The sequence below is a fragment of the Episyrphus balteatus genome, chromosome 1 (genome assembly GCF_945859705.1).
Source record: "Episyrphus balteatus chromosome 1, idEpiBalt1.1, whole genome shotgun sequence".
Lineage (NCBI taxonomy): Eukaryota > Metazoa > Arthropoda > Insecta > Diptera > Syrphidae > Episyrphus > Episyrphus balteatus.
Window position 1 is genome coordinate 24008798 of NC_079134.1, and position 250314 is coordinate 24259111.

Here is a 250314-nt window from a genome sequence, read left to right on the forward strand (position 1 = left end):
GAAAAATATTATAGGTGAGCCCCCCTCCCCCTAAAATTTTTGTGGTTACGCCGCTGGAAATGGGGTTAACATGAGAAAAATGTCTCTAAAAGCGAAGGGGCTCCATTTCTGAAGTAAAACATAGCTTCCCAGCAAAATAACAATGTAAAGAAACAAAATTTTCCAACAAAAAAATTAAACAGATTGTGTAGATTTAGAACCCCTTAATGCATACGAAGCCAAATATGGCTTCCGTACTTTTTACCCTCCCAAAAACAGGCCAATAATTTTTTTACAATAAAAATTGGTTCATAGCATACACAATTAGACAATCGATCAGAAATAAATTTTTAATTCCACTTTACTTTCCAAACAAACGCAGTAATTAACACTTAAAGTATGAATATATTCTACATTTTCGATTTCAATGTACACGACTGATCGACTCACCTGTGATCATAAAATACACCTTTATTTTGGGTCGGACACACGAAAAAAACTATCTCTATGGGTTTTCAGAAACACAAAGAAGAGGATTGTATTTAATCTTTACCATTTTTTTGTGACCGAGAAGAGAAAAGTGCATACAAACAGACAAAACCATATTTGGCTTCGTATGCAGTAGAGGGTTAATGTTAATGCTAAATGAACATGTTTTTGTATTTTATTTGCAACTTAATTGCAAAATATCTTAGCCAAATTTGTGGTCTGAGTAATTATTTTTTGTTTTTAGGATCCTTATTGACCGCAAAATAGAAATAAAATTAAAACAATAATAAAATAAAATTAAAAAACAAACTTTTTGATTTTAATAGTCTAAGAGCCGGCAGCATATTTTGGCAGTTTTGATATAACCGAAATTCGAGTGTGCACATATCTAGATATGCACCACAGTATGTCAACGGAACAAGTCTGGCAGTGATCTTTTTCAGCTTTCCCTTGCCAGACGCATCCAAAGTGCAGCAAAAAATCAATTTTTGGCGTTTTGGTATAACCGAATAAATGATACACCAAAAAATCATAAAAAATCCCCTGATTTCGAATCTGTGGGTACCGCAAGTTTCTTTTTCAGCTTTCCCCCCGCCAGACCGCTTTAAAGCATTTTTAAGTGCATTTTTCTAATAAAAAACCTAATTACTTATTTTCTGTTAGGTATAACCGTATGATGGTAACAAATTAATATTCTATGTCTATTCCAGGTCTAGAAAATATAATTTTTAGCCAGCTATTTTTCAGTCTTCCCTCTGCCAGACGCATCCAAAGTGCAGTCAAAAATCAACTTTTGGCGTTTTGCTAGGTATTACCCCAATAAATGATACACCAAAAAATCATAAAAAATCCCCGGATTTCAAAAATGTGGGTACCAGAAGTTTTTTTTTAGCTTTCGCCCCGCCAGACCGCTTTGAAGCATTTTGAAATGCATTTTTCTAATAAAAAACCTAATAGCTTATTTTGTGTTGGGTATACCTAACCGTATGATGGTAACAAATTAAAATTCTATGTCTATTCCTGGTTTAGAAAATATAAGTTTAAGCCAGATATTTTTCAGCCTTCCCTCTGCCAGACGCCCTTAAACCTTAAAGGTTATGTATCTCAATAGTACGGGAAAGTTAGATTTTGTAATATGGGGCATAGGGGTCTGGGAAAAAATCCGAAATGCATTTTGTCTTCAGGGATTAAAAGAGCATAAACCCAGGGATCGAAAGAGTCTAAAACCACATTTTGTACAACCGCACCAAGAATCATTTTGTTTGTCCCTATACAAAAAATTGCAATTTTTTGAAGTTTTTTGCCTACAGATCGAAAACGGTCTGTCAAATCGAAAAACCAATATTGTAACAAATGAAGGTAATTAAAAGATCTACAACTTTTACAACGAACAAATTTAAAAAAAAAAACGCTCAAGTAAAAGAGATATGACAAAAATAAGAAAATCACTTTTTGACGTGTTTAAAAAAAAAAACACCCTAACTTTTAAACCAAAGGGATAATCGAAAAATGTTATTTAACATACCTATATTGTAGAAAATTAAATTATTTCAAGTTTGTCATACATTGTTTTTTTTGTAGGTTCAAAAATACGCGAGTTATTTGAAAAACTAAAATTTGTATTAAAAAAAAAAATGGCGGCCAAATGCCTCTTAGTGCGATTGAACAAAATTTGGTTTACGACTCGTGTCTTTATGCCTTTCGAGCCCTGAAGTCAACATGCATTTCGGATTTTTTCCCAGACCCCCATGCCCCATATAGCAAAATCTAACTTTCCCGTACTATTGATATACCTTTTAGGACGTCTGGCAGAGGGTAGGCTGAAACAAAACTGGCTTAAACTTACATTTTCTAAATCAGGAAAAGGCAGAGAAAGTTAATATTTGGCCATCATATGGTTACTTTACTACAAAAAAATATTATTTTAATTTTATAAGAAAAAAAAAAGAAACTACACAGAGAAAAATAGACCACATAAAATAGAACAAAAACAATAAGATTTCTCTATGGTTTTCATCCAAGAAGGAAACCTTATTAAAACAATCGGGTTTTCCTTATTGTTTTAAAATCTGCAAAAAAAATTAAAAAATCGATGACCAGGCTGGGAATCGAACTGGAAACTTCAAATCATTAGTCGCCCACCTTACCACCTGAACCAACCTGCCATGAAAATATTGATCGCGATTTTTGTTCTAGTGCTAAGTTGCAAAAAAAATCAACTTTTCAGTGAAATTTTAATAAGATTTTCTCTATAAAAATAATAAGAAATCTCCTTAAAAAAACCTTATTAATCTTTGATTTTAATAAGATTTCCTTATGAAATGTATGGACGGTAAAACAATATGGCAATCTGTTAGTTTTTAGCGGGTCATATTTTTCTCTGTGTAGGTGTTTTTTCTATGGAAAAACCAGTTTTTGGGAAACCTTTAAGAGCGTCTGGCAGAGGGAAGGCTGAAAAATATCTGGCTTAAACTTATATTTTCTAAACCAGGAATAGACATAGAATTTTAATTTGTTACCATCATACGGTTAGGTATACCCAACACAAAATAAGCTATTAGGTTTTTTATTAGAAAAATGCATTTCAAAATGCTTCAAAGCGGTCTGGCGGGGCGAAAGCTAAAAAAAAACTTCTGGTACCCACATTTTTGAAATCCGGGGATTTTTTATGATTTTTTGGTGTATCATTTATTGGGGTAATACCTAGCAAAACGCCAAAAGTTGATTTTTGACTGCACTTTGGATGCGTCTGGCAGAGGGAAGACTGAAAAATAGCTGGCTAAAAATTATATTTTCTAGACCTGGAATAGACATAGAATATTAATTTGTTACCATCATACGGTTATACCTAACAGAAAATAAGTAATTAGGTTTTTTATTAGAAAAATGCACTTAAAAATGCTTTAAAGCGGTCTGGCGGGGGGAAAGCTGAAAAAGAAACTTGCGGTACCCACAGATTCGAAATCAGGGGATTTTTTATGATTTTTTGGTGTATCATTTATTCGGTTATACCAAAACGCCAAAAATTGATTTTTTGCTGCACTTTGGATGCGTCTGGCAAGGGAAAGCTGAAAAAGATCACTGCCAGACTTGTTCCGTTCACATACTGTGGTGCATATCTAGATATGTGCACACTCGAATTTCGGTTATATCAAAACTGCCAAAATATGCTGTCGGCTCTCGGTCTATAAATTAAAACAATTTTGAATTTTATTTTAAATCGAATGCATTTCGGTTCTTAACAGCGAAACCATCTTCAGCGAACGACACTTTTTGTTTTTTACAAGAATGATAATTTTATTTCTATTTTGCGGTCAATAAGGATCCTAAAAACAAAAAATAATTGAGACATTAGATTTACTGTTTCCCTCTATAACTCAAAAGTAAGAAAATGTAGTTAGGGCCTTTACGAGATTATGGGCAGTATAGTGCATGAACTACTTCGGGGAACAAAATGTTACAATTTTAAAAATCAATAAAATATTATATTTGAATAAAAAATTTAAAAAAAAAATTTTTTTTAATATTTTTAATGAAAGGCTGTATATGGTACAAAATTTAAAGGTTTCGTTTGTTGCTGAATCTTTAAAGAGATTAATTTTATACGATACATTTATGTAAAATAAAATTTGAATGTTAAAAAATAGCTCTCCCGATGTTGTTTAAAAAAAAAATATTTTTTTAGAAGTTATTAACAGACATTAATATAAAACTATTTTCTTGATTTCTGATTTCGTAAACGACTTAAATGATTTCAACAAAAACGCTCCCATAAAATCGTTTAGGAAATCTTGATATCAAAATAAGGAAAAACTATGAAAACTCATTTAAAAAAATTAATTTTTTTTTTTGAAAAATCAATATTTTCAAAACTATCCAACGAATTTTGTATCTGTCCCGGGTTTCGCTTCCAGAAATATGGTCACCGTAACAATACAATATATAATAAAAAAAATACAATTTTTTATAATAAACTGGTAAATTTTACTATATTAGATATACTCGTACCGTTTTAAATCCTAGACACATTATTATTTGTTTCTCCTAAAAAAAAACCTATCAAATTGAAATATTTTTAAAGACTCGTTTAATTTTTAATACTGACCCAAAATGTGCATTTATACTTAAAATCTGAGTTTAAACCTTTTGTTCACCAATGATCCAAATAATGATCCTCTATTGTTTAATGTCTATTTATTTATATGTCGATTTTTGTGAAATATTTAAGTTTTTGTTTTAAGAAAAATTTGTGGATAAATTTATCGTAGATATCCTGAACATTATATTATAGGCCAGGCATGGAAAAGTCGATAGAATTGTATCGAATTCGATACAAATGAGTTTGCTCGAGTACAAAAATACAATTTGTCTGAATTCGATACAATTTTGAATCTGTCTCAAAAGAATTCTTTTGTAATCTAAGATTTTAAAAACAGAGGAAATCGAAAGTAATAACAAACGACAGCTCTATTTTTATGTTTAATTAAATTTCAGATTTGATAATCAAAATAAATGTTACAATTTGTTTATTATATTTAAATTTATATTGATAAAACTGATGAAACTGTTCTATTTTTTCGACATTTATCAGTAAAAATATTGTAATCTTGAAACCAAAATTGCAATTTTATTTTTGGGTCCCCACATTTTTGCATTTTTTTTTTATTGTTTTTTTTTTAATACTTCTTGTAGTCTTCTGTGAATAACTTTTTCCCATATATATTTTTTACCGAAATAAAATAAAAATTACTCTCTTACGCAGAAAATAACGAAGTGTATATAGAAAACTTAAGAGTTTTTTGCAAATAAAACATTTTTAAATTAATTTCTCGTATGAAAAATATATTTCAATACCATTTTAGTACAATACAAATAAAATTTTCAGTAAAATTAAAAAATTTCATTTTCCATCCCTGTTATAGGCTATTCCACAATCTTTAATCAGGTTGAAAAAAGTCAAATATTGTCCGCGCTCCAAACGAAAAACGACTATAAACTAAATTAACATAAGTAATTGAATATAAATCCTCTGACAAAGCCTTATTGAAAAGTCGTAAATAATCATAATTTACGATAGATACCAGCAAAAGGCACCAGGACAAGAATTCATTAAGTTAAATATAAGTTGAGCAGGAGTGTTGGAAAATGTTAATTTTAAATTATTTTTTTTTTTTTATTAAACTAAGCTGAGTCTTGAAAACAATTAGTATGAAACTTTCAGAAGTTTCTCAAATAAACCATTACTTTGACCTCAGTCTACTTTATAAAAGACTAACGATCTCGTGACATTTTTAATCTCAAACTATTTAGTATTTTTTTTTTTTTATGTTCAGCAAATTGTTCTTGCTGTGCTAACATTAAAAATTTTACATGAGAACAAAACTTACCATTAATAAATTTAAATTTTACATTTCATATAAAAACAAAAAACCAACCAGTTTATCTTGACATTTTATTTGTTTTTGTTCTTAAAATTGTGATTTTTTTTAACAAAAGATACATTTATGTTACATGTTACATATTATAAGAATTTTTTTTTAAGCTTATTTGAATAATAATAAAAAAAAAAAAACTTAAAATAAATATCTATGTGATTTGATTTTTATTTATTTTATTTATTATTGCTGTCAATTTAATATTTTACCATGAAAAATATAGAAAAAAAAATCGTGTAAAAACATCAATAATATTCTAGCTTACAAGGACACTTATACGTATACAAAAAATAAAAGAGAAAACCAACAAAATTAAAAACACGCATTTTTATTTCGATTATATTACACTGGTTAACAAAATTTAACTTTTTTTTTTGTTGCCGAAACAAAAATATACTTTTCTGAAGGTTTTCGGTGTGCTGAACTCGAATACGAAGTCAAAAAAAATTAATCAGCTCCCGTTTTTGAAATATTGCCGTTAGAAAACGCAGTAATTCGGACCTTATTCTTTTATATAAGGAAAATTGTTAGAGCAAATTTAGTAACGGTTTTTATAAGAACTATTTTCCACCTTTTTAAATCTGTTAAAATCTTTCCGCTATCTTTTTTAACTGCCTTTTTTTCATTTTAAGATATCTCGGGAAATACAAAAGATATTGAAAAGATTTAAACAGGTATCGAAAGATGGAAAACAGTTCTTATAGTAACTATTAATAAATATGCTCAAACTATTTTCCTTATACAAAAGAATAAAGTCCGAAGAACTCAAAAAACGTTTTTTTGCATTTTCTAACGGTAATATCTCAAAAACGGGAGCTGATTTAGTAGAGTAACTAAAGCAAATTATTAGGGAACCCGGCCGAACAGCTCTGATTTTGACAATTTTTTTTTTCAAACGTAGGTAATTAAAATTACTTTAAAGTCTATAGATTAAAAATTGCCGGTGTTGCCGTATTGTTTTTTAAAATTAAAATTAATTTTTTTTTTAACAAAACCATTTTTTTTGCTTAAATTTCATAAAACAAATGATAGTAAAAGATTCTCTAGGTAATTTAAGGAAAATATATAAAAGGCAGTAAGGGACAATCTTCCATCTTTAAAGCGATAAATGCAATTTTCTAACATTCTGACCTCAAACACAAAAAAAATATTTTGAATGCAACGGCAACACCTACAATATTTTAAAATACATTTTTAAAAAGCCAGAAGCTCATTCTTATCTCTTAAATTTAAATCCACTAAATTTAATCAAGACTTTTTGAAAAAATGGTCCTCAAACTCAGAATTAAAAAAAAAAAATGTTATTAGAAAAATTTTAAATGACTTTTTTCCAAACTTTTTCTAATAAAATATGAATTTATTTAAAAAAAATTTTTGCCCATAAATATTATCAGTTGAATTTCGAAGCAAAAAAGGTAAAATATATCACACTTTTGAAAAAAAAATGAAAAATTACTTCAATTTCAATGGTTTTTTTTTATTAAAACTGAATTTTTGCATTGAAATAATTAATTTTCTCAAAGACTGTGGTAAATAGGAACTTTAAATTTTTGCTATTTAACTTTCGACAGTAAGGGTTATTAAATGAATAAAAAATAATTTTATGTTTAGATGTTGAACTTTAAAAAAAAATAAGTTACATTTTTTTTCAAAACTTTTATTAAAAAAAGTTCTTCGAAAATGAAATACTTTTTAATTTTTTTCATAAACCGTAATACATATTGACATTTCCTTTTATAATTTGAAATCATAATAAATGCAGCCAAAAAAATTTGAAAATAAATGCATTTTATATTACGACCAAGTTTAAAAAACGACATGTTAAAATTTGTTCAATAATTTTTTTTTTCAAAATCTGAGTTCAATTACCATTCTTTCAAAAGCCGTTCATTCAATTAACTTAATTTTAATTTTACATATATTACTAAGCTTCTAGCTTTTAAAAAATGTATATTTGAATATTGTAGGTGTTGCCGTTGTGTTCAAATATTTTTTTTTGTGTTTGAAGTCAATTAATAAGAAAATTGCATCTATCGCTTGAACTATGGAAGATTGTCCCTCACTCCTATATATTTTTTTTCCTTGAATTTCCTAGACAATCTTTTGGCATCAATTAATTTTTGAAATTTAAGAAAAATTTTTGAAAAAAATTTGTTTTTGTTCACAAAAATCTTCAATTAAATTTAAAAAATCAAAACGGCAACACCGGCAATTTTAAATCTATAGACTTTAAAGTATTTTTAATTACCGACGTTTGAAAAAAAAGATCATCAAAATCTAAGCTGTTCGGCCAGGTTCCCTAATATTGCCAATTTTTGAGCTTTAGTTACTCCACTAATTAGTTGTTTCTGACTTCGTATTCGAGTTCAGCACACCTTCAGAAAAGTATATTTTTGTTTCGGCAACAAAACCCTTGTAAACCAGTGTTATTATTATTTTTTTTTTTATTCTTTTTTTTTTACAAAGTACAAAGTTTTCCCCAAAACATTTAAGTTATTCATATAATAAAAATCTAATAATATTGGCGTAACAAATTATTACATTTTTTTTTTTCAAAAAATTACATAAAACACAGAAAAAAAAAACAAATACAAATTAATTCGTTTACATTTTTTTTTTTATTTATCGTTTGCTTAACTTATTGCTCTCTGATGGATTTATATGAATTATTCACTCATCTATATTTTTTTTTAGATTAATATTAATTTAATTAATGCAATAGGTGCAAGCACCAACGCCACAATTGGTAGAATTCCACTGGATCCATTGCAGCCATCGGTGGTACACGTCCGGCAGTACAACGTTCGGACATAAGATGAAGTTGTGTCACGTGAACATCTATCCGCTGGCTCATCAATGTCCTCATAGAAACATGAACGGGAAATAACTTGCTTGCCATAAACTGCAAAGACAAAAAAAAAAAAAAATTGCACAGTTGTTAAGTTAAAATATCTTTTTAGTCAGATCTCTCTCAGAGATGTCTCAATTATTAATAATTTTTATATCAAATTGGCAATAATATAAAAATGAAAATACCTCCATAAGTTAACTTAAGGGGATACCACTTAAGAAAGAAGGTGGCATGCAAGCTAATTATACATGAAAAGAATTACCAATTTGATTTTTAATAAATTTTCAAATTAAATTACATCTATATGGTCGTTTGGTTGTTTCGTTTGGTTTCGTTTTTTTTTTTTTTTTATAAATCGATTGCCACTTGCCACTGCTTCATATCAGTTCTATAGGAGTGCTATAGCTAAGGCAATTCAATAAAAAAAAAAATAAAAAAAAGATAAACTGGAAAGATATTTTAAATGCAATTGCATCTCGGCATAGACTCTTGGTAGGTAAGTCGTAACTGGCGAGATTATGTGGAGATTGGCATCTGCGTATAGTTACGCATATTTCTTTGCCGTATTTGTCGTCGTCGTTGGCTGGCCGACCGGCTACCGATAAAAATCTATCTAGAAAACGTTTGAAATCGATTTAAGCATCAGGCTGGTTAAGCTCTGTGTAAGATAGTTTTTTTTTGTGTGTTTGGAAACAACCCGCATCTTTTTTTTTTTCAGTTTGGGCTTCATGAAAAATAAAAAAATAAAAAAAAAAAAAACCTATAGAAACGAGTGTTATAAGATGGTGGTGGCCAATTCAATGTTTAAATTCAATTTATACTATTCGATGCCGGCTCTATTGGGTCTCTATCTCTTAAAGATATATTGGATTAGGTACAATTTTTATTTATATATAAATTGCTATATTTTTATATGTATATTTAATGCCAAACAAAAATGTGGGAACTAACTATTATGAGGTCATTAATGGAAGTTTTTTTTTTATTTTTGTTGACTGTTTGGTTATTTTGAGGTGTAACGCAGTGTATAAATATGTTTGCAATTGCAAAAGATTTCTTATCTTTTTTTAAGATATCATTCAACAACATTTTGTGGGTGGATTTTTAGTGGGTTTAAATGCTGGTTAGGTTATGTTAGGGCAGGTTTTTGATAAAAATTATGAAATAAATTCAAAATAAAGCGAAACTGAAAAAGATAAAAGATTCCGATGAATGGAGCTGTAGGAGGTGTAGGAGTTGTATATTTTTAGAGTAAGGTGTAAATAGGACGGACCAGAGTTTTGGTTCAGACTTTGATTTGCAGATTAAAAAAAAAAAAACTAATTTTAAGAACTGATAATTTGTGTTGCTTACTTTTAAGCTTTAATTATTCCGATTTTCTACGATTTGAAAGGGAATATTGGACTAAATGCACTTATTTGGAAAGAGCTAAGTGAGTTTGATCTGCTCTCAAAATTTCATGCAAATATGTTTTTAAACAGAGGTGCTAGTTAAGTTTAAGTTTTAAAGCTCTTTTTTTTCTAAATTTTCTTGCCAAACAAATTAAATTTTCCGCTAAACTACGCCGGTTATAAGGGCAGTTAATGCTATCCAAGGCTTCAAAGTAACTGGCATTTGTCCATATACTAGCAAGCAGCAGCTAGAAAAAGCAATTCCTACCAAAAAGAAACCAAATACAAGTTTTACAAAAAACAAGCGAATGAAAGTAACTATAGGAAATGTCGAAATTTTCTCGGGACCATTAATCGAAGGCTAAATAGATTGTTCCTCATGCAAGGAGTGATGTGTCGATAAATACTCTGTTTATTTAAAGATAGGCAGTTTTATTTACGATTTTTGTGCGAACTTACACCTGTGCGCACAGCTGCGCACTCTTACAAACTAAGCCGCTAAGTTTTGAGTTTTTTTCGTTGCTTTGATTATAAACTAAAAAATACTCGTATATCTAAAAAAAAGTAGTTAAATTCTTTTTGTTATTGTTTTATTTGGTGTTTTGTCTAAAATGCGCACTCTTGTACCACCTTACCCTATTTCTTTTCCCAAAATAATTTATAATTCGATTTTTGTACAGACTAGTGAAGGTTAAACAAAGGTTAATGAATTTTACTTTCACTGGTCAACAAAATTGAACTTTTTTTTTGCCACAAGAACCAAGATATACTTTTCTATAGGTTTTTGATATGCTGAACTCGAATCTGAAGTGAAAAAAATTTGATTGGCCTCCGTTTTTCAGATATTACCGTTATAAAATGCTGAAAAACGTCATTTCGGCTGTTTTCTACCTTCTGATTTTAAAAGGGGTAATTCATTATAAACAAATTTGTACCTGTGATTATAAAAACAAATATTCTTCTTTCAGAAACTGTTTAAATTTTCCCAATATCTCTTTTATTGCTCGAAATATCTTAAATTTCAGTTAGTAAGCCAAAGAGAAACTAAATTTAATCTAAAGTTTAAGTCCCTGGTCATAAAATTTTTGCCACAAGAACCAAAAGAAAATCTTTTTTTGCATTTTATAACGGTAATATTTCAAGAACGGAGGTCAATAGAATTTTTCTGATTGCGGATTCGAGTTCAGCAACCCAAAAACCTTTAGAAAAGTATATTTTGGTTCTTGTGGCAAAAAAAGTTTAATTTGTTTGGCCAGTGCTGTTTCTGAGTCAAAGACCATTCCTTAAATTTTAAATATCTCGGGCAGTAGAAGAGATATCGGAAAGATTTAAACATTTTTTGGAAGAATAAAACCAGTTTTTATAGATACCGTTAAAAATTTTTTCATAATGAATTACCCCACATAAAACATAACCTCGAAAACAGCCAAAATGACGTTTTTCGGCATTTTCTAACAGTAGGTAATATTTCAAAAACAGAGGCCAATAAACATTTTCTAACTTCAGAATCGAGTTCAGCATATAAAAAACATATAGAAAACTATATTTTTGTTGTTGTGGCAAAAAGCTTGTTTCGGTGAGAGAAATAGAAAAAAAATAATAGGTAAATAGTTTGTTTTTGGAATAGTATGAAATGTTACGCATACACCACAGTGAACGGTTAAATTTAATATAAAAAACGGCGTATTTAAGGCCTAAATAAAACTTTCTAAAGCTTCTTTTCGAAAAAAAATAAACATTTTAAAAATGCTTGAGGGTGTTTTTATTCACTTTATTGGACTCCTGAAAAAGAAATAAAAAAAGTAATTTTTCTTGTTATCATGAGATGTAAAAATGCAAAAAAAAATTATGGCAATTTTCTATGACACATGGACCATCACAATAGAAATGTAGATAGCTATATCAAATGCAGTCTTATCACCTGTGCATTATTTTTTATAAATTAAGAGGTACGAGAGATTTTGGTGGATTTGGTCAAGACAATAAAGAGTCGTATGTTCTGGTGACTGGAAAAAAGTACATTTTTTTAGAAAAGTGGTATGTAGCAAAAAACTTTTTAGTTATGTGCAATAACATCATCTGTACCTACATTGAATCCCTGTGCCTTGTTAAAAAAAGCACTTTAAAATGCTTTTATTTGAAGTTTGGTACAAAACTTAAAAATGTTATTTCCGCATAGAAATTCACCTATTTTTAACTCAATTTTATTTAAAAATTAATTTTTTTTTTTTTTTTTCAAAAAGTATTGAGTGAAAGACAATCCATCTTGTATTCTATATTCGATTCATATCAACATTACAATTATGTCCAAAAGTGTGTCGGTCCGTGCTGTGGTTCTTCAGGTAGGTAGGTAGGTTTTTGGAAAATTCAAAGGTTCATTTTTTTATTTTTTAATATATTGTTTTTAGAACGTGCACCTCTCATAGAACAATTTCGACATGTTGCAATTTTCTCAAAAACGGTTCTAATGATTTTGATAAAATTGTTTTGTTTAATTGTTAACGCAATTTTGTTAAAAATCATAAAGGAGGTAGATACTTTGAAATACTTGAGCAAGTACATGCGACCCAGTCGTGGTTTTTATTTATCTCACAATATAAAACGAATATTTTTTAAATGTCTTTGAATTGGATATGAACTAAACTTGTCCTTTCGATGATAGCGAATGAGAAAAAAGTGGGTTTCGTATAGTTTTGTCTGTCTTTTACTTGAGCTACAGCCAAGCCATCACTGAAATTATTTTCTTTAAATTTGGATTTGAAAAAAAAAATACAAATTTGTTTTTTTTTTTAACAGATAAATGTTTTTCTTACAATTTTATTTTTATGTATATAAATTTTTATTATGTTTTTAATGACATACTAATTTTTTTTTTTTTTAAATGTTTGAAATTTTTTATACAGGGTGATTCAGGTGCAAAAAAGCTAGAGAGTGTAGGTTGGGTTAAGATAAGAAAAAAATCGTGCAGGAGGGGGTTATATTCCCCTTCGGCAATTTGAAAAATTGTCTAGATTACCTTAAAGAATCCTTCTATAAAGATAAAAACATACAAATCAGAGCCTTTATCATATTTTTTAATGTTTTAAATTTTGCAACAAAATTGTAATAAATTTTATGAACATTTTCAAATTCTTACATTTTTTTATTTCTATTATTTTGTTGTCTTATATTTCTTAATTATTCCTACAGTTTCTTACAGACGACATTTTGTAATAAATGAGTACAACGCCATGTTGAACTATGAAATATTTGTTATTTTACTTTGACGCATATAAAGTGGAAAACCCACAGGAGTTCTATAACGAAACAAATTTTCAATGTTTAATCACAAAACTGGTCTATGTTTTGCTAAGAAATCTATTTTTTTTTTAATTTATTTTCCTTTTCGAGATTTATGGTCTATATCTCGAAAAAAACAAAACACAACTCACCCAAAAAACTGTTCAAATAACTTAACCAGTTGAACATTTTTATTCGTATAAACATAAATCTGTTTAAAGACACGAATGCGAAAACAATTTGAAATAAATTCCAATATTCACCAACCCAACCCTCTACCAGCCCCCCTCCTCACACGATGAGGGTGCATTTAACTAAAGAAAAAAAAAAAAAAACAGAAATTGCACCTAGCCAAAATGATTGTGGAAATTATTTTCTTGTTTTCTTCAAAAAGTTTTGTATCTAACAGATATGTGGACTTTTTATGTTGGTGTGTGTATTATAAGACGCCCCTCCCAGGGGGGTTATTAAAATGGCTTATTCTAACGATACCATCTGTGAGGTATCTATACAATATGCCTACAACTGTGCGGTGCCGCAAATTTTATCTATGTAGGTATACGGCTTAGTTGTGTCGCACAAAAGTGTCGGACGCATAATGCAAAGCGATGGATCTGGTGCGTATATCGTATCTATGAGATTCTATCTCGCACAAATCTAGTGTTGGTAGACGATAATATGATGACGACGAAACGACAACGCGACGCAGGCGATTGTGCTGAGTTGTGGTGCAACTGCGCGCGGCGGCAGCGCAACTTTCTGATTTGGAATACATGCCGATCGATAAATTCGCTCTGCGAATGTAATTTGTGTTTGCTGTTGATGCTGTTACGAGCTATACGACGACTGTCGTTGCTGTTGTTTATTTTTTTTTTATTTTTTTTTTTTTAGCTAAGCTTGTATGTCAAATTTATTTGATTTCAAGTGGTCCCCGATTCGCATTATAAATAACCTTGAACCTATTCAGATAGATTTCATTGGATTTTATTCGCACAAGTGCTAGCTACAACAACAAACAACTATAGAGAATATATGCATTTTGAAAGAAGAGAAACACGCAGCTTAACAAATACCTTACCACCTGATGTGAACTGTCCGAGAGTATTTGCACACGGTTTTGTGCGGTGTTTGCGATTTGGATAAATGACCAAACGGTGACAGTTCACCCGCCGCAGGATCCGCAATAATATTTTAATGCGTCAAGTTCTTGGTGTACATATAATGAAAAATTGACCAGTCAAATACACAGATATTTCTTGAGGCGTTTTGAGTTATGAATTCGATAATCGACAAGTCTTTGATGAAATATGATACCAATTTTTGACACACATTTTATTAGAGATTTGGGAGAAGTGTTAGAAAAATGTTTTGAAACTATTAATCAATGGAAGTAATTTAGTTTTCAGAGTAAGAGTAGGGAGTTAACTTGGATAGTTAAGATAGTTAAAACTAGCGAACAGTTAAAGTCATTATTAAGTGTTATTGGGGATTGCATAGGCTTTACGTGTGGAGCCGCTGGTAGTTGAGATTAGAATTTAACGTCGATAAGTCACACCACTGCGCTTACATATCTTATTCAAGGCGGGCACATAGAGATAATGGAAATAAATATAAAATGGCGGATAGATTTAGACTTTTTAACTCCCTGACAAGCTAATTTAAATTTGATAAATGGTAGCGCATTTTAACTTTACCAATCTCCAATCATATTGAAGTTTGTTATTAGTTTCAAATCTGGATTTTTCTGCTCGCAATAGGCACACAAAGTATGAGAATCCATCATTTGGTGAATGTGTGCCCGTCATACGTAAACCGTCTCGTAATTATATTTTCGGTGTCGTGAAATGCAGATGTATTTTGGAGGAAGCCTTTATGTTTAATAGCATAATTATTTACTGGTTCTTTCAATGAATACCATTACTTATATATGAAAAAAAAATCATGTGTGCAATTCACACGTGGTAGAAGTGAAACCTTAAAAAATCATTTTTCTTTCAAAAAAAAAAAAAAAAAAAATAGAAAAAATCTACCTTTTTTTATTCCATCACCTTTAAATTCATTTTTTTTATATAGCAACCTATTAAAAATTTAATACCATTTGAAAGCTTATTATTTCACCTTTTATATGATGATTCAATTATATTCCTGTCATGTCTACAAAAAAAGGAAGAATTTTTAAAGCCAACCACTGGTGGCTGGCCACCGGCAACAGATTTCCACAGGTGTTTTGAGGTATTTTTCAAGTTTTCCAATTTAAGATTTTGTAATTTGTAGAGCACGTGCCGTTATGTGTGATATATGAAATAAAAATATGAAAATTGTATGTGCTCTAGATCAAAAGATATAATGTGTTTAGAAAAAGAAAATCTTTTTACCGTAATCTAAGGATTTGGAATATGAAATTCTGCAAAATTATAGTTTATTTAATTACCTATCTACAGTATAAATTTCATTTATCTATCTACAAAAAAAAAAAGAACAAGTTATAATCAAATAATTTTTCTTGTCGCTTTTTCCATTTCATTTTGTTTCAAATCACTACGATACTAAAGAAGTTTTCACTTCAAAAAAATAATCTTGAACTTGAATAGCTACTCATTTCATGTTTCTTTTCATATTTCCAATATAAAGATAAACTACAATTGTGTCTAAGACACATTCTTTTTAAGTATATCAGTATTTTCACTGGTCACTATGGCGTATGAGTAACATATTTTTTCTTTGAAAAACTCTACAGTACATTTGTTATTTTATAACCCTACCTCTTGTCAATCATTTAAATAAAATACATCAAATCAATTCAGAAAAATAAGTATTTGCAAAATATTGGTTAGCCTAAAGCTATTTGTTTAAGCGGTAGAATTTCGTGAACCTAGTGTGAAGGAGTAGGTTGATTGGAGCCTTTGGAATTTCTTCAATATTTTTTTTAACCAATCAAACAACTGGAAAAACAGCTCTTTAAAATGAAACCTAATTCAATTCTCTTAGGAAAAAATATATATATCTTTTTTTCTCTAAGCCTATTTTTTATATTTTACTGTGATTATTTCATGTCAAAAAAACGAGCATATTTTTTTCTTGTTATCTAAAAATGTTACTATTAAAATATTGGAAATTTCATACAAATAGCGTCCTTCTTGATGTTTTTTTTATCTTTTTTATTAATTTCATCCATCTATGCATCAAAATAAAAAAATTGTATAAATAAAAACTTTCAAAACTTGGGGCAAAAAAATATACAGTTTTTCCCGTTATTCGGTGAAATATTATGTTAGAAATCCAATTTTTTGCACACGTACCTAAATCAATCTTACCTTGAAATATAATTGAGTTTAAGATTTTATGTAAGCTTTCGAAAACTCCTTAAAAATAAATTAAAAAAAACACTAAAAAAAGCTCCTAAAAAAAGGTGTTTTTAAAAAAACTACCCCTTGCATAGTTTTAAATAAAAAAAAACCGTTCATAACTCAGTATTAAATTTTTTTTTTTTAATTTTGCAACCATTTCTGCATTCTTCTAACAAAAAGAACTTTCTACGACTAACCGTTTCAAAAATAATTTTTTAACACATTGACCTTGACTTGGCCTATAAGATGAAATTGTGGGAAGTGGAACGTGAGGTTGAGTTATGCTTTTTCATGTTATCAGGCAGGGTTCATCGATTTATAAGACTTTATAACGTCAAATTAGCGTTCAAACACGCGATCGAATTTATACTTCACACTCAGAGAAATTCCGTTTGCTATTCCTAGTTTTATTTTATTTTATTGCGCTACTAGATAGGCCATTTTGTAAAAGTGTTTGCAACTAGAGCAGTAGAAAGCGATAACATAGACAAGAGCGAAATAAGCCACAAAGGTGACAAAGGCAACAGGAGCAGTTAAGCAGCTTCACAAAATAGAAATGCGTATGTTGTAGTCGCTGAGTTAATTAGGTAATATCGATAAAAGAAATTTTTCTTTGAAAACTAGATGGTGCTACTAGTTTATCCCTTTGAAATTCTTGTCAAATAGATGACCAATTTTTCTATGGAGCCTGGGCCCTGGGCGTACACCAACGAGGCTAGTATCAAATAAAAGCTTATATTGAGCTCTAATTATTGAGCCAAATATTTTCAAAATTGGTTTTTGTGATTTAGAGATATTTGAGTCTGAAGTTTGGGACAAAAAATCAGAAAAATCGGATTTTTTCGAAACAAAAACAGTTTTGGAACCAAATGAAAGGTTTAAGTATAATACCTTTCGACTGATACTAATATCTTTTTCCTATGCTCAGTATTTTTGTATATATGGTTCTAAGACTTTTTTTGAAGAAAATTCCTTAAGACTGATTTCTACGACTGATATCTCGAAAGAATAAGTTATGACATACACTTTTATTACACCAATGCAATCTTCAATTGATAACCTTATTTCATTTACATAAAGGTTACATTACTTCAAACAAAACCATATACTTCGGATGCTATGAAGATTTGTTTCGAAAAAATCAGATTTTTCTGATTTTTTCGTCCTCAACTTCAGACTCAAATATCTCGAAATCCCCGAAACCAATTTTGAAAATATTTGGCTCACTAATAGGTATAGCTCAATATAAGCTTTTTTTTGATACTATCTAGTCTCGTTAGTGTGCGCCCTGGGCCCAAAAATGGGTCATGTCCTTTCACTGTAAAAGATTAGTCTCCGAAAAGAAGTATTACTTTAAAAAACTCAAAGGGTCACAAACATTTTTTTACCATAAAAAAGTTTTGTTCAAAAAAAAGAATGTTCCACATACGCCAAAGTGACAGTTTAAAACTACACTTTTAAAATCAATACAAAATTGAAAATTTTACTTTTAAACCTCAAACTCACTCCAAATTAAATCTATCTAGAACGGTCATTCTCATTAATTAGCAAAATTACAATATCAACTATCCAAACATGAATTAAATTCATCAAATTAAAAAAAAAAAAAAAATTGAAAACAAAAAAAAAAGCTAAATAAATAACCAAACGTGCATCCATGTGCATTTCCACAAAATAACGAAGTAGTTTTGCGCGAGAATCGAAAAACCGTATCTGCCAACATTTCAGCCATTTTCCAACTAATTAAGTTGTACAGCAAGCGATTTAGCTATTTAGTGGACAGAGTGCGGCTTTGGCATCATGAAAAAAATAAAAGACGACTAATAGATACTTTTTTCCGCTAAATTAATTATGAATTCGTTTACATGGTGGATTGTCCCCAACTTATAAGAGTATTATATTGAAAAAAAAGCCTCTTTCTTCGTCCCGATCCCGAAATTGCAATCACTTGTTGAAATGCTATAGAGTTGCAAGCAAGACACAATATTATACAATGTGTGTTGCTAGACTTGGAGTATATCTACGCGTAGTATCTACGCGAGAGTATCTTTTTTTTAACTATTTATTTGCCAATTTAGTTGTTTGTTTGTTTTCAATTCGCTTTGTCGAATATATTTATGTTGGATTTTTGCCTATAACCAGCTTCAAAACTAGACTTTTATGGTGTGGTCAGGTTTTGTATGGTTTATGGCTTGACTCTAGAGCTTACTGTATGTTGCAGGATGTTGCTATTTATATGTAGGTTTGAGTTTATTCTTTTATATCTTCTGTCCATCTGTAGTTTTTTTTTGTTTTTTTCTAAAAATTTTTGTTGAATGTTCACCCTGCAAATGGATAATTGCGGCAATTATGAAATTTATTCGAGATGGTATTGTCGATTCGTGGTCCATTGGAGAGGTGAGTTACAAAGATACAAAGACTTTATAAAAAAAAAAAAATGTATACAAAAAAAGATCCAATCCATTAGGGGGATTATGCAATTAACGCGCGTAACGCTGCTGCTTGGAGATCTCCGTGAGAGGTTTGGTCTTTTGTATAATTGCTATGTGAGGAATTAAGCATTCCTTGCATGTTCAAAAATGTTGTTTTTGTGTTTGATTTTTTTTTTCTTTTTTATTTATTATTTTGACGTGCCGAAATGCTTGTCAAATTGACTATGGCTTAGTCGAAATTAAATTAAAAATCACATAAAGATATACTATGTGATTGGCTCCGTGTTACTCTGGAGTACAAAGCTTGCCGACATGTGCATTTTACCAAAAGTTAATTTACCGTAAGCATAAGATCATTGTGTTTGGCATTCAAGTAGCTGGAGTTGTTGATGTTTGTCTCATATGCGGGCTACAAGTTATGGAAAAATTCCACAACAAAACATAAAAAAAAAACAAAAATAAACAAAAACATGCTGGCATGAATGCACGTTGATTTTGAGTGGCTTAGAGGAACTTGTTGACCTAATAACGAAATTGTGTCTTTGTTTTGATATGCTAAAGCCTTGATATCTAGTTCATTCATTCATTCTGAACTGAAGTATTCTAAGATATTGTAAGCCTATCGAATAATGAAAATATGTAGTTATTTATTAGAACTTTATATTGTTTGAGTGAAACCAATTCAAATTTGAGTGCTACGAAAGGAAGTCACAACGAGTAAGGATGAATTTTGAACTAGGTAAACTAATCTTGGTTTTTATGTAATAGTTGGTAAATATTGAATGCATAGTTTGGTATAGGTAGGTACACAAACATTTTAGAAGAGAATGTTTGGTTTTATCATGATTTATTTAATGTGGATTTTTAAGTAGGAAGTCAAGTTCAATGTTTCGAACGTGTCTCTTTATTTAATTAATTTTGGGAGCATATCGGAATCCGAATCCCGATTTTCACTATCCCGTTTTCTGAAATCCGAAAAAGAAATGTTTAAAATCCTGTTTCTAAAGTACTGTTTTTTTTTAAATACCACTTATAATAATCCTGTTGAAGCAAAATCCTGTATCTAGAAAGCCCGCATTTTAAACCCCCTTTATCCCGCAAATCCAGTATTTTCATAACTGCTTCTCAATATGGTACACTTCAATTACCTAGCAGTTCCTCAATGATAAAAAATGCAAATGAAAAAAAAATGAAAATAAAATTTTAATTGCAAATAAAAAAAAAATTGCTTTGAAAATAAATACAATGGAAAATGTGGTAAATATTTTTTTTTAATATTACTCCATTTTTTTACAATTTTGACCTTGCATTAGCTCCTATTTCAAATATAATAATAAAGCTAATGTAAGTTCAAATAGTCAAAATTGTAAAACAAAATAGTCGAACATTAAAAAAAATATATTTAATAGTCTTATATATTTTTTTATTGAAACTATAGGTAGTACAGAGAAGCTGACATAATATGTAAGCTGTGAATAGATAACGGTTAACTCTTTTTTTTAGTTGTAGTTTTTGGAAAAACTGGATTTTTGAGCAAGAGAAATGTTTATGATTATGATTAAGTGTCGAATACAAGTTTATTAATCTCCCGATTTTTTAATTACGCTTTTGGAATCAACACAAGAAGATTTAATTTAGCTTTTGACGGCCTTTAGTCCAAATAAAAATTTGGTGTTTCTTCCCGGAATTTAGGGCTTATTCTTCTACTTTACTGATTTCAGTAGTATGTAGCTATATAGAATTTTTATTATAAAACCAATCTTCTTCTTCTTCAACACAAGATGTTTTATTTTTAAAATCGTGGCGATTTTAAAAAACAGTATTAAAAATAAACGGGATTTTAATGACATGAATTTAAAAAACAGGATTATGAAAATCGGGATACCGAACCTAACCCATTTAATTTTGAGGTAATAATTTTGAGGTACTAATTTTTCATGAAGCAAGTGAAAAAAAATTACATTTTTTTCTTCGCACAACATTTTGTCAATTCCTTTACATGAGAATCTATCATAAGTTTCACAACACCGGAAAGCTTATTATTTCAGCTTGAATTATATGACTCAAACTTCTAGCCGAACGACCGTAGCGAAATTTATTTTTTTTTTGGAAATTTTACAGTTCTTGTGGATACCTACTCAGCTTTTTTTTAATTCAAGATTTTGAAGCTTGAAGTGAGCTTGTATGATATGCATGTATATCAAATAAAAAATGAAAGTTTATATTATTTAATTATAAAGTAATATAAATCAAATTTCCACGTGTTCTGCGTAAAATGTTATTACGTGTCAAAAAAAGACCAATATTTTTTTTTTAATGTCTCAGAAATATGACTATACAAATAATGAAACTGGAGTCCTTCTTACTATCTACATATGTATCTTTTTTTATTAATTTTATCCATCTATCTATCAAAGTAAAAAAAAAAAATACACCTACAAAACGCTTGAAAACGGTCAAAAAGTTTTTTCCCGTTATTCAAATTTGCATAGTTTAAGCTAAGTATAGAGTTCTTCTAGCAAATTAAAAAAAAAAAAAACCAATCCATTTCTTATGGGAGAGTTTTTTTTTTTAGATTTTGTCCGAAAAAAAAATGTTTTTTTATTCACCACAGCTGTAAACCAAAATCAAAAAAAAATTATACTCATCACGATTTTTTTTCGCAAAACAATGTATTTGCGGAAAAAACGTACAAATGTCATCTGTTCACCACATACATTTTTTTCATGAGACAATATTTGTTTTATCAAAACGTTTTAAAACCACGATATCTTCTAAACGATATCCCGATATAGTGTCATAACATTTTTTTTAGGGAATTACAAAACCTACAAGTCATCCATATACTTTTTTCTGATAGCTTCTTCCGTTTCAACACTAACACTCGGTTTAGTTGTATAGTTGGGATGCTGAACTGAAAAAATAACACTTGAATTTGTAGCAAAATCGTTACAGCCCTCGAAAATGTAAAAGGGAAGCATCCGTTCCAAACGAGAAGTTAATAAACTACAACTATCAGAACTTCATATAGAAATCATCGGAAGAAATTTGAAAAAAAAAATGTCCAAATGCTAAGGCAGTGGAAAAGTAATAATGTACAGATGTACCTACAGGTACATACCGAAACGGACAGTATGACTAAAATCTTGTTTTTATTTCTACATTGTCGTATTTTGGAATTGATAGGATCATATTTTTAATAAGTTGCGTTACGTTAAACAAAATGATTTTTCATCGTGCTGTGAAAATTGATGTGACAGCCAAGTTGTCAAAATAAAATAAAATTGTGAAGCAAATAAGCCATATTGAGTATGTATTTATTTAGTAATTAAATTGATTTATGAAAGCCTTCGCATTGTTGTAGTATTCATATTCATATGTATATTATTATATATTTATATATTTACATGGGAAGAGACAAGACAACGTCTGCCGGGTCAGCTAGTTGTCTCGTATATGAAACTTAATGAATCAATTTTACTTTGCCACGTGTAAATTTGCTCGTACAAATAGTAATTTTATACCTTATTCACCAATTTGGTTTGAGAACAATATAACCTTGACGCTTTTCAAGTCGACTAAGTATTATTGAGTTCATTTTTTAAGCTTTATAACTTTGTTCATGTTATTCAAAACTCGTGATTCGTGACTTATATCAATCTAACTTATAACATCTTCTCAACACAAAACTTCATAAACAATAAGTCTCTGAATCACGTCTTATTAAGTGATCACCACTTTTTGACCCTGAATCTTCTGAGCGAAACAATAATAATTCTCATCTAATTATTGCTACCAATTGAGACTGACAAACACAAAACAGATCAATCTTCTGCATCCACACAACAAGATTTTTATCCTTTCCCACAATTAACTGGAGTTGTCATTAGATTGAAGTTTGTTGCACGAAGTCAACTCAATTTAGTCAACACTATAATTGGCAACATATTACAAAGGTGCGTCAATTTGCTAACGAATCCCAAGAGAAAAAAAAAAAACAACAACAACAACAACAGACCCTTTCATCACCACATTAATCAAATTTGCATTTTATACCCCACAGAGTGTATTTTACTGCAGCGGGTCGTTTATTTGTCCGGGGCTTGATCGTGACCCAATCTAATTGCTTCGCACGCCATACAACCGCCCGATATACCCAATACCCATTCCGAACCGAAGCCACCCGCCATATTGCAATTTCGATCGTTTCGTTACAAGATCGCAATTTGTTAATTAATTATTCCATTTCTGAATGTTGAAGAAAAATATTTTTCTTTTTAGATTTGAAATATTTTCAAATTAAAGAAAACAAAAAAGAAAAAAAAAATGACTGCATCAGTTTTTGACGCAGCGGGTGGCTGCAACTACTGCAACTACTGCTCCAGCAATGTAGCCTCACCGTTTGTCTCACAAACAAATGTGGCCCAAGTGCATTGTCTCGGGTCTAGGCGCGATAAATCATACAGCAAATTAACACCATGATGACTGTCAGGGTTTCAACAAATACAATTCTATAAGTACCAACCAGTGGCACTTACACTTTTTTTTCTTTTAATTTGTGAGAGACAGAGTGATGAAATGTGATCAAAGTGAACAGGGTTGTCACTTTTGTTAGCATAGGGGTTGGGTATTGGATTACAATTTCCTATGGTAGGAAATATTTATAATAGAATTCAAAGAAAAGCGAAAAATTGTGGACACCGTGATCTTAGTTATAATATTCTTAATAAATTACTGGCTTTTTAATGGCAATCATACTACACATTAATTGAGAAGATAGTTTTAAAAGCTGAAACACAATCACGCTTTGCCGTCGATTTTGACAACTGCGAAAAGTTCAACTATAGGAAATCTGTGTATCCTCACACAATGACGCTTTTCTTACGTACGCTTTTTTTGACAAACGTAAGGAAACGTAAGAAAGCGAGCAAAAGTTCAACCAGACTGAACTTTTGCTCGCTTCCTGACATTTAACAGACATAGTTACAGTCACCCACATTATTATTGCGCCAAATGTGAATAAAAAAAAATAAATTGTTGCAAAACTACGTGTGTTTTTTAATTTCTCTATATAGATTTTGCACAAAAAAACGACATCGGGATATTTTAAATCAAAACAATTTACGTATTAAAAACAAAAAAAAATTAATGATGTTTTAGACTGAGTTTTATTGTTAAAAACAATATATTTTGATTGGTTTTGTTTTTATAACTATAGGATTAAAGAATAAACAAATTTCTATGCATTTTTTAAACACATTAATATCCTTTTTCATTTTTCCACAATTAAATCAAGATAAAGACTTGGCCCAATAATTTTGTGAGTGACTGTGTTTTTTTTATTTGACAGCAGATTTTATGTTGCAATTAGCTGTTCAAAGTCAAAGTGACAGAAGCGCGCTTTGAGGATTTCTCAACGTAACGCAACGAAGCGACGCCCTGAAGCGTGATTGTGTTTCAGCTTTAAACCTTTCTTTCAAAAATATAAATGAGACTGTTTCACCATTAAATCATTAAAGCCCCTTCAGTTGGACGTTAAAAAAAATTACACATCCATATTCAAAACTTAAACATTTTGGCGTCCTGTTAATATGGCTTTTAGAGAATGAAGATGTCCATGAGTTAAATTCTCTACCACGAACTTGAATTTGTCCCCACGCAAATTTTTAAAATTATTCATTTTCAATGAATACGCTGATAAATTGCATTAGAAACTTTACAGGAACCTGGATACCTGGGGATCGCTGCAGAGCGCCCCCGCACAGTGCGGCGACTAGTGGAAAAAAATTTAAAAAAAGAATTTGCCAAAAATGTGAAGCAAGTATGCCAAATTCAAGGTAATAAGTCTGAATGTATAAATCGACAGTTAATTTATGATAAAGTTCAATTTTCTGTTGTCAGAGATCCTCAGAAGATCAATAAAAAAAAAAAACAAACAATTAGAGTAAGATTTGTTGTTACCGGTTAAAAGACCATTTACTGAAGAAAAAAGGAACATATGATATTTTTTTTGCTAGGTTCACATTCAGGAGAGAAAATATAATTATTCTAACTGCATATTTTTTTTTTTTCTACATGTAGGTAAATTTAAATTTTTTTTGAGAGTCCAAATCAAAGCTTCTTTGTTCGTGGTAAGTACTAACTTTGATAAGCCATATATTTTGAGAGGGGTCAGATGGGAAAAAAGTGTTTTTATTTAAAGAAAGAAAACAATTATATCTTTTAAAAAAAGTAAGTTTTGTCTTGCAACAAGTGTTTGTTTACGAGTATTTTTTACATAATGTGTTCAGCTAGGGAGCTTTTTGATGTTTGTTTTTCCAACCCAACAGCCCGATTGCGTGGTGTTTTGCAGTTAATGAAGTCAAAACTAAATATGCAATCAAATTTAGAGCCTGAAAATCAAGAAATCTTAGCAAAACACTTGTTTTTTTTTTATTTTTTTTCCGAATTCCCATACATACAAGTTCCTGGATCGAATCATGTATACAAAAGTAGGCGTGGCAGGGGGCGAATAGGGTCGACACTATTTCGTACTTTTGAACTCGCCTAGATAATCAAATTTCTTCAATTTTATTCAAATTGTGCAAGCCGTTTTCTAGATATAAATATGCACACTCAGAAGTGGGCGTAGCAGGGGGCGCGGAAATTTCGTTAAAGTTTGTAAAACGTGTTGTTATTACATTTAAAAGCAATTTTTTTTTCCAAACTCAACTTTTTTTTTTAAATTTGATTTTTTTCCAACATCTCCATACAATCAACGCACTGTGCGCCGGTACCTACTATTGAAAAGTTTCGAATGAAAAAATATTCGGTATATACATAATGTATAATTAATCCTTTGCGCAAAGAAGGCGAATAGAGGATAGAAAAAATTGTGAAGTCTATAACCTTTTGCAAGATGTGGATGTACTCTAAAAATCTAAAGCAAATACAATACATTGGCTCACTATATCAGGTTCAAAACCTTTGCAGCAAACAATAATGTCAAAATCTTGGTAGACAATAATTTGCCACAGAATTCCTCCGCACATTAAATTTTTAAATAAAAAAGATGTTCAGTTGGAAACTAAGACTTATGATTTGTACACCTCAACCTATATTTGAGACTAAATGTTGCATTGGCTAATATTTGGATAGAAGGGTTAAACCAAAACAAAAAAAAAATCTCTAACAAACAAATTTTTAAAAAAATATTAAAAACTATTTTTACTTTAAGTGGAGCGATTGAATATAGTTGAGGTTACTTGAACTTTAAAATTGTATTTGTCTTTTTAGTATTTTGATACCAACTTTTTGTTGGAAGTCAAAACTATTTAAAGACAATTTTTTGTATTTTTAAAATCAAATTTATTTTCTTTTTCAAAGATTGAATTAAAATATTCTTTTATGAATTTTTAAAAATCTTAAATATTACTAAAAAAAACTTTAACCTTACGTACCTACCGCTACCTGTCATGCATTTTATTTCGTTTCTTTTAATATGGGTCTCCTAGGCTTAGTTTTTTAAATTTTCTTTAATTTAAATTTTGGAGTTTGTTAGACTTTTAAATATTCTCTACTAAGGGCCGGTTTGTTCACACTCGATTATCTTTTAATCAGGGATTTTTTACGGAATAATCCTTGATTAAAAGATAAACGATTGTGAACAAAATGAAATTCATTTGCAGAATTAACTAACTAATCCTTAGAGGTACTTCTTAATTTCGCCCAAAGCAAATTTTTATGAGTTTGGGGTTCAGGTATTTATGGTGGTTCTTAAAAGTTTTGACCAGATGAAGCGGACTATGAATCGCAAGTCAATATCACGGTATAAAATTTTTGTTAAACTTGTTTATGGCAAAAATTCATTACAAAAAATATTCCTAACTTTTTTATTTATTGCAATAAGAAAAAAGTTTGTATAATTTCTAGAACAGATATAAACTTAAAAATGTTGGAATCTTATGAAGCTAAAAGTATTTGTTTTTTTTTTTTTAAACAATCTAATTGAAATTCAAAAAACAGGAAGGTAAGACTAAAAACTTGGAACATACATAGGTATGTAACTATGTAGCTGTACATAGGTACGTGTCGAGTTATTTTATTTTTTTTTTCTTACAGCATACAAATTATTTCCAATACCTTTCATGCTGATTTGAACGTCAATATCTCGAGGAACATTTTTTTGAATTTTTTGTTTTTATGGTATATATTAATATATTTTTGATGAACCGTAACCCCACACTAGAATTTATCGTTTCCAATGTCTATATTGTTTCTATCACTTTTTGTCAACAAAATTACTTTTTGACTTTTTTCTAAAAATTTAACCCTATTCAAATTTAATTTTTTTTTTTTTTTTTTTAAAAAAATTCAAATTTGTAAATAAAATCTTATAAGATATGTATTATTATTTCTTCTTACACCTCTAAGGCTCGTCATATAAGTAGGATCGTGTAGTTAAAAAAAAAAAAACTAAACAAATTAATTTTATAGTGTTGCAACCCTATGCCTAGACAGGATATTTCTTAGCAACTTAAAGTGCAAATCTTTTTTTCAGACACAACCCTTATGAAAATAAACCCTTAACACATAAAACGATGAGGCTAGGTCGTCATATGACGAGTTCTTTTGATTTGGTATTTTAAAAAACAATGTCCTTAATAATTTTCAAAATTGGATACTTGAAAATTTGAAAATTTTTAACTGTATTGCCCAGTAACTTTGTCAATATCGATAATATCGAAACAAACATAAAATATTGAAAATTCAATCTACTACATTTATACATTCGTTAAGATTTCGTTCTATGGCAAATAGAAAACTTACAAGATGACAGCTTAAACCAACCAATTCTCTATCGTTCGAGAAAACAATATTCGCGGGTGATACAAACTGCTTGGTCTGATTAAATAAAAATATAACAATCTACAAAAACCTGGCAACACTGTTCTAGGGTATAATCTGTTACAAAACGGAGGCGTCTCGCATAATATACAAAATGCAATTTGAAATTGAAATACGCTTTTTATACAAAAGTGCGGCGACACTTTTTTACAATATGAAGGCAGTATATAATTTCCTCAATTGGAACAGTCTCAGGTCATCATCATATAGCTATGCGGAATTATTATTATGCATAAATCTTTTTTTATTTTTTGTTTTTGTTTACAGATTCGCATTGTTCTGTTTGTTTTGTATCTTTTTGATGACGAAAAAAAGTAGATCACTGATCTGCATCTCTATAATGCCCGTTTCGCTAGATGAATTTTGCGCCTTTTTATTATTGTCTTTTTAAAATTTATTTTACTTCAAATAATATTTATGATATTTTTTTTTTATTTTTATAATTTTTAATGTTAAAAATAAAAAATACGCCACAAGCGCACAAACACTAATAATGGGGTTAAAAAAAAAACAAGGCGAGTTTATTTAATTGAGATACCAATTATTTTTTTGAATAATTATTATTATTTTGAAGGTGGGTGCAACATGTTTCCGAAACATGACTCACATTTTGAATAATGAATAAATGATATGGAAATTATTAGTTATTCCACATGTTTGCTCAGTGTATTGCTTGTTAACAAGCTCATAACAATGAGAAGCTTCATTAATGAATATTGAATCAGTAAAACTGTTATTTTTATTGAAGTTATTTGAAAATATTTTTTTGAGTTTTTCAACTTTCAATTGAAAATGAGTTTGAACTGAATGTAATGCAATCGAAATTACACTATTTAAACTAGTTTACAAGCTTAAATTACAACATCAACCTTGTCAGCTATCACCTATTCAATCTCCTGTAAATATTTACCAATAACAAGCTTTGGACAAAAATTAACCAAAACCGCTTATCTACAAAACAACACTTCAAATCTTGAAATTAACTTCTCCAGTCGCTGGAACACGCCCAACCTTAAATAACCTGTCAAACATACCTTTAACATGATACATTCTCTCAAGTCAATCTGATTAGGATTCATTAAAGGTACTTGGCATCCGCATCTACAACATCGTATTACTTCGCTTTATAGTCAATCTCAATTAATTGCATACACGCATTCGCCGCAATTCGCAAAAAGATGGGTGTGTCACACCCAGCAAACCAACTTACAACACGAATTTTCACGGTGGTGGTGATTGAATTAATCAAACAAACAAACCAACCAACATTGCTTAAGGGTCACCTTCTACGTGACACTCTACGTTCAACAACACATTTAACATGACAGTTCCACTGACAGTTGCTGTCATTTAAGCCTTTTTCCACCGAAAAAAAAAATAACATGCATCAAATTCAAACTTACCTTCTTGTACTAGCTTCTTGCAGACAGGCCGTGTATTAACTGACTTAACTCCAACCGAATACGAACAGTTGACATAACTCCAATAGCGTTGCTGTTCCGAAATGGATTCCGGATCGAAGGGATCATTGCAGAATTCACCATTTGAGACGTCCGTTGAACACCGCCAGCATTTTAAGATTGCATCTGCTGTAAAAATAGAGAGACACAAATAAAAAACATAAAAATGCAATTAGTCTTTATTTTAAATTGTTGCGATTAATTTATTATTTTTTTTAATATCAAGTTTTTGTTTTGTAAGTCAGAGCACACACTTTTATCTAATTGAAATTACTTAGTAACGTCAATTAGTGATTCAGTGTTAAATAATAATCGTGAGTTGGGCATCGCATTATGTCAGTTTTTATTATAATATTTATTTTTATGTGACATAACGACATTGTTTAGAAATTCTATAAAAATATGACATAACGACATTGTTTAGAAATTCTATAGAAATGCGCATCAACACAGTTTGACAGATAGTGTGTGGGCATTTTATAGTTTTTGTAGGTCAGTTCTTTGAAAAACAAAACTAATTTTTTATCAATCTGTCAGTCCATATTTTCAACTAAGCTTACTCTACTGCAGTTTCAAAGAAAAAAAATGCCTTTAAATGTCAAAATGGATAGTAGACGACCGACACATGAGCATGAGCAACGCGTATTAATCAAATCGCAGCGGGATAATGTTGATTAATGCCCATGTGACTGCTGATAAGGTTTTGATTTATTAGACAATACGACGACCAACGCGACGATATGATGGTGATGGTTCGAATTTATGTGGAAAAAAAACCGTGTGGTCAGCTTGATTGAATGAAAGAGGTCATTGTTGACATTTGCAATGGATTTTTATAACAAAGTTGTGAATTGCAGTTCACAATAGAGACACTTTATTTTTCCAACATCCAAACATTGTTGACATATTTTTTTTTGTTGTTGTTGTTGAATGTAATGTCGTAAATTTATGTCGGTAGATCGATCTGAGATTTTATTAGATTTCTTTTGACAAATAGGATAACACATTAACGTTAGATGTTAACTTATAACTTTTTTGATACAAAATTGTTAAATTGTAAACAAAAATTTAAATATTATATTACACCTATAAAATATTAAAGAAACATTCAAGTTCCAATAAGGCAAAATAAAATCTAGTTCTTGAGAGCACTTTTGTTACTTTCAAAAGGAGACAGTGGAAAATATTTGGAAAACCGACGCAGTTATGAATACCAGAGTTATGCGCGTCAAAGTTATGAAAAACCAAAGTTATAAAAGATCGAAGTTATAAAAGACCGAAGTTATAAAAGACCGAAGTTATGAAAAACCAGAGAAATGAACACCAAAGCTATAAAACGAAAAAAAAAATATATATATATAAATGGGATGGGGGTGTCTCCATGTTTCGCCGGGAGGGGCAGTTTTCTAAAAAAATGAATTTGGAAAAAAATTATTAAAAATCACCTATCACAATACCTTTTTGTAACGGACTAAAGGACCCCGGACATTTTGTAAGAAAGGTGGCCCTCGGTGAAATTTTCTGAAATTTTATAGTAGTTGTTCTCTTGAAGCCTCTGATCAAAAGTTGTTATAGGCAGATATCGAAAAATGGACAGTTTTTAAGATAACGGGTTTTTTCCGATGACTATCTCAAACCTTTTATAAGGGATATTAAACTCTCTATTTTGTGTGTTTGCACAATTTTTAAATAGAATCCATAGATTTTTAGGGTCGCTGAAACCGAATCCGAAGTCCATTTTGCCCCATCACGTCAAGATAACCTCAAAAAATGTCACAGGCTCAAAACAATTTTTTTTGTATCTTGTTGTGCGACAACGTTAATTATATGTTTTTCGGGTCGCTGAAACCAGATTCGAAGTCTATTTTGCCCTATCACGTCAGATTTCCGAGATAATCTAAAAAAATGTGTTCGTTTCTTTTTTGAGGTAATCTCGAAAACCTGACGTGATAGGGCAAAATAGACATTCAATTTGCATCTGATATCGGATTCATGGGTTTCCCAAAGAAAGCAGAAATAAACTTTGTTTTTTATTTACAATATATTAATATATGGAGGGCTAAGAGCTGAAGTGAACCATGTCACAAAAGTGAATTCGGAGTTAAAGTAAATACGTTTCCATAGAATCTTATGGTGAATATTTTTTCGAACAAATGACAATTTGAATCGAAATACTTTTGGATCAAACAAATGAAAGACCTTAGTAGAGTCAAACCTTGCGCAGATTTTGGCACCAGATTTGGATTTTTTTTATTTTTTGACTTAGTCCGTTTTAGCTGTGAAACCTCCATATAAGAATTGTGCCCTTAATTATGAAAGTGGACTAAGTCACTCCTAAAAATGGCATCAAATCTAGCCTAAAAATAATTATTATTTAAGGGGCAAAGTTTATTTGAAAGCTAAATTGCAGTAAATAAACTTCTTTATTGCTCCTCTAGTGAGTTCATAAAAGAAATATAATTAAATCGTTATAAGAAAATTATTATGTAAGTTTTTCTTCAAACAATGCAAAAAGTGACTTAGTCCACTTTCATAATCATGGGCACAATTAATTGATTAAAAATTTGGTTAACACATTTTTTTGTATTTTTTTTATCACACAATTTTCTTTTAAATTAGCTATGTATCAGTTTTTTGAAAAACGATTCGATGAATTGTTCTTATATTTTTGGATTTTTAGATTTTTTTTGTATACATACATAGATTAACAGTTTCTTAAGAAACAAAATTTATTTATAATAAAAAGTTTTTTTTTTTCTTTAAAAACGATTTTTGATTTTGAGAAGAAAAACATTTAATGATCCTCAACTATGTATGTTCAATTAGCGTCACAAAACGTATTATGCCTCGAGAAAAGGTAAATAAAATGCACGACTGGGTCGCACGTGCTTGCTCTTGTAGTTCAAAGTATCGTTATCTTAAATATCTATTGGAAATTTAAGATTTTGTTCAGTGTCGAGAAAAAATAAAAAAAAAAAATGAAAGTTAAAAAAATTACATTTAAATTTATTTTTTTCAAAAACCTTTGAAAATTTTTTTTTTCAAAAACTTCTTTTTAATTTTTTTTTTTACATTCGCCAGTTCAAAACTATGTCTATAAATTTTGAATAAAATTGACTTATGCTTTGATGAAATATATGAACTTTAAAAATATATCAATTTTTAAAAACGGCAACGCCATATTTCCGTTCTCCGCATTTTTTGAGAAAAACTAAAAACGCAGTTTTGTTAAAATCAATAGGAGTAATACGTACATCAAATTTAATCGAAATCGTTAGAGCCGTTTTCGAGAAAATTGCAATACCTCGAAAACGTTATATGGAAGATATGCGTTAAAACGGAGATATTAAAAAAATAAAAAAAAAAAACGGGTCTAGGGAATTACGTAAAAGTCATCTGTACCAAGTTTCAAGCAAATCCATCCATCCGTTTAGGCCCTAGCTCGATGTACAGATGGACGCACAGACCGACGCGACGGACGGCATGACGAAAACCACTTTTTTGATCTTCTCCATTATCGTAATGTTGGTTTTGATTAAAACCTCAAATTTTTTTTTCTACACGAAACCAATACTTGCCCAAGTAAAAATGTTTTTTTTTTTTTTATTACAGTCATTGGAAAAATTGTAGCATCTTTAAAATTTTAACTGATATCTCTTTTTTTTAGAAAAAAGACATTCAAACCTTTCCTACGAAAGGGTTTGGGTGATAAGAACCTATAGACTTCAATATCAGAAGAATTTCAAAAATAGTGGGTGCTTTCATAAATGCATGGTTGCGCAAGTCTGACGAATGCAAAGCTTTCATTAATGCAAATGAAAAATGTCAGGTGTTCATAAATGTAAAACGCAAATATTTGCAGCGCAAATGTGCAAATGAAAAAATTCCCATGCGCAGTGAATTTAAACTCAAAGAAAGAAGGAAAATGCGGTAAAAATGATACAGTTTTTCTTTATTTCTCAATTTTGTCAAAATATTGATTGGAAATTCAAAGATCAAGTCAAAATAACAAAAATAGCCGCGAATTTCTTGGATATAATAAATTTCTAAATATTTAGAGAAATGTTAAAAAAAAGTTGTTTTTTCTTCTTAAAGAAGATATGTTTGTTTTGGAGAAGAGGCTGAATTGAAACCTAAAAATTTTGCCAAATGACGCAAATCAGAAAAAGTGTTCATAAATTCAAAGTAAAATACATGCGCAAATAGTTTTTCTGACATTAGTCTGATCGCAAATGACCGCATGTAAACAAAGCAACCATGCAATTATGAAAGCACCCAGTGTATTTTCTCGTTTGCATAATACTTGAACTAAAATATTTTACCTATTTAATATTTTTTTATGAAAATTTGTTAACGATTTAACAGAAATTAGAACAAAGTTCAAAGTTTGTTTTCTCATTATTGGCAATAAACCTCAGAAACCAAGTGACCCAATTGATCACCTTCAACTTATAAATTTTGCTTGTTGGACGCGACTGATTTTGAACAATTTGCATTATGTAACTTTTAAGAGGACATTAGGTGTTAAGAGGTCGCTTAAAAAGTGCATAGGCCTCAAAATTCAATTTAATTTATTCTATTATATACGTTCAAAAATTGCATCTGAAGGTATTATGAGCTTGTACATTTTAATATACTATTATATGCACTAGAAGAGATTCTTAAAATATTTACCAATTTACCCGTAACATCACTATGTCGAAAATTTCTTAAAATACAACAAAAGATGATGATGAATATTTGCAAAAATAAAAACAATAAACCATAACAAAAAACAAACAAAAAAAAAATAAATTAGAATCTATAATTTGAGATCTTGGCTATCTGCCAAATATGGCCGCAAATAGCTATTTTATGGCAGCAATCCGATTATGATATAGCAACAACCATTATGATTGGTCATTAGGAGACACGGCGAACGCGTTTGCAGTCTGTCACGACAGGCTTTATGTACATTGACACTGTCTCACCTGCCGCAGGCTGTTATTACCTTGCTTGATGCTTGCTTTGCAATTTCAAATGCTTACAACTCTAAACTCAAATGGCTTGAAATGGCTTCTGCATTTGCAGTAGCTCTCTATCAGCTACCTACTCATTGACTAGAAGAGCTTCAAACGCAAACGCACTTAGTGAAATAGACAGTGGCGGCTTCTTTATGTGACAACTAAAATGTATTGAAGTGGAACTCCGACGACGACGAAAACGACGCGACAGACGATCTTTCATAGTGGAGATGGGTTTATTAAATTTATTTATAACGATTTCAAATCGACTTTGGTCGTAATTGCAAGCTCGTTATGTTTTTTTAATAATTTTTTTTTTCTTCTTCTTCTTAGTTTGTGATTTTGACATAAAGTCTTAATTTTATTATGTTGATACTTAATATTGGCATTTATATTCAAATAACTTGGAAGTTGGTTTTATTTTTTATTAATTTAATGGACAGTCCAATTAGAGAGATTGGTAAATCATATTGAAAATGATTTTTGTGGAGCAAAATATGTAGTTTTGAATAAATTTTTCGTGGGAACTTTTTTATCTTTGATTCGATTGAGACGAGACATAATGCAATATGTTTCCAAATAAATACTTCAATGGATTTTATCAACTTTTCTATCAACATTTCTTTCTTCTAGATGGCATCTTCTAGATGACACATTTGGAGAAGGAGTTTCTCGAAAGGTTCTCAACCTGTTTTATTTTTTGTTTTCTACTTATTGTAATACACACTGACACTGCTCAAACGAAATGAGCTAGAAGTTCTTTTATGTCTGTCATAAAATACCAGACAAGACAGACACAATACACTAAAGGGTGTTAACAAAAATATCAGTGTGTCATTTCATGACAACAAGAAAAGTAAAGAAATAATGGTTTTACCCTCATAGCGGGTGTGTATTTATGAGGTTGTTAGACTCTTGGTCAAAAAGAGTGCATTTCACAATCAAGAAAAGTTATCTGAAGGCAAAAATAAAGTTTATCAGCTTAAAAAAGACAAAACAATTTCTGAAATTAAGCTTAAATCGAATGAGCAAGTTTTCTAAAAATTAAATTTCATCATGAAATCACTGAATATTTGGAGTCAATAATTTTTGTAAATCTTCTTAATAATGTAAATGAAGCAACAGATTTTTTTTTTAAATTCAGTTTTTGTGTTGGATAATACAATATGTATCACAACAAAAACAATACTGTTAAAAAAGAGCCAAGTTCTCCTATGTTAAAATTATGCTGGCACATAAAGTATTGAGATGTAAAAGTGTACCAAGTTCTAAAGTTTGGGTTCAAATTCGTATCAAAAAAATCTTGATTGTTCTCTAGACAATTTTTCTTTTAATTACCGATTTTTAAAGTTATTTAAAAAATTGCCAAGTAAACAATCAAGATTTTATTGATACGAATTTTAACCCAAACTTTAGAACTTGGTACACTTTTACATCTCAATACTTTTTGTGCCAGCATAATTTTAACATAGGAGAACTTGGCTCTTTTTTAACAGTATTGTTTTTGTTGTGATTTCATTACTTTTTGCAAGGTATGGCTGTAGAATTGAAAATCTCTATATTTGATGAAAATTCAGTGAAAATGGTCGGTTTCCACTCCCCCTGGCTGAAATTCTCAACTCTCCTTTGTATAAACTACCAGCTCTACCATTCTACCAAATTTCATGATTCTACGATAATCACAAGTGCTCTATAATATTTGATAAAAAATCAGCGGAAATGGGCGGTTGCCACGCCCCCTGGCTGAAATTCTCAAACTTTAATTTTTTTCCTTTGTATAAACTACCATCTCTATAATTCTACCAAATTTCAAGATTCTACGATAATCAGAAGTGCTCTATAATATTTGATGAAAATTCAGTGAAAATGGGCGGTTGCCACGCCCCCTGGCTAAAATTCTCAAATTTTAAATTTTTTCCTTTGTATAAACTATCAGCTCTACCATTCTACCAAATTTCAAGATTCTACGATAATCAGAAGTGCTCTATAATAATTGATGAAAAAACGGCGAAAATGGGCGGTTACCACGCCCCCTGAATTGAAAATCTCAAATTTTCGATTTTTTCCTTTGTATACACCACAAGTCCTATCACCATGTAAAATTTCAAGTTTCTACGATAGCGGGAAGGTCTCCATAATTTTGATGATCTGTCAGTGAGTCAGTTAAGGTTTTTGCGATTTTTGAAGCCCTATATCTCAGAAACTACTCATCGTACGAAGCTGTGAGGTGTTTGGTTTTGACCAGCTCAACAAATGTAGCGAGTTTGAAATTTCTAGCATCTTTGGTGTGGAAGTTAAAGGGGGCTTCGAAAATGGCCTGAGTTGTTTCCTGTAAATAAGGGTGTAGTGCCAAAGTTGCTAGAGAACTTGGCTGGGCACTACCGTGCCCCTTGATACAATTACACTTTCTATTTCAAAATGTGATTCAAAAAATTTAGTTTACGACTTGGTGAATGATCTCTACCAATTTTATACATGTGGCACGACCCATAGTTTTCGAAATCGAGTTAAAATTTAAATAAAAAATGTCTTTTTTATCACAAGAAATTGAACAAAGGCCTGTCCCAACATTTGTTATTAAGTTAAATTTAAAGGCTTAAAGTTGACTGAAGACTGAACATCAAATGTTCGAAATTTTTATTTTAGACTCACCCTAATGTATACGTACATAATATTGAATATTCTCTCATTTAATTTTTCACTGCAATAAAATATAGAAAACTGACAAAGCGAATATAAATTTGATTAAGATCATTAACCTGACCCAAAAGGAGGGTAACTAGGAAAATAGGTACTTTATCAATAAAATATAATCCTGAATAATATAAATAAAAAAAAATATGTTCAAAAAATAAAACAAGAAATCATTTTCATCTAATCTTTTTTATGTTATGTATGACATTACGATGATGGAGAATGTCAAAAAATTTGGTTCGTCAATTCTGTCTCTCTGTCCCTCTGTATTTACCTACCTCAAGCTTCAGTCTTAACTACTTGAGCGATTTTCTTCAAACTTGGTAGGTAGTTAGCAGTTTTGGGTGATTCCCTAGAGGAGGAATTGAAATTTGTTTTTGGACCAAAACTTAAGTTTTTTTTTTTGTATTAGTATTTAATATGTTTAAGTATTTTCATTTTACTATGGTTTTTGAATATGAGACAACTTTAAACTTAGTTTTGAAGTGATAACGTCTTATAAATCGATGAACCATGGCAGCCACCACAAAAAAGTGACGCCATTTTCTCCCGTTCCACTCTCGCACTTTCGCAGTGCGGCAAAAAATTTCAATTAAAAATAAACTATTAGAGGTACAAAAATATTCTATATCTTATTTCAAAGATAATAACCTAAAGCTTAATCCAAAAGAAGGATTTTTAAAAATTCCATTATTTAATAGGGTAAATAGGGGTAAAACGGAAAGATGAAGTTTGGGCTAAAATCTAAACGCGAAATTGTAGAAAGTTGATTTTTTTGCTATAGATAGATGAGATTAATTTAAGAATAACTGCATTTAAGAAAAAATTCTAAAAAATTTTGAAACTAAGCTACAACGTTTTGTTTGAACGTTGTACACGTGTTGGGGCTATGACAAAATGATGATTTTGGGTAGGGAAATTTTTTTTTGACAATTCTTAAGGTGCCAGGTGAAAGATGAGGGAAAAAAAGTAGGTGTCTGATACGGATTTTTTCCAACACTCTGCGTTTCGAAATATGAATTTTTGAAAACACCTTGTTTTTTAGGGGTATTTTTGGGTAGTTTTTGATTTTAAGCTTTTTTTTGGAGCGTTCTAAAAATCTCAAACTTATAGGACATGTAGGTTTTGGCCTTATGCATACATCGTTTAGTGAGTTTTGACTGAATAACGGAAGAAACAAGTTTTTAAAAAACATGTTTTTTGACTGTTTTTGACCGTATTTCATTGTTTTTTATTTTTATCTTTATTTTCTTTACAGGAATAAAGTATATGGAGTAATGATAGACCATGACCACGACTAAATGTTTGCGAAGTTTCAATCATTTTCGTAAACACAATTTTGAGATAACGGTAAAATAAAATTTTAAAATTCAACAGGTTAAAACTTTTGACCAAGAACAGATAGAAATTTTATTAAACTTTTATGAGCATCCTGATACAATTACCTTTCATTTGGTATATCACACATAACGGTAAACTAACTACAAGCTACACAATGTTAAATCAAGAAACTTGCGAAAAACCTCAAAACACCAGTGGAGATGTTGCGCCATGAACAGCGACCAGTGTGCGAAGTACCGTAATCTCAGTCTGGAAATTCGACATGGTTGACTTTAAAAAAATTCTAACTTCTCTTATATTAAATGTTTTTTTTTGCTTTTTTTAATGAAATTTTATCGAGTTCAAAAAATTCTAGCTCTTTTTGTAGATGTCTCATAGAAATGATCGATATATACATTTTGAGCTAAGACAATAAGCTTTCAGAAGGCATAAAATTTTTTAATAGGTTGTTAGGGAAAAAATGGAACTAATGACGTGAGAAGATAAAAATTCATGTTTTTTTTTTGCTTTTTTTGATGAAAATGATTGTTTTCAATAAATTATTTTTATACTTTTTGCGCATTGTAAAAATTTAAAAATGGTTTTATTCTTAAGAAGAAATTCTTGGCTTTTAAATTGCATATTTTTTTTTTTTTTTAGGCTTTTAAAATAAAAAAATTAATATAATGAGAAAATAAAAAAGGTATTTTTTTTAGCTTTTTCTTGTAAATTATGATTGTTTGAAATAAGTAAACGCTTCAATTGACTCATTTTAAAAAAAAGCACACAACCTGTTTTCTGACGACGTTAGCACGTAAAATCATCGTCTTACAGACAACCACTTTTTTTCAAAAGCTGGCTCTAACGATTTTGCTTGAAAATGGTTGTGTGTAGTAAAACATAAATAAAACGAAATATTTTTTGTACCGTTACCTGACATAGAACGGCTTTTTTGATTTAAGAATTTCTCATTAACGACATAGATTTCAATCAAACGTTCAACAGAAACGTTAAAATAATAGTTGTATAAAAGTTTTCCAAAATTTTCGAAAACCACATTTTTTTTTTTTGAAAAATCAATTTTTGGAAAACGGACTGATCAATTTTATCAACATTTCGTTTTTATGTGTTGAATTATATTTTCTTAAAAACAGCATATACCAAATTTTTTTTGAAAAATGTTAGAAAATTTTTGTATCTAGGTTGGTAAATATGTATATACAAAGTTATTTGAAAAAAAAAAACGGCTCTAAAAATTTAAATTTTTTTTTGTTTTCTAAAAATTCCTTTTTTATACAAGAATTCAAATAGCATACATGGTTTTGTGTAAAAGATCATTTAAAACGATGTTTAAATAATTATAAAAACAGATTTTATATTTTGTACATACCTATCTTATGAAATTCCTTAAAAATATCATACTTCCTAATCTTGTTCAATAACAAGCTTTAACATTAGAGTTACTTCAACTATAAGAGCAAGTACGTGAGACCCATTCGGGCATTTTATTTAAGTAGCCGTAATATTAAAAATTCCTATAAAAATTCAGAACGTAGTTCTAGAATTTTCAAAAATTAATTATTTTTGATAAACCAAAATTTTCTTAAAACCCCATACGGTTGCTTTATTTTAGAAAAATTATAATGTACCTACCGAAATAATTAAAAAAAAAAAAAAAATTAGTTCTAAATAAAACTAAGTTCATTATTATATTAGGTAGTACTGTTTCATTTACAACTCAGGGTTTAAAATTTTCTTCTGAGTGAATAAAAATTAATACTGACCTTGAACATTTTGTTCCTATTTAATTAGATATTATAAAACAAATCCTGAGAATCAATTTTCATCATATAAGTTAGTAATAGTAAGACGTTATGATCTTGAATTTGTAGCTATGTGACCATCAATTTACAAAAACTATGAATATATAAAAATATCTCACTCAACCGCAACTTTACTCGTGCACTAGCTTACTTACTTTATTAACATCTTGAACATATTTGTCATGTCCCGAAATAATTACTACCCAGATTAATAATCTAAATTAGTTAGTTTCTCGAGTATTCGATTGTCATAAGTACAGACTCAGCCATGTGGAAAAATTTAGATTGAGGAAATGACTTACGAGAGCAGAGACATGAATTTAGTACAAGCTTCGCTCCTAGCTTGCTCATAAAAAACTATCTAATTACATCGAGACCACAATACCCTCTCATGATCTTGTTGGATTTTATACACGAGTCGAGTCTTGAAATCGATGTTTAAAATCATAGCGTCTTTAATTTGACCTTTATAGAATTTAGATTGACGACGGGTCTTTCGGGGATTCTCTTTTTTTGAACAGAGGCAATTTGTAATTGGGGGACAGACAAGTCGTCAGGGCAATAAGTTTCTCATATTGCGGCGATATTGCCACACTGTTGAATCAACTTTGTCGTTTTGATTGTGCCTTATGGACAAACATAAACAACAACAAAAAAAAAAAGTGTAAATTGGTCTAATAACAACGTGTATTCACTTGGGAAAACCATTGTAAGAAAACGCAGTCAAATGTGGAGTCTCTTTCGAGCCATAAAATAGAGAATTGTTGGCTATGTCACGTCGTCGTCGTCGTCAGTCTTGTCCAGCTTAAAACATTGGTTTTCAGCTTGAGAATAATAATATATCTCGTTGTTGGAAATACTTGGTGCGTGAATGAGTTTAAAGAAGGGTAACGAAGTTGGAGGGAGAGGAAACATCAGTTGATTTCAATCAAATGGCCTTTGGCAGACCAACCAGCAATAATTTGTTACTCTGAGGACACAAATCTTCTGATTTGGCAACAATTTTTTTTCAAATGAAAATGTTTGTTTTGGTTTTTTTGTGTTGTTCGGGACGACATAAGACGTGAATTGGTTTCTTAATTAGAGTTGACCATTGGAATCAAGTGAAAGGAAGTGTGGGTATCGTTAACAACAGCCAACAAGTCTTAATTGACAGTAAAATTGAAGATGAAAATAAATGACATATCCAAAAAGTGATGAATGGATTTTGTAGTAAGATGTAACTTGTAGATATTAGAGAATGATTTGGTTTACCACCAGCATTGACAAATTTTATCTTTTAAGGAAGTTTTTTTGATCAATTAAAATGATGGCAAATTTGCACAGCTGAAAACATTAACTGGTCCCTAAAATTGTATTTTTCACCAATTCATTGTTTTTTAGACCAATTTTATTAAAAACTAACTTCAAACGTAGTAAAATTATATTATTTTTCGATACAACACCATTACTTTTATTTTTACTTGCGATTATGTAGGTACTACATACTGTCAAGTTAGGGAGCGGGTCATAATTCTGCTTGTCAAAATTCTGTACGACAAAATTCTGTGGGGTCAAAATACTGTAATACCATAATTCTGTACGTCATTATACTGTAAATACAAAATTCTGTACGTCAAAATACTGTATCAACAAAATACTGACATGCAAAATTCTGTTTTGTAAAATTCTGTACGGCAAAATACTGTATATCAAAATTCTGTAAAAATGCTGTAAAAAAATATCGTTTTGATAATGTAAAAAAGTGCGCGCGCACTTTTTTACATTATCAAAACGATATTTTTTTACAGCATTTTTACAGAATTTTGTAAAGTGCGCGCGCACTTTGTTACATTATCAAAACGATATTTTTTTACAGCATTTTTACAGAATTTTGATTTACAGAATTTTGATGTACAGAATTTTGAAATACAGTATTTTGACCAACCAGAATTTTGCTATACAGAATTTTGACTTTCAGAATTTTGTTCCTACAGCATTTTGCACATACAGAATTTTGACATACAGTATTTTGGCATACAGTATTTTGAATACAGAATTTTGCAACATACAGAATTTCGACACCAACCCGTCAAGTTATGCATTCGTACAAAAAAAAAGTTGAGATAACAATTTTCCATGACATTACAATGATAGAGAATGCCAAAAAAGTGGGGTCCCGTAAGTCCGTCTCGTCTGTCAGTCTGTCGGATTTACCGATTAATGTCAAACTTGACTTGGTGTTATTTGGCGACTCTCAAGAGGGGTTTTTGGAATTAATTTTTTTGGACCAAAAATAACAGTGTACCAATTTTAGTAAAATTGAAATTTCTCGAAAAATGATCAAATGTTGAAAAAAATTAAATGCAAGTTGTAAGACAAGGTCTATCTTTCAATTAATTGATCTATATTAATAAGCCAAAAATAAAATTTTGTAAATATAAATTTTTGGATTAAAAAAAAAAATTTTTTTAAACTTTTTTTTTAAATCAAATTTTCGAAAAACAGACATTGAATTTTTTAAATTTTGGCTTATGATGTAGATTAGTGATTTCTACAACATGGCATACCAATTTTATTTTAAAACTTTTTTCCAAAAAATCATTTATAAAAAATTAATTTAAAAAAAAAACGACTCTAACGAGTCGTCTAAATATAACAAATTAAATTGCATACTTGTTTTGGAGGGCAATTAGATTTCATATGTTGTTTTATTCCTTTGAAAAAAGTTTTTCTATATAAAAAGTCTTAAAAAATTAAGGAAAGCAACTTGAACTCCAAGAACAAGTTCGTGCGACCCAGTCGTGCATTTTATTTTTTTTTTTTACTTTTCCTAATATTTTTTTCCATAAAAATCCAGTCATTAAGACATTTTCATTAAACTCACAAAAATTAATTCATTTCATACAATAAAACCAAATCACTCATTAAATCAAAGCAATTAAATGCAAAAATACACATCATCGTTATTATTTGCCACACCCCAGCCAGCTTATATTTTAGCCCGCATGTTTTAAATGAATTTTCTACACCAAAATGTAATTATAGACGATTTTATTTCATTACAATGAGCAATTAAATTTTTAAGTATTAATTCCCATACAAAAACAAAAATAATAAAACACACGACCCGCATTGAAATTGAGTCCCTTCATGCATCTCTCAACAAACGACGACGTCAAAAAATATACGTGACTGCAGGACATAAAGATCCGCACTGTTTGGAAAAGTGTACTAAAAATTTCCTAATGACCCTCTATAGTCAATATCTTCCATATAACTTTCTTATCCTTATACGGAAAGTATAAAAAAGATAAAGTTACATGCGAGTGAGGATATATTTATACAAACACTCACTTTAACCTCATTTTTGTCGTCCTTCTTCTTTTTTTTTTTTTTGAGTTACTTTAGTAGAATCAATGGTGATGCGATGATGATAGAAATATGACGAACATTTTGCAAACAATTTTCTTGATATTTTTAAAGTAGGGGGGAAAAAACACACATTTTTAGTTCAGTCACATAATGCAATTTTCCATTAGAGAGGAATAAACATTCACTTTGTCGAGTCGTTTGAGCTGAACTCGTTAAAATTCAGTTTGCGAATCACCATAACGTTTTAATTTTTTTCGTAACTAAATTAAAAACAAAAATCATTTTTCTCACGTTTTATAAGAACTCAAAACACGCATATGAATAATTAGGTTGATCCATTAGTCCATATGGACTTTGTTATAAACTTTATAGTGCAATTTGTATATCCAAAAATAGGTAAACTTTGAAAGCCTAGTTAGTAATTAAATTTTCGTTTCACTAATTGAGTTTGACATTTTATTTAAAATTAGTTGCATTAAATACAAACATATTTAGGTATTGTTCAAGACATGAAACAAGATATTCTAATATAGACGAAAATATAGAAGCAAATTATTATTATTATGTATTATTTTTTTTTAACGTAGGTAATTAAAAATACTTTAAAGTCTATAGATTAAAAATTGCCGATGTTGCCGTATTGTTTTTTTAAATTAAAATTAAATTTTTTTGAACAAAATTATTTTTTTTTTTTTATTAAATTTCATAAAACAAAAAAATATAGCAAAAACTTTTCTGAGTAATTTAAGGAAAAAAAATATAAGGGAGTAGGGGACAATCTTCCATCGTTTAAGCTATAAATGCAATTTTCTCACAATCTGACTTCAAACACAAAAAAAAATATTTTGAAAACGACGGCAACACCTACAATATTTTAAAATACATTTTTAAAAAGCCAGAAGCTTATTCTTATCTCTTAAATTTATATGCAATTAATTTAATTAAGAGTTTTTGAAAAAATGGTCCTCAAACTCAGAATTAAAAAAAAAATGTTATTAAAAAAATTTAAAAATGACTTTTTTTCCAAACTTTTTCTAATAAAATATATATTTATTTAAAAAAAAAATTTGGCCATAAATATTATCAGTTGAATTCCGAACCAGAAAATTTAATATATATCACACTTTTGAAAAAAAAATTTTAAATTACTTCAATTTCAATGGGTTTTTTTTAATAAAAACTGAATTTTTGCATTGTAATAATTGATTTTCTCAAGATTTTGACAAATAAGAACTTAAAACTTTTACTATTTAACTTTCAACAATAAGGGCTATTGAATAAATAAAAAATAACTTTATATTTAAATGTTGGACTTAAACAAAAAAAAATAAGTTAACTCAAAACTTCTATTAAAAAAGTTCTTGGAAAATGAAATGCTATTCAATTTTTTTCATAAAGCGTAATACATATTGACATTTCCTTTTATAATTTCAATCATAATAAATGTGGCCGAAAAATTTGAAAAATAAGTGCATTTTAAATTTCGAAAAAGTTTTAAAAACGACATGTTAAAATGTTGTCAATAATTTTTTTTTTTTTCAAAAATCTGAGTTCAATTACTATTCTTTCAAAAGTCCTTCATTCAATTTTCTTAATTTTAATTTTATAAATAAGAAAAAGCTTTTAGCTTTTTAAAAATGTATATTTAAATATTGTAGGTGTTGCCGTTCTGTTCAAATTTTTTTTTTGTGTTTGAAGTCAATTAATAAGAAAATTGCATCTATCGCTTCAACAATGGAAGATTGTCCCTCACTACAATATATTTTTTTTCCTTGAATTTCCTAAACAATCTTTTGGCATCAATTAATTTATGAAATTTGAAAAAAAAATTTGAAAACAAAATTTTTTCGTTCACAAAAATCTTCAATTAAATTTAAAAAATCAAAACGGCAACACCGGCAAATTTTTAATCTATAGACTTTAAAGTATTTTTAATTACCGGGTTCCTTAATATTGCCAATTTTTGAACTTTAGTTACTCCACTAACATTCATATTAAATTTTCAAATTAGCTGGAATTAAATGTAATTCAAGTCAAGTCAAGTCGCAAAAGTCTAAAAAGTTCTATTCGGGTACTGAAAAAGAAATCACTTCACACACCATTTTATATTTGTTGTTACTTTTGAAAAATGTTTGGATATATTTTACTTAGCATGTAGCTTTTCTAGGTGCTTATATGGCAAACCAAAAAATTAATGATTTTTACACTTGAAAAAATATTTGTGTGTTCTGGTTTTAAGGTGAAATAAAACAAATAAGCTTTTTAATAGAAATATTATATGGACTACATTTAACCAAGTAAAAATTCTAAGTCAAATACCTAAATAACATTTGAGGCACACCAGTGCATTTAATTTTTCTAAATTATAAATTTAAAAAGGTCACTGTGGTGTATGCGTAATATTTTTTTTTTTGGTGTGGTAAATAAAAACTAATTCATCTATAATTTTTAAACTAAGAGTAGGATAGTGAAAAGTTGGGCTATCCTGGGCTTACCTTGATCAAACAAACCACGGTTTTGAACTAACGATTTTTTCACAGGAAAAAAAATTACAATTTTTCGGTTTCTGATATGAAAAAAGTTTTTTGTTTTTTTTTTTTGCAAAAATAGTATAATAAAGAAAAAAAAGTTGGGCTATCCTGAGCAAACGAACCACAGTGCAAAACCAACAACTTTTACACTACATAAAAAAAATTATTTTTGTGATTTGTGAGGTGAAAAAAAAAAAATTCCGATATAATTTAAGAACTAAGGGTGGGCTAACGAAAAGAAACCAGGCAGGTTTGAAAAAAAAACAACATTTAGGGGTGCCAACTTTACATAGCCCCTGTACTGTGTTCTAGTACAAATTTATCACCTGATTTTTTTTCAAAACATGACACGTAATAAAATTTTAACTTAATATAAGAGACATAGACCAGTGCCAATCCGGTTTTCAGAAGGCAAAAGTTGAACAAATTATTAGCAGCATAAGGGTATTGGGAAATTTTAGGATAAATGGTATTTGAAAGGGGAAAAATAAATTGCCCACAAAAAAATTGGGGGAAAGGGGGTGGGTGGGCGAAAAAGTGGGGTGGGTGTCAAAAATCATGGTTTTTTACGATTTCTGTCAAAATTAGACGTCCTATCGAAAAAAGTCAAATGCAAAAGTTGTAAGTAGTATAAATGTCTACAACTTTTACTCAAACAATTTTTTTCTATAACCTCAAAAATATTGAAAAAAATGCAAAAATACGATTTTTTTATTTTTTATTTTTATCTTTTACAAAAATAGTTAGATTTTAACAAAACTTGGTTAAAAATTACTTTGTTATGTTTTCTATCTACTAAATTGGATTTTTGACGAATTTAATTTGAAAAAATTGCCTATTTTTCAATCAAAAAAGTTACCGAAAAAATTTTTATTTTTGAAAAGTTTGGAATGCAATTATTTAGCTTAAGACCGTTTTTTAAAGATTGTGTGGAAAAACTATACTTTTGTTTTAGAAATTGAGAACAATTGAAAAAAAAAACAAAAAAAACGATTTTTAAAATTGATTTTTCCGTAAATGACAGTAATATTGGCGAGAAATAATTTTCCATAGAAACCAAATTATACTTTTCTAATGGTCATTGACCTTTTTAATTTGAATCAAGCACCAGAATAGCTCTAACGTGCAAAGTTTTTGAGATATTAAATTTTGAACGTCGCAAATACTATTTTTCTGATTTTTGGCATGGTAATATGTCAAAAACGTGATGTGATAGAATTTTTCTGACTTCAGATTCGAGCTCAGCCCACAAAAAACCATTAGAAAAATATACTTTGATTTCTATAATAAAAAAAACTTTTTGATTAGTGAAATCGCACAAGGCATTCGATTTTTTCTACCCTGTTCGATTTCACTAGTCAAAAAGTTTTTTTTTATAGAAATCAAAGTTTAATTATAATTTAAAAAAATACGATTTATATTGCAAAATAAAAGTAAAATGAACCAATGAATTACACGTACTTCTTTGTTTGAAAAAAAATTCTTTTATCTTATGACTGTTTAAAAGTGATGTCAAAAAATTGATAAAAGATAAAATATTTTAGAAAAAACTTAAAATGTAATTATTTTTAAAATAATAAAAATATGTATTTAAATGGTTTTAATCCTTAAACGAAGTATGTCGTTTTATTTCTTGTAGAACTTAGAATTTTTAGAAAACAAAAGTCTAAATTGTAGCAACTGTAAAAAAAAAAAATATTTTTTTGTATTAAATATTTTTTTTTATATTTAGCATTTAAAATTTTTAAAACTTAACATGCTATGCTATTTCTAGAAACTATTATTTGACACATAAAAAAAAATAATAGAATCTTTTTCTAACAGTTGATTTTTCAAAATAAAAAAAAAAAACTTGGTTAACTTAACCAAAATAAGTTTTTAAATTTTCTTAATATCAAATATCGCTAACATATTATCAGCTGTTGTTTTGCTCACAGCTAAATATTCGAGTTTTAATAATTTCTTGTTGATTTGTTGTTATTTATATTTTAATGATTTTGTTAAAAATATAGGCCCTTTATACTATTTTTAGAAAAACTATAATTTTCATATAATAATAAAATATGGTCAGTCTGATATGAACAAAACAAAAAAGAAACGATTTACAAATTATTTATTTTTTGTCACGCGTTGGTGGCAGGCAAAATAGTATTTTAATATAATAACAAAAAGAAAAACAATTTTTGATGTTAAATTAAATTTTTTATTAAAACACATCACACCCATTAGTGGTTTTTATTTTCATTCAGAATATCGAAATTTTCGAAATTAATTTTTTAGTAAAACACTATTAATTTCGAAATAAAAAAAAAATATAGGAAATATCTTCTCAGAAAACATACCTACATATTTTTTAAGCATAACATTCAGTAAAAACTACCACATCTTAATGAAAGAATACAATAACAATGTTTTTTTTTTCCTTCTTAAACTATTTCTATTGTCTTGTAGAAATTTTAATAAGGAACCATTATTATGTTTACAACGTAAACTTAAACAATGTGTGAAAAATAAATTTTCCAATTTCATTCAAAACTTTTAACGCAAAAATAAACAATTCAATCTTTCAGTTTAAACAAATCATAATAATCATCTAAAAATATTTCACCTCACGAACCTAAACTGAAAATGAAATCATGTAAACAGAGGGTCAAAAAAAAAAATGCATTCTCATGAAAGAGAAAGAGACTATAATAAATCCTATTAATAGTAGCTTTTATTTCGTATACCTCCATCGTCAATCTACGCAAAAATTATGTTGGAACTTATTCATTTCTATTTCATATGTGAGTAGGGGAGAGAGGGGCAATTAAGTACTGAAGCTATTTTACCCTTTAAAATGAGGTTGTCTATAAAGACAATAATTTCTTCTAAATAATAAAACCATTTTAAAATTTTTACAATGAGCAAAAAGTATTAAAATAATTTATTTAAAACAATCATTTCATCAAAAAAAAAGCGAAAAAAAACACGTAATTTTATCTTCTCACGCTATTAAATCCATTTTTTCATTTACAACCTATAATAATTTTTACACCAGCTGAAAGCTTATTGTCCAAGCTCAAAATATATATATAGATCAAGTCTATGATACATCTACAAAAAGAGCTAGAATTTTTTAAATTCGATGAAATTTCATAAAAAAAAGCAAAAAAAAACATTTATTTTTATGTTCTCCATGCTATTAAATGAATTTTTGCCCTAACAACCTATAAAAAATTTTATACCATGTGAAAGCTTATTGTTTCACCTTTCAAATGACGTATCAATCTCATTTCAAAGATGCCTACAAGAGAAGTTAGAATTTTTTAAAGTCAACCATGTGGAATTTCCAGACTGAGATTACAGTACTTCCCACACTGGTGGATGTTCATGGCGCAACAGATCTCCACTGGTGGTATGATGTTTTTTGCAAGTTTCTTGATTAAACATTGTGTGGCTTGTAGTTAGTCTAGCGTTATGTGTGATATACCAATTGAAAGGTAATTGTATCAGGATGCTCATAAATGTTTAATCAAATTTCTATCTGGTCTTGGTAAAAAGTTATAACCAGTTGAATTCTAAAATTTTATTTTACCGTTATCTCAAAATTGTGTTCACACATATAGTCGTAGTCATGGTCTATCATTACTCCATGTACTTTATTCCTCTATCTATTAAAGAAAAAATGATAAAAAATAAAAAACGATGAAAATCGGTTAAAAACGGCCAAAAAACCTGTTTTTTAAAAACTTATTTTTCTCCGTATTCAGTCAAAACTCTTTTAACGATTCCAATTTTTTGCACATGTATGCGCATTCATCAGCCATATAACTTGAGATGTTTTGAACGCTCCAAAAAAAAGCTAATAATCAAAAACTACCCAAAAATACCCCTAAAAAAGTAGGTATTTTTCAAAAATTCATATTTCGAAACGCAGAGTGTTGGAAAAAAATCTGTATGAGACGCCTAATTTTTTTACTTCATCTTTCACCTGGTACCTTTAGAATTGTCAAAAAAAAAATTTCCCCTACCCATTTTGTCATACCCACAACACCTGATCAACGTTCAAACAAAACGTTATAACAGAGTTCCAGAATTTTTTTTTTAAATGCAGTTATTTTTAAATCAGTCTCCTCTATCTATAACAAAAAGAATCAACTCTCTACGACCACGCTTTTAGATTTTATCCCAAATTTCATCTTTTCGTTTTACCCCTGTTTACCCTATTAAATGACGGAATTTTAAAAAATCCTTCATTTGGATTAGGCTTTAGATTATTATCTTTCAAATAAGCTTTAGGAGATAATAGTTTATTTTTAATTTTGAATTTAAATTTTTTGCCGCACTGCGAAAGTGCGAGAGTGTTTTGTGGTGGCTGCCATGGTTCATCGATTTATAAGACGTTATCACGTCAAAAAAACTTAAAACTGTTAAAAATTTTGCACTTTCATCTTACAGCGTAAAAAAATGATTTTTGGATTATTCAAGTGAAAGAGTTAAAAAAGTTGTAAAAGGCTCTTTAGTTATGCCTTTTATGGAACATTATAATTGGATATTTTTACAGAAAAGGTTTTTTGCCACACATTCTTCATAATGGGAACATCCGTATACACCAATCAATACGTTACTCCCCTGGTTTCCTTAACAAAAATGCGTAAGCATTTAAAATCCATTGACTAGAAAACGTGATAAAATTTTGTATTGGCTTCATCTCAAATGTCAATATCCATAATTGGATAAAAAAAAGAAGACAAATTTAATAAAAAAGAACACCAAACGAAAAGGGAACCAACCACAAGAAAAGATACAAATCAACTTCATTTATTAATCCTGACTGCAATTCCAAAACCAAACCGAACAAAACTATATGCCATCATCACCTATTCCACATCTTTAAAAAAACACCGCCGCCGTACACAAGCCAGTATAGTGCCCTGATGCACTTACTTGCACCGCCCATCTTCACTTCTTCAATATTTCTATATACGTGTTGTCGGAATCACCTTTTTGTTGAGGAAGGTATCCATCCATCATAAAAGACCTCTTATGCACGGGTTAACACCCATCTGACCCAGTTATGTTGTTGATGATGATGGGGTTGTGTTATGACTTCCCCCATATTTCCCCCCTCATCAATAGTTCAACGCAGTCAGTAAGAAGAGTACAAAAATTGCAACCGCAAACATTTGTTTATCTAGGTACAAATCAAAGTTGACTATAGCTTGTAGGTTGGTATGGATTTGGTTATAGACGTTGACTTACATTTATGCTTCTCCATATAAATGCACATCAAACAAAGTCGTCGGACAAGAGAACGTTAATTGTAAAAATTGCACTAAATTTTTAATGACGAAGACTATGGCGACGACCGAACAACGTCGAAAGACCATTTTTCCGTTGACTTATGTTATTTAGAAGTTGGTGGCGGCAGTCGATGCAATGGAGGCAATGGACAAGAAACAGCAAGTCACGATTCAATCAAAAAATTCAAAAATTAAAAACTTGTTCAGATCGAAATTGAGTGATTCGCAGGAGAAAGTGCCAATGGAAAAATTATTATTATGCTCTACTAGGTTGCATGGAATGGCTTTCATAGCTCAATATATAAATTTTCTTAAGAAATTCAGTCAAAATGTCACATGTATGTATATGCTCTTTTGGCAAAAAAAGCATAGAATTTTAAAATTTTGTATTGCATTTAAAAAACAAAAAAAAATTAATTTACCTAATGTAATCATTAATTTTATAAGAAATGTAAAAAAAGAAAAAAATTACTTTTAAAGGCGAAAACACCTTTAAAAAGAGCCTTAATTTCCAAACTTTGTGTGCAGTTGAATTTCTTGTATAAAAAAAGAATTCCTTATTAAATTAAGCTGATTTTTGCATGGTTTTTCGCCAGGATGACTTCCGTTTTAAATTAAGCCAATAAATCTTCTTAATTTCTTGAATGTGCAAATATAAAAGAAATTCACTTAATTTTAGTGGAAATCATCTTATTTTTACATTGAGACATTTTAATAAAAAAAAAAAATCATGTGTACAATTCACACGTGGTAGAAGTGAAACCTTAAAAAATCATTTTTTTTTTTGAAAAAAAAAATAAAAATTAAACCATTAAAAAGTTTACGAAATTTTCCTAAAGAATAAAGACATACTAAAATTTTTACTATGCGCAAAAAGTATAAAAATAATTTTTTGAAAACAATCATTTTCATCAAAAAAAGCGAAAAAAACACGTAATTTTATCTTCTCACGCTATTAAATCCATTTTTTCCCTAACAACCTATAAAAATGTTTACACCATCTGAAAGATTATTGTCCAAGCTCAAAATATATATATCGATCAGGTCTATGAGACATCTACAAAAAGAGCTAGACTTTTTTAGACTCGATGAAATTTCATCCAAAAAAAGCAAAAACAAACACTTATTTTTATGTTCTCATGCTATTAAATAAATTTTTTGTTTGACAACCTATACAAAATTTTATAATATGTGAAAGCTTATTGTTTTTCATATGGCGTATCAATCTCATTTCAAAGATGCCTACAGACTGAGAGCTATAGCATAAACTGGAGCGATTTTCTTCAAACTTGGAAGCAAATAGTTTTGGGTGATTCCCTAGATGACAAATTGAACTAACGGTAAATGTCACATAACGGAAATAGAAAAACTACATTTTTTCGAAAAAAAAAAATTTATTTTTAAGAGCCAACATAGAATGGTTTTTTTTTATCTATGAATTTCTTGTAAACGACATAGCCGATTTCAACCAAATGTTTCAGCAGAAACGTTAAAGTAAACGTTATATATATTTTTTTCAAAAAACCACATAATTGGATTTTTTTGAAAAAATCAAATTTTTTGTAACCAGGTTGATGAATTTTATCAAAATTTTGTTTTATGTTTTGAACAATATTTTCTTAAAAATGGCATACTAAATTTTTTTTTTTTTAAATGTTAGAAAATGTTTATAAAAAATTTTATTAAAAAAAAAAAACGGCTCTAAAGATTTTCGATTGTTTTTTCTAAATATTCTTTTTTTTATGGAAGAACTCAAATGGCATACGGTTTTGTGTAAAAAAAACTTTTAAAAGGGTTTTTAATTATTTAAAAAAACAGATTTTATTTTTACTTGCTCTATAGGACAATTTATTGGTTTCGTGTAGGTAGATACAAAATTCGAGGTTTTAATCAAAATCATCATTACTTTCATAGAGAAGATCAAAAAAGTGGTTTTCGTCATGGCGTCCGTCGGTCTGTGCGTCTGTGCGTCCATCGGTACATCGAGCTAGGGCCTTAATGGATGGATGGATTAGCTTGAAACTTGGTACCTAGAGATAATTTTTACCCAATTCCCTAGATTTTTTTTTTATTTTTTTTTAATATTTTCTTTTTAACGCATATCGTCCCATATACCGTTTTCGAGGTATTACAATTTTCTCGAAAGCTCTCTACCGATTTTGATTAAATTTGGTCTACGTAATTGTCTTATTGATTCTAACAAAACTGCGTTTTTAGTTTTTCTCAAAAAATGCGGAGAACGGAAATAAGGCGTTGCTGTTTTTTTTTTTTTTTTTTTGCAAAAATGGACATATTTTTTAGGTTCGTATATTTCATCAAAGCATAAGCCAATTTAATTCAAAGCTTACAGACAGGTATTTCTTATTATTTTTAAATGAAAAATATAAACAAGTTTTTGAAAAATAAAAAAAATTATTATTTTTTTTTTTTTTTTCGAAATATAACAAAATCATATGAGATATCGATACTTTTAACTACAAGAGCAAGTACGTGTGACCAGTCGTGCATTTCATTTTCTTCGTGCAGTAATAAAGAAACTCCACTTGTTTGAGAGAAAAATTTGAGCACTTTCATTGGCATTTTTTAGAAGGACAGCGGCAGATACTCTTCACTTATCAGCGGTTCCACGAAAAAGCTTTATTCATCCCATTGATAGGCACATATTTAACATATTTTCATATATACTAGCCATCCTAATAAACTGATGAAAAAGATGAGATGAAGAGATGAAAAATATCCCGAGTCGAAATACTTGTAATATCGAATTACAGTAAGAAATACTGAGTGATGATGATACCAGCTAAAGTTGTTGTTTTTGATGTGTCAAACGGAAAACTTCCAAAAATTTTAGAAAACAAAAAACCGTTTAAGAAGTTAAATGTTACAATGAGTGGTTTAAATTTAGTCCCTTATGTGAGACAAAATTGTAGATTGTATACGAACAGATCTGTGAGAGGTCAAAGTTTACATTGACTTTAAATGGACATAAAAATTCTTTAAAAAAAAAAATACAATATTTTAGAACACATATTTAATTGCTAAAAGCTTTAACAATTAAGTATTTGGAAAAAATAATATCATGATTTTAAAGTCACTAAAATTTCTTTTAATTTGAGTCCCATGATCATTATTGTGAGATAAATAGTTTTCAAGTTATGACAATTCAAAGTTTGAAAATTTTTCAAAATCAATTTTTTGTATTATTTTTTTTATTTATTTATTAATTTTCATTATTTTTTATTTGCTTTACACAAACAAAACTAAAAAAATTAATTTTGTCACTTTGTTTAATGTGTCCTTTTTCGATATTTGCCTTAAAATTTTCTTCATTTTTGAGAAAAAAAAAACCAATACTTCTCCCATAGAAGCATGCATTTAATTTAAAAAAAAACTTACCTGCATTAAATGAAAAGACCAAAACCAGTAGGGCGCCAAAAATATATCCGTTCTTAGACATGTCGGCAGTGGTTATTATCCTTACACGATTGTGTGCTACACAAAGTAAATTATTTTAAACACAGGAATTATTTTTTGTGAATTTTTTAAGGTAAGGCACTTTTTTAAATTTCCCGCTAAATTTTCTATTTTAATGGCTTCCAATCACACAATAGGGACACACGAATCCTTTGCACCGTTAAAGTGTGTAAAATGTTTTTTTTTTTTCTTAGTACCTCCTTGTGATTGAGTACAGAAAAATAAATTCACTATTTTTTATATCAAACTATAAAAAGCGCACCAGTATACCGTTATGGAAAAAGACCCAAACACTCAACGTCTCGTAGTAAACTGATCGAAAAAGTATCTCGAAATTTAAACGCACAAGAGTTGTGTATATTTTCAATTCGACACATCCACACTACGGCGAATTGCGGCGAAAAAGTGTAGTAGTACAAAAGTCGCTATGTTATTATGACGACCAAAACCGAGACCAACCAAACGACCGACAATGTAGTACGAGTAAACGAGAAAATAGTTGAAAATTCTATCTTATGGATGGAACAAGTGGATATGATTTTTTTTTTGTTTGTTTTGTATTTTGGTTTTTATTATTATTTTTTTTTTTTTTTTGAAATTGCATTTATATGGGGGTGGGGTGGCGTTTATTGACTGTTTCAAGAGAAAAAAAAAGGAATTATTATCCCTTCTCCTGTTTATGAGTTTTTCTGTGATTTTTTTTTTTTTTTTGTTTCGTATTGTAAGTTATGGGGAAATGTTGTTGAATTTATATCGTATCGTACTTAAAGAACAATGAACTTTATTGTTATCAAGAGGTGCACTTGTGTAGTGGTGGTCTGGGTTAAGTTGGTATATAAGTTTTGAAGGTGTTTAAATCTCTGAAGAGTGATTTGGGATTTTTTCTTTAAATGGTTATAATGGTTATAAATTGTATGAAATTATTCCACACATAATATTTGAAGTATGTACCACCTAGATGATAGTTAACTAATTTCAAGATGGTTACAAATTGGCACTAGGATAGTTCAATGTCATGGTTGTAGAATATTCTACATCAAGTTGTCTATGGAAGTCTATTAGTCGAAATACCAATAAGTTGAAAAAAAATTTTAAAAAATGTTATTTTTCCACTTCCATAGAAAAAGAAACATTTTGTAATCTACATACATTAGGGTGGGTCAACAAGAAGTCCTTGGCATCAAATTGATTGCTTTAACCGTTTAGAAGATATTCGTATCCAAATCGCAATGCATACGGGTCATTAGAAAACTATTTAAATCAGTGGGCATTGGTTTAGATACGAATATCTTCTTAACGGTTAAAGCAAGCAATTTGATGCCAAGGACTTCTTTGTAGAACGTTTAAGCAACTATCTTGCTTACTTGATAATAATGAAATTTCAGTGAATTGGAAAATTTTTTAAAGTAAAAAATGTTTTTTTACTTTTACCTCGAATATCTTTCAAATGGTTAGATTTAAGAAAAAAGTTATCAAGACCTTTTTCCTACAAGAATATGTTTCCGCTTTCGATTTTAATAATTTTTCCATTTGTTACAAACTTAAGAAAAAAAAAAACGAATTTTTAAAGATTTCTTGATTTTTGGACCTCAAATATCTATTGAACGGTTACACAGAGAAAAATGAACCACATAAAATAGAACAAAAACAATAAGATTTCTCTATGGTTTTCATCCAAGAAGGAAACCTTATTAAAACAATCGGGTTTTCCTTATTGTTTTAAAATCTGCAAAAAAATAAAAAAAAACGATGACCAGGCTGGGAATCGAACTGGAGACTTCAAATCATTAGTCGCCCACCTTACCACCTGAACCAACCTGCCATGAAAATATTGATCGCGATTTTTGTTCTAGTGCTTAGTTGCAAAAAAAATCAACTTTTCAGTCAAATTTTAATAAGATTTTCTCTATAAAAATAATAAGAAATCTCCTTAAAAAAACCTTATTAATCGTTGATTTTAATAAGATTTCCTTATGAAATGTATGGACGGTAAAACAATATGGCAATCTGTTAGTTTTTAGCGGGTCATATTTTTCTCTGTGTAGATAAACGAAAAAAGAGTATAAGGCCTTTTTTGTAGAGCGTTCAATTTTCTACAAGAATATGTAAAGAAATTTGTTAAAAAAGTCAATTAATAAAAGAATGATTTTTTTTTTTTAGAAGAAGCTTGATGTAAAATTGGAAAATTGCGAAGCGGAGGACCTTCCCATTAATATAAAGAGCTCATATTTGGTGTGTATACTCTAGAAGTGTCTAGCAATCAATTTTTTGGAGTACAAAATCAAAAATGTCGATTTTTTTGATCTACCCTAACATACGTGTCTCTAGTTTGTTTGCAAAATTGTACAATGTACATATTGTAATGTGAGGAAGTTCCACCAGTTGATAATAACCCAACAAACATTATCCCTTCTATAAAGCTTTACAGGAGCTACATTAACACCTGTAAAGCTTTATAGGAGCAAATTTGTTAGTCGGGAAGGTTTTATTTATTATTTTGTTGTAGTTTGACTAACCCGCTTATTAACAGATCTTTAAATTTTGAAGACACTTATTAATCAAATTGCCATATATACTAATTTTTGGTAAAAGCGACCAATGAATTGAATACTAAGATTTGATTTGAATACAACTTTGAAGATTTATTTAAAGTCTCTGATAAGGGCTTTAACTTCAACTTAAGATGTTAATCAAAAAGTTGCTGAAAATGTGCAAACAATGAATCAGAAAATTCATTCAAATGTAGTCGTAACTTTCAATAAAAAAATATTATGAAAATTATTCTTTTGTTTTACCAATATACCTACTTGTTTTTATAAAGTGACTTCTGAAAAATTTGTAGGCTATGTAGTTTAAAAAAAGAGACTTTGGTTACTTTTTTTATACAAGCAATAGTTGAAGATTCAAATTCAATATATATTTTAATTTTTAATAAATTTGGTAAGTACATATTTGAAAATTTATAAAAAAAAAACATTAAATTCGTTTTTCAAAGGAAAAAGACATCTCAAATGAATTTGAACTACAAAAAATAGTATGCAACATTTATTTTTTACTAAGATATTTTTTTAAGAAAACAAAATTTCAAAATTGTTGGAGCCGTTTGAAATAAAAACATTTTGTTCAAAATAATTGTTTAAAGTTAAAGAAAGTTGGTTCGAAAATTTTTAGTAATTGCTAATCAACACCTAAAACATGTTATTTTTTTTAGTTTGAAAATTTGATTTTTCCAACAAAAGAAAATCAAATTATGTAATATTTGCTTTGCATTTTTATATAAATCAAGTTTAACTAATACAAAATATTAGACAAATTTTATAATTTTTTTTGTTTTTTGTCCACTGTTTGTATTCAAAAACTATAAATTTGTGGACATTTTGCACTTTTTGAATTTAAGTTTATGTGGTTTTTAGAGCATTTACTATTAGGTATGTTTGATACATAAAATGAAATTTTATATTGTCTTCTTGTAAAAAAAAAATTAAGTCAAATTTGAAAGTCAAATTAGTAAAAATATATTAGGTATGAAAAAAGACCATCTTTTAACCGTCATATCAAAAATGTGACTATCAAAATCTTCGCTTATTTCAACTGTTGTATTTGGAAATAAAAACAAATTTTTTTACTGTTACGGTACCTGTCAAGAACTGGGGTCGAATCACCGCACACGATTACGATCATACTTTAACTTTTTGACTATTGCTCTCTCTATTTAATCAGTAGAAAAAGATAAGGACATATAGCAGCCATACGTTAACGAACGTATCCGGTAGTTCGACCCCTGTTTTTTTTTTATTTATGAATTTCTCAAAAACACCGAAACAGATTTCGACCAAAATTATACAGAAACTTATAACAATCATTATAAATAAAAAATTTTAAAATTTTTCAAAAAACACATTTTTGGATTTTTTAAAAATATTTACTATATTTACTTTTTTGTCAGAGTTTAATTCTGTTTTACATCCAATTTTCATTATTACGAATTGGTTTCACTTTAATTTGTATCTTTAATAATATAAAGACAAAGTACCTAAACCAGTCGATTTCTCTTTCAGCTTGTGATGTAATAAATTTGATGGCTGATAGTAATGCTTCATGATGTTGCTTTTAATTGAATTTCAAAAAGTTCAAACTTATCTTAACAAATCGATCTTACCTATGTAGTTTAAAGCCTACCTTTTAACAACCCAAAATCTCATATGAAACAATAAATTTTTATTGTTCAACTTCAAGATTTCTTTTCTTTTTTAAAATTTTCCTTAAAGTTATTTAATACAAGGTTACAAAATTTTTGAATCACCTTAAATTATACACTTCGATTGGCACCGTAAACCACGTTCATACAACATATAACAATTACTTCCTTCTGTTTTTTGTTTTCACTCAGCCATAAAATGTTTGAATAATTGAAGTCACGAAATATGTGTTGAGAGAGCAGTAAGTTGTTTTGGTTTTTCTTTTGTGGTTTAACAACAAATAAAACGGTTGTGTTAAAAAATGAACTTGAATTTGCTTATAACAATAAAAATTACAAAAAAAAAACAAGTAAATAAAAATTGTCAACAATCAAGTTAACAATTTTTGTGTGTCTCAAAAGATGCAATTAAAGTGTTTTGTAGTAAGACTGTGTTCATGATAAAAAAAATTACGTGTTTTGAATATATTATTTTACTTAAAAAATAGTTTTAATAAGACGCTAATTTTAAAAAAAAGGTCATAATGAGTTCATCAGTTGAGGTCTTTAACTTCACATAGTTTTTTTTAAAAAGACTTCTAGAGGACAAAAATACAGCTTTACCATGAAAATGCGATTTTTTCTTCAAAGAAAGAAAACTTACACGTCACATTTATTATCTTATTGATTCAAATAGGTCATTGCATTATCCCCCTGCAATCAATATTAAATAAAAACCATGTTGACACATTTCCTTTCCAATCCTTTCCAATCAAAAAAGGAAACACTAACTCATATCTACCTAATTATTTCTTCTAAGAAAAAAAAAAGGAAAATAACTGTTTATATAGAAAGAAGCCATTTATAGTCTTGAAGACTCATAAATCATTAATCCCGAACTATCTACTTAACCAACTTGCCATGTAGCCATTAGGGGTTTGGTTTGTTCGAAATCACATTAAGAAATAAACTTCATATACATATTATTGACACTAAGAACATAGCAATATTTCTCTGTTGTCTTTTGAAAGTTACCAGGTTAAACAGAATGTCTTGAGCTACTACATACTTAGACAGACAATTATTGTGAGTAATAATCAATTTTTTTGGCTGTGCTTTCATCAAGCTTATAATTTATTAACAATTTTGTGGAATGTTAGTAAAAATATGAAAATTACTATGAATATTCATGATGTTTGGTTAAGTCCTTTCAAATCAGGGTTTTAACATGTTTTTTTTTTTTTTTTTTTTTTGGTAACGTCAAAGCTTATGTTATAACAAGGTTCGTCAAATATCTAATTTCCTTTGAGTATTAAAAGTCAGGTTATGTTGAATGTTTACAATCTAATCAATATGATTATAAAAACATTCCCTTCAAAATAGTTATTGATAAATTTTGTTCATACCAACCAGAAGATTTTTATGGTTTTTTTTTAACGTGTCGTGCGTTAAAATTTATTTTCTTTTACTTTTTTGTTTTTTTTTTGTATAAAATATTCAAAAAATTCAATATTCATTTTAACCGTTTTTTTTTTTTATTTTAATCAATCAACATGACATGAACAACTTCGATGTTGTGATAGTAATAAAGTGACAGCCCCCAAGCCCACACATCATTATTGCACTTAAGGCCTAGTTTTAACAGCTCAAGACAGAAATCCATTAAAAATCAAAAGATATCTTATTTATATTTTTTTTTTATTTCGAATATTTTTTGATTAATCACGCAACCGATGAATTTGCAATTAATGCAATATGCAATTTATTTTACGAACTTGCGTGTGTCTTTGGATTTGTAGAAAAAGAAATATTCCAAGAGTTTTGGAATACATGCATGTGTATGATGGTAAAAAATACAATTCATTAAATTAGGATTTTTATCGGGTATGTCCAGGATTTAGGAATATTTCCCCAAAATAAACAAACTGTTGAAATAAATTTGAAAAACAAAAATAATTTATAAACAGAGGAAGCAAAATAATAATTGAAATTTTAAAGAACTGCATTTAATCGAAAACCGTTAACATTTGGAATTAACAAGTTACCAAAGTCTGAAATCCCTTTAGTTGGTCTTTTAGTAGGGAAAGTGGGTGCAAGACCGCCCCTTCAGAGTTAAACCGTCTTAAAAACCCATAAAAAACATCTTTTAATAAAAATAAAGTGTTTATTAATTAATTTTAATGTTTTTTTGTAGGACATCTCATCATTAAAAAAAAAAAAAGAAAAAAATACTGAACAAAAGATAATACGTTTTGAAAAAAAAACATCTAGGGGGTAACACCGCCCTTCTGTTGATAATAAAACCGTTTCTATCTTAAACTATGGAGTCTTCTTGCAATAATCACAAACGTATGCTATATTTTAATCGGTTCCCAACTTTTATTACAAAAAAAGAAAAGTTAAAACTTTTAAATATTTCATTATTTAAATTTGATGAAAAATCACAAAATTTACTATAACTTTTTGGGATTTCAACCAAACTTGCTCATTCATACAGACATAATCGATATTACCAGAAACCATTTATTTTATATTACAAGTCCTGCCAATTCAATTTTTTTTTCATACAACATAGGTAATACAAAAATGGTCTTGCTTCCACACTTCGCCTACATTTCGTTTGGACCATATTTTTTAAGACACCCTTTATATAATAACGTTACATAAAAGTGAAATTCAACAATGAAAAATAAACCTCTCTCAATTAGAATTCTGTTGAAAGAAAAGTGTGAATATTGCCGTTATTATTTTTTTTTTTGAATTTAATGAAAAACGACCTCATATTTGTTCACAATTTGGAAAAGTCACTTGTCAAAATTTTTATTGCTTTCTAATCATCACTTGCTTATGGCGTTTTCGATTGGCAGTCCGGAAACGTCCGGAATCATTCTGAAAAAATTTTATTCATACAAAACTGTCAGTTTTGTGCGAATAAAACGCTTTCAGAATGATTCCGGACTGCCAATCGAAAACGCCATTATTTAACTATTGAACACAAAATATTCAAATAATTTGTGAATTTAAAAATTGTAATTAAAAAAAAATTCTTTCATTTTTATGCGATAGTATCAGAACAAGGGTACAAGATTACAATTTTTTGCTTATTCCGTCCATAAAAGTTGTTCTGCAATAACACTCATTCGCACATTTTGTAATTAATTTGAAAGAAATTGAATTTCTATTTGAATTTTACTTAAATCCATTTTTAATTTTTAAAACCAAAGTAGAACAAGCTCAATAGATGTCACTAGCGAGTTTTAAAGCTTTAAGCTGTTTAAAAGCTTTAAAATTAAAAGTTTAGCTTTAGATAGGTAAAGTTATAAAAATAATTTTTAACTCACCATCACCATACTTTGACAAAGCTGAGAAGAACTTTCACCAGGAAAAGCAATTTAGTAATTTTTATTAAATTAGAATTTTGCATAGAAAATAGATTTAAAAGAAGACCGATTTTCGTACTAAACTCGCGAAAAATAATTTTTTTCACTAATGCAATGACATTTTACCTTTTTTTTCATTTAATTTTTGTCACCAACTTACAAAAAATTTGTAATTACAAGTAATTTTCGCAATATTTGTTAAAAAATCGATAGATTTTGTTTCACTACTTTCTTGTGATCACAAAATTGTGCTTGTAAATTGTAATCTATAATTTTAAATTTGTGAAAAAATCCATTTTTGTTTCACCGCAACTTCTATTTTACAAGTAACAAATTTGTGAGCTTTCAATGTTTCTTGTGGGTTTCTGTTTCACCAAACAAAAAAAATTACAAGTTTCTATTTATTTGTGAAAAATTCCTACAAGAGTCAAGTCGTATGTATGTCATTTTTGATACAATTTTGTAAAAAACGTATTTAGAGTAATAAAAGTGTTTAAAATGGCCGCACACTGTTAGGTATTATTATTTTGTGAAATTCTGTTGTTATTTCATTATAAGTCAGGGTTGTAAAAATATCAATTGAAAAAAAAATGCATTTGACATAGGTAATAAAAAAAAAAAACAAAAAATTAATTGCAAATTTTTTATTCAAAAAATATTTCTTGCATTGAAAAACATTTGAATTAATAAAAAAAATTATTGCAACTGAAAAATATTTGCATTGAAAATAAAAAGAAAATGAAAAGAAAAAAATCAATGATCATGTACAGATTTTGCACTAGAAAATTTTTTATTTCTGATAATATATTTTTTTAATGGAGAATATTTTGCAATAAATATATTTTTAATGCTATTTTTTTAGTTGCAATACCTTAATATTTTTTTTATGCAAAATTTTTGATTTTGTAATAAATATTTTTTTGTATTTATTTTTAAAATTAAAAATTGGTATAGGATTTGTGTTTCAAATCACAAAATATTTATTCCAATATTTTTACTGATTCATGTTCCTGACCTGTAAAAATTCGTTCTCTTTTGATCAAACAAGCTTTTATAGTGTTTTTATTTCTCATTTCAATAAGGTTATTTGTACTTCTTCAATCCTTATTATGTTTTTATTATAATTTTCCTCACTATCTAGAATTTTGATATCACAGTATTAGTTATTTTACAATTATTCCTTTAAAATAGGGTTGCCCCATAGGACTCCAGTTTTAAAAGTGGCAATCCTTTTTTTTCATATTCCATATCAACTTATCCTTCATTTGAAACCAATTTTAACCTCTATCCTTATTGGTTTAGTAACTCGATGGTCACCGCCAAGACTATAAAGGGCTTTACAAGTTTGTCAGAAAATTTTGTTGCTTACAAGAAAAAAATATAATTGGTGAAACGGTAACTCTATAAAATTGTGGTTTTCAAAAGTTAGTTGTAATTTTTTTTTTTTTCGATGATCATTTGTGAATTATGTACTTATTTGTACTTTGTGAAACAGAATTCCATTGTACAAATTTGTACTTGTGATCTATAAGTTACAAATTTGTCCTTGTAACTTGTAGTTGGTGAAATAGGGCCCAGAAATCATAAAAAAAAGCTAATATCTCTTTAGCATTTACTTCCGCCCAGCTTCAAATGCCAACAGTTTGTTTGTTAAACATAAATTTTATATCTCCCAGAAATTTAGATACAAAATTGTTCTCACATCTCACTTATTAAACTTTTTATTCAAAGAAACAAAACAAAAATTGAATTTTTCTCAAAAGAATGTATTCGAAATTAAACAAAAAGCATACACCAACTATTTTGAGTTTGAGCTTGTTTACCTTCTAATTTGATCAATATATTCAATAGACCCAGATTTGAAAAAAATATAAAAAAAAACACTTGTTAAGATAACAATTGATTTGTATAGCCATTTGTTTATCAAAGATAAAAGTATTAAATTGAATTACCTTAACAAACTTAAACATTATGAAATTGTTAATGACATCCGGCATTTTAGCCGTGTTGTAGATAGTTGTTGCCTTGCTTATTAAAAACATTTTCCAAAATGATAAGAAGACTATCAGACTAAGAGTACCTTCACCTTCAAATGGTTATAGGTACCTACAAATAAAACTATGGACCACTAGAAAGAATTTTTTGTGGTTCTCTTTTTTGCATATTTAAGCTCGAAAAACCAAATAGCTTTTGTGTCAGTATAAAGCTTTAAATTCCAAAATAAATAGAACCAGTAGATCATAGTTCGTTGGAAATAATTAATAGTCTTGTTTTTATAGTTAAAGAAGTAAGTTCGAATAAAAGTTCTACATACTCCGAAGTTATAAAATAAATTTTCTCTTAAATTTGAAAAAAAAAAAAAAATAAAGTTCAACTTGTCTTATAGAAGAAAAAAAAATTTAACATAAAGTTGCAAGAATTGACCAATTCAAGGTCTCTATGATCATAACAAAAGATCATGAATGAATAAACCTAGTTTTGGCCTAGGTTTGCCAACTTATTTTTTTTTTTTTTTTTTGAAAAGTGACTTTCAAAAAAATTTTTAACGCGATTATCTTCAAATTTATTCTTTCTTTACAGTAAAAGAGCGAAATAACAATGTCTCAAACCAAAACTAGGCCTAAAGTTCTAGTAACCCACCCTAACATACAAAAAGAAGCAATCGATATTCTTAATGAAAAATGTGAAGTTATTATTCTTAATAACTTTCCAATAGTTGACGAAGAAATTTTTGAAAAATGTAAAGGAGTTGATGGAATATTTTGGAGAGGTCGTTACTATCCACTAGGAAAAGAGTTGCTAGATGCAACTGGACCTCAGCTAAAATGCATTTCAACAATGTCGACCGGATTTGAATTTATGGATGTTGACGAGTTAAAACGAAGAAAAATTCAACTTGGAACGACAAAGGGAGTACAGGATAAAGCTGTTGCTGATTTAGCTATTGGTTTGATGATATCTGCAGGAAGATGCTTTTATGAAGGACGATGTTGTATTGAAAAGTATGTAAAGACACAAATTTTGAGAAATTTTAATTTGACATTTTTTTTCTTATAGTTCAACAGTCAGTCTAAGTCCAAAATGGTTATCTGGTCAAGAAATTCGAGGTTCAAAAGTTGGATTTTTTGGATTTGGTAATATTGCACAGGCAATTGCTGATCGTTTGAAATACTTTCAAGTTGATAGTTTTTTGTATCATTCTCGAAGGCCTTCAGATAAGGCTGATATTTATCAAGCAAAATATATGACTTTTGAAGGACTTTTGGAGGAAAGTGATTTTCTTATTATTGCATGTCCACTGACCGATGAAACTAAAGAAATATTTAATGAGTATGCATTTAGTAAAATGAAGTCAAATGCGGTTTTGGTTAATATTTCAAGAGGAGGTTAGTATTATTATTTCTTTGCATGTTTTATTTCTTTGTATTTTTTTAAATTTATCGCAGACGTTGTTGACCAGAAAGCTCTTTACAATGCTTTAAAAACAAATACAATTTTTGCCGCTGGCTTAGATGTGATGACCCCAGAACCATTGCCTGCAGATGATCCAATTCTGAGTCTTCCTAATTGTGGTAATAATTTTAATAAACTTTTAAGTTTTTTTTTTTTATTTAAAAAAAAAAATCGTTTTTTTGTAGTCATAATTCCACATTTGGGTGCAACATTAGAAAGGGTACGAATAGAAATGGCTACAACAACAGCAAAAAATATTTTGCTAGCCCTCGATGGTAAACCAATGATTTCGCCAGTGTTTTAAAATCGAAAATATACCATGCTGTTTAATGTTTTGTGAAATTCCTATGATTTAATATGCAAAATAAATATTAATACATATTTATTAAATACAACTATACATGGATTGTATTGTTATTTCGTACTTAACCGTTCCCATGGGTTTGAATTAAATTGCTGTTACCCAAATGTCTTATTTTCCTCATTGTTTTCAGTTTTTTTGTATTTAATGTATTTTTTTTGTAGCAATGAACAATTTTTTTATTTTTTTTTTGTATACTTAAAAAAATTGTTACACATACACCACAGTGACCCATTATGTTAAAATGTTATGTTAGAAGTGGTTACAAAATTTGCTAGTATTGCATGCAACCTATGTTGAAGTGCAATTTTATGTTCAAAAACAAAATGGACGAGTTATTGCGTCATTAATTTGCTGTAAAAATTGAAGTCGTAAATGTAAAAGTTAAGCAAAAAAAAAGATTGGAAATGTTATGAAATAGAATTCTTATAATTACCGAAAACCCTTCGTATAGCCTTAGACTCAAAAAGAAGGAAAATTATAAGTATTTAAATATTTAACGCATAAAAAAAAAATTTAAAAAAAAATTTTAAAAGTCCTATTAACAGATTTTTTTAACTTTATTGTACCCTTTCGGACGACCAACGACGAACAAGGATCTTGTTTTGCTATAAAATTTTTATTTCTCAAACATCATTAAGTATGCATAAAATGTTTTTAAACAAGAAAAAATTCATAAATCAAAACCAAAATTTTTGGAATAAAAAAAATTATTTAATTTTGAAAAAAATTTTCTTTTTAAAACAGGCAAGTTTCCTAATTGTTTTGGTAATTTTGTAAATTTACCGGTGCTACTCTCAATCAGTGATTTACTTTCCTGTTCTTTAAAACTTTCTTATACTTAAAACAAAATATGTTTTCGAATGACATCATGACTTTACGAGTTTAAAATAAGTTCTTACTTCTTAAATAAAAAAAATTTTTTTTGTTTTTTCATAATTTTTTCATAATTTTTGTTTTGTTTCATGAATTTTTTTTTTTACGGACAAATAAATTTTTCTTGAGAATTTGTACTCATTTATGTGGATTAATTATTTCTTCAGAATGACATAATACGATTTTTTTTTTAAATTTTAGAAACATTGTATATAAAATAATTAAAATAATAACGGCACCTACATTTATCAAAAAAAAAAAAATTTTATTTTTTGTTGTGCAAGAATTTGGATTTACAAAAAGCTTTTAAGCAACTTCTACCATGAGATCAAGTTCGTTCCACCTTGGATTTTTTTTTCATATGCATTTGCCTTTAACTGCAAATTAAAAAAAAAATTATTGGAAAAAAAATTTAATCAATTTCCCATTGCATTGTACATTCTCACTTCGTTGTGTAAAAAATATTTTTTATTTGCAAAAAAAGCGCATCTTCAAATCAGATGAGGTCCACTTTAAATCCCACCCGCTTAAAACAATCAGCTTTCAGCTTAAAATAAATGGAATCCACTTAAACTCTGTTGTATTTAAGGTGAACTTAATTTTAATATGAATATGAATTTCATCATAAATTAAAAACTTCAACTTTACTTCCACTTTATCATACTTTGTATTTCCAAAAGAAGGATAGCCTGATGGTAAAGCACTCGCCAAGTGACCGAACAGATTTAATTAAAATGTGTCCACATAGAAATAAGAAAATTGTCCGCTTAAATTAAGTGGATTTCTTTTAAATTTGCACATACAACCAATTAAGAAGATTTGTCCGCTTAATTTAAGACGGAAGTCATCTTTGGCAAAAAAAAAACATGAAAAAATCTGATAAATTTAATACGGAATTCGATTTGTTTAAGGCGGTGTACAGTACAATATTCAAAAACAAAAAATTTCCAAAAATTCTTTATTGTACAAGAAATCTAATGGCATACTTTATTTGGCAATTTTAAAAACAACTTTTAATATTTTCTTATACTTCTTATAAATTTATATATTTCTTTTTTTTGGCAGTGGAGACATGATAAAACCGAAGGATCATTCATAAGCAACAAAATTTCATTTCAAAGCAAGTAAAAAAATTAATACGAGATAAACAAAAGTAAACACCAAATAGGTAGATACACAGTTTAATGGCGCCAAAACCACTTAAATTGTTCTTCTCTGAAAACAGTTGTATTCATATACAAGTTAACCATAAAAAAATATCTTTATCACATAAATATGGTTCCATATGTTATTCCTTACTCTCTTAACAAATGAAATGTTTAAATTGTATGCTTCTACAAATATTTAAAGTGTTGTTCTGAAAATTGTGCTTTACAAACACCAAATGAGTATAACTTTTTCAGGGCAGTTGGATAATTTTGTATATTTTTAGCATTTTAGATTTTTGAATGACTTGAGATTCGAGTTCAGCGACCTAAAAAAATTATATAAATCTAAAGTTGTCCACTTTGAATGATTTTTTTATTTAATAATTTTGAAACTTTCATGAATATTAATGAATTTTAAACAAAATTATTTCCAAATATAGTACTGATTTTCTTTAAATTTTTATGGTTTTTGAGAGGATTGGTCTTTTCAAACTCAAAATATCACTCAATACCAAGTTATGATGGTTCCTTAAATGACAAATTTCAGGACCCTGATTTCATAGTCTCCAACGTGTTGAAAAGAAATGAGAAAATAAACATTTTAAAGACTTAAAAAAAAAATCCTTAAGAACTTTTTTTTCATAGACTTCCTATTGACTAAACATAAACTCTTTCATCTAATTAAACTGGAAACACCCAGTACATTAAAGCCAAAGAAAAATAATAAATACCTACTATAATCCTTTCGGAATTTTGTAGATTGATAAGAAATTAAATCAGAAATTTATTAAATCATTGGTAAAACATTAATCAGGATATGATATAATTTTATTCCAGAGAACAATATTAAAAAAAAAATCATAACTTCCATTTGATAAGATTTGCTTAGTAAATCAAACACGTGCAGCTGAAATCACTCAAAGCTTATACAAATAAACCATTTTTATCTGTTTTATAAAAAAAAAAAATAAATTAACTAAATCACCGGCTGTTCTATGAATCTTTTAATGTGTGCAGGTAAACATTTTATAGTAGGTACCTACTTCGTAGCAAATGTCATTTTTTGAAGTTTATTTAGTCTATGTGTCAGCTGGTTTGATTTAATTAAAACAAAAGCAAAAAAAGAGGTTGAAAAAAGCAATAACTTGTTGCTAAAAAGCTACAATCAAGCTCATTTTGTGCTCTCAGTCAAGTCAGTTAAGCTTTAGCATTCAATTGAATCAGAAGCAGAACCTGTGATCGAGTTGCTTATTTTGACAGTTCAATAAAAATATGGACAGAGTGAGTTGAATTATCATTGTAATTTAATTGTAATATTATTTTATAATTTTATAATTTTATAATTCATGAATATTATTTGATGGGAATGTGAAATTTTATAACTGTGTGAATTATAGTAAATTATAGTAATGCCAATTATTATAAGAGTGTCAGTGCAGTCATTATCTTTTAATGATAGGTGTAGGAATTGTACTTGATAGTTACTATTGTTGTTGTTGTAGCGATTTGAACAAAAACTTAAATTTTGATCTAAAGTGGCAGGTGGCCATGGCACAGAGGAATGAGTAGATGACTTCAGAGCCAGACATCGTGGGTTCGAACCCAACGGTCGACTCAGAAGTTTTTTCTAAATCGCCAGCTTAACTGAAGCCACCTGTGCGATAACATGAGACAATTGTCAACGATGTCTCCCCCTCTGTGCCACGTAGTTATGTGTTATATGTGTTTCTGTTGTTCTTTCTTTCTTTGTCTTTCTCTTTGTTGTATTAATGTCTTGTGCTGTATCAGCAAAATGGACTAAGTTTCCGAAGCTGTAGTGTGTGTCTAGTCCGTAGATTTATCTTCGGATTAGATTAATATGTAATGTAATGTAATGTAATGATCTAAAGTGTCTTATCTCAAGTGTAGATTAAAAACTAAGAACAAAAAAATAAATAGTAACTTTTGCAAGAGAGCACTTTAAATCAATAATTTTTACTCTCGTTTGGGAACTTTTTAGAAAAATATTGATAAATAACCATAATAGTAATTTGATGTATGTTTGAAAAATAACTTCAAATGAATTCAAGTGCTTGGCGAAAAAATATTATTCTTTGGGTAAAATAAGAATGTTAAAAATGTAGGATCTCAAGAATTGATTTTTCTTACTTTAAACAATTGGCCACACCGGAAGGGTATGCGTTAGCGGTACGGGTATACACAGAAAATAATAAATTTCGTAAAATTACGAAAATCGTTTAATACACTACATTTTTGTGTGCTCAACGAAAATATGTAATTTTTCGTAATATGAAAACCTTCATCACTTAATGAAAACGTTTCATACACTTTGTTTCCCTTTTTAGTGCCAAAAAATCCAATTTAATAAAAAGATTCATCACTTAACCAAAAATTTCATATTCATTTTAGCCCTGATTTTTCAATCGTCAGTTAAACTATCAGAAGAATAAATGTCAATATAAAAAAAAACTTTTATTCCTAGCAATAAGCTCTATCTAAGGTTTATCTGACTATTGAAAAATTGGCCCTTAAAGAATAAAAATATTAATTTTTTCCTTACTTTCTCAACTTTTTAATTTAGTAATGAAAAAATTCATTAACTTATGAAATTCAACATTAACCCTCTGTAGGCACACCTCTTTTTTGTGAATTTGGTTTACCTATACTTTTTCATGTCGCTAGAACTTTTTTCGGTCTCACTATTTAATAGAGAATCACAAATTGAAATTGATGTAGAATATTCCGAGGAATTTGAATATTGTATTCACAATTTAAAAAAAATGTATTTTCACCCTTATAAAGACACATTTTTGTGACCACTTTTAATTTTTGTATTGCCAAATTCGCACTCGTGTGCCGACAGAGGGTTAACTAACGAAAATCTTCATTAGTTTATGAAAATAAATAATTATCTTATGAAAATTCTGCATATAGTAATGAAATATTACATCGGCTTATGAAAAAATACATCAGTTAACGAAAAAAAAAAAATCGTTGCCTTACAAAAAAAAAACATAGGTAGACTGGGGTTTATTTTCGCTCCGCTCCACTTTTTCTGAATTTCAGGTTTTTTTATTCCAATATTTAGAGAAGAAAAATTAGTGAGAAATTTCGTAGGTTAACTAAAAAATTCGAAGGTCTACTAAAAGAATGTAATTATAATCTACTAAAAAAACAATTTGGGCAACGAAAAGTTTCGTTAGCTAAGCTTACGAATATTTGTTCGTAATTTAATTCAAATTTTCATAAAATAAACCAAAAAATTCGTTAGCTTACATAAATTAATCAAAAAATACATTAACTTACTTAAGAAAAATATCATAATTTGCTCACCGTAGTTTGATTAAATTTTAAGTTAATTGATGAAAAATTTCGTAAAGTGATGTAAAAATTCATTAATATTGATTAAAAACTTTTATTAAAGTATTTCATTAAAATACGTCAATTTTCGTTAGTTGATGAAGATATTCAATAACGTATGAAAGCCATTTCGTTGAGCCAATTAAATTTTTCATCGGCTGAAAATTAATTAAATTTTCGTTGGCTCAACGAATTTTTTCGTTGTATTTTCGTAATGATTTGGTTTAGTGTAATTGTATGAAAAACATTCCAAACCTAAATATTGATCCAGTCTACCGCATACCTTTTTGGTGTGGCCAAGACTCAATAGTTCTTCAAAATGTTGTATTGTGAAAAATTTCAAACTCAGGGAAAAATTCAACGTAAAATGTATTATGGTCAACGTTGACTCAATGTTGAAAAAACTAAAATAAAGCATATGTATTTAAATTAAAATTTAAATTAATGCTCTTTTTCAAAGTATCAACTTTGTTTTAAGGAAGTTGAATCAAAGTGCTTTTCTTTGATTTTAAGTTGTTTTTTTCCCTCAGTGTACCCGATAGGTTTCTAGAATGTTTCAGTTCGAACATGGATTACTATACTCCCCATAATCTCGTAAAGGCCCTAACTACAAAATTTTCGATTTTGATTTTTTGCATATTTGGAGTTTTAGCATTGTCTCTGATTTATTATCATTAATTTTTTTAGCCTAGCTCTTCAAATACGTCAGAAAATTAAAAATGTACTTTTGATTTTTTCTTTTTTATATGCAAATAGCAATATAAGATTTACTGTTTCCCTCTATAACTCAGAAGTAAGAAAAATGTAGTTAGGGCCTTTACGAGATTATGGGTAGTATAGGTAACAGATGATTTGTAGTGTAAATCAAAAAAAGGTGATACCGATGGAACTTACTGAGATAATTTGTAATACTTTCTAAATAAAAAGCAACTTGACTACTTTACACGTGATACCTATCGGAGAAACCGTTGATACCTACTGGGGCCATTTGTGATACTTGTGTTTTAATGAATTTTATGTTTAAATCTTCAAGTATACAGCCTTGAAACATAGATTCAAGTAAAATTTCAAAAGCCCTTAAAAATCCCATGAGTGCATACAAAGTTATTCAAAGTAGAAACTCAAAAAAGTTAAGTTTTTAAGTTATATCGAAATTTTTCTTAGTTAGGAAAAAAGTAAACCTTACTTCTTTTGGTAGATCACCTATATGAATTGAAAATATTTAACGAAAACTTTGTTATGTTTTATAAGATTAAAATTTGTTATTTTTAATATTTTTAGAAACTTCCCCAAACCGTATTGGACGTATTGGACAAACTAAAGGGCAAACCAAAGGTCCTTGTTACCCATCCAGATGTGCCACAAGAAGCTATTGATATTTTAAGTCAAAAATGCAAAGTCACAGTTCTTTCAAGTTGTCCACCAGTTCGAACGGAAATTTTGGAAAAATGCAAGGGAATGGATGCATTTCTTTGGGGTGGTCATGAGGCATTAAATGCTGAGATTCTAGATGCTGCTGGTCCACAAGTTAAATCAATTTCAACAATGTCTGCTGGCTATGACTTTGTTGATCTTGAAGAAATTAAGAAAAGGAAGATTCCCTTCGGCAACACACCAGAAGTTTTATCTGTCGCAGTTGCTGAGTTGGCAATTGGATTGATGATTTCAGCTGCAAGACGTTTTCACGAAGGCAGAAAACACATTGAATCGTCAACATGGAACAATGCAAGTCTAAAATGGATGTTGGGTCGAGAGGTTCGTGGAGCTAAAATTGGTTTCTTTGGATTTGGTAGCATTGCTCAGGCAATTGCTGATCGATTGGAAGGTTTTGAAATTGGCAGTATTATTTACCATACGAGGAGGGTTTCACCTGCTGGGAATGATTATAAAGCAAAGCATGTGACTTTTGATGAATTGCTGGCACAGAGCGATTTTATTTTCATTGCTAGCCCACTGACTGAGTCAACAAGGGAGAAGTTCAATGAAAGTGCATTTAATAAAATGAAGTCCACTGCAGTACTTATTAATATTGGAAGGGGACGTAAGTTTTACAATTTTTTTTTTTACTAAGGGCCTGACCTATTTGTTTTATTTTTGTAGAAATTGTTGATCAAAAAGCTCTTTACAATGCTTTGAAGACAAACAAAATTTTCTCAGCTGGACTTGATGTTATGACACCAGAACCATTGCCAGCTGATGATCCTCTATTGAGTCTTCCAAATTGCGGTAAATTACTAAATTTTGGTATAATTATGATCAAAATTACTAATTTTATTTAAATATTTTAGTTCTTGTTCCACATTTGGGATCAGCTACGGAAAGAACTCGTTGTGATATGGGTGTTATTGCAGCACACAATGTTCTTCAAGGTTTAGCTGGAGAGCCAATGTTTGCACCAGTATATCAACCCTAATCTTGTTTCCAAATTTTACACTTTTTTATTTTAATTTTTATTGTGTTTTCTATTGCAAAATAAAATGTTTAAAAACTTTAATTGAGTAGAATTATAGTTTATGCACTTTTTTTATGATATAGCTTTGTAATTTAGAAAAGCATTATACGACTTGAAAGTCTTGAATTTGAAATTATCTGAAAACGGAACGTTAGATTTTCGTGAAATACAATCACTCAAAAAAACACCCTTTGACTTCAAAATTTCAAGGGACCTTTTAATTTCTGGTTCTCAAACCAAGTGGAACACTCTCACCGAAATTCATATCCATGACATATTACTCCGAATTTTCGTTTTTTTTTTCTTCAAAAATTAAGTAGTCACTGTAAAAATGAAATAATTTTCTTGATTCTGTATTCATTTGGCAAATTTTATAAGAGTACCATAATTTTAAACAAGATTTTGCTAATATTAAAAAAATATTACGCATACGCCACAGTGACTCCTGAAAATAAACTGCAAGATTTAACAATCTGGGTTGCTTTGAGTGAAAGATTCTATCTATGAGTTATGTGTTTAGTTTTTATTCGATAGTTTATTCGATAGTTTGTTCGATAGTTTTTATTCGATAGTTTTATTCGATAGTTTTTATTCGAATGAATAAATGATTTAATGAATGAACTATTCGATAGTTTAAATAATTCAGTTACTAAAAATATCGATAGTTCAATTCATTCGATAGTTCCCATCACTAGTTTTGTCATGTGTACCAAGAGAGTGAAGATTCCGTGATGAGCTATATGTGATTTACAACAACATCAACCTGGTCAGAATGTTAAAAAAAAAACAGTGACTAAAGATAGCTGGAACAATTTAACCATTTAACAATCGACCCACAGCTCGACGAATATTCTGATGGACAACGTGGCAGAGGAAACAGGAGAGCCTCATCTTATGTATAGAAGTTGAAATAAATCATCAAATAAAATGCACGACTGGGTCGCACGTAGGTACTTGCTCTTGTAGTCCAAAGTATCTTTATCTTTTAAGATTTTGTTAAGTTTCAAGAAAAAAAAGAAAGTTAAAAAAAAATTTTTATCATCTCCATCATCGTAATGTTGGCTTTGATTACGACCTCGAATTTTTTTCTATACACGAAACGAATATGTACTTGCCCTATAGAGCAAGTAAAAGTATCATGTGCCAGCTAGGAACAATGGCTGAAAAGCCCTTAAATCAAAATTTAAATTAGTGAAAAAACATAAGTTTATGCACTTTATTTAAAATATTTACCTGTTTTTTTTTTACTCAAAAATTAAAATGCACAAGTGGGTCTCACGTAGTGTTGCTTAAAATGTCATATATTTTGAAAGCATTCATGAAAAAAAAAATTTAATTTGATCATTGATTTTAAAGGAAATTTTAAAATAGGTATATTAAAAGCTTTCTTTTTTTTTATGTGAAATTGTTTGATAAAAAGTTTTTTTTTCTTTAAATTGCGAAAACCTCTTTTAAATAGCTTTTAAACTCTAAATGCAGTACATTTCGTCGGCGTAAGGCAAAATTGTTCTAAATGCACTTTTTACCGAAAATGAGTTAATGATGCAGTTTTACTAATTTGAGGGTGCTCTTTCCGAATTTGAAAACCGTTTTTGTAAAAAAATTTCATTCCGCAGATAACATTATTTAATGGGACATAGAAAAATAAAAACAGGGAAGCAGCATTTTGAAAATGAGCCCGAGTATTCTTGATTGTTCTAAGTCCCATCATATTTTGTTCTTAGTCCACTTTTTATTTAAGGAAAAAACGTACTTGTATAGGAATTGTTCTATGTCCAATTTTGGGATTTTAGTTTTAAAAAATATTTAAAAATAGTATGCATCTACTAATGAGGTAAACTTGTATATTTTATTCAAGAAAAAAGAACAAACTTTATAAAGAACATAACTTGAATGAGGAACGAGCAGAAATTTGTCGCTTTACACCAATTTGAAACTTAAAGATCGTGCCCCATAAAATTTGCTTTTTGTGACTTAGAACAATTTTGCTTTACGGCGACGATATGGCATTATCGACCCTATTCTGCTATTCGATTCACGTGAAAGTCTTAAGTAAGAAGAGTTTAAATGAGGGTTAAAATTAAACTTGAGCATTTTTTTTTCTTTAGAATTTCTAAAACAGGCGAAAACAAAGCTTTACTTTCGAAAGTTAGAAGTTTTTCAAAGTCAGTTTGACGTGATAAGTTAAGGAAATCTTTCAATTCACGTGAATCGAATAGCAGAATAGGGCTGTATATTTCTTTGATATCATAGAATATTTTTGTGAAAATAAAGGTAGGTAGGAGCTATTTTACAAAAAAAAATTCGCAATAAGAAATATGGTATGCTATTCTGAACAAATTTTAATCCACATTATCTGAATATTGATTTGTTTTCAAAAATTGATTTAAAATTTAAAATTTTAAATTTTCTTAAATCTAGAATTGATATTTTTGAAATGTTTCTCAATTTTTTAAAATTTAATGCTTTCATACAAAAATGTTCATTGAGTTAAGTTAAGAAAATGATTCTATGGCAAAAACCGTTAATAACGCTTAAAAAAATATTTTTTTTATTTCAAAAAATTCCAAGGCCCCATCACCCAAAAGATTTTAACAACCAAGTTTGAAGCAAATCGTTTAGATGGCACAGACAGAATTGAGGGCCTCACTTTTTTGGCATCATCGTTATCGCAAGTTTAATTCGTAAGAGATGCTGTTTTATCTCCATCTAGTGGAACACGGCCGAACAGCTCCGATTTTGATGATTTTTTTTTTTCTATCATCAGTAATTAAAGATACTTTAACCTCTATAGGTTAAAAATTGCCGCTATTGTCGTATTGTAATCTATAGAGGTTAAAGTATTTTTAATGAGTGACGTTTGATGGAGAGAGCGACTATTATAGATGGAGAGAAAGAAAATTTTCTATAATTTTACTTAAAATAAAGAATAAAATTTAAAAAAAATTCCGGATACAATACTGCCCTTAATCTCGTAAAGACCCTAACTATGTACATTTTTCATACTTCCAAATTATAGAGGGAAACACTAAATCCACTACCGCAATTTGCATATAAAAATGAAAAAAATTTAAAAAATATTTGGAATTTTCTGACTTTTTTAAAGACCTAGGCTAAAAAAAATAAATCAGAATAAATCAGAGACCCTAACTCCAAAAATGCAAAAAAATAAAAATCGAAAATTTTATAGTTACGGCCTTTATACGAGATTATCGGCAGAATATGATTTCATATCATTTTTGAAAGCTGAAAATCTTCTTAAATTTCCCAAAAATAAAAAATTTTAATAAGTTTTGTTAAGAACTATGCTTGTACTACAAATACAAATTATCTTTAAAAGTATGCAAGTGAACAAATAATCGTATTTAATAAACTTCATACCATTTTTCTTGAAGACTGATCAGCTGATTGGATTAAATAATTAAAAAAAAAAAAGATAAGATAAAAATTGTCAATATCTTGTTGAGAAAATTTATAACTAGAATATTATTTTTTTCTCTCAGTCAGTTAAGATTAAGTCTTCAATTGGAGAAGATCGAGTATCTTATTTTTAAAATTAAATAAAATATGGACAAAGTGAGTTGAACAGTTTTTTTTCCGATGGCATTCGGTTTTAATGATATTTTATAGTTGTTGATATTTAAAAAAAATTCACTGAGATTTTAGTAGTATTTTTATTTTGCTTCTAATTTATAAATAAAATGATGTTAAGGGCTTTTTGTAACAAAATTTTGTATACAATTAAACATAATTATAATTTTATAAAGTTGATGTTGATGAACTTTTAACAAATTACCGTAAACTGGTGAATTTTTCTCGTTTTCTCTATCAAAAGCCTGTTGAACAATTTTAGAAAGAGAAAAAACTCACTTTTCAAATCATTTTCTTGCAAACAAATAATACAACACAAAAGTACATATAACAAAATCTTTTATTGTATCTTTCAATTTTATTTTGGCTTGATAAGATAAGAGTTTTTTGTTGAAAAAATTGCTTAATTTAAAATATTTCTAATTTGGTTTAAGAAGGTTTGCAGATAAAAACAATCAAATCACAGTATTTTATAACCCAAGATAATACATTTTTTTTTAAACGAAATAAAATATATGCATGTAAGAAAACAATATGAGCCATTGCCATAGTAATTTTATTTTATTTTTTTAAAGAAACTTCCCGAAAGCATCTTGGCCAAAATCCAGGGCAAACCAAAAGTTATTGTTACCCATCCAGATGTGCCACAAGTAGCTATTGATATTTTAAGAGAAAAATGTGAAGTAACAGTTCTGCAACACTGTCCACAAATACGATCGGAAATTTTGGAAAAATGCAAAGGAATGGATGCTTTGTTTTGGGGTGGTCATGAGCCATTGAATGCTGAAGCTCTGGATGCCGCTGGACCACAAGTAAAATGTATTTCAACAATGACTGCTGGCTATGACTATGTTGATGTTAAAGAAGTCAAACGGAGAAAGATTCCATTAGGCCATACACCTGAAGTTCTTTCTGTAGCTGTTGCTGAGTTGGCAATTGGTTTGATGATTTCAGCTGCAAGACGTTTTCATGAGGGTAGAAAATGTATTGAATCATCATCTTGGGATAACCAAAGTCTCAAGTGGATGTTGGGTCAAGAGATCCGTGGAGCTAAGGTTGGTTTCTTTGGATTTGGTAGTCTTGCTCAGAAAATTGCTGATCGGTTGGAAGGATTTGAAATTGGCGGTATTATTTATAATTCGAGGAGGCCTTCACCTAAAGGTGATGCATATAAGGCAAAGCATGTGACTTTTGATGAATTGCTGGAACAGAGTGATATTCTTTTTATTGCCAGTCCATTGACTGAGGCTACAAAAGGGAAGTTTGATGATAGTGCATTTGATAAAATGAAGTCCACTGCAGTTCTTGTGAATATCGGAAGGGGACGTAAGTACACATATTATTTCAATATTATCTTATAACCGCTATTTTTAAATTGTTTTTGGTAGAGGTTGTTCAAGCAAAAGCTCTTTACAATGCTTTGAAAACGAATAAAATTTTCTCAGCTGGACTTGATGTCATGGATCCAGAACCATTACCATCTGATGATCCTCTGTTGAGTCTTCCAAATTGCAGTAATTTACAAAATTTTGTAATAGTATGATATACATTTCATGTATTATGCATATAATTTTAGTTCTTGTTCCACATTTGGGATCAGCCACTGCTAGGACTCGTGGAGAAATGGGTGTTATTGCAGCACATAATGTATTACTTGGATTAGCTGGAGAACCGATGATTGCACCAATCTATTAGCCTTAAGTTTTAAGCTAAAAAAAACTAATAGCTTTTTTACAACTATTTTTTTTTTTTTATTTAATTTTTTAATTAAATGCGTTTTTCAAAAAATTTAATAGGTACGAGCATAATTTTAACAAAATTTTGTATTTGTTTTCAAATGGGTTGATTGGTTTTTTTTTTAACTTTGTTGTTTAGTTATAATATGTAATACTTTCTTTTTTTGAATAGTTGAATATTAAGTTTTTCTGGAAAATTTTAACTAACACTTGATATAATTACAACTTCGAAATTGTTAAAAACCTGTACCGAATTGTGAAAAATTAAATACATTTTTCAAAAATAATTGATCGTTTTTCAAAAAATTGATAAAAGAAAACTTCGAAAAAAAAAATATTTATTTTGAAAAGTTTTTAAGTACGATATTGAGGTTATTTAAAATTTTATGTACAGAAAAGTTCGTTAAAACAGGTTAACTCAGTAGGTACGAGTACTAAAGCCAGAAATATCAAAAATATCATAAAACAAGTTTTTATGTTGATCCTAAAATTTTAGTTTCCCCTGTAAGTTTGTAGTACAGAAAACTTATGTCTGTGTTTCTTTCTCTAAAAGAAAAAGTGCACCGCACACTGACCATCTGGAATACAATTTTTGTGAGTAGGGTCGCAGTACTTTTGAAAAAAAAAAAAAAAAAAAAAATGCACGAGTCGGTCACACGTACCTACTTACTGTTATGGTTGAAGTTGCTCAGAATATTTTTAATTTAATTTTATAAAAAATTTAATAAAACTTACAAATTATATTATAAAACTTTGTCTTAAAATAACAAAAAACGTTTTTAAATAGTTTAACGTCCAAACTAAGTAGCTATGTCGTTCAATTTATCGTACAGAAATGAGTTTCTAAAATCGTTAGGGCCGTTTTTTTTTTAACTAGTTTAAATTTTTTTTTTTAAATTTTTCAGGAAAGAAAAAAAGAAAATTTTAACCGACATATAAAAACAACGTTTCAAAAAATCATAAGTCTGTTTTCAAAAAATTCATATAAAAATTTTTTTTTTTGAAGTGAAAACTTCTTTAGTATCGTAGTGATTTGAAACAAGATCAAACGAAAACGCGACACGACTTCAACTTGTTATAACTTTTTTGTTTTAATAGACAGATGAAATGATAGATGAAATTTGTACTGTAAATAGGTAATTAAATAAATTATAACTGTCCAAAATTTCAATTAATTCAAAATTCGGAGATAACGTTAAAAAGATGTTCTTTTCCAACACACGTTATATCTTTTGATCTAGTGCACATACCAATTTTATTTAACTTTAATACGCATGCTGATAACATAACCTTTTATTTGATATATCACACATAACGTTACGTGCTCTACAAGTTACAATATCTTAAATTGAAAAAAATTTATAAATACCTCAAAACACCTGTGGAGATCTGTTGGCGATGACCAGCTACCAGTGTAGGAAGTACCGTAATCTCAGTCTGGAAATTCGACATGGTTGACTTTAAAAAATTCTAACTTCTCTTGTAGACATCTTTGAAATAAGATTCATACATCATTATACAATGTGAAACAATAAGCTTTCACATGGTATAAAATTTTTTATAGGTTGTCAAACAAAAAAATTGATTTACCTAATAGCATGAGAACATAAAAATAAATGTTTTTTTCGCTTTTTGGATGAAATTTCATCGAGTTTAAAAAATTCTAGCTCTTTTTGTAGATGTCTCATGGACTTGATTGATAAATATATTTTGAGTTAAGACAATAAGCTTTCAGATGGTGTAAAAATTTGTATAGGTTGTTAGGGAAGAAAATGGATTTAATAGCGTGAGAAAATAAAAATACGTGTTTTTTCGCTTTTTTTTTGATGGAAATTGATCGAGTTCAAAAAATTCTAGCTCTTTTTGTAGATGTCTCATAGACCTGATCGATATATATGTTTTGAGCTTAGATAATAAACTTTCAGATGATATAAATTTTATATAGATTGTCATATAAAAAACATGGATTTGAAGTTGATAGAATAAAAATAGGTAGATTTTTTCTATTTTTTTTTTTTTGCAAGAAAAATGATTTTTTAAGTTTTCACTTCTACCACGTGTGAATTGCACACATGATTTTTTTTTGTTTTAATCCTTAAATTATTTTTGTGGGTGTTCTTTAAAGTTTCAATATTAAGTTCAATAAAATGTTTTTTTTTCGCAAAAATTTTCGTTAATCACTTTAGTCGTTTACGAAAAATTCAGAAATCAAGAAAACGCTTAATAACTTTCAAGGTTTTTTTTTTATTTCAAAAGTACGATGTTAATTGCTATATTGTACATGAACAATTTTTTTTTTTTTTTTTTTTTTTTTAATTTTGGCAATATACATATTTCGAGTATAAACCTAAACTTCAGGGCTATGATAAATAATTATATTTTATAACTTACAAATTATTTTTGTTTTTGGCTACAGCTTATTAATTAATTACACTGCCCAACACAAAAAAAAATCCAGGCCTTTGTTTATCATTTCTTACAAAATTTAGGGTGCTGATTAGTGAAGTCTAGCAGCTCTAGTTTTTAAATTAAGCACACATTATGAAAAGGCATAGAAATTCATACATTTTTTTTTTTTGTTAATTTTTTTTTATTTATAGTGGAGTAACTAAAGCTCAAAAATTGGCAATATTAGGGAACCCGGCCGAACAGCTTAGATTTTGATGATCTTTTTTTCAAACGTCGGTAATTAAAAATACTTTAAAGTCTATGGATTAAAAATTGCCGGTGTTGCCGTTTTGATTTTTTAAATTTAATTGAAGATTTTTGTGAACAAAAACAAATTTTTTCTAAAATTTCATAAACTAATTGATGCCAAAAGATTGTCTAGGAAATTCAAGGAAAAAACATATATGGGAGTGAGGGACAATCTTCCATAGTTCAAGCGATAGATGAAATTTTCTTCTTAATTGACTTCAAACACAAAAAAAAATATTTGAACACAACGGCAACACCTACAATATTCAAATATACATTTTTTAAAGTTCAACATCTAAACATAAAATTATTTTTTATTCATTTAATAACCCTTACTGTTGAAAGTTAAATAGCAAAAATTTAAAGGTCTTTGAGAAAATTAATTATTTCAATGCAAAAATTCAGTTTTAATAAAAAAAAAACCATTGAAATTGAAGTAATTTTTCATTTTTTTTCAAAAGTGTGATATATTTTACCTTTTTTGCTTCGAAATGCAACTGATAATATTTATGGCCAAACATTTTTTTTAAATAAATTCATATTTTATTAGAAAAAGTTTGGAAAAAAGTCATTTTAAATTTTTCTAATAACATTTTTTTTTTTAATTCTGAGTTTGAGGACCATTTTTTCAAAAAGTCTTGATCAAATTTAGTGGATTTAAATTCAAGAGATAAGAATGAGCTTCTGGCTTTTTAAAAATGTATTTTAAAATATTGTAGGTGTTGCCGTTGTTTTCAAAATATTTTTTTTGTGATTGAGGTCAGAATGTTAGAAAATTGCATTTATCGCTTGAACGATGGAAGATTGTCCCTTACTGCCTTTTATATATTTTCCTTAAATTACCTAGAGAATCTTTTGCTATCATTTGTTTTATGAAATTTAAGCAAAAAAAAATGGTTTTGTTAAAAAAAAATTTAATTTTAATTTTAAAAAACAATACGGCAAACACCGGCAATTTTTAATCTATAGACTTTAAAGTATTTTTAATTACCTACGTTTGAAAACAAAAATCGTCAAAATCAGAGCTGTTCGGCCGGGTTCCCTAATAATTTGCTTTAGTTACTCTACTATTAAAAACATTTTTTTTTTGTATATTTATTTTACTTACTGAACGGAAATACATTCCATTCGAAATAAATTTTTCCAGGAAGACTTTAAAAACGCTTGTAATAATAAAATCTAAAAAATAAATAGTATGAAATTACCCCAAAAATGTGGAGAACAAAAATATAAAAAAAAAAAAAAATAGAGCTCATAGAAATAAAGTAATACATTAATTAAATATAATTTTTTCTGGAAAATTTTAATAAACGCTCAAAATAAGAGAAACTTAAAAATTAGTATGAAAACTCCATAAAACATGAAAAATTAAATATGTATTTCTAAAACTAGAGCTGCTAGAAAGAAACCAATATGATTTTGAGCTTACTGAACCCAAATCTATAAAATTTGATATAAATCTTTCTGGACAATTTTAAAAAGTTAAAAATTTTTGGCCAGCGTTATCACAGCCCTGAAGATGAGGTTTATACATCTTAAAATATATTGGAAAATTAAAAAAAAAAATAAAATAAAATGCGTTTTTCAATTAACAAGGAAGGCAGCAAAACAAAATTAAAATATTTATGTACCTACATCAGGGTGTTCGTTATTTTTTAATCAAGTTCCTAAGTGGAAAAACTGTTTCTAAATAATAAAAAAAATCCCGTAATTTTTTTTCAGATTTTTATTTTGACGCTAGATGGCGCCCCAAAAGGGTTTAAGTTTTTTCCCATTTGAAATAGGAACTTAGGAGCTCGATTCCCGAATAAAACCTAAATAACGAACGCCCTAACCTACATACATAATTTTAATCAAATTCATTTGAGCCATTTCTGAGAAAATTAAGGTTTTTCTTTTCGTTTATATGACAGAAACCGCAAATTTTTGTCTTAAAAAAAATGAATACTCTCCTCTAGATAATTTCAGAAAACTCGTCAACTTTGCAATTTATTGACATAATTCTCGATTAAAATATCTAATCATCTGGAAGACCTCTTAAGCTTAACTTAGTAATTTAGTGAATTCTGTAAGTGTCTTTTAGATTTTTAGTCACGAACTTTTTTTTTCTTTATTTTCAAAAGTATTCTAGTTTTAAAATAATTTTAGGCCATTTTAGCCTTTATAAAACACAATTTTTTTATTTTTTTGAAAATTCCGGATATAGGTATTCAAAAATTTAATTTGAAACAACTTTCAAAAAATCATTAACAAAAAAATATTAACAAACAGTCCTACTGATTAAAAAATAATTATTGCTTCATTTGATAGTTAATACAATTATTATATAAAAAAAATTCCAATATTTATAAAAATAACGTTTAGTTTTTTCTACATTTTTTTTTTGTATTATGTATAAGCAGGAGCTAACATTGGTTTACCTTCAAAAAGGACATTCAATATATTTTGTACAGCCATATTACCCATTTTGATTGTCGTTTGTGCTGTTGCTGTACCTCTATGGGGAAGAATAACTACAAGGAAGAATTTTAAACCATTAAAGTAAAAGTTACATGTTAAAAAATTTAAGACTTACTGCAATTTGGAACACTTAACAGCGGATCATCACTTGGCAATGGTTCTGGTGTTGTCACATCAAGTCCTGCAGCAAAAATTTGTCGCTTCTTCAAAGCATTATAAAGTGCATGTTGATCAACAATTTCTTTAAGATACAAATTAAACAAAAATGTTGTTAAAACTATCAAGGAATTTCAACTATTTTCATTTTCACCCACGTCCTCTTGCAACATTTACAAAAACACAATTCGGTTTCATTTTAGCAAAAGCTTCAGCATTGAAAATTCCTTTTGTTTCGGGAGTTAGAGGACTTCCCACAATTATAAAATCACTTTCACTCAACAATTGTTCAAATGGAACATGACTTGCATTAAAATCAGCTTCGTTGTCCTTTTTCGTCCTTGTAGTGTAAATAATTTTCTTGATATCAAAAGTTAGCAGCCTTCGGGCAATAATCTGACCAATTCCACCAAATCCAAAGAAGCCTATAGTAGAGCCACTGATTTCCTGGCCCATCATCCAATCATGTCGATCTGTTTCCCATTGTGAACTAGAAAATTAAGGTCAACACAAATTTTTGAGAATGTCTAAGACAAGCTTAAAAGTTATGAGTTGGAAATGGGATCAATCCCAACTAACATTTCAGCTTTGATAAAGGTATTACAGAAGCTATATTTCAGCTTCTTTTAAACTTTAGTAAGGTTGTTGGGCAAGGAAAAAGGAGAACGTTATACAAGTTTGGCCTTTTATGAAAATGTACTTATAAGGTCTATAAGAAACTTAAACGAAGCTTTACCGAAGCTTTGAGATTTGACAGATAGCTTCGGAAAACCAAAATTCAAATACTAAACTAATTTGTGTAAGGCTTCTATAAATTCATTACTCAGGCTTATCCGAAAAACAAACTTTCTTCGGTTAAGTTTCTTTAACAGTATTTAAACAACTTATTAGAAGTTGTTAAAAAAGTTCGGACTTATATTAGCAATTAAATTCTGAAGCAAGCTCAATACAAGCTGTATAAAAAGTAGGACCTGCGAAACTTCAATTTACAGAAGCTGTTGTGTTAGTTGGGATGAAAGCATTAATTCTTTCATAATAACAACCTGGCAACCCTAGAGCCATGAAAGAGTTCCGTTACTTGTTTTTTTCCCCCAAAAGCATAATCAAAACAAAATAAAGACAATTCACATTCTCTTCACTCTCTTTAGAACTTGAACAAAAAGTTCTCTTCAAGTTCTCTTTAAAGAACAGCCAGACGTTGAAAAAAAAACTTACGTACGTTTCTATGATGCGTCTTCCTTCATGAAACAATCTCCCGGCTGATATCATTAATCCAATGGCAATGTCAGCAACTGAATTATTTACTGCCCTTGGAGTGTGTCCCAATGGCATTTGGCGTTTCTTGAACTCGGCTACATCAACATAATCAATGCCAGATGACATAGTCGAAACAGCTTTTAGCTGACTTCCGGCTGCATCTAGAATTTCGCCATTCAATGGCTGATAGTGTGCCCACAAAACTGCATCAACTCCTTGAATTTTTTCCAAAATTTCCGTTTTCAAGGGTGGAATATTTTTGCACACTATAACTTCGCATTTTTGTTTTAATGTATCGAGTACTTGTTTGGGTACTTCCGGATGAGTTACAAGTACTTTAAACAATCGACTGGTCATTTAGACTGGTATTGAAAAATGAATACACTCGACAGACAACCCTTCGGAATAGCTTCAAATAATTGAACTGAATTTAATTGGAAAATATATTTAGGCTATGTGAATGAGTATAACAAAAAAAAAAAAAATAATAAAAAGCTGAATTTTAGTGCGAATTGTTGGTAGGTTTTAAAGCTTTTTCAGCTTTTAGGCATTCTTCTCAATTTTCTCTTTTAACTATTTTTGTTGTTTGACGTAAGAATAAAGCACGACAACGACACGACGACGACAACTATGCGGCGAATCAGCTGTAAAACGTGTATCAGTTTGGATATTTGTGTGTAAATATTGCAATTATTTATAGACACCGGCTGTTAAAGAAACATTATTCTAGATTTTTTTTTTTTGTTTGTTTTGAAAAATTTTGAGGAATTTTTTTAATCTTGTTTATAATTTTAAACAATTTTATAAAAATTTAATAAAACAAAGCAAGATTTTTTTTTATTATTTTTAGTCTTGAAAAAAATTTTATAAAAATAAAAAGAACATTAAAAAATTTTACACTATAAATTAATTTTTTTCTTTCTTTAAATTGAAAACTGTGAATGGTTTGATTTATAATACTTGCCTTCTAGACGAAAAGAGCTTAATGAGACAGTAAAAAATAATTTACTTAGCACACAAAAAATACCTAAGAAATCACTTGTTCTTAAGTTTGCACAAACATAAACAAATACAATGGGAAAGAACAGACAATATAATTAGATTTTAAGTTTGAACAAGTGAACATATTGTTCTCAATTTTTTTTTTCTGATAAAATTGAACTCATTAACAGTTTGAGTTTCCATATCTCCTATTTATCTTTATTGTTTAATAGCTTTACCATTATGTGATTGTATAGTTTTATTATTTTTTATTTTTATATAATTTAATTTTAATTTTATGAATATATTTTTTAACAACATGTTATTTTTGACAATTTTGGTTTACATATTGCGAAAACATATTTTTAAAAGGTTATTTTTATGCCGTTAAAATCACTTAACAAAAAAAAATTTTTATATATTAAAATTTACAATTTAATTGCATTATATATTTCAAGAAATTCATGACTTGTTTTTAAGCAATTGATTTAAAAAAAAAATTAAAATGAATTTTTAAAATCCAAAAATCTGTATTTTATTTATCAACTTTGCTAAATTTTAAAAATTAAATGTAAGAAATTGAAAATATTTAATCAAAAACAATTACATATTAACAAAACTTAAAAAAATCAAAAAAACAAAAAAAAAAACAAACAAAAATATATTTTATCTTCTTGCCAGACTGGTCATTACTCTATTTTTAAGAAAAACCGATTTTAAAAAGTTTTCACATAAAAAATATAAAACTTCATTTAAAGACCAAAGAAAATTTTGTATCAAAACTGACAAAGCTTTAATTTTCTTTTACTATAGCGCAAGTATTGGTTTCGTGATTTTAATGGAATTCTGAAAGTTAATTTTTTTTTTGTTTTTTTTTTTTATTTCGCAAGTTATTGCAAATTTCTCGAAAACGGCTCTAACGATTTTGATCAAACGTAATATTCAAAATAAATGCAATACAACAGCGTTTTTAATTTTTCTCAAAAAATAAAAACAAACAAAATTTTTTTCATTGAACAAAAATTTGTCCTCCATGTCGGCTCTTCACGTATATCAACTACATGTTGATGTGTGTACATGTACACATGTACACACGACTGAAGTTATACTTCCCACTCAGTATATTACATGAATATTTACGTTATTGTTTTTGTTTTTTTGTGGCAACTTACCACATGCAACTTGTCACATGCAACTTGCCACATGCAACTTTCCACATGCATTTTGCCACATGAAACATGCCACTTGCCACGTGTTGTGTGTTTGTTTTACCGTACTGCGGCGTACTGCATTTTTAAATACTTTTAAATACTAAAAGTACTACCAACTCTAAAGGTGAAACGACAGCCCTGCTGCCCAATTGTCTCGGATATGGCGATCGCGTCATAATCCCTTTGACATTCTTGTCAAAAAACAAATTTTCATACCCATCGTCCCATAAGAAGTATAACTTCAAAAACGGTTATCAATTAAGAAATTGACCTTTGGGCATCAATTTCGTTAGTGGTGCAAAAAAAAATAAAATCTGTTTTTATAAATAATTAAATGCCGTTTTAAATGATCTTTTACAAAAAACTAAGTTTGCCATTTTATTTCTAGTATAAAAAGGAATTTTTAGAAAAAAATTTTCGAAAATCGTTAGAGCCGTTCTCTAAAAAATAATTTTTTATATATAAAAATTTTCTAACATTTTTCAAAAAAAAAGTTGATATGCAATTTTGAATAAATAATTAATTTACACCTAAAAACAAAATTTCAAAATTTTTCACCAACTCGTTTCCAAAACATTGATTTTTCAAAAAAAAAATTTGAAATATTTTTTAAAAATGTGTTTTTTGAAAAATTAAAATTTTTTTTAAATAATTATTGTTTAAACGTTTCTGTATTAAAAATTTGGTCGAAATCTGTTTTGTCGTTTTTGAGAAATTCATAAATCCAAAAAACCGTTCTATGGCAGGTACCGTTTATAACGGTACAAAAAACAATTTTTTTATTATCAAAGGAGGCTCTTATCTGTAACAGTAAGCAGAAAAATTTTAATTAAAATCGTTAGAGCCGTTTTTGAAATAAATCAACTTTTCTGTTTCCGTTATATGACAGGTACCGTTAGTTTTAGTCCTAAAAAAAAAACTTCAATTTTTCCTCTAGGGAATTACTCAAAACTGTTAACTACCAAGTTTGAAGAAAATCGCTTCAGTAGTTTAGGCTGTAGCTCGAGGTTCTTACAGACAGACAGACAGACAGAATTGCCGAACCCACTTTTTTGGCACTCTCCATCATCGTAATGTCATGTAAAATTGTTATCTCGAGTTTGATTTTTTTTTACGAATCCTAAACTTGCCCTATAGTACCTATATCGCAAGTAAAAAATTTATTGAATATGAATATGACAGTTATAGCTAATACCTGCCCAAAACCAGAATTGGACACCTTTTTTGATAATTTAGCTAAATTTTGAACTTTATGTACTGGTGTAAAAAAATAAAAATTGGCAGTGTTTTCATATTTTCCAAAAAACCTTAGATTTTTGTGAAAGAATCTATGTAAGTTGAGTTGAATACAAACAAAATTTGCGTATTGACAAGGTGTCTCACGATAAGTCAACTGATGAGTCCAAGTGAATTCCACCAGGGTGGAACGCCAAATTTCGTATGTTTTAAAAATTGAAAACAAAAATTATAAAGATGCTTTTTTCTTCGGTTTTTTTTTTTTTTTTTTTTTTTATATAGGTAAACAAAATTATGTTGAAATCTTTACATGGGAAAAAGAATCATATTGAAATGCTGCTTATTATGTCAGCGGATTTTTTTAATCAGTGTAAATATTTCTCTTAAAAAGTGAAATATTGAAAAACTTCAGTTTTTAACTTTTCGTGAATTGTATTTTTTTTTATGGGTTGGGGTCAAAATTCTGCCTGGGTCAAAATTCTTTTTTCAGAATTCTGCTTTCAAAATTCTGCTTTACAAATTCTGCTTTCACAATTATGCTATTCAAAAGGGATCGGGTCAAAATTCTGGCTTCAAAATTCTGCTTTTCAAAATTCTGCTTTTTCAGCGAAAATTCTGTTTTTCAAAATTCTGCTTTTTTTCTATTCTGTTTTCAAAATTCTGCTTTTTAAAATTCTGCTTTTCAAAATTCTGCCAGCATTATATTTGAACAAAAAAAATTCTGCTAATTCTGTTTTTTTTTATTGAATATGCGCTGGCTAAAGAAAAATACAACTCATCAATGTAATTCAACATTGGTACTTTCCTAAATTTTTTTATTTAAGTGTCGCAAATATTTTTTGAAATGCATATACTGACTTTCTTTCAAATAAAATATGTATACTAATTGGAACCGATGTTGTATATTCCTTTTCTTATTCAAATTTTTGAATATTCATCTTTATTTGATAAATTAATAAATTTTTAGTTATTTTTGGAAATGTTTAATATTAAAAACCTTTTCTTAATATTTTCAAATTCATTCATTTATAAAACAAAAATTAATTCGCATTTAAAAAATGTGTGTAAGTAATCAAATAAGCAGATAATTTTTCAAAAAGATGATTTTACAGAATTCTGCAAAAAATTAAAAAAGGGTTTGGAAAATGTTTAAAAGCGCGCGCTTTTTAACATTTTCCAAACCCTTTTTTAATTTTTTGCAGAATTTTGAAAAGCAGAATTATGAAAAGCAGAATTTTGAAAAACAGAATTTTGAAAAACACAATTTTGAAAAGCAGAATTTTGAAAGCAGAATTTTGTTAAGCAGAATTTTGAAAGCAGAATTTTGACAAAAGAATTTTGACCCCGGCAGAATTTTGACCCCAACCCTATTCAAAATTATGTTTTTCAAAATTCTGCTTTTCATAATTCTGTTTTACAAAATTCTGCAAAAAATTAAAAAATGGTTTGAAAAATGTTTAAAAGCGCGCGCTTTTCAACATTTTCCAAACCATTTTTTAATTTTTTGCAGAATTTTTTTAAAATTATCTCCTCGCTGCTTATTTGATTACTTACTCACTTTGTCAGTTATTTTTATGTTCATTGTTTAATTGATAAATCACATTGTTTGTTTGATAAACCAATAAATTAAAAAAATATTAAGAAAAGATGTTAAGTGTTAAATAATTTCGAAAAATAATTAGAATCTTATTAATTCATCGAAAAATTGATTAAGAAAGGAATATTTTGTTGATATGTATATTTCTTTTTAGTTTCTAATAGTTTTCAACGGTTTATTATTAAGAGTTATAAGAACGTCAGTCGATGCATTATAACAAATGTTTGGGACAGTTACACAATAAACAGTAAGGAAAGTAGTTAAGTTGCTATGAAAAAAAAAAAAAAAAAAAACAGAATTATTTTGTTCAGAATATTGAAAAGCAGAATTTTAAAAAGCAGAATTTTGAAAGGCAGAATAGAAAAAAAGCAGAATTTTGAAAAACAGAATTTTCGTAAAGAAAGCAGAATTTTGAAGCCAGAATTTTGACCCGATCCCTTTTTTTATTTTTAGTAAATTAAAATCGCAAAAAATATAACTAATTCATACTAAAACAAAAAATAATAGTCAAAAATAGTATTTCTATCTAGAAAAAGTATTTTTTTTTTTCAAACGTCAAACTTTTTTCTTATTTTGGTTATCGATTCCAACTTCAATAAATCTTTAAGAACTTCAAACTTCATTTCCTATGAAATACATAAATATTTATTAGTTTAATATAAAAATGATTAACAAAATTTGTTTTTTAATCAGTTTCTTGCTCATCCTTCTCCACAAATTTCAAAAACATTTCATCAAACTCTGGTTTCCCCAAAGCCTCCAAATACTTTTTCCTCTGTTCTATCACAACCTCAAAATCAATACCATTCTTCTCAGCTATTTCCAAAGCTCTACGCCAATTATGCATTCGAATGCACAAAGATATTGCTTCATGAAATTTTTTCCCATGAACAAGAATTGTTTCAGCTTCTATCAGTCTTCCTAGCATGAGAGAGTTTTCAGCCATTTGTTCAGCACTTGTTGGTGGGAGATCCTTCATGTAAAAAAAAAAAAATCATAAAAAAATGCAAAAAAAAAGATACAAAACTAACCTTAATGTATTGTAGATAAGATACTTTATCTACCTGCAAAGCAGCCGAATACGCCTCTTCACTTATTGACAATTGATTTTTTCTTGTTGCAATAGCTGCTAGGGTTGCCCATAAAATTGTACTCTGTGCTAATCGACATATTTTCAAAGCCTGCTGCCATTGGCCATCCATTAAAGTCCGATGAAGAATTTCACAATATATATTGACATTGATAGCAAGAAGAGCTCCCGAAGATCGGAATGAAATTATGGCATCTTCAAAAGATTCGATCGAGATGTTTTTACCTAATTCGCTGATAGTTTTGAAATGAAAAATACATGAAAGTCAAAAAAATTTAAAGAAAAATGTTCAAAAACTTACGCAGTATCGATAGTAATTGTCGTCAAAGCTATTATAGTTGGATCAGTTGCTCCTTCACCGGGACAATACCAAATACTGAAACAAGTATCATGCAGTCCAACTAAGATATTTGTCTCACTCGCCCACATAACCGATATAACTTGGGTTCCAATTTTAAAAATTTCACTCTTTTCGGAAAGATTTCGACTTGGAGTAATATAAAGTTCACGATTTCCATCGAGAAACACAATAAATTGGTCATCAGCGTTACCAGCTTTGCATGCAGAAATTTCAGCAATTTGTGTTTTCGCACGAATTGGATGGGGTTCGTACTGTCTTGATGCTCCAGGGATTAAATCGAACGTGTAAACAACTAAAATCGAAGTCATAAAAGGCTTGAAAAACTTCATTAAGAGAACCTACCTGCAGTATCTGAGTTATCTCGAATTGCTAAAACATCAAGACCCAATGATAAGCACTTTGTGGTAAGAAGAGGAATTTGAGCTTGAGAACCCTGATAACGTGGGTTCAAATGCAATCGCCCTGTATAATTGTAGATCCAAATTGAAGAAGAGTCTAGAACGAGAAAGTACCTGAAATAATTCCAAGGTTTAAAAAAAACTCCCTTTTCTCTGTAAAAGGTTATTTTCTTACTTCTTACAAACTTCAAGATGTCTAACATCACTTCTGCCTTCAATAATTGTTGGAGTATTAATATATTTCTCATTGAAAATTTGAATTTGATTTGAAGTTGCCACAATCAAATGGCCATATCCCAAAGCAAAATTTATAACTCTCTCAGGAAATTCCAAAACATCCGAGGTTGCATTTGAAATATCCTGCAACAACACTGATTTACGTCCAGTTGTTGTAGCCTTCAAATTTCTTGAAATCAATTGTTTTCCAATAATATGACCAACTATTAAAGCTCCAGTTGAAGTTCCACAAGCTATTTGAGCTCCATCTGGGGACCAAGATATTCCATAAACCGATCCAACTGATGGAGAATTGAATCTTGTACTTCCATGTGACCATCCGGAGCTACTACAAAGCTTCAAGCTATTGAAAGAACCCACAACAAAAACATCCTTTTCGGGATTGTATTCGATTGAGGTTATTGCATATTCTTCCAATGAGCTGGTGAAAATATTTGCACCTTGAGAGTCCCAAATTTTGAATCGAAAATCTTCACCACCCGAAGCAATTAAGTCGTTTTGAGTTGACCAACTTAGGCAGAGAACAAGGCCGTCATGAGCTCGCCACTGAAAATGTTAAAACAGAGACAAGAAGACTTTACTCAGGTGGATCAAAAATGATGGGTATGAACTTGGCGAAACACTTTTCGCAAATCGAATTGGGAGTAGTTTATTATTTTTTTGCTATTTTATTGCTAATTTATTAATTACTAAATTTTGATTTTGTAGTTTTTGTTTTTTTTTTTTTTTTAATTTTTCGCTAATTTAAATCAACTTAGCGAAATACTTAAAATAAAGGACTATTGGAGCAACAAAATCAAAATTTTCGTTACTTTTCAGCAACAAAATATCAACAGAAAATAAACTTATTTAGGATTCGCTAAGTTTACATAAACTGAGCGAAACATCCGAAAACCAAAAACTATAGGAGCAAAAAATCAGAATTTTCGTTACTTTTCAGCAACAAAATATAAACTTATTTTGGATTCGCTAAGTTCACATAAACTGAGCGAAACACCCAAAAAACAAAAATTACACGAGCAACAAAATCAAAATTTTCATTACTATTCAGCTACAAAATATAAACACATTTTGGATTCGCTTAGTTCATATGTACTGAGCGAAACATAAAAAAAAACAAAAATTACAGGAGAAACAAATCAAAATTTATTCTACTATCTACAAAAAAAAAAAAAGCCTAAAAATATTTAGAACTTGCTAAGTTCATAAAAACTGAGCGTAAAACTTAAAAATAACAAAAACTACTGAAGCAGCAAAATCGAAATGTACCTGACTATCCCGCGAAAAAAAATCAACAAAATATAAATTTCTTTTTTGGATTCGATAAGTTCATACAAACTGAGCGAAATACTAAAAAAAAAAACAAAAACCACAGGAGCAACAAAATCAAAAGTTACTTTACTACCCAGCGACAAAATGCCAACAAAATATAAACTTTTTTTTGATTCGCTAGGTTCGTATAAACTGAGCGAAACACAAACAAAAAAGCGAAACACCCTAAAAAAAAAAATTTTCAAATTAAAATGTACGTAGATATCCATTAACAAAATAGCAACAAAATAGAAACTTATTTTGGATTCGCTTAGTTCATAGAAACTGAGCGTAAAACTCAAAATTAAAAAAAAACTACAGAAGGAGCAAAATCAAAATGTATTTTACTATCCAGCGACAATATGGCAACAAAATATAAATTTCTTTTTTGAATTCGCTAAGTTCATATAAACTGAGCGAAAAACTAAAAAAAAAAACCACAGGAGCAACAAAATCAAAAGTTACTTTATTATCCAGCAAAAAAATAGCAACAAAATATAAATTTATTTCGGATTAACTATGTTCTTATAAACTGAGCGAAACACAAAAAAAAGCGAAACTAATAAGCAACAAAATAAGCGATTTTTTTTTTATTTTCTTTAGTAACTACCTCTCACTTACCCTTGTTATCTTACTATTTGCTGCCAATGGCTTAATAGATATAAATCCGCTTTGACAAAACACAATAGCCGATGAATTTGGTGACCATCGAGCAAATCGTATTGCCTCATCACTTTGTACCACAGTGGATCTCAACATTCCAGATCTTGACCAAATTTTAATAATTCCATCTTCTGAAGCTGTCAAAAGTCCTGCTCCATCAGGACTCCAACGACCCGAACTAATAGCCAATGAGTGAGCTGAAATATTTCTTTCAACACGAGCACTTTTATTTAATATCACAAAACGCCCATCACTGCTTGATATTAACAGTGTATCACTACTTTTGCCACCACCACCGCCACCTGAACCACGTCCTAACAACCAATGCATATCGGTGGGTATAAAATCATCGGGTAGTTTGGCCACTTCAGCGGTGTCACGATTCATAGAATTCCATTTATAAATTTGATGGTCGTCACTGAAAATTTAGTCGACTTGAAAGATTTTTCAAAATTTTGAAAAATTTCTATTTAGTACCTAACTGAATATATTTCTTCATTGCTACTCCAACCAACACAGGATAATGGAGATTTATGAATAACTTCCTTGCTAATGTGAGTTTTTAACTTCATGACTATTTGTCTACAAGAAACTCAATGAACTGAATGAAATGAAAAAAAAAAATAAGTTTTTGTTTACAACACTTGAGTAGCGTTAGCAACGGAAAGTATAAACAAATACTTTTCGTTTTCATTCTGAAAAATTTTGAATGAACATCGTGTAGTAATTTACAGAATGGGGAGGTTTGCATTTGTAGGTTTTTCAAGTGCACGAGGATTAAACAAATTATTAAACGAAAAGGTAAACAAATTCGTAAAGTTTTCGAAATATTTTATATCATAAAATTTCTGGGAAACATTCTTGATGAAAATAAAGCTGTGGAAATGTTATAAAGGTTCTTGCCTTTTGGACGGCATTTTTATTATGAGGGTGGTGCAACAATTTTTTGTTCTCTAAAAAAGACACCCTTTAAACGATAATATTTGTAAACAAACTTCAGATTCCTTCTTCCAATCGTAAAAGTAACATAGTTGCTGATTTTCCATAAGGAACCATTATTATTAATTAGTTTTTGCAATGAACCCACATTTTATCTAAAACTAAAAAAAAACACCCTTTTACATGAAAAAATATTGTATAGACTGATTTTATTTGTATAGGCGACTTGAGTCGCAGATTTGAATCGCAGACTTTGGTCGCAAACTTTGGTCGCAGACTTTGGTCGCAGACTTAAGTCGTCGACTTTAATCGTCGACTTTAATCGTCGACTTTAATCGTCGACTTTAATCGTCGACTTTAATCGTCGACTTTAATCGTCGACTTTAATCGTCGACTTTAATCGTCGACTTTAATCGTCGACTTTAATCGTCGACTTTAATCGTCGACTTTAATCGTCGACTTTAAGCGTCGACTTTTGTCGTCGACTTTTGTCGTCGAAGACTTTTGTCGTCGACTTTTTTCGTTGACGATTAAAGTCGACGATTAAAGTCGACGATTAAAGTCGACGATTAAAGTCGACGATTAAAGTCCACGATTAAAGTCGACGATTAAAGTCCACGATTAAAGTCGACGATTAAAGTCGACGACAAAAGTCGACGACAAAAGTCGACGACAAAAGTCGACGACAAAAGTCGACGATAAAAGTCGACGACTAAAGTCGACGATAAAAGTCGACGATTAAAGTCGACGATTAAAGTCGACGATTAAAGTCGACGATTAAAGTCGACGATTAAAGTCGACGATTAAAGTCGACGATTAAAGTCCACGATTAAAGTCGACGATTAAAGTCGACGACAAAAGTCGACGATAAAAGTCGACGACAAAAGTCGACGACAAAAGTCGACGACAAAAGTCGACGACAAAAGTCGACGACAAAAGTCGACGACTAAAGTCGACGATAAAAGTCGACGACAAAAGTCGACGACAAAAGTCGACGACTAAAGTCGACGACAAAAGTCGACGACAAAAGTCCACGATTAAAGTCGACGATTAAAGTCGACGACAAAAGTCGACGATAAAAGTCGACGACAAAAGTCGACGACAAAAGTCGACGACAAAAGTCGACGACAAAAGTCGACGACAAAAGTCGACGACTAAAGTCGACGATAAAAGTCGACGACAAAAGTCGACGACAAAAGTCGACGACTAAAGTCGACGACAAAAGTCGACGACAAAAGTCGACGACTAAAGTCGACGACAAAAGTCGACGACAAAAGTCGACGATAAAAGTCGACGATAAAAGTCGACGACAAAAGTCGACGACAAAAGTCGACCATAAAAGTCGACGACAAAAGTCGACGATAAAAGTCGACGACAAAAGTCGACGACAAAAGTCGACGACAAAAGTCGACGACAAAAGTCGACGACAAAAGTCGACGACAAAAGTCGACGACAAAAGTCGACGACAAAAGTCGACGACAAAAGTCGACGACTAAAGTCGACGACAAAATTCGACGACAAAAGTCGATGACAAAAGTCGACGATAAAAGTCGACGACTAAAATCGACGACAAAAGTCGACGACAAAAGTCGACGACAAAAGTCGAAGACAAAAATCGACGACAAAAGTCGACGACAAAAGTCGACGACAAAAGTCGACGACAAAAGTCGACGACAAAAGTCGACGATAAAAGTCGACGACAAAAGTCGACGACTAAAGTCGACGAGAAAAGTCGACGACAAAAGTCGACGACAAAAGTCGAAGACAAAAGTCGAAGACAAAAGTCGACGACTAAAGTCGACGACAAAAGTCGACGATAAAAGTCGACGACAAAAGTCGAAGATAAAAGTCGACGATAAAAGTCGACGACAAAAGTCGACGACAAAAGTCGAAGACAAAAGTCGAAGACAAAAGTCGACGACAAAAGTCGACGACAAAAGTCGACGACAAAAGTCGACGACAAAAGTCGACGATAAAAGTCGACGACAAAAGTCGACGACAAAAGTCGACGACAAAAGTCGAAGACAAAAATCGACGACAAAAGTCGACGACAAAAGTCGACGACAAAAGTCGACGACAAAAGTCGACGACAAAAGTCGACGATAAAAGTCGACGACAAAAGTCGACGACTAAAGTCGACGAGAAAAGTCGACGACAAAAGTCGAAGACAAAAATCGACGACAAAAGTCGACGACAAAAGTCGACGACAAAAGTCGACGACAAAAGTCGACGATAAAAGTCGACGACAAAAGTCGACGACAAAAGTCGACGACAAAAGTCGAAGATAAAAGTCGACGATAAAAGTCGACGACAAAAGTCGACGACAAAAGTCGACGACAAAAGTCGACGACAAAAGTCGACGACAAAAGTCGAAGATAAAAGTCGACGATAAAAGTCGACGACAAAAGTCGACGACAAAAGTCGACGACAAAAGTCGAAGACAAAAATCGACGACAAAAGTCGACGACAAAAGTCGACGACAAAAGTCGACGACAAAAGTCGACGACAAAAGTCGACGATAAAAGTCGACGACAAAAGTCGACGACTAAAGTCGACGAGAAAAGTCGACGACAAAAGTCGACGACAAAAGTCGAAGACAAAAGTCGAAGACAAAAGTCGACGACAAAAGTCGACGACAAAAGTCGACGACAAAAGTCGACGACAAAAGTCGACGACAAAAGTCGACGACAAAAGTTGACGATAAAAGTCGACGACAAAAGTCGACGACAAAAGTCGAAGACAAAAGTCGTCGACTAAAGTCGACGACAAAAGTCGACGATAAAAGTCGACGACAAAAGTCGAAGATAAAAGTCGACGACAAAAGTCGATGACAAAAGTCGACGACAAAAGTCGACGATAAAAGTCGACGACAAAAGTCGACGACAAAAGTCGACGACAAAAGTCGACGACAAAAGTCGACGACAAAAGTCGACGACAAAAGTTGACGACAAAAGTCGACGACAAAAGTCGACGATAAAAGTCGACGACAAAAGTCGACGACTAAAGTCGACGACAAAAGTCGACCATAAAAGTCGACGACAAAAGTCGACGATAAAAGTCGACGACAAATGTCGACGACAAAAGTCGACGATAAAAGTCGACGACAAAAGTCGACGACTAAAGTCGACGACAAAAGTCGACGATAAAAATCGACGACAAAAGTCGACGATAAAGTCGACGACAAAAGTCGACGACAAAAGTCGACGACAAAAGTCGACGATAAAAGTCGACGATAAAAGTCGACGACAAAAGTCGACGACAAAAGTCGACGATAAAAGTCGACGATAAAAGTCGACGATAAAAGTCGACGATAAAAGTCGACGACTAAAATCGACGACAAAAGTCGACGACAAAAGTCGACGACAAAAGTCGACGATAAAAGTCGACGACAAAAATCGACGACTAAAGTCGACGACAAAAGTCGACGATAAAAGTCGACGACAAAAGTCGACGACAAAAGTCGACGACAAAAGTCGACGATAAAAGTCGACGATAAAAGTCGACGATAAAAGTCGACGACAAAAGTCGACGACAAAAGTCGACGACAAAAGTCGACGACAAAAGTCGACGACAAAAGTCGACGATAAAAGTCGACGACAAAAGTCGACGACAAAAGTCGACGACAAAATTCGACGACAAAAGTCGACGACAAAATTCGACGACAAAAGTCGACGACAAAAGTCGACGATAAAAGTCGACGATAAAAGTCGACGACAAAAGTCGACAACAAAAGTCGACGATAAAAGTCGACGATAAAAGTCGACGACAAAAGTCGACGACAAAAGTCGACGACAAAAGTCGACGATAAAAGTCGACGACTAAAATCGACGACAAAAGTCGACGACAAAAGTCGACGACAAAAGTCGACGACAAAAGTCGACGACAAAAGTCGACGACAAAAGTCGACGACAAAAGTCGACGACTTAAGTCGACGACTAAAGTCGACGATAAAAGTCGACGACTAAAATCGACGACAAAAGTCGACGACAAAAGTCGACGATAAAAGTCGACGACAAAAGTCGACGACAAAAGTCGACGACAAAAGTCGACGACAAAAGTCGACGACAAAAGTCGACGACTAAAGTCGACGAAAAAATTCGACGACAAAAGTCGACGACAAAATTCGACGACAAAAGTCGACGACAAAAGTCGACGACAAAAGTCGACGACAAAAGTCGACGACAAAAGTCGACGACAAAAGTCGACGACAAAAGTCGACGACAAAAGTCGACGATAAAAGTCGACAATAAAAGTCGACGATAAAAGTCGACGACTAAAGTCGACGACAAAAGTCGACGATAAAAGTCGACGACAAAAGTCGACGACAAAAGTCGACGACAAAAGTCGACGACAAAAGTCGACGACAAAAGTCGACGACAAAAGTCGACGACAAAAGTCGACGACAAAAGTCGACGATAAAAGTCGACGACAAAAGTCGACGACAAAATTCGACGACAAAAGTCGACGATAAAAGTCGACGATAAAAGTCGACGACAAAAGTCGACGACAAAAGTCGACGACTAAAGTCGACGACTTAAGTCGACGACAAAATTCGACGACAAAAGTCGACGATAAAAGTCGACGACTAAAATCGACGACAAAAGTCGACGACAAAAGTCGACGACAAAAGTCGAAGACAAAAATCGACGACAAAAGTCGACGACAAAAGTCGACGACAAAAGTCGACGACAAAAGTCGACGACAAAAGTCGACGACAAAAGTCGACGACAAAAGTCGACGACAAAAGTCGACGATAAAAGTCGACGACAAAAGTCGACGACTAAAGTCGACGACAAAAGTCGACGACTAAAGTCGACGACAAAAGTCGACGATAAAAGTCGCCGACAAAAGTTGACGATAAAAGTCGACGACAAAAGTCGACGATAAAAGTCGACGACAAAAATCGACGACTAAAGTCGACGACAAAAGTCGACGACAAAAGTCGACGACAAAAGTCGACGACAAAAGTCGACGACAAAAGTTGACGACAAAAGTCGACGACAAAAGTCGACGATAAAAGTCGAAGACAAAAGTCGACGAATAAAGTCGACGACAAAAGTCGACGATAAAAGTCGACGACAAAAGTCGACGATAAAAGTCGACGACAAAAATCGACGACTAAAGTCGACGACAAAAGTCGACGACAAAAGTCGACGACAAAAGTCGACGACAAAAGTCGACGACAAAAGTCGACGACAAAAGTCGACGATAAAAGTCGACGAAAAAAGTCGACGACAAAAGTCGACGACAAAAGTCGACGACAAAAGTCGACGAATAAAGTCGACGACAAAAGTCGACGATAAAAGTCGACGACAAAAGTCGACGACAAAAGTCGACGACAAAAGTTGACGACGAAAGTCGACGACAAAAGTCGACGATAAAAGTCGACGAAAAAAGTCGACGACAAAAGTCGACGACAAAAGTCGACGACAAAAGTCGACGACAAAAGTCGACGGCAAAAGTCGACGATAAAAGTCGACGACAAAAGTCGACGATAAAAGTCGACGACAAAAATCGACGACTAAAGTCGACGAAAAAAGTCGACGACAAAAGTCGACGATAAAAGTCGACGACAAAAGTCGACGACAAAAGTCGACGACAAAAGTCGACGACAAAAGTCGACGACAAAAGTTGACGACAAAAGTCGACGACAAAAATCGACGACAAAAGTCGACGACAAAAGTCGACGATAAAGTCGACGACAAAAGTCGACGACAAAAGTCGACGATAAAAGTCGACGACAAAAGTCGACGACAAAAATCGACGACAAAAGTCGACGACAAAAGTCGACGATAAAGTCGACGACAAAAGTCGACGACAAAAGTCGACGACAAAAGTCGACGATAAAAGTCGACGACAAAAGTCGACGATAAAAGTCCACGACAAAAATCGACGACAAAAGTCGACGGCTAAAATCGACGACAAAAGTCGACGGCTAAAATCGACGACAAAAGTCGACGACAAAAGTCGACGACAAAAGTCGAAGACAAAAGTCGACGACAAAAGTCGACGACAAAAGTCGACGATAAAAGTCGACGACAAAAGTCGACGACAAAAGTCGACGACAAAAGTCGACGGCTAAAATCGACGACAAAAGTCGACGGCTAAAATCGACGACAAAAGTCGACGACAAAAGTCGACGACAAAAGTCGACGATAAAGTCGACGACAAAAGTCGACGACAAAAGTCGACGATAAAAGTCGACGACAAAAGTCGACGACAAAAATCGACGACAAAAGTCGACGACAAAAGTCGACGATAAAGTCGACGACAAAAGTCGACGACAAAAGTCGACGATAAAAGTCGACGACAAAAGTCAACGACAAAAGTCGACGACAAAAGTCGACGATAAAAGTCCACGACAAAAGTCAACGACAAAAGTCGACGGCTAAAATCGACGACAAAAGTCGACGGCTAAAATCGACGACAAAAGTCGACGACAAAAGTCGACGACAAAAGTCGACGACAAAAGTCGACGACAAAAGTCGACGACAAAAGTCGACGACAAAAGTCGACGATAAAAGTCGACGACAAAAGTCGACGACAAAAGTCGACGATAAAAGTCCACGACAAAAGTCGACGACAAAAGTCGACGGCTAAAATCGACGACAAAAGTCGACGGCTAAAATCGACGACTAAAATCGACGACAAAAGTCGACGACAAAAGTCGACGACAAAAGTCGACGACAAAATTCGACGACAAAAGTCGACGACAAAAGTCGACGATAAAAGTCGACGACTAAAATCGACGACAAAAGTCGACGATAAAAGTCGACGACAAAAGTCGAAGACAAAAGTCGACGACAAAAGTCGACGACTGAAGTCGACGACAAAGTCGACGGCTAAAGTCGACGACAAAGTCGAAGACAAAAGTCGACGATAAAAGTCGACGACAAAAGTCGACGATAAAAGTCGACGGTAAAAGTCGACGATAAAAGTCGACGACAAAAGTCGACGACTGAAGTCGACGACAAAAGTCGACGACTGAAGTCGACGACAAAAGTCGACGATAAAAGTCGACGACAAAAGTCGACGATAAAAGTCGACGACAAAAGTCGACGACAAAAGTCGACGACAAAAGTCGAAGATAAAAGTCGACGATAAAAGTCGACGACAAAAGTCGACGACAAAAGTCGACAACAAAAGTCGACGACAAAAGTCGACGACAAAAGTCGACGACAAAAGTCGACGACAAAAGTCGACGATAAAAGTCGACGACAAAAGTCGACGACTAAAATCGACGACAAAAGTCGACGACAAAAGTCGACAACAAAAGTCGACGACAAAAGTCGACGACAAAAGTCGACGACAAAAGTCGACGACAAAAGTCGACGATAAAAGTCGACGATAAAAGTCGACGATAAAAGTCGACGACAAAAGTCGACGACAAAAGTCGACGACAAAAGTCGACGACTAATGTCGACGACAAAATTCGACGACAAAAGTCGACGATAAAAGTCGAAGACAAAAGTCGACGACAAAAGTCGACGACTGAAGTCGACGGCTAAAGTCGACGACAAAAGTCGACGATAAAAGTCGACGACAAAAGTCGACGATAAAAGTCGACGACAAAAGTCGATGACAAAAGTCGACGACAAAAGTCGACGACAAAAGTCGACGACAAAAGTCGACGACAAAAGTCGACGACAAAAGTCGACGATAAAAGTCGACGACAAAAGTCGACGACAAAAGTCGACGACAAAAGTCGACGACAAAAGTCGACGATAAAAGTCGACGACAAAAGTCGACGACAAAAGTCGACGGCTAAAATCGACGACAAAAGTCGACGGCTAAAATCAACGACAAAAGTCGACGACAAAAGTCGACGATAAAGTCGACGACAAAAGTCGACGACAAAAGTCGACGACAAAAGTCGACGATAAAAGTCGACGACAAAAGTCGACGACAAAAATCGACGACAAAAGTCGACGACAAAAGTCGACGATAAAGTCGACGACAAAAGTCGACGACAAAAGTCGACGACAAAAGTCGACGATAAAAGTCGACGACAAAAGTCGACGACAAAAGTCGACGACAAAAGTCGACGATAAAAGTCCACGACAAAAGTCGACGACAAAAGTCGACGGCTAAAATCGACGACAAAAGTCGACGGCTAAAATCGACGACAAAAGTCGACGACAAAAGTCGACGACAAAAGTCGACGACAAAAGTCGACGACAAAAGTCGACGACAAAAGTCGACGACAAAAGTCGACGACAAAAGTCGACGACAAAAGTCGACGACAAAAGTCGACGACAAAAGTCGACGACAAAAGTCGACGACAAAAGTCGACGACAAAAGTCGACGACAAAAGTCGACGACAAAAGTCGACGATAAAAGTCGACGACAAAAGTCGACGACAAAAGTCGACGATAAAAGTCCACGACAAAAGTCGACGACAAAAGTCGACGGCTAAAATCGACGACAAAAGTCGACGGCTAAAATCGACGACTAAAATCGACGACAAAAGTCGACGACAAAAGTCGACGACAAAAGTCGACGACAAAATTCGACGACAAAAGTCGACGACAAAAGTCGACGATAAAAGTCGACGATAAAAGTCGACGACAAAAGTCGACGACAAAAGTCGACGATAAAAGTCGACGATAAAAGTCGACGATAAAAGTCGACGACAAAAGTCGACGACAAAAGTCGACGATAAAAGTCGACGACTAAAATCGACGACAAAAGTCGACGACAAAAGTCGACGACAAAAGTCGACGACAAAAGTCGACGACAAAAGTCGACGACAAAAGTCGACGACAAAAGTCGACGATAAAAGTCGACGACTAAAATCGACGACAAAAGTCGACGACAAAAGTCGACGATAAAAGTCGACGATAAAAGTCGACGATAAAAGTCGACGACAAAAGTCGACGACTAAAGTCGACGACAAAAGTCGACGACAAAAGTCGACGACAAAAGTCGACGATAAAAGTCGACGACTAAAATCGACGACAAAAGTCGACGATAAAAGTCGACGACAAAAGTCGAAGACAAAAGTCGACGACAAAAGTCGACGACTGAAGTCGACGACAAAGTCGACGGCTAAAGTCGACGACAAAGTCGAAGACAAAAGTCGACGATAAAAGTCGACGACAAAAGTCGACGATAAAAGTCGACGGTAAAAGTCGACGATAAAAGTCGACGACAAAAGTCGACGACAAAAGTCGACGACTGAAGTCGACGACAAAAGTCGACGACAAAAGTCGACGATAAAAGTCGACGACAAAAGTCGACGATAAAAGTCGACGACAAAAGTCGACGACAAAAGTCGACGACAAAAGTCGACGACAAAAGTCGACGACAAAAGTCGAAGATAAAAGTCGACGATAAAAGTCGACGACAAAAGTCGACGACAAAAGTCGACAACAAAAGTCGACGACAAAAGTCGACGACAAAAGTCGACGACAAAAGTCGACGACAAAAGTCGACGATAAAAGTCGACGACAAAAGTCGACGACAAAAGTCGACGACAAAAGTCGACGATAAAAGTCGACGATAAAAGTCGACGATAAAAGTCGACGACAAAAGTCGACGACTAAAGTCGACGACAAAATTCGACGACAAAAGTCGACGACAAAAGTCGACGATAAAAGTCGAAGACAAAAGTCGACGATAAAAGTCGACGACTAAAATCGACGACAAAAGTCGACGACAAAAGTCGACGACAAAAGTCGACAACAAAAGTCGACGACAAAAGTCGACGACAAAAGTCGACGACAAAAGTCGACGACAAAAGTCGACGACAAAAGTCGACGATAAAAGTCGACGATAAAAGTCGACGATAAAAGTCGACGACAAAAGTCGACGACAAAAGTCGACGACAAAAGTCGACGACTAATGTCGACGACAAAATTCGACGACAAAAGTCGACGATAAAAGTCGAAGACAAAAGTCGACGACAAAAGTCGACGACTGAAGTCGACGGCTAAAGTCGACGACAAAAGTCGACGACAAAAGTCGACGATAAAAGTCGACGACAAAAGTCGACGATAAAAGTCGACGACAAAAGTCGATGACAAAAGTCGACGACAAAAGTCGACGACAAAAGTCGACGACAAAAGTCGACGACAAAAGTCGACGATAAAAGTCGACGACAAAAGTCGACGACAAAAGTCGACGACAAAAGTCGACGACAAAAGTCGAAGATAAAAGTCGACGACTAAAATCGACGACAAAAGTCGACGACAAAAGTCGACGACAAAAGTCGACGATAAAAGTCGACGAAAAAAGTCGACAACAAAAGTCGACGACAAAAGTCGACGACTAAAGTCGACGACAAAATTCGACGACAAAAGTCGACGACAAAAGTCGACGATAAAAGTCGACGACTAAAATCGACGACAAAAGTCGACGATAAAAGTCGACGACAAAAGTCGAAGACAAAAGTCGACGACAAAAGTCGACGACTGAAGTCGACGACAAAGTCGACGGCTAAAGTCGACGACAAAGTCGAAGACAAAAGTCGACGATAAAAGTCGACGACAAAAGTCGACGATAAAAGTCGACGATAAAAGTCGACGATAAAAGTCGACGACAAAAGTCGACGACAAAAGTCGACGACTGAAGTTGACGACAAAAGTCGACGATAAAAGTCGACGACAAAAGTCGACGATAAAAGTCGACGACAAAAGTCGACGATAAAAGTCGACGATAAAAGTCGACGACAAAAGTCGACGACAAAAGTCGACAACAAAAGTCGACGACAAAAGTCGACGACAAAAGTCGACGACAAAATTCGACAAAAGTCGACCACTAATGTCGACGACAAAATTCGACGACAAAAGTCGACGATAAAAGTCGAAGACAAAAGTCGACGACTGAAGTCGACGGCTAAAGTCGACGACAAAAGTCGACGATAAAAGTCGACGACAAAAGTCGACGATAAAAGTCGACGACAAAAGTCGATGACAAAAGTCGACGACAAAAGTCGACGACAAAAGTCGACGACAAAAGTCGACGACAAAAGTCGACGACAAAAGTCGACGATAAAAGTCGACGACAAAAGTCGACGACAAAAGTCGACGACAAAAGTCGACGATAAAAGTCGACGATAAAAGTCGACGATAAAAGTCGACGACAAAAGTCGACGACAAAAGTCGACGACTTAAGTCGACGACAAAATTCGACGACAAAAGTCGACGACAAAAGTCGACGACAAAAGTCGACGACAAAAGTCGACGATAAAAGTCGAAGACAAAAGTCGACGATAAAAGTCGACGACTAAAATCGACGACAAAAATCGACGACAAAAGTCGACGACAAAAGTCGACGACAAAAGTCGACGACTGAAGTCGACGACAAAGTCGACGACAAAGTCGAAGACAAAAGTCGACGATAAAAGTCGACGATAAAAGTCGACGATAAAAGTCGACGACTAAAATCGACGACAAAAGTCGACGACAAAAGTCGACGGCAAAAGTCGACGACTGAAGTCGACGACAAAGTCGACGGCTAAAGTCGAGGACAAAGTCGAAGACAAAAGTCGACGATAAAAGTCGACGATAAAAGTCGATGACTAAAATCGACGACAAAAATCGACGACAAAAGTCGACGACAAAAGTCGACGACTGAAGTCGACGACAAAAATCGACGACAAAAGTCGACGACAAAAGTCGACGACAAAAGTCGACGACAAAGTCGACGACAAAAGTCGACGACAAAAGTCGACGACAAAAGTCGACGACAAAAGTCGACGACAAAAGTCGACGATAAAAGTCGACGATAAAAGTCGACGATAAAAGTCGACGACAAAAGTCGACGATAAAAGTCGACGACAAAAGTCGACGACAAAAGTCGACGATAAAAGTCGACGACAAAAGTCGACGTTAAAAGTCGACGACAAAAATCGACGACTAAAGTCGACGATAAAAGTCGACGATAAAAGTCGACGGCAAAAGTCGACGACAAAAGTCGGCGACAAAAGTCGACGACAAAACTCGACGATAAAAGTCGACGACTAAAGTCGACGACAAAAGTCGACGATAAAAGTCGACGACAAAAGTCGACGACAAAAGTCGACGACTAAAGTCGACGACAAAAGTCGACGACAAAAGTCGACGACAAAAGTCGACGACAAAAGTCGACGACAAATATCGACGACAAAAGTCGACGACAAAAGTCGACGATAAAAGTCGACGACAAAAGTCGACGATAAAAGTCGACGACTAAAATCGACGACAAATGTCGACGACAAAAGTCGACGATAAAAGTCGACGACTAAAATCGACGACAAAAGTCGACGACAAAAGTCGACGATAAAAGTCGACGACTAAAATCGACGACAAAAGTCGAAGACAAAAATCGACGACTGAAGTCGACGACAAAGTCGAAGACAAAAGTCGACGACAAAAGTCGACGATAAAAGTCGATGAAAAAAGTCGACGACTAAATTCGATGACAAAAGTCGAAGACAAAAGTCGACGACAAAAGTCGACGATAAAAGTCGACGACAAAAATCGACGACAAAAGTCGAAGACAAAAATCTTTTGTCGTCGACTTTTGTCGTCGACTTTTATCGTCGACTTTTGTCGTCGACTTTTGTCGTCGACTTTAGTCGCTGACTTTAGTCGCAGACTTTAGTCACAGACTTTAGTCGCAGACTTTAGTCGAAGACTTTAGTCGCCGACTTTAGGCGCCGACTTTAGGCGACGACTTTAAGCGCCGACTTGAGTCGCAGATTTGAGTCGCAGATTTGAGTCGCAGACTTGAGTCATAAGTTTGAATCACTAATCAAGGCATCCAAAATATTCTATAAAAATTCGCTTAGATATTTATGGTTCTCCTTTTTAAAAAATTGAAGATCAGCTTTCTATAATATTGACTTTTCAGCATACTACTCTAAAATTAAGTTGTATAAGTCAGGCAGAAACTGTAAATTTTTTTCAACGCCTTGATGTTCTGCAGAAAAATGCAACTTGTTAACGCCCAATTCTTGGTAATTTTATTCACATTTCATTACGCATCCCAAAAACGTCCCTGCTAATATTGCCAAGTCAACAGAAACTAAGACGGTTCCTTCAACTTGAAGGAGATTTAAGTCAAATAACTAAAAAAAATTCAATGAGAGAACCCGAAAAATGCACATTCTGCACATTCCAATCTCTGAATATAATTTTCAACTTTTTTTGTATATCCTATGCATTTGTGCAAGAGTATAATCTCTTGCAAGCCACTATTCAAGCTGTTTGCCTGTCATATCGGGAAATCTCTCTTGCATCCTACTCCGAATATCTCCTACATATTCCCAATTTCCAGCTTATTTTTTGAACATTCTCTCAGAACAAAAATTCCACCAACATCTATAGCTACTCTATCTTTGAGGATTCTTTGGATGATGATGCTCAAGCTCCAAGGTAGAACTTACAAAAAAAAAGAAAAGCCACAATTTCCCGCTTAGAGGTTCCATCTTTTCATCTAAATCGTTCCCCAAAAAAACTCTATGGGTCTCTTACCTCTTTCAAGTATCGCTGGCTTTTCAGTCGCTTACTACTTCCATTGTTCGCCCGATAATTTCAATGTCATCACGCGAGAGTTTTGTGTACCTCTCCTCTTTTACAATTGAGAAGAAAAAAAAAAACAAGGCTCATATCAAGTTCATTAAACTACAATAATGTGTTCCCCATGAAACTTCTCGCTACTAAACACCCAAAGAACACCAGTGAATACCCCACAAGTCCACAAGAGAAGTCTCCTTTTCTCATCCATCCATCTCCTGACCTACATTAATTCTCTACTTTTGGCTCCTCTGAATAGTTCTTTTGGTTCTCTGAGTAGAAGGTACCTATCCATTCCAAGCTCAAAGTAACAATTGAACCGCCAAAATCTCTTTCAACCCAAAAACCTGACCAAACACCATCGCGAGAGATAAGGTCCAGCCACATTATCATGCGCCCCCAATAGATTGCGGACAAAAAATTGAGAACTTCATTTTGTGGAATGCTTTCAGCGATACACTAAAACGGGACAGAGCATATAATAACAAAAATAAAAAAAACAGTTGAGGAGAGAACCTCCATCACACTCACCATGGTTTCCCGGGCTCCAACTACAAAGACACAACATTATTTGCTGTGAAAAATCAGTGGAAGAAGCATTAAAGGAGTGTTATAGGAGAACCAAAAACTTATCCGGAGCTCCTCTCAGTAAAAAGAGGGACAAAAAATTTAGTAGGTCACAGAAAAATATAATAAAACCTCTTCCACAAAAGAGCTTAAAACAGATACAAAAAACCAGCCAGCAGCAGACAATCGTTCAAAAAGGCACGTTAACACAGATATACATAACCACACACACACAAACAAATACACCCCCATGCTCACAGGTTTGTGTGTGTTGTTGTTTTTGTGTTTTTAGGGAAAAAGTTGGGGCACCTCTTTTATTTCTTCTGAAAGGAGAAGAAACCTTACCTCTTCGATTATACCTACACGCATTTGGGGGGGCTTTAATATAAAAAGCCTAATGGTCTTTCGTATCCGTATGTGTCATTGCCACCACCACCACTCGTTTCCTATAAGAGTCACATGGGAAATCCCCAACTGGTATTTTCATCAGGCAACCAGAATTTCCTAAAAGCCCTCTCAACATAATACAACAACAATTCACCACACATCCACGCCGACTGACTGAGTGGAATAACCTCCTGAGTGGAATAATTCCTATTGGATTCTTCTCCCTTCCATATTTTCGAGAATTGGAGAAGATGCCGCACAGCAGTCACAGCTCACGACGACGAAATAATATCAACGTGATGGAAATACGATGGGGAGAGTAGTTCTCTCCTCTCGTATAGTCTGCTAGCTGCTGGTACTGGTGCTACCTCCTTCCTGCCTGCTATAACAGTATTGGTTTTTTTCCTTCATTCCTAGCTTGCCACTGAGAACAGAAAGACTGGAGAAAGGTTAAAAAAAAAACAAAGGTAGGCTCCTCTAGATCGTATCATCGGTTTCTTTTTTATAATTCACATCCAGTCCTACAAAATGGCATTTAACACTTTTTTTCAACCGTGTCTGTCTGTCTGCTAAGTTTTCTGAGAGCTTGATGAATTTACCGCACGTTCAGCCAGAGCTGGTTTTTTGCCCTTTCAATAAAAACAGTCCAAGTATAATCATCATTATCATCAGTAACAGTCAGCAAGCAAGTAATAAATAGCGGCCTAGACTTTTGCCTATTTTTTATCATTTTGTGTCATAGTTTTACATATCAATTTTAACACCGCCATTGGAACAAATGGGAAGGACTGTAATCATTGTGTAAACAAACATACCGTTACATAGATTGACAGCTGTCTAAATTACGTCAGTCAAAATGACGCATCGTGTTTTGGAACCAGGAAAACATAATTTCCAGTATGAGAATCTTTCCACAAGCAAGCACACAAAGAAGTGTCTACTTTGTACTTTTTTGTTTAGTATAGCCCCCCGACCGACCGACAAGACCAGACCAGCAGATCTAGCGCGACGGCAAGCAGGCAGGCATGGCGACGATTAATTTCCGCTCATGTGTGCACTTGAAAGTATTATTTTTCTGTGCTGTACTTTTATATACAGCAGCGGCGCCAGCCTATTTTATCAGCGCCACAACTCTTGTCCCTCTGTCCCTTTTCCATATCACCATCGTCATCATCACCAACAGCCCCAGCTGCCGCCACATCGGCAGAGACACACAGCGGAGAAAAAAGAAAAAAATACAAACACGAAAAAACAATATGAGTACCTTTTTGCATCTCTTTCGTTCTTCTCTAAGTTTTTTTTGTCAGTTCTTTTGGGCAAATTTCCAGAATGGGGAGAATAAAAATACTGCAGAGGGAACACACAATTTTTTTGGTAGGGGAGTAGAGGAGTCATTTTTTCAAGGCCCTCTGGTGGTAGATTTTTCGGTTCCTTATTTTGGAGTAGTGTGAATTTTTTTCAAGACACCCAAAACACACCTTCCAAAATTGTCGGCTAATCCACCCCCAAAAATAAACGCCTGTCTTAACCACCCCTTGTTTGTGCAGAAGTTTTATCTTGCATCACACTCCTCCTCCCCACCATTCTATCTACACACCCACACACACATAGTTATCTTTAATTAACTCGTGTTGTTTGTCCTTTACTTCCATCTTGGAATCCCTTCTTTCACAGTCCCGGCGGCGGCGGTGGTGGCAGTGGATATCTTTTCTCACTTTCATTGTCGTTTGTCTCCTTTTAAATTGTACTCCCTTTTCCCTCGACCACTCTAGTCGTCGTGCGTCGTCCAGGAGAAGGAAAAACAGAAGAGAGATCATTGAACCTGTTTAAAAAAAAAAAAATTCTCTCGCAAAATGCCTATGCCTCACCAAAATAGAGATTCATAGAGATACCAACAACAACAAAGACTATGGCATATTGAGTGGGCGTGTAATCACCAATGCGCCCTAAAAATATCAGCAACACGAAAAACAACAACAACAACAAAACTGACACTGACAGTTGTTGTGTCTCACAGCACAGCAGCAGCTCTCGGTATAGTGTTTCCTTCCACACACATCTGGCCGTCCTCGGTGTGAGCCCGTATGGCAGGCAGCAAACAGCATGCTGCCGCCCCGACCGACGACGACCGATGACGCCTGGTCTTGCTGCCTGGGTTTAAACCGAACCAAACCAAACGGCTGCCGCCAATGCCAGTGCCGGTTAAGCCCCACAGAATGTATCTCATATTCTAAGACCACACCACGGGCGTGTGAGTTTGTATCTTTGTGATTTTTGTGTGCTGCCTACGATGGACGATTGAAAACATTGAAAAATTGAGGCAGTCCCACTTGTCTAGTTGCAACAGCAGGCAAACAGAATTTATAGCAAGTATTCAAGTGTCTTTTTTGCTGTGAAATTATAAAAGTTGCAGGCTGAAAATCTGAAAATGCCACCAGCAGGAGATACCACTTAAAAGATTGTGTGCAGAGGTTGTTTAAGAGAGAGAGAGAGTGAATGTTGTTGTTGGGATTTGGATTTAAATGGATTTTGGTTGGGTATAATATGTGAAATAGTACTTTTTGGGAACCCCAGGTTTATTGTTGTTTTTTGTTTTTGTTTGATGACAATATAAATCGGTGTGTATGTTTGTTTGTTTGTGTATGAGAGAATGTGGGGGCTGGAGTATAGAGAGACAGAGCCAGACAATATAATAACGACCGGTGTTTGGTGGCGCGGCCGGTGGTGGTTGTTTATTTTCAGCCAGCAACCAAAGCTAACGAACCGAATTTATAGTAACTTTGGCATTGGACTATATAAAATTTACACAACCGCACTTGTGTAGCCTTTTATGAATGAGAGAGGAAGGTATTGTATGAAGATATTGTGGAGGTGTAGCGTACAATACAGGTATCTGCTGTGGCAAGCAAAAGCAATTGGGTATAAATTATGCGATGTAAAAAGATATATCACTGGCAGTCATTTAACGTGGAGCTTAAAATGACAGGAATATGAAAAAGTAATCTTTTGCAGAAATTTTTTTGTTGGAAATTTGAGTCTTCTATTTCAGAAAAAAATCGTCCAACTCAGTTCTAATTACATTTTTTAACCTTTTTTTAATAGTAAAAAAAAGTGACCTCTCTCAAAGTGAGCAGAGGGAAATTTCAGAAAGAGCTTAAAGATAGATAAATAGATTCGAATTTCGAACTTCAATTGTTTTTATATAATGCTATTTTACAATATCACATTGTTGTTATGAAACTTTCATTTTTATACAAAACAAAACATCTACTTCATAAACATTTTGCAAGAAGAGGGTGTGAATTATATGAATATGAAGTACAAAACATTGAACAAAATTTTTAATAATGATTGTAGATCGGCTTTAATGTATTGCTAATGCAGTTGATTTTTTACTGTCAGGTAAATGTAGCTATTTGTAAAAATATTATTCCTTAGAAGGTACAGAAGGTTGACAAGTGGCTGGTGGCGGCCTACAGTGGTGCCATTAGTACTTTTATGCGTCAAAAATAATTTTCACGGTTATATTATAACGAAAAGTTATGAAATTAAAAACATACACTATAGGAGTATAATATTAGTATGGAGAGTAAGAAAGCTGGTTAGCAGCTCTAAATATCTATTTAAAAATTCAAATATTTTGAAAACAGTCCAAAAAGTGTAAAATTATTAAAACATACTTTAAAACCTTATTATTCTATTTTTTGCATTTTGTATCAACGATTTTGCCAACGTTCTAAAAAATAACAATGTTCGAAAATATGTTTTAATATTCTGGTATTCAATAAAAAAAAATTTCCTACGTTTCTAATACCATTTGCTTTAATCTTATTATATTATGTAAAAAGTTCATCAGAATGTAAGAGGTCATTATTTAAAAAAAAAATAAAAAAATAACACTGTGTTACAAAATAAAAATCATGTTACTTACTTTGGAAATGACCTAGCAGAGGTTGTAGGTATTACTGAGTACATCATATTTCAGCACTTGTTAGACCCTCAAAATTTCAAGTTATCTTAAAAAAACCGTTTTTCAATGTTTTCAGATTTCAACGATTTTTTACTAAGCCATTTTTCGGTCAATTTCTGATTTTTTTACAGTTCTAAACAGAGGAGTACTTGTTCTTTTTGAAAATATTTTTTTATTATTTTTTATTTTTTTAGAGTTCGGAGACCGTTTTAAGCTACGTTTTGGAAATTTTTTTTATAAACAGTTTTATTGTTCTATTTATGCTGAATCAAGAAAGCTTTTATTCATTAAAAACAGTTAGAATTTGTGGAAGTTATGGTTTTTTAACTCGAGAAAGAAATTTCAATTTATTGCAAAAAATCCCAATTTTCATGATTTTTTGAAATTTTATCAAAATTTTGAGGGTGCTTGGGCAAAATTGACTTCAGATTCGGATTCAGCACGTCAAAATACATAAAGATATTCAGGTTCGTTCAAAAGTATTCACACTTTTTTTTTTTTTTTTTGGCTTGTGTTATCATGGGCAAGAAAAAATTAACAGTATTTAAAATATATATCTGAGCAACAAAAATCGATATCAAAATTTTTTAAACGTAGTTACAAAGAATAACATTTTTTCTAAAAATTAAGACCACAAAAAATGTTCTACCATTATTATGAACAGAGAAATAAATTTTTCATTTCTTTCATTGTCCTAAAAAATTTAAATTTTTTTCTCGAGTGAAAAAAATCACAACTTCCAAAATGTCTAACTAATTTTGATGAATTAAAACTTTTTTTACTGAGCATAAATAGAACAATAAAACTGTTTATAAAAAACACAAAATGAAGCTGAAAACGATCTCCGAACTCTAAAAAACGGTGAAAAAATGTTGTACTTTGAGATTCAACCCATAAAATCTACACCCAATTTGGTGTTTGAGCATAATAAAAAAATATTTTAAAAAGGACAAGTACTCCTCTGTTTAGAACTGTAAAAAATCTGAAATTGACCGAAAAATGGCTGAGTAAAAAATCGTTGAAATCGGAAAACATTGAACAACGGTTTTTTGACGATAACTTGAAATTTTGAGGGTCTACGAAAAATTTCAAGTACCGAAATATGATGTACTCAGTAATACCTTTAACCTCTGCTAGGTCATTTCCAAAGTAATTGACATGATTTTTATTTTGTAACACATATAATAAGTATATTAAGTTGAATTTAAATTTATTTATTTTTTAAATTATAAAAGGCTTACATAAGTTTTTATACGCATTTACAAATTTTCTAAAAATTTTCATAAAACTAACTAACTAACTATACATAAATCTGTTTTTTTTTTTCGATTTTAGGAGCTAAAATAACCTCCATTTTATATATTGCATAGCGCTTGAATTGGTATTTCAATTTTAATAAAGAACATATTTAGCTCAAAATAATAGCTTATTTTATTATGACAATTGCAAGTTTAAATACTAGCTTTTAAATAATTTTTCGAAACAAAAAGTAACAATTTACTTTCTTTTATTTTTTACCAAGTAACCAGAAATTCATTAAAGATTTTCAGAATATCACACACACACAACATTTCTACATTCTTTATCTTTTAAAATAAAGATAAAACCAAAAACATCACATTAAAAGCAGATATTTACATTCAAATTATTCAAATTATTCAAATTCATTATTTCAAAGAATTCAATTATTTGGGTCACTCGGGTGTATACGTACTTTTTTTTTGTTAGTTTTTATGTATTTAAGAAATTTTGCTCACTTCATGTTAAGACTTCAGATTTTATCACTTTAACTTGTTTAAATTTCTCAAGATAAGATTACTTTATAATTTTATAGTCATAAACTCATGGTAAAGACTATAGATTTTATATTATCTACTACTATGATTTTGAAAAAAAAAAAACCCAAGTTGCGATAAATTCTTATTTTACATTTTAGTCTTCTATTTCTCCAAAGGTTTCTCTAATACAGCATCATTAAAATAATTTATAATGAAAACAAAATGTCAAACACTTGTAAGTTTTGTAACAGACAACTATGAATGAAATGATAAGAACCGAAAGATGGTTTTATTTATGGTTATGGCTTTATGGTTATGGCTGCTTTCGAGGTTATGTTTTGATGTGGGGTAATACATTATGAATAAATTTGTAACGGTGGCTATAAGAACTGATTTTATTTTTTCCAAAAATTTTTAAATCTTTCCGATATCTCTTCTACTGCCCGAGATATTTAAAATTTAAATAGCGGTCTTTGAATCAGAAACAAACACTGGCCAACCAAATTAAACTTTTTTTGCCAGAAGAACCAAAATATACTTTTCTGAAGGTTTTTGGGTTGCTGAGCTCGAATCCGCAATCAGAAATTTTATTAGCCTTAGTTGTTGAAATATTACCGTTATAAAATGCAAAATATAGGTTTTTTTTTATTACGGTTATATTTCAAGAACGGAGGCTAACAGAATTTTTCTGATTGCGGATTCGAGCTCAGCAACCCAAAAACCTTCAGAAAAGTATATTTTGGTTCTTGTGGCAAAAATTCTGTGACCAGTGTCTTAATCTTTAAATTAAGTTTAGTTTCTCTTTGGCTTATTAACTGAAACTTAAGATATCTCGAGCAATAAAAGAGATATCGGGAAAATTTAAACAGTTTTTGAAAGTAGAATATCAGTTCTTATAATAACCGTTACAAATTTGTTTATAATGAATTACCCCACATAAAAACAGAACCCCGAAAACAGCCAAAATGACGTTTTTTAGCATTTTATAACGGTAATATTTCAAAAACGGAGGCCAATCAAATTTTTCTGACTTCAGATTCGGATTCAGCACCCCACAAAATACTAGAAAAGTATATTTTGGTTCTTGTGGCAAAAAAAAAGTCAAATTTTGTTGACCAGTGTAAGAAACAGAGCATTTCTTGCAAAATCCTGAAGTAACCTTCGTTCTATAAGCCTTTTACAAAAGATCTAATGTTACAAGTTCTTATATCATAAAAACAGTAGGTTTATCCTACTTGTTGAAAAAAATAATTGATGTGCATTTCGTACTAAGTTGTATGGAGAAAAAAATTTTAAAATGCGTTTTTCTCGAAATGAGTTGGAATGGACCTGTGCTGTTTTTTTTTTTCTGGACCCTTCAATTTAGATCGAAATCATATGATGTTTCCATTGCAAAATATGATTTCATCCACATGGTTCTAAGCAACTGTTTTGTTTTTATTTTTAAAATGAAAACTTCTTTAGTATCGTAGTGATTTGAAAGAAGATGAAACGAAAAAGCGACAGGAAAAATCAATTGATTATAACTTTTTTTTTTTTAAATGAATGAATGAAATTTTTACTGTAGATAGGTAATTAAATAATTAATCTATAATTGTGCAAAATTTCAATTAATTTTCTATTCAATATTCTGAGATAGCGGTAAAAAGATGGTCTTTTTCTAAACCCGTTAAATCTTTTGATCTAGAGGACATAAACATTTTATTTGATTTTTTATATGCATAGTGATAATATTACCTTTCATTTAATATATCACACGTAACGGTAAGTACTCTACAAGTAACACAATCTTAAATTGAAAAACTTGAAAAATACCTCAAAACACCTGTGGAGACCTGTTGCCGATGACCAGCCACCAGTGTAGGAAGTTTGAAATTTCGTCATGGTTGGCTTTAAAAAATTCTTACTTTTCTTGTAGGCATCGTAGAAATATTATTAATGCGTCATATAAAAGGTGAAATAATAAGCTTTCAGATGATGTACAATTTATTATAGTATGTCATTTAAAAAAATTGATTTAAATGGTGTTAAAAGAAAAAAAAGATTTCATGAAAAATGATTTTTTAAGGTTTCACTTCTACTACCTTTGAATTGCACACATGTTTTTTTTGTTTTTTTTTGTATCAGTATTCTTCGTTGACCACTTTGAAGTAGGTATTTTTAAATGTATGGGATGGTTTTGGTCTAGAACTCTCCAAAGTGATGGCGAGTAAAGAAGTATTTCCTGTGATCTGGCTTACATAATTTTGTTAATGTGACTTACTCCAAATCTAAATTTTACTCCTTGTGTAAATATTCGATTTTTAACTGAAGACAAGTGCATGAGTAGAGTGTCAAAACTGACAACGCAAAGAAATATGCCCGACTTTCTAAAACATTTTTCCATTGATTAAATCATCATTATTGTTTAAAATTTTGTCCTTTTTCTTCTTGTGCACCCAATCCATTTTAAATATATTCAGATCTGAAAACCTTTTATTCCTCAAGAGTTTATTATCCTCTCTAGGATATTCAACCTCTTTTCTCTATTTTCCTCAAAGGTATTTCCTATAAAATTTCTCTCTATATGTACTCCTTTCAAATTATTTTGCGTGTGTTCTTTTCAAAAATTGTCTACCTACAAAAATCCTCTCCTCATACCTAACAGTCTAACATATTTTTCTAAAAAAATTGCAAATAATTTTTTTGCACTCGCAAATTGTGTTGGGCTATCATGATCTTCATGAACCAAACTTCTTCCAAATTTGCAACTGCAAAAACTGATTTTTCGCAAAAAACAAACGAAAAAGTACCACGCAAGAGAATGAGATGCACATGGTATAGAATTGGTTCCCATTTTTTGCACCACAAAGAAAAAGAAGAATTGCATTATCATGTGTCTGCAAAAGTTGAAGCACCACCAGAACAAACCTCTACATACACTCAATTTTATTATATTGAAGAAATACTATTTCTAAGACTATAAGAAGAAGAATATATTCTCTAATATTCTGGTCCCCTATGAAACGATGATGTCTGGGAGAAAAAGTCTTATCCCTAAATTCTCGCTTGCTCTCTCTCACTATTATATCCATTTCTCTAGGGAAAAGACCTAGTTTTCTTCCAACATTAAATCGCTCGTTCAAATTATCCCTTATTATTTCTTTGATAGAAAAATGGTTCATTTTGCCAAAAGTGGCAGCAAATTTTCAATCCAAACACCAGGAGGCAGGACTCTCCGCCCTTTTGGTGGATATAATATTTTATATGAAAAACCTTTAAACGTTTTCAAAGAGCAGTTATAGGTAGATTGTAGATATAGAGAGGTGGTATAGTAAAAACGCACCCCTTTATAACAAAAACCGGAAATTCCACCAAAACACATTTTATATCTACACACACACACACACTTTTGACGACGCAGGTTTATACCAGCAAACCTTAAAGCCCTAAACAATTTTCACACAACTTTTCCTCATTTACACAAACACTCCGCCTATTTCTAACAGGGATTCATGTAGAAGGACAACTTTTCATCCTCGGTTTTTCCAACGTTTATTGAGGTTTTCCTCAATTTGAAGTCAGATGGAGAACGAAAGGGGTTGGTCGTCAATTTGGACTGGTGAAAGTCAGTTTCCCGCAAACCGAAAGTAGTCGCACAGGCTACAGACATAGAGGAGGACACAAAAGTCCCCTTTTTGCGAATGGTGCTGGAGAATTTTCAATTGAAATTTTCCGATATAAACTTTTCCAACGCCCTCAATCGGGGACGCCAATAGATTTCCCTCAAATTGGACTAGGCTACCATGAAGAATAGGCAGGAAAAACTCTCCTAGTCCTAGAAAAAAACACTCACAATACCTACGAGTTGGTCGTCGTTGTCTACCACCGATTGAATGTGCATCGTTATCTATTTATAAAAAAAGTCCCACTTTTCCCACTCTCTTTCTCCTTCCATCCAACACGGTCTCTCTATTGCACGAAACCCAGGGAATAGATACGAGCATGGCAAACAGGTATGCAATAGGAAGACCATTAAACATGAGGCTTACCATGCAAACGGTTGGATGGTGATGGTAGAGCGCGGTGGCACCCTTTTGTGCGGTGAGAGAGCATAGGAACATTGCCATGGAGTACCATACTAACCCCCCTTTTATGGTTGATGATTACCCTTGGAATGGGTACCAGAAAATGCTTTGATTATTTCACTCCATACTCTTAGTCTGCTATACTATCGTGCTCATGAAGGCACTATTTTTAGATAGAAATAAGGTACGCACTTGCGCGCTCAATGGAGCCAATTTGAGATACCATCCATGGGGAATAAATTCAAGGAGTAGTTATAAGGTATAGACTTAGGATGATGGGGCTGGGGCATTAGGAAGAGGACGATAATGTTGCCTTTATTTGGGGGAATGGAGTTGGCTGATGGAAGATACCAAGCACGGTATACAAAGGAACGATATTCTGGAGAAGTAGGTAGGTGTACCTCGAAGATGAAGATGAGGAAAAATGATTCTATTGGGGCAAGTCTTTCAAGTTCATCATTCGAGGGATTCCAATGTTAGAGGAGAAAATTATAACAATTGTGTTATTGGAGGTTGGGGTTCAGGAAATTTAACTTATTAAATTTTGAAATGGAGGTTAGTAAGTACGTTATGATATTATGACTGTGAGTAAAGGAGATATATTCTGGAGAATATTTGAATTGCAGCTTTTTAACCTTGTTACAAAAGATACAGTGTGGTATGTGCCGCGTCAAACGCAGACTTGCACAAGCCGATAACAATAGGTGTTAGCAGCAAAAGCTCCTCAATTACATTGCTCTGCAAAATGTATCTTTTTTTTCTCCTTCAAATAATTTTTTGAAATTATGAAAGATTTGACTTTCCTGGTTTCAGAAAAATTCTAACACGTACCATTTTTTTTAAATGATTTAAAAAAAAAAATGAGTAGATTGTAGAAAATTACCCTTTAAGATTCGGTTGACCTTGTATAAAAATAAAACTTTTATTCATATTAAGCTCAAATTTGGAGGACTTTTTCTCCATGATATGATCTGTCATATGACACCAAATTTGTCAAGATACTAATTGAAAAAAACATCAAAAATATCGATGTCCTGCAGTTTTTAGTAAATCCCAGATAAAAAAAAAAAACACCTTTATTAAGGAAAATGTAAAATATCAAAGCCCATTATATTTAAAAAGTCAAATATGTAAAGAAAACCATAATAAAATACACTTAACAAAATTTTTACGTGTTTTGTAATTTTTAGTTTATATACTACATACCTATTTTTCTATTAAGAAATATCTTATTTCTAATAAACCATTCGATAAACTGATAAAGCTTGACAAGGAAGCTTCAGATTTATTTCTCCTAAAAACAAAAGTATACTTTTCTTATAGTTTTTGATGTGCTGAGTTAGGAACCGAAGTCAAAAAAATTCTATCACGTCAGGATTTTGAGATATTCTTATTAAAGGATCACAAAATCAAGTTTTTTTTTTAGAAAATCGCAAAAAAAACAACTTTATCTCAAAAACCAGAGCTGACCAAATTTTTTTGAGTTCAGATTCAAAATCAGCACACTAAAATCCATTCGAAAAGTATACTTTTGTTCTAGGGAGAAAGATATATCGTCGGCTTAGAGTGTAAACCAGCTAACTCCAACCTGCTAACTCCACATTAAAATGATTTCAAAAATTGATTAAAAATACAAAAAGCTTTCAAATCTTATCAATTCTTTTACATTTAATAGTAATGAAATCTAAGGAATAACTTTATGCTGGCTTGAATTTTTAACAATTTTGTCACGAGTGTAAAAAAGTGGAGTTAGCTGATTTACACTCTAAGCCGACGATATGAATTTTTAGAGATCAGTTTCTTTATGGTAAGATATGCCAAACATACTAAACTTGAAGAAATATTTGACTGTTAACAGTCGAATTGTTTTTTCCTGAACACCGTTTATTTTTAATAAATATGATTTAAAATCATGAAAATATAAAAAATATAAAAAAAAACCAGCATAAAAGTGTTCATATATGCGTTTCGCCCCGATGTAATGGTTGGGATCATCAGAAGATGACCATTACACCTTGTCTTGACGCATATTTTCCCGAATAAATCGAGACTCCATATAATCCGAGAGCAACTGCGAATTATATAGTTGCTACAAGTCTCCAAAGAAGATAAATTGAAGCTATTTTTATTATCTTCTTTGAAGACTTGTAGCAACTACATAATTCGCAGTTGCTTTATGCAGTTCGGATTATATGGAGTCTCGATTTATTCGGGAAAATATGCGTCAAGACAAGGTGTAATGGTCATCTTCTGATGATCCCAACCATTACATCGCACTGTGGGCTAGAACGCTATTTTAGCTGGAAATAATTAAAAATGTCAACTTCTTCCAAAATTGATAATTTTGGTCTCATTCGATAGATGAATGGACTAGTTATAATTTCTCATTAAAAGTTGAGGTCAAAACATTCATTGGCTACCTAAAAAACACAGTCGAAAGCAATTTTTCGAAAAAAAACAAAAAAGGCCACTTTTTCCTCTATCCAGATAATCGTTTACTGAGTTTGTTTTAACGGATTGATTGTGAAAATTTTGCTAGTTTATCAATGAGTGATGGATCTTAATATAGTATTTGCTAATAAATTGTTATTATATTGAACTTTTGTGTATAAATTTTAAAGTAAAGTATGTTACTAGCACCGATTTCATATAAAACGAATGCTTCTAAGCTTTAAAAAAAAGGCACGCGTAGGCACACTCTAGAAATAATTTTAAAAAGTAGCTAGCCTATATGGCTTTATGTTTTATATAAAACTATGTCCTACAAGAGCAAACTTTTTTCGCTGTAACTCCGAAAGTATAAGGAGCAAAATATTCAGAAAAACTACTTACGATGAAAAGAAAACGAGTTTAATGTTTTCAAATAACGATTTTGTTATTTTCATTAACATTTTATATTCCATAATAAGCAAAAACAACTTTTGTTCGCTTCAATGATACCATTTTCAAATTTGATGCGTTCAAACTTCAAAGAACCCATTTTTTTGTTTTTTAGACCAATTATATGTGTTGTAAATTTAAAAACCTCATTTTACATAATAACTCGCTTATTTTTGGTGTTGTTCTTACCATTAGAATCTGTTGTGCTATAAAATTATCATTATTATATCATTCGACACCATTTTAATGCCTTAAATTGCAATTTTAGACGATTTCGTGAATTTCTATAATTAATTCCAGCTAAAATAGCGTTCTAGCCCACAGTGCATCGGGGCGAAACGCATATATGAACACTTTTATGCTGGTTTTTTTATATTTTTTATATTTTCATGATTTTAAATCATATTCATTAAAAATACTAAACTTACTTAAATTAAAATATCTCGGAGAATAGATATTGAGAAGATTGAAACTGAATTGGAAAGAAAAAAATAAGTTTTTTCATAAACCCTTACCCTTATTTTAATTGAAAAAGATTACATTATGCCAAAATATTTCTTCGAAAACAGCAAAAAAAACTGGGTTTTTTAGATTTTTAACGGGAATATCTAAAAAACGTGACGTGCTAGGCCAATCTGACTTCGGATTCGGAATCAGCATACAAAAATCCTTTAGAAAAGTATAGTGTAATTAAAAGGAGGATTTCCTTGCAGACCAGTGTTATTTCTTTGTGGTTAAATGGGAATCAAGTGTGAAATTTCTACCGAAAGAGTCAAAAGATCAACAATTTAATTCAAAACCAGTCCTTATACTTAGAATAGGGAAACCACTACAACCAACTTCTTCTTCCTTCCATTCCTTCATTTTAATCGGCGCTGTTCGATATTGCCTTCTTGACAGGTTGGATCTCTTATGACCAAATGGTGAAAATTTAACGAAGCTAGATATTTTGTAATGGATGAAATACCGTTTTTGGTCATAAGTTCTAATTTTTGAGGTGTTGCGGAGTTTTTGAATACCGTTTTGTAATCAGTGTAACAAGCTCAACAAAACGTAATTGGTTTTCACCTGCGTATATTTTTAGTTTCATACAATTTAATAGTGCCGTTGAAAAAAAAATTATATTTTGCAACATTTAAACGTCCATAACTTTTTTTTCTTATGATTTCCACTAAGATTTTCTTTCAGATAATGAAATCTTATAAAATTTTGAATCTAATATGAACAAAATGGTTTTCCTATATACTCCAGAAGTGAGTAAAAAATGCAATTCTTGTTTATAACAAAATTAATTTTTATAAATAATTTGCTGTTATTTTGAAAATGTTTGTCAGTAAATTGTTTTGTGTACAATTTGTAACATGTGTACCAAATTTCATTAATTTCTATTTTTCATTACTTAGATATAGTCATTTTAACAAAAAGACGTACAAAATTTCATTTGTTTATAACTTTTAACAAAATTGAAATTTTTCAAAAAAAAAAAACTTTGGAATATTATTTTTAACATATAAACCATCCAATACATGCAATAAAAAGTATGAAATTCAAGAAGTCGGTTTTAGGTGGCCCACTTGAGAAAATTTTACTCAATACCAATTGATTCAGTTGTAGTTCTATTTTTTGAGAGATGGAATTTTTTAACATGTAAGTCTACGTCTCGGATCTTTGTACTTCTAATTTGATCAATATTTGTAACTCCTCCTTTCATACGAAGCATCTTCAAACCACTACAACCAACTAAAATTGCGATCTGTATAAACCATACACCGAAATGGAAAAATAAAACCTGAGGGAAAAACAACTTAAAATCAAGGGAAACCACGTTTATTCAAATATTTTTCGGAATAATCCTTAGCTATAAACTATAAAGCATCCTCAAATCAAAGTTGTTTCAACTTTGAAAAAAGAATCAATTTAAATTAAAATAAAATGCACGACTGGGGTCGCACGTACTTGCTCTTGCAGTTCAAAGCACTTTTATGTTAACTTACTTGTAGATTTTAAGAGCTGGCTATAGGTATATAAATTTAAAAAAAAATTGATATTTTTTGGAAAAATTAAAAATTCAGTTTTATTGCAATCGCTTTGAATAGAGCCGTTTTCGAGATATTTGGCATAAATTGAAAAATTTGTATGGGAGGTACACTTTCTAAGCGAGATATAAAAAAAAACAACTTTCAAAATTCCATAAAAAATATCTGTACCAAATTTGAAGAAAATCCGTTTATCTATTTCAGAGTGCTTATCAAACTTTACGGACGTTTTAAGCTTAAGATTTTTAGGCAGTAGGTAGTCTTTTATATCATTTATACATAAAAAAAACTGTTGTTTATTTTCAAACGATTCGGGACCTATCCTGTTTTTGGTACTAAAAAATATTTCGCTTAGCTGTTAAATCGTAAATAGATGGAGTAGATACTTCATGCTTGTGAAAAACGAATTAAAAAAAAAATCATGTAAATAATTTATTTTACGTTGCGTCTTGGGTTTTACCGTCAGTGTACATTCTTATGAAAAAAATCTATATTTTATAAAGCTGCTAATGACAGTGTAAGAAGATGGACCAGTACTGTGGCACTTACTATATTGTGACCCCTGTCAAACTTATAGGAACTGATTTTGAAAAGTGCTCGTTGCTTCACCAAGTTTGGAAGAATTGCCATATGACCAAAGTTGAAAAGGTTGTTTAAAAAAAAATGCTATTGTAACTTTACCATTAAAATGAATAAAAAAATATTATAAAAATTGCAAAGTGCATTCAATAAATGCAGTTTCATTAAGCTTTGATTTTTGCTGCTGTAAGTGCAACTAAGACGACGACGGGAGTACATAACGTGGAATCAATTTTCAGAAAACGCAGTCGATGTAATACAACAGTTACTATAACGATCAATCCTTTAAATCATCCATAGGTACCTAAATAATGAGTTTTTACATTTTTGATCTATGTAGGTACCTACCTATTTTAATAAAATGTTATTAAAAACTAGTACAAATTGATTTGTGCTTCAGTTAGAATAGCTCTCATGAATGTAATACTATTCCATCTTTTAACGCAACAGCGATCCAGAGCAGTAGCTTATTTAGAACCCACAAACGTTTTTTTTTTTTTTTTTTTTGCCTAAGTTTAAAAATTAGGCCAGAGACTCGTCCGCATTGTAATGTAAAAAAAAAAAAAGTCGAGCTCTTTAATTTTATTTTCGAATTTAATAAAAAATTCGGATTGCATTCCGTTTTTGAAATTTGGATACCAGCCATTGCTGGAATAAAAATCTTCTGGTCTTTAAGATTTCTGTGGAAATGGGTACATTTTGCTTGCATTGCCTCTGGAACCAATTAAACAAGGCTTTAATTACAAGGCTTGCAATTACTGAGTTTTTAATGGTGGAATATTGGGTGTTGATTTAACCGAGGTATTCTATTTATCGAGGGTTGTGCTTATACCGAGGACGTACTGTAGTAGTGATGCCAGCTATTTCCTCCTTCTGTAAATACTGGAATTTAGGCTGTAATTAGACAGTCATATTTTTGAAAAAAAAGTGCGGGTTTCGATATTTAAAAAAAAAATTTCTTCTAACTTCTTAGAACTTGAGACTTATAGCTCGTATTTTAGGTTGCATGATCAATGTCTTCGTTTTTCAGCTTTGCATAAACATGAATGCAGTTTTGGGTACTGGCTTAGGTTTAAAATCATAAATTGTAGACCATTTACTGACCTTAACCCTTTCAGAAGCAGTTAAGGTGAATAAATGTCAGCTATTTCTACCAACCTTCTTGTTCTGCTTTAATAATTCTTATATTCCGAAGTTCAGAATTAGTTTCCTTAGAACTGCGTGCCGCTTTTGTGTCAAAGTACAATATTGTAGGTATGCATATTTTTTGTTGCAAGGCCAGTTTTTGAAGTGAAAACTTCTTTAGAATCATACACAGAGAAAAATAGACCACATAAAATAGAACAAAAACAATAAGATTTCTCTATGGTTTTCATCCAAGAAGGAAACCTTATTAAAACAATCGGGTTTTCCTTATTGTTTTAAAATCTGCAAAAAAATAAAAAAAACGATGACCAGGCTGGGAATCGAACTGGAGACTTCAAATCATTAGTCGCCCACCTTACCACCTGAACCAAACTGCCATGAAATTATTGATCGGGATTTTTGTTCTAGTGCTAAGCTGCAAAAAAAATCAACTTTTCAGTCAAATTTTAATAAGATTTTCTCTATAAAAATAATAAGAAATCTCCTTAAAAAAACCTTATTAATCGTTGATTTTAATAAGATTTCCTTATGAAATGTATGGACGGTAAAACAATATGGCAATCTGTTAGTTTTTAGCGGGTCATATTTTTCTCTGTGTAGTGATTTGAAACACGATGAAACGAAAAAGCGACAGGAAAAATCAATTGATTATACATAACTTTTTCGTTTTAATAGATGGATAAATGAAATAGATAAATAAACTATAATGGTGCAAAATTTCAATAATTTTTGTATTTTGTATTTTTTGCAAATTTGGTTTATACTTTTTCATGTCGCTAGAACTTTTTTCGGTCTCACTATTTTATAGAGAATAACATATGAAATAGATGTAGAATTTTCCGAGGAATTCGAATATTGTATTCACAATTTCAAAAAAATGTATTTTCATTCTTAAAAAGACACTTTTTATTTTTGTAATGCCAAATTCGCACCCGTGTGCCGACAGAGGGTTAAAACTCTAAGATGACGGTGAAAAGATGTTCTTTTTTCAAACACGTTATGTCTTTTGATCTAGAGCACATACAAAATAATACCTTTCATTTGATAAATCTTTCAGATGATAAAAGCTTATTATAGGTTGTCATTTAAAAAAAATGGATTAATCCATTAAATTTAATGGTGTTAGAAGAGAAAAAATATTAATTTTGTTGCTTTTTTGATGAAATCTGATTGGGTTCAAAAAATCCTAGCTGTTTTTATAAATGTTGTATGCACATGGTTGATATAAATATGTATTTTGAGCTTTCAGATGATATAAAGTTTATTAAATTTTGTTATATAAAAAAATGGATTTAAAGGTGATGAATTAAAAAAAAATTGATTTTTTCGATTTTTTTTTTTGCAAGAAAAATGATTTTTTAAGGTTTCCCTTTTCTCCCACGTGTGAATTGCACACATGATTCTTTTTAGTACTGTTATTTTTAAACTCAGCGCTAGGCCATTTCTTTTATGAGAAATAAATGTAAATTGTGTTTGGTTAGTCAAAAAATATTGGCACCCTTTTGAGAAAGTTGTTAAAGTTGTTCTATCCAAGGTTCTAGTGATGGGCTTAACCATTTAATTTTTAATACGTGATTCTGTCGAAACGCTTTTTGACACCTATCCGCAAAATTAATCCCATGAAACCCATTTGCATACCTACACCGAATTGCGACTGGTTATTAAGAACTCCATTAATCTCCTGAATAAAATATAAACCTTCTCCCTTATTCGTTGTTTTCCAAAATGAAAAAAAAAGGGAACGTGCTATACACACTTTAATACAGACTCAGCTTAACCACCAATCTCTCTACGATCCCTTTTGTAGTCAATTCAGTTAAATTCCAAACCAGAAACCAATTTCAACACATAAATTGACTGGTAACACCCCTCTTTTGAATTTTATCTCTTTATAGGCGTTTCCAGTATTATGAACAAAAAACTGAAAAAAAAGAGCAACAACAACAAAAACTCCACCACCATCGCCAGCATCCAGAGAATTCCCACAGGCAACTAAACATACAATTTTTCATCCACAACCCAACCAACTTTTGACATCCTTGCTGTGAATCCTGATAGCCTGGTAGCGGACACCTAAGAAAATGTCGAAAACGCTGTCGGAATTCCCACGGCCAAAATATTCCCACAGTCCTTTGACTGTTCAACATTGTTGTTGTGCATTTTTTTCTTCACGATTTTTGTTGTTGTTGTAGAATTTTTTTTCTTCTTAATTCCCTTGCCTGCTGGTATAAAGTTTTATTGTTTGTATTTTTTTTTATGTTGGTCCCTTCAGGCCCTAGAAAAACCATAAAAATGCCGATGCACACGCAGCAAGGGCTCAAATTTCATACGTACCTACCAGAGAGAGAAGGCTTCCGTCGTTGTCGTCGCCGCGTCGCACACATTCTTTATGTTCGCATCGTTGGCATTGGAATGCAGCAGCAGTAGCAGCATCAAGCAAGCATATCTGGATGCGGCATCTTCAGACATCCATGGTCGCCCAACAAGTTGAATTCAAAAAATTTCTCGGATAATCTTGCCCTGCAAGAGAGTGGGACATTTTTCCATAATCACATCCCTGTGTAAACAAGTGAATGTGGAAAGAATGCACAGCAGCTGGAGCTACTGTCGACGACGTCGCTACGCGATGGACGTTCATGATGGCACATTGTGGATGGTTACTTATTGTTTTTTTTTTTTTTTTAGTTTTTTGTTGTTGTTTTTGTGGTTGTTCTTGTTGTTGTTTTTTTGTCAAACAAAAATTTAAAATGTGTTTTTGTTTTGGAACAAGGGCAAGTGTTGTTATGCTAGGTATTAACTAGTTGTTGTTGTTTTAGCATGGAAACATAGTGGTTGTTGTTGGTTTGGACATTTTGATTGTGATGTTGTTTTGTTTAAGGTTCTCGCACTGATTGGCATGCAGGACTTTTAGAAAGTGTTCTTTTGCCACCACGATGGTGGTTTTTAAAATGATGTTTTTGTTTATTTTTTTAGGACAAAACAGTGTGGGTGAAGAAGAGCCAAGGGATAGAATAGAGGAACTGTTTATTTGTATACAAAACAAACAAAGAGGAAGCCTTGCTGTATAGTGAAGGTGGTTTTAAGGTTGTTGTCAAAGAGTTTCAACAAAACGGTGGATGTGAACCATTTTTAACCAGGAGAATATGAATTAGTGCATGCACCGTATATTCTTGTCTTTATTCGGTTCATAAGCTCCATATTTATAATTGTATGGACGGCGATGCTGATCAGAAATATGACTGAGGAAAACTATTTATTACGTCACCTAGCTACTCACCGGATACTTCAACCTTAGCTAACCTAACCTAACCTAACCTAACCTAACCTAACCTAACCTAACCTAACCTAACCTAACCTAACCTAACCTAACCTAACCTAACCTAACCTAACCTAACCTAACCTAACCTAACCTAACCTAACCTAACCTAACCTAACCTAACCTAACCTAACCTAACCTAACCTAACCTAACCTAACCTAACCTAACCTAACCTAACCTAACCTAACCTAACCTAACCTAACCTAACCTAACCTAACCTAACCTAACCTAACCTAACCTAACCTAACCTAACCTAACCTAACCTAACCTAACCTAACCTAACCTAACCTAACCTAACCTAACCTAACCTAACCTAACCTAACCTAACCTAACCTAACCTAACCTAACCTAACCTAACCTAACCTAACCTAACCTAACCTAACCTAACCTAACCTAACCTAACCTAACCTAACCTAACCTAACCTAACCTAACCTAACCTAACCTAACCTAACCTAACCTAACCTAACCTAACCTAACCTAACCTAACCTAACCTAACCTAACCTAACCTAACCTAACCTAACCTAACCTAACCTAACCTAACCTAACCTAACCTAACCTAACCTAACCTAACCTAACCTAACCTAACCTAACCTAACCTAACCTAACCTAACCTAACCTAACCTAACCTAACCTAACCTAACCTAACCTAACCTAACCTAACCTAACCTAACCTAACCTAACCTAACCTAACCTAACCTAACCTAACCTAACCTAACCTAACCTAACCTAACCTAACCTAACCTAACCTAACCTAACCTAACCTAACCTAACCTAACCTAACCTAACCTAACCTAACCTAACCTTAACTAATGCGTCACGCATTCCTCCAAAAGTAAAAAGTAAATTTAAAAAGAAAAATATTTATATTTATAAAAAAAAAGAGTGTGTGTACACATGTACACGCGACTGAAGTTATACTTCTCATTCAGTATATGTAAATGAACATAAACAAAAAATACCAAGACTGGAAAATTTCGTACGTCTTTCCCCCCAAAACCCTTTTGTGTACATTGCTGTCTGTGAATATATGTGAAAGCCACCACGTTGGTAAATGACGTTAACACGCACACATTTATAGATTCACGACATTCACCACACATTTGACACGAACACAACGATAGGTACACGACATTCATTACACCTCGCAGCTTGTAGGCAAACGTCAGTTGACCGCCGAGTTTCCAGTCTTGGTATTTTTTGTTTATGTAAATGAGTTTCAGTGATAGTTGAGCTGAGCTGTTGGGTGAGCTAAGGTAAAGTGAGTTGAGCTGTGATGGGTGAGAGGATACATTGATTTTTATTTGGAAAGTATAATGAAATATGAAGATATTTTAAACTTTTATAAAACACCATAGCTTAAGATGTTTGGTTCTAGTTATTAATGGAATTATTTTAACACATGGATATTTTTATAAATAAAACAGATAATTTTTCGTGATCTTTTCTCTTGGTTTTTTTAATAGTAAATATATTTCTATTTTTTTTAGTAAAATATTTCATTTTTTATAATATAAAAAAATTCCGGTACAATCCGGTTTTTCGACTTTTTTCAAAATTCCTAGAAAATCGCGTTTGAAAGTTGGGGTAAAATTTTTTTTCGAGAAATCCCCGAATTTTTGAACGCTTCTGGAAGCTAAACCGCTTGAGAGCAATTTTTGGGAGTGATGCCAAATGATAGCTTGTGTCATGGGCCTACGCTTTGCACATTATCAGTTTTTAAAAAAATCGCCTTCCATGTTAAACCGCCACATCATGCCTTTTTTTTCAGAATCGTGCCTATTTTTTTTTTTTTTACTTTTGAGTTCTCCCGGTTTGAGAACTCGTGGACCTACAGGGATGGGAGTTGTACCCAAATGTAGGTTAGAGTCCCCGCTACCTTTTGGCATCAAAATTTTTTTTCATTTTTAAATACTATAGTACTAACTACTCTAAAGGTGAAACGACAGCCCTGCTACCCAGGGTGATCGCGTCATAATCCCTTTGACATTCTTGTCAAAAAGTAAATTTTCATACCCACCCTCCCATAAGAAGTATAACTTCAAAAAAAGTTACACATTCGCCACAGTGACCTTATAAATGTCCACTAATATAACCATTTTTTGAATAGTAAGTATAAGTAATCATGAGTAAGTAAGACCCAGCTGCCTTTTTTTTTAACCATTTACTAACACCTACTGTGAAAATAATGTGGTTATAGAGTCGGTTATGAAAGTAAATTTTTTCAATTTCAATTTTGTTTTTATTGAACTTGTTATTTACAATTGACTTAAAATTAACTTATGTCTAAGATTCATTTACGCGTGTCGGCGTAAAAGTTAACTTCTTCGTCCATCGAAATTATGTTCTCTTGGAGATGGTGTACCATACTGGAAAGCTGTAGGCAATGACTGGTCGCAGAAACTGCTTGTAGATCAAGAGTTTCGTTGGTTGACTCAATCCTGTTCTTCTTTTCATCAGAGGGTGAAGGCGATGGAAAGCAAAGTTGGCTTTTTTGAGGACCAAACGGGAGTGATTGTTTAATCTGAGGAGCTCGTTAAAGTTAATTCCTAAGTACTTGGCGTTGCGTTTGGCTGGCAATCTAGTTCCATCTGGAAGTGTCAATGTGATGCTTCTACAGCTTCCAGCCGATCGACTGCCTCTTCCTCTTGATCGTCTAAGGCACAGTAGTTCCGACTTGGATGAGTTTATTCGGATACCCCATTTACTGTAGAACTCATACAGTTTCCGAATGTGAGCTTCGACTTTCCTGGCAGCTATTGTTGGCGAGATGGACTTGCAGTAAGTGAGTGAATCGTCCTCGTAAAGCAGATTCTCGCACTCACTTGGTCTGACGTCAGGATGCTGTAAAGGAAGGGACCAAGTTTGGATCCTTGAGCAACTCCAGCTCTAATGACTTTCATTGGTGATTTCTGATCCTCCACTTGCACAAAAAAGTTTCTGGAAGAGAGAAAGAAAAAATAATTTTAATTAGTGCCAAAGGAAAGCCTAGTAAATGAAGTTTATGGATAAGAAAGTATTATGAAAGTAAAATATTTAAGGATTTTACATGAAGAAAAGGGACCTAAAAAATCGTAAAAAATCGAGTCCTTCAATATACGAATTTTTGTTTATTTTATTAAATTTCAACAGACAAAAAAAATTTTCAATATTTTATTTTTTAATTTAATAAAAATTAGATCGCAATTCATAGTCGTTACTCGAATTAAGATTTTTCTCAACTCCAGTAAGTTGGGAAATTTTGTTCTCAAACTCGAAAATTTGACTGATTTTAATTAACTGTCATCAAAAAAAAAATTTATTTTAATATAAATTCGCACTCGTTCATATCGTATTTGTCCACAATACTCGTTGAATTCGTCACCCCACTCGTACAACTCAAACAAATATTCGCGATTCATTTATTTTTTTATAAAATTAGTATAAATTTTAATTTTTAAATACAAAAAAACAAACGCAAAAGCAGTCGCAATGACACTTGCGTTTTAATGTCAACTGAATGAAAAACACTTAAGCGTTTCCTCAAGTTAAAAAGCCTCCTTAGACGTTCACTTTCGACTCCAGTGATGACTATGAATAAGAATTCGCTTGATCGGATGCTACAATTAGCATAGTTAACTAGAAAAAGTGAAAAAATTACAATTTTTACACTGAAAAAAAAAAAATTTATTTTTAAGTGGTTGGTAATTTTAAAAAAGTATTTTTTTCATAATTTTTAAACTAAGGATTGACTAACAAAAAAAGAAGTGATATAATTTATTGGAATTGTCAAGGTTAGTTAACAAAGGTCTAATAAGTTCTATTCATGTACTAAAAAAAAAAAAATCACTTCACACCATTTTATTATTTATTGTTACTTTTGAAAAATGTTTGGATAGATTTTATAAAGCATGTAGCTGGCAAACGAAAAAAATCAATGATTCTTACACTTGAAAAAATATTTGTGTGTTGTGGTTTTAAGGTGAAATAAAACAAATCAACTTAAGCTTCTTAACAGGAATGTTATATGGACTACATTCAATGAAGTAAAAATTCTTATAAAATAACATAATAAATAACATATGAGGCGCAATGTCCACACCAGTGGATTTACTTATTCTAAATTAAAAAAAGGTCACTGTGGTGTATACGTACTTTTTTTTTTTTTTTTTTTTTGTGAATTAAAACTAATGCTTCTATAATTTTTAAAATAAGCATAGGATAACGAAAATAAAAGTTGGGATATCATGGGCTAAACTTGGGCAAACAAAAACAAACCATGGTTTTAAACTAACGATTTTTTCACAGGAAAAAAATCAAATTTTTTTCGATTTCTGATTTGAAAAATAGTTTTTTTGTTGTATGTTTTCAAAGAATAGTGAAATAAAGAAAAAAAAAGTTGGGTTTTCCTGGGCTAACTTTGGGCAATCGAATCAGGCAGGTTTGAAAAAAAAAAAATAGCATTCGGGGTTGCCGACTTCACTTAGCCCATTGTTAATTTTTTTTTTTGGGTTATAACTTGTCATTTTCAACAAAAAAAATTTTGTTTGGTTAAAATTTGATAAATTATTTGCATTTTACATTACTTTTACAATACTTATCTATTGTATGAAGATGGTTCTATAATAGAAGGCGTTAAATAGTCTTTAACCAGCGGGCATGCAAGACGCTCCAAACGATATCTTATTTGTCAAGTTATGTTAAGTAGATAAGAAGTTATGAGGGATAGATATCAAATTTTTGTTTTCTTATGGCGTTTTCGATTGGCAGTCCGGAAGCGTCCGGAATCATTCTGAAAAAATTTTATTCATACAAAACTGTCAGTTTTGTGCGAATAAAACGCTTTCAGAATGATTCCGGACTGCCAATCGAAATTACTATTATACTAAAACGCACAGACAGTTTGACAAAACTCCTGGCGAACTTTTCCTTATTTTCTCTAGTCCCGTAAGCTCATACAACATTGTTGTCTAAATTTCGTCATGTATCTTTTTTGTTAAGAAATTAAAAAAAAAATTGTTACAACAACAACAAGCAATAATTTATTAACATTATTAATAAAATAATTGCTGGCATAAAATCATAGAATTACTTAACAATTCCAGCGATACACGAGCTAAATAATAAACGCTGAGTTGCTGACGAAGTGAGACCATTCATACTTACTGAACTGTGCCTGTCTAATAACTCACAAAGCCAATGGCGGGCGAGTTTTTTTTTTTTTTTGTTATCTTCTTTACAAATTTTAAGCGCCATAATTTTTCAAAACAACACCATAATAATAAAATTATACTCCCGCAAGTCTTTACTGCATTGCTAGCATTCCAATTAGTATACAATTTTTTCTGCTTACCTGGTTGCTTGGAGTGTCATGAGTTTTGCGCGAAATATCGCCGCCGTGTTCGATTCGTCGCTCTGTCCAAAAAAGGGAACGCGCACTTGCTGTATGTCATGCCACATACAAAATTATGACAAGACTGTCGTCGTGGTGTTGTTGCTAGCTGCTAAATGCTGCCAGCTACAGCTGCAACCTTCGCTCTCTCCTTCTATATTGCGATGCTTGAACAAAGCGTTGTACGACAAAACGACGCGAACTTGTTTGCGTCTTCTACTAGGACTGGAGGAAAAAGAACACACTTATTGGTTGTTTAGACGACGAAATCAAAGAAATTTGCTTGCTCTTTTGCTTGGATACTGGTACTTTGGCTTCTTCTATTTTGCCCGGAAAACGACCAAATCTGATCGCTGCGACAGCAACTGTGTTGTTACAAACTTGGCCGGTGTCGTCGTCGGTGTGGTGTGGTGTGGCGTGGCATGATTTGATGGCTAGCGGCGTATAACAGCGCACTACTTCCACCAACCAAATTCCATGTGTCTTCACATAAAAAGAGCAGCCAGCAGCAGGAAGCGCACACAAACTCTAAGCACCAAGCACAATGTTTGACGCGCACCTAGACCGCGCGCGTTTGTTGCCATTCCAATTGACGTTTCTAATTACGAGTGTACAGCTAACGGGCGGGCGCACCACAATTTACCTTAACGAGCGCACAACTAGAGCAGAAAGAGCATCATCTAGACCGGAATCTTACCAGGCAAACAGCAGAAACAGAACGCTCTACCGACAATAGTTACCAATCGCTCGAATGCCAAAACTTACCATTACACTTGACGCGACGACGACGACGTTAGCAGCAAACTTCTGTCATCGCACACATTTTGGTTAACGAACGGAAAACTAAAAACATTCGAGTGTTTGTTTGTTAAATGTTTTGTATTCCATATAACAGGCGAACAGCACTAAAAATCCTATCCTACGTCATTGGCGCTCTTTCGATGCCAAGATTGCCAAGTGCCAACAAATTAAGCGGGACCCGCTAACCAATCTCAAGTTGTGTCTAAGCTTCATGAGTGTTTGGTAAGAGGAGCAGCGCAAATGCTACGTACAAATAAAATTGGAGTGGATTTTGTGTGGAGCCATTGTGAGTGGAGAGACCCACAACCAAAAATGTATAGTTTTTCTATGATGCGTTTAGCGAGTAAAAATTGGCGCTCGCAAAAAAAAGCCCCACAAACTGTCAGTGTGACAGTTGTTATGGGAGCTCGCTCTAGCACAAAATATGGCAAATCTATCATGACAGCGGGGAAAACATAAAATTGTTTTTAGCTCGTAAATTACAATCGCGGTTTTATTTGTCAAAATTTAAAACTTATTTCAACAGGCGATCAGAAATCAACACAAGATTCTGTTGGATTTTGATTGAGATTATGGAAGATTCAAGTATAAATCGTAGACTTGGGGCATATAGACTGTCTCTTCTCCCTTCTTTGTGGATACGTTCAGTTCTTCTGAAATAAAAAAACAAACAAACCTGATAAGACAACAACTATGTACCTACTCAAACAGTGTTTTGTGTTTTTTTTCTGAATTGGGGAAAAGAGGCTTTGGTAGTGGGGCTTATCTCCCCATAAACTGTGTTGGTTGATTTGTCTCCTCTGAAAAAAGGGGATCACGTTTTTTTTGTTTAGCTTTTTTTTGTTTTGATTTCTAGGTACTGTGTTGGGGATTTGTTTGGGAGCTCAGAAAAAATTGTATAAGAATTTTTGGTTTTGTTTTCAACTTAAAGCGTTTTGGCTTTTTGTGTGTGCAAGAGAATGTGAATTGGGGCTGATATTATTAAAGAGAACACTTATAAAAGATATAGATGGGGAACTTTGAATGGATGAAGCAGTATTGCAGGTTGAAAGGGAAATTAAATGGTGCTTGTAAAATATGCACACATTTATGCTGTTTTGGGGAAGTTAATCGGATTTTATTGAATTATTTTGTGCAAAATAATAACTTAATTAATGTTTTATAAATATGAAAATGAAATAGTGTTATTCTAATAACTTGATTGGGATTTTAGATGAGGGCCTTGTTCTCATTGTTTGTGTATTTGTTTCACTTACTTGGCAATTCTTCCATATAAATATAAACAAATATTTCCTAAATTGTTTACATTACTGTCAAATATGGCATGTTTACAAATACCCCACCATGTTTGTGTTTTTTTGCAAATTCGGGGTAAATGTAAACGGTGGTTTAAAATTTAGAATTTCCTCTTTATCATATGGATAACAACTTGAAAAACGTTCAAGAAGGTATTTGACAAAAACTTTTTCAAATTCCAATAAAAGTTTTTGTTTTCTTCCTTTGATTCTTTATATAGGCGCCCAATATGCATCCTGAGCAGCTCTGAACGTCATATTTTTTGTTGTTTTACGTCAACGACCGATTTTGCAACATCATCCACTGAAAATGATGGTGTTGGCTACTTTAAAATGTGACTCCGCTGCACTTTAGCAATAGTAATTGACTAAAAATACGTTATTTTTATTAACCAATAATTTCACCAAAAATGTTTGTTTATATTTACCCCCAGAATACGTTGTTTACATTAATTTACCCATTATGAAAAATATTCTGGGGTAAATGTAAACACATGCAAATCGACATAAATGTCCTGTATTTTAAAATTAGCTTGTATCACATAGAATCTACATCAAAATTAAAAACAACAAAGTATTTGCAAATTATACTGGCTTAATTGAATCTTCAAAAATATTTAATTTTTCTGAAAGACTAACGACTTGTTTGGCTCTTTAAAAAATTATCTTTCACGGAAAATACGCTCGTCGAATGAATTCTCTCTTGACACAATGAGCTTGACGTATAAGTTAAAAGATACATGCCTCCGCGATTTGTACTTATGTATGCATCAAATAGATTTAACTGAAGCTTGTTATGAGCCATGTTTTCATTTACCCCTGTTTACATTTACCCACATTGACCCTATTTAACAAAAAAAAAAATTTTGTTTAGAGTCGAGAAAAAAAAAACGAAAGTTTAAAAATTAAATTAATTTTTTTTTTTTTCAAAAATGTTTAAAAAATTTTAATTTAATTTTAATTTTTTTTTTTGATTTTTTTTTTCGAAGTCATATTTGCATCTCCAATGGTGGGTTATTAAACTTTTTGACAGCAGGCCAGTTGATTTTTTTAAAAATTTGTTTTCATGTTCATATCGATTAACAATTTTTAAGGAATAGCAAATTAATTTTTTAAAATAAAAAAAAAAAAAAACAAACTTTCAAGAATTTATTGTGACTTGTTCTTAAAACCTATAAAAGCTTACAATTAAAAACAAATTATTTTTTGACGTGATAACGTCTTATAAATCGATGAACCATGGCAGCCACCACAAAAAAGTGACGCCATTTTCTAACGTTACACTCTCGCACTTTCGTAGTGCGGGAAAAAATTTCAATTAAAAATTAAAAATAAAGTATTACTTTTAACCGATTTTCATAGTTTTTTATTTTTATCTTTTTTTCTTTAATAGATACAGGAATAAAGTATATGGAGTAATGATAGACCATGACCACGACTAATTGTGTACAAATTTCAATCATTTTCGTAAACACAATTTTGAGATAACGGTAAAATAAAATTTTAGAATTCAACAAGTTATAACTTTTGACCAAGAGCAGATAGAAATTTTATTAAACTTTTATGAGCATCCTGATACAATTACCTTTCATTTGGCATATCACACTTAACGGTAAACTAACTACAAGCTACACAATGTTAAATCAAGAAACTTGCAAAAAACCTCAAAACACCTGTGGAGATCTGTAGTTGCCCCCCGAACAGCCAAAAGTGTGGGAAGTACCGTAATTTCAGTCTGGAAATTCGACATGGTTGACATTAAACAATTCTAACTTTTCTTGTTGGCATCTTTGAAATGAGATTGATACATCATATGAAAAGTGAAATAATAAGCTTTCACATGGTATATATTTTGTATAAGTTTTCAAACAAAAAAATTGATTCCATAGCCTGAGAACATAAAAATAAAAGTTTTTTTTTTTGCTTTTTTTAATGAAATTTGATCGAGTTCAAAAAATTCTAGCTCTTTTTGTAGATGTCTCATAGACCTGGTCGATATATGTATATATTTTGAGCTAAGACAGTATAACATTTTGTATAGGTTGTTGGGGAAAAAAATGGAATTAATGACGTGAGAAGATAAAAATTCATGTTTTTTTTTTGCTTTTTTTAATGAAAATGATTGTTTTCAATAAATTATTTTTATAATGCGCATTGTAAAAATTTAAAAATGGTTTTATTCTTAAGAAGAAATACTTGGCTTTTAAATTGCATAATTTTGTTTGTAAGCTTTTAAAATAAAAAAATTAATATAATGAGAAAATAAAAAAGGTATTTTTATTTTCAATTGACTCATTTTAAACAAAAGCACACAACCTGTTTTCTGACGACGTTATCACGTTAAATCATCGTCCGTAAACCGGCTTTACAGACAACCTCTTTTTCTTTGCTAAAAGGTATATGTAAATAAAATGGTACAATTTTAGTATTTATTTTAATACTCAAGATATCTTTGTTAAGATAGGTGGTGTTTCGCATAAAATGTTTACAATTATTAATAAAACTCAGGGTTTTATTTAATTTAATAAAAAAAAAACTGAAAACATCTATTCCATAGAGATCTTTGCTAGTGTAAAAAAGGTTATGGACTTGAATAAATTATTTTTTAACCATGTCTTTCCAGAAGCTTCCATTAATCTATGTTTTCCGTAATAACTTATATTTACGTCTGAAGTTCTTAATTTTAAAATTTTTATACTTTTAGATATTCTCTTGGCTTGTATCCTTTTGGAAACTAAATTTGCCATGGCTGATGATGCTGATGTTAATTTGGTGACAGTTTTGTTTTGTTATGGGTAAGTCAAAATCTTTAACGTCCCTTACTTTGGCGGACACTTTGTGGCGGAATCGAAAAAAATTTATCTCGTTAATTGTAGCTAACTAAATGCTAATTTGTTGCGCAAACCAAAATTGTAGCTCGATTAGTTTTTTTGTTATTCAATATTCCGCTAAAATAAGACTCAATTTCATATGTAACGGTCAAAATTTTCAAAAAAGTTTAAAAAAGTCTTTTTTAAAGTTTCGTGCATTGGTACACCGAACAGGAAGTGCACTTTTTAAACTTCAAATTGAAATAGAAAATGACTCAGAGAAGCTACAAAATTAATTTTTGCGTAACAAATTTTGTTTTGCAAAGCTACAATTTCTAGAAAAGAAAACAATTTGTAAAATTCAACTTTTTTGAAAATTTTGACCGTTACAAATGATATTGATTCTTATTTTAGCGGAATATTAAATAACAAAAAAACTAATCGAGCTAAAAAATCGAGGTTTTTGGATTTCGTCTTAGTCTAGGTTACTTTTGTGCAAAAAAAATTTTTGAACTTCGCATTTTTTGGGATTTTGAAAGGTTACTTTTGAGCTAATGTTTCTAAAACAAAATTTTGAATATTTCAAAAACAGTTTGAGCTACAAAATTGGGATTTGTATGAAAAATAATGTATTCAAAAGCTACAATTAATGGTAAAAGAAAAAACTTAAAAAAGTGATTTTTTTTTTTAAAGTCTCCACTGGCCTCATCAAACCGGAAGTGCACTTCTGAAATTTTAAGTTGAAATAAAAAATGACTGGGTGAAGCTACAAAATTAATTTTTGCGCAACAAATTAGCATCAAAAAAATATTAATTTTCCTACTTTCGTCCGCTAACTTCAGTCTTATTTTAGCGGAATTTTGAATAACAAAAAAACTGTTCAAGCTACAAAAACCAAGTTTATGTACCTAATTGAAAAGCATTTAAAAAGCTACAAATTTGGAGGTTAACTAAACTCATTAATTTCAATCATTTCAGACTTTGTCCGCTAACTTCAGACTTATTTTAGCGGAAAATTCAATAATTCAAAAACTATGCGAGCTACAAATTTTTGGTTTGCGCAACAAATTAGCATTTAATTAGCTATAATTAATGAGATAATTTTTTTTTGATCCCGCCACAAAGTGTCCGCCAAAGTAAGGGACGTAATTCTTTATACATTGTTTAAGTGCTAAAATTTACATTCTATACCTACCTAATATAAATAGACCCAAATTCAGTGATCATGCAGAGTATAATTTAAGCGATGCAGCTTCTCTTCTTAAACATCCGAAATTCATCCATAATCAAACTCATTTGTATATATCTGGATACAAAAGTTTTAAAGGACATCCTTCAACAAAATTAATGGCTGCATCGTACTTAAAGAGAAACACAACAAATTTCTTGGATCTTAAATGGGAGAAACTAGTTAATGGAGATTATATTTCATCTCAACAAAATGTCTTAAAGGTATCTAATTATTATTTTCGAAAGAAATTTTTTTTTCTTGATAAATTGGTTAGAGTGTTAATTAAATTTCAAAAGTATTCTCCAATAGTTGCTGATTTTATAATCGAGCTATTCAAATTGGGACTTCCAGAAGATTCATTTAGCATGTCTGGGTCCTCAATGGGGGCTTGTGCTATTGGTGTAATTGCTCGAGATTTAATTGAAAGAAGTAATGGAACCATGCAAATTGAACGGTAAATCGAAAATCTATTACTTTTTTTTTACACAAAAAAAAAAAATGGTTCCCTCAGAATTTCACTATTAGATCCATCCAATGAGGCAGCTCATGATGAATTTATTTTACCAGAAATTGAAAAATCTTTTGCTAAATTTATTGATGTAATTCATTCTGATGCTGGTGGTATTGGAACAACAAAGGCCATTGGACATGCAAATTTTTGGCTTAATAACGGAACTAGATTTCAACCAGAATGTCCATCTGATGACCCTAAATGTTAGAAATTCAGCAATTCAAATTTGTGTGTCACTGATATTTTTTTAAACTCATTGTTGTTTTTTTTTAATTTTTATTGGTAGATTACAAATGCAGTCATAGAAAAGCAACCGTAATTTGGGCTGAAAGTGTGGCCAATGGGAAATTGAAACCAATCTTGGCATATCCTTCAGGAAGTTATGATGAATTGTTGAAAAATGGTGCTGAGAAATATAAGGATTTAGCTGTTGCAATTGGAATAGATTGTCCCTCAAGGTATTAGAAATGATTTCTCTATTTTTTTTTTTTTTAATAAGAAGATTTTTTTTACAAATTAGGTAAAAAAAACTATTAACTGAAAATTATTGTTTTTATTTTTTTTAGTGCTACAGGAAATTACTATTTGCAGCACCAAACAACATTTGGTAATTTTTATGCTCTTTTTAAATAAATAAGAAGTCTTATTATTACGAACTTAATGTTTAGTAATTAAATATATTATAAAAAATAAAATAGAATTTTGTTAAAATTCTATTATCATGTTTTTTTTTTTTTTCAATTACTAACTTAATTTAGCAGTTTTATTTAACTGGGATGTAATACATTACCTATTGATATATTCTTTTATATTTTCAAATTAAAACTAACTTGGCCAGGAAAATTTTTAAAATAAATGCACATTTTATAACAAAAAAGTTTTATAAACGACATGTAAAAATTTTTTCAATAATTTTTTTTTTTTTTCAAAATTATGATTCTTAAGACCAGTTTTTGCAAAAACACTTCATTCAATTTACTTGGTGTTGGCGTTTTATTTAAATATTTTTTTTTTGTGATTAAAGTCAATTTGTGGAAAAATTGCATCTAATTAATGAAGTTTGAAAAAAAAATCATCAAAATCAGAGCTGTTCGATCGGGTTCCTTAATATTGTTATTTTTTGAGCTTTATAGTTATTTCACTAGAGGAAGTTGGTATGTAGGTATCATTAACTTCTGCTGAAAAGGTATCACTGGATTTAATAATATGTAATAAAAAAAAAAAAAAAAAAATGGCGCCAACCCCCAAAACAAAAAGTTTGGACTGAAACATTTAAAAAAAAAACATGTTTTGTATTATATACTCGTATTCTACTGTGGCCCATTTATTTCTAACATTTTGTTGAGCAAAAAGTCGATCTGATTATATGTAGGTAGGTTTACGCAGGTGGCAACTGTTCCAATAAAACAAAAAATTATAAATTTATAATAGGTAGGGGAGAGTGGGGCATTTTTGAACACGGGGCACATTTGAACACTGCATATAAAATTTTAATTTATCAATCTTTTTTATAAGTAACTAGCTCACCCGACGGACTTCGTTCCGCATTTTTTAGTATTTATTTCCAATTTTTGGCTTTGTAATGTGTTAACCTTTTCCAATACAAAAAAAATCGGGCCACAACTTGATATATGGAGCACAAACATAAAATTGTATGAAGTATTAAAAAAGCAAACCGTTTGTTTGACAGCTATTATAATTTTAATTGGAATGTGTACGAAGTTTCATTAATATTATTATTAAGGTATAACAACATAAATCTTCATGGGAAAGCAAAATGGTGCTATGTCCTTAAGAGATCCTATTGAGTTACAATAGTTTTGCTTTCCCAGGCGATATGTATGTTGTATGCATGCCACTGTTTTTTTCTGTTATTGGCAAGGGATTTTTGCGTCAAATAGTAAAAAAAAATGTTTTTAAAAACAAAATTGTATGTGCCTCGAACTCCTTTCAATCACTTGCAATCGCTACTAAAATTTGATATTTTTTGGCTATTTAGGAAATTCAAAAAGTAGCGATCTTTCTTTGTAAATTAAAAAAAAACCGACTTAAAATGAAAAGATCCCGTCTTATTTCTATGCACACGTCTAAATATTAAAACATTTTCTTAAAAAGATTAAATCATTTTAAATTAATGCGGAAATTGTATTAATAAATTGGTAGTTGAAACAACTTAAACAAATTTTAAGTTTCAGTTTATCATACCAATTTTCAACTGTGAGATATAGCTTAGTGGTAAACAATTTTAATTGAGGAAATAACATTTTAAAGAGTTAAATCGTGTTTATTTTTATTAGCCTTGAATATAAGCTCTTTGAACCCCAAATATTGAATTTGCTCATAACTTGACAGCAGCGCCATGTACCAGGTCCAACTATAAAACAAAACCTGTTATCAAACGCAAAAAATTTCATAAAAGTCTTTACAGCCGTCGGACTCCAAATATGGAATTTAACTATAACTTGACAACAGCGTCGAGTCTATCGAACTCCAAATATCGAATATTTGCCTATAATTTGACAATAGCGCCAACTACCGCATACAATTATAATTTACAAAACATGGATGGACCTTATCACACAAACGAACTTTCACAAAAATCTGTCAAGTCTTTTGGACTCCAAATATGAAATTTGTCTCTACATACTTCGGTAACAATTTATGAAACAAAACATGTTTCGAATGAATTTTATCATACACAAAAAATTTCACAAAAATCTGTCCAGTTATTGGACCCCAAATTTGGAATTTGCCTATAACTTGACAGCAGCGCCACCTACCGGGTCCAATTATACATAAAATAAAACCTGTTTCGGATAGACCTTTTCACATACATATTTCACACAAAATTTCAGAAAAATCTCTTTAGTCGTTTAGGAGTAGGGTCACAAACAAACGCACAGGAGAAATATATATAATAGATACAAACCATAACTCTGATTGAAGGTGTCATCATACACACACACTTTTCTGGTTTCACGATATCTATGTGGATTTAATGTCACAAGACGAATAATTCTTTGTTTCACTCAAATCAGGCTTTTTTAATTATTTTGAAAGCTTTACACATTAAGCTTAGTTAAAATTTTTAAAAAGCGAGAGTGTTTTTTACTCGTACAAATTGACAGCTATGTAAAGATCCGAGAAAAGGTGTTATTTTTTTTTGATACAAACCATCTACATATAAATACCTTTCAAACAATAAAAAAATTACCAAAATCGGACCAGCCAAACGCGAGTTTATCGGCCACACACACTAAATGAACTCTTTTTTATACATAAGAGATTCGATATTTGAACCCGTCAAAACCATATTCATAAACGTCAATGACTTTCCCTGGTTATCTCAGCTGGCTTTCAGATTCATTGGTGGAAGTTGATTTTTATAGTGGTTTTGCATTATTTCAGTTTTTTAGTTGTAAGAGTTTAAACAAAATTTGGTGCGTGATTTCAGAACTGCCCCATATTGGTTGAACATCAACATTTAATATAAATATTTCGTCTAACTAACCAGATGTTTTTTGAAATCGACGTTCAATGTTACTGTTCAATGTTAGTAAACTTTACCGATCAAGAAAACGAACATATTTCGAGCAGCTGCGAAAGCAAAAGAGTGTTCAAATGTGCCCCACTCTCCCCTATAATAAGAGCCGTTGAGGCAGTGCTTCCGGGGTCCCCATCGGATGCCTCACAAGAAATTGTGTAGAAAAGAAACTTGTTTATGTAAACAAAATACAACTCAGCAACCGCCTAACACAATAGTCGATAGAGTTGATAGTCAAAAAACGATAATTTTGCTCCAAAAGTCGTCGCTTTTGATTTATTATCAATTATAGACTATCACGTTAGCCGATCTCAAAGAAAATCTTGTATTTTATTAATGAATTCATCTTGAAGAGACCTTTCTTTTAATGTCTAACTTTATGAATTTGGAGAAAAATTTCTAAAATATGTTTTTTCGACAAAGGGAAATCTTTAAATTTTTTTTTTCGAAAAACTGTAAAAAAAAATAAATTTGTAATTTTTTACCTAAACTTGTTTCAAGACATTAGTCCATAGATATCTGCATATCTGCTGCCTACGAATTTAAGAAAAAAAAAAGTTTGCACAGAGAAAAATAGACCACATAAAATAGAACAAAAACAATAAGATTTCTCTATGGTTTTCATCCAAGAAGGAAACCTTATTAAAACAATCTGGTTTTCCTTATTGTTTTAAAATCTGCAAAAAAATAAAAAAAACGATGACCAGGCTGGGAATCGAACTGGAGACTTCAAATCATTAGTCGCCCACCTTACCACCTGAACCAACCTGCCATGAAAATATTGATCGCGATTTTTGTCCTAGTGCTAAGTTGCAAAAAAAAATCAACTTTTCAGTCAAATTTTAATAAGATTTTCTCTATAAAAATAATAAGAAATCTCCTTAAAAAAAACCTTATTAATCGTTGATTTTAATAAGATTTCCTTATGAAATGTATGGACGGTAAAACAATATGGCAATCTGTTAGTTTTTAGCGGGTCATATTTTTCTCTGTGTGGATACATATAAATTAGCAATCAAACTTCCAAGAAATTTTCAGTTTTCAGTTATGAATAGAGAGCTTCAAGGGGATCGGGTAAAAATTCTGGCTTCAACATTCTGCTTTTCAAAATTCTGCTTTTTTAACGAAAATTCTGTTTTTCAAAATTCTGCTTTTTAAAATTCTGCAAGCATTATACTTGAACAAAAAAAATTCTGCGCTGACTAAAGAAAAATACACCTCATCAATGTAATTCAACATTGGTACCTACTTTAATAAATTTTTTTGTTTAAGTGTCGCAAATATTTTTTAAAATGCATAGACTGACTTTCTTTCAAATAAAATCTATAACTTATTGGAACCGATGTTGTTTGATACAAGATATTCCTTTTCTTATTAAAATTTTTGAATATTCATTTGACAAATTAAAAATTTTAAATTATGTATTTTCGGAAATGTTTAGTATTAAAAACCTTTTCTTAATATTTTCAAATTTATTCATTATTATAAAACAAAAATTAATATGCATTCAAAGAATGACAAATTATTTAGATAAGTATTCAAATAAGCAGATAATTTTTCAAGAAGATGATTTTACAGAATTTTGCAAAAAATTAAATTAAAATTAATTTTTTGCAGAATTTTGAAAAACAGAATTTTGAAAAATAGAACTTTGAAAAGCAGAATTTTGAAAGCAGAATTTTGTAAAGCAGAATTTTGAAAGCAGAATTTTGACCCCGGCAGAATTTTGACCTCAACCCAGCTTCAAGATACCTTACTTTTGAGGTCTTATTCGATGGATTTGGAGACAATTTTTTAAACTGCTTTTTTTTCGACAAAGGGTTAACCTTGACTTTTTCTTGAAAATCAAAAAAAAAAAAAAAAAACAACAATACATAAATACATATAATTTTTTTTATCAAATGCATAAGCCTGTTCACTAATCGTATGAACTCGCATCTGAAATGATCGAATATATTCTTTTATGAAATCCAACTGATGATTGGTTTTTACTACAATATTCAGTTCCAAAAATTTAATAGATCCTTAGGGGGGAATGGGGCCTTAACAACTGCACCTGAGCGTAGTTATGTATTTATGGTTTTCGGGAAAGTATTTCAGCTGCACTCAATGTTCTAATTGTTCTCATTTCGAGAATTCGGTGGTCTTGCGCATTCGGGTAATTCGATTGGCTTACTAAAGAGAAGGGTACAAAACCCTTACAGGTACCTACTTAATCTGCATAGAAAAAGTGTTTTTTTTTTTTAATAGACATATTTTGTGGAATAATGACAGTTAAAGTTAAATTGCGTTATAATGCAATAAATTGAATAGGTAACATCCATAAATCATAGAAAGGTACCTGTTGACATTGCCTTCCCTCTGTTTAAATGTTAATTACCTGTAAGGCACGTACCAATATTAAATTTCTGTGAAAATACACAGGCAAGCCAGGTAAACCCAATAAATACACGTGCAGGTATCTAAAGATACAGACCTTCTGTACATCCGAACAAAAAAAAAAAATCACGCACAATGAGACTTTACGACTTAATAATACATATATGAGGAGAGGACTGAGGAGCCCTTCTTTCATTCATTCACCATATATCGAAGGGAATCCAATGCACTCCATTCGCGTCGCGCACATAAAAGCAAGCAAAAAAAGGGAACGTAACAACAGAAGCATTATGTTGTGAAGCATAAATACTACCTACAGACTATTTCTGTGGTCCTGATCGACTGTTTAATCATATAGACCTTCCCTAGCGCCCGTAGGGAATTTCGAGGACTTTCAACACTCTCAGTCCCTTCGCAATAAAAATATCAAAGTACCAGTTGCCCTGGAAGAATAATCAATAAAGGGAATAAATACGGGAAGAACATATACCTCCTTTGTTTGATTTTTATTTATTCGTCTGATAGAAAAAAGAAGCCCTTGAAATAACAAAAGGGCTTGAGAGTATGAGTTCTTATAAAATATATTCAGAAATAAGAAAACAGAAAAAAACAAGTTCTTGCAACATAAGGAATGAATATGGTAGGTATCTAGACATCTACTATGTTTTGTATCTTGTTTTTATAGAGACCAAATATGAACAAATAAAAGATAAAAGAAGGAGAAAACATAAATGTGTGAAGGAACACAACATGCTGAAAAGATGAAAGGGGAAGAAAGAAACCAAGTGGTGGCATGCAACAAAATGTTACGTTGCCAAAACAACAGAAGACACTGCAAATTTTGCTGATCTCCTAGCTTTTTGTATACCGTAAAAATCTGTTGGCATCATTTTCTTTTATAATTTTGCTCTCTCTTCTCTCTTACAGAAAAAGTGAAGATAAAAAGACACATAAAAAGAATTTGTACACAAAAGAGTACTTTTACTTCAAGTCCATTAGGTTAATGTATGTTGTTTGGCTTGTTGCTTGTACATGGGAATTTCAGTGAAATTTTGCAGCACAGTTATGTGTTAGAAGCTTATATTTATGAAGAAGTCAATTTGTCAGACAATTATTAGAGCATATTAAAATATTCTTGAAAGTTGAACGATTCAGATTTTTCTTATATTAATGAACATCTTCCGGCACAATGTTTAGAGTGTTTTCGATTTTGGTTTTTAGTACCTTGCCGTGACGCGATGGTTAGTGAGAAAAACTATGGCCCCAGAGGTCTGGGTTCGATTCCCACCCTCAACCACCTTAAAATTAAGATTAGGGTGAGAGGTGGGAATAATTCGCCTTATCACTGCGGCCTGTGATGGGCCTATTGTGATTTCCTTTTTCCAAAAGGAACACAGCTAAAATATTTTTTAAGCTACTTGCTCTATCTTACTTGCTCTTGCTCTCATGGTAAAAATAGCTAAATAGCTCTTATCTTAAAGCTTTCTATGAAAAAAAAAAAGATAAACATGGAAAAATTATAATTTAATTTCATAAAGGAATTTCACCAATAATGTGAATAATATATAAAATCTTTTTTCAAATTAATAAAATACCATTTTAAATTGTTTTGATCACAAAACAAAGTGGAAAGGAATTTTTAGAAAAAAAATATTTGAAAATCGTTAGAGCCGTTTTTTTAAAAAAATAATTTTGTAAACATATAGGGTAAAGGCACCAGTATCCGGACAGTGTTAGTATCCGGACACTTTGTGATTGTTTTGCGATTAATAGGTACATCATCGTAATAAGTTCGAATAAAACCACAAATATACTTTCTCTGATGTATTTCACATATAAATGCAAAGTTTCAAGCAGATTACCTGAATGGTTTAAGAGATATACTTCAGTTAAGTGTTCGACATCAGGGGTGAGGTTTTGAAAATGATTTTGTGTAAGAAAAAAATAGTGGAAGCATTTGCAAAAATTAAGAAAATTGAGACCTGTTTATTGATTTTATTATAAAAAGAAATTGTTAGTTCTGAGTAAATATGATACATTTTGATAATTTATTAATAAAATAGTGAAAAAGTTTTTTTTTAATTAGATTTTTTAGTGTCCGGATACTAAAACTAAAATTTAAGACTTTTCTTAGTTCCCGGACACAGTGTCCGGATACTGAAAATATGAGGGAAAAGGAAAAATCGCTTTTTTAGGCTCTAAAATTGTAGTTTGGAACATATTTTGGGTTTTAATGCAAGAGAATTGCATTTTCTCTGAATGTTTCAGTATTCGGACAGGTTTTCCTTAGTTAAAATAGTGTGTCCGGATACTGAAAAACTGGATTCAGTTTCCGGACACCCTTGTTTTTAATGTAATTTTAAGTGTTTTTGTACTTTTAAATTTGTTGTCTTATAAGGAATGAATTAAAAAAAAAGAGTGTGTGTACACATTAGGGTGTCCGTTATTTCCTAAAGTGATGTTTTCGGGGGTGACACCCCCCAGATCGAAAGTTTAGGGCCTAAATACGGGGAATTTAGCAAAAACAAATTTTTTGGAGGTCATTAACCCGTGCCTCTAAGGTCATACTTTCCCCATACAAATTTGTATGGGAAATTTTTAACTCATACATAAAATTTTTTTTCTCTTGAGTTAAATCATCTATTTTTAAAATGTTTGTTGATTCTGGTTGGAAAATAGTTCCTTTAAAAGATTACATTCAAAATTTCCCGTTAAAAATTCTTTTTATATTTTATTTCGGTTTTTGAAATTATTAGCTGTTTTCGTAATTTTTGCTTTCACCTATCACATAATTTTAAATGCAGTTTTATTGGTTTTTAATTCTTTTCAAATATTGCATTCAAAAATTTGTGTATAAATCAAAAATTTTAATTTTTTTAAATTTTTTTTGAAATTTTTGCCGTTTTTATACGTTTAAATTTATTTTTTTCGAACTACAAAAGATATGTTTACAATATTTTTATTGAATTTTGTTTAAAAATTATTCACCTAAAAAATGACATCAAAAAAGTTGCAAACAAGAAAGGGTAAAGTATTTAATAATATTTATTTAATATAAAAACGGCAAAAATTTCAAATAGAAATTTAAAAAAATTAAAATTTTTGATTTATACACAAATTTTTGAATGCAATATTTGAAAAGAATTAAAAACCAATAAAACTGCATTTAAAATTATGTGATAGGTGAAAGCAAAAATTACGAAAACAGCTAATAATTTCAAAAACCGAAATAAAATATAAAAAGAATTTTTAACGGGAAATTTTGAATGTAATCTTTTAAAGGAACTATTTTCCAACCAGAATCAACAAACATTTTAAAAATAGATGATTTAACTCGAGAGAAAAAATATTTTATGTATGAGTTAAAAATTTCCCATACAAATTTGTATGGGGAAAGTATGACCTTAGAGGCACGGGTTAATGACCTCCAAAAAATTTGTTTTTGCTAAATTCCCCGTATTTAGGCCCTAAACTTTCGATCTGGGGGGTGTCACCCCAGAAAACATCACTTTGGGAAATAACGGACACCCTAGTACACATGTACACGCGACTGAAGTTATACTTCTCATTCAGTATATGTAAATGAATTTCATTTGATATTTTTAATTTCTATTATTAAATTAATTAATCCACACATCGTTTTTTTTACATTTTTATCAAGTGAGCAATAAATTAATTCTTTCATCCTCCTTGCGTCCATGTAGTTTTCAATTTATTCTGTGAAATTTACACATGTTGTGCGGTTCAGAACGTACGGTATACGCTTAACGAAACTAAATGAATTGAGCATAAAATGTGCGATATGGTTATTTTATGAGAATTGTGTGTGCTTCAGCACTAGTAGTAGCAATATGGAACTTGCAGAGTTGCTACAAAGCTCAAAAGTGAGCTGAGCTCAGCTCACAGCTGAGCTCAAATTTTGAGCTAGCTGACTTTTGAGCTATGTACCATAGCTCAGCTCATTTGAGCTGAGTTGAAAGTCAGCTGAGCTGATGGTTGAGCTGAGCTGAGCTGTGATGGGTGAGAGGATACATTGATTTTTATTTGGAAAGTAGGTAGGTATAACATTATTGAAGATTAAACAAAAAATGCCTGAATCCTTCAAGTTCTACTAGACTGATTTCGATGAGAACTCGATTACGTGGTATAAAAATTAAAGTCAAGCTGCCAGAGGCGTACGTTGAGTTGATATAGAAAAAGAACAAATTATAGCTCTGTTCACTGACGCTGTGCTGGACTGTTCTAGGCAGAAAAGTACAGCTTTTTGCTGTTCATTGAGGTTTTTTCTGTGCTGAACTGTTCTATAGGTCGTTTCAAATCAAAAGTCCTATGGAAAATTGAGCAAAAATAAAAAAAACTGATTCGCTTACTGGAAGGAAGCATTTATGAGGCAGCTGAACTTTTTCTAAAATTACGATAAAATAACGAAGAACAGTTCTTGATATTCCTATTTTAATTAATTGATCCGTCTGTGAGATTCACTGGGTTAGCCTCAGAAAGCGGAGGCAAGTCTCCCGAGCTTGCATCACTCCATATCCGCGGGCAATACAAAAAACATACAATTTATTTAATTACTATTTATCATTTGAAGGCAGTTGGGATAACTTTGCCGAAGATATTATTATAGGACTAGGTGAAGATGGACCAGAAATGTCCAGTTTATATGATAGCAATTCATAACTTAAAATTCTATTCACATCTTTTCATTTGTATAATTGGGCAGTAAATATCTTATTTTTATTTTTCAATTATTTTGGAGTCGTCACCATAGAAATCATTAATAAACAAATTCAGATTTTTGGTTTGTTTATTTTTTTCTCTAGCATTTCTTTCATTCAAACAAGCATGATTTGTTGTTATTTTTGAGTTGATTTGTCGCAATGAGCCAATAAAATTGAGTTTTTTGTTTATTTGCCATCAATTTTATTGGAAGGGAGAAAATAAACTCAGAGTCAGGACTTTTGATTTGAAACGACCTATAATTACCTGTTCATTGACAAATCTAGAGCAGTTTAGAACAGGATTTTCTGTTCTTGCTTTTGAGTCAGATCAGGTTAGAACAGATTCGTGAGAAGTGTCAAAATCAAAGCTGTCATTTTTTGTTTTTGTTTTGATTTAATTGTGCGAATATTTCTCGGGTGCTCGTGGTTTTTATAACTAATAAATAATTTTTAATTATATTTTTCACAGTAAAATTACAAAAAAATAGAAAAAATAAACGAGAAACGATAAACAAAAAATTCAAATTTACAATTTGTTTTTTTTTTTTTTTTCATTTTGACAAGTGACGTTTAAATGACTGTTCTAACTTCTTCTGACGTTTCTCACGAAACTGTGCTGTCCTGTCCTGTTCTGATCTAGAAAAATCCTCGTTGAACATACTTTATATAGAAAATAAGAACAAATAAAAAAGTACGTAGGTATACAGCCTACTTTTTTTTATGGGACCCCTGATGTATCATTTGTTGGTCGCTAAGATTATTTACGCAACCCTGAGGTATGTGACTGGCTACCAATATAATTTGTCTCTCTTGTATCCGAAGTAATTCATGTCAAATAACTTATCTTTTTGCTGCGTTAAGTAAGTTGCCAACTCTGCATTGTTTCCAGTCGAGGCCCTGGCATGGCACCGCCCCGCTTGCCCCAAAGGTGTGTACGCCCCTGCAAGCTGCCTACACCAATTAACGCTCCTGGTATATGAAGAACATCCGCTTTGTTAACATTTGCATTTAATGTCTAGAAAAATAGGTTGATCACAAAATAAATCTATTTTACTCTTGGAAGCATAAAAGGTATGAACATGAATATCATTTTTCGAAGTTATGTTTTAAATTAATTTTTCTTGTTTTTCTTTTCAACTAATAAATGTGAAATAACTATATTTTAAATTTTAAGGTTATTTTTTTCTGAGTTTTTATTATTTTTTGGTTTCTTGAATATGATATAATAATCAATTTTGAGTATGTGTATGTTCTTAGTAAAAAATTAATAAAAAGCTATGTTTTATCTATTCATTACAACGAAAGTAATACTTCTGTGCAAAAGTGCACCTTCCATGTTCAAACCTGCCCCACTTTTGAACATAAGAGTTATATTGGTTAAACATCAAAATTTTATATATATCAATATTTCGTCTAACTATCCAAATGTTATTTGAAATCGAAGTTCAATGTTAATGTTTATTGTTAGTAAACTTTATAGATCAAGAAAACGAACATATGTATTTCGTTCAAGAAGTTGCGAAAGCAAAAATTCTTCAAATGTGTCCCACTCTCCCCTATAATTCTAAGTCGGCTAAAACTGATTTGGCAAGTTTTGACCCTCAAATGCCCCTCCCCAGGGTCCGGACAACTAAAATATATATGTGCCCATGATTATGAAAGTGGACTTAGTCACTTTTTGCATTGTTTAAAGAAAAACTTAAAAAACAATTTTCTTATAACGATTTAATTATATTTCTTTTATGAAATCACTAGAGGAGAAATAAAGAAATTTATTAACTGCAATTTCGCTTTCAAATAAACTTTACCCCTTAAATTAGAATTATTTTAAGGCTAGATTTGAGGGCATTTTTAGGAGTGACTTAGTCCACTTTTAAATTAAGGGCACATATATGTACAAATTTTCATTTCGATACGATAATTGGAAGTAGGCTAAAATTGATTTGGAGTCTTTCGACCCCTCAATGCACCTCCCCAGGGTCCGGACCAGTAAAATATTGTGTAGTCATCTGCGATACATATATGTACAAATTTTCATTTCGATACGATAATTGGAAGTAGGCTAAAATTGATTTGGAGTCTTTCGACCCCTCAATGCACCTCCCCAGGGTCCGGACCAATAAAGTATTGTGTAGTCATCTGCGATACATATAATTACAAAGTTTCATTTCGATACGATAATTGGAAGTAGGCTAAAATTGATTTGGAGTCTTTCGACCCCTCAATGCACCTCCCCAGGGTCCGGACCAATAAAATATTGTGTAGTCATCTGCGATACATATATGTACAAATTTTCATTTAGATACGATAATTGGAAGTAGGCTAAAATTGATTTGGAGTCTTTCGACCCCTCAATGCACCTCCCCAGGGTCCGGACCAATAAAATATTGTGTAGTCATCTGCGATACATATATGTACAAATTTTCATTTCGATACGATAATTGGAAGTAGGCTAAAGTTGATTTGGAGTCTTTCGACCCCTCAATGCACCTCCCCAGGGTCCAGACAAATAAAGTATTGTGTAGTCATCTGCGATACATATAAGTACAAAGTTTCATTTCGATACGATAATTGGAAGTAGGCTAAAATTGATTTGGAGTCTTTCGACCCCTCAATGCACCTCCCCAGGGTCCGGACCAATAAAATATTGTGTAGTCATCTGCGATACATATATGTACAAATTTTCATTTCGATACGATAATTGGAAGTAGGCTAAAATTGATTTGGAGTCTTTCGACCCCTCAATGCACCTCCCCAGGGTCCGGACCAGTAAAATATTGTGTAGTCATCTGCGATACATATATGTACAAATTTTCATTTCGATACGATAATTGGAAGTAGGCTAAAATTGATTTGGGTCTTTCGACCCCTCAATGCACCTCCCTAGGGTCCTGACCAATAAAATATTGTGTAGTCATCTGCGATACATATAAGTACAAAGTTTCATTTCGATACTGTAACTAGAAGTAGGCTAAAATTGATTTGGGTCTTTCGACCCCTCAATGCACCTCCCCTGGGTCCGAACCAATAAAATATTGTGTAGTCATCTGCGATACATATAAGTACAAAGTTTCATTTCGATACTGTAACTAGAAGTAGGCTAAAATTTATTTGGCGTCTTTCGACCCTTCAATGCACCTCCCCAGGGTCCGGACAGCTAAAATATTGTGAAGTCATCTGAGCTACATATTTGAACAAATTTTCATTTCGATACGATAATTGGAAGAAGGCTAAGATTGATTTGGGGTGTTTTGACCCCTCTATGCACCTCCCCAGGGTCCGGACCAATAAAATATGGTATAGTCATCTGAGCTGGATATATGTACAAAGTTTCATTTCGATACGATAATTGGAAGTAGGCTAAAATTCATTTGGGATGTTTCGACGTCACTTTTGCAAAGAGTGACGCACATCGCTTTTCAAAAAACTGACGGGCGTCACTTTTTGAGAAATTGACGCGGGCGTCATTTTTTGAGAAATTGACGCGGGCGTCATTTTATGAGAAAATGACGCGGGCGTCATTTTATGATAAATTGACGCGGGCGTCATTTTATGAGAAAATGACACGGGCGTCATTTTATGAGAAAATGAAGCGGGCGTCATTTTATGATAAATTGACGCGGGCGTCATTTTGTGATGAGAAAATGACGCGGGCGTCATTTTATGAGAAAATGACGCGGGCGTCATTTTTTGAGCAAATGACGCGGGCGTCATTTTTTGAGCAAATGACGCAGGCGTCATTTTATGATAAATTGACGCGAGCGTCATTTTTTGAGCAAATGACGCGAACGTCATTTTATGAGAAAATGACGCGGGCGTCATTTTTTGAGCAAATGACGCAGGCGTCATTTTATGATAAATTGACGCGGGCGTCATTTTTTGAGCAAATGACGCAGGCGTCATTTTATGATAAATTGACGCGGGCGTCATTTTTTGAGCAAATGACGCGGGCGTCATTTTATGAGAAAATGACGCAGGCGTCATTTTGTGATAAATTGACGCGGGCGTCATTTTATGAGAAAATGACGCGGGCGTCATTTTATGAGAAAATGACGCGGGCGTCATTTTATGATAAATTGACGCGGGCGTCATTTTTTGAGCAAATGACGCGGGCGTCATTTTATGATAAATTGACGCGGGCGTCATTTTATGAGAAAATGACACGGGCGTCATTTTATGAGAAAATGAAGCGGGCGTCATTTTATGATAAATTGACGCGGGCGTCATTTTTTGAGCAAATGACGCGGGCGTCATTTTTTGAGCAAATGACGCAGGCGTCATTTTATGATAAATTGACGCTAGCGTCATTTTTTGAGCAAATGACGCGAACGTCATTTTATGAGAAAATGACGCGGGCGTCATTTTTTGAGCAAATGACGCAGGCGTCATTTTATGAGAAAATGACGCAGGCGTCATTTTGTGATACATTGACGCGGACGTCATTTTATGAGAAAATGACGCGGGCGTCATTTTTTGAGCAAATGACGCGGGCGTCATGTTATGAGAAAATGACGCAGGCGTCATTTTGTGATAAATTGACGCGGGCGTCATTTTATGAGAAAATGACGCAGGCGTCATTTTTTGAGCAAATGACGCGGACGTCATTTTATGAGAAAATGACGCAGGCGTCATTTTGTGATAAATTGACGCGGGCGTCATTTTATGAGAAAATGACGCGGGCGTCATTTTATGATAAATTGACGCGGGCGTCATTTTGTGATAAATTGACGCGGGCGTCATTTTATGAGAAAATGACGCAGGCGTCATTTTTTGAGCAAATGACGCGGGCATCATTTTATGATAAATTGACGCAGGCGTCATTTTTTGAGCAAATGACGCGGGCGTCATTTTTTGAGCAAATGATGCGGGCGTCATTTTTTGAGCAAATGACGCAGGCGTCATTTTTTGAGCAAATGACGCGGGCGTCATTTTTTGAGCAAATGACGCGGGCGTCATTTTATGATAAATTGACGCGGGCGTCATTTTTTGAGCAAATGACGCGGGCGTCATTTTATGATAAATTGACGCGGGCGTCATTTTTTGAGAAAATGACGCGGGCGTCATTTTATGAGAAAATGACGCGGGCGTCATTTTATCATAAAATGACGCCCGCGTCATTTGTGTAGTCATCTGCGATACATATATGTACAAATTTTCATTTCGATACGATAATTGGAAGTAGGCTAAAATTGATTTGGGTCTTTCGACCCCTCAATGCACCTCCCCAGGCTCCGGACAGCTAAAATATTGTGTAGTCACCTGCGATACATATAAGTACAAAATTTCTTTTCGATACTGTAACTAGAAGTAGGCTAAAATTGATCTGGGTCTTTCGACCCCTCAATGCACCTCCCCAGGGTCCTGACCAATAAAATATTGTGTAGTCATCTGCGATACATATAAGTACAAAATTTCATTTCGATACGATAATTGGAAGAAGGCTAAGATTGATTTGGGGTGTTTTGACCCCTCTATGCACCTCCCCAGGGTCCGGACCAATAAAATATGGTATAGTCATCTGAGCTGGATATATGTACAAAGTTTCATTTCGATACGATAATTGGAAGTAGCCTAAAATTCATTTGGGATGTTTCGACCCCTCAATGCACCTCCCCAGGGTCCGGACCAATAAAATATTGTGTAGTCATCTGCGATACATATATGTACAAATTTTCATTTCGATACGATAATTGGAAGTAGGCTAAAATTGATTTGGAGTCTTTCGACCCCTCAATGCACCTCCCCAGGGTCCGGACCAGTAAAATATTGTGTAGTCATCTGCGATACATATATGTACAAATTTTCATTTCGATACGATAATTGGAAGTAGGCTAAAATTGATTTGGAGTCTTTCGACCCCTCAATGCACCTCCCCAGGGTCCGGACCAATAAAGTATTGTGTAGTCATCTGCGATACATATAATTACAAAGTTTCATTTCGATACGATAATTGGAAGTAGGCTAAAATTGATTTGGAGTCTTTCGACCCCTCAATGCACCTCCCCAGGGTCCGGACCAATAAAATATTGTGTAGTCATCTGCGATACATATATGTACAAATTTTCATTTCGATACGATAATTGGAAGTAGGCTAAAATTGATTTGGAGTCTTTCGACCCCTCAATGCACCTCCCCAGGGTCCGGACCAATAAAATATTGTGTAGTCATCTGCGATACATATATGTACAAATTTTCATTTCGATACGATAATTGGAAGTAGGCTAAAGTTGATTTGGAGTCTTTCGACCCCTCAATGCACCTCCCCAGGGTCCAGACCAATAAAGTATTGTGTAGTCATCTGCGATACATAAAAGTACAAAGTTTCATTTCGATACGATAATTGGAAGTAGGCTAAAATTGATTTGGAGTCTTTCGACCCCTCAATGCACCTCCCCAGGGTCCGGACCAATAAAATATTGTGTAGTCATCTGCGATACATATATTTACAAATTTTCATTTCGATACGATAATTGGAAGTAGGCTAAAATTGATTTGGAGTCTTTCGACCCCTCAATGCACCTCCCCAGGGTCCGGACCAGTAAAATATTGTGTAGTCATCTGCGATACATATATGTACAAATTTTCATTTCGATACGATAATTGGAAGTAGGCTAAAATTGATTTGGGTCTTTCGACCCCTCAATGCACCTCCCCAGGGTCCTGACCAATAAAATATTGTGTAGTCATCTGCGATACATATAAGTACAAAGTTTCATTTCGATACTGTAACTAGAAGTAGGCTAAAATTGATTTGGGTCTTTCGACCCCTCAATGCACCTCCCCTGGGTCCGAACCAATAAAATATTGTGTAGTCATCTGCGATACATATAAGTACAAAGTTTCATTTCGATACTGTAACTAGAAGTAGGCTAAAATTGATTTGGCGTCTTTCGACCCTTCAATGCACCTCCCCAGGGTCCGGACAGCTAAAATATTGTGAAGTCATCTGAGCTACATATTTGAACAAATTTTCATTTCGATACGATAATTGGAAGAAGGCTAAGATTGATTTGGGGTGTTTTGACCCCTCTATGCACCTCCCCAGGGTCCGGACCAATAAAATATGGTATAGTCATCTGAGCTGGATATATGTACAAAGTTTCATTTCGATACGATAATTGGAAGTAGGCTAAAATTCATTTGGGATGTTTCGACGTCACTTTTGCAAAGAGTGACGCACATCGCTTTTCAAAAAACTGACGGGCGTCACTTTTTGAGAAATTGACGCGGGCGTCATTTTTTGAGAAATTGACGCGGGCGTCATTTTATGAGAAAATGACGCGGGCGTCATTTTATGAGAAAATGACGCGGGCGTCATTTTATGAGAAAATGACGCGGGCGTCATTTTATGAGAAAATGACGCGGGCGTCATTTTATGAGAAAATGACGCGGGCGTCATTTTATGATAAATTGACGCGGGCGTCATTTTATGAGAAAATGACACGGGCGTCATTTTATGAGAAAATGAAGCGGGCGTCATTTTATGATAAATTGACGCGGGCGTCATTTTGTGATGAGAAAATGACGCGGGCGTCATTTTATGAGAAAATGACGCGGGCGTCATTTTTTGAGCAAATGACGCGGGCGTCATTTTTTGAGCAAATGACGCAGGCGTCATTTTATGATAAATTGACGCGAGCGTCATTTTTTGAGCAAATGACGCGAACGTCATTTTATGAGAAAATGACGCGGGCGTCATTTTTTGAGCAAATGACGCAGGCGTCATTTTATGATAAATTGACGCGGGCGTCATTTTTTGAGCAAATGACGCAGGCGTCATTTTATGATAAATTGACGCGGGCGTCATTTTTTGAGCAAATGACGCGGGCGTCATTTTATGAGAAAATGACGCGGGCGTCATTTTATGAGAAAATGACGCGGGCGTCATTTTATGAGAAAATGACGCGGGCGTCATTTTATGATAAATTGACGCGGGCGTCATTTTTTGAGCAAATGACGCGGGCGTCATTTTATGATAAATTGACGCGGGCGTCATTTTTTGAGAAAATGACGCGGGCGTCATTTTATGAGAAAATGACGCGGGCGTCATTTTATGATAAATTGACGCGGGCGTCATTTTATGAGAAAATGACACGGGCGTCATTTTATGAGAAAATGAAGCGGGCGTCATTTTATGATAAATTGACGCGGGCGTCATTTTTTGAGCAAATGACGCGGGCGTCATTTTTTGAGCAAATGACGCAGGCGTCATTTTATGATAAATTGACGCTAGCGTCATTTTTTGAGCAAATGACGCGAACGTCATTTTATGAGAAAATGACGCGGGCGTCATTTTTTGAGCAAATGACGCAGGCGTCATTTTATGAGAAAATGACGCAGGCGTCATTTTGTGATACATTGACGCGGACGTCATTTTATGAGAAAATGACGCGGGCGTCATTTTTTGAGCAAATGACGCGGGCGTCATGTTATGAGAAAATGACGCAGGCGTCATTTTGTGATAAATTGACGCGGGCGTCATTTTATGAGAAAATGACGCAGGCGTCATTTTTTGAGCAAATGACGCGGACGTCATTTTATGAGAAAATGACGCAGGCGTCATTTTGTGATAAATTGACGCGGGCGTCATTTTATGAGAAAATGACGCGGGCGTCATTTTATGATAAATTGACGCGGGCGTCATTTTGTGATAAATTGACGCGGGCGTCATTTTATGAGAAAATGACGCAGGCGTCATTTTTTGAGCAAATGACGCGGGCATCATTTTATGATAAATTGACGCAGGCGTCATTTTTTGAGCAAATGACGCGGGCGTCATTTTTTGAGCAAATGACGCAGGCGTCATTTTTTGAGCAAATGACGCGGGCGTCATTTTTTGAGCAAATGACGCGGGCGTCATTTTATGAGAAAATGACGCGGGCGTCATTTTATGAGAAAATGACGCGGGCGTCATTTTATGATAAATTGACGCGGGCGTCATTTTTTGAGAAAATGACGCGGGCGTCATTTTATGAGAAAATGACGCGGGCGTCATTTTATGATAAATTGACGCGGGCGTCATTTTATGAGAAAATGACACGGGCGTCATTTTATGAGAAAATGAAGCGGGCGTCATTTTATGATAAATTGACGCGGGCGTCATTTTGTGATGAGAAAATGACGCGGGCGTCATTTTTTGAGCAAATGACGCGGGCGTCATTTTTTGAGCAAATGACGCAAGCGTCATTTTATGATAAATTGACGCTAGCGTCATTTTTTGAGCAAATGACGCGAACGTCATTTTATGAGAAAATGACGCGGGCGTCATTTTTTGAGCAAATGACGCAGGCGTCATTTTATGAGAAAATGACGCAGGCGTCATTTTGTGATACATTGACGCGGACGTCATTTTATGAGAAAATGACGAGGGCGTCATTTTTTGAGCAAAAGACGCGGGCGTCATGTTATGAGAAAATGACGCAGGCGTCATTTTGTGATAAATTGACGCGGGCGTCATTTTATGAGAAAATGACGCAGGCGTCATTTTTTGAGCAAATGACGCGGACGTCATTTTATGAGAAAATGACGCAGGCGTCATTTTGTGATAAATTGACGCGGGCGTCATTTTATGAGAAAATGACGCAGGCGTCATTTTTTGAGCAAATGACGCGGGCATCATTTTATGATAAATTGACGCAGGCGTCATTTTTTGAGCAAATGACGCGGGCGTCATTTTCTCATAAAATGACGCCCGCGTCATTTTCTCATAAAATGACGCCCGCGTCAATTTATCACAAAATGACGCCTGCGTCATTTTCTCATAAAATGACGCCCGCGTCATTTGCTCAAAAAATGACGCCTGCGTCATTTTCTTATAAAATGACGCCAGCGTCATTTTCTCATAAAATGACGCCTGCGTCATTTGCTCAAAAAATGACGCCCGCGTCATTTTCTCATAAAATGACGTTCGCGTCATTTGCTCAAAAAATGACGCTCGCGTCAATTTATCATAAAATGACGCCTGCGTCATTTGCTCAAAAAATGACGCCCGCGTCATTTGCTCAAAAAATGACGCCCGCGTCATTTTCTCATCACAAAATGACGCCCGCGTCAATTTATCATAAAATGACGCCCGCTTCATTTTCTCATAAAATGACGCCCGCTTCATTTTCTCATAAAATGACGCCCGTGTCATTTTCTCATAAAATGACGCCCGCGTCAATTTATCATAAAATGACGCCCGCGTCATTTTCTCATAAAATGACGCCCGCGTCATTTTCTCATAAAATGACGCCCGCGTCAATTTCTCAAAAAATGACGCCCGCGTCATTTGCTCAAAAAATGACGCCCGCGTCAATTTATCATAAAATGACGCCCGCGTCATTTGCTCAAAAAATGACGCCCGCGTCAATTTATCATAAAATGACGCCCGCGTCATTTTCTCATAAAATGACGCCCGCGTCAATTTATCACAAAATGACGCCTGCGTCATTTTCTCATAAAATGACGCCCGCGTCATTTGCTCAAAAAATGACGCCTGCGTCATTTTCTTATAAAATGACGCCTGCGTCATTTTCTTATAAAATGACGCCATCGTTTTTTTCTCAAAAAATGACGCCCGCGTCAATTTATCATAAAATGACGCCCGCGTCATTTTCTCATAAAATGACGCCCGCGTCAATTTATCACAAAATGACGCCTGCGTCATTTTCTCATAAAATGACGCCCGCGTCATTTGCTCAAAAAATGACGCCTGCGTCATTTTCTTATAAAATGACGCCAGCGTCATTTTCTCATAAAATGACGCCTGCGTCATTTGCTCAAAAAATGACGCCCGCGTCATTTTCTCATAAAATGACGTTCGCGTCATTTGCTCAAAAAATGACGCTCGCGTCAATTTATCATAAAATGACGCCTGCGTCATTTGCTCAAAAAATGACGCCCGCGTCATTTGCTCAAAAAATGACGCCCGCGTCATTTTCTCATAAAATGACGCCCGCGTCATTTTCTCATCACAAAATGACGCCCGCGTCAATTTATCATAAAATGACGCCCGCTTCATTTTCTCATAAAATGACGCCCGTGTCATTTTCTCATAAAATGACGCCCGCGTCAATTTATCATAAAATGACGCCCGCGTCATTTTCTCATAAAATGACGCCCGCGTCATTTTCTCATAAAATGACGCCCGCGTCAATTTCTCAAAAAATGACGCCCGCGTCATTTGCTCAAAAAATGACGCCCGCGTCAATTTATCATAAAATGACGCCCGCGTCATTTGCTCAAAAAATGACGCCCGCGTCAATTTATCATAAAATGACGCCCGCGTCATTTTCTCATAAAATGACGCCCGCGTCAATTTATCACAAAATGACGCCTGCGTCATTTTCTCATAAAATGACGCCCGCGTCATTTGCTCAAAAAATGACGCCTGCGTCATTTTCTTATAAAATGACGCCTGCGTCATTTTCTTATAAAATGACGCCAGCGTCATTTTCTCATAAAATGACGCCCGCGTCAATTTATCACAAAATGACGCCTGCGTCATTTTCTCATAAAATGACGCCCGCGTCATTTGCTCAAAAAATGACGCCCGCGTCAATTTATCATAAAATGACGCCTGCGTCATTTGCTCAAAAAATGACGCCCGCGTCAATTTATCATAAAATGACGCCTGCGTCATTTGCTCAAAAAATGACGCCTGCGTCATTTTCTCATAAAATGACGTTCGCGTCATTTGCTCAAAAAATGACGCTCGCGTCAATTTATCATAAAATGACGCCTGCGTCATTTGCTCAAAAAATGACGCCCGCGTCATTTGCTCAAAAAATGACGCCCGCGTCATTTTCTCATAAAATGACGCCCGCGTCATTTTCTCATCACAAAATGACGCCCGCGTCAATTTATCATAAAATGACGCCCGCTTCATTTTCTCATAAAATGACGCCCGTGTCATTTTCTCATAAGATGACGCCCGCGTCAATTTATCATAAAATGACGCCCGCGTCATTTTCTCATAAAATGACGCCCGCGTCAATTTCTCAAAAAATGACGCCCGCGTCAATTTCTCAAAAAGTGACGCCCGTCAGTTTTTTGAAAAGCGATGTGCGTCACTCTTTGCAAAAGTGACGTCGAAACATCCCAAATGAATTTTAGCCTACTTCCAATTATCGTATCGAAATGAAACTTTGTACATATATCCAGCTCAGATGACTATACCATATTTTATTGGTCCGGACCCTGGGGAGGTGCATAGAGGGGTCAAAACACCCCAAATCAATCTTAGCCTTCTTCCAATTATCGTATCGAAATGAAAATTTGTTCAAATATGTAGCTCAGATGACTTCACAATATTTTAGCTGTCCGGACCCTGGGGAGGTGCATTGAAGGGTCGAAAGACGCCAAATAAATTTTAGCCTACTTCTAGTTACAGTATCGAAATGAAACTTTGTACTTATATGTATCGCAGATGACTACACAATATTTTATTGGTTCGGACCCAGGGGAGGTGCATTGAGGGGTCGAAAGACCCAAATCAATTTTAGCCTACTTCTAGTTACAGTATCGAAATGAAACTTTGTACTTATATGTATCGCAGATGACTACACAATATTTTATTGGTCAGGACCCTGGGGAGGTGCATTGAGGGGTCGAAAGACCCAGATCAATTTAAGCCTACTTCTAGTTACAGTATCGAAAAGAAATTTTGTACTTATATGTATCGCAGGTGACTACACAATATTTTAGCTGTCCGGAGCCTGGGGAGGTGCATTGAGGGGTCGAAAGACCCAAATCAATTTTAGCCTACTTCCAATTATCGTATCGAAATGAAAATTTGTACATATATGTATCGCAGATGACTACACAATATTTTACTGGTCCGGACCCTGGGGAGGTGCATTGAGGGGTCGAAAGACTCCAAATCAATTTTAGCCTACTTCCAATTATCGTATCGAAATGAAAATTTGTACATATATGTATCGCAGATGACTACACAATATTTTATTGGTCCGGACCCTGGGGAGGTGCATTGAGGGGTCGAAAGACTCCAAATCAATTTTAGCCTACTTCCAATTATCGTATCGAAATGAAAATTTGTACATATATGTATCGCAGATGACTACACAATATTTTATTGGTTCGGACCCAGGGGAGGTGCATTGAGGGGTCGAAAGACCCAAATCAATTTTAGCCTACTTCTAGTTACAGTATCGAAATGAAACTTTGTACTTATATGTATCGCAGATGACTACACAATACTTTATTGGTCCGGACCCTGGGGAGGTGCATTGAGGGGTCGAAAGACTCCAAATCAACTTTAGCCTACTTCCAATTATCGTATCGAAATGAAAATTTGTACATATATGTATCGCAGATGACTACACAATATTTTATTGGTCCGGACCCTGGGGAGGTGCATTGAGGGGTCGAAAGACTCCAAATCAATTTTAGCCTACTTCCAATTATCGTATCGAAATGAAAATTTGTACATATATGTATCGCAGATGACTACACAATATTTTATTGGTCCGGACCCTGGGGAGGTGCATTGAGGGGTCGAAAGACTCCAAATCAATTTTAGCCTACTTCCAATTATCGTATCGAAATGAAAATTTGTACATATATGTATCGCAGATGACTACACAATATTTTACTGGTCCGGACCCTGGGGAGGTGCATTGAGGGGTCGAAAGACTCCAAATCAATTTTAGCCTACTTCCAATTATCGTATCGAAATCAAAATTTGTACATATATGTATCGCAGATGACTACACAATATTTTATTGGTCCGGACTCTGGGGAGGTGCATTGAGGGGTCAAAAGACTCCAAATCAATTTTAGCCTACTTCCAATTATCGTATCGAAATGAAAATTTGTACATATATGTATCGCAGATGACTACACAATATTTTACTGGTCCGGACCCTGGGGAGGTGCATTGAGGGGTCGAAAGACTCCAAATCAATTTTAGCCTACTTCCAATTATCGTATCGAAATGAAAATTTGTACATATATGTATCGCAGATGACTACACAATATTTTAGCTGTCCGGACTCTGGGGAGGTGCATTGAAGGGTCGAAAGACGCCAAATCAATTTTAGCCTACTTCTAGTTACAGTATCGAAATGAAACTTTGTACTTATATGTATCGCAGATGACTATACAATATTTTATTGGTCCGGACCCTGGGGAGGTGCATTGAGGGGTCGAAAGACCCAAATCAATTTTAGCCTACTTCCAATTATCGTATCGAAATGAAAATTTGTACATATATGTATCGCAGATGACTACACAATATTTTATTGGTCCGGACCCTGGGGAGGTGCATTGAGGGGTCGAAAGACTCCAAATCAATTTTAGCCTACTTCCAATTATCGCATCGAAATGAAACTTTGTACTTATATGTATCGCAGATGACTACACAATACTTTATTGGTCCGGACCCTGGGAAGGTGCATTGAGGGGTCGAAAGACTCCAAATCAATTTTAGCCTACTTCCAATTATCGTATCGAAATGAAAATTTGTACATATATGTATCGCAGACGACTACACAATATTTTATTGGTCCGGACTCTGGGGAGGTGCATTGAAGGGTCGAAAGACGCCAAATCAATTTTAGCCTACTTCTAGTTACAGTATCGAAATGAAACTTTGTACTTATATGTATCGCAGATGACTACACAATATTTTAGTTGTCCGGACCCTGGGGAGGGGCATTGGAGGGTCAAAACTTGCCAAATCAATTTTTAATTTAAAACATAACTTCGAAAAATGATATTCATATTCATACCTTTTATGCTTCCAAGAGTAAAATAGATTTATTTTGTGATCAACCTATTTTTCTAGACATTAAATGCAAATGTTAACAAAGCGGATGTTCTTCATATACCAGGAGCGTTAATTGGTGTAGGCAGCTTGCAGGGGCGTACACACCTTTGGGGCAAGCGGGGCGGTGCCATGCCAGGGCCTCGACTGGAAACAATGCAGAGTTGGCAACTTACTTAACGCAGCAAAAAGATAAGTTATTTGACATGAATTACTTCGGATACAAGAGAGACAAATTATATTGGTAGCCAGTCACATACCTCAGGGATCGCAAAAAAATAAATCAGTTTTTTGAAAAAAAATTACCTATATATTATTTGCCACAAAAAGTGTTGCGTAAATAATCTTAGCGACCAACAAATGATACATCAGGGGTCCCATAAAAAAAAGTAGGCTGTATACCTACGTACTTTTTTATTTGTTCTTATTTTCTATATAAAGTATGTTCAACGAGGATTTTTCTAGATCAGAACAGGACAGGACAGCACAGTTTCGTGAGAAACGTCAGAACAAGTTAGAACAGTCATTTAAACGTCAGTTGTCAAAATAAAAAAAAAAAAAAAACAAATTGTAAATTTGAATTTTTTGTTTATCGTTTCTCGTTTATTTTTTCTATTTTTTTGTAATTTTACTGTGAAAAATATAATTAAAAATTATTTATTAGTTATAAAAACCACGAGCACCCGAGAAATATTCGCACAATTAAATCAAAACAAAAACAAAAAATGACAGCTTTGATTTTGACACTTCTCACGAATCTGTTCTAACCTGATCTGACTCAAAAGCAAGAACAGAAAATCCTGTTCTAAACTGCTCTAGATTTGTCAATGAACAGGTAATTAGAACAGTTCAGCACAGAAAAAACCTGAATGAACAGCAAAAAGCTGTACTTTTCTGCCTAGAACAGTCCAGCACAGCGTCAGTGAACAGAGCTATAATTTGTTCTTTTTCTATATCAACTCAACGTACGCCTCTGGCAGCTTGACTTTAATTTTTATACCACGTAATCGAGTTCTCATCGAAATCAGTCTAGTAGAACTTGAAGGATTCAGGCATTTTTTGTTTAATCTTCAATAATGTTATACCTACATTTCCATTTTATTTTCTTTAATTTTTCCACAAATGCTAGTTTCATTATCCTTTTTATAAGAACATTCAAGTTTACCTACTTAAAATATCTGATTCAAACTGCTCGGGGGCGGTTTTGAACATGTTCGAAATTCCTCCAACACACTTGTTCAAACCAATAATACAAAATTTACAATCATTTAAACATTAAGCTAGCTAATATTTTTTTAATGTTAACTATTGTGTTGCAGTTTTGTCCTATGTTACAGGAAATACGTAGATTTACTAACTGCCTACTAACTTTTTTGTTTTATTAAAATGATATTGTTTAATTTAACATTAATTTCGCAAATTTATGTATGCATCACTTTTTAATTATTTAGGTAGGTATAGGTATAATTTGTTATTTATTATATTCATATTTATACTTTAACATGTACATTTTGTATGTAGGTATAATGAAATATGAAGATATTTTAAACTTTTATAAAACACCATAGCTCAAGATGTTTGGTTCTAGTTATTAATGGAATTATTTTAACACATGGATATTTTTATAAATAAAACAGATAATTTTTCGTGATCTTTCTCTTGGTTTTTTTAACCCTAGAAAGATAATCATAATATACGTCTCAGAGACGTATGATTCTAAAAAAGATTTTTGGTCTTATGTTAACACTTTTTGTCATATTTATTTAACTCATTACTTAGATTATTTTTAAGAAGTGATATAATAAATCAAATCAATTTAATAAAAACCCAGAAATTTGAATTGAATTAGATAAAACAGTTCTTTACACGCCATACGTCTTACAGACGTAGATTATCTTTCTAGGGTTAATAGTAAATATATTTCTATTTTTTTAGTAAAATATTTCTTTTTTAATCATAAAAAAATCAGGTACAATCCGGTTTTACGACTTTTTTCAAAATTCCGAGAAAATCGCGTTTGAAAGTTGGGGTAAATTTTTTTTTCGAAAAATCCCCGAATCTTTGAACGCTCCTGGAAGCTAAACCGCTTGAGAGCAATTTTTGGGAGTGGTGCCAAATGATAGCTTGTGTCATGGGCCTACGCTTTGCACATTATCAGATTTTTAAAAAATCGCCTTCCATGTTAAACCGCCACATCATGCCTTTTTTTCAGAATCGGGCTTAACTTTTTTTTTACCTTTAAGTTCTCCTGGTTTGAGAACGCGTGTACATACAGGGATGGAAGTTGTACCCAAATGTAGGTTAGAGTCCCCGCTACCTTTTAGCAACAAAAAATTTTTTTTCATTTTTTTCAAAATTCCGAGATATAGGCGTTGCAAGGCTTTGATCTAGAGACAGGGGAGTGGTGCCATATGAAAGCTTATATTCTCAGCTACCCGAAAGTGGTATAATCCGGTTTTTCGATTTTTTTCAAAATTCCGAGAAAATCGTGTTTGAAAGTTGGGGTAAATTTTTTTTTTCGAAAAATCCCCGAATCTTTGAACGCTCCTGGAAGCTAAGCCGCTTGAGAGCAATTTTTGGGAGTGATGCCAAATGATAGCTTGTGTCATGGGCCTACGCTTTGCATATTGTCAGATTTTTAAAAAATCGCTTTGCATGTTAAACCGCCACATCATGCCTATTTTTTCAGAATCGGGCTTAACTTTTTTTTTACCTTTAAGTTCTCCTGGTTTGAGAACGCGTGTACCTACAGGGATGGAAGTTGTACCCAAATATAGGTTAGAGTCCCCGCTACCTTTTGGCTTAAAAAAATTTTTTTTTCATTTTTTTCAAAATTCCGAGATATAGGCGTTGGAAGTTGGGGCGCTCACTTTCAGCTCAGCTCACTTTCAGCTCAGCTCAAATGAGCTAAGATATGGTACCTAGCTCAAATTTGAGCTGAGCTGTGAGCTGAGCTGAAATGTTAGCTTTTTGCAACCCTGGCAACTTGCCACATGTAACTTGCCACATGCAACTTGCCACACGCAATTTGCCACATGCAACTTGCCACACGCAACTTGCCACATACAACTTGCCACATGCAACTTGCCACATGCAACTTGCCACATACAACTTGCCACATGCAACTTGCCACATGAAACATGTAACTTGCTACGTGTTGTGTGTTTTATGTTTGCCGTACTGTGGCGTACTGCATTTTTAAATACTAAAGTACTGCGTACTCTAAAGGTGAAACGACAGCCCTGCTACCCAGGGTGATCGCGTCATAATCCCTTTGACATTCTTGTCAAAAAGTAAATTTTCATACCCACCCTCCCATAAGAAGTATAACTTCAAAAACATATCAAAGACCATAGAGGATACAAGGATTTATATAAATCCAATTCTAGCTTTGAGAGAAGCTGAAAATATTAGTAGGCAAGGAACAGCAGTTTTTAGACAAGAAAGCATTTTAAAATGGTTTGAATAGCTCTAAAATTATTTGAAAAGTATTGGCCAGGAACATATTTCCATTTATGACTCGAGTATGATATTAAATGGCGATGAAGAAACCAGGGGTCGAATCACGGCACACGATTACGATCATATGTTAATATAACGTTTTGACTATTTCTGTCCATATTTAATTAGTAGAAAAAAAGAGGGACACATAGCTCCCATACGTTAACGAGCATGTGCCGTAATTCGACCCCAGCTTTTGTCTCTACCCAAATACTAGCAAAATTATATCACGGAAAAAAACATAACTTCTGGTATATTTAATCATAATATATAGTTAAATATATTAGAAATTAGTAAAATGTAGGTACCAGAAATAAAGTTAAATATACCAGAAGTAAAGTTATCCCTTCGTTATTTTCTCTGTATAGCCTCCTTAGGCTACATAAATATTTATCAGACCAATACTGGATGAGGAGCGAAACCTTTTTTGATTATGTTGCAAACTGCGGACACAAACGCTTGCTTGATGACAAAGTGGAACATCCTGTGATGGACATAAGTCACATTTAACACTAAAGTTGAGTGAATTTTGTTCCAAAAATCTAGTTATTTTGTACGCATTGCCACCGAAGACAACCCACATCATCCTGTCGGCTGACGTTAGTGTCTTTAAATCCCCCTAATCTGATTGGGAGATAACAGTTCATGATTAGGGTGCAAAAAATGTAGGCCAAGCACTTCCAAACTGAATTTTTCATCACTTTTAAATGAAGCAAAAATGAAAAATATGGATATGGTGGTAACAATGTGATGTTATTGAGGAATGAGGACCCCTTCATTAATTATGAGTTCTGGAAATATTCGTTCCGTGCTTCAATCTATCGCCAAACCTACCAATTTTGACAATTCCTTCGATTCCGAACGAAGTTTCAATTTCATCCCAAGAACCTCGTTTTAACATAAACGTACCTAAGTCCTTATTTATAATTGTTTTAACGAAAAGTTTGCCAAGAAAAGTGGATTGTTACCCTTATTATAAGAACAATTTTTCGTTTGTTTTGTAGGTACCCAATGAAAAAAGTACCTACCTATCTATAGGATTTTTTTTTTAAACTGAAATGAATTATTATTAATTCTTTTAACAAATATATGCTGTTAGTGTGTCCTTTTTGTTAATTGCTTAGTGATGACTTTTATTAAAAACAATTTTAACCTTAAGAAGTAGTTTCTTTTCAACAATTAATTTTTTTAATAAATTTTTTTGTATATTAAAGTTATATGTTCATATTTTTTCAAAAAACAAAAGATGTTTTATTTCATAAAAACGAAAAAAGAACCATAAATTCATATAAAATTATCGTGTCCGGATACTAAAATAAATTTGTCCGGAAACTAAATTTTGCGTCCCGACACTAGTGCAAATCGAACTTTTTTTGTTATTTTTATTTTTAAATACTAAAATGTTTAATTTAAAAATTATGTGAATGTAACATTATTACAAAAATGCAAAACTTTAAGAAACTACCAAAATATTTGCTATAGCTTGAAAAACAATAAAACTATTCGACGTCAAAGTTCAAAAGTACCTTAACTGTCCGGATACTAGTGCCTTTACCCTATGTACCTATAAAAATTGTACACTCTTTAGAAAAAAATTGGTATGCCATTTTGAAGAATTAATAATTAATTAACAATGGGCACTGACCCGTTTTTAAAATATTGATTTTTCAAAAAAAAAATTTGAACTTTAAAAAAAAAAAATCCAAAAATATGTTTTTGAAAATTTTCTTAAATTTTAATATAACGGTTATTTAAACGCTTTTGTAAAAATATTTTTGTGGAAATCGCGTTAGTCGGGTACGAGATATTCTGAAACAAAAAAAAAAAACCGTTCTATGGCAGCTATCTACCGTTAATATCATCGGTTAAATATGTTTTTTATTTAAAAGTTGGACCTTATTTCTAACATCAAACACCAACATTTTAATGAAAATAGTTAGAGCCGTTTTTGAAAATAATGTACTTTTCTATTTCCGTTATATGACAGGTACATATTTAAAAATACTGGACTAATTTAAAGCTCAAACAATTGTTGGATATCGTTTTTTATATATATATTGAATTTATTTAAAAAAGTATTGCCAAATTAAATATCTATTTCTTCTTCTTGGCTTTCTTAGAACCCTTCTTTTTCTTTTGTTTTGATAGTTTCAGTAATTCAGCATTAGCATCGTCGATTTTCTAGAATTTTTTGTTTACAAACCCCCGAAAAATCTTAGATTGAAATGTTTACCTTTAGTTTCCACATTTCTTGCCAATCCCTTAATCTTCCAATATCTGACTTGTAGAATTCTAACTTTGCCAAACAATCTTTATATTGATCTCGCATAGCGTCCATTGCGTTTGACTTATACGATATTTGTCCATCTAGATTTTCATACTCTCTGTCATATTGTTCAGTCATTTCCTCAAGTCTTGATTTTAAAACCTTTCAAACAGGCGAATACCTATTAATCAAATATTGTCAAAATTATGTATGTTCGTTTAACTTACTTCGATGTCTAATTTTTGTTTAAATTGGATAGAATCAGTTACTAAATCTTCTCTATTTGAAGCTATTTCAATGTTATCAAGAGTTTTCTGAAGTTTTTCTTCAATTTGACGTGATTTTTCCACAGATTGTTCAGTTGTTCGCTGATGGAAGGACATTTTGTAACGAAATTCAATAGGTTCCAAGACTATCAAAAAAATACAATAATTAACTGATGTCAACTTTATTTTTCAACAAACCAAGTTCAACTTCAACGCAATCATTTTGAGCCTCATTTACTTGACTATTAACATAAAGAACTGCATTCGTTTCACGAACATTAAAGGCATTTAATTTTTCTTGCAATTTCTTTAGTTGTTCTGTGTTCTTTCTGAAATCATTTGCAATTGACTCGTGAATTGTCAGTAATTTTATTGAGTTTCTAAAACCAATGAAATTGTACAAATATTTAAAAAATATACCAAATATTTAAGGAATCTTACGAAATGTCACTGAAAATTGTTGCCATATTTTTAGTTCTATACCCAAGAAAAATGTTTCTTACAAAATCTTGAATATCATCCAAAACAATACAAACTTTTGCTTGTTCGAGTGCAATTTTACAAACCAATTGCAAAACATCAATATAAACGGTATTCTCCTGGTCAATACGTCTTTCATAAAAACTGTTCAAACTCAAGCCAAATAATCCATGTGGAACATCGATTTTATTTCGTGCATCTATGAATTGAATTTGTTGAATAGACTGCAAAGATTTTGATAAATCTGAACCAATATGTCGAATTGCAACATCCTGAAGTTGTTTTTGTAAGTTAAGGAGAAGTTTTATGTTCTTGCAGAAAAATAAATTCGAGTTTGAGTTGGTTTCTAAGCTCATTTCTAGTGATGAAATTTTGATTATTTCTATCAATTCTGACATCAAATTATATTTTTCTAAAAAAAATTCAAAAATGATAGAACCAAATTCAAATTTAGATTTATCATCAAAAGTGTTTTTGAATAGATTTACATTTTATCGATAGGGAGAAAATGTCTCACTTTTGAAAGTTATAAAGAGGGTTATTTATTTATTTACTTGGTTTAACTATTTATTAATTATCGTCGGCCTCATAATAGTCTAAGAGCCCAGAGCAGATTTTGGGAGTTTTTGGATAACCGAAAATGGGTCATATGTATGTGTAGGTAATAGCGTCCTGATGAAGAATTCGAAAGTCTGGCAGGTTTATTTCACGGCATTCTATGGTTTATTGGGAGTTGAAAAATGCATTTTTTCCGATTTTTGTGTCGAGTATATAACCACTTTAATTCATATAGAGCCGATAGAGGGCGATACCTTGATTGCAAAAAGTTCGGTCCCAGACGTTTTATTCGCGGCATTACCCTTGCCAGACGTCGCACACTGGGGATTTTGCGGAAAAAAGTCCAAAATTTTAAGTACCTCGAAGAACATTTTCAATACTATTTCTAAATTTTAGAATAAAATCTGAATCAAAATTAGAAAGAATTACTAAAATCGGACTTGTAGTTTACTTTTTAGAGCTTTGTAAAGGGACAAGTTGTTGAAAGTATAAAAAACGAAGTGAAAATACCCTGAAATTAAAGTTGTGTAATTTTTTTTTTGCTTGAGCCGACTCATACACTTTTATTTTTCCGTAAAGATGCCATAATTTTTCTATTGTAAATCGAATAAATTATTAATTTTAAAGATGTTAATTATTTTATATAATTATTTAAAGAAAAGAGAAAAAAATGGCTTGATTTTTTCATATTTTTGTATATATAATTTTAGCTACACTTGCCTACAGTTAGAGACTATTAAAAACATTTTCCTTATGAAATTACCTTTCGATAAAGGCCAAATTTAGGTGCCACCAGGTGCCACTGCGTTTTTTACTGGCAATTGAAAACTTCATTTGGTCACAAAAATGATTTTCTTAAAAATTACTTAAAATAACAAAAAAAATATTAAAAATCAATGGTAACACTTACAGTTATAAATGATACTTTTTTTAAAAGCCAGAACATTACTCTTAATTCCAGCTTTTAAATAAAGTTCTTTAAGTTAATTGTTTTTGAAATACTATTTTTGTCAAGACTGGGGATTTGAATACAAAATTGAATCATAAAGAAAACTGCCTTAATTGATTCCTTACCAAACACTGAAAACCATATGTGTCTATGTCTTCTAGTTTTCGAGAAAATTGAAAAGTAGAAAATCTCCTTTTTGTCAGATTTTTATTTTTTTGGCTGCAAGCTAGAGATCCTTATCCGAAAAGACAAATGGAGAAAGTAAAATTAATTCGCAACACTTTTTGAAGAGAAAACTTCTTTAGTATTGTAGTGATTTGAAACACGATGAAACGAAAAAGCGACAGGAAAAATCAATTGATTATAACTTTTTTGTTTTTATAGATATAGAAAATTTGATTTAACTTTAATACGCATGCTAATAACTTTACCTTTCTTTTAATATATATCACACATAACGGTATGTGTTCTACAAGTTACACAATCTAAAATTGAAAAACTTGAAAAATACCTCAAAACACCTGTGGAGATCTGTTGCCGATGACCAGCCACCAGTGTAGGAAGTACAGTAATCTCAGTTTGGAATTTTGACATGGTTGGCTTTGGCTTGAATTTTCGTTATACATAGGTATGTAGCTTAAATGTTTTATAATAATGGCAGTTTTTAGCATTTCATACGAAGATCTAAGCAGAAAGCTCATGGAATGTCTAAGAATAGATGCCTTTACTAAGAAGAATCAGAGTCATTTAAGTGAGTAATGGCTCTCTTAACAGAATAAACTCTTGAAAAATGTGTGATGCCAATATATTTTAAATTGTATAAAATGTGATAGAAGTGGTTTTTTGAGTATTTTTTAACTATAATTCGGGTTTTTCATTTTGCGTGGACGTGGACGTGGACCTAGACAACAGTATAATGAGTTATTCGTTTCCATTTAATGTAATGTTCCAATAATACAAACAAATAAAAAAAATTCTTTAAGTACAAGTAAATTGTAAATAGCAGTTTTTAGATTTTCTTAGAACAATATCTGGATCCTTTATTACTCTTACAATATTTTTAAAAGGGCGTGGCAGTGGGTGAAAATGAATAATAATGATTTCTTACGACTTCCGATTTCATCCAAATCGATTCAGTGGTTCAGTTTTTATTGAGTTTTTTTCCGCACTCCCATACAAATTTCCCCAGTGTGCGTCGTTGAAGATTCGCGAAATAGCGATTTTCATACAAAAGTCAGAATATTATTTTTTCCAAGATGAACATGCGTCTGGTGGTAGCTTTTAAAAAATCACCACTACCTCCAGATAAAAAATAAATTAGTGCCAGACGTTTAAATCACGGCATTACCCCCGCCAGACGTCCTTGAAGAGTCCCGAAATAGCGATTTTCATACAAAAGTCAGAATATTATCTTTTACACGATGTATAACTGTTTGGTGGTAACTCTTAAAAAATCACCACTACCCCTGATAGAAAATAAATTACTGCCAGACGTTTAAATCACGGCATTACTCCGCCAGACGTCCTTACTTTTGTATGAAAATCGCTATTTCGCGAATCTTCAAGGACGTCTGGCAAGGGTAATGCCGCGAATAAAACGTCTGGGACCGAACTTTTTGCAATCAAGGTATCGCCCTCTATCGGCTCTATATGAATTAAAGTGGTTATATACTCGACACAAAAATCGGAAAAAATGCATTTTTCAACTCCCAATAAACCATAGAATGCCGTGAAATAAACCTGCCAGACTTTCGAATTCTTCATCAGGACGCTATTACCTACACATACATATGACCCATTTTCGGTTATCCAAAAACTCCCAAAATCTGCTCTGGGCTCTCGGTCTATAAGGAAATCTCGTAACTCCCAAAATCAAAATTTTACAGGAGAGACGAAAAAGTAAAGAGACAACAGAGTAGTTTGGGAGTAACGTGCTGTGCAAAATTTGATGAATGGCGTTTTCGATTGGCTCTCCGGAAGCGTCCGGAATCATTCAGAAGCCTTCTGGAAGTGTTTTATTCGCACAAAACTGACAGACAGAATGCTTCTCAGAAGAGAAATTCTCTTCTCGATTTAAAATCAGAAGCACTAATACATGAACACTAATGGCGTTTTCGATTGGCAGTCCGGAAGCGTCCGGAATCATTCTAAAAAAAATTTAATTCATACAAAACTGTCAGTTTTGTGCGAATAAAACGCTTTCAGAATGATTCCGGACTGCCAATCCAAATTACTATAAAATGTCAACAAAAAAATACTCAATCATTCTTTTTTTGTTGTCATTCAAAAATTAAAATTAAATTAAAATCAAAATTAATAATAAGATTAAAATGGGTGCAGTGGAATGATTTTTTTTTAACCTTTTTCTTCTACCGTCGCACAGTGGGGCACCTTGTATGGGAGACCGGAAAAAACTCAATTAAGACTAAAATAATGAACCAATTTTCATGAAATTTACAGGAAAGGTAGCTAATAGCAAGACAAACCTCAATCAATGACCAACCATTGCCACGACCACTCAGAAAAAAATTATATTAAAAAAATCTGAAATCAAGTTTTTGCTGCTGTAAATGACTTACATACTTCCAATCACTTTTTTACTAGAAAAATCATATTCTTTTGAGTTTATTTGAACATTTTATTAATAAATACCGTTTAAATTTTACATAAATCGAAAAAAAATAAAATGCACGACTGGGGTCGCACGTACTTGCTCTTGCAGCTCAAAGCACTTTTATGTTAGTCTACTTGTAGATTTTAAAAGCTGGATCTATATTTAAAAAAAAAATTGATATTGGGGAAGAGCCGACATTTAGGGCAAAATTATGTTAAATGAAAAAAAAAATTTTTTGTTATTTGACTTTTTTGAGAAAAAATAAAAATGCAGTTTTATTGCCACTGCTTTAAATATTACGTATACAAAGTTTAATCAAAATCGTTAGAGCCGTTTTCGAGAAATTCGTAATATCGTATTTTTTTGTATGGGAGGTATACGTTCTAAACGAGATATAAAAAAACAAAAAAAAACCAACTTTCAGAATTCCATAAAAATCATCTGTACCAAATTTGAAGAAAATCCATCCACCCGTTTAGGCTGTGGAAATGTGTACAGATGGACGCACAACCGCACAGACGCACAGACGCACAGACGCACAGACGCACAGACGTACAGACGCACGGACGGAATTGCGAGACCCACTTTTTTGGAATTCTCCATCATCGTAATGTTGGTTTTGATTAAAACCTCAATTTTTTTTTTTCGACACGAAACCAATACTTGCCCTATAGAGCAAGTAAAAATCAAAAATTTTCAAAAAAGGAAAAATATCCAAAAACGGTAGGTATAACATTTTTTTCAAAATTTAACTTTTTTGGAAACTTTTTTTTTCCTTGGTTAGTTCTAAAATTTAAACGGCTACCTAGCCGATAGTTATAAATAAAGTCAAAAAAGTGGCTTAGTGAAAAAACATTTGTTTTATAGGTAAATGTGCAATGCAGGTTTCATTAACACAAACTCCTGATCCCAACAGCGACTAAATTGCGAAAAACTTTAAAATTGTGGGTTTAAATTTTTTTTTTGCAATCTTATCAAAAATATTTGGGTTGTTTCGCAAAACGGACTTCACATTCAGATTTAGCATACCAAATTACATTTAGAAAGATTTGTCTGGCGAAAATAGCTGCTTATTTGTTTTTTGCCTCATTTTTTTTTTTTTTTTGCTTTTTTGGAATGACTTTTTCAGATTGAAATTGCTATAAAAACCGATATTTTTTGAAAACTATTGCTGAGATTTAACACTATCTAACGAAGCCTATCCGCCAACAGAGGCAAACAGAGGAAGTAGTTAAAACCTTATGTGAACATAAAAAGTCACTAAAATGGAATGTTTTTTGTCAAAAAAATCGTATTCAATTCTTTTTCGCTAAACTAATGTTCCATATTGTTTGTCAATTTCTTTTAAGCCTATTTACAAAAAAAGTTGGTTCAAACCTTGAAATTATACGGTAAATAGATCATTTTGAAACTACTTGTATTTTTATCAGTTTTCACTATTTTTCAATTTTGAGCGATAATCTCCAGGCCCACAATTTTTTTTTTTTTTGAAAAACAGTTTCCATTTTCTGATTCTTCAACTAATTTACTGTTAGAAACACGTGCAGTATCAAAATAAATCGTACTTCCGAAAGTTGGATTTATAATTTTTATAGTTTTTTTGTTTGAAAAAAAAAAAAAAATAATATCAATATTTTACATTTGAAATTTCACAACACAAAACAAAAAAAAAAACAGAATTGAGTAAAAGCGACTTGACCTGTTCCATTCGATTTCAGAATGAGTGAATTCTTGAGTGAAACCAATCGAAAACGACATAAGTCTATTTAGAGTTTTCGAAATGACTTCAAATTTTCTGGGTTTCTCCGCTGACATATTTCCTAAAAAATGGCATTCAAAAGTCATTTTCGAAAAGAGGTGGAGTTATAGGTCGTTTCAAATCAAAAGTCCTGACTCTGAGTTTATTTTCTCCCTTCCAATAAAATTGAGAGCAAATTAACAAAAAAACTCAATTTGATTGGCTCATTGCGACAAATCAACTCAAAAATAACAACAAATCATGCTTGTTTGAATGAAAGAAATGCTAGAGAAAAAAATAAACAAACGAAAAATCTGAATTTGTTTATTAATGATTTCTATGGTGACAACTCCAAAACAATTGAAAAATAAAAATAAGATATTTACTGCCCAATTATACAAATGAAAAGATGTGAATAGAATTTCAAGATATGAATTGCTATCATATAAACTGGACATTTCTGGTCCATTTTCACCTTGTCCTATAACAATATCTTCGGCAAAGTTATCCCAACTGCCTTCAAATCATAAATATAATTAAATAATTGTATGTTTTTTTTTGTATTGCCCGAGGATATAGAGTGAGGCTAACCCATTGAATCTCACAGACGGATCAATTAATTAAAATAGGGATATCAAGAACTGTTCTTTATTATTTTATCGTAATTTTAGAAAAAGTTCAGCGCCTCATAAATGCTTCCTTCCAGTAAGCGAATGAGTTTTTTTCATTTTTGCTGAATTTTCCATGGGACTTTTGATTTGAAACGACCTATACGAGGTTTCTTTATGAGACCGACGTTATGTAATTTTTTTTGTTAATTTGCTTTTGTCTGTAAAACGTGTCCAAAACGCGTCTAAAACGCATCTGAAACGCGCCTGAAACGCGCTTGAAATGCGTCCAAAACGCGTCCAAAACGCGCTTAAAACGCATCCAAAACGCGTCCAAAACGCGTGTGAAACGCGCCTGAAACGCGTGTGAAACGCGCCTGAAACGCGCTTGAAATGCGTCCAAAACGCGCCTAAAACGCGTCCAAAACGCGTCCGAAACGCGTCTAAAACGCGTCTAAAACGCGCCTAGAACGCGCCTAAATTGCGTCCAAAACGCATCCAAAACGCGTCCAAATTCTTTTAATAAAATTTTAGCTGTAGCTATTAATAAATTCTTGTTTAGACTGTTTGAATTATAATTTATAAGACGACCATAATTTTTTCTTATAGGTAACCATCACATCAAGATTATGGAAGTTTTCCATTATTTTCATACTCAACAGCAGATAAATTGAATGTTTCGATGAAACGAATTTAAAGCAATTAAAGTAGAATTAACATGACTAGGAATTATTTTTGGCTTATCTAGAATTCTAGCAAATACGATCCATGAAAATACCTGCTAATATTGGGGAAGCTGGACTTCCCATCGGAATTCCTTGTTTCTGCTGATAAAATTGTTTATCGAATTCTGTGTTTGAAATTTATTTTTTTTTTTTTTTTTTGGCAAGGGAATGATAAGAATTCTCTTGTTTTTAATTATGTGACGCATGCCGCAAGTTATATGGAAAAATAATTTTAAAAATGTGATTGCAAAACCGCAATTTCCGTTGATATTTTAAATTTTAAGAACAAAAAACAAAATTTAACTGAAAAAAAAATTATTGTATTTTATAAAAATAGTTTACATTTTTTTTTTTTTTTTGCAAAACCACAATTTTTATCAAGTAATTATGATAAATTGAAAGTATAAAAGCTGTACGTTCTTGTTTTTTTTCAATTCATTTTCAGTAATACTTTCAAAAGTGTATAGTCTTTTTATTGTTTAACAAAATAAATAAATAAAATGTCATTTATTAGGCAAATTAAATCGGCGTTGAAGATGGAAAAGGAACGCAAACCTATTTGCAGTTTGTCCAAAATGATACAAAAAAAACGTTTTCCGGTTACATCAGCCATTAGGACTTTTGGCAATTATGGTGAGCAGATTATGCTCGAACTGGAAAATTGCATCGCTTATCTGCCAAAACGGTTCAACAATCGATTGTCTGATGAGGACATTTCAAACCTACATAAATGCTGCTTTGAGGTGGTGGGACCGTTTGGATACTCTTCGTTTCAGGTCGATTTCCACTTGAAACCAGAGTTTGAAGAGGAACAGGTGGAAGAACAAGGAGTTCAACCCCAACAACAACAACAACCTCTTAACCTGGACGAAGAAGCATCTACATCGGCGCACGCCCAACAAATCCAACAACAACAACAACAAAGCTCTCAACTTTATACGACTAAAGGGTACATAACCCCCAATTCGACAAGAGAAATTTGTAAAATAGTTAAAGTAAACCTCACTAATCCGATTACATATTTGCTAGAGGATTATCAAGGCAACCCTATTAAAGGTGGATTCTATGAACTAGAATTACAAAAAACAAAATTTCCAAATACATATTTAATTGAAAAAGTGCTTCGAAATAAAAGAGAAAAAATATTTGTAAAATGGTTAGGATTTTCTTCTGATCACAACTCTTGGATACATATTCAAAAAGCAAAGAAATAGAAAAATCTTTAATACATTTTTTTAATAATAAAACTTTTATATTTTTTATAAATATAAAATTTTATTGTTTTATTTCGAAAAGAATTACATTAATATTTATAGTACAGGTAAAATGGGCATTTAAAAATTAAAAAATTGTTACACTCATGAAACTTGGCAAAAAGAGAACCAAGGATAAGAAAAGTCTATAAAAAAAAAGTTGGGTAGAAGAGTGTCATATCATCATATGACACATGTTTTTAAGGTATTTTTTTATGCTTAATCTAATGACATAAAAATAAAGTCAATACGATTTCTCTTAGGAAAGTTATAGCCGATTAAAAAAAAAGGGTGCTTTTTTTTACTTCAACAGGTAAAATATAACCGAAACCCATGTGAAAAACATGCTACACTGATGAAATTGGGGATGAAGGTTTTAGATAAAGCAGTGACAAAGGATTCAAAAAGTTCTTAAACAAAAATTTTAGTGAAAGGGTGTTTTTTGATGGGTTGAGTTGCGTCATAACAGCTTACATAAATATTTTTTAAATTTTTTAAACATGGTTTCACCAAGTTATCTCTGTTATAAGAACTAAGAATCAATAGAGTCTACAATATTATCTTGAGTGAAAGGGTGTTTTTTTTTTTAAGAAATGAAAAAATTTGGAATTAGTACCACAAAAACTGGGACAAAATTGCTAGACCAATAAAAAATTGGTACAAATGTTTCATTTATAACAGAAACCAAGAATCTAAGTAGTTTATACAAATATTTTAGGTAAAAGGGTGTTTTTTTTTTTTTTTGGGAAATAAGGAGAATCCCCAATAAGTTCGATAAAATCAATGGTATAAAAGTTAACCTTACGAAATTTATTAAAAATTTTTGTTTTTCCCATGGGAATTACGAAAAAAATAATACACTTTTTTCAATGTGAAAGTGTGTTTTTTTAGGTGTAGCGAAAATAGGGGTAGATATATTTAAATAATCATTTTTATCAAAAAAACTAAACGGACTTTAAAATACAAAAAGAATTATCAAAATTGGTTAACTCAGTCCAAAGCTATGAGGTAACAAACATTTAAAAAAAAATATATACAGGCGAATTGAATACCTGAAGTGTGTAATACTAGAGTAATACTATGTAGTGGTATTCAATTGAAAATTAGCAAATATGTTATTTTTGAGATAAGAAACAAGAATTTAAAGTGTCTATAAGAATATCATGATGGGTCACCCTAACGAAATTTGGTAAAAACGTTGAATTTAGGATAGAAAGCAAGAATAAAGAGTTTTTATAAAAAAAATTAGGAGAAAGGATGTTTTTTTTTCGAAGAGACAGTAAAATCTGTAATTGGTCCCAAAAAGCCAATGATTCATGTAAACTCCAACTATAGAATTATTTACCATTCAAACAGCAAAATAAATTTATAGTTTTACAATACGACAGGTAAATAAAAACTAATTACTTATAATTGTTCGAGCTTCTCTACTATGATATTTATAACACAAAAAAAACAACAACAAACTTTTTTTAAATTCACTTCAATATACGTCGCGACTCACTCATTATCACATGATACTACTTCAACATTAATTTTTTTTAACCAATTTTGAAATTTCAAACTACAACTGAATAATGACTTCATACAACAATTATAATTATTGCACGCGTCACATGCCCCAAAGTTTCATGGCGTTAACATAATTAAGAAAAGAAACAATAAACAACTCTTATCATCTAATTCCCCACTCAATGTCAATGCCATTTCCGGTAGCGAGCGTTGCGTTTTTGCAATTTGAAGACTTCTAGAACATAATTGAATTTAAATTGAAATAAACTAAAAATTGATTTTAAAAGATGATTGAATTATCTAATCGACCTGTTTTTGGAATTTTTTGTGAAATTTTTTCGATTTTTGAACGCATTTTGTTATTATGATTTCAATAATTTTTCAATAGGTAGGTACAGGTATACAAAACGTTTTGTTTTTCAATCTCTCGCACCAAAACATTTTGGTTTTTACGTTATCACAGTAAAACAGGTAAATAGAAACTAATTAAATTACTCATAATTTCTTTACCCTCGACTCAATGCCAATGCCATTGCCTTAAGCAATATCAAACTAAAACCATAAAAAAACTAATCTAATTTTAAATTCACTTCAAAATTCAAATTTCAACCTCTTGTCTGAAATAATCATTCCGTACAATTGCGGCATGCGTCACATAAAAAAACAGGAGAATTCTTATCATTCTCTCAATACAAACCCAAAAAAAAATTAAATTTCAAACACAGAATTAAAATTTGACCTTGTATATGGTACCTACCTATCATTTTTTTTTTTAATTAATATATGAAAAAATTTGTATACAATAATTTAAACTCTTATTAACTATATTTTCTTTCCCTTTCTGTTCCCAAATTCTCGAACCTCGAGTTGGATAAATATCTTCTTACAAAAAGTTAAAATTATAAAACATTGGTTAGTATAATAAGGTTGGTCATGGTCATAAGGCCCTATATACATTTTTATTTGGTACATATATCTTGAAAAGGGAAATCATTAAATTGAGTTTAGTACCATTCAAGTATTAGCTATATATGTTTCAAAAATTAAAACTAGGCATTATTAACCTGCATTCGTCCGCCGGAGCCCGGCGTTATTTTAATTTGAAAAAGTGCACTTAGGCCGATAGTCAAAATTCGTTGTTGTTTCGCTTTCGTTAAATGAATCAAAGTCCAATTTTTCGTGACAACATTTGCAATAATATATGTTTTTTTTTTAACTTGTGATATAGGAAAAAGTTTAACACTCGCAAAAAAAAAACACGAAAATGGGGAATAAAATTTTTTGTTAAGGACCAAAACTTACGGTACTTTGTCATGTGTATAGAAAAGTGTTTTTTTTTTTTTTCAAAATCAACTATATTGTACATATTACGATTTTGATAAAAAAAAAACGTGTGAATCATGTGCAAATTAAGTAGTACTTCTCTGAACAAAAATTGAAAAAGTTGTTTTTCTTTGTTTTTCTTGATTGCTGAATATCTCACGAGTCACGAATGATTTAATTGCTTTCAACTAAAATTTTACCAACAGAAGTTTGAGTTAACTTACAAAATTAAAAAAAAAAAATATTTTTGGATTTGAGTCATACCATATGAAAACTTTCAATTGGAATTGAGGCCTCATTTTAGATTTTGCTCAAATTTTGTGAAGATGTTCTCTAGGACTGTAAAGAATTAAATCCATTATGATTTACTTTTAAGTTGCGTCGTCGCTTCCTCGCTACTAGCATTTTTATGTTATTATAGTTTTGCTTCTTAAAACTTTTCTATTTAAGATTTATCTTTTAGTTTGAAACGGCTTTTTGAAAAACTGGTAAATTTGCTGATTTTTGTATGGTTTTTTAATTGGCTCCAGAACGTTGGCTATAATATGTACGAGACTTATACCTGCTACTCCCCAAATATTAAATATAGATATTTTTCAACAAAATAAATCTTAAATTAGCTCGATAACTGTACTCCTTATGCAGACATTTTAAGCTCAAAGTTTTGAGATTTTGAACAAACCCACTTTTATACTGTGATTTTCCACGATTTGACTAGAGATAGAAATATGAAACTTACAGTGTGTTTAGTTCCAAACTTTTAAATTTTAGTCCTAAAAATAAAAATTGTGTTATTTTCATTTCTTCTAATTCAAGGTCTATCTATGAAAACACTTTTTTTTTTAAATCATTTACTAACGGTACCTGCACCTGCCATAGAACCCTTTTTTTTCAAATCTGATTTTCTGCCAAAATGCCAATTGTATTTCATATAAATTTAATATAGGTAAATCAGTATAAAATTTTGAAAAAAATAATTTTTCGATTTAAAAAAAATTTGAAATTTTTTTTTTGAAAAATCAAATTTTCGAAAACGGGACATTAAATTTTTTTGAAATTTTGCTTTTAGATGTTGGTAAGTGATTTCTACAAAAAAAAAAACATTGTATATAAAAAATTATATTTTAAAAAAACGGCTCTAAAAATATTGTTGAAAAATGTAATTGAATGAAAAATTGTAAATAGGCTAAGAATATATTTTGTAGCTAAAAAATAAATAAACGATTTTGAATTTTTTATTTCTATAGATGCATTTTAATATATCAAATAAAACTGCATACCTACTTAACTTATTTTGGAGGGCAATTAAATTGCAGATGATGTTAAAACGAGTTTTATTTTTTTTTTATATATACATTTCTATATAAAAAGTCTTTACAATTTAAGCAACTTGAACACCAAGAGCAAGTTCGTGCGACCCATACTAAATCAGATTTTATGTTTTTTACATATTTTTATGAAATTCCTTAAAAAATCAAATTGATTCTGAACAATCCACGCAAATAAGCAATTCACTCGCATATTTTACTAACCAAAATTCAATTCAAAACCATTATAAGCTAACAAGTTAAACACAAAAATTATTTAAGTACCAACATATTAATGAAAAAATGTTTTTATTACTAATTCGTATGAAAGAAGACACTATTAATTTATTGATTTCTAATAAATAACAAATCATTTCTACCAACAAAAAAAAGCCATAAAATAATTTCCTGTTGCGATTTTAGCCAGACAACACAAATTATAGATTCCTTCCTTTCGAAGCCACTATCTGCTAATAACACCAAATAGGACGATGGAATTTGATTTTTAGTCAATAATTCACATTACCGAATAACGTCTTTGCGTGTTCTTTCGAACCAAAGTCCTTTTTGGTAATATTGCTTAGAAACACCCTTTTGTTTATATTCATTAGGAAACTAAAAAGAAACACAAAAAAAGAAACAAAAACCTAAAACACAAAACAAAATTCTTCTTCTTCTACCAAAATATTTCCCAAATGCAATTCGTTAGTTGCAAGAAATTTCAGAACAATCATTGCGTGGCTTCATTGAGTTTCAATACTTTCTAAGAATTCAATCTAATCCTTTTTTGTCGATGAAAGGATATTTGCATAATTCAGTCTTTCGCATGTGACCGAAGCAAAATGTTTGTTTTTTAATTGATTTAATAGTTTTGTCTGGTTGTTATCGAAAAAAAAAATATCGAAATTCTTGCTACTGTCTTTGTAGTGCGTTGGCAGAGTGAGTGAAAAAAAAAAACATGAATCAGGATGGTAACTCACCGGAAGATTGGAAGATTTTTGAAATTTTATGTCAAGAAGATGTGTGTTTTTCAAATCCATTAGTTTGCGAAGTAAGTAAATTCAAAAGTTTATTAGTGTCAAAAGGTCAGAAGAAGATGGAATTCAAAATAACTATAAACATTGATTTGAAAAAAGTTACTACCATTACTGAATATCTTTATTATCATGAGACAGTGGCGTAGATAGCTTTTTGCTAAGGGGGGGGATAGATCTAGTTCGCAATTTTTTTTTTTAAGTTTTAATAATGCTTCTTTGTATTGTTTTTATTCTCTTTAAATTGGAGAAAGTTCTTTCGGTAGTGGACGTAGAAACCAGCAGTGTAGCTAATATCTTTAATAAAATATAAATACCAGGACAACTTTTTTCGGTGCAGCTTTCGAGCACTTTCAATGAGTTCATAGAGGAAGTATTTTTCCTTCTGATCAAATATCTTTTCTGAGTTTTTAATTCTTCACACAGAGAAAAATATGACCAGGACCACCTAAATACCAACAGATTTCCTTATTGAAATGTTTTATGAAGGAACCTTATTAATTGTTTATATTAATAGAGAGAGATTTCTTATTATTTTCATGTACAAAATCTTTCAAAATTTTTTGTAAAAATTTCATATTTTTTCCAACTTGGCACTAGAGCAAAAATTGTGACCAATTTTTCTATAGTAAGTTGGAATAGGTGATCCCGTAGGGGGAAGTGGTCACCCTTCGTACACGGTCACCCTTCGTACAGTGAGCTTAAAACAAAAACTAAACGGTATTCAAACACGTGCTTACTAGTGTGCATAGACATAGTAGGCGCCGAGCTGCTAGATAAATTTTGAATCCTAAGTGCAACGGATTCGGTCGCCACAAGACTTTTAGTGTTTTTTAGTGCTCTGAGTAATTTTTTTATGTACATTTGATGTCATGTTGTGTTTAAGTTAAGTATGTTTTTGGCTAAACAGTAATGAAGAATTGTTGTTTAAAGTGTTAAATTTGTGTTTTAATTATAAATATTGCAAAATCTCAGTACATTTTTTCAAAAATCGATTTTTCTGCATTATGTACAGCTTGGGGAGCATTCGTACAGTCAAACATGGGGCACATTCGTACGCATACGTATGCCCGCCAGTAAATTTTCTTGAGCAGATAACAATCAAAACACGGAGTTACAGTTTTATTGAAATGAAATTTAAACCTCTATAATAAGTTTTTCGCATTCTATAGTAAATTAAGGTTGGTATTTTTATATATGTAAATAATAATTTGTTTCAGAATCGTCAAATCGTGAAAAATTGAGTTTTTTATTTGTTTTTGTTTTTTTCTGAGTCAATTTTAATTAATTAATAAATTAATAAGTAATTAAATGTTTTAAAACTCAAATTTGGCATTTGACAATACAAAAGTTAGTCAAATTAACGTTTTAAATATTCTGTACGAATGTACCCCATGTGCTGTACGTAGGTACCCCACGGGTGGGGAGGATTCGTACAAAAATCTAATCCCAGTAAAATGGCTATAACTATTTAAGCCTTTGACTTAGAAGTGTCAAATTTTTTTGTAAAGTGTAATAATATACATATTACAAATAAAGTCCATTTTCTCGAAGCTGGAGTGAGTAAATAAATAGCTAAAAATAAATAAGTAAAAACTGTACGAAGGGTGACCACTTCCCCCTACATGATCGTATTTTTTTTTTATTAAAAAAACAAAACCGACTTCCATGGATCAAAACTGGGTTTTATGGTTTTTCTAATGGTACTGAACAGGCACCAGCTTTTCAATACCTACAAAAAGAATTATCAAAATTGGTTCACTCGGCCCAAAGTTATGAGGTGACAAACACAAAAAAAAAGTACAGAAGAATTGAATAACTCCTCCTTTTTGGAAGTCGGTAAAACAATTAGGAAATCCCGATTGTTTAAATAATATTTCCTTCTTGGATGAAAACTATAAGGAAATCTTATTGTTTTTGTTCTATTTTATGTGGTCTAGTTTTTGGTAAAACTCAACAGTTTCATTAAATTTTTTAGCTGCTTTTAGTGTATTTTGTGGTTTGCACATTTTTCTCCAAGGCCCATTACATAGAAATCGAGAAAAAGATTGAAAACAGTAACACGAAAATGTTCTTTACTGTATTTAGAACCGAAGGGTTCGAACGATTCTTTTGTCGCTTCAGCTAATTTTTCCCATATACAAAAAACTTTCGAAAATGAGTCATCTCCTGCCCGTTTAATTTTTAGTTAATCCCTTAAATTTTTAGCGAGCTCCATTGCTTGGACCAAGTCTAAATTCACTCTTTGAAACACCGACTTAACGGCAACGAAAGTTGGTAAACCATATTTATAACCTTTAAGCTAATCAAGAACTCGAAATCAATGCGTTTTTTTCAAAGTGCGCTTCTTCAACTTATTTATTCATGACTGTTTATACTGCACAATTATCGATCCCAATGGGGGGGGATATATCCCCCTGATCCCCCCCCTATCTACGCCACTGTCATGAGAAACTATTTAGAAAATGCATTTCTCCAAGGTAACCCCAATTGGAGAGGGTTGAACTTCACTATATTTCATTGCTAAGCAATTTCCCAAGCAGTTATGTATCAGAGCCACCCATTCCAACACACAAGAGGTATTTGTAGCAAAGGACGAGCCTTTTTTTTTACTTTGAACTCCATGTGAATGACCTAAATAACAACAAAACATTACCGTCTTCGGCGGTTTATTGCTGCCTTTAATGGTTAAAACTTATACAAACTTTTTTTTTGAACAAGTACACGGATTTGAAGATAGTTGCGCATTCTATATTCTATGAAAGTTTGTTTTGGTGTCTATAGTTTCTTTTGTTGGAAAATAAGTCTCAGTTTGTTCCGGTATTTCAAAGGATGTGGTTTAGTGAATTTGTTGATTTCTTAATGAATCAACATCCGTTTAAGTGAAAATAAGTGTAAGCAAGTAATATCAATTGGAATAATATGTCTGGGAGACATAATCACCATCATCATCATCATCATGGTCTCCATCATGACCATGTATCTGGATTATCACCCCATCATCATCATCTTGTGAGATTTTTAATATTTTCTGAACCGTGAAAAAATTATTTATTTTTGGTTTTTTTTTTCTTACAAAAAATAATCATCAGTAAGAAAGCGTTTTGCGTGTATCGGAAAACTATTTCAGTTAAACGTTTATCACATTTGGAGCGGCACTCGTGTCAATATCATATAAGGATATTATCATAATATTTTTTCGTGTTGTTTCCTGCTATCAAAATTAAATAAACTAAAAATAGAACACAGCCAAAAAATCAAAGTATAAAAATAGTTATGTGAAATTAGCTTAGAAAATTTTTATCTGTTTCTTAGTGCTATATGCTCCAGTTATTTCTGTACTGGGTGTTGAATGCTAAAACCATATAAAAAACTATTCGTCAACAAAAAAAATAAAAAAAAAAATTCGTGACTTTGTCAAACGAAAGAAATTTTGTTTTATATTTTTGATATCCAAGCACAGTGGCCCATTTAATTTCATATATACATATGTACCAGTAAGAACCAAAAAAAAAATAAAAATCTTGAGCGGTTGAAAAAAAATTATTTATTATATGAATATAATTATAAAATAAACGAAAATTATGTGCCTTTCAATCATTACACAGCCACACAAAAAAATATGACCTGGGATTGCGACTAGGTTTTTCATATCGTTTTTGGGTCGCGAAAACCGAATCCGAAGTCCGTTTTGCTCCATCACGTCAGGTTTTCGAGATAACCTCAAAAAATATCACGAAAACAAAAAAAAAATTTTCTCAGATCTGGATGTGCGAATATGTTAATAATATAGTTTTTGGATCGCTGAATCCAGATTTGAAGTCAATTTCGCCCTATCACGTCAGGTTTCTGAGATATCCTCAAAAAAATGTCAAAACCAAAAAAACAAAATTTCTTATCTGGGGTTGCGTCTAGGTTTTTCATATAGTTTTTGGGTCGCTAAAACCGAATCCGAAGTCTTTTTTGCCGTATCACGTCAGGTTTTTGAAATATCCTCAAAAAATGTCTAAACTAAAAAAAAAAGTTCTTATCTGACATTTTTTGAGGATATCTCAAAAACCTGACGTGATACGGCAAAATAGACTTCGGATTCGGTTTTAGCGACCCAAAAACTATATGAAAAACCTAGACGCAACCCCAGATAAGAAATTTTGTTTTTTTGGTTTTGACATTTTTTTGAGGATATCTCAGAAACCTGACGTGATAGGGCAAAATTGACTACGAATCTGGATTCAGCGATCTAAAAACTATATGAATAACATATTCGCACATCCAGATCAATGACATTTTTTTGGGGTTATCTCGAAAACCTGACGTGATGGAGCAAAATGGACTTCGGATTCGGTTTTCGCTACCCAAAAACTATATGAAATACCTAGTCGCAACCAAAGGTCAGAACTTTTATTTTTTTTTGTGTGGCTGTGTTATCAGAAGGAAAAAAGTTTTTCTTGAATCCAAAATTAAAGATTTTTTTTTATGAAAAATAAATTTTTTTGCTATTTGAGTTTTTTGTTTAGAAAAACTAAAAATGGTGTTATATTGCAATTGTTTCAATATAACGTTTGCAGATTGATTTAAATCTTTAGAACCGTTTTTGAGAAAATTTGCAAAAGCTTAAAATTTTTTGTATGGAAGGTACACTTACTACATTTTTTCTACTAATTAAATATGATATACAAGTTTTATTGCTTGTTATAGAACCTTTGAAGATGTTACAGGCTATTGAAAAAAATTTGCTAAATGTTAATGATTTTTAATAGATGCAAAATTTTACGCATACACCACAGTGACTTATCACGACAAAAATGTATTTAATAGCAATTTTAAGTTGTTATTTTTTTTTTTTTTTCAAATCAAGTTACAAAATTAAAGGAAACTAAATAAACAATATTAATATATGGACTCGATTGCTTTTGAAGTGATAACGTCTTTGAAATCGATGAACCCCGGCTGCGTACACGAAAAAGCATGATTCAACCTTAAACAAAAAAATTGTTCAAAAAAAAAATAATTTGTATACCATTTTTTTATTTAAAGCACACAACCTGTTTTCTAATAACGTTATCACGTAATATTATAGTCCGTAAACCGACTTTACTGATAACAACTTTGTTTTAAGTTCCATAGCCATGGCTTTAAAAATCGCATAGTCTCCAAAAATAAATTTGTATGGGAAATTTGTAACTTTTACATTAAATTTTTGTTTTATTTTTTATTTTCAAAAACCAACACTATTTACAAAATTTTTGATGCAGTTTTATTATTTTATAATATTTTCATATATTGCATTCAAAAATGGATATATAAATACACAACTTGTGTGTTTTTACGATTTTTAAAATTGTTATTTGAACTTTTTGAGATTTATATACGTTTAAATTCATTTGTCCGGAACTATAACAGATTATTTAAAGTCATTTTCTAAAAACTTGACTTTACTTGGAAAAAAATATTTAAAATCAACGGTTATACCTACAATAACGTGTTATACCGTTTTATAAAGCCAAAGTTATTGTCTTTTTTTAAATAAAGCTATTTTATGAAATAGTTTATGAAAAATTAGTTTTAAAAGTAAAAATTTTTAACAAATTTTTGTTTTTTAATTTTAACTAATTTTTTCCCCCTCCTCCGATAAGATTTTTTTCCTTTCTTGGCCCAACCAACACGCTCCAGCGTTTTGGCACATTTCTCCTGAATCACACAGTATAATGAATAAATATATATTTTGTCATATTTTTGGCACACTTTCCGACCGTATTTAATTAATGTTGGTCACATTAAAATGCAGCCAGAACAATTTATTCTTACCTACCTCCTCAAGACCTTTCTATTTGTGTGCCTTACTATATTCTTTAGATGACTAAACTTAAAAAAAGAAAAAAAAACAGGAACAAAAACAGAATTTTCTCGAAAATTTCGAATTTTTTAACATTTAAAATTGTCTACCAGGGTGTTTGTCAAAGAATTTTCGACAGAATTTTTGCGCACATACTTTTGGGAGTATTGTGTAACAAATGGCGTCGAAAAATAAATTGAAAAAAGTGCTTACGGTTAAGAATTAAATTTACGCATAGGGTCGAATTTAACCCATATTGATCACTTGCCACACAAATTTTGTCTTATGCTACACATCAAGACCTTTCTTTTGATATGCGTTACATTATTTTTACATGAAAACAGGATTTTTTTTCGAAAATTTCAAAATTTTGACATTTAAAGTTGTCTGCCAGTATGTTTGTCAAAGAAATTTGGTCTGACTTTTTGCGCTGATACTTTTGGGAATATTATGTGACAAAATGGCATCAAAAAAAAAAATATTATGCAAAAAACTTTCGGTTAGGAATTAAACTTATAAAATTACTTTTTCATTTTTTTACACTTTGGGTCGAATTTAACCCATGTTGGTCACACCAAAATGCTGCCAAACTTAACGATTATTGTCAAACACTTCAAGGGCTTTCTTTTGATATACCTTACAATATTCTTTAGATAACTTGACTACTTTCATTTTTGTCACACCTTTGGGTCGAGTTTTACGTATGTTGGTCACAACAAAATGCTGCCAGACTTCACGATTCGTGCCTTACTCCCCAAGACCTTTCTAATGATATGCCTTACAACATTCTTTAGATGACTTGATTCATTATGTCGTTGGCTCTTAGACTATAAGTTTATATTGCTTTGCATAGTCTGCACAATGCACATACAACAACAACAATCGAATCTAATAGATTTTTGATGATAGGTACTTTAATTGTTATGATAAAAACATACGACAATACATTAAAAAAGGGACAAAAAAGGCCAAACAAAACCTTGAGTTCATGTGTGTAGCACTCTAATATATATTTTTTTTTTATTTTGAGAGTCCGTCCCTCTTGGTTTGCTTTTGGAAATCGTGTTTCACTGACAAGAAAATGTTTTGTAGATTTTTATATTTACAAAATTTTTTAATTACAGATATCTGGATTTATAGAATTTTACAGAATTTACAGAATTTTGTAAACCAAATTCTGGCCCAGTTGGGAGCAAACAGCTCTTTATTGAATATTCCAAAATTCTGTTAATCCATGATTTTGCCTTTCAAAATATATTTTAATATTTCTGAATTTAAAAATTCTATGTGTTCTAAAATTTATTGGAAATGACAAATGAGAAAGGGAAATATACGTTTAAGTTGTCTAGATCTAAAAACTGAAACATATGTATGTACATTCTGAAAAGTGCCTTGAGCAACACTTAAATACATATCGTCGGTCTCATGAGAAAACCTCGTAACTCCACTTTTTTTCAAAAATGACCTTTGAATGACATTCTTTAGAAAATATGTCAGCGGAGCAACCCAGAAAATTTGGGGACATTCCGAAAACTCTAAATAGACTTAAATTAAAATTTTGCCCAGCGCGTTTCTTCTACTCTGTTGTTTGTTTACTCTTTGTCCAGGGGCGTACACTCCCTTGGGGCAAGCGGGGCGGTGCCCCGGGGCCCCCGACCGACCCCAGGGCCCCCACTGGAGACAATGCAGAGAAGGAAACTGTTAGCATAAATTGAGTTACGAAGTAACCAGGGAGACAAATTATGTCATTCAGTGTAATGTATAATGCATTGGTAGCCACACAATATATGTAATACATATTATGTATATTGATTTTAAAAAAAGGTTACCTCAGGGGCCCCAAAAAAAATAAACTGCTTTTTTAAAAGAAAAATTATAATTTTATCTTAGGGCCCCAAAAAATATTGCTTGAAAAATCTTTGCCACCACAAATAATACATTAGGGGCCCCAAAAAAGCAAAAAAATATTATTTGAGGATCCTCAAAAGTGGTTCAAAACAATTAAATTGAAAATTAAATATAAATTCAGGAGCCCCAAAATAAATACATCAGGGCCCAAAATAAAAACATTACGTTATTGGTGGCATTCCGAATATTACTTCAGAACAGAGGCCCCAATACCAATTAATTCTTGGCTCCAAAAAACTTATATTATATTTTAGGGGCCTCTAAGCACTTAATTTTGAGGCTCTAAAAATAATTTTTCAGAGGCCCCAAAATAAAAAAAATTATGTCTGATGATGGAAAATAAAATATGTATTTATTACTTCATCACAGAGGCCCCAAGAACTATCAATTCTTAGCTAAAAAAATTTTATTTTAGGGGTCTCTAAATATTTAATTTTGGGGGCCCCTAGTACAAGTGTTTACTACTTTTATGAGAGACATTTTAAGTAAGTATAGCAAAGTGCATTACGAACATATTAAAACATTAAAATAAACCTCAAAATAAATAAGCCATACAAAAATAAACGTATGGCGTATACGTAATTTTTTTTTGTAACTAAGATGCCCCCAAATATCAAAGGGGCCCCAAAATTTAGTTTTACCCCGGGGCCCCGGTAATTCAACGTACGCCGCTGCTTTCGTCTCTCCTGTAAAATTTTGATTTTGGGAGTTACGAGGTTTTCTCATGAGACCGACGATATGTAACTAGTCAAGTTATCTATTACTTTGTCCACAAGATAATGTTAATCTTTTTATAAAATATTTATGTATGAGCTAGACCAATTCCAAGTCAGCAACAAAACCTAGTATTAGTATTATTACTTTAAAAAACAAATGTAAAGAAAGAAAGTCTCAATAAACTTACATTGAATTGAATTGAAATATATTTTTCTAATTTTAGATCGACACAAATTGTGCTAGCGTCCCTGCAGGTCTTGACCATGTCGGAAATCACTTAGACTTGGCAACTACTTTACGTAGTGAATTAGCTGCTATATCATGCAAACGTGATCGTTTAGTCATCGAAGTAAGATTCTTCATTCATTTTACCATTTTGAAGATTTTTCCATGGCTATTTGAATATTTTTTTCAGCTTGCTGAATCAAAAAGTGCCTTAGTTTCCAAAGAATCAGAATGTGAATCCCTTCGGGCTCAAGCAGCCCGTCAATCAGCCTTAATCGGATCCCTCCAAAGTCGTCTGCAAACCGCTGAAAACCGTGAACATAGTATTCAATCACGATGCGACAGTACAATCAGTACAATTCAACGTGAAAAGCGTTGTGTGGATGAAAAGAGTAAAGAGTTAATATGCAAAATAAACGAACTCGAATCAAGACTTACCCAAGAAGAAACACAAAAAGAACATGCCAAAGATCATTTGCAAGAACTTATTCGAAAACTTAGTGCTTGTTTTTTAATGGACATTTGTGATGCTCAACATTTGTCACCGGATTGTATTATAAATCGAGCTGAAGAAATTATGGCTGAATTGCATAGAACAAAGTCTAAAATTGCTTCAACTTGTGATACTTTAAGTAGTTGTGAAAGTGAACTTTTGAATCTCAAGACCATTGCCAATTCGGATAAGCAAAGGTTAACAGCTCAGCTTGAAGTTAGTCACAATCATCATCATGAGTTGGAGAATCGTCTGAGACAACTTGAGAGAGATCTTCAAATCGCAAGAGACCGTTTAACAGAGTCCGAAATTACGGGTGAAAAAATGAGAGAAGAGCTAAGAGGTTTCGAGTCTCGTTGTCATCGATTCCAAAGCAACATGGATCGATCGCAAACTGATCGTATGCAATTTTTGAGAAGTCTTGCTTCTTTGCTGAATATTCCCGAACCCTGTGAGACCTTGATTAAGGAAAAAATTAGGGAAATTCTTAATGAGAATCAGACTCAACATACGGTAAGCCTTAAATTTTAAGCCACTTTGTCAAATCTTTTAGAGCTTTGATCTTATTTCAGCAATTACACTCTTTACGAGATCAACTCAACTCCGAATCATGTAAGCTCAAAGAAATCCAAGAAACTTCTCAATGCCGTCTAAGAAATGAAGAAACAATGAAAGCTGAGATTGAAGAACGCCTTGAAAGGACCCTAGCTGAACTGCACGATATTCGCCAAGAGCACATGGGACTGTCAGAGTTTTTGGTAAGATTGGCAAGAGCTATTAGTTGGAGTGAGTGTACATCACCTCCAGCCCCCGGAACTGATACAAACATTATGGCCGAAAGTCTTTTAGAAAAAGCTGAACGAATGGCAGCTCATCATGATCATCATTCACATTCACCCGAAAAGGTTAGAAAAAAGCCTTTAACTTTCATTTTTTATAAATGAAAATCTATTACTTTCAGGTTTGTTGTGATCATGGGAGTCATCATCACTCACACGCTCATATTCATGGAAAGCTTCGGAGGGAGAAATCGTGTCATGATATTTCAATTAAGGAGGTTTTATAAAAAAAAGCTTTTAAAAATCTTTGAGTACTTAAAGTCTTTGAGTTTTTAGAGCTCCAGTATGTACCAGTTGCAACGGCGAGTCCGTGTTCTTCGAGAACAAGTTCAAAGACGAGATCTTCACTTAGAGCTTTTGAAACGAAAGCTTGCAATTATTGAAGATGGAGCTAGGGGAAAGTGTATTCTCCAAGGTGAAAGGGACGATGCTGTTTGTCGGGCTAAAAAAGCTAGCAAGCAAGTTGATAAACTCACTGCTCAGTTGGTAGATGCCAAGTCTCAAATAGCTGAAGCTAGAGCTCAGCTTGCCGAAGCTGTTGAATATAAGGTTTGTAAGGGTTAAGGTAGGTGAGGAACCTATAATAAATTTTTCGTCTTTAGATAACTGCTCTTGAACGGGCCAGAAAAATTGATGAGCTTACCGGGCAGATTTGCGATTTGGAAGAAGAGAAGACCCGCCTCACAGCTCAGCTAAGTGCCTTGAAGGAAAGAATGAAAACTTGTGCAGAGTCTTCACAAAATCGACGTTGTCGTGATGAAGCTTTGATTAATGTAAGTTAACCTTAAACCTTTAAAACCTTACATTTCAAGACTTTTCACTCCCCTTTTAGTCTCTTCGCGATGATATCTCCCAAATGCAAGGTCAACTCTCTGACGCCAATCATCGTCTTTCCCACCTTCAATCATTTCGAACTTCTGTCGCTCGTACTCTTCATTTACGTGATCTTCCCGAAACTGATCTTCTCCATCGTCTTCAGACTCTATGTAGTGCCCATCAAGAATTTACACTTCTCTCGCGAAGATTTGAATCAGCTTCGCCTGTTGGGGATCATCCTTGTCCTCGTTATGACGATGCTATACCACCAACAACTCACTGCCGTCCATTGAGGTCTAGTAGTCCTGGACCACCATGTGTTACGAGTACAACTGCCACACGTCATGAGAGATCTTCATCGACTTTGCAAAGTTCTCGTCATAAAGCACATTATAGAAGTCTCAGTAGAGGACGATTAGGTCTGGGACTGGGAGATACTATTGACTGTGAAGAACATTCTCGTGGACGTGAACATTGCCATGATGGTCATCATTTTGATGAAACTTATGAATTTAGTAAGAAATATTGATGAAAATACTTTTTCCATAGAAACTTGGTTAGTTTTCAAAATTTAAATAAATAACGGTTTTCCACTCAAGTTGTCTAAAGTTTATTTTTTGGAATTGTGGACTAGTAGCGACAACAAGCGGAGAGTAGTAAAACTAAATTAAAAAGCTTTCGAGAAAGAAGAAACTTTAGAATGAGTAAGTATTGACGTAGTAAGTATTGACGTAGTAGCAAAAGAGTAGTGAATGGAAATCTATTAAATGATACAAAAGTATTTATCATTGGTTTCGCCAAACGTACATTATCAGTATTTAATATTCTTGTTTATTTTTGCTTTAATATTAGATTTAGAGATGTTTAAATTAACAGAACAGAAGAAGTTTTAGTATTATATTTATATAGGACTAATAGAATAGAAGATATTCGTATCCAAACCAATGCCCACTGACTTCAATAGTTTTCTTATGACAAGTATGCATTGCGATTTGAATACGATTATCTCCTAAACGGTTAAAGCAATTAAGAAAACATCTTGCTAATTTGAAAATATTGAATTTTCAGTGAATTAGAAAATTTTGAAAAGTAAAAAATGTTTTCATAATTTTTTTTAACTTTGACCTCGAATATCTTTAGAATGGTTAGATTATTAAAAAAAATTATTAAGACCTTTTTTGTGGACCAATCTGTTTCCTACAAGAATAAGTCTTGCGCGTTTGATTATTATAATTTTTCAATTTGTTACAAAATTAAGAACAAAAAACGGATTTTTAAAGATTTTCTCGATTTTTGGACCTCAAATATCTATTAAACGGTTAAATAAACGAAAAAAGAGTATAAGGTCTTTTTTGTAGAGCGTTCAATTTCCTACAAGAATAAGGAAAGACATTTACAAAAAAGTCGATTTATAAAAAAAATTTTTTTTTGGTAAAAGCTTGATGCAAAAATGGAAAATTTAAAAGCGGAGGACCTTCCCATTAATATAAAGAGCTCATATTTGGTGTGTATATTCTAGAGGTGTCTAGCAATCGATTTTTCGGATTACCAAATCAAAAAAAATAAATTCGATTTTTTTGACCCACCCTAAGGACTATGGTAGCCTGGAAAATGTTGGAGGGTGAATTTGGTTTTTAGTCCAAGATTAAGGCTAAGTTGTTGTATATAGGTATGTACAAAGAATACATATAGGTAGTTAGACTTGTTTACAGTAAAGGTTTACCTACTTTTTCGTAATATCTAGCTTTCTGTATTGTTAAAATAATAAATAGTTCGTTAGTTGAAACTTGGAAGGTTTAAAGTTTGAGTTACGGATTGAATTATATGTGGCTGCTCTTTAGGTGGATCGTGGATGTAACTTAAAAACTATTTCAGATATGCGTTTGAGATCCGTCATTTTTAAAGATACCTACATAAGCTACGAAACTGCTGATTGTAAAGGAAAGGACCATCTCATAAAATGGCCACTAATAACACTGGTTAACAAGGGTTCTGTTGCCGAAACAAAAATATACTTTTCTGAAGGTTTTCGGTGTGCTGAATTCGAATCCAAAGTCAGAAAAAATTGATCAGCTCCCGTTTTTGAAATATTACCGTTTATGAAATATGCAAACAACTGAGGATATCTCGGAAAGTAAAAAGGATATCGAAAAGATTTAAACAGATTTGAAAAGGTGGAAAATAGTTCTTATAAAAACCGTTACTAAATATGCACAAACAATTTACCTTTTATATAAAAGAATAAGGCCCGAAGTACTGCATTTTCTAACGGTAATATTTAAAAAAAGGGAGCTGACTAATTTTTTCTGACTACGGATTCGAGTTCAGCACACCAAAAACCTTCAGAAAAGTATTTTTTGTTCCGGCAACAAAAAAAAAGTTTAATTTTGTTAACCAGTGTAATTTTTCACATTATGGTCAAATCATTTTTTTTTTGGTTTAAGATATTAGATCAAATTTAAAAAAAAAAATACCTAAAAAGCATATTCTTTATGAGGGTTGTAAAAAATATTTTTTTTTTAATGCATTTGTTTTCCATTAAAAATTGAAAAAAGAATATTGAGGAGATGATTTCCAAAACCAGCTATCTGAACTGAAGGTAGTTTTGAGTAAAATGCCAAAAACCTTTACTTCGTAATACAGAAGATATAGAGCAAAATAATCTTCTACAAATTTATTCTTTACCAAATTTTAATAAAATTAAAGTTTTCAAAATAAATATATCTTAAGTCTGTATATTGAAAATTCCTTATTAAAAAGTCGGTATATCTGCTTTTGGAAGTATAATTGAGTTATGTCTTCTTTTGGAAGTAAAACTATTAAAAAAATCTTCTTTTGCACGTAAAATCATGATTTTTTTTTTAAATTTTTTGTAAATAAACCTTTATCAATATCAGTTTATAACAAGAAACAAAAATACATTTTAATAAATGAAATTGGATTAAAATGCGTTTATGGATCGCACGTAGGTACTTGCTCTTGTAATTTGGAGTGTCTATTTAAGGTTATTTGAATAGCTCTATATTCATTTTTTTAAATGATAAGAAATAACAGTCTGCAAATTTTGAAAAAAATTGGTAAATAAGCTAAAAAATAAGTCAATTTTCGCAAAAAACCACAACCATTATCCAAATTTTTGAGAAAAACTAAAAACTTAGATTTTTAATATTATTTACAAGGTCCACATATGTAAAAATAGCCACATTCAAGGTTGAACCGAAGTTGACCCGCAGCTAATCCGCCGAATCGGTGGGTTAGATTCCTGATCCGAGGCTGAACCACGTTTGTACAACTGGCCCTTAAGTACACAAAATTTAATTTAAATCGTTAGACCGTTTAGGTCCTAGCTCGCTGTACAGATGGACGAACGGAACTAAGTAATGACCAAAACTACTTTTGTAACTCCTCCATCATCGTAATGTGGCATTTTATCATACGTCAAATTGATATTTTTTTATACTGAAGAGGCCTTATTGGAAAGAACATTTTGCGTAGGCCATTTTGGAAAAAATATTTGGTGTTCAATAGGCTGTTTTGGAAATAAAGTCGTTTTTTGACATTGAATAACTATCTCTGTGTGCTGTTTAGAAAATTATTTTTGATTGAATCAGACGCGCGTTGAAAAGACCTAAAAAATGACATGCATATCTCATTTTCCAATTTTTTTCCGATAGCTGGTTTTGGAAATCAGCTCCTCATTTATTGCAAAAAAAAAACATTAGCATTAAAAAATAAAATGCAAGACTAGGTCGCACAAACTTGCTCTTGGAGTTAAAGTTGCTTAAATTTTTAAGACTTTTTATATAGAAATTTGGAAAAAAAATAAAATTCGTTAAAAAAAAAAAATAAAATAAAATCTGAAATTAAATTGCCCTCCAAAACAAGTATGCAGTTTTGATTGATATATTAACGTGCATTTTTAGAAAAAAAAATTCAAAATCGTTAGAGCCGTTTTAAAAAAAAAAAAAAAATTTTTAAAAATAATTTTTTGGAAAAAAAGTTTTAAAATAAAATTGTAATGCCATTTTGTAGAAATGACTAATCAACATCTGAAAACAAAATTTCAAAAAAATTCAATGTCCCGTTTTCGAAAATTTGATTTTTCAAAAAAAAATTTCAAAATTTTTTTAAAAATCCAAAAATTATTTTTTTGGAAATTTTATTTTTCATTTGATTTGATTTTCAAAAAAAAAAATTTCATTGAAATATAGACCTTAGCTTAAAACTAACATTTGAATTTTTTTAACAAAATCTTTAGAGCCGTTTTCGAGATATTTCAATTTTACTAAAATCGGTATATTTCAAGTACCGTTATTTTTGGTCCAAAAAAATTAATTCCAAAAATCCCTCTGGAGAGTCGCCAAATAACGCTACATACCAAGTTTGACATTAATCGGTCCATCCGTTTAGGCTGTAGCTCGTTATTTTTTTTTTACGAATGCATTACTTGATATATAGTAGGTACCTATATCGCAAGTAAAAAGTATGTATTGCAACTGAACAAAATTTGCATTAAAAAAATTTGTATTGTAAATGAAAAATATTTGAATTAAAAAAATATTTCTTCCAAGTAAAAAAATTTGTTCTGTATTAAAAAAAAAACAATGCAAAAAAAAATTTTTTTTTAAATACGTCGAATTTCTTACAATTTTGACTATTTTTCCATACATTAGTTTAACATTGTTGTTAAAAAAGCTTATGCATGGCCATATTTAATGGACACATTTTGCATTGATTTTATTTAATGCTTTTATTTGCAATACATTTTTTTTACTTGCGATATAGGTAGATAATATAGGGCAAGTTTAGGATTCGTAAAAAAATCGAACTCGAGATAATAATTTTACATGACATAACGATGATGGAGAATGCCAAAAAACTGTGTCCGGTAATTCTGTCTGTCTGTCCGTCTATAAGTACCTGGAGCTGCAGCCTAAACTAAAGGAGTGATTTTCTTCAAACTTGGTTGTTAGAAGTTTTTGGTGATTCACTAGAGGAGAAATTGAAATTTTTTTTTATGACCAAAACTAACGGTACCTGCCATATAACGGAAATAGAAAAGTTAACTTTTTTCAAAAACGGCTCTAACGATTTTGATTAAAATTTTTGTGTATAGTATAACACATAAGAGCCAACTTTTGAAATAAAAAAAATATTTTTTTTACCGTTATTAACGGTACCTGTCATAGAACGGTTTTTTTTATTTATGAATATCTCGTACAAGACTAACCCAATTTCAACGAAAATTTTTATACAAAAGCGTTTAAGTAAAAGTAATATTAAATATTTAGAAAATTTAGAAAAACCACATTTTTTGGATTTTTAAAAAATATTTCAAAATTTTTTTTTGAAAAATCAATTCCTTGAAAACGGGTTTATGAAAAATTTTTAAATTTTGTATCTATGTATGTGTAAATTAATTATTTCTTCAAAATGGCATACCAAATTTTTTTTTTTTAAATAATAGAAAATTTGTATATACACATAGTGGAATAACTAAAGCTCAAAAATTGGCAATATTAGGGAACCCGGCCGAACAGCTTAGATTTTGATGATCTTTTTTTTCAAAAGTCAGTAATTAAAAATACTTTAAAATCTATAGATTAAAAATTGCCGGTGTTGCCGTTTTGATTTTTTAAATTTAATTGAAGATTTTTGTGAACAAAAACAAATTTTTTTCAAAAGTTTTTCTTAAATTTCATAAATTAATTTATGCCAAAAGATTGTCTAGGAAATTCAAGGAAAAAAAATATATGGGAGTGAGGGACAATCTTCCATAGTTTAAGCGATAGATGCAATTTTCTAACATTCTGACCTCAAACACAAAAAAAATATTTGAACACAACGGCAACACCTACAATATTCAAATATACTTTTTTTAAAAGCTAGAATCTTAGTCATATATGTTAAATTAAAATTAAGTTAATTGAATGAACGGCTTTTGAAAGAATGGTAATTGAACTCAGATTTTTGAAAAAAAAATTATTGAAAAAATTTTAACGTGTCGTTTTTTAAACTTGGTCGTAATAAAAAATGCATTTATTTTCAAATTTTTTTGGCGGCATTTATTATGATTTCAAATTATAAAAGGAAATGTCAATATGTATTACGGTTTATGAAAAAAATTAAAAAGTATTTCATTTTCGAAGAACTTTTTTTAATAAAAGTTTTGAAAAAAAAAATGTAACTTATTTTTTTTTTTTTAAAGTTCAACATCTAAACATAAAATTATTTTTTATTCATTTAATAACCCTTACTGTTGAAAGTTAAATAGCAAAAATTTAAAGTTCCTATTTACCACAGTCTTTGAGAAAATTAATTATTTCAATGCAAAAATTCAGTTTTAATAAAAAAAAAACCATTGAAATTGAAGTAATTTTTCATTTTTTTTATTCAAAAGTGTGATATATTTTACCTTTTTTGCTTCGAAATTCAACTGATAATATTTATGGCCAAAAATTTTTTTTAAATAAATTCATATTTTATTAGAAAAAGTTTGGAAAATATTCATTTTAAATTTTTCTAATAACATTTTTTTTTTTAATTCTGAGTTTGAGGACCATTTTTCCAAAAAGTCTTGATTATATTTAGTGGATTTAAATTTAAGAGATAAGAATGAGCTTTTGGCTTTTTAAAAATGTATTTTAAAATATTGAAGGTGTTGCCGTTGTTTTCAAAATATTTTTTTTGTGTTTGAGGTCAGAATGTTAGAAAATTGCATTTATTGCTTAAACAATGGAAGATTGTCCCTTACTACCTTTTATATATTTTCCTTAAATTACCTAGAGAATCATTTGTTTTATGAAATTTAAGCAAAAAAAAAAATGGTTTTGTTAAAAAAAAATTAATTTTAATTTTAAAAAACAATACGGCAACACCGGCAATTTTTAATCTATAGACTTTAAAGTATTTTTAATTACCTACGTTTGAAAACAAAAATCGTCAAAATCAGAGCTGTTCGGCCGGGTTCCCTAATAATTTGCTTTAGTTACTCTACTAACAAAATTATTTTTTTTAAAAAGAACAAGAAATAAAATGGCATATACTTGGTTTTTTGTAAAAGATCATTTTAAACAGTGTTTATTTAATTATAAAAACAGATTTTTTTTTAATTTTCCCTAATTTTCTTGAATAAAAAGCTGTAACATTGAAGTAACTTTAAGCATAAGAGCAAGTACGTGCGACCCCAGTCGTGCATTTTATTTCTTAATGCAAAATATTTTTATTTGCGATAAATATTTTATTTTCAATGCAAACATTTTTCAGTAGCAATAACATTTTTTTTAATGCAAAATTTTTACTTGCAACAAATATTTTTTTTTAAAGATTTTGGTCAAAAAAATGTTCGGCCAGCAGAGATGTGATGAAGTTTCAACGAAAAATGACGAAAACTATACGAAATTTAAAATTTTGCAAGTACCAACCTATGATATTAATATTAAGTTATCTCGAAGACTTGACCCAAGTTTTTAAAACGGTTGCCACCATTACATTAAGCATACTAAAATTAATCAATGTGTCTGTTTTTTGATGCTAAAAAAATCATAAGAAGCTTCCTATACTTTAAATATTCACCAAACTTCTATGATTTAAAACCTTGACACAGTTGAAAAGTTCAATTAATTTCACTCAGATGCTCCAGGAAAGCATTAACAAAAAAAAACTTCCCCAACACCTGTCAATCTATAAGATATTATTTACAGCGTCTAAGTTAATTCTCAGAAACAAAAATTAAAAATACTAAATTTAGTAACCTAAAGACACAACAAGTCGGTTTTTTTTACACCAATTCCAAAAAAAAAAAAAAATATTCCTAAAAGTATTTTCTTGTTTGGTTCATTAAGTTTAAAAACCTGAAGCAAATACATCCATAGCTTATACTTTCTTTATTAATCTGCTCCATTACTCTCACCAGCAGGATAATAACCTTTCTTAATTCTGTCGAAGAAGAAGGGAAAAAAAATCAATCATTCACTTATACTTGCTTGAAATTCAATCAAAATGTAATCAAAACTTCAACTAAATACAATTCCAAACCCATTATGTGTTTAACAAAAAATGAAAAAAAAAAAAATAAGAATAAACTTGACAATTTAAAAGCAATTTTTCATGAACACACACACACAATCAAAAAATAATTTTTCAATACGAATTGTTATCTTCTCTACAGCTCATGGCTATGTGTTCTCCGTGCTCCTATACACAGTGCCCATGTTCATTTTTTCGAAAGTTATTTTTGGTGCAATTTTTATAGTGGAGGATGTGTTGCACACAATTCACCAAGAGTAGTTCCCGCTGTCAGTTTTCTTGGAGTGTCCCACATTTTCAATGGCAACAAAATTGGAAGTCATCTCCTCTTAACTCACTATGTTAAATTGTTTTTTTTTTTTTTTCGCTCATAAAGTAAAACTTTGAAGTAGTGTACTTTTCAATCCTTACAACCAACGGAACATACATTTGTACTTGTATCCATAGTAGGCTTTTGAAAGCTGTCAAAAAATGTACCATATTCAGGACTCATTTTATTTGGAGAACATTGTACAGAAATAGAAACATTACAAGTTGAAGAACAATTATTAATTTCGGAAATGTTATAAAGGCAATGACACTATTTTAAATGGGACTAAGAAAAGACGACAAGTGACGAAAAGGACTTTGTAACATTTATGCCATAAATGGTGTCCTCAGACTGTCAGGTTCCATCTTAGAATGGTTGATATTTTAAGATGCATTTCAATGGAAGTGTTTCTACTGTAAGCGACTGCAAAATTTCAATAAAAAAATGGTTGTCTGTAAAGTCAGTTTACGGACGATAATTTTCATGATAACGTCATAAGAAAACACGTTGTGTTCTTGATGAAAAAAAATGATTAGGTATAATGAAATTATTTTTTGTCAACTTTCTTGTTAAAAATTTTATAACATAATAATACTATATCATATTTATATCTGTATGTTTTGTAGAAAAACGGAATAATTTTTTACCATTAAAAAGCTTAATATTTTTTCTAAGGAATTATTTATTGAAAACAATAATTTTTCATAAAAAAGGCAAAAAAAAATCAAACTTTTTTTCTTCTGCTACCCCAATGTCCATTTTTTTATATAACATCCTATATTAAATGTTATATCATCTGAAAGCTTATTATTTTAGCTTAATTAATATGCCTCAATCATATCTGTACGTAAGTCTACAAGAAAAAAAATTACAATTTTTTAAAGCCAACCATGTCGAAATTTCAAACTGAGATTACGGTACTTCTTGCACTGGTGTTTGGTCATCGGCAACAGATCTCCTCAGCCCTCAGGTGTTCTGTGGTAATTTTGAAATCTAAGATTGTTTGGATTGTAGTACATGTACCGTTATGTGAGATATATGAAAGGTTTTAAAATATACATATGAAATAAAGTTAAATTTTTATGTGCTCTAGGTCAAAAGATATAATGTGTTAAAAAAAAAACATAATTTTACAGTTATCTCAAAATTTTGAACACGAATAAGAGATACAAATAAAAAACGGTTAAGAAATTGGGGCAAAAAACTTGCTTTTCCCGTTATATTCCAGTCGGAAAAAGGGCCTAAACTTGCGCACAGAGGCACTGTCAGTTTTTATTTCATGGATCGATAGAGGGGTATATTGAAAAGACTTAAACCCAATTTCTCACCACCTAATCATTCTTTTTAGCGGTGTTATTCTACAAAAATGCATTTTTTGGGATATTTTGCTTCTAAGCTTATATCTTTGCTCCAGTTTTTCGTAGACCAAAAAATAAACATACATTCTCTTCCTTACAATATTTTCTATTCTTTAAATGTAATTTCATTGTATTTAAATGAATAACTACAATATAGCAGCCAGTTTAATTCCAATTCTAGTTGTTAAAAAACACATTTTCGTTTTTATTTCGAAAAAAAAGCTTATACCTATTATGATTAACATTTTTCTAGCCTTTTTTGTAGCCTCTTTATTGCATTTTAAAGAAAGCATCAGCTCTTTATCACCAAAGATGGCTGAGTAATTGATAAATGAATGGTAAAATAAGTAAAACCGGTGCGAAAACACCCAAAAATATCGTTTTTTGATAATAACTCGGCATGTTTATAACGATGCACAGAAAGCAATTTAAATAAAGTTTTGTGAAATTTGTGATTTATTAGATGGCTCATGTAGTCCAGTGCATTTATGATGTTTATATATTTGCGACCCAGCAGTTTGTACCACCCCCAAAATTTTTTTGCTCATTCGATAGAGCATTGGCTGAATATCATTACCCCGAAAAATCGCACTCGCGAAATTCACCTTTCGGCCGCCATCTTGGATTTTAGTTTTTGTTGAATATCTCGATTTCTATTTATCCTACATAAAACTTGTGTACAAAAGAAATGTAGGCAATTAAATTTCGCGTCTTTTATGTTAAGAACACTTTTTCGATATTCTGAATATTAAAAAAGTTACAAGCCAACAAAGTAAAAAAAAACCGAAAAAAATGACAATTTTTAAGTTTTGAGCACTTTCTATCAAAATTATGAAAAAACGTATCGAGAAAAGATTATTCGCCTTAAAATTCTCTACAACTCTGCTATACAACTTTTTTTTGTATCGCTATAATTAATAAAGTTATTAATACTTTTTTGTTAATAAATACCCGTTTTTTACGAAATGAAGAGACTCTCTCTTGTAAAACAAAGAAATACTCACTTATCATTTAAAATTCAAGATTTGCTAAAAAAAAAATTAAGAAAAAAGTAAAGATAAAAAACACAAACAAAAAAGAGCATTTTTAACAAAAAAAGTATTAATAACTTTTGTATTTATAGCGATAGAAAAAAAAATTGTAAAGCACATTTGTAGAGAATTTTAAGGTGAATATTCTTATCTCGGAAGGCTTTTTCATAATTTTGATTAAAAGTGCTCAAAACTTTAAAATTGTCACTTTTTTTCTGTTTTTTTTTTTTACTTTGTTGGCTTGTAACTTTTTTAATATTCAGAATTAAAAAGTGTTCTTAACATAAAAGACGCGAAATTTAATTGCCTACGTTTTTTTGGAACACAACTTTTATGTAGGATAAATAGCAATCGAGATATTCAACAAAAACTAAAATCCAAGATGGCGGCCGAAAGGTGAATTTCGCGAGTGCGAAAAATCAGGGTAATGATATTCAGCCAATGCTCTATCGATTGTTTAAAAAAATCTGTTGAAGTTAATGAGGTTGTCATTTTAAACAAATTTAGAAGTTAATAACCGTTCTAAACTGTGTGAATCTTGAACCTAGTTAAAATAAACAGAAATTACTTTGATTAAACTGTTTTTTGGAATTGAATCATTGAATCATCATACATTGCGATTGCAGTTGAATGTTTTTATCAAAATCACAGGGACCGGTTTGTAGAAAATTACCTATATTTAAAAAAAATTCTTACGTGGAAGTTACCTTAATTTATGGTTCAACTATACTAAAAGTACGAAAATAATTCAAACATGTTTTTCTTCCACATTCGTGTTTTGGGTAGAACTCGCCTGGTGGGCTTTACTTAAAAAAAAAAAAAAAACAAAAAAAAAATTTAAATAAAATAAAAAATAATTCAGTCTTTTATTAATGGAAAAATTTCACAGCAAATAGTAAATAAAATTAACACTAAATTCATTTAGGTGTAATAAAAAATATATCATTTATATAATATCTTAGTACATTAGTTTCGTAAAAAGGTTTTATTAGCATGAATCATGAAATGCTTCCTGAAGTTTTCAAAACTAAACCGTTGGGATTTGGTTTTAATAAACTTTTTTCCAAGTCAGGGCCGTCTTTAACTATCCTGGGGCCCTTGCGCACACAAGAATTTGGGGCCCTTTTGGAAAGTCAAATAAGTACAATGGTTGGCTTAAAGGCAATGGTTATGGTTAAAAAGGGGTGCCATGATATCGCTTCATATAAAGTAAAGAGGGTGCCAATAATACGTGCATCGAGACATCAATCGTTGCCACTGTCAATAATTGTACCCTGTATCCGTTATAAGTTTCAGTTTGAAGAATTGGAAAAAAGAGCTCAAACGGATTGATAGATTTGCTAAAAACTCGGTACAGATGATTTCTACGTAATTTTCAAGAGCCGTTTTTTTTATTTTTTGCCTTATTATTTTAATGTCTCTTTTTCAACGGATATCCCCAGTATAAAGTTTTCGAGATATTGCAATTTTCTCAAAAACAGATAACGATTTTGCTTTGAAAAAAAAAAAAAAAAAAAATGTTTTGCTGCAAATAAGGCCGCACTTTTGAAAGAAGAAAAATATTTTTTGAACCGTTATTAACGGTACCTACTTGCCATAGAACCGATTTCTTAATGAAAACGACACAACCGATTTTAATGAAAATTTTTACATAAAAAGGTTTATACTGATATTAAAACTAAGAAAACTTAAAAAAAATTATTTTGGATTAAACAAAAAAATTATTTTTTTTTTTTGAAAAACAATTTTTTTAAAAGTTATTTAATGAATTTTATGTGTCAATCTTTAAATACGAGAGCAATTCGCAATTCAAATTAAAACCATTGTACCATGGCGTTTTCCATTGAACCAAAACATTGATGTACCGTCGTCGACGAGCCGGCAATAGTTTTTTCTCAAACGTTTTCCAACGGAAAAAGTATTGATGTTTTTTGCCGACGAATTGATTTCTTTTTCGTCTTTTAATACGAATCTACTCATATTTTTACACTGATTTTAACACGCACTACAAATTTGACAGTTTTGCAAACTTCAAACGAAATTATTATTTAAGGAAAAAGGTAATGGAAGAGAATTCGTTGTTTTTATTAATAAATAATAAATAATCTTACCTACAGTGGAAAAAAAGGTATTTTTTCTTGTTTTTTGAAAATATTGTCTTATTTTTTTTTTTTTTTTTTGAAAATTGAATTTGGGTTTGGTGGTTAGGATTTAAAATTTTGTCCGCATACAAAAAAAATTATTTGATTGTTTGGTTGCCATATAAAAACTAAAATTTTTTGGTCGATGGTCTGAACGACAAAAATGTTTTGAGAATATAATATTCGTTCCTTCGTTCCCCCCTGAGAATGGGGGCCCTGGGCACGGGCCCCGTGTGCCCTTATGGTAAAGACGGCATTGTTCCAAGTCCACAGACGTTAGTGAAGCATTTATTAAAGATCTAATCTGATTTATAGAAAATTGACTATCCAAGCACTCTTCATTTTAATTTAGGGATAACATGGTGGAGAAATGGGGGGGGGGGAGGTCATGACCCCCACGACCCCCTCCCCCCACTTAATCCGCCACTGCGCTAAATAATAATTATTTGTTTTCACTCGCACGCGTTAGCTTTTTTTCGTTAGACATAAACATTAATTAATAACTAAACAAATAAACCTTGACTGTTCGGTAAATAAGTTCAAATAAAAAGAAAAAAAAACATGTTGAAGAAAGAATTAAGTCTCTTAGAAAATTTTAAGGTATAAAAACAAATGTTTTATTCCAAATCATTATAGTGTTTTTCTATCTTGCCAGTTCTATCTGCTTAATATGTCCCAGTTTAACTCTATAACTTTTTCCATCTTTTTGGTTGTTTTTGCATTCATCTCTGCAGTGGAATCACGTGCCGCGCATAGTCTATTAGATACACCATTCGGTATCACTGACGATTCGACTGGTTTGACTGATGGGCTTACTAATTATGCAAGTGCACTTTTAGAGAGGCAAGTGAAACTACTTGGGAAATTGACTAATGGGTTTCAATTTGATATGATAACTGATGGTACAGGCGAACCTTTAGAGCCAATAAACGGCTTGCTTGGCGGTATAACAGATTTGATTCCTGATCTTGCAAGCGGCATAACTGATCTGATACCACTTGATATGATAACTGATCTTGCAAGTGGTCTCTTACAGGATGTAAATGTAACTCCTTAATGATTTGACCGATGGCCTGCAACTCGATGATTTTGGAGACGATGTTTTGGAGGCGCAAATGGATCAGCACCACTAGATATTTCAACAAATAATGGTAACTGATCAGATCACAAATTCTTTCGATCTTCTAAAACGACTTAATACATACATCGCATGTCTTTAATAAAAAAAAATTACTCAAAATTACAGAAAAATGTTTTATGTCCTTAAATAATAGATTTTTTGCATTTTTGCATAATTCTATTCCGGCTGCGGCGTTAAAATATTTACTTTTGGACTTTTTATTTGTTTTAACAACTTGAGAAAGTTTGGTAAGCCATTTTTCTTTTGTACACCATTTTGCTAAAAATTGATACAAAAAGTAATATCTCTCGATGTAAATTCAACTATGCAATTAAATTTGAAACCGTGACGATTTGGGATGGACAATAATATAATAGGTAAAAACCTAAAAAATAAATTTCAAAAAAAAATTAAATAACCCGTTTTCAAAAAACTAATACAAATTGATTTTTTTTTTTTTGTGTTCTGCTTTTGTGTTTTTATAACAATTTGTTTACGAGAAAAGGTAAAGAAAATTAATAATGAAATTATTTTCATTTTGACATCTTGATTACCTAACTTAAAAATCATGAGAAGTATCTACGATTAAATAATTTATTTGTTATCACGTGTAAGTTTGTTTTTGTTTAATATAAATAACATGAAACACGCATGACTTAGCTAGCAAATAAACCCTGACTCCCTGACTGTTTTTTGAAAAAAAAAAAAACAGTTTTAAGAAAATATGCAGTAAATAAATTCAAACAAAAAAAAAAAAAAAAAAAAACTGTTTAATAAATAAACAATTATTTAGGAAATTTCGGCTATTAAAGCCAGTGTTGTATTCGTAGTTAAAACAGTGTCTTTCTATCGTTCAGTAATTTCTTTTTAAATGTTCCAGTTTAGTTCTATAATTTTTGCCATCATTTTGGTTGTTTTTGTATTCAATTCTATTGTTGAATCAAGTGGACTTGGAGGCAGTATTTTTAATACGCCACTTGATTCACTTAACGATTTGACTGATCAAGCAGCCCCGCTTGTAGGCAGGCCAGTGGTTCTCCTTAGTGGTTTGACAAATATTAGGAATAGAAACTAATAGAAAATCTGTTTATATTATATATTGAAATTTGAATAGAGTACCTTTAATCTACTAAAAAAATAACACGGTGTAACACTCAAAATATACGCGGGCGGAGACCTATTATGTATATTTATTACTGTACTTAAATTCACAGTCTGGACAAAAATAGTATAAAATGAGTTTTAAACATTTTTTTTCGCCTATTTTTAACTTTGAAATAGATTATTTCAAAAACTATTGGTTATATTATATTGATTTGAATATTAGAATCAAATGTACAATTTTGCCTTTCGGAAATGGTATAGGTAATTTATTACTGTAAGTGTTGCCGTTGTTTTTTAATAATTTTTTTTTATTTTGATAATTTTTTTTTAGAAAAATGCCGATCCCACCTAAACGGGGAGAGATAGACCCCGCTCCCAAAGAAAAAAAAATTTGTATTGAGCTCCTCTACAAAAATCCGTTATCAAATCCTGGCGCCCAAGTTATCCTACTACGTGCCGAAACAACATTTTTGTTCTATACCTAAAAGTTCGAATTTCTGTATCTGGGTTGAAATCGAAAATTTTTTTTTTCTAAGCCAATTTTGAAGTGATTTTCATAAAAAATACATCGATTGATTGGAAAATAGATATAGTTTTAGAATATATTTTTTAAATTGCATGTTGTTTTGAAAACATATACTGTAAATTGATGCCGAAGTTGGGCAAATGACGAAAAAAATGTAATTTCTGAACTTTGACAGCTTATAAATTCTAAGTGGTTTAACCGAGTTACATGTTTTATACATTGTTGAAAAAGTATATTTATCTTCTATTAGAAACTGTAAAAAAATCGAAAAAGGGTAATAAATTGACGAAGCTAGAATTTTTTCAGTGGGTGAAGGTCCAAAAAACCGTTTTTTGTCCGTAACTCCAGATTTTGGGGGTGTTAGGGGATTTTCAAATACCGTTTCGTAATCAGTGCTACTAGCTCTACAAAACCTGATAGGTCTCCGCCCGCGTATATTTTGAAACCTCATTTTTGTAACACCGTGTAATTAATACAACGAAAAGTTTGGTTAGCTAACGAATATTTTTTCGTAATTTAATTGAAATATTCATAAAATCTACGAAAAAATTCGTTAGCTAACGAAAGTTCCTCTCATAAATTAATCAAAAAATACATTGACTAACGAAAACTATCACCGTGGTTAGTTAAATTTTACGTTAATCGATGAAAAAATTACGTAAAGTGATGTAAAAATTCATTAATTCTCGATCAAAAATTTTTATGAAAAATTTCATTAAAATACGACAGTTTTCGTTGACTCAACGAATTTGTTCGTTGTATTATTTACGTAAGGATTAAGTACTAAAGTGTTGCCAATAGTGCAGATTTATCTGCATTTTGCAGATTTTCAACCTATTCCCAGACTTTTAAGAACCATAAATCTGCAGTCCAGATTTTATCTGCAACTGAAACTTAACGATTCCAAAACGAAAATGGATTTCATTTAAAATAAAATGCACGACTGGGGTCGCACGTACTTGCTCTTATACTTAAAGTAACTTTAAGAAAATTAGGAAAAATTTAATATTTTCAAGAAATTTGAAAAAAAAAAACAAGAGTGAAATCTGTTTTTTTATAATTAATTAAACACCGATTTAAATTATCTTTTACAAAAAACTTAGTATGCCGTTTTATTTCCTGTATAAAAAGGAATTTTTAGAAAAAAAATTCGAAAATCGTTAGAGCTGTTTTTTTCAAAAAATAATTTTTTATATATAAAAATTTTCTAACATTCTTCAAAAAAAAAATTGGCATGCCATTTTAAAGAAATACCTAATTAATTTACACATAAAAACGAAATTTAAAAATTTTTCAACAAGCCGTTTTCCAAAAATGTGTTTTTTGAAAATTTTACATATTATAGATATATTACATATATTACATTTACTTAAACGTTTTTGTATAAAAATTTTCGTTGAAATCAGGTTAGTCTTGTACCTACGAGATATTCATAAATCAAAAAAACTGTTCAGGTACCGTTAATAACGGTACAAAAAATATTTTTTTTATTTCAAAAGTTGGCTCTTATGTGTAAAACTACACACAAAAATTTTAATCAAAATCTTTAGAGCCGTTTTAAAAAAAAATTATCTTTTCTATTTCCGTTATATGACAGGTACCGTTAGTTTTGGTCCTTAAAAAAAAAAAAAATTCAATTTGTCCTTTAGGGAATCACCCAAAACTGTTAACAACCAAGTTTGAACAAAATCACTCCAGTACTTTAGGCTGTAGCTCCAGGTACAGACAGACAGACAGACAGACGGACAGAGGGACAGACAGACAGAATTGCCAGACCCACTTTTTAGGCATTCTCCATCATCGTAATGTCAGGTAAAATTGTTATCTCGAGTTCGATTTTTTTTTCATTGCCTATACTATGATATGCAACAAATCGAATGCAACACAGAAAAAGTGTTGTATCTACCCTTCCCGGTGGAATACAAGGTGGCCCAATATCTCAAAATAACTCTTATATTGAGTACTACCAACGATGTTAATTTCATGCTTTTATCACAAAGTGCACGATTGAACTCTTTTTTAATGCTAAGCCGCCTCACTATACGGCAAAAAATAAAGAAATAAATTGTTTGTAGAACATTTTCTATCGATTTCGTGCACATTCTTTTTGTTTAAACAAATAAAAAATAATTAATATTAAGTCGAAATCGTTTTTTTTTTTTTTTTGTTTAGCAAACTCTTATTTTGTAAACGTATCAAATATTGGCTAACAAAATAAAATGCTATTGCACTTCAAAAAAACCCGTATCAGAACCCTAAATTTTGTTTATTAACTTTCCATTGGTGAATTTCTGTAAAAAATTTAACTTACTCATAATAACCACTTTTTTTAAGGACTATCTCATATTTTTGTTTTAAAAAACTTTTCATAACTTGACTTTGAATTTTTTTAGAATTCAGTCTCTATCGAGTAAAAATAAATTCAACTTTTGAAAACAGTTACTTTTTTGCAATTTTGTTTAAAAAAAAAACTTTTATTTGTACATATTCACCTTCAGATTATAACCTTTCAAATAAGTTATGACAGAATTTTGTATCTCATATATTTTATTTTTAATTTTATATTGAAATATATTTCCACACTGCTAAAAACCTCAAGCGGAACGGGAGAAAATGGAGTCACTTTTTCGTGGGTGCAGCCATCGTTCATCGATTTATAAGAAGTTATTATCACGTCAAAAATTGTAAAAGCAACTGATTTTTTGCTTAATCTTTAATCTTTGTCCTGGAAACTGTAGGTAACTCAAAATCGAGGTTTCAATTTTATATCATCATTTCGGATTATACGGAATCTGTGATTACTGTTCGTGTTATCAAAATTCTTCCGATGAAAATCTTTTAAAAAGTTGTAACACGGAAATGATTTTTTCACTACCTTAAATACAATAAATCTCTGGGGTAAAAAATTGTTAATTTTCTATAGAAAAATTCCCAAATCATCCATCGTCGACCTTAATTGCCATTTTTTACATCAAAAACAAAACAAAAAAAAATGAACAACAAAAAAAATTGCATAACCACTGGAAGCCGTCAACCACACTTTGTCAATCACACTCAAATTGAACTTTATTACATCGCTCACTGTTGTTTCACTCATCCTCTTGTGAACATTACCACGAAATCAGTCTTTCCCACGCATCGTTGCTTTTTCGCAATTTTTTTTTTTTTTTTTGTATTCTCTCCAACTCCACTATGAAAGGACCTGGGCAAACAATACAACAACAAGAACAAAAAAAACAACATCCTGATATTTATCATCATTTTGTATTATATTTTATTTCCTAATAATAATCGATAACTTTTGTAAAGGGAAGCCCAAACAATTTCCAGAACCCTCGCGGCGGCGGCGGAGGGTTCCCTGACCCATCCACCCGCTGTTATTATTGTGAGTTTGGGCGCGATGAGTTGTTGCAGAGCCTCCATATGAATCCATTGTTATTTGTGGTTAAATAATAAAAATGTCACCATCACCCGCTCGTGCTCAAGCCCACACTGGTACCGACCGCCCGCCCCATCCTCCACTATCGATTCTTTATACTCCTCTGTCATGGTTTCTGGGTAGTGTATCAAAGTTTTCCACTTCAATAAACTTCAACGGTAGCACACCAGTTTTGAGGCATTTAAGTGAAAATGCAATACAATGTGACCTAGGGGGGGGGGATAGCAGGAGGACTGTTGGGGGTCTGGATGAGGAGATAGACATATAAAAAAAAAACCTGCACCCTAATCTCTCGGAAATGTACCTTTTGTACCAGACTTTGCGGAGATAGGTTTGTAGGGATGATACAAGAAAAAACACACTTGAATGCCATAATAAATAAAGTTTTTTGTAAAGAGTTAGCTATTTGGGGAGCTTAGTCAACAGCGGTGTCCAATGAATTATTCATTTGGATTTTAGCTGAGAGAGAAGAAGGAGGTACAAAAATCCGATTTCATTCGAAGACAAGAAGATTTTTTGTGACATGAATTGTATTGCTTCACCTGGATTAGGAAAAATGTTTTGTGAGTTTGGGCAATATAATAATAGACTGTTGAGTTGAATATAAAACGGAGGTACTCGAAATTTAATTTAGTCTACTTAATTTCTTGTACATTGTATTAAATTTTTAAGAGAAGTTTTGCTCATGCTTTTTATTGTGATTTTTAACTTTTCAAAAGGTTCTTATGAAATTTCAATATTAAAAATTACTGTAACTCTACCACCTACAAATGTTAAAATTAAGGGTCACTGTGGCGTATGTGGACTTTTTTATTTAAAAATTAAAAACAAAAACAATATTCTACTCCTTAGTAAATGATTAAACGGGTAGACCCTTTATTTTCAATGATTATAATAATTAGATTTATATCTCCATATGTAAAGTAGTAGCATGGACTAAAAACTAAAATTTTTGAGAGGGATAGTGTTTTTAACGCTGTTGTTAAGGATGCTATAAAAACTTATAACTACTTCATCAATATTAGTATACGTTGATATAGTATTAATACCAGAATTATTTAAATCTTCACACAGCAACTGAAAATTAGCTTTTCTGAAGTCAGGAGTATACGAGCAATCGAACGCATTACTGTTTTCAATAATATGATTGCTTAAGTCAAGGAAAATATCCAAAGGGGGATGGTAGTGATCTATATTAGTGATTCCTGAACTAGACTCTAGGACAAGAGTACTAATAGCGTCAGAAGAAAAGACCAAATCGAGAATTCGATTTTTTGAGTTTCTAATACAGCTTGTTTGCTGTAAGTCCGCAGTAATAATTTTATCTAGAAAAGCAAGTTCAGTTTGTGAAGACATCAGAGAAGCTTCCTGACAGGACTCATCTTCAGAAAGAATCCAATCAATGTGTGGTAAGTTAAAATCTCCTACAAGTAAAATGTTGCTATTGGAGCAAGACAAGTCCATTATATAATCTATAGCCATAGAAAGTTCAGTATAAACAACGTTCGAGCTTTTTTGGGGAATATATACATTGATAATGTATACAAATCTAGTTTCAAAAGAAAGCTTCACACAAATTAATTCAAGTGAAAGTTTGAAAGGGAAAGAAACGGGTGAAGAAACAATTTTATTTCGTACAGCAACGAGAACACCCCCTCCTAGTTCTTTTGCAACTCCAATATGACGATCTTTTCTATAAACTAAGAATTCTTGACAAAAAAGTTCTGTGTCCGAGAAACTTGCATTAAGCCAAGTTTCAGTCAAAATAAATATATCATGAGGGAATGCTTGAGAGTTCCTAAAAATATCTGCTATTTTACTACGGAGATGAATGGGATTATTTTTTATTGTTATTATTATTAAATTCTTTTACTAATGTTTCTGATGGCCAGATGTTAACATCACACATAGAATCAAAGTATTTCGGATTCGTTATAATTTTGAAAGACGAAATAAAACTACCAGGCTTACTTATTTTTGAACATTTAATTGCGGAATGGGAAGGAATACAGTTTTTACCTACTAAGTAAGAAATAATATTTTCTGGAAGTGTTTCTGGGTCTAAGCGACTAATAAAAATGGATCTTGGAAATCTAAGTAAATATTATTTTTTTTAAATCTATTTATCTGAATCTAAAGTTCACTCCCAGTTTTTTTTATACTCTTTATGTCCCTTTTTGTACAGTTAAAAAGTCGATTCTTCCGGGAAACCGACGACGAAGTTACGAATACCAGAGTTACGGGCGACAGAGTAACGAGCGTCAAAGTTACGCAAAACCGAAGTTACGAAAAACTTAAGTTACGAATTCTAAAGTTATGTTAAGCTATGACATGTGATTTTTGGATTGGCAACAATTGCGAGGAACGATATGGAATTATGGAAATACAAACAAGAGATTAAAATTTTTCTCATTGGTCAGAACTAAATGAGTAAAGCGAAAATGGGTGTTATTTAATCTTGTAAAATTTTGATGGGATAGGTATAGATATACATAGGTATATGGTTTTGTTTTTGTGAGAAGATCGCAAAAACGTTGAAATAGAAAAAAAAACATAAGTATACTTATGTAAGTTTGGGGGACATAATTGAAATTAACTTCTTTTTTGTCCAACTAATATTGCACCTACGTATCGATATTCTCTTATTTATGTTTCCATAATTCCATATCGTTCCTCGCAATTGTTACCAACCCAAAAATCACATGTCATAGCTTAACATAACTTTAGAATTCGTAACTCTAGTTTTTCGTAACTTCGGTTTCGCGTAACTTTGACGGCCGTAACTCTGTCGCGCGTAACTCTGTTATTTGTAACTCCGTTACCATTTCGATTCTTCCGATTGTTGTTTTTTGTTTTTATTTGTCACAATGTGAAATGAAATATTTTAAATAAAAATGTTATAGATGTTGGGCGACATTATATCGACAAAAAATATAACTTAAATCTATGCTCATTCCAAAACTTCCTTCCCGAAGTGATGATATTTTGGTGTACGCTATAATATTATATATGTATAGTACGTATGTCTTGATAAATAAATTCAAATGACTATTCGTAGCGCCGTCTATCGACAATTATAATTTCTTATACTTTTAAACATTTAATTATATTAAATATTAACGTTAATTAAAGTAAATATTAACGTTATTTTTTTTACTTGCTCTATAGGGCAAGTATTGGTTTCGTGTCGAAAAAAAAATTTGAGGTTTTAATCAAAACCAACATTACGATGATGGAGAATTCCAAAAAAGTGGGTCTCGCAAATCCGTCCGTGCGTCTGTGCGTCTGTGCGTCTGTGCGTCTGTGCGTCTGTGCGTCCATCTGTACACATTTCCACAGCCTTAACGCGTGGATGGATTTTCTTCAAATTTGGTACAGATGATTTTTATGGAATTCTGAAAGTTGGTTTTTTTTGTTTTTTTTATATCTCGTTTAGATCGTATACCTCCCATACAAAAAAATACGATATTGCGAATTTCTCGAAAACGGCTCTAACGATTTTGATTAAACTTTGTATACGTAATATTTAAAGCAATGGCAATAAAATTGCATTTTTATTTTTTCTCAAAAAAGTCAAATACAAAAAAAAAAATTTTTTTATATGAAAAAAATTTAGTCTAAATGTTGGCTCTTCCCCAACCTCAACAAAATTTCTTTAAAATTTATTTTAGAGGCAGCTCGTAAAATCTACAAGTAAACTAACATAAAAGTGCTTTGAACTGCAAGAGCAAGTACGTGCGACCCCAGTCGTGCATTTTATTTGGATAACATTTATTCATAAAAAACAAAATAATTCAAATCAAAATATTTTCATAAAGAATATTTTGCATTTGATTTGCCAAGAAAGAAAAAAAAAATACTTGAAAGTATGTGTTTTCGAGTAAATAAAACATTCTCACCACAACATTTCTGTAAATTGTGCAATCTAGCTTTAAAGTTAAAATGTGTCGTTATAGTTTTTATTATATTTATTATTTTTTCTTCGACATTGTTAAATTTGAGTTACAACAAAAATCTTATCTTATCGACATGATTTTGGTTATTAGTTTTAAATGATTATACAAAGTTTAATTAAATTTTTTTAAATAAAGTAGCTATATATATAAAAATTCACTCTCAAATTTCAATTTCCCAAAAAAATATACCTATTTTAAATACCTAATAGGGCTGTAAAAGTAACGACAAAATGAGTACCCGCATGTATACGTTACTTTCGATACTAGTACTTGCATCAATAATATCGTTACTCGTTACTTTCGTTTGTTTCGCATTTTTCGTATGTTTCGAGTGTTTCGCATGTTTCGTTACTTTCGTTACTTTCGCATGCTTCGTGTGTTTCGTACATTTCGTATATTTCATGTATTTGATACGTTTCGTATATTTGGTATTTTAAGTATGTTTCGTACATTGGTATAAGGGTGTACAAATTTTTTTTTTGAAAAAAAACCAAAAACAATTTCTATAATCTAAGCTACATTATAAGGTCATAAACATTAAAATTAGTTGCGGCATTCTCATGTAACAAGAGTTTAAATTTTTTTCGTTTTTTTTTTATCAAACGTGGAAACTTTTTTGATTTTTTTCCAAATTTTTAGACAAAACTTTGGTAATTTTTTGTTTATATTCTTTCAGTAATCTTATCACAATTCTTAAGAGACCTTTATTTCAAAAGTGCAACGCGCAGATCTCGAAATATGAACACTTCAATACAACCATGTCGAACAATTTTTCATTTATTTTTTCTATTGAGAGTGATTTTCAAACCTCGTTTTCTCTGCTTTTTTTTTTGTTGAAAATTTTGCACCGAAAATAAACTAATTTTGTGAAAAACCAAAAAACTTTTGTACATTCTTAAGCTAAATATCAATAAGGAAGAATTTATTAATACCATTAACACCAAGGCCATAAACAGATTGGTTGCGTTGTGGATATACATATTTCGGCCAAATAGAGAAAATACAAAAACCTCTCTTTTGATATTTTTGTATAAATTATCGATAACACAATGATTACTGAAGCTTGGCACTACTGTTTTAATCGAGACAAAAGTAAACTCCAGATAATTATCTGCAGTTGGCATTCTGACTATGGTTACGATACCGACACGAGATGCGAAATGCGACAAATTGAGTGTTTCACTTCATTTCGTATCTCTTACATCGGATTTAGTATTGAAACTGGAATCGCTTCGTTAATCGTATGTTTCGTATCTCGTACGTTTCGTATGTTTCGTTACTTCAGTACCCAGTATCGAAACATACGAGTAACGATACTGTTTAGAAAGTAACGTTTCGTTACTCGTTACTGAAGTGAATACCCGCATTTTAGTAACGAATACATACGATTTGCTAAAGCTCTAAAACCTAAAAAATTTTAATTCAAACTTGCGTGAAAACAATATGTTGTTATAAATTCATTGAAGGCTTTTCAGCAAATTTTTAAATTTTACTTTAGTTTTTTTTTTTGATAATGTTTATTTTAATTATAAAGCACACTACTCGTACCTGTTTTCTTATGATGTCAGGGGCGTATACAGGTTTACTTCTTGGAGGGGGTCATGGCGAAATTTTTTTTTTACAAAAGTTTCAATAGCAGGTATGGATATGAAATTGTGTTACCTAATTGTGCTATGTGAATTTATTTTTGAATCATTTTATCCAAAATTTATATGAAGTTATTGGAGTGTTCTTTTTGTCATCCTGAACTGTCTCGAGTAGTTCCGATTAATTCAGAGATTATTGGTTTGTCTGGTACTAAATCACTGCTCTGATTTTTAAAAGGCACGCATGCATTTGAAAAATTATCATTAAACAATTTTGTTTTATTTATGGAATAACATCGTTAAGAAAACAAAATGGCAATCTATATTAAGAAAAGTGCAATTTTTTCAAATAAATTATTTCTTTCTTGATATTGACCAATGTGGGTAATTTTTGACATTTTGCTTTTACAATTATTAATTTTTTGGAGTGCGAAAAGGGATTTGTCGTTTGTGGATACAAAATTTGTGTGTTAAATATGAGATTTTTCACGAAATTCATGAAATAGGAAACTAAATAAGTAAAAAAAAATGTCAAAACAGAAATCAGCTGATGAAACTAAAGCTCTGAGGTGTTCGATATAAATGAAAACCTGAGAAACTCTGATTTTTTTGTCATGACTCAGAGTGCCTTCTGCCCTGGAGCTTGAAAACAACGATTAGACCTAATATTTTATAGAAAATCATGCATGAAATTGATTAAGAATTTTCCGAGGAATTCGAATATTGCATTCAAAACAACTAAAAAACATATTTTCACCATTATAAATAGACTTTCTTCAGACCACTTTTTCGAAAAATCGTTATTTTTCTATTTTTGTTGTGCCAAATTCACACCCGGGTGCCGAAAAAAAAAAAAAATTTTAAATACAAAATTAAATTTTCGAATAAAACGTAGTTTGGCAAAGATAAGGCCAGTTAAAGGACAAGAGAGCAAAAATCATAGAAACCGTGGTAACTCAAAAACGGGACGAAAACGAGAAAATTACCTCTTAAGTTTTTCGACTTAAAATGACCTCAGGAATCCATGGTTTTCATTTTGGGCGGTGACTGTGGGACACCCTGTATAAATATTTTAAGCAAACAAAATTCAAAAATATGATCGGACTTATTTATTAAACAGAAACATTGCAAAAACATAAAAAATTAAGAAATGAGCTTCTTCGTAAAAATTGTGTCCAGTTTATTTTTAATGGGGCAAAATTCCAAAAAATCAACAAAATTGACCCAGTCACCCAGTAGGTTTACAGATTTATCAACAAAATGTACCACACAGCAAAGCCACAGAAAGCTTATTTAATATTTTATTCACTTCATCGAATACAGGGCCATATGCATAAAAAATAGTAAATAATTGTAAAAAGTAAGTAAAACTTGAAGTACTTGTAAGATTTTAACGTCTTTAAGTTCTGTTTCCAAAAATATCAACCACTTTGCTATCACTGAAAACCAAAATCTCTTGTGGATTCTTAGACTAAGATAGTTCAGTAAAATATATAATAAATTATGAGAAGTTACGATAAAAGAGCATCCAATCAATAATATATAAAAACAAAAAAAAACTTATTTATTTTTTTGCCTAGGTCTTTAAATAAGTCAGAAATTTCAAAATGTACTTTTGATTTTTTTTCATTTTTATATGCAAAATGAGATATTAGATTTAATGTTTCCCTCTATAACTCAGAAGTAAGAAAAATGTAGTTAAGGCCTTTACGAGATTATGGGCAGAATAGTCGGTACAAGTTACAGGATAGAAAATTCGTCCGTCTTCATCAGAGCGATTAAGGGTCCTTCAAAGATTTGCTTCATCACAACGATCAGCTTGCCACTTTTATATTTTTAATTTTATTGGACTACTCGAATACACTGCTCATGTGCTCATATTGGAATAATTTTCAGCTCCTCGCCTACACACGAACTACATCTTATTTTAAAAATTTGAATGTACATATTTGAAACTGCCATTTTGGACACTAATCATTAAATGACAGCTGGAAACAAAAAGTATTGCAAATTTTTTTTACTACCACACTTTTTAACCTTCAGCTTTTATTTTCTTATATATCAATAGCGCAATTGAGATATATAATAATAAAACAATGAATTAATAAAGTTGTAACGCCAAAAAGGTATACAAATATAAGAAAAAAAAAAGTTTAAGCTAAAGAAGTCCTCCAGGCAAATTTGTATATATGCAAATTTTTTCTAAAATCCCATAACAAATTTATAAAAACTTAATTTTCACGTTACCGTCCTCGATACCACACCAAAGCTAATTTTATTGTTTCCTGATCCCTTTGTCATCTCTAATGGAAATAAATTTCTCAAAACATCAATAAACTTAATTTATTACCCTCCATTAAAAAAAAAAGTTTTTTTTTTTTAATGTTTTCTTAACAATTTTTCAATTTCAATTATAATTCAGAAAATTATAATCTCCTCCTTCCAATCGAAAAGAGAACCCCGAGAACAGAAAGAATAAAAAATAATATTCTTCGTTATATAATTCTTTTGCGCGCAGACACGCACACAAAATTGCGCGCCTATAGCACTTAAAATTTATGGCAAAGAATCAAAGTTCCATCGACAATCTTATATCATCTGGTTTTTTGTGCCTTTAGGCTATGGATGCAGCTCCAACAGCTTATAAAAGATGGTGACGAGAAAGTCGTAGGACGAGTTTTGTCTTCTTTTACTTGAAAAAGGTGCTGGAAGATAGAGGTACAAAATAAGTATTCTGCCAAAACGAGTTGGCAAAATATAAAATAAGAACCAAACAGCCAGATTCATTGCACTTTGGCCACAGTCAGAGCTAGCTCGTAGCCCGTATATACCGACTTGTGGAATCCCAGGAACCACTTCGCCCCAACACTTAACGTGGCAACATGCGATGCCCATCTTTGTATGTGACCGACCAACAGCATCGGGGAATTGTACGGTAGCTGTGGACTTTGCTGGCAGATCTCAGGATTCATTGCCCCGAATGGCGATGGCGAAATCAACAAGTGCATCGTCGCAGTCGTTGTCGTCACCGAGAATGGGAAACCTGTTGCACATCGATATTCCCAGCACATATGCATAACAAAAGGTACAATCTGGCTTTGCAGCAGCAGCATGAAACCACCGCTGCTGGATGGCCGTCAGAATTACCAGCGACCCAAACAACCATGAGAGCATGACCAACAAAAAAGGGCCAATGCTTCAGCTTATGTCGACTATGGAACCTCGTCGAATCCATCGACGCGTCGTCCGTCGGTCGTTCGTTATCGTTATTGTGGACAGACCGGATTATGCTCTTTGGCATATTTGGCTACACCACACACAGAACTTCTGCTTCTCTCTGAGGAAAATTTGAGGTTGTTGAACCGAAAGGCGGCACGTTTTTAGTCAGAATCGGAATTTATTCGCTCTTCAATTCTTCCCGGTTTGTTCATGAATATGTCTGACAGCAGTAATGATTTGTTGTAGGAAGATTTTTTTTCTTTTTATGAACTTGGGTATGGGCACTTGGCCAAGAGAGCAACTTTGCAACATAATTTTCCATGCGTGGAGCTTTTGGTTTTTTCATGTTGTTTTTTTTTTTTGTTCGTGTTGTGTTTCTGAGCGGTTAAAATGTATAAACTGGTTGGATGAAGATGCTATGAGGCATTCTATAGATTCGTTTTGACACTTGACATTGCCTTTCGAGTTTAGGAGAGAATGTAGATGCAGGAAGTTGGACCTTGCCCTGCCTATTACCATGAGACATTTGATATAGAATGATGTTTATAATCTTTGAAGCTGTTTCTGGATGACTAATGGAAAATAGTTGAACTTTTTTCATTGGAATACGAAAGAGCTATAAGATTATTATGAAAACCTAGAAGATAGTTGGCTACACGGTGCTCAAGAATAACTTATAACGAAAAGTTCAAGGCCCAGCTTCACACTCTTAATATGGAGTCAAATTATTGAAGTACGAGACCTGATTACAAGTTAAGTTGAAGCTCACTTACCACAAAGCAGTCAAAAATGCGAATGCTCTAGGTGTGTCAGCATTACAAGAATCCGAGCAAGAATTCATTCTGACAATACTCAAGACTTCACAGAAAAATAAAAGCTTTATTATGAATACGATTTTGGGAAATAAAAAAAGACTTCATGCCGGCTGTGGACTTCACGAAACATAAAGTATGACTTCTTGAAGTTAAAAGGCTTCTTGATGAATGAGAGCTTCACGAAAATAAAAAAGTGAAGTCATGCAGTAAAAAGGCTTCATTAAAAATGCGACTTCGAGAAATTAAAAGTCTTCATAACGAATGAGAACTTCACGAAATATTAATAGTGACTTTATGTAGTAAAAAGGATTCGTTGAAAATGCGACTTCGAGAAATTAAAAGTCTTCATGATGAATGAGGACTTCACGAAATAAAAAGCGTGATTTTATGGACTGAAAGGGCTTTATTGAAAATGCGACTTCAAGAAACTAGAAGTCTTCATAACGAATGATTACTTCACGAAATTTAAAGAATGACTTCATGGACTGAAAAAGATTCATTGAAAATGCGACTTCGAGAAATAAGAAGTCTTCATAAGGAATGAGGACTTCACGAAATATAAAAAGTGACTTTATATAGTAAAAAGGCAACATTGAAAATGCTACTTCGAGGAATTAGAAGTCTTCATAACGAATGAGGACTTCACGAAACATAAAGACTGACTTCATAGACTGAAAAGACTTCATTGAAAATGCGACTTCGAGAAATTAGAAGTCTTCATAACGAATGAGAACTTCAGGAAATATTAATAGTGACTTTATGTAGTAAAAAGGATTCGTTGAAAATGCGACTTCGAGAAATTAAAAGTCTTCATGATGAATGAGGACTTCACGAAATAAAAAGCGTGATTTTATGGACTGAAAGGGCTTTATTGAAAATGCGACTTCAAGACACTAGAAGTCTTCATAACGAATGAGGACTTAACGAAATATTAAAAGTGACTTTATGTAGTAAAAAGGATTCGTTGAAAATGCGACTTCGAGAAATAAAAAGTCTTCACAATGAATGAGGACTTCACGAAATATAAAAACTGACTTCATGGACTGAAAAGGCTTCATTGAAAATGTGACTTCGAGTAATTAAAAGTCTTCATAACGAATGAGGACTTCACGAAATTTAAAGAATGACTTCATGAACTGAAAAGGCTTCATTGAAAATGCGACTTCAAGAAATTTGAAGTCTTCATAAAGAATGAGGACTTAAAATGCGTCTTCATTATGAATGAGGACTTCACGAAATAAAAAGAGTGACTTTATAGACTGAAAAGCTTCATTCAAAATGCGACTTCAAAAAAACCAAAAAGTCTTCATAGTGAATGAGGACTTCACAAAATATAAAAAGTGGCTTCATGGAGTAAAAAGGCTGCATTGAAAATGCGACTTTAAAAATTTTATAGTTTTCATAATGAATGAGGATATCACTTCAAAAAAAAATTAAAGTCTTCATTACCAATTAGGACTTCACGAAAAAAAATTGTGACTTCTTGAGGTTGAAAGACTTCATTGTGGATGTGACATCAAAAATATAAAACTCTTTATGACAAGGATTTAAAAGTGTGACTTCATGAAGTTAAGTCTTCATTGGGAATTTTACTTCAACAAAATAAAATGAAGTCATATGAAAAAATTAGTATGATTTATTAATTAATTAATGGAGTAAAACGACTTCATTGAGTGTGTATGATGAATGAAGACATGTAAATTAAAATCCTTAGTAAAGAATTAGACTCTTTGAAATTAAAAGTGATACAAAAAATGGCTATTTTGGATTCCCTAGCTTTGTAATTGCTTTGCTTATTTTAAAATGTTGCGGGATGGTTTAAACTTAAGATCTAATCTCAAAGTTGAAGCTTGAGCATGAGTACAATGCACCATCATCAGTGATAAGCGGCTTTTAAAAGTATTGAAAAAACACTTCAATTAACACTCATGAAAGATCTTACTTTGTATTTCTAACCCCACCCTGTATTGCATTCAATGCTAAAACACATTAATTAAGTTCAATCATTAAAAACAACACTCTTAAGTGAAAAAAAAAACCAAAACCTATTTATTTTAATTACATTTTAAATACAAATTCATAGAGTTACTCTGGTGGCGTTACTGCTGCATGTTGAGTGTGTGTCTGTGTCCATTACCCTATGGCGTGTGGGCTATAAACTCCAATTATTATAATAACACATTGCCCATGTTAATTGTTGTCATGAAAGTGCACACATTTATTACTTCTGTTTCGAAAGTGTTGTTGCAACCACTGTGCATCAAATTCAACAACCACTGACTCTCTAAGCTCTATAGAGTTAGAGACATCACCACAAAACTATCATCCATCGTTTTCGTTATGTGTGAATCTCTTCTCTAATAAATGCCTTCGAGGCATACAAGGATGACGATGTCGACGACGAATGCATCTCTTCTTCGGTTTTGAATAGTTCAAATGCAGATAGAATCTTTAATTAATGATACACTCAATGCCGCTGTTAAGATTGTGAATGAGTCACTCTATGTGACGTCTATTGGTCACTTGAAGTCATGCCCCAAAGTTTCCGTCTTCATGAACGACGAATGACGGCGAGTCGTATACAAGTCGTATCATCATCATCATCGTCAAAGTAAACAAGAAGCAAAAACGTTAGCAGAATTCAGCTATAACCAAGTTGGATGTTTTGAATGCCAATGACTGCGCATGACTTTCCGATTCGATGTGGATATGAGACTTTGACTCTGTTTAGGTTTGAACAATGCGGCTGCTGCTGCATAAACGAAGAGTTGAGATCTTTTTCTTTAAATGCATATACAACTTGTATATACTGATCTTGATTAGGATCTTTCATGAAGACTGGAAGACTGACTTGGAGTTATGTTGTTTTCTATGTGAATGACATTTGATGACCTTTTGTAGTTTTGAGTAATGAGTTGGCATATTTTTTCTTAATAGAGTCACAATAAGGATTCAGTAAACGAGTTTGGAATAATTGGAAGATTTTTTTCTGTTTTATTTATTTTCTATGTAAAAAAAAAAAATGTTAAGAAGGTTGAATAAACTTGAAATAGTTAGAATTTTAAGTAACGTGGGTATTTTGAAATAATTAAGTGTATTTATAAAAAACTTCAAAAAATCTGTACAATTTTTGATGAAATGGTGAAATTAAATTTGCAACTGTATCGCATGTCATTGCTCTCATGAAGTTATTTAACAACTTTAACCCTTTCGAACCCAGCGTTACTCTCATGTAACATATATTTAAAAATTCGTAAAAAATATTCTATTAAATAATTATTTTAGGTTTCGATGGCTTAAATTAATTTTTTTTTTTTTGACGTGATAACGTCATATAAATCGATGAACCATGGCAACCACCACAAAAAAGTGACGCCATTTACACTCTCGCACTTTCGCAGTGCCTCAAAAAATTTCAATTAAAAATTAAAAATAAACTATTAGAGGTACAAAAATCTTCTACAGCTTATTTGAAAGATAATAACCTAAAGCTTAATCCAAATGAAGGATTTTTAAAAATTCCGTCATTTAATAGGGTAAACAGGGGTAAAACGGAAAGATGAAGTTTGGGCTAAAATCTAAACGCGAAGTTGTAGAGAATTGATTTCTTTTGCTATAGATAGATGAGATTAATTTAAGAATAACTGCATTTAAGAAAAAATTCTAAAAAATTTTGAAACTAAGCTATAACGTTTTGTTTAAACGTTGCACACGTGTTAGGGCTATGACGAAATGATGATTTTGGGTAGGGGAAATTTTGTTTGACAATTCTAAAGATGTCAGATGAAAGATGGGGGAAAAAAAATTAGGCGTCTAATACCGATTTTTTTTTAAATGCACTGCATTTCGAAATATGATTTTTTGAAAAACACCTATTTTTTAGGGGTATTTTTGGGTAGTTTTTTATTTTTAGCTTTTTTTTGGAGAGTTCAAAAAATCTCGAATTTATAGGCCTGGGCAAATTGGAGTTCTAAAATGATTTTTGACTGAATAACAGGAAAAATAAGTTTAAAAAAAACAGGTTTTTTTAGCGTTTTTAACCGATTTTCATCGTTTTTTATTTTTATCTTTTTTTCTTTAACAGATAGAGAAATAAAGTATATGGAGGGTTGATAGAATAAAGCCAGGACTATATGTTTAAAAACACAATTTTGAGATAACGGTAAAATAAAATGTTAGAATTCAACAGGTTATAACTTTTGATTTAGATCTAATAGAAATTTGATTAAACTTTATTCAGCATTCTGATACAATTACTTTTCATTTGGTATATCACACATAACGATAGACTAACTACAAGCTACACAAAGTTAAATCAAGAAACTTGCGAAAACACTCAAAACACCAGTGGAGATCCCATGAACAGTCACCAGTAAGGAAAGTACCGTAATCTCAGTCTGGAAATTCGACATGGTTGACTTTAAAAAATTCTAACTTTTCTTGTAAGCAACTTGGAAATAAGATTGAACCGTCATGTGAAAGGTGAAACAATAAGCTTTCACGTGTTATAACAATTTTTATATGTAGGTTGTCATTGAAATTTGTTGTCATTGATTTTATAGCATGAGAACATAAAAATAAATGTTTTTCATGCTTTTTTTGATGAAAATACGTGGAGTTCAAAAAATTCTAGCTCTTTTTGTAGATGTCTCATAGACCTGATATATACAGGGTGTCCCAAAAGTAATGGATCAAACGAAGTATGCTGATAGGCCAACTTTAGGGCTCTCAGAATTGGGTAACTTGTTTATCCCAAATCTTTACGGTTTTCGATTTAATGCAGTTTTTGTGAAATTTCGATAAATTCCGACTTTGCAACAGTATTTTGCTTTTTCCGCTCATAATTGTTTTTTGTTTTTTACATTTCTTTCACTAAAACATTGCCTAATAACATGGAATAAATAATTAATCAAAATATTTTGTATTTCATTCGCTATTTTGCTGCAAATGAATTAACAGTTCCATGTTGTATGAAAACTCAATTTCTCACTTTTATTTCAGAGCAACACCCTGAACAAAATTTTTATGGTGTGACCCTGGTTTATTATTTTGAAAACTTGCCGTGTTATTGCAGATTTCAAAAATGTATAAAAGTTTCCAAAGATGAAATTAGAACGAAAGATATTACAATTTGAATGCAAAAAAACAGAGGTTTTCAGAGCAAAATAACAAACAAAAATCGAGGCTTTTATTCAAAAAGAAATAAACAAACAACAGTCGAGAAAATTTGTTTATTTTCCTTTGTTATTTTTCTCTGAAAGACCCTGTTTTGTTGCTTTTAAATTGTAATATCTTTAGTTCTAACTTCAACTTTGGAATCTTTTATACATTTTTGAAAACTGCAATAACACGGCAAGTTTTCAAAATAATAAACCAGGGTCACACCATACAATTTTTTTTCAGGGTGTTGCTCTGAAATAAAAGCAAGAAATTTAGTTTTTATAAATCATGGAACTGTTAATTAATTTGCAGCAAAATGGCGAATGAAATAAAAAATATTTTGATTAATTAATTGTTCCTTATTATTTGGCAATGTTTTTGTAAAAGAATTTTAGAAAACAAAAATCAATAATGGGCGCAGGAAGCAAAATACTGTTGCCAAGTAGGGATTTTTCGAAATTTCACAAGAATTGCATTAAATCGAAAACCGTAAGGATTTGGAATGAACAAGTTACCAAATTCTGAGAGCCCTTAAGGAGGCCTATCACCATATTTCGTTTGATCCATTACTTTTGGGACACCCTGTATATATTTTGAGCTAAGACAAAAAGCTTTCAGATGGTATACAATTTTTTATAGGTTGTTAGGGAAAAAAATGGAATTAATGACGAGAGAAGATAAAAATTCATGTTTTCTTTGCTTTTTTTGATGAAAATGATTGTTTTCAATAAATTATTTTTATACTCTTTGCGCATTATAAAAATTTTAGTGAGGCGGCTTAGCATCTAAATCGTGCAGTTTGTGATAAAAGCATGAAATTTATATCAGGGGTATTACTCAATATTAGAGTTATTTTGAGATATTGGGCCACTTTGTATTCCATCCAGGAGCGTAGATACAAGAGATTTTCTGTGTTGCACCCGCATTGTTGCATATCATAGTATAGCTGATAAAACCTTTTTATTAATATAATACATGATTTCGAGGTAATTTTTAACGCCCGATCGAATAAAACCAATAGCAATATGCCTGGACCGTCATGTAAAAAGTTATTGCACTTTTTATAAATTGTCTTTTACTCAAACAGCAAGATTCAGAATATTACCAAGTACTCCTTGAAAAAAAGTGGTAGGTTGATAAAATTTAGTGTGGACTTTTCTAATACCATAGAAAAAAATAATAAAATATGTCCATCAAAAAATTTCAGGTCAAAGGGTGTTTTTTTTTAGCGAGAAAGAACACTTTTGAAATGGTACCATTGCAACACATCGAAAATTTATGAATTTTTTTGAACCGCATATATATTTTATACATCGTATGAGAATCAAAAATAATCAAAAAATGAATTATATTTACCATGGAATGTTGAATTTTCATGCAAAACTTAAATTGCTTGCTTTTATTTTTTATTGAATTTTCATACAAATTAATGTTTTGAAGGAGTGAGGTGCAAAAGTAAAAGTATGAAAAATAATTGTGCAGTTTGTGACAAAGGGATCAAATTAATAGGATTGTTAGTACAATATATAACCCTCATTTAAAGATATTGGGCCACTTAATATTTTACCTTTAAAGATGTTTATAACGATGCACAGAAAGCAATTTAAATGAAGTTTTGTGAAATTTGTGATTATTAGATGGCTCATGTACATCCTCATAGGTGAAATATTAAAAGGCCCAATATCTTAAAATGAGGGTTACATATTGTACTAACAATCCTATTAATTTGATCCCTTTGTCACAAACTGCACAATTATTTTTCATACTTTTACTTTTGCACCTCACTCCTTCAAAACATTAATTTGTATGAAAATTTAATAAAAAATAAAAGCAAGCTATTTAAGTTTTGCATGAAAATTCAACATTCCATGGTAAATATAATTCATTTTTTGATTATTTTTGATTCTCATACGATGTATAAAATATATATGCAGTTCAAAAAAATGCAAAAATTTTCCATGTGCTGCAATGGTACCATTTCAAAAGTGTTCTTTCTCGCTAAAAAAAACACCCTTTGACCTGAAATTTTTTGATGAACATATTTTATTATTTTTTTCTATGGTATATGAAACGTCCACACTAAATTTTATCAACCTACCACTTTTTTTCAAGGAGTACTTGATAATATTTTGACTCTTGCTCTTTGAGTAAAAGACAATTCATAAAGAGTCCAATAACTTTTTACATGATGGTCGAGACATTTTGGTATTGATTTTATTCGATCGGGCGTTAGAAAATACCTCGAAATCATGTATCATATTAATACAATATTTCATTGCCTATACTTCGATATGCAACAAATCGAGTGCAACACAGAAAAAGTCTTGTATCTACCCTTCCGAATGGAATACAAGGTGGCCCAATATCTCAAAATAACTCTTAAATTGAGTACTACCAACGATGTTAATTTCATGCTTTTATCACAAAGTGCACGATTGAACTCTTTTTTAATGCTAAGCCGCCTCACTATTTAAAAATAAAAGAAGAAATACTTAGCTTTTAAATTGCATAATTATTTTTGTAAGCTTTTAAAATAAAAAAAATAATATAATGAGAAAATAAAAAAGGTATTTTTTTTAGCTTTTTCTTGTAAATTATGATTGTTTGAAAAAGTAAACTCCTCAATTGACTCATTTTAAACAAAACCACACAACCTGTTTTCTGACGACGTTATCAATGAAAATCATTGTCCGTAAACCGGCTTTACAGACAGCCTCTTTTTAAATTAAATTCTATAATAAATGCTAAGAATCCAATGTTTCAACGAAAAAACCTTCTAGTAAAAATCATAATTTCTACTTTTTATTTGCTCCAAAAAACACAATTTTATGCAAAGGTTCATTTTATTTATGCGTCCGATTGCAAATTTAAAGTACACTATTATGAATCATTGGTTTTTGAAAGTTTTTACAGAAATTACTCCTTCCTCGAGAAAAACACCCTTTCACCCAAATTTTTGTATAGACTCTTTAGATACTTGATTTTTGACCAAATTTTCATGTAAGAGCCTAAAAAGTCAAACTTTGGAACATAATTTTCTTACGATTTGATTTCATGAGATAAACTGGTATCAGAATTTTTGAAAATTTGTTAGTTGAAACCCCTTACCTAAATTGTTATAATTCAATTTAAAGTTATAAAATTGATATTTCTCTAAGATGAAGATTTTTCAATATACCTAAATTTTATTCATTAGGTACCTTTTTGCAATACTTAAAGTTGAACAAGGAAATGAAAATTTGTTTAAGTTAATTAAAAGGTTTTTCAACTGTTGGTTATTGGTTGGTTACTTGAAGATCATTCTCCTTTCGAAAATATAATTGATGATTTTCAATTTTATATTTCGTTTTCATTCAATTTAATTGAATTTATATTGCCACGTCATAACAATATTCTCAATTCTATTCTATGTATATTCATTCTTTCAAACGACCAAAACAAAAAATAAACTACTTCATTAAAATCGTAAAACAATAACCCAATTTATATATAGAAACAATAAAAACACTACAAAAGTACTTATACCATTTATTTTCTATGAAAAACTCAATGCTCAAACGCTCATACTATGAATGTGCTTAGAACACTCTCTTGTCTCAGAATTGAAAAAAAAAAACAACAATGAATTGACTTCTCAAAGAAGACGGACAAACGATCAGGGGCGTACGTGGAGTTGTCGGGCCCCCGGGACAAGACTAAATTTTTGGGGCCCCTTTGATATACAAAATAAGAACAAATAAAAAGTACGTATACGCCCACTTATTTTTTTTTGGGGCCCCTGATGTAGGTACCTATCATTTGTTGTTTGGTAAAATTATGTAAGTAATATTTTTTGGGGGGAGCGGGTCATAATTCTGCTTGTCAAAATTCTGTACGACAAAATTCTGTGGGGTCAAAATACTGTAATACCATAATTCTATACGTCATTATACTGTAAATACAAAATTCTGTACGTCAAGATACTGTATTAACAAAATACTGACATGCAAAATTCTGTTTTGTAAAATTCTGTACGGCAAAATACTGTATATCAAAATTCTGTAAAAATGCTGTAAAAAAATATCGTTTTGATAATGTAAAAAAGTGCGCGCGCACTTTTTTATCAAAACGATATTTTTTTACAGCATTTTTACAAAATTTTGATTTACAGAATTTTGATGTACAGAATTTTGAAATACAGTATTTTGACCAACCAGAATTTTGCTATACAGAACTTTGACTTTCAGAATTTTGTTCCTACAGCATTTTGCACATACAGAATTTTGACATACAGTATTTTGGCATACAGTATTTTGAATACAGAATTTTGCAACATACAGAATTTCGACCCCAACCCTTTTTTGGGGCCCCAAGATAATACATAATTTTTCTTTCAAAAAAGCAATTTTTTTTTTGGGACCCCTTAGGTAATACTTTTTATTTAGATGAAATATTATGTGGCTGGGTACCAATTCACTGAAAAATATAATTTGTCTCTCTTCTGTGCGAAGTGATTCATGTCAAATATCTTATCTCTTTGCTTCGATACTTTTATAACCAGTTGCCTTCTCTGCATTGCCTCCTTACGGGGCCCTGGCGTGTTGGGGGCACCGCCCCACTTGCCCCAATGGTGTGTACGCCCCTGCAAACGATTAAACAAATACACATCAGAAGAAGCGAATGCGAGTGTGCCAAGTAAAGTATCTTCGAGCAATTGAAAATGAATCCTTTTCTGAGTTCAAAGCTGCTTCTTTTTCTTACAAATGGTTTTTTATTGCTTTTGAATTGATGTGCTTGTACCTAGTTTTCTTTAATATTCTTTTTATTTGCACATTCTTACAATTGCAAATGAATCTGATGTGTTTGGCCTCTTGAAATAATGCAGTACTCAGCTCAAGTTATTCTCTGATGGTGTTAGCGAGTGACGTATAAATTGTTATTTAATTCTTAATTTGAAGCAATTAGGTACATCAAGAATGTGAACAAACGTAAAATCAGGAAGCTTGCATTTGATTTTGATGACAGTTTAATTATTTTTATAAAATAGGACGATGTCAAATGCAACATTATCAAAAATGCAAAATAGGTGAATGAACACAATTTTTCCGTTAAATTGAGAAATTTTGTCAAATTACCAATATTCACGGGGGGATACCTATGTATGTACAACGTTTTGTAAAGATTGTTGCACTGCATTACAAACCGGCTGCGTATGTTAAAATTCCGTAACACCCCCAAAATGTGGCGACTAAGGACCAAAAAATCTTTTTTTTGAAGTATAGATTTTGAACGGAAATTTTATTCAGAGGTATTTTTGTTTTCTTCACTCAATGAACACACTGTCACTGAAAAACACATTTTTGTATTTATTCTCATTAAATAAGCCACGTCTATACACTAAAGTTTATAACGTATCATTGACGACTTTTTGGAACTTAAGTAGGTATACCAGAAAAAACTGCCTATTCGAAAAAACACCCTTTCATCCCAAATTATTTTATAAGAATTCATATTTTTCTATCCCAAATGCAATGTTGTTACCAAATTTCATTAGGGTGGATCAAAATTATTTTTGACGTGATAACGTCTTATAAATCGATGAACTAACGTTACACTCTCGCACTTTCGCAATGCGGCAAAAAATTTCAATTAAAAATTAAAAATAAACTATTAGAGATACAAAAATCTTCTATAGCTTATTTGAAAGATAACAATAAAAAACCTTATTCAAATGAAGGATTTTTAAAAATTCCGTCATTTAATAGGGTAAACAGGGGTAAAACGGAAAGATGAAATTTGGGCTAAAATCTAAACGCGAAGTTGTAGAGAATTGATTTTTTTGTTATAGATAGATAAGACTAATTTAAGAATAACTGCATTCAAGAAAAAATTCTAAAAAATTTTGAAACATAACGTTTTGTTTGAACGTTGTACACGTGTTGGGGCTATGACAAAATGATGATTTTGGGTAGGGAATTTTTTTTTTGACAATTCTAAAGGTGCCAGATGAAAGATGAGGGAAAAGAAATTAGGCATCTAGTACGGATTTTTTTCCAACACTCTGCGTTTCGAAATATGAATTTTTAAATTTTTTTAGGGCTATTTTTGGGTAGTTTTTGATTTTAAGTATTTTTTTTGGAGCGTTCAAAAAATCTCAAACTTATAGGGCTTGGATACGCATACGTGTGCAAAAAATTAAAGTGATTGATTGATTTTTGACTGAATAACGGAAGAAACAAGTTTTTAAAAAACAGTTTTTTGACAGTTTTTAACCGATTTTCATCGTTTTTGATTTTTATCTTTTTTTCTTCAACAGTTGGAGAAATAAAGTATATGGAGCAATGATAGATCATAACCAGGACTATTTGTGTACAGAATTTAAATCATTTTTGTAAACACAATTTTGAGATAACGGTAAAATAAAATTTTCATTCAACAGGTTATAAATTTTGATCTAGAGTAGATAGAAATTTGATTAAACTTTTATGAGCATCCTGATACAATTACCTTTCATTTGGTATATCACAAATAACTACAAGCTACACAATGTTAAATCAAGAAACTTGCGAAAAACCTCAAAACACCAGTGGAGATCTGTTGATCATGAACAGCCACCAGTGTGGGAAGTACCGTTATCTCAGTCTGGAGTTTCGACATGGTTGACTTTAAAAAACTCTTACTCCTCTTGTAGGCATCTCAGGAATATGATTGAAGCGTCATATGAAAGGTGAAACAATAAGATTTCACATGGTTTATATTTTGTATAGGTTTTAATTGAAAAAAATTGATAAAATAGCGTGAGGACATAAAAATAAATGTTTTTTTTTTTGCTTTTTTTAATGAAACTTGATTGAGTTCAAAAAATTCTAGCTCTTTTTGTAGATGTCTCATAGACCTGATATGTTTTGATTTAAGACAATAAGCTATCAGATGGTATAAAATTTTGTATAGGTTGTTAGGGAAAAAAATGGAATTAATGACGTGAGAAGATAAAAATGATTGTTTTACATAAATTATAATTTTATTTTTATACTTTTTGCGCATTGTAAAAATTTAAAAATGGTTTTAGAAGAAATACTTGGCTTTTAAATTGCATAATTTTTTTTTGTAAGCTGTTAAAATAAAAAAATTAATATAATGAGAAAATAAAAAACGTATTTTTTTTTTTTAGCTTTTTCTTGTAAATTATGATTGTTTGAAATAAGTTAACGCTTCAATTGACTCATTTTAAACATAAGCACACAACCTGTTTTCTGACGACGTTATCACGTAAAATCATCGTCCGTAAATCGGCTTTACAGACAACCTATTTTTATAAAAAAAAATTTAAATATCAAATTTTTTTTATAAGAAAACACCTTCTAAACTGTGATATTCTTATAAAAACTTAAGATTATTGCTTCAAATTATTATTATTACTTTTTATAATTGTACCTTTTACTTGTAGGTACAATGATTTTATTGACCTTATCGCGAATTTTTTTTTCCCCAAAAAAACACCCTTTCAGATAAAAAGTGTATATAGAATAGACTGCTTAGAATCTAGGAGCCTGTGGAAATACAACATTTATACCAATTATCATTTTTGGGGTAAAATTTTTGTGATATTTTTTTGGTATACTTATTCTGAAATTCCTATTTTCTTAACCCTAGTTTACAAATTGGGGTTCGTGCGAACCCCAACGCATGTTTAAATGGTTATAACTTTTTTCTAAATCGTTTTTTCGACTTGGGATGAAAACTCAGTGAACGAAATTCATTTTTGTTTACGTTTTTTGTCTTTTTTCCATAAAAGCGGTTTTATATTATTTTTTGGAATTTTTTTCAGAAAAAAAGTCACAAACCAAACTTGGGGTTCGTGCGAACCCCAACGCATGCTTAACTTTTTTCTAAATCTTTTTTTCGACCTGGGATGAAAACTCAGTGAACGAAATTCATTTTTGTTTACGTTTTTTGTCTTTTTTCCATAAAAGCGGTTTTATATTATTTTTTGGAATTTTTTTCTGAAAAAAAGTCACAAACCAAACTTGGGGTTCATGCGAACCCCAAGACTTTAAATGGACTATTTTTAACAATTTTTATTAGGTATATTTTGGCAAAAATATACCTGTTATATATACGTGTTATCATAAAAAGACACCGCAACTGTCACCTTAATCAATAACAGAAAGAGACAATGCATCAAATTGTTGATAATGAACAATTAGAGGTGCATAAAAGCTTTGGGGTTCGCGCGAACCCCCAAGTTTGGTTATTGCATTATTTTGCGTGCGGTAAACTAGGGTTAAAAAAAAGAACCTTTCACTCAAGATCATTTTGTAGAATGTTTAAATTCTTAATTTCTGTAACAAAGGAAACATTTTTACCTAATTGAAAAAATAAATAAAATTTATGTCAGCTGGAACCTTTCTCACATATAACTCAAACCCTAAAAAAAAAACACTCTTTGTTGAAAAATAAATTAATACAAAATTGAAAGTTAATAAACTTTAAAAAAAATTATAAAGTGCAAAGTATTGATTTACTCACAAATCTTAAACTTTAATGCTATAGCCTAAATATTTCACTAAATCTCAAGAAATCTTAAATTTACATAAAAATAAATGACTCAATAAAAGATATCTGTTTGCATAGCAAAATATAAATCTTTTTAATGCTACTACCAACTGATTAGAGGAGCGCCGCCTTTGTGTTAAAATCAGATTTAAGGGCCACAACACACAATCTGCCACCCAAAAGCTATTTCGTTAGAAATTTTATCTCTTCCAATAAATCGTATATTTTAACGATATCACCATCAAACCAGTCGATGCTGGTCCGTGCTCAGCATTTAATTCATCAGCCATAAGACTTTTCTTTCATATTTTTTAAACAAACAGACGTCAATCGAGAAACCAATTTAAAACCACTGTGTTCTTCTTTAACAGCCCCATTAGTTGGCGAATGAATTGCTTTTGGTTGCCCAATTGGTACAAAACAACAACAACAATACAACCCTGTGGCTACCCACTTACCATTATCTATCCCAAAATGCAACACTCTTCCGGAGCGAAAAGACTGTGTACAATTTTTGGAATCTTCGTCGTCTCTTCGTCAGCGCTAACAGCTGGAAATAAACATAAAAAAAAAACTTGCATCATCAGCGCCACTGAGCCAAAACCAAACCAAGCCAAGAGCAAGACCATTCCACTACCGCACCATCACCGCCGTGCAATAATATAAACACCAAGTACATTACCACCCAGAAAAGATAGGTGGCATTTATTCCAAAGACCAAAGACAGAAGCTCCAGAACTTTGAATTGAAATCCAGCAGCAATACCAGCATCATCTAGAGCGTCTCCATCTTCATCTGCATCTTTTGTCACCCACTCTAATTACTCAAAGTGATTTTTTGTAAGAAAGATGCAACGAGGACTCGTCGTCGTTGTCGTCGTGCGCCATGGCAAATTTATTGTTGACATTTTCACTACCAAGTTGCGAAAACACCGATAAGGCACATCGAAGCCCTGAGGGTCTTTTGGTGTTTCCACAACTTGCTATGGCAATGGGGACAGATCAAAACACAAAGGAACATCTGTGTGTTTGGATGAGATGAAGTAATCTATAGCCCAGCTGTAGGTTTGGTTTTCGTTTTGGTCTGATGCAACAACAGTCCACAGCATCACAGACAATGTTGCATATCTAATCAAAACACTGCTGGTGGCAAAGCGGCAAGCAGTGCAGCGGTGGCGGTAATGTGGACCACCCTTGAATAGAATATATGCAAAGGCAGACGTGGATGATTGGCACCAGGGTTGTTATAGTAAAAAAAATTTAGAACTATTTTTTTTTTATTTGGATTGGAAACGATGTCGTTTTTGACTTTGTTTTTAGTAAAAGTTTTTATCGCTACACGATCGTCTGAAAATTGATTAAACTGCTCAATAAACTAAAAACAGACCAAAGTAAATTTGTAAAAGTAACAAGCTTGTTTTTCACCCTTCACATAAAAACACATTCATATTGTCCTCGTATAACGTCGCTGTGTATTATTCTCTAACAGACTATAATCCCTTCACATTTTCTTTAGTATATTCGGTGCTAAAATTATTTTAAGATCGAATTTACAAATAATGGCAGAGTAATAAAGGGATTAGTAGATGCATTGAAATAACTGCATCTACGTAGAATAATAGCTTTCGATGACAGAACACTATTTTATGGGATTTTGGTTGTTTTTGACAAATCAAACATAGAATCAAAGGAAGACAAAATGATAGTTATTTTTTCTATGAATTAAATTTGTAAAACATTTTTCTAAAATGTAATTGAACAATAAAATTGAAAATTAAAAATCTCGATGTGGGGCAAATATTGCTTTTCCTTAGCTGAAATTATTTTTGTACAAGTGTTTATTAAAACCCAAGGTATGAAATTCAATACTAAAATATGTTTTTTCGGTATTATCGGGTCAAAAACATCACAACTAAGAAATATGAATGGCAAAAAGTTATTTTCCAAAATAATAAATAGCAAAACTAATGTGTTATTCTCATGTTCAATGTAAGTAACATGCACTGCCTGTGACCACCAAAAAAGTCGGAGAACTGAGAAAATAACTTTTTATGAAACCATAATGTATGCTACTTCTTCTAAGCAAAAAAACAAAGAACTTTCTGCATTAAGATTTTTTATATCTTTTTTTTTCAAAATTATGACCATATATAAAAAAATTTTTTTTGCAAAAAAAAAATGTGAATTTCAGTCCCTTTTTTGATAGAAAAAAATTAAAGGTATGATATTAAACTAACTTTTTGTAATAATCCAGTAACTAGGCATTATTATCTTTCAATTAAGATATCAAAACCTAAAAAATTGTTTAATTTAATATTTTTACGAATTTTTAAAAAAATGTTACATGAGAGTAACGCTGGGTCCGAAAGGGTTAAATACTAAGTCGTATACACAGCTTTGCATGACTGATTTATCATTTGAAAGGTCATTTAAAATTCTTCAAAAAAGACCAATTTGCCTTAATATTTTTTAATAAAAAATGTTCCACATACACCCCAGTGACCCAGTAAAATTAAAAAGTAATAACTATAAGGTAACAAAAATTAAACAGCTACACAAATAATAATTCACAGACTATTTAAATTGCAAAGGAACAAAGAACAATAAGATGTTAAAAAAAAAACCTTAGGGTAAAAGCGGGTGAGATGGCGCGGCGCACTTTCAATATCTTATACATTTAGGCTAGGCGCACACATGCGATTTTCAGTTGCTACTAAAAAATCGCAGTCGCAACATAAAATTACCATGCACACACTTGCGAGTAAAAAATCGCGCGACTATTTTTTATTGTTGAAGTTGACCGTTTTTCGACAAAAAAAAATGCATCATCTCAAGATCAAAAGAGCCAGGAGATACTCACTGTTCAAATCTAATGGTCAAATGACCGCAAAGAAAACAATCACGAAATCCGTTCGTAATGGAAAATTTCATACAAATGGTATCTACGATCGGATTTTATGATAAGGTGAATTCATGAAACGGTGTAAGCTCTGGTAAAAGTGGTAAACTAATAAATGGCTCAAAATTTGGTAAGGGTTTGACAGCTTGTTTACCAGATTAGAAATAGAAATAGAAATAAATTCTCTGCAATGTGTATGTTTGTATCTTATTTTAGGCCCCAGAAGTACCATTATTTCACCAAAGCATTATACATATACTCATTCTATAGTACTGGGTAAATTTCTGAGGGCCTTCTCTTAAATTTTTATGAATTTTATGGAATTGTCCTTTTAAATTTCCTATCGTTTATAAAAAAAGAGCCACTATACAACACTTTCTAGTAATATCCATTATTGTACTTAAAATAATTGTTCCAAGTGTCGCACGTGCGGGCAGGTGAATAATATTCTGTATATTATATATATCCTTATGTACAGCAAAAAAAATCGCGAAAAATAGAACCGGATCCATTTTTTTAAACTTTGCGATTTTAAAATCGCAAGTCTGTGCGCTCTCATTTAAAATAATGTGTTTTATTTTTTGCGTCTAAAAAATCGAGTGGTTGAAAATCGCATGTGTGCGCATGATTTGGCTTCTTTGCGACTGCAACTTTTTAGTCGTTTTCGGTTTAGTCGCAAGTGTGTGCACAACTATACTGGTCCATTTGTTCCATTTTAATTTGCGACAATCGCGTCGCCAAAAAAATGGGACAATTTTCAATTTTTAAATCGCGGCTATTTTTTAGAAGCATGTGTGTTCACCGGCATTGAAATCCGTGTGATCCATTTTTGCTACTAAATAATCGCGCGACTGAAATCGCATGTGTGCGCCTAGCCTTAAATGTACGAAAAATATTTTTAGCTTTCTTTAAATATTTTAAATCGAAAAAGCCAGTATTTGTTTCTTTATATGTGATACAATAAATTTAAAAAAAATTCAAAGCAAATCATGTTATGAATTTTTTCGAATTTTTTTTCGCTCTTTTTTTTTTTGTTCCGATATTTTGTGAGTAGTTGGGTTCTTAGATGACCTTAATACACAAATGCATACAAGAAAGTATAAGTTATGCATTGCATGTGAAATCTAAGCTCTAGTTCTATCTGCTTCTTATGGGTGCTTACGAATATGAATTATGTGAAAAAATGTGAAATGGCGCAGTTTTTTGCGGGTGAAATGGCGCATTCCGTGCTAGAATTTTTTACTTGAGTACAGTGTGCCATGTCACCCTCAAAATATTTTTTTTAATTAATTCAGCCAAGTTCAAATGTTCATTAAAACACACAATTTAGAATGAGGTAGTGTAAGTGAACTTAAACGTTTGCATTGACATAATTTGTATCTATTGCTTCGTTGACATACAAAACATTGTTTTAACTTAACAAACCGGTACAAACTAAATAGCTAGCCTCAAGGAAAGGAAAACAATTTTTACTTCAACATTTTTATAAAAAAGACGACTATGGCATACATTGGTGCTTGACTCCTGCACATCGTTCAAACATTTCGTACAATGAATATGGCAATAGAAACCTAAAACAAACTCATGCACCATCTCACCTACCAGGGTATGCCATCTCACCCATCCTAAAGGGGGAGATGGTTTTTTTCAAAACTTTTTTGCTAAATTATCCAATTTAAAAATATAAATTAAAAATATAAAATTCTGTAAAACAAATCATACGTTGGATATTGAATATAGAACATTTTTGCATTGTTGGAAATATGAAAACTGGTTTACTTTGAAAAATATGCCAAAAACAAAAAAGGTATGCCATCTCACCCGCTTTTACCCTAATACTTTTTTGATTTACCCCCAAATTTTCGTCTGATTTGATTGTGCAACAAGTGAAACGTTTAAGTTAAAGGGCTGGGAGGATATTTTATATGTAAGATGTTCCGCAGGCATTGTGATAAGAAAAAAGATCGTCTGCCAGTATGTGTTATAGTACCATTTTTATTAAAATTTTTACTTAAAAAACTAACGAAGCTAGAGTATATCCAATGCCTGAAGGTCTAAAAACCGTTTTTTGTCACTATTGCCAGATTTGGCGGTATATTGAAAAAAAAAAAAAAAAAAAAAATGCATTCAATATGTCCTACAAAATGTATTACGTCACGGAAGAAATAAAAGAAAAGTAAAAAAAGTTAAACAGAAAAGTTTGCAGATATAAATAAATTATATTATAAATTATAAATTTTAACAACACACAAATTATTTCAAATAATTGGTGAATTATTTCTCAAACATAGAATTTGACGATTTTGACTTTTATCCATATCTCCAGTTGCAGATTTTTTACATTTTTTGTTTATAGATTTACAATATCTATTTTGTTTTTATTACTTTTTGTTAAAAAAAATTGCTTTTTTACCTTTTTTACTTGCTCTATAGGGCAAGTATTGGTTTCGTGTAGAAAAAAACATTTGAGGTTTTAATCAAAACCAACATTACGATGATGGAGAAGATCAAAAAAGTGGTTTTCGTCATGCCGTCCGTCGGTCTGTGCGTCCGTGCGTCTGTGTGTCTGTGCGTCTGTGCGTCCATCTGTACATCGAGCTAGGGCCTAAACGGATGGATGGATTTGCGAGAAACTTGGTACAGATGCTTTTTAGGTTATTCCCTAGGACCGTTTTTTTTAATTTCTCCTTTTTAACTCATATCTCACATATAACGTTTTCGAGGTATTGCAACTTTCTCGAAAACGGCTCTAACGATTTTGATTAAATTTGGTATACGTAATAGACTTATTGATTCTTACAAAACTACGTTTTCAGTTTTTCTCAAAAAATGCGGAGAACGGAAATATGGCGTTGCCGTTTTTCAAAAATTGACATGTTTTTTAAGTTCATATATTTCATCAAAGCATAAGTCAATTTTATTCAAAATTTACAGACATCATAGGTATTGAAGTGTAAAATGTAAAAAAAAATTAATAAAAAAAAGTTTTTCAAAAAATATTTTAAAAATAAAAATAGAATTTTTTTAACTTTCGATTTTTTTTTGTTTTTATTTTTTTTTCCACAAAATCTTAAATTTCCAATAGATATTTAAGATAATGATACTTTGAACTCAAAGAGCAAGTACGTGCGACCCAGTCGTGCATTTTATTTAAATATACCTCTGTTTACCCTACTAAAATTTCAAAACTATAAAAATCTTGAATGTTCAAATTTTATATCAAATTTTCTCTGCCATAATATTATTTTTATAAGCAGGGTGGCTTAGTAAAAAAAACTCAAAAAATTAACTTTAAGGCGTGGCGACCCATGTGCATACAGTTTTTGTAGAGAAAAGTATATCTCTCATCGGGTATAACGATGAGAATAGGTTGTCCTATAGTGGGATCTTCTACGAATAGGGCAAATATTGGCTTCGTGTCAAAAAAAAATTTAAGGTTTTAATTAAAACCAAAATTGGGATGATGGAGAAGTCCAAAAAAAGAGGGTCTCGTAAATCCGTCCGTGTCGGTCTGTGCGTCCATCTGTACATAATCTACAGCCTAAACGGGTGGATGGATTTTCTTCAAATTTGGTACTAATGTTTTTAAACATTCCGAAAGCAGTTTAATTTTTTATTCTGGATGGGAGATACCCAACTGCATACATTTTTTTTTTTTTCAGTTTTTGCAATTTTCTCTAAAATGGCTCTAACGATTTTGATTAAACTTTGCACAACTGCATTTTTGATTTTCTCGAAAAATTCAAATAAGTATCACCAAATTTCTTAAAATTTACAAGTTAAATAATATAAAAGTGCTTTGAGTTGCAAGAGGTGCAGCCCAGTCATGTATTTTATTTTTCATTTGCTATATCATTTTTTTTAATACAAAATATTTTTGGTTGCAATACACATTATTTTAATATGGAAATTTTGTTTTTGTTTCACTTAATATATTAAAAAATTGAGATTTTAATCAAAACCAACATTACGATGAAGAAGAATTCCGAAAAAGTGGGTCTCGAAATTCCGTCCGTGCATATGTGTGTCCATCTGTACACATTTCCACAGCCTAAACGCGTGGACGAATTTTCTTCAAATTTGGTACAGATGATTTTTATAGAATTAATGCTGACTTCTGTTTCGATTTAAAGATGAATTTTTTCAGTATCTCCATTCTAAAATTAAGTGTAAATGTATGGTACTCGTATAATATGCAAACATTTACACAGTCAACGTCAATGAACAACTCTATTTGTTGACACTTCACTAGTTGATGGAATGGTGACAAACGCGAGAAGGCCGTTAAAAAATTGTTTAAACAACTGAAAGTTTAATGTGTTGCATTTAAAAATGATTATTTATTATTAACTCGCATGTGTTGTGAACGTACACTTTGCGCACATGTTCTACATAACCAATTAGATACTTTAACTTTACTTTAAGTTGTAAATGACACGAAACATCTTGAAGAATTTCTATAAGTAAATTGTTTGTTATCATGTCTGTTAGTATATTTGTAGTTCATGTGGATAGTTTGTTTAATAAATTAACAGCTTTAACTCAAGTGAATTTTTGATATTTTTTTTAATGTTAAAAAGTGAATGGATAGTTAATTTATAACCTTATTTCTGTGGAATCCTTCAAAACTGGCTATTTTATGGATTTATTTTAATTTAATGGACACATTAACCGGGCTTTTTTACAACCTATCAGCGTACACAAAAAAATATCAATTCAAAAAGATGTTTTGAAATAAAAATAAAAATATAAGTTGTAAATAAATAAAAACGACAAAAATGCTTTGAAAATAAAATTTTATTTTTTTCCTTGATGCTATTGTAAGAATAAGGTTTTAATACAATATGACACCCGTTTAAAAAATATGTCACACTCGTTACAGTTTTAATAAAGAACAGAGGTTTTTTTTTGTAAATTACATTCAAATATATGCTAACTGAAAATGTATCTAATAAAAATCTTTTTTCATATTGATACGAGATTGATGAGCTTTTACAAATATGGCTTCAAAAAGTCACCGAAGCACAAAAATTTTGTATTTATAAAAGTTTTTGAAAATTTTTTACCAAAAAATTTGATTTGTCGTTTTGAAGAAATTATTATTCCATATTTTAAACCAAAATTTCAAGAAAATTCTTTGATGCGTTTTGAAAAAATTGAATTTTCATAAAAATAAGTTTGAAATACACATTTTGAAAAAAATCCAAAGATGATATGTTTGAAAATTTTTCTCATTTTTTACTTGCTCAATAGGGCAAGTATTGGTTTCGTGTCAAAAAAATTTCGAGGTTTTAATCAAAACTAACATTACGATAATCGAGAAGTCCAAAAAAGTGGGTTTCGTCATGACGTCCGTCGGTCTGTGCGTGTCGGTGCGTCCGTGCGTCCATCTGTACGGCTCGACAGATTTTCATAAAATTTGGTACAGATAGTTTTTTCGTAATTTCCAAGGTTGGTTTTTTTTTGTTTTTTAATATCTCGCCTAGAACGTATACCTCCCATACAAACTTTTCGAGGTATTGCAATTTTCTCGAAAATGGCTCTAACGATTTTGATTAAATTTGACACAAGTAATGCTGTACGTATATATAATATAACTGCGTTTTTTAGTTTTTCTTAAAAAATACGGAAATGGGAAATATGACATTTTCATTTTTTTTTTAAACGCTAATGTCGGCTCTTCCCGTGTATCGTTAATGAGTTATTGCAATTTTCTCGAAAACGGCTCAATCGATTTTGATTACATTTGGAATCTGTTATAGTCTTAGTGATTCTAACAAAACTGCGTTTTTAGTTTTTCACAAAAATTTCGGAGAACGGAAATATGTGCGTTGCCGTTTTCGGCCAAATTGATATATTTTTTAGTTACTATCGTATATTTCATCAAACAAGCCAATTTTATTCAAAATTTGCAGACAGATATTTCTTGCCATTTTGAAGTGTAAAATATAAAAAAAAAATTAAAAAAGTTTTTGAAAAAAAAAAATTAAATGCAATTTTTTTTTACGTTTATTGTCTTTTTTTTTGTTCAAAACTTAACGAAAATCTTTAAAATTAATTTAAGATATAAATACTTTGAACTACAAGAGCAAGTACGTGCAGCCCCAGTCGTGCATTTTATTAAATTAAAATTTACTAAAATTTTTAGTGCAATTTTTTTTTTTGTGGAAATCGGTTAGATAGCTTACGAGAAAATCGGTAATCAAGAAAAGGGTTCTATTATTATTAACGGTGCCAAAAATTGTATTTCTATTTTTTTTTTTAAACCAAATTTGAGGCAAATTACTTGAGAAAGATACACTTT

At 31.4% G+C, this 250314-nt stretch overlaps 9 protein-coding genes across 9 annotated transcripts; 5 read left to right on the plus strand and 4 right to left on the minus strand.

Annotated features, from left to right (window-relative positions):
* Positions 1 to 8586: 8586 nt before the first annotated feature.
* On the minus strand, positions 8587 to 55357 carry LOC129905777 (uncharacterized). The gene is made up of 3 exons (XM_055981346.1): positions 54956 to 55357; positions 29493 to 29678; positions 8587 to 8805 (listed from the first exon to the last, which is right to left on the minus strand). Exons 1-3 carry the CDS (start codon positions 55014 to 55016, stop codon positions 8594 to 8596), a joined length of 459 nt encoding a protein of 152 aa, XP_055837321.1. The 5' UTR covers positions 55017 to 55357; the 3' UTR covers positions 8587 to 8593.
* Positions 55358 to 64764: 9407 nt separating this feature from the next.
* LOC129906739 (glyoxylate reductase/hydroxypyruvate reductase-like) lies at positions 64765 to 215828 on the plus strand. The gene is made up of 6 exons (XM_055982632.1): positions 64765 to 64877; positions 65171 to 65592; positions 65648 to 65976; positions 66037 to 66162; positions 66229 to 66373; positions 215816 to 215828. The coding sequence occupies exons 2-5, from the start codon at positions 65189 to 65191 to the stop codon at positions 66345 to 66347; spliced, it is 978 nt and encodes a 325-aa protein (XP_055838607.1). The 5' UTR covers positions 64765 to 64877; positions 65171 to 65188; the 3' UTR covers positions 66348 to 66373; positions 215816 to 215828.
* On the plus strand, positions 69602 to 74235 carry LOC129906736 (glyoxylate reductase/hydroxypyruvate reductase-like). Its single transcript, XM_055982629.1, has 4 exons — positions 69602 to 69709; positions 73070 to 73829; positions 73889 to 74014; positions 74077 to 74235. Exons 1-4 carry the CDS (start codon positions 69701 to 69703, stop codon positions 74199 to 74201), a joined length of 1020 nt encoding a protein of 339 aa, XP_055838604.1. The 5' UTR covers positions 69602 to 69700; the 3' UTR covers positions 74202 to 74235.
* LOC129906737 (glyoxylate reductase/hydroxypyruvate reductase-like) lies at positions 77757 to 79576 on the plus strand. Its single transcript, XM_055982630.1, has 4 exons — positions 77757 to 77816; positions 78407 to 79157; positions 79220 to 79345; positions 79408 to 79576. The coding sequence occupies exons 1-4, from the start codon at positions 77808 to 77810 to the stop codon at positions 79524 to 79526; spliced, it is 1005 nt and encodes a 334-aa protein (XP_055838605.1). The 5' UTR covers positions 77757 to 77807; the 3' UTR covers positions 79527 to 79576.
* On the minus strand, positions 84610 to 86874 carry LOC129906738 (glyoxylate reductase/hydroxypyruvate reductase-like). Its single transcript, XM_055982631.1, has 4 exons — positions 86100 to 86874; positions 85039 to 85370; positions 84840 to 84965; positions 84610 to 84777 (listed from the first exon to the last, which is right to left on the minus strand). Exons 1-4 carry the CDS (start codon positions 86492 to 86494, stop codon positions 84653 to 84655), a joined length of 978 nt encoding a protein of 325 aa, XP_055838606.1. The 5' UTR covers positions 86495 to 86874; the 3' UTR covers positions 84610 to 84652.
* LOC129906745 (intraflagellar transport protein 80 homolog) lies at positions 91785 to 95837 on the minus strand. Its single transcript, XM_055982640.1, has 7 exons — positions 95700 to 95837; positions 95181 to 95640; positions 93187 to 93794; positions 92956 to 93125; positions 92554 to 92905; positions 92194 to 92485; positions 91785 to 92135 (listed from the first exon to the last, which is right to left on the minus strand). Exons 1-7 carry the CDS (start codon positions 95792 to 95794, stop codon positions 91848 to 91850), a joined length of 2265 nt encoding a protein of 754 aa, XP_055838615.1. The 5' UTR covers positions 95795 to 95837; the 3' UTR covers positions 91785 to 91847.
* LOC129906740 (phospholipase A1 member A-like) lies at positions 140310 to 143067 on the plus strand. Its single transcript, XM_055982633.1, has 7 exons — positions 140310 to 140501; positions 140558 to 140648; positions 141872 to 142115; positions 142191 to 142348; positions 142406 to 142608; positions 142692 to 142863; positions 142972 to 143067. Exons 1-7 carry the CDS (start codon positions 140465 to 140467, stop codon positions 143036 to 143038), a joined length of 972 nt encoding a protein of 323 aa, XP_055838608.1. The 5' UTR covers positions 140310 to 140464; the 3' UTR covers positions 143039 to 143067.
* Positions 173369 to 174014, minus strand: LOC129906744 (uncharacterized). Its single transcript, XM_055982639.1, has 3 exons — positions 173811 to 174014; positions 173551 to 173745; positions 173369 to 173498 (listed from the first exon to the last, which is right to left on the minus strand). The coding sequence occupies exons 1-3, from the start codon at positions 173964 to 173966 to the stop codon at positions 173412 to 173414; spliced, it is 438 nt and encodes a 145-aa protein (XP_055838614.1). The 5' UTR covers positions 173967 to 174014; the 3' UTR covers positions 173369 to 173411.
* LOC129907568 (coiled-coil domain-containing protein 170) lies at positions 182058 to 199382 on the plus strand. Its single transcript, XM_055983847.1, has 8 exons — positions 182058 to 182516; positions 196635 to 196760; positions 196827 to 197642; positions 197702 to 198034; positions 198091 to 198186; positions 198245 to 198517; positions 198571 to 198741; positions 198801 to 199382. Exons 1-8 carry the CDS (start codon positions 182058 to 182060, stop codon positions 199311 to 199313), a joined length of 2787 nt encoding a protein of 928 aa, XP_055839822.1. The 3' UTR covers positions 199314 to 199382.
* Positions 215829 to 250314: the final 34486 nt, after the last annotated feature.

Excerpts from the sequence above, each read along its gene's own strand:
- LOC129905777 (XM_055981346.1), bottom strand. The coding sequence starts at position 55,016 with ATGTCTAAGAACGGATATATTTTTGGCGCCCTACTGGTTTTGGTCTTT. Across the intron at positions 29,679-54,955 it reads GGTCTTTTCATTTAATGCAG|CAGATGCAATCTTAAAATGC; the intron begins GTAAGTTTTTTT and ends CTATTTTTACAG. Across the intron at positions 8,806-29,492 it reads CAAGAAGCTAGTACAAGAAG|TTTATGGCAAGCAAGTTATT; the intron begins GTAAGTTTGAAT and ends TTGTCTTTGCAG.
- LOC129906739 (XM_055982632.1), top strand. The coding sequence starts at position 65,189 with ATGTCTCAAACCAAAACTAGGCCTAAAGTTCTAGTAACCCACCCTAAC. Across the intron at positions 65,593-65,647 it reads GGACGATGTTGTATTGAAAA|TTCAACAGTCAGTCTAAGTC; the intron begins GTATGTAAAGAC and ends TTTTTCTTATAG. Across the intron at positions 65,977-66,036 it reads GGTTAATATTTCAAGAGGAG|ACGTTGTTGACCAGAAAGCT; the intron begins GTTAGTATTATT and ends AATTTATCGCAG.
- LOC129906736 (XM_055982629.1), top strand. Across the intron at positions 73,830-73,888 it reads TATTAATATTGGAAGGGGAC|AAATTGTTGATCAAAAAGCT; the intron begins GTAAGTTTTACA and ends TTATTTTTGTAG. Across the intron at positions 74,015-74,076 it reads ATTGAGTCTTCCAAATTGCG|TTCTTGTTCCACATTTGGGA; the intron begins GTAAATTACTAA and ends TAAATATTTTAG.
- LOC129906737 (XM_055982630.1), top strand. Across the intron at positions 79,158-79,219 it reads TGTGAATATCGGAAGGGGAC|AGGTTGTTCAAGCAAAAGCT; the intron begins GTAAGTACACAT and ends TGTTTTTGGTAG. Across the intron at positions 79,346-79,407 it reads GTTGAGTCTTCCAAATTGCA|TTCTTGTTCCACATTTGGGA; the intron begins GTAATTTACAAA and ends ATATAATTTTAG.
- LOC129906738 (XM_055982631.1), bottom strand. The coding sequence starts at position 86,494 with ATGACCAGTCGATTGTTTAAAGTACTTGTAACTCATCCGGAAGTACCC. Across the intron at positions 84,966-85,038 it reads TGTAAATGTTGCAAGAGGAC|AAATTGTTGATCAACATGCA; the intron begins GTGGGTGAAAAT and ends TGTATCTTAAAG. Across the intron at positions 84,778-84,839 it reads GTTAAGTGTTCCAAATTGCA|TTATTCTTCCCCATAGAGGT; the intron begins GTAAGTCTTAAA and ends TCTTCCTTGTAG.
- LOC129906745 (XM_055982640.1), bottom strand. The coding sequence starts at position 95,794 with ATGAAGTTAAAAACTCACATTAGCAAGGAAGTTATTCATAAATCTCCA. Across the intron at positions 93,795-95,180 it reads CAAATAGTAAGATAACAAGG|TGGCGAGCTCATGACGGCCT; the intron begins GTAAGTGAGAGG and ends TAACATTTTCAG. Across the intron at positions 93,126-93,186 it reads CATCTTGAAGTTTGTAAGAA|GTACTTTCTCGTTCTAGACT; the intron begins GTAAGAAAATAA and ends GAATTATTTCAG.
- LOC129906740 (XM_055982633.1), top strand. The coding sequence starts at position 140,465 with ATGTCTTTCCAGAAGCTTCCATTAATCTATGTTTTCC. Across the intron at positions 140,649-141,871 it reads ACAGTTTTGTTTTGTTATGG|ACCCAAATTCAGTGATCATG; the intron begins GTAAGTCAAAAT and ends TAATATAAATAG. Across the intron at positions 142,116-142,190 it reads CTCAACAAAATGTCTTAAAG|TATTCTCCAATAGTTGCTGA; the intron begins GTATCTAATTAT and ends AAATTTCAAAAG.
- LOC129906744 (XM_055982639.1), bottom strand. The coding sequence starts at position 173,966 with ATGTCCTTCCATCAGCGAACAACTGAACAATCTGTGGAAAAATCACGT. Across the intron at positions 173,746-173,810 it reads AACAAAAATTAGACATCGAA|GTTTTAAAATCAAGACTTGA; the intron begins GTAAGTTAAACG and ends CCTGTTTGAAAG. Across the intron at positions 173,499-173,550 it reads AAGAAATGTGGAAACTAAAG|AAAATCGACGATGCTAATGC; the intron begins GTAAACATTTCA and ends AAAAAATTCTAG.
- LOC129907568 (XM_055983847.1), top strand. The coding sequence starts at position 182,058 with ATGGAAAAGGAACGCAAACCTATTTGCAGTTTGTCCAAAATGATACAA. Across the intron at positions 198,035-198,090 it reads ATTCACATTCACCCGAAAAG|GTTTGTTGTGATCATGGGAG; the intron begins GTTAGAAAAAAG and ends TATTACTTTCAG. Across the intron at positions 198,187-198,244 it reads ATGATATTTCAATTAAGGAG|AGCTCCAGTATGTACCAGTT; the intron begins GTTTTATAAAAA and ends TTGAGTTTTTAG.